General features: G+C 38.3%; 4 protein-coding genes across 11 annotated transcripts in view; 2 read left to right on the top strand and 2 right to left on the bottom strand.

The window, feature by feature from the left end:
* LOC131694267 (homeobox protein unplugged) overlaps positions 1 to 23,253 on the top strand; it is a 26,344-nt gene extending 3,091 nt beyond the window's left edge. The window contains exons 2-3 of the mRNA XM_058982841.1: positions 22,313 to 22,551; positions 22,615 to 23,253. Of these exons, the coding sequence (XP_058838824.1) occupies positions 22,313 to 22,551; positions 22,615 to 22,908 (533 nt within the window). The 3' untranslated portion in view covers positions 22,909 to 23,253. The remainder of the gene's footprint in view (positions 1 to 22,312; positions 22,552 to 22,614) is intronic.
* Positions 23,254 to 81,904: 58,651 nt separating this feature from the next.
* Positions 81,905 to 242,889, bottom strand: LOC131694264 (PTB domain-containing adapter protein ced-6). 8 transcript variants are annotated; one of them, XM_058982832.1, is made up of 12 exons: positions 242,781 to 242,881; positions 242,449 to 242,562; positions 241,830 to 242,216; positions 100,797 to 101,113; positions 100,569 to 100,733; positions 100,226 to 100,494; positions 92,040 to 92,287; positions 91,881 to 91,981; positions 91,542 to 91,824; positions 91,352 to 91,473; positions 90,577 to 91,239; positions 81,905 to 82,417 (listed from the first exon to the last, which is right to left on the bottom strand). In XM_058982832.1, the coding sequence occupies exons 4-12, from the start codon at positions 100,935 to 100,937 to the stop codon at positions 82,349 to 82,351; spliced, it is 2,061 nt and encodes a 686-aa protein (XP_058838815.1). In that variant the 5' UTR covers positions 100,938 to 101,113; positions 241,830 to 242,216; positions 242,449 to 242,562; positions 242,781 to 242,881; the 3' UTR covers positions 81,905 to 82,348. The 8 variants fall into 8 exon arrangements, with proteins under 8 accessions (XP_058838815.1, XP_058838816.1, XP_058838814.1 ...); XM_058982833.1 differs by having other exon boundaries at positions 242,808 to 242,877; XM_058982831.1 differs by lacking the exon at positions 242,449 to 242,562 and having other exon boundaries at positions 242,808 to 242,889.
* LOC131694268 (uncharacterized) lies at positions 193,544 to 194,872 on the top strand. The gene is made up of 2 exons (XM_058982842.1): positions 193,544 to 193,713; positions 193,770 to 194,872. The coding sequence occupies exons 1-2, from the start codon at positions 193,565 to 193,567 to the stop codon at positions 194,782 to 194,784; spliced, it is 1,164 nt and encodes a 387-aa protein (XP_058838825.1). The 5' UTR covers positions 193,544 to 193,564; the 3' UTR covers positions 194,785 to 194,872.
* A 36,967-nt stretch (positions 242,890 to 279,856) lies between the features above and the next one.
* On the bottom strand, positions 279,857 to 280,952 carry LOC131689379 (NADH dehydrogenase [ubiquinone] 1 alpha subcomplex subunit 8). Its single transcript, XM_058974430.1, has 4 exons — positions 280,835 to 280,952; positions 280,592 to 280,749; positions 280,231 to 280,406; positions 279,857 to 280,172 (listed from the first exon to the last, which is right to left on the bottom strand). Exons 2-4 carry the CDS (start codon positions 280,718 to 280,720, stop codon positions 279,950 to 279,952), a joined length of 528 nt encoding a protein of 175 aa, XP_058830413.1. The 5' UTR covers positions 280,721 to 280,749; positions 280,835 to 280,952; the 3' UTR covers positions 279,857 to 279,949.
* Between the last annotated feature and the right edge of the window lie 7,406 nt (positions 280,953 to 288,358).

The following is a 288,358-nucleotide window of genomic DNA, read 5'->3' as shown; positions in this document are numbered from 1 at the left end:
GTTTATATCAGCTCCATGGTGTATTTAGGCTGACGAAATGGGGGCATTGACTAAATCGGAACATTTTTTTTCTTTCTTTAAAATTATAATATAAACTGAAGTTGTTTAAAATATTCTTCCCTTCCCTTGATGTAGTCTGATATATATTTCTGGTTATTTAATATAAATTTCTCTTAAAGGGGTCTTCTAGAATAAAATTAAAAAATATATTTTATTATATTTTTGCATATTTGATTAAGATAAGGAAAACATGCTAAAGAAAGGATTTACTCGTATTTTGCCATGTTCGTCAAACATATTTTCATATTAGGCTGACAAAATCGGAGGCAGACTAAATCGGGGGCTGATCAAATCGGGTATTCACTGTATTACAATAAATATGCAGTATTCGAAGAAGTTTCTTGTATGCGAATGTAGAATGACTTTGTTTTCTTCTTACTTGGAGTCGAAATTCGTTTTGATGGATGAAAATCGAACTTACTCGGAAAATTTGCATAATTCCGAAACCGTCATCTTTGAAGTTTTAATATAATGGAGAATTATTTTTCAAAAAATAGTAATAGGTTCGTGTCTTTAGCGAATTTGTTGAAACTATCATTGAAAGCAGCTTTATTGAAGGCATGAATACTACGTGTAGGGAGTATATCGAGCTCTAAAATGATATTCACGAAATTTTTCCAATCCTATTTTGCTTTTTCTAAAATAACTTTCTATTGTGAGCTTCACAAACTCATACTTTGGATAAAATGTAAATTTTATTTGTTTGTAAATAGTAGAAGAAATTTAACTTAAGCAGTAAAATCATAATTTATTTTAAAGGTAAATACATATAGCCTTTAATATTTTGATACCCTGAACACATGGAGCTTTCATGTCCAACAAAGTGGTTTATAATAGCACTCCCCAAAATTTTGCCGAAGACATTAAGTCTTGAACCAAATTTCTTTGAAGAGTAAATTCCCATTAAATACTACCTTTTAAAACCACCTGGATTTTTATTGAAGTGGAATTTCTAACCAATGATGACGTCTTCGCATATTCCGTCTTAGGTTAAGTCCTATTTGCCTGCTTTCGCGGCGCCACCCTCGTTACGGTTTGGTACGGCCAAGCTGGTGTCAGAGGTTTGTCTGACGTGTTCTTGATATAACATCATTAGCGTTCGTTTATGATGGGGTGTATAGTCTCTTTTTCGTTTCAGATAGTATGGTATACGCGCCAATAGATTTACTTCTTCATCTCCAATGTAGTTTTCCGGATAATAGAGATCTTTGGGGGTGTGCGGGTTAAGGCATATTCTGATGCATATTAGTACCGTAATTTAATATCTCAGTCCTTTTTCAATTCTTAGGCCCGAAACCATTAAAAAAACATTTTTTTAGTTTGTTTCCTTTTAGGACATTAACACATCCAAACCTATGAGACTTGCACGACTCCATAGGTTGCCTTATCAGATCTACCATAGTTTGCAGATTAAACTTGGGATGGCAGGCTGCTAGTGGATTGCAAAAGTAACAGATCATCCCACACTACTTTTACAGTAAACGGCAAGTTACGGTGGATAGCCTAGAACAACGTTTCAATAGCCTACCGATCGCCAGCATCTAGTTTAACCTGCCTGTCCGCCATTTCGTTTACTGGGATGCTACCCTGGGACAGCACCCCGGTCAATAATAAGGCGAACGAGATATTTGCAGATACGTCATTTAGTAGGACAACTTCAGTTTGTTGGTTGAATTTAATTTGTTTTTTTTTTAATTTAAAAATCAGAAAAGAATAATTAAGGTTTAAGAATGATATGAGTGTACTCGTAAGGACACCCGCTATAAATACATATGAAAAACTGACACAATTTTTCCAAATTAAAGATCCCTATTACAAACCCCCACAAAACCCGCTAGTGGGTGGACAGAACATATAGTATTTTTGATAATTTTTTAAAATTGTGAAAATTAGGATGCTTTCACGACGGAACCCGGATTGTGCCATAACCTTCGTAAACAATGGTGAATAGGGACCATTTATAAATTACGTAACGCAAAAATTGCCTAAAATTGACTCCTCTCATAACCCCATGTAACAAATTTCTTCACTTCCCTCCCCCAATACGTAACGAATACTTTAAATGGGGACAGGCATAGCGTAGTTGGTAAATCGATTGCCTTGTACGCAGCTCACCTGGGTTCGATTCCTAATCCCGCAAATAGGGTTAGAAATTTTTCCAAAAGAGATTTCTCTAACCCGAAAAGAGGCAAATGACCCTAAGGTTAAAACCTCTACAATCAAAATTAAAAAATATTTAAATTTTTTTATGGCTGGTAAAACCATATTACGTAACGTTCTAGTTAACTCAACCTTCTCCATATACCATAACATTTCACATTTTGTCGTAAACCCCTTCCCCCCGAAGGTGTTACGTTATTTATGAACTCGAACCCTGCCCGAACCTCGTCTGGTTCGTGTCGCGGTTTTGGGTTAAAATACCCGAACCAGACCATCTCTACTGCAAACTGCCCAAGAAGACGTTTTTAGTACAAGTTAAATTATACGGAAGAGTTTCAATACTAAGAAGAGAAAAACTGGCGATAACATAACTGATGAAATAATAAGTAACATGCCAAATAGAGCTTCCATTTCCCGACGGTTTTCAGCTCCCCGGAATTCGGGAAATAAATATAAAATTTCCCGGGAAATCCCGGTATCCCGGGAATATGGAAAAAATAAAAAAGTGGATCATTTTCTTGAAAACAAAAGGTAAAATTGAAAAGTTTTCATACTCGTTTAATTGCATGTATATCTGTCTTAAAAGCAGTTGTCAGAAGATACCGATTGGGTGGAGTACACATCACTGAATCATTTGATAACTCGTCACTCAGTTTGCATAACATACGCTTCTATTAAAGATTTTTCTTGCGTATATGTACAACTTAAATTTGGTAATTAGGATTATAATTGGGACGATATACTAAACGCATCTGCTGGAGTTACTGTCCAAAATTGGAATGCGTATCAGAACATTTCAATGGAATGTTAACTTAATGCAAACCACCTTCTTTGGTAATCTTGAATGAAATGATTGAGCTGCTTCAGGGTAGTGTGCAATTATTTTCGATAAAATTAGAAAACATGATATATGGAATCCATTTCCGTCACATTAAGATCAGCATCATCGCGAATTAAATATGAATCAAAATCAAGCAGATAATGGACAAAATGTGCAGCGATGGGTGAAGTCTACCATCGATTTCCTGTTACGAGCGAGTATCTGTCAAAATCTGAATTTCTGGATTTTAAGGTGATACACAAATCCAGCGTTTGAATGCGAATGATATGACATGACATGACGGATACAGCATTCTGTATTACTTTTTATACATCCAAAAATTTAAATATGCGGGCATGCAAAATTCACGATAAAGCAGATATTACAGTTCCTGTAAAACAAATTATACGAAGTATGCATTCGATGAACCGACCAAATATTTCTGGAGATGCTCTAGAAACATTTCTTATTTTAAATAGCGTTTGAGTTAAGCACAATACCTCTACAAACAATTTTTAACACAAACAGTGATTGATTTTTTAAGCAAGTAACACTATTTCCATAACTAAGCTGTGTTTGCAGGCCCTTTCATTTAAGATCTAACTATTAAAATGAACTGTTAAAAGAACGGTTAAAAAATCTGATCAATCGGCTCATCGGTTGAAGAGATATCTTGCGCTCCGCTAACGCTACTGTAAGGAAATGCTTCGGAACAACGGCCGGCCAATTCATCCATTTTTGCATGAAAATACGCACATTCTTTAGCAGTGACTTGAGTAAGACTTGGACTTGAAAAAATCACAAAAAAATATCTGCTTAAGCTATATATTCCATTGATTTGAAAATTAGTTGAAAAAGCATAATTTGCAATCACTACGCACCCCAAATGTTTACTGGTCAAAATATTTCCTACAGAATTTCATTTGCAGAACCTAAGCCTTTTGGGATAAATTAAAAATCTTTTTTCTGGGATTCGATGAGAAAACATAATTTCCCGGGAATCGGGAATCCCGGGAAATCCAAAAATCCCGGGATTCCCGAGAGATAAATTCCCGGGATGGAAGCTCTAATGCCAAAGCTCAATTGTGCCTGCAGGACCACTTTGGGGTTTGGTGAAACCTCCAGTACGAGTTAAATTGCAGTAGTTTCACGACAAGCAAATCGTTATAAAAAATATCGGTGAATTTGTGAACACAATCGTAGTACCAACGCACAGTGACCGAAGCACAGTGGGACCAATCCAAAAAAAGTAGGACATTTTCAGTCGTCAAATATGAGCTTTAACTCGGGTTAGGTTATATTTGCAAAAGAAACACCCATTTCGCCTCAAAATGAGGTCTGATGTCTATAGTAGACTATCTTAGATGAAGTTATTTAAAACATTATATTCCACAACTTTGCCGAAGTCATCATAAAAAAAACTTGTTTAATTTTTTTTTTGTTCGGGTATTCTACTTTAGTCTAACCAAAAAATATTTTATTTAAAAAGTTGCAGAATAATATTGTGAACATATCCTACGAAGAAATGTTGGCTCTAAAAAATAACTAACCTCAAATAGGTTTTGTCCCACCTTTTTTCGGCCACTGTGCGGAGGCCCGACAAAATCTAAAAAAGTTATGTTACAAATATTGATATTTTCTAGTTTTCTTAGGTTTCCGATGTACTGAAAAATATCATCTCTAAATTTTGTCACCACAGAATGAGAATAAGATTTGTAAAAGCGTTTTAAAAGTGGCTGTGTCATGCGATTATGTGCACAACTAGCTTCATTTTATTGGGAATTTAAATGGCTTTGTTTATTATTTTAACATGCCAAAAACTGATTCGAACCTTAATCTATGGACTAGTTTGGAGAGAAATGCCGCACCTTTCTAAAAATCAATTTTGCATCAAAGTAAATCGTGCAATATTTGAATCATTTCCATCAATTTCGACAAGTATCCAAAATACACTGAAATGGTTTATCAAATTTTCACGAACATGTAAAAAAAAGGTCATTGTGGGATAGATGCCGCATGTGCGGGTGAGATGCCGCACTGTGGTCCCAAACTGAAAAAATTGTGATCGAAAGTATGTTTTAGCTTTCGTTGATGTTTTCGTGATTAAGTGCCGTCAGCTCAGTTTCATGAAGTTTGATTACGCTCAAAAATCCGCTAGCACGTTTACTTTTCTTAAGGGGATCACTAATTTTTTAGTAATATGGTCGGTGTTAGGTCAGACCGGACTAAGTGACAGCGCATTGATTTTGAGAAAAACGCGTTTAAAGTTTGAATCGCAGCATCCTTTACATTATAATTGGAAAATAATTTTTACCATAATTTTTGTTTATTGTTTCATATTTCAAATCTGGTAAAAGTGGAATGTAGATGAAGAAATTCTTTATGCAGTGCTATCCTTAACTCATTTTTTGATGTTTTGCGACTTGGTCCGGTCTGACTTAACACCGACCATATGATGTTTAGGCAACCAAAAGAATGGCTGGCGTCCAAAAGGGACTAACCAACATTTTATCCGAAATCGACATTTTTGCATTTTTTGATAGTTTTAAGTAATCCAAGTGTACACATACATTTAAGGATTTTGAAAATAATTTTTAGATTTTTTACTATTAGCAATCAAAGTTGACCATGGAGGTAACCCCAGTACTAGCTGGCGTCCAAAAGGGGTTAACCCCACATTGAGTCTTATGGAAATTCGCGTTTTCTCGTTCGTTTTCCGAGGTTTTAATAAAAAGTAGTCAATCGATTCGCAATCAGTAATCAGTGTCTTGTAGCTCACATATCGGTGAACTCGATATAATACTGTTTTTAGTTGGACAGCATTGTACGTTGACGTTTCGGCCCAAGCAGTCGTTCCTGAAGGTAAGGGCTGCTCATACACTTGCAATGGCTATTTTCTATCTATCTATCTATATATTCTTCACCGGGTAATAAGGGATTAAAGAAAAACGGTGCATTGTGGTCGGAAAGTTAAAAACCTGTATTAGTCTACCTAGTGGTGCAATTATGCCTTTCTCATTTGTCCAAACTACGATTCCATGGCTGGTTATATTCAATACAATGGTTAAAATCTGGACCGGGACATGCGAAGACGGTCTTCTTTTCCCCTTCCGATATTGATGTTATTTTGCAGGGAAAAATCCGCATGACAAATAATTTCAAGCAAATGTCGATAATAGTGCTGTGCCGATGTGGCATAGATTTCTACCGATGAGGTACAGATATGTGCCGAAAATAATAGAGCTCAAACGTGACATGAATTATATTATCGTTTGTCTGAGCTGTGTAAAACAACATTAACCATAACTGTTGAGCAGAATAATAAAATTGCACGTGCCGTCGTTGCATTTTGCATATTTGTTTCTGTGCATCTAAGCATCATGTAAAATATATTTTTAAGCATCATGTAAAATTTATTTTCTAAAAACACCGTGTATATAGCCAGTATATTGCGATATTACCCAGACACTGTTTATTACAAGAAAATGAAAATCACCAAGAAAGGTTCGGTTCGCAATGACAGGCCATTACCGGATCGCAGTGACAGTTACTTAATTTCACTTTGCACGTTTCGTCCCAAGTTAAAATGTATATTACATATTCAGTACGATTTGCATATACATACAATGGATCGACACCCACGAACTTGAGATGCTATGTGTCGACGCCGAAACACTTGAAACTAGTGGCAGATCCAGGAGGAGGGTTCGGTGGGTCCGGATCCCACCAAAAATTTTCAACTTGTTAAGAAATTTTAAATTAGTTTCACTGTTGAAATAGTTTCAAACTCAAAATCATTTAAAACAAAAATTGCCACTTGTTTTATTAAATCCGGTTATTGCGTATTACGTAATATGTTCATTTCAAAATCGAAATCTTAGACCCATTAAGAAAGTTTATTGTGGAGGCACTAGGGAAGTTTAATCAGGGAGGAGGGGCTGGATAGAAGGGGAATTGTTGGGTGAAGGGGGGTTTAGGGAAGGGAAAGATGGTGTGTGTTACGTGGGGGAGAGGGGGGGGGGGGAACTAACGCCTCACCGCATACCGCTAGCTGCGCTTCAAAATACAGAACAAATATTAGTCAAAAAAAGTTGCCGTTGTTCGGAGTGATTGCATAACCTTTCTATAGGAGAAAGGCAAAAATGTAAATTTGCTGTATGGCCGCACTCTTTAATCCGTAACTCCGGAACCGTAAGTCGGAATTGAATGAAATTCATTAGCAGCCTATCGGAACTTTGTACCTTCCATTTTAGACTAAGTTTGAGAAAATCGGTTTGGCCATCTCCGAGTAACCGATGTGCATTTTTTTGGTTACATGCATACATACATACATACATAAACACATACATACACACACAGATATTTTCCGAATTCGACGAACTGAGTCGAATGGTATGTGACACTCGGCCCTCCGGGTCGGGATTAATTTGCCGATGTTCAGAGTGATTGCATAACCTTTCTGTAGGAGACAGGCAAAAACGTGGAATCAATTATTATTTTTCGTTATAGAGTTATCGTGTCTTCGGAAGAGTTGCTGTATTGCACTTAGCGCTTTATTTGGTTGAATCATACTAGCTCGGTATTCAGTTGCTCGGACGGCACCTTTTTAATAAAGCAAGATATAAATGTATTATCTTCGAGAAAGTTGTAGGTCCTATCATTTTAAACATATCTTCTGAAGATGCAAACTTTTAAGGTCATGTATGTTTCGAGATAGAGAAGGTTTTAGTTTAAACATTTACTTACAGATTGTTTTCAAATTTGTGCCATATTTCAAAACCTGTAGGACCTACAAACTTGGTATCTTCAGAGGATATATTTATAATTACCTGACATACAACTTGGCCGTATACACCATCTTTTTATCTCGTTCCATTAAAAAGTTGATAACAGCGCCGCCCTAGCGACTGTATTCCGAACTAATATGAAATGATCAAATAAAGCGCTACATGTTACACAATAACTTTGCCAAAGACACCATAACTCTAAAACGAAAGTTACGTGTGAATTGTGGGTTAGCCCCTTTTGGACGTTAGGTTTCGGCTTCGCCTCATCAGAAACCGACACTAACTTATTGTCGGAATAGATTAGCGCCGGCTTGACGCAAATCCCTTAAAACTAAAACACACTTTGTGTTTCAATCGAACGACTGATCAAACGTGATGTCCCGTTCGAGCAGAAGTTCTGTTTATGCCGATGAGACACAGTGAAGCCGAAACTTGTCTTGACTTAACAGGCCTATGCGAAAGCACTATGCTATATTTCACCCTAAGGAGGAAAATTTGGTAAAAACCAAAATTTCTCACTAGGGTGAAAATTTGTTGGTAAAACCAGTCTTTGCACTTGAGGGCACAAATCCTTATTTCATACTCAGTTGCGTTTCGGCAAATTTTCCTGCTTAGGGTGAAATATAGCATAGACATGTAATGATCTTATTTTCTCTATACAACATAGGTCACTACTAATAAGAAAATGTATTTTGAAAATAAAAACAATGTTAATTTGTAAATGTGGAAATTTTTTCCATTTCCTGTAAAAATGTAAAATGTGGTTAGCCCCTTTGGACGCCAACCATTCCAATTGTAAGAACATTTATGAACTTCTGGGCGTCTCCATATGGGTATTTTTAAAAACATAGATATCAAAGCTGTATATCTTGAAACTTGAAACATTAAATTTTGAGTCAGATTTATGATAAGTGACCCATGGGAGACCATCTCAAAAACTGTAAGACGTGTAAAGATAAATTACTGATATGACATCCAATTTCCCAATTGCCTTTTCTTGATGCAGAGCATACGTAAATGATTTCTGCACAAAAAGCTCACATTTATTGTTTAGCACATTCATTCATCCAAAGAACTTAAAACTACTCCAAACGACCGTGATCTTGATATATCGCCATTTGAAGTTCGAAGGTACGAACAATTCTTATGAATTGATTTAAACAGAAATACTCGACATCACTTGCTTCAACGACATGTTAAAAATTCATTTTACATCCGAATATTGTAAAATTTAGAGATAATTTTATTTAAACTGAGGATAAAATAAAATTAAAAGTTAGAAGAATTAGAAGAAATTGATTTTTGGGGGTTTGTCGTGCCACTGTACGCCGCAAAACCATTTAGCCGCCTCATTACGAAATTAAGAACGAAGAAGACGACGATTCACCGATCTATATTTTATAATAGTATTTTTGCTAAATAATAACAATAAGACAGAACCTATTATAATTCTCGAAAGAAATCCTCTCAACGTATATCAGATTGTAAAAGCAATATCTCGAAGAAAGGAAAATTATTATCATTTTAGGAATTATACGACAAATTCATAATAACGCTTTTAAGTAAATTCTATAGTTTGAAAGATATTACATATATATTGTCGGGACATTGTGGTTCGCCTTTTCATGCTTGGCCAGCAGTTGTCACTTAACACAAATTCCATCCCACAATAATAAAATATTCCAGCGGGAGCTGATTTGAAGCGTGTCAAGTACTATTAATCTTCATATACTTCCCGTTCGTGGGCACATCAAATTAATTTGCAGAGAAAAACGCATAATTCCGTCCATTGATATGATCAACCATTTCTCCCCATCTGATGTTTATCTTTCAAATCTGTTCAAGAGACCGTTTTCCCCCTCTCGTAATTCAATTGACTCCGTGCAAGCCAAACAATCGTCAGGCCGGGCGACAGCTAGACAGGCAGCCAGGCTGCTTTTGGCCAAGCCACCGCAAGTCACTAGGGAGCAACATTTTTAGCATTTTGCAGCAACAACACTGCAAATCGACTAAATCCACAGCCGTCACAGGAAGCGGAGGGCGGCTACGGTTGTTCCCAGCGTGGCATCGTGTAACGCTTTTCGGCCCATCACTCATCGTTCGTACTACTGAGTTAAACTGTGTATGGATAGGGAAGCAGCTTAGCTTGAATGGTATCCCGAATTGGTCGCATCATCATCGTTTAACTGAGTTTTATTTTTATTATCATAAATTGGTCGTTTAGGAATAGGGGACGGAAGGGCTAGGGTGCAGCCGACGGGCGCTTAAGTGCGTTATGAATAAATTTGTACTCATTTTTTGTGGTGAAATATGAGTACTGTTATATTAATCGTTTCTTCTCCAGGATTCAGTTGGATGCTATCAAAGATATTTGTTTTCATAAAGAAAAGTCAGAAGCTAAATTTTCAATGGTAAATGTATTTTGTGTGGATCATTTTCGCGAGGGAGTCAAAAAAAATTCGTTTTGAAAAACAAAGCCTGACAACTCATACAATATAGAAGCTGGCAAGTAAACTCTTTGAAGTTGTTGTTTTGTTTACTGTTGAGAGTTACTACCACATTTATTTACTCTGTGATATTATTCACGTCACAAAACATGTAAATAGAGTAGAGTGAGTTTTAAACTAATTTTCCGATATTGTTTATGCACTAGATCAATGAATTTGATAATTATAAAAATACTTGGCGAGACTCTACTGTTGGAAATAGTTTATCCACCCTAATGAACGTAGTTATATTTTATAGATTTGTGCCTTTCTCATTTCTTCATACTGTGGCTCGGTGGCTGTTTATGTTCAACATAACTGTGGAAATGTCCATTACATTTTTAGTACACTGTCGACGGTGAAACACTTGAAACAAAAAAATATCATACTTCATTAGCCTAATCAGCATTAGATCAATGTTATCTGCTTGCTAACTCATTTTGTCATACGGAGGTGGGTATGTGAGGAGGGCGAAAGTCCCACTAACGAGCTACTCCCCAGCTTAACTTGGTATGCTTACCCTAGTAACAATTAAGGTTTTATGGTACACTTGAAGCCTTCCTTAAAACTTAGATTGCACTTGTAGGGTGCTATAAAACTAGAAATGCTACTTGTGTAGTGATATAGTGGTGGGTTAGAGATGACGGGGTTGGAGGGCTGGATGGGGTGGCAGTCTGAGGGGTGATTTAAGGGGATTTTAAAGGGAGGGGAGTGAACAGTAGAGGAGGGGGGTAACCCCTCTTCGTACACCATCAACTACACCCCTGTTAAAATCCAGAAACCTAATGCCAGTCAAAAAAAATTGGCAGGGATTAGGTTGACGTTTTTCAGAGTGATTGCATAATCTTTCTATATGAGACAGGCAAACATGCGCCAAAATCCAAAAAAGTGACTTTTCGTCAAATTTTTTTTCGAGTTTGCGTCAAATCTCGACGTTTCATGCACCTTAAAGACATTTAGCATCAATAATAGAAATTCAATTTTTAATTTTTCCTATAGTCATGCATTCAGTAAAAACCTGTTTTAATCCACCTAGCGGTGCAATTGTGCCTTTCTCAATCATGAACACGAGAATGTTCGCGTTGTTTATATTCATTAAAAGCTTTCAAATGTATATATTACATTTTATTATACATGACATGACAACTATATACAAGAAAACAAATCATTATTCGAGTTCTAAAATTTTGTAAAGGGAAAATTTTTGTAAAAGAAAAAAAAGCCGCGGTAATATTAAACTGAAAACAGGCCCGTAGCCAGGAGTTTATTTCGGGAGGGGCTTAAAAAATTATTGTATAAAGCTTTTTTATTTCGATTATACAGGTTTTAACCTTATGGTTATTCGCCTCTTTTTGGGTTAGAAAATTTCTTTAGAAAAATTTCTAACCCTACATGTGCGGGATTGATGAACGAACCGTGAACCGTGCGTAAAAGGTAATCAATTTACCAACTACGCTTTACCCGCCCCTGCATAAAGCTTTTAGTTCTAATTACTTCATATTGTCACTAGAAACTAAACGAAATTTTGAAAAGTTCTTAATGAAAACAAAGCCAAATCTAAGACAATCCATGTTCTTTGTCACAAGAAAGGCTATAGTACATCAACGAATTATTGATGTTTAATTTGATTTTTATTATTTATTTTTATTTACAAGTTACAATTTACTCTCGTTGCAACAATGGATATTCTAGAGTTCTCAGTATTTATGCGCTAACCGAATATGACAATCCTTGACGGTGCTGGAAAACGCAAGGTGTTCTAAGCTACACGTTTAAAAGGTGTAGATGACGCTAAATCGAAATGAGTATTTGTATTTGTATTTGTATTTGTATAAAAAAAGTCCAACTGACAATTTGTCTTAATGAACTATACTAAACTAAGGTAGACTAAACATAATTAAAATAGTGACAATACACGACGACGAAACTGCGAAGAGTTCATGACGAAGTCAAAAATTTCAGCAAACTCGTTGAAGCGACGACTCATTGCTAAAATTGGACTATTGGTAGCGTAGTTAGTGCTGCGCATTTCAGAATGCAGCAGGGCTCAAGGGCGAAGAGAACGGGTAGGCGCGTAGAGGTTGATTTGCGCTAGTAGCTCCGGATCATCATATTCAGCCAGCAGAATCTTAGACACGAAGGTAGCTTGCGCTGCATGTCTCCGGCGTGTTAAAGTATTAAGTCCTAAAAGACGACAACGGTCCTCGTACGGTGGCAGGTTTAATGGATCGTTCCACGGCAATTCACGTAACGCATATCGTATGAATTGACGTTGGACTGCTTCGATCCTAAGGCTCCACGTAGCTTGATACGGGCACCAAACGACGTTTGCAAATTCCAACTGCGGGCGCACCAATGAGCAATAAAGAGCCTTGAAGCATAGAGGAACCCGAAATTCGTTGGATATTTTGAAAATAAATCCCAGCAAACGATTGGCTCTGTCGATGGTCGCTGAGACGTGATGAGTATACGTTAGCTTATCATCAAGAATGACTCCTAGATCCTTCACGTAGAAAAATATCCATAAAATGTTCGATCGAAGAGAATGTCGAAATTTGCACAAAATTTTCTGATTTAGCAAACGAATTGTAGATGGTTCAACTTCTATTTTCTTGATCTGGCGTCCTGTAACTATTACCAGTTCTAGTGCATCATGCTAACATAATTTTTTAGCATACCCCAGTTAGGAAGGAGGATCTTTGGTGATCAATAGGATCAAAATATATGGGTCATTCCACGTCTGATTTACAATCAAAATTTGAATTCCTTCCATTTTTTTTCTTGCATTCATTAGTTAAAGTAATTGACACGTATTTTTTATTTTGGCTAAATATGATTTTTTTTCAAGTTATTAGTTTTTGAACTTTTGAAGTTTATAACATTGAACATTTTTCAATCACTTATAACTCGGAAACGATTCGATATATGGAAAAAAATATTAAATAAAAAAGTTGTGAGCTTACTGAAAAAAATAGCAATTTCTTTTTGTTATATAACTTATGAAATTTGCAATTGATTGAAACAAATTGAATTTTTTAAAGTTGGACCAATTTTTTACTTATTATTTTCTTTAAATATTAAAAATCATGTTAAAATAATTGTGCAAAAATTTGGGAGTGGATATCAAAATACTTTGCGAGATATTACAATTATAAACTTAAAACAAGGCAATTTTACACCAAACGCCTAGTGATAGGCCTATTGTAATTGAAATATCTCGTAAAATACTTCGAATTTCTTTCTGAAATTTGTACACAATCTTCTCGATATAATTATAAATTATTTGAAAAAGCTAAAAAGATTTTTTTGGCTCCACCCTGAAAAAAATTTGTTACTAATATTTACATAATACATAAATTATTTAACAAAAACAAATATTACAAAAAAAAATCCGCCGAGATCTTCCGAAAACGCAGCTTTTATAATTTAATGCTTTTTTCCAGAAATCTAATAGTTTCTCAGTTATGAGGGAATGAAAAATGTCCAATTCTATTAAATTTATAAAACTTTAAAAAATCACTATATTATTAAAAGTCGATATTTGTATGTATGTGATTTATGGACTCCCAAACGGCTTAACCAATTGCCGTAAAAATTTATGCATAGTAGAAATTTGTTATGGAGCGTGTTTGTGTGCTATTGGTGGGGATTATCTGCCTACAAGAAGGCGCTTCGGAACAAATTATGGTTTCCTCCTATTTCGTTGAAAGTCGCATCAACGTGCGATGGGTATTAGCTAGTACTTTATAAAGTTCAAAAACTCATAACTTGAAAAAAAAAGTCAAATTCAGCCAAAGTAAAAAAATCGTGTCTATAATTTTCAGCAAAAGAGTGCAAAAAAATTGAAGGGAACTAAAATTATAGTTGTAAATCGTGGAATGACTCGCATTCTGCAAATTTAAGACTTTTTTGGGGGTATTCTCATGTCAAAAGCAAATATTTTCTAAAGTCCCCCGAAATCAAATTTATTTTGATTACATAACAATATTAAGAAGATTATGTGAAAAATTCAGAATGGAACTCGAAGTGTTACGAGACATTTCAGTTATAACAGGCCTTTCGCTGGGCGTTTAGTGTAAAATTGCCATGTTTTATGTTTATAATTGTAATATCTCGCAAAGAATTCCACTGCCAAATTTTTACACAATCTTTTTAACACGATTTTAATACTTAAATAAAATAATAAATAAAAAATTTGGTCCAGCCTTAAAAAAAATCAATTTGTTTCAAGTAATTGCAAATTTCATAAGTTATATAACAAAAAAATTGTGATTTTTTTTGGTAAGCTTATTTGAAAACGCAACTTTTTTATTTAATATTTTTTTCCATATATCGAGTCGTTTCCGAGTTATCAGTGATTGAAAAATGTTCAATTTTATAGACTTCAAAAGTTCAAAAGCGAATAACTTGAAAAAAATATAATATTTAGCCAAACCAAAAAATACGTGTCAATTATTTTTAGCTAAAGAATGTAAGAAAACAGTTTGGAATATGCTTGACGTTTATATTAAGCGCACATTGCTCTAATCTATTACAGAAATTCAATTTGCGTATGATTTAACTAACTTTCTTTATTCAGGCCAATATCTAGCATAAAATGAGTTTTGTTAGATACCATTACTAGCGATAAATGTTAATTTTGGGACAGTTTTTGTACTCAGTTTTCTATGAAACTTCTAATTTTTTATTAAACGATTCGTTTACTTGAGTCGGTTCAATGCATTAGCTAAATGAAGCCTTGAGTCTTTAATATATTTCCACGATGTAAACAATGAAAATGATAAAACGCTAATGGTTGTCCAACAGATCTCGTGCGATTGACCTGTTTACTGATTGAGAAATATTTTTCATAACCAACCGCGTCTTGGTGGTCGTTCATATCTATCTTGTACACTTCCGTATTATTATCGTGGTAACTGCTATGGACATGGCAGTTCGCGAATATCTGATTTCATTTTTGTTTTGTCCCCTTACGGGCGACCAGTGTCGACTTCCTCAATGATGATGCTGACTGTTAATTTTGAGATACTAGACGCAGTTTTTGCCGTCAATATTATATGAACAGCAGCCACAAATTTGGCAATTGTTTGTTTTTCAGGTAATCGTATTGGAGACTATGGATGTGCAAAGATGTAACGTGTATGATGATATTATCGCATTGCGTTTTGTGCGTGCAGGGTCAGCTAGGACGAAATCCTAGCTGACCCTACCCGTCTAATTCCTAGATGAGTCCTTTATAATAAATTACATTTTTTCCAAATGTGACAGGAATCTTTTAATGGCCACGGTTCAAAGAAGTTAAGTTTGTTTATTGGGGCTTTAACCTCCTGGTCGTTCGCCCGCGGTTCAAGTAAGAGGTATCAGATCTTGTAGACGAACATTGATTTTCTCATCATCCATATATATGAGAATCAACCACGTATTACAAGTTGCAAAATGACTGGTTTCGCCTAGGCTAATTTGTTGAGTAACATAAGTACTGAATGCCTGACAAGGTAGAACTCGTTAAAGGCGATGTTCGTAAGCATAACCTCTATTTTCACCTTCAGCAAATATTCCCCATCATGAAATTCGGTTATGCAAAAATTCCAGAAGTCAATAGCCTCCACGTTTGGCTGGAGCACCACTTCTTGCTTCTACGATTCAATCATCCGACGGATCACCCCAGCAAGAATTAAAGTAACAGTTTCTTTTGTTCTTCCGACGAGTCACACAATATGAAAGGAAGTGTGTTATCAGACTCGGCATACTGAGTAGATATCGTGACCGATGTCTTCGGTGGCTCGAAATAGCAATCTTCCTCACCATTCTCCCATTAATTTGTTGAAACCAAACAAGATACAATTTTTTTACGAGTTACCGAAAAACATGTTGCTTCTTAAATTTATTTTTGAAAAGTTTCGGGGGGGGGGCTTTAGCCCCCTAGCCCCCCCTCTGGCTACGTGCCTGACTGAAAAACCTGTTTTAATCCACCTAGAGGTGCAATTGTGCCTTTCTCATTTCTCCAAACTATGATTTAATAGCTGGTTCGTACAATATAACATTATGGAAATGTCTTTCTTTCTTATTACACTTGGTAAGTATATATAAGAGCACCTTTTTGCATTCATTGCGGTATCGGTTTGAATCGGAGTTTTCTATGTGATCGCACTCCACAACCCGTAACTCCGGAGCCGGATGTCGGATGGAGATGGAATTTAATATCAGTTTCCGGGGACGCAACACCTTTCATTTGAGACTAAGTTGATCAAATCGGTCTAGCCATTTTCGAGAAACCAATATAACCGTTATTCTGAATTTGGATGCTTCCGGATCCGTCGATGGTGGCCAGTGTGGCCAAAGAGACTTTGAATGACTGTTGGTGACCTAGATCTACAAATTCAACAGTTGTGTTTACATTTTGGAAAAAAATTCACCTTTTTACATTCATCGCAGAATTCGTTAGAATCGGGATTTGCTGCGTGATCATACGTATCACCCTGTAATTCGGAAACCAGAACTCGGATCCACACAAAATTCAACAGCAGCTAATGGACCTTTCATTTAAAATCAAGTTTGTCAAAATCGGTCCAGAAAATTCCGAGAAACCGATGTGGACAAATCAACAAATTTTGTTTTGTAACCATAATCTTCAACTCGTAATCCGGAACAAGATGTCGGTAGAAAATGAAATTCAATAGCAACCTATGGGAATATTGTACCTTTCATTTGAGACTTAGTTTGTAAAAATCGGTTCAGCCATCTCCGAGAAACCGATGTGGACATTTTATTAACAAAGTGTAACACACATACATACATACATACATACACACATATATACATACATACATACATACATACATACATACATACATACATACTTACATACATACATACACACATACATACATACATACATACATACATACATACATACATACATACATACATACATACATACATACATTCATACATACATACACACATACGTACACACATACATACACACAGATATTTTGCGATCTCGGCGAACTGAGTCGAATGTTATATGAGACTCGGCCCTCCGGGCCTCGGTTAGAAAGTCGGTTTTTGGAGTAATTACATAACCTTTCTATATGAGAAAGGCAAAAGAATAATATTTAATTAGTTTAATCGGCATGAGTTCAATGTTATCTTCATGTGATTATATTTTGAAATGTTGGTGGAATGGGTTTGAAAGTGGAGGGAATGGGGGGTTAGTAGAGTGGGAGTGGAGGATGCGTCAGAAATCCTTCATCTTATTTCGCTATACGGGGTGGATGAAGGAAATGCGGGCGTGAGGGTGGTCCAAGGGGAGGGGAGTGATGCAGGAGGGAGGTGTAAGGGCAAGGCGGGGAGGGGGGAGGGGCGGCGACGCAATACTCAACTGCATATTTTGCCTTCCATTTGAGACTTGATTTGAGAAAATCGGTTCAGTCATCACCGAAGAACCGATGTGACGTTAATTATGGAATATGCCCGGAATTCCGGACTTCCGGAATCGTCGATAGTGGGCAATATATTCAAAGAATGTTTGATTGGCAATCAGTGATCTAGATCTGCGATTAGAAGTAATTTGGTGACCATTTCAATAGTTTTTAGCCTCTGAGGTATTACGATTGTACCGATTTATATGGGAAATTCTAGTGTATCCTTACTAACACCCCTGTAACTCCGGAAGCAAGAGTCAGAACCGAATGAAATTCAGCAGCAGTCAATGGTATTACTGTATCTTTCATTTGAAATCAAGTTTGTAAAAATCGGTAGAGAATTCGTTGGGGAATGGGTGTGATATTAACTTGGCGGGTTCCCCGGGGGCGTCATGAACCGTCATAGATGGCCAATGTGGTCAAAGCTGCTTTGATTGATCATTAGTGATTCAGACCCGCAAACTAGAGTAATGTTACATCAATTTTAATATGTTCTACATCATTTGAACATCATGGCGGTACCAGTTTATATGGGAATTTGCTGTGTGACAATAGCAGCTTATGGGAGTGATATACCTTTCAGATGAAACTAAGTTAGCGAAAATCGGTTCAGCCATCTCTGAGAAAATTGTGTGAGTGTAAATGACACACACACATACACACACATACATACACACACAGACATTTGCCGATCTCGACGAAGTGAATCGAATGGTGTATGACACTCGGCCCTCCGGGCCTCGGTTAAAAAGTCGATTTTTACAGTGATTGCATAGCTTTTCTTTATATGAGAAAGGCAAAAAAGAACAACAAGTGTTCGAGATCAAATTACATGGGCAACAGACCTTTGGAAAAGGGAAAACTCATCGAACAAGACTAAAATAATGCTTTTTGGACCTGATTATGATGTTAGGTGCAAAACGAAGTCTACAAGAACTTGTGTGTGTTCATAGCCAATCAAAGTCATGGGGCTCACTTCTTAAATGAAAGGTTAGGGTATCAGGAGCACTTTCTTCTTCGGAGTGAATTTATTAAAACGCTTCCTACTAGTGGCGAATTTTATTTTTTTGTAAAATGGACCGATTTTGGGTAAAATTTCAAATTCATGCTTGTTGAAGTGCTCCTGAACTGTCTTAGATTTTTTTCTGTATTTTTTTTTATTTTTCTGGAGATCCAAATGGAGAAGTTTGGTTAGTTAGTTTGCACAAATTGTGGATTATAAGAGCGGCAGAGCCTTTAAAACTTGGTAAAAAGTTTAATTTTTTGTGTTTCATTAGTTTTTCTTCAAAACTAGGTATCTACAAAATTTTAAAAGTATAGGTAACACTTCAAATAGTTGAGCCGAATATAGGGACGTATTTTTGCTGAAGAAAGTGTGTAGCTACGGCTAATGGGGTATGAGTTGTTTAAGTTTTTGCTAGATAACCTTTTGATATTTTATGCTATTCATTGTAACACTGTTCTACAATATAAAACAATTTCAGTGTGCTTAGTCCGCATTTTGTTTTTCGCAAAATAGGAGGAAAATGATGAATAATGGCGTTTTCTGCTTGTCTCTACTGCATCAGAATCGGTTTTTATGATTTTTTTAAAATTATTTAGTATATTAATAACCACCTAGTGGGGTTGAAAATCATGAAAATTAAACAAATCTGTTAAGTTAGTGGCAAGTTATGGCGTATATTTGTATGCCGAATTGATTAACGTATTCAGATTTTGTAAGTCTCATTTAGGTACCTTAGAGTGAAAAAAATGCAGAAGGGTGGGGTGAATGTTAAAAAAACTGATCTATACGTTTTAGATCTCGCAATTCCGAAATAGTCAATTTTGAAGGCTTTGTATTTTCGAAAAAGTTTTACAAAAGAATACAGCGCATCTTCTAGTACAATAATTTTGGTGAATAAGCCTTCAAGAAGTAATTATGAAGAATTATCTTTTCAGAAAATAATTAAAGATTTGGAATCATGAGTAAAGTTATCATTATTTTTATAATTGACGGTACAACAATTCTTCAAATTCTCAGTAAACTCGATCCTGACGCACTAAAGACAAACAGAAAACGCCGTTTTAAATCATTTTTCTTCTATTTTCCAAAAAACAATATATGGTCTAAGCATATTTGAATTGTTTTTTTTTCGGAACATTATTACTTTTGATGAAATACTAAAAATGTCGAAGGTTATATAACAAAAACTTATATAACTCATACCCCATTAGCCGTAGCTATACAGTTTCTTCAGCAAAACTACGCCCCTATATTTGGCTCTATTAACTATATAACTATTTGAAGTGTTTCCTATACTTTTAAAATTTTGTAGATACCCAGTTTTGAAGAAAAACACCAAAAATTACACTTTTTACCTAGTTTTAAAGGCTCTGCCGCTCTTATAATCCACAATTTGTACAAACTAACTAACCAAATTTCCCTATTTGGATCTCCAGAAAAATAAAAAATACTGAAAAAAAATCTAAGACAGTTCAGGAGCACTTCAACAAGCATGAATTTGAAATTTTACCCAAAATCGGCCCATTTTACAAAACATGAAAATTCGCCAGTAGTAGGGAGCGTTTTAACAAAATCACTCCGAGGAAGAAAGTGGTCCTGATACCCTAACCTTTCATTTAAGAAGTGAGCCCGATGACTTTTTTAACATGATGCCATTTTGGGACACCCTATTGGGTACTGATGTGGCGGCACAGAGCGTAAGATCTTTGGTCTCATAGGTTTTTCGTCATATGGTCGAGCTCCACCAAGGAAAGATTTTTAGAGTCAGTAGCACCAGCCCTGCATGCTGCGAAGTCTTTTACAATGGAAAAGATCGCTGTGTCAATGCATTTTTGGTTACATAGGCGTCAATAGCGTGAGTGCTGATATTGTGTGATTTATTGTCTATTGTCGTTATCAGAGTTTTGAAATTTTACTTGGTTACTCAGATATAGTGAAACACGGTATTATAACTTGGACATTTTTGTTATATGCTTTGTTTCTCCTTCATGAAGAAAAATTTAGGTAAAAACTATTGTTTCTCCAGGACAAAGTTGTTTTAAACCACATTTGCGCATTAAGGGCACAAAACCTATAACTAAATTAGGAATTTGCGTTTCGATTTCGTCTCATCATAATTCGACTCTAACTTAGTGATAGGACTACGCTAGCGTTGGCTTGATGCTAGCTCCAAAAACGAAAACACAATTTCAATCCGGCGCTAGTTAGTATTGGATTAGTATTGGATCCTTACGAGACGAAGTCGAAACGCAAATTCCATTACTCATTTTTTACTGCAAATCGTAACTCAGGAATGGCCCAAATTATATTATAATTCTGGGAGCTTAATTTTTTTAAGAAAAATGGGGGAATCGGATTTGTATTTTCAATCCCGAACGATTTTAAATTCTACGAAACATCGAGATTTGATGAAAATTCGAAAAGTGTTGATTTGGCACATTTTGCCCCTTTTCTAATATAAAAAGGTAAGGCGATAATTCTGAAAATCGGAAATTAATCCCGGCCGGGGGCCGAGCGTGATATACCATTTAATTCAGTTCGTCGAGATCTAAAAAAATGTGTATGTGTGTGTGTTTTATAGTAAGGTTAAAAAAGCTCGCTCCAAACCACTGGTCTATGTGTGTTGTGTGGCTTTAGTGCCTAACCACTAAAACAGTCCTAAAACAGATTTCAACCTGAAATGGCTACGAAGTTTTGACGCATGGCTACACTTTCGATATGGGGGTGCACATTGCAAATTCAAGAAAAATCAGATTAACGAAAAGTGGTTAATGTTGAACGCTTTCAGTTCAGCCAATTTTCGCCCGAGTCTTTTAGAAATACTTCTAAAAATAAATAGCGTCTATATATTTTTGATATTATGGCGTTGAAAATTTGGATAATGAATTCCTACACATAAGGTTTCGATTCCCAAGTCCGGGGCGACATATTCATGCACCCAGCAAGCTACGCTTCTATGAATGATGTCATCATCGACTATTTAACGAACAAAATCACACGAGCAAGCTCATTCGTCCGATGAACGACGAAAAAGCACTGTGCTGTGTGTTTGCACAGCTAGTTAAGTAAATGTTCATCAAAATTATCGTCCATCTCGAAGACCTCTCCCTCTGCATCTCCACGAGCATCACGGGAAAGGAATTGTGTTAGTAGGAAAGGGAAAAGATCAGGAGGTATGTCTTGGTAGACAATATGATCATAGCAACATGTACAAAGATGAATTAGGGCACAGTTTATAATAAAGTCTTCAATATAAAATAAAAAGTTGAAGCCTTTACATGGTAACTTGTTTTTTGAGCCACGCGCGAAGATTCAGAATGATTTTGACCGTTTATATGATAATCCCCCCTTAGCCCCCGGAAGCCGCGCTTATGGTTCAGTGAACGAGTAGCCGCTGGTGCCCTAAGACGATTTCGCTAGATTTTCAGAGTAGCGTGCACTCAGTGCACTAGCGCGATTGCCGGAAGGTTAACATAGAAATTTGAAATTATTCATAAATAAATAAGTAGGAAGCAACACCGTTCACAAATCACTGACTTCTATACAATTTGTTGTTTCGATTGCAGATTTAGACGAATCTGACTCGGAGCCCTGTTCGGACGACGAGAGAGGATCGGGCCACTCAAAATCCGCCGGCGGCAGTGGTACCGGGACCGGTGACAGTTGCTCAAAATCGCGTCGGAGACGAACTGCCTTTACCTCGGAACAGCTGCTGGAGCTGGAACGGGAATTTCATGCCAAAAAATACCTTAGCCTTACGGAGCGAAGTCAGATCGCCACTAGTTTAAAGTTGAGTGAAGTGCAGGTAAGCGAGGAAGGCGGTTCATAACTAGTGTGATTTGTTTAAACATTTCCTTTGAAAATGCAGGTGAAAATCTGGTTCCAGAACCGACGGGCCAAATGGAAACGGGTGAAGGCGGGTCTCAACTCGCACGGATTAGCTAACCGGGGGACTGGCGGTACCGCGACCAGCTCAAAAATAGTAGTTCCTATTCCGGTGCACGTGAATCGATTTGCGATTCGATCTCAGCACCAACAAATGGAGAAGATGAACCTAGTCGGACCGAAAGCAGAACTGCGGAAAGACCTGGGTATGGAGGCTAGCAGTTTCGAGCGATTCGGCCTGAACAAACTGGGACCGAAACCGACCGGAGGTTTTTGAGATTAGGGGAAATCAGTGGAGTGTGTCCGGGTGTGAGTGTTGTTGCGACTGCGGCGATTAGGGTACATTAATTTTATAGTTTTTCAAAACAACGGGAGCTATTTTCTCATTGTAGATGGTAATCAACTGCGGAATGTAAATTAAGGCCAATTAGTATAAGCGAGAGGGGATTTAATATCAAATCATTGTAAAGTATTCGAATATGTAGTCAGGGAAATGAGGGAGGCGTACTTCAAATTGAGTTGTATTCGTATTTATAAATCAAAGCGCAATTACGCACTTGTGTACATGTATAATTGAAATTTTTAGAGAGCGGTAACAGGTAACGAGGATAACACTGTAATAAAGCACATTCAATTCTGCAATCAGCCTTTATTTCCAGGTTATAATAATATACAAGAAAAGAAAGCAATACATAGTATAACTTATATCACCGTATCACAGTTACAGGAATATTCATGAATACATAACCGATTAATTCACGAGTGAATTATGGCACCAGTCCTGCTTCGTAGAATCTCACTAATTTCTGTACTCTACTTAGAAAAGACATAGTTTTATAAGAAGCTGATTAGTAACAATTTGGGTTATATCAGTTTTACAGCGTTTAAAGCTACTAGATTATGAAATCTTTCTTGTTTATCTAATATTTTTTCATCCTCCGACAGGCTGGATAATGTAAGCATGAAATAATAGAGTGACAAAAAATGACTGCAATCGGTTCACCCCTGACACGATTCCTAGTCCTACCAGGAGTGCATGCTCCGAATTTGCACGAAGTGGGACCAGTCTAGCTACGGGATCAGCGTGCTTGAAGTTTGCATAAGATTTTTTGCCAATTTACGAGGAGAAAATCCTGTAGCATGCGTTTTACCGCTAGGTGGCATTGTATGCATCGGACAAAATCATCCGATCCTGATATTCTTGTGAAATAATGGTTGGGTTTAGCTGCGTAGGATGTTTTTAAGAAATTTACTAATTAATATCAGTCATGTGTAGGTAAGAAAATTTTAATTCTACATTTCATCGTATAGAGGGCACTAACACTAATTTTTAAAGGAATAAAGATATAATATGGTCATTTTCACAAGAATCTCTGGATATGGTTTGTTCAATAAGTTTGTAGAAGACACATAACTTTTATCCCTCTCCGTTGAAAAGATAGTGTTGGCACCTTTTATATGGTGAAATATAGAACTAAAATTTTCTAGTTCTCATGGCCACGCCAGGGCCGTCGAGAGCCGCGTCGGGCCCCAAAGCTTGTATTACTGCCGGGCCCTTTTAAACCTAAGCCATCTAGTTCTGTATGTGAGTCCGTGGTTTCTATTAGTCTCCGGTTGACTCATATTGCCACATCCACAGATAGCGTGCCAGACATGTGAATTTCGATAGCTTCTTATTCCATGGTATCCGAATCGGGTAAAATTGCCATAGCTATGAGTTTTTCAATTTGTGGGTACTCAGGAATCAGGAATCAGTAGCATCTAGCTCAAATGGTACGTTCCCCATGTTGATCGGGGATTTATGCTTTGTCATGAATTGTCTTTTCATGATTTCCCTGACGGGAAAGATTGGGAGGTGGTAAAGTTAGGGATAAGGAATATACCCAAGAGACCACGAAGCATTATTTAATGGCTTTAGTCATTAGGGCATCGCAAAAAAAATTTTTTTTTGATTCTCAAGGGCCCCCCCCTCATATTGTGACAAATGTCAAAGTAAGCTCAGATGCCAAATTTCACATCATTTGGACAATTCTAGACTCCCGCCCACTTCGCTTGAAATTTTTGAAATTGGTTCTATGGGAAAATATGGAGGAAAAATATATTAAATGTTACAACGTTTGAAGTAGCAATCAGAAAATTACAATTTATACCTCCTTTTAAAGGAAATAACCCTAGTATTTGAATATTTCTGTTTCTGGAAAAATAAGGGAAAGTGGGGTACTGGGTCATTTTGGCCCCAACATCCCTTATTTTGAATATTTTTTTTGCTCCGTGATGCAAATCATACATATTTAGCAGTTTTTCTAATGTGAAAAAATCTCAGAAATCGAACGGAACCTTTTTGACTTTCGTCAGAATACGAGAAGTTGGGGGTATAGGGCCTTTTGTCATTCATATTAAATTTTATCATTTTCTCGTGCATATATCTTTATTATTCTTCAATCAATTTTCATAAAATAAAACTTATTGAACGTGGAAAATTCTTAGGAATACAACAAAAATAGATTATCCCATAGTACCAATTGCAAAAATTTGACATTTGTCACAATATGAGAGGGGGGGCCTTTGAGAAGACAAAAAAAAATTTGCAATGCCCTATTAGACATGTTTTATATTTGCATACTAAACATATTCTTTACGGCTTCATAGTTCTATAGAGATCTTTAAAGCATACTTAGTGATGAAAAAGGCGAAACAGTATGCCAGAATAGAGCTAGTTCAGAAGCACCTCTTCTTTCGTTTGGCATGCCGACTGTTTAAATAGATGATTTAGTGCCTATAGAAATGGGATTCGATCCGCAGTCGAAAACCTTGTCTCAAATTGGTATACGCGTTTGATCACTGATCTATGAGAAGATTTGCATGTATACTTGGTTTAATCCACACTCTACCTAAATGTTTGGTTGAAATTACACAAACGTCTATTGTGGATTATATTTGCAATTGAATTTTTTCGAAAAATCGTGCAGAATTTACATTTTGATTTTAAGTTTATTGCATCATCATTTATTAAATGAAGGCATACGAGTTTAGGTAACTATTGGAACGCATACGTATATTTGGACGGCGCCGGTGGTTGAGTGGAAAGCGTGACCACTCATTCTAGTTGGCCTGGGTTCAATCCCAACCGAGGTCGTTGAGATTTTTCTGAGGTGAAAAAATCTTTGGTCACGTCTTCCTTCAGAAGGGAAGTAAAGCCGCCGGTCTGCGGTCCATGAGCTTCTATACTTACTAACAAATATCCTCCTCCCGTGATACTTGCGGAGTGCGCAGTAGTATATACGGCCTCCAGAAAAAGCAAGTATCGGACTAATATCACTTTCCTTTTCTTTCGCGATCTACGTCCGGGCCTGGGCGGCGCTGGTATTGATCAATAAACACTTTAGAATTTCCAGGACTTGCACATTGAAAGATGTTTTGCTACTCCCAGGCATTAATTATTTACTGATTCCCTGTGCAGCTTCGGCTAGTTAGCAATGGAAATGCTAACTTATAGCTTATCTAGTGTTTTAAATTAGAGCTTACGGTTACTTGGGTAACGACACAAAACAATTAAAACAGAGCATTCTGCACCCCCGGAAGGATGCTGAACGATCTGCAGGTGATACAATAGCTGAAATAATACTTCCAACCCCCGGAGGGATTTAGAATTTTTATTTTAACGGTGAGCATATTCCGTCATCCATTTTAATCGCCGGTTAATTAAGTTCAGCCTACCTTCTCATCTCGTCCAGAGTAGAAACTAAAAATCTATGCTATATTTCACCCTAAGGAGGAAAATTCTCACTAGGGTAAAAATTTTGTTGGTAAAAACCAGTCTTTGTACAGGATGATGAGGCGAAGCCGAAACGCAACATAGTATGAACTAAAAATCGTTCCGCTATAGATACACGGCAAAAACAACTGCAGGCGAATTGTGTTGCTATTGGCTTTTGGAAATGTCCTGTAAGACCAGGGAAGTGAAACAATTAAGAAATGTACAGATTGTGCGCAATCTGGGAGAAGTTAACGCCCTGCAAATGCACCATATCAAACAATCAACACAGTCGTTTGTTTCGCGGAACAACGTGCAGAACACAATCGAAAGCTGCCACGTTAACAAAATCATCTCCGCAGGGCTCTAGAGAGATGTGCTTACGCGAATTATCTCCACACGCCCCACGTGATTAACAAATGTATGTCAAGATACGGAGAAGTGGCTTACATAAGAGCTGTAATTTCGCATTTTCCCGGGTGTCCCTAACGTTGTTTTGTGGTGAGAATGCTCCCGTACACGGCTACAAAACCAATATCTACGGATCTGACAGGAATAAATATTCACTCAGCAACAATCACGCCCAGTATCTCCAAGCAACAACCGGCACCATCAGCAAAGGGGCGAACGTAGAAGAGGATGGATGCGTTTGTCTGTGCCATCGCATTTCTGTTTGACGCTTTCTTTGAAAATACTTTGAATTGGCTTCTCAATATTTTGTAGTGTATTCCGTCGATTCAAGCAATAAAACTCGTTTTATAAACTTGTACACAACGTAGACAACTCCCTTGAGAACATTTGTTTTAACAAATGTCAACTATCAAATAAAGTTTTCATTTTTTACGCTTTTATTATATAACAATTTAATAAAGCGAATGATTACAAAGAAATTACTATTGCTATTTTTATTACTCTTCTATGAAAACCGGACGTGTTCGCCTATCTTCCGGGTAAAAACGCGGGCCCCCTAATACGACCCGGGCCCCAGGGCAATTGCCCTGGCTGCCTCCCCCTCTCATCGGGCCTGTGGCCACCTAGCGATGAAAATGCAAGCTATTGAGCTTTCTTCATTTAAATTGTCGAAAAATCCCACATAAAATCCGAACACGTTTGTCTGGTAACTAGACTACTCCGATTTGGTTCAAATTTGAGACTATTTATGGGAGTATGAATCAACTCACTTTTAGATGTTTTGGATTCAGGAACTCGTCCACTTTTTGATTCGTTAAAATTGAACCGGATGAATGGATCTGGTTCTTAGTAATTCGGATTTTTCGGAGTAATGTTCCAGTAGTAGGAAATGATTTGTAAATTTTAATAATGTCCTAGCAATATGAGCAATATCAAAACTCTTCAAATTGTCTTGGAAGACTGTTATTTATTGTTACGAGACCCTATGGCAATTTTAAAAATGGAATTGGAATGGAATGGCTACTCATGGTCCCACGGGAACCTTCTCCGGAATGTCCGTTCCGGGGTCAAATCACCAAATGGTTGTAAAACCACGAGATACCAAGAATTATGATACCCATATTGCTAGTATTCCATTGAAATTCACAAATAGTATCCCAGCACTGGAACATGCTTCCGAAAAATCCGGATTTCCAGGAACCGAATGAAGTAATCCGATTCATTTTTACCAAGTCTAAAATCCAAAACAAAAAGAATCAAAATCGGTTGGAACATACCTTAATTATTGGCATTTCAGTTTTGTGGGTACCCGGGTACCCACGTCGGCTTGTTACGTAGTAAAAAAAAATCAGGTGTCGCTCCTCATTCCCCCTTACTATATCAACAATATTATTAACCCAAAAGCTTGACTTAGTGAAGTTCTAAGATCGTCGCTGTTGTGCTATCTTATGACAAGCGCTATTTAGCACATTTCGAGAAAAACGATTTTTAAAGTTTGAGATTGAATATCTTGAAACTTATAAATGGTATAAACAATCCAAAGAAGACAATTGATGCTTCTATCTATTCTGCATTAATCTCTCAAATATTACGAAGATCGGTTGACTATGTTGCGAGTTTTTACTATGAATGTAAACAAAAGTCGCACTCACACGTGTCATAGGCGTGTATTGATGATAAAATTTGTATGACGTGTCATAATCGTGCATGGAAAATTTTTCATAGAAAAAAATCGTTGCAATCATATGGTCTAGAAACAATCGGTGAAATGCATTTTGAAGAAAATGAGTCAGGGAATCTAGAAAAAATGTTATTTTTGGTTACAGTGTTGCCAAATATCCTTTATTTTCAGTTTAAAACTAAAACTGTGTTTTTCTCACAACTCGTGTAATTTTCTTTTGAAAATATTTATGCCATTGTGTTCTTCAGACATTTTCACACATAAAAACATCTAAAACTTCAACATAACTTGAGCAAATCCCTAGAAACAGTGATTTGAAGCAAAAAACTCACAATTTCTTATCATGTTTCTCGCTATATCTAAGTAACCAAGTAGAATTTCAATATTCTGAAAACGCCACTTTGTAGAGATTTTTCAAACAAGTTATGTGGCATATTTAACTCAGTTTACCCCAAAATGGCGTTTGTCATAAGATAGCACAACAGCGACGAGATGTCAAAAAGTTTCAATTTCCAGCTGTGGATAAAACATGGGAATTTCATTAATTGAAACCTAAAAGGATTTCCGAGTACCGCGTCGGACACATAACCGTTAAAAATTCATTAATTTTAATTAATTCATTAACATTAATTTTAAATTTTCCTGGTCAATGTAGTTTGAATTTTGCGAATTCGACTGTTACAATCTTATTTGGCTTGAAATCGAATTGTTTTATTGTCAAGTGAATATTTGGGCCATGACGTCTGCTCTGATAGTACCCGACGGTGAACTCACCCTATCCCGACGGAGGAATTTCTTCCGATACCAATACCCGCTTTATTGAGCCATTTGGCTCCTAATTTTATCGAGATCTACTCGGATATTATCTGACACTGAAACTACCCTACTCCGAGTGAGAGTTCTCCGGCGGCGGAATTTCTGTCGGTACCGATGTCTATTTCGTGAGTCAATTAGCTCCCTGCCAATCAACCCTTCCATGCCCAACTTTTTTCTAGTGCATGTAGCGTTTCAAAACTTTTTTTCCTTGACAACGGTGTGGTCAAGAAACACGAAAAGCCTTTTTGCCTTTCTCAATAGAAAGGTATTGCAATTGCTCTGAAAACCGACTTTTTAACGGAGGCCCGGAGGGCCGAGTGACATATACCATTCGATTCAGTTCGTCGAGTTCGGCAAATGTCTGTGTGTGTATGTATGTGTGTATGTATGTATGTGTGTGTATGTATGTGTATGTGTGTGTGTGTATGTGACCAAAAATGTCACTCATTTTTCTCAGAGATGGCTGAACCGATTTTGACAAACTTAGTCTCAAATGAAAGGTGCAAAGTTCCCATAGGCTGCTATTGAATTTCGAATGGATCCGACTTCCGGTTCCGGAATTACAGGGTGATGAGTACGAACACGCAGAAAATGTCGATTTTAATAAATTCTGCAATGAATGTATAAAGGTGATAATTTTTCCAAAATATGACCACAACTTCTTCGATTTGTAGTATTAGGTCACTAACATCCATTCAAAGTCTATTCGGCCACCATCATCGGTTCCGGAAGCCCCGGCGGAAGTATCTAAATGCAGAATATCAGTCACATCGGTTTCTCGGAGATGGCTAGACCGATTCGACTAAACTTGGCCTCAAATGAAAGGTATTGCGTCCCCGTAAATGGCTATTTAATTTCATCCCAATCCGACTTCCGGTTCCGGAGTTACAGGTTGTGGCGTGCGATCACATAGCAAATTGTGATTCAAACCGATAATCCGATGAAAGCATAAAAGGTAAAAATTTCGCTAAAATGTCTCTCAAACAACTTAAATTTGCTGTTCTAGGTCACCGACGGCCAACCAAACTTTCGTTGACTACATTGACCACCATAGACGGTTCCGGAAGTGCCCGGGAAAAGCGGCCATCTTTCAAAATTTACGAACTCACATCAGTTTCCCGGAAATGGTTGGGCCGATTTCCACAAACTTAGTCCCAAATGATAGCTATAATATCCCCATATATGTCTATAAAATTTCGTACGGATCGCTTATATGGGTCCGAAAATATAGACTAAATCGTCCGGTCACATATGAAATTCCCATATAAGCCGGAACTCAAATTTTTTTTTAAAGGGGGGGACCCCATGAAATTTCAGAAATCGAATTCGTATATTTGATGCCAAACATCTTTAAAATGCATGAAACGTCGAGATTTTATGTTATCTCGAAAAATTTTTTTTTATAATAATCGACTTTTTGGGACTTTACCGATTTCGCACCTTTTTGCCTTTCTCAATAGAAAGGTATTGCAATTGCTCTGAAAACCGACTTTTTAACGGAGGCCCGGAGGGCCGAGTGACATATACCATTCGATTCAGTTCGTCGAGTTCGGCAAATGTCTGTGTGTGTGTATGTATGTGTGTGTGTGTGTGTATGTGACCAAAAATGTCACTCATTTTTCTCAGAGATGGCTGAACCGATTTTGACAAACTTAGTCCCAAATGAAAGGTGCAACGTTTCCATACGCTGCTATTGAATTTCTAATGGATCCGACTTCCGGTTCCGGTATTACAGGATAATGAGTACGAACACGCAGAAAATGTCGATTTTAATAAATTCTGCAATGAATGTATAAAGGAGAAATTTTTTCCAAAATATGACCACAACTGCTTCGATTGGTAGTATTGGGTCACTAACATCCATTCAAAGTCTATTTGGCCACATTGGCCACCATCATCGGTTCCGGAAGCCCCGGCGGAAGTATCTAAATTCAGAATAACAGTCACTTCGGTTTCTCGGAGATGGCTAGACCGATTCGACTAAACTTGGCATCAAATGAAAGGTATTGCGTCCCCGTAAATGGCTATTTAATTTCATCCCGATCCGACTTCCGGTTCCGGAGTTACAGGTTGTGGCGTGCGATCACATAGCAAATTGTGATTCAAACCGATACTCCGATGAAAGCAAAAAAGGTAAAAATTTCGCTAAAATGTCTCTCAAACAACTTCAATTTGCTGTTCTAGGTCACTGACGGCCAACCAAACTTTCGTTGACTACATTGACCACCATAGACGGTTCCGGAAGTGCCCGGGAAAAGCGGCCATCTTTCAAAATTTACGAACTCGCATCAGTTTCCCAGAAATGGTTGGGCCGATTTTCACAAACTTAGTCCCAAATGATAATACCCCCACAGATGTCTATAAAATTTCGTACGGATCGCTTATATGGGTCCGGAAATATAGACTAAATCGTCCGGTTACATATGAAATTCCCATATAAGCCGGAACTCAAATTTTTTTTTAAAGGGGGGACCCCATGAAATTTCAGAAATCGAATTCGTATTTTTGATGCCAAACATCTTTAAAATGCATGAAACGTCGAGATTTTATGTTATCTCGAAAAATTTTTTTATAATAATCGACTTTTTGGGACTTTGCCGATTTTGCACCTTTTTCAGTTCAATATTACCGTGGCTGTTTTTTCTTTTTCAAAATTTTAGAACTCGAATAATGATTTATTTTCCTGTATGTAGTTGTCATGTGATGTATAATAATAAAATGTAATATATGTATTTAAAAGCTTTTAATGAATATAAACAACGCACACATTCTCGTGATTCATGATTGAGAAAGGCACAATTGCACCGCTAGGTGGACTAAAATAGGTTTTTATAAAGATAGTTGCTTTCCTCACAGTGCTAGAAGCTGCTCATTTTTTACATTCCAATGCTCAATACAATTTTCCTAGAATATTTATAATAGTCCATTTGCGTGAAAAGCGTAGCCAAAGACAGTCTAAATTGATAAGATTTATCAGTTTTCAATAATATTGCAAGATAACGAAGATATATGAAAAATTCATTTTCCGTCGTCAAGGTAAACTGTCCCTGGCAGTACTGCTCCATCGGAATCCAATCAGACTGATTAAAATAACTTCAGTTCTAGAGCTGATCTTATAAGTGTTAATATTTAAAGGAAAGGCAATATTTATAAGCCTTACTTGTTTTTATGAGCAAATCTTACCACAATCAAAAGTTATAACTCTTTAAAAACGTTGTTGTCCACAAACAACATGGGCAAGAATGGGTTAAAATCAACATTACTGTGAATTCCTCGGTGTTGGATGCATCCCGATCCCGAAGATTGTGTTCGTGAGCCATTTTGCTCCCCACTTCTTCTCGATCTACTCGATCTTGTCCTCGGCGGTGTGCCTAGCCCATTCAATTGGTGATTCTACGTTGAAACCGCTCGCAGATAGCGCTGGAAGGAAAGTGTTGCTGATTTTATTCTGTTCTGTCATAGTGCATATATTTTCTGTAAACATTGGTAAAAAATGACTTTTAAACACCAAATTACCGATCAATTTGTTGATAATTGTTTATGATAATGAAGGAAAACCATCATTTTATAAGATGATGAGTAAACATCTTGCGAAAAGAGTGTAAAACATAGTGGTTTCTAATATTATTCGCAGAGCTATATGCGCGCTGTTTCGAAATGTAATTTGTTGAGCACCGTAGCCGCCGCAACAGCATTTCCCGTTCGTCCTAAGTTAAGCTAAACCTTCATGAGATGGTGTAAATTCATGAAACTCTCCAGATCAGGCGAGGAAAGAATATATCCGGCTAATAGGAAAGTGTCAGCTTTGTATCATGCACAGCCGATCCTTCTCTCCGATAGACATCACTGAATCTCCTACGTAGTTCAAAATATGAAGGAGTTTGACATTGGTACTGATTGGGTCTCGGTTTCGAGTTGGAACTTTATTTATGGAACGATTTTTATAACCACAATAATACCCCGATTACATTTCGAAGAAATGTATGAGTGAAATAGTTGCAAATGGCTGTAATTTCAGAATAATTGCAAATAAAACTAAATTTCTTACTCGTTTCATTCATATTTTGGTAGTGGTAAGCTTTTTCCGAGAAGATAATGAAGATTTTGTTGTAAGCTACGACTCACTTACGGATGAAAAAAGCAAACTGTATCACTTTGCCAGTTCATGAGCTGAATCATAGGTGTCGCATGACTAATTTTGGCGATTTGCGGCAAAGCCAAAATTAGTCATGCGACACCTATGATTCAGCTCATGAACTGGCAAAGTGATACAGTTTGCTTTTTTTCACCCGTAAGTGAGTCGTAGCTTACAACAAAATCTTCATTATCTTCTCGGAAAAAGCCTACCACTGCCAAAATATGAATGAAACGAGTAAGAAATTTAGTTTTATTTGCAATTATTCTGAAATTACAGCCATTTGCAACTATTTCACTCATACATTTCTTCGAAATGTAATCGGGGTATTATTGTGATTATAAAAAATCGTTTCATAAATAAAGTTCCAACTCGAAACCGAGACCCAATCAGCACCAATGTCAAACTCCTTCATATTTTGAACTACGTAGGAGATTCAGTGAAGACTATCGGAGAGAAGGATCGGCTGTGCATGATACAAAGCTGACACTTTCCTATTATCCGGATATATTCTTTCCTCGCCTGATCTGTAGAGTTTCATGAATTTACACCATCTCATGAAGGTTTAGCTTAACTTAGGACGAACGGGAAATGCTGTTGCGGCGGCTACGGTGCTCAACAAATTACATTTCGAAACAGCGCGCATATAGCTCTGCGAATAATATTAGAAACCACTATGTTTTACACTCTTTTCGCAAGATGTTTACTCATCATCTTATAAAATGATGGTTTTCCTTCATTTTCATAAACAATTATCAACAAATTGATCGGTAATTTGGTGTTTAAAAGTCATTTTTTACCAATTTTTTTTTATTCAAATCGTTTATTTGATAAGGCACGTTGCGTTAGCTTAAAGGTGCCAATTTTGTTTTGTTTTACATTTTAAATTGCTTAAAACTAGGGGATTACATATTGATTTTTTAAAAATGAAACTAATGCGATTTTATAGCTATTTTTTTATTCAAATCGTTTATTTGATAAGGCACGTTGCGTTAGCTTAAAGGTGCCAATTTTGTTTTGTTTTACATTTTAAATTGCTTAAAACTAGGGGATTACATATTGATTTTTTTTAAAATGAAACTAATGCGATTTTATAGCTATCTTATATATCTACACAAGGGGATAATATTGTTTTCGTAAGATTAGGGGGGTCATTCAGTTTTTGTGGCAATATGGTTTGACATTTTTATCAGTGAGATTATTGGAGCAAATAATGTTTAATTAAGGGGGACAATTTTTTACGACTAACTTAAAACTAGGAATAACTAGAGGGCATGATTGAATTTTGTAAAGATTCGTAATTATAGTTATTTTTGTGGGTAGTAGAGTTGGGCAATTTCAACGAGATTATATAATATAATAGTTAAAACTAGAAGAGACAAGAAGAGCTAAATGCTTCGTGATGATATTGGGGGGGGGGGGGGGGGGTAGGGGTGTTACTTCTGGGTATAAGAGTCAGGGGAGGGAGGGTAGACAAAGATGGCAGGGAGAGAAAATTATTTCAGTTTCAGGCATCGTGAGATCAACGGATGGATTACAAACTCGGGTGGCCTTCATCAGGGGAATCATGTACTGGGACGCCGGGTGGTCCTCCTCAAGATGGCAGGGGTTTTTCCAGACGATTTCGTAGTACGGCTCAGATGTGGATCGGCTACATTTCGAGTTAAGCGTGTTATGTTCGTGCCGTAGGTCCCGTGTTTGTTGGCTCATTCGATACAGATGGTTTGATACAGGTGGAAGAGCGTTCTGAGAATGATAAGGAGATAACAAGGGGCAGTTAGACTTGTATATTGATGGTTTTCACAAAGGTGTATATAAGGGACATATAGAGAACATCGCGGCTTTCCAGCACATCTCGAACCGGGACGTTGGTTGGTCTTCCTCGGGCCCGCAGGGTATCCATTAGCCGAGACCTAGCGGAACTGTACTCGGTGCACGCCCAGACAATGTGCTCGATGTCGTGATAGCCGTCGCCACAAGCGCAGATACCACTATCCACGAGCCCAATACGCCGGAGATGTGCATCCAGCGTGTAATGGTTTGCCATGAGTCGGGACATCACACGAATGAAGTCACGACCCACATCCATCCCCTTGAACCAAGGTTTCGTCGATACCTTAGGGATTATCGAATGTAGCCACCTTCCCAGCTCTCCACTGCTCCACGAAGTTTGCCAACTTTCGAGGGTTCTCTGATGAGTAATACTGAAAAATTCGCTGAAGCAAATTGGTCTTTCGTAAACGTCTCCTTCTAAGGCACCCACCTTAGCTAAGGAGTCTGCCTTCTCATTGCCCGGAATGGAGCAATGAGAAGGGACCCATACCAAGGTAATCTGGAAAGAGTTGTCAGATAAAGCACTCAGTAGCTCCCGTATTTTCCCCAAAAAATACGAGGAGTGCTTGCCTTGTTTCATCGAGCGAATAGCGTCAATGGAACTGAGGCTATCCGAAACGATGAAGTAATGGTCTGCGGGTAATGTTTCAATGACTCCAAGGGTATACTGAATGGCAGCTAGTTCTGCGGCGTAAACTGAAGCAGGGTCACTGAGTTTGTAGGAGGCGGTGAACTTTTGATTGAAAATACCGAAGCCAGTGGATCCTTCGAGGTTTGATCCGTCAGTATAAAACATCTTAGAACAGTCGACTTCTCGGAATTTATTATAAAAAATGTTTGGAACCACTTGTGGGCGTATGTGGTCCGGAATTCCACTAATCTCGTCTTTCATGGATGTGTCGAAGAAAACAGTAGATTCAGAAGTATTTATGAAATGCACACGGTTGGGATTGTAAGAAGAAGGGTTAATATTCTGCGCCATGTAGTCAAAGTACAGGGACATGAAACGGGTCTGAGAATTGAGCTCAACAAGCCTTTCGAAATTTTCAATCACGACCGGGTTCAAGATATCGCATCGAATGAGCAATCGATATGAGAGTTCCCAAAATCGATTTTTCAACGGGAGAACGCCCGACAGCACTTCGAGACTCATCGTATGGGTCGACTGCATGCACCCTAAGGCGATACGCAAACAACGATACTGAATTCTTTCGAGTTTGATGAAATGTATGTTCGCGGCGGAGCGAAAGCAGAAGCTTCCGTATTCCATTACCGACAGTATCGTTGTTTGATACAACCTAATTAGGTCTCCTGGGTGGGCACCCCACCATGTTCCGGTTATTGTACGAAGAAAGTTGATCCTTTGTTGGCATTTCTGTTTCAGATACCGAATATGGCATCCCCAAGTACCTTTCGAGTCGAACCAGACCCCTAGATATTTTACTGTGAAGACCTGAGCGATAGTTTGACCCATTAATAGAAGCTGTAGTTGTGCTGGTTCACGCTTCCTTGAAAATACAACTAGCTCAGTTTTCTCCGTGGAGAATTCGATACCCAGCTTAATAGCCCAAGCAGACAAATTGTCCAAGGTATTCTGTAATGGTCCTTGTAGATCGACAGCTTTGGGTCCCGTAACAGACACCACGCCATCGTCTGCAAGTTGCCTTAACGTGCAGGAATTGTCAAGACATTCATCAATGTCGTTGACATAGAAATTGTATAAAAGGGGGCTTAGACATGAGCCCTGGGGAAGGCCCATGTAGCTAAATCGTGATGTCGATAAGTCACCATGCGAAAAATGCATGTGCTTTTCCGACAACAAGTTTAGTAAAAAGTTGTTTAAAGTCGCTGAAAGACCATGCTGGTGCAGCTTCTCTGAAAGAATGTTGATCGAAACTGAATCAAAAGCCCCCTTAATATCTAGGAACACTGATGCCATCTGCTCTTTGCTAGCATAGGCCATTTGAATTTCAGTTGAGAGCAACGCAAGACAATCGTTCGTCCCTTTGCCTTTGCGAAAGCCAAATTGTGTATCTGACAGTAAGCCATTTGCTTCGACCCAATTGTCGAGGCGGGATAGGATCATTTTCTCGAACAACTTCCGGATACAGGATAGCATTGCGATCGGACGGTACGAATTGTGGTCGGAGGCTGGTTTTCCTGGTTTTTGGATGGCGATGACCTTCACTTGTCTCCAATCGAGTGGGACAATGTTAGCCTCGAGAAACTTATTAAATAAGTTCAACAAGCGTCTCTTGGCAGAGTCAGGCAGATTCTTCAACAAGTTGAATTTGATTCTGTCTGGCCCCGGAGCTGTATTGTTACACGACAAGAGAGCAAGTGAGAACTCCACCATCGAAAAAGGTGTTTCGTTCGCGCTATCGTGAGGAGACGCGGCGCGGTAAATCTTCTGTGCCGGGGCGGAATCCGGACAAACCTTCTTGGCGAAATCGAATATCCAACGGTTTGAATATTCCACGCTCTCATTAGTACTGTTTCGATTTCGCATACGTCGGGCTGTTCCCCAAAGAGTGCTCATCGATGTTTCTCTCGTTAATCCGTCGACGAACCGGCGCCAATAATCGCGTTTTTTGGCTTTCATCAAACTCTTCATTCGCTTGTCTAACGTCGCGTACTGTCGAAAACTGGCGGGTAACCCGTCGTTCCGGAAGGTCTTAAACGCGGCGGCCTTCTCTGCGTACACGTCTGAGCACTCTTTATCCCACCAGGGATTGGGAGAACGTTTTTGTATGTTCGCGCCGGGTACTGGCCTAGTCTGAGCTTGATTCGCGCTGTCGAGAATCAAGCCAGCCAAAAAGCTGTACTCTTCCTCCGGAGGAAGTTCTTGGGTAGATTCGATGTTGTCGGATATCGCGGCAGCATAGCTCTTCCAATCGATATTTCGTGTGAGGTCATACGAAATATTGATTGATTTCAATGGCCTTGAACCGTTATTGATTGAGACTACAATCGGCAGATGGTCGCTGCCGTGGGGATCAGGAATTACCTTCCACGTGCAATTTAACCGCAGCGATGTTGAGCAAAGGGACAAGTCTAAGGCGCTCGGGCGCGCTGGAGGAGCAGGAATCCGTGTCATTTCACCCGTGTTTAAAATTGTCAAATTGAAGTTATCGCAAAGATCCTGAATTAAGGAAGACCGGTTATCATCATAGAGGCAACCCCATACCGTGAGAGTTAAAGTCTCCTAAAACTAGTCGCGGTGCTGGCAGGGATTCTAAGATGCCTTGTAGCCGTCGGTGCCCAACCGCGGTGTTGGGGGGAATATATATGGAAGCTATGCAAAGGCTTTTACCTTTGGTTGTTACTTGACAAGCGACAACTTCAATACCTGTTATCGAGGGAAGGTTAATTCTGTAGAAGGAATAGCACTTTTTGATCCCCAAAAGCACTCCTCCATAGGGGGTGTCTCGATCCAGGCGAATAATATTAAAGTCGTGGAAGTTGAGTTCTATGTCGGAAGTTAACCAAGTTTCACATAATGCAAATGCATCGCAACTCAAATTATTTATTAAAATTTTGAAGGAATCGATTTTCGGGATGATACTTCTGCAATTCCACTGTAGAACAGTGATCAAATCCGTGACCTCGTTCGATGAGTTAGCCATCGAAGGATAAAATCGCTGAGAGGAGGGGCCATTTAGCAGTCAACTGCTTCAAAAATGTTCTCACTGTAGGAAGAAAAGCTAACATAAGACTTTTAATAGGATCAGTAATATTGAAAGTTTTTATTATCCAGTCCACTATGTCCGAGAGTTTTATAATTCCAGTGCTGTGATTACTCTCGAACTGAAACAAAGGAACACTTGGGATTTTTGATGTTCCTGGAAGTGCTGGGAACTCCTTCTCTGAGCTTAATCCTCCGAGACCAGGAGCTAATTGCTTCGGTTTGGTTGCAACACTTCCAATAGATGTGACTTTCGGAGCCCCCTCAAGGGACACCTTCTGGCCTTTACAAGGAACTTTACGAGAGGAAGTGTTCCTCCTCTTCCTATAAATTCTAGGCACCCTAGTAGATGTTCCCTCTTGTGGGTTATCAGCCTCGCCCTCGTCAGGAGGCAAGTGAGTATAGATGTTTGCTGAGGATGGTGGCGTAGCATTCTTTAACATTTCTGCGAAAGAATGTTTGGATCGTCCCGCAAGGGAACGTTTCAGTTTATCCCCGCGTAGTTTGTACGCGGGACATGCCGAGATATCATGCAGACTCTCCGCACAGTAAGGACACTTTTCGGCTTGCTTACTGCACGAATCATCTAGATGATTCTCCCCGCATTTTCTACAGCGGGCCTTGTTGCTACAATGGGTGGCTGTGTGACCCAGTTGTTTACACTTTGTGCAATTCATGACCCGCGGCACAAACAGACGCACAGGCAGACGAACCTTGTGCAAGAGGACGAAATTTGGCAAAGCGGTACCAGCGAAGGTCACCCGATAAGAGTTTGATTGGGGGTACGTTTTTGAACCATCCCCCGCAACTACTACTGAGTGCAAACGTTTGCACTCAAGTATTTTAACTGGCTGAAGTAAGCGGTCTCTGAATCGGCCAACCCCGTACTTCAGCAGATCCTCGCACGTCAAACTCTCATCGGTTACGACGCCTTCGGATTGTACTCTTACAGCCGGAATATACACGTTATAATCCCGCGTAAAGTGCTCACAGCAAGCAATATCGTTTGCCTGCTTTGAGTTGGCTAGCAACACCCTTATCTTGTCTGAGCGGACCTTTGAAATTTCGGTCACAGCCGAGAACCGTTCCGTCAGGTCTCTAGAAATCTGAAGAAGATTCAGTGATTTAGTCTTGGGCCGAAAGAAGACCACAAATGGACCAGTTGAGAGTTCTGGATAGCATTTGGGCCGGGGGGGAGCCTTAGAAGTTGAACCCGATTCAACTTCCATTTGACCATCCGGAGAGGGAACCATAGAAAACGTCAACGCATGGGGTCAGCGCCCGCGCAGACGGAAGAAAGCAATAAATGTGTTACAAAAGACAAAAACCACTTAGCTTTAAACTGGTGTCCAACGACGAACCGATCCAGCTTATACAGCTGGCTATTGTTTAATCCTCACACGCGAACAAAAGACTGAGGACCGAACCGAACTGGCAAAATAACCTTGAATGCGGATTAAAACTATTCTTTATCGCCTCACACAGCACTACGGACTAGAAAAAACAACCTATGTCTCGATGGAGAGCTCGAAAACGAATGACATTTTTTACCAATGTTTACAGAAAATATATGCACTATGACAGAACAGAATAAAATCAGTAACACTTTCCTTCCAGCGCTATCTGCGAGCGGTTTCAACGTAGAATCGCCAATTAACCAGATATATTCTTTCCTCGCGTGATCCGGAGAGTTGCATGAATTTACACCATCTCATGAAGGTTTAGCTTAACTTAAGAGGAACTGGAAATGATGTTGCGGCGGCTACGATGCTCAACCAATTACATTTTGGAACAGCACAAATATAGCTCTGCGAATAATATTAGAAACCACTATGTTTTACAACCTTTTCACAAGATGTTTACTCATCATCTTATAAAATGATGGTTTTCCATCATTTTCATAAACAATTATCAACAAATTGATCGGTGATTTGGTGTTTAAAAGTTTTTTACCAATGTTTACAGAAAATATATGCACTATGACAGAACAGAATCAAATCAGCAACACTTTGCTTCCAGCGCTATCTGTGAGCGATTTCAACGTAGAATCGCCAATAAGCCAGGCGGTAGGTATCGAGGTCTGGCCAGCGGTTGCGGCTGGAGTGCAGCTTGCAGTTAACTGGCGCCCCTACGACGCGTTCCTGACTATTCGGCGCGATCTATTCGATTTAGTCCTCGGCGGTGGATCTAGCCTGCTCCAGAGCTACCTGTTTGAGGTTAGTTCGGAGATTTCGTTGGACCCTGACTTCCAGTTCGCTGGCTTTCGATAGCCCGAACCCGGTGCTGCGTCGTGTACTACTCAACTGGTTCCCAGCGGTGTTGTTTTATAGCGGCCCTCTAGTCGGTGCGCTCCTTTGTTGGTCCCTTTGCCACTTTCTCTGCAGATCGGAAAGAATACTCTTCACTACTCTATTGATCGCATCCCAGATATGCTCATCGTGGCACATCCCTTCGACTATTGGATACTGTCATGAGTCCTTCTGAATTCTTCGAACCAAGGGTATTCGAGGACCACGTGTTCTGACATCATTGTGTTATAAATTTGGTCTCGTTAGTAGTTAAAATAACAGAAAATTATAACAAGTAACAACGGGAGATATAGTTTTGAAATATTCTTGTTATGTTTTTCTGATCGGGTAGTTACCGTCTTCGACAAAGTTGTTAACCAAGGTTTGAACTATAGTTTTATAAAGCTGGTTTTTCATTTTCAGTAAAATAGAGATCTTTATTAACGTAAATGCAAAATAATTGATTTCTCCATATAAAACCCCATGCAAACTTTGAACGCAATGCGCAAACCCGGGAAGCAACCAACCGCTACCAAATTTTTCACAGGCATTTGGGACCACAGAAGGAACTCAAAAAGTGCTGTGCCCGCTAGTTTAAATCATTTTGAAGTTTTCCCACACCCAAAACTCGGCCGTAATACCTTTACGGTAATAAGAAAAAATTGCTCTAATAGCAAGACGTTTCATGCTAAAACGGTCCCAACCAAAAATCCCCCAAACGGCAATACCAACACATTCAAATCTTCTCTGCGTCGCACTCATGTTTCATCAATTCTTATTCAATAAATACTAGACTCGGAATAGTGGTGGGGTGCTTCGGCCGGTGTTAAATTGAAACTTCTTTTATATCGCGGACGTTAACAGCAAGATAGCGACTGCACAAAACATGAACAGTCCTTCCCGTCATTTACGGGAAGTAAGACGTGGTTTGGATCCACTTGTCCGAACCGAGGGTCCAGATCCAGACACTTGTCTGGATCTAAGCACCAAGTCTGGGCCTGGTTCAGGTCCTGACTTGGAAAGGGGAAAAGGGGATGGGCAAGATCCAGGTACTGTCCAGATCCGGTTACTGGTCCAGATCCGGGAACTGGTCCGGATCTAGGTACTGGTACGGATCCGGGAGGTCCGGATTTGCGAACTGGTCTGGATCCGAGAACTGGTCTGGATCGGGAACTGTGTCGGATCTGGCAACTAGGCCGGATCCGGAAACTGCCTAAATTATTTTTTCGCTATCCAACCTACCCAGTAAAAAATCCGTAATTCGGGCTGGTTTCTGCCAATATTAGGGTAGACCCCAGCCTAAATTTGGTTGGATATCCGCCAGGATTCCGGTTGGTTTGACTCGGTATTAATATTATCATAGAAATCGACCGAATTATTCTACATGCGAACAGAGCCGAGGTTGACACATACTGAAAAAGTGTTTGATTGTGTGATGCACATACATGAACAGCAACCGAAATTCGTCATTCCACCGTTTATTACCTTTGCGGGAATATGGGTTTAATACCGCAATGCGCAATTGCGTGGTCTGTTACCGAAAAGACAATAGAATGTTACCCAAAAGTAATAGAAACATACTCGTCGGATTTTGGGTGTAGTAAGATTCGGAATGATTTTTACCCGTACTAGCGAAAGTTTGGGCATGGCGTATATAAGTGAAAATGGAAATTCTCTGATAATAGCGGATGGCAATTTGAAAACATCCTTTGTTAACGGTCTGTATGACCGAAGGCTTAGCGAGAACGTGTTTGTTGATTGCTGATACTGCATGGAGCATTTGTACAGCCAAGTCCCAATTACTCTTTGCTTTTAAATTTCCATTCTCTGCTATGGAACGTTCTTTGGTGGGTACTACAGCCCGCATGATAGTGTGGATCAGGCATTGTAATTCTCACCCATTAACGCGAGAAGAAGCTTATCCGATGTCCAACTTTTCGAGATAAGATGAGTCGCAAAATTCTCCGTCTCCACAAATAGCGTGAGAATAAATATCCCGATAAAATTTATCTAATTGTTCCTTCTAACTGGAGAAGATTTTAATATGTTTTTTTCTTGGAAATCAATAAAAGTGTCAAAATATACACTTCATTTCTAAGAAAAGCGACAAAGAATTACGATAGACTTGTTCTTTCGTGGTTTGTAATAGCAATAGCAAGACTGAGAGTGTAAAAAGTATATCGTGATAAACTCATTCGCTCATTCTACCGCGGATTTTTTTCTCCGGATAAATAATGCGTCGTATTTATCCGGTGAAGTTATGTGAGTGTCAATAATTTTTCGTGTGAAAATGTAAGTTTTTATTGTCGCAGTGCCAAATTATTCGGACTCATTTACTCATATGAGTGATAAATGCAATGCCTGGTGTGGACTAATGGAAAGATAGCTCCGTCGACCAACATGCTTCCAGGCTTAATGGGCTTTGATGGCAAAAAATCCTTTTCAATACAAACTATACCCATTTTATACAACCGGCCCCTGGATCATCATCGATATATCGCGTGATTTACCTAAAAATCAGTCGGGCGTGTTCGAAGGAGTATTTTGTCTACGTGCCTGCCCGGGAAGTAGAGATTAATGGTGTAGTCTCCGAGAGGGGCTTCAATTACGGAATATGGGGGTGGCTCCTTCCAGTCGCTTTAGTCAGTCAGTATGCAAGCAAATGCGTTCAGCCTTCGCCAGATCCATCCCATTGTGGGATGGATGGATAGTTTTATTTGAGGGGACATTAACTCTGTGGTCATTCGTCCCTGTCCCCATTGTGGGAACATCTTCTAATGTGCCTTCAAATATTTGAAAGAGGAGAATCAGCCCGACGTAGATCTTCCACAATTTTAACATAATTCGCTAGGGCCGAGAATACACTGTAGGAGCGTTCTGGAGATCAAAACGTGCTATCATTTCAATCGGATTAGCCATTGTTTGGTACCAGGCACTAAAGTTGTCGCTTTCCAAGTCCGAATTAAAGGCAAAAACTTATTGATATTGTTTCCATATAAATCGCACAGAAGCTGGTTCTAAAAGACTTCAACTCTCACGATATACTACGCGTCCACTATATCCGAAACAATCGAATCAAAACAAGAAATTCCTCCAGTGAATTTGTACAACGTTTTAACAGGCTTGATGCTCTACATCCGATTAAAGGTCAGACGAAACAAGTATATTCGGCGCGAAAAACCGTGGACGGTCCCCTACTCCGTGGTGGGCAGAGAGTGCACAGAATTGTAAGCGCAAAAGTCTTGCATCGACTTTCTGGATGTTGGATCGCCCGAATTTTTGCGAATATACGCGACGTTAGAAACGCAAATGAAAAACTTGATGAAGCTGAAAAACGCAGTTATTGACACCGGCTCGTCGACAGATTAACGAGAAAAACAATATTTCGTCTGGTAGCAAGGCCCTACGTTCTGTACACGATTCGACCTTTGATCGGAATACACGGAACTAAGAATCCTTTTTCGGCGAACTGCATTTCTTGTAGATCCACATTCAAATAAATATTTCTTAAATTCTTAATATAAATATGAAAAATAAATTTAAATTTCAAACAAATTCTCATTATCATCCCATATTTTCAAGAAATTTAAATTGTAAATAAAAGAAATTTGTATCTGAATAAAAAAGGTGAAATTGTTTTACATCCAGAATTTCAGACGTATGCATTTTGTATGCGAGACCCTTTCATGGTTAATCTCAGATTTTGGTTTGTTACAAATTTTCGAGTGGGTAATTCCCCCTTCGGTAATTTTCGAGTGGGTACCCAAGCAGCACCGCTTGTTGATTAGCAGTTTCTACAACAAAACTTGTTGAAAAGAATCGCACATAAACCATTATTCAATTGATTTAGCAACTGAAAAAGCGCACCAGCAAAAGTTTATGGTTATGCAACAAACCGCGGCCATTACATGTTGCAAGTGTTGCTTGGGTAGTACTACCCATACTCCCCACGAGTTCTGCCGGCCCTGACCTAACCCAACTGGAGTATGCAACCTCACATTCATTTGTTAACTAAAAGTTGATTCACTTGTGAATGTTTACAATACAATCTTCCGATTCAATCCGCGAATAAAGAACCACAATCTTCTTCATTCAACATAGTACGTGTCATTCTTTTACCTGGCTCACTTCTTCGGAAGTTCATCTCTACCTACGTTCAGTTGTGTTCATTTGGAGAGTTTTCGTCGGATCGTGAATGAACGACTGGCTGCTGGATCGTGAATGAACGACTGGCTGCGTTCTGGTAATGTGCAAAAATTGCAAGAAGCTTCCTTGCATGGAATGCAAGAAACAGAAAAAAACGAATTTTGTCTATGTATTAGCGATGTACGTGTATTGGTGACCAATATGAGTTAGATAAAAAAGGCAGCTGGCATTGAAAAATTAGCTCCACACGTGCAGATCACTAACCAATACCTAATCCATCCAACCATGCTATCAGATAATTATTAGTGTATAAAAGTCGTATATAAACACTAGCATGATTTAACGATTAATGAAAAAAGTAACAGACGCATCCAGATTAGATCTCACGCCCCTGCGCATCGTAGCATTGACTATAGGCACTGTTCTATCTTTGCACATGTGGACAGAGCGTTAAAACTCGTACAATCAGCACATCCGCAATTTGATGCTGTCTCGTGTGTAATGAATAAGCCTTGTGGCTGCGTTTGATGATGTTGGTAAGGAATGAATAAAAAGTAGACGGAAAATAAAATCCCGCCGTGCGTTACTATACCTACTAGCATAGGCACGTGAAGGTGGTGGTAATCCTTTGACAAGTGGTGTTGAAGAAACGTATGTAGATATAGCAAGATTTGACGTGTTTTATACGAGGGTCTGCCCCAAATGGAAAAAGAGCGTGTCCGGATAAGAATAAGAAGAGTGCCAGATTTGACAAACGCAAAACAGATTCAAGATAATCTGCATAAGGTGTATGCATGTGTGTACAATAATATTTATGGTGGCAAACGCTTGGAGAGGCTGAAAGCACTAGTTTCTATATTCAAAACATTGTTTTAATTAATTTCGTTTTTATTAACCTCTTTTTCGGGAAGTGAATCAGTATTTACGCAATGTCGATCTTGCCAATCGTAAAACCAGAACTCTCGCTTTGCGTATGCCTATACCTTATCTGGCACCATCTTGGGTTTTCACGTCATTTACAGTTTGACAAGACCAAAATTTGACAAGACCATAATTTGATGTTGGAACGGTCTATCCCTGAGAATGATCATAGGAAGGGCAATCCCTTGGTTTTATATGCTTGCAAAATTGCAAGCGGCTTTTACTGCAAAATTGCAAGCGATGCTAACATTATTTGCAAGCGATTGTCGCTTGCAATTATTACAAAAGATTTTTGTTTTGGGTGTATAAATATAAAAGAAAGGAAAAAGTGCGCATTGTATATCCGCCTTAATAAAAAGGCGTAAGTGAAGCTCTTAAATATAAAAAATTTACTAACTCTTCCATGAATTGAAAAAAGGGGACAACATCTTCCATAACTGCGAGCCAACCGGCGAAATGAACACTGAAATACGCGCTTCAGAAAAAAAGCATCAGTATAACTGGTTCCAAGGCAAAATTTAGAGTGCCGAAAGCTCATAGTAATTGAAAAAGAAACAAAAAAGTATGAATATGTAATTAAAGATACATTTCCAATGTAAATATTAAATTTGCAAGAATGTTTGCAGTGATCCACCCAACTACGACAAATAATGAGGTTACAAGGGGTGACAGTTTGATAATGAACGACATTGTCTAAAAGATAAAACATCCATCGACATAATGGAAAACTGAAGAACATCAACCGAGGCAGAGGTACTTTTTAGTTATGAAGGAACTAAGTAAGAGCGGATGGACCATGGGACATAAGTGCACATTTGAGTATTCATTTGAAAATAATTATTTCTCGAATTACAAGCAAAACCAAGAGGTATCTAGTACTACGTTTTGAAAATATGTGATGAAGGTACTTATTTGTAATAATGCCGATTATCTTGTGCTTTTCTACCAATAGTTATTTTACAAAAACTATTAGATGCGCACTCTTGCCCCACCTTACTCTATGGGTGTTTTGGAATAAAAATCATCATTTAGGTAAATGCCGGACGTTTACTCATACGGGACAAGACCGCGAAATCCAGGACGTTTGGTCAGTTTACTCTAAAGGCATCGGTTTCTATAGTGCAAAGATGCCAATTCATTTTTGAAGCACCTAATCAACACTTTTAGAGTACTGAAAATGTATGTGAAGAACTGTATTAAATATTACATCGTAAAATTGCATATTTTGCAAGTGGTTCAATCATCTCAAGTGAACTCAAATTATATATAATCCATCAAAATATGATAAGTAAGCTCAAACGTTACTATCTATTTACATCATATGATTGATAGCATAGATTGCAGTGCATAATGCCGAAAACCCTTTGACATACGACACATATTGCATCGAATCGGTTTAAATAGAAACCGAAACGCCTTCCATATGCCGAAATATTGTGTATTCTTTGGGAACAAACGAAATTAGACAGATTAGTGGCGTTTAAATCCCCCTCAATCCTCTCTACTTGACACCAATAAAGTCACACAGTCGTCGCTACGAAAATATCCTGATGCAAACACAAAATCATCTTGCAAAGGGTGCGCCTGTGTCCCACCGGTATAGATATGGCTTCTAAATGCAACCGATGAATTGGCTACCCCTAACATCATGACACAACGTCGGTAATAAAGCCTACCCAGAAAAACGAGAGGCGGGCACGTTCATTTATTATAACGTGCCTTTCGATTTCGATATTTGACTGAGCCAGCCGAAATAATAAGGCGTGAGACACCTGGTAATATAAACCGGTGTGTACGAGGCGGCACAGAAATCACACCCCACGAGTAGAGATTTATTTCCGTGCCTTCTCCTGAATCCAGTGATATGAGCAAAGAAAGTACAATAGAGAAGCTGCTGGTTACCGGTTAGGAAAATCTCGCCGCATTAACAATTTGGCGCGTGAAATTAGCCACTTAGTGACGGTGTTAATTTCTGTTGACTTTTTCCTTTTGATTGTTTTTCTTTTCGATGCGTGCACATAATTCTCGTGTAACTGTTCTGAAATCAGTGGCAATTTTCTTTTACTCAAGGGGTGAGACGAATTGCAATTGCTCGGACAGACGTCTCAAGTGTACATTATAGGCAATTGGCACTAATTGCAGAACTTTTTGTGTACGTTGGATTCAGGTTTAGGGAAAAGTTATTTACTAACACTTGGTATTACTACTTAAACCGCCGTCAACCGCATTGGTTGATTAAACTGACCATGTTTCTAATCGAGAATAACACCGTGAGTTTGTGTTCGTAATTGTAATCGAAAATCCCATAACAAAATAAGTGACAGTCCCACCAAAAATCTAGAGACAGTAATAACAACACGTCTTCTTTGTGAATTTAGGGGAACATGGGGAGACTTGAGCAAGTGCGAGATTCAACAATTATCAATAACGTGTTTATTTGGCTCTTTAAATTTTTTAACAAATATTTTTATATTTGTTTCGCTCCCATCAGGTAATTTTAAAAGTTTGGAGTCCTTTCCTCATAGAAAATATTTCGCAATTCATGAATTTGGGTTAAATGATATAATTTTGTATTAAACTTCGTATGGAATACAAATATGCTTGTACTAGAGTTATTAATTTTTTTATATAACTCATATACCATTTAAATCCTTATGAAGTAGTGAAATGATTTTACTTTATTCGGAATATTGGAATACATCTTTATAAAATTAGCACGACATTGAATGTAAGAACTAATGTTGGGGAGACTTGACAAAGTGACAATAAGCTAAATAAAGATGCAAAATTCCTGATATTTACTATTCTGTGGTACCTACTGTCAATGTTAATCGGGTCACGAAAAAATCCCACCTTAAACACCTGTCTATACGTATCTATATAGTACTAGTCAACAAAGTTGGCAGTGATATGGCTTTGGCTGATTTCGTGACGTGTGAACGTGCAATTTAATCAGTACAGTTAATCTCAAAAAGGAAATGATTTAAAAAAAAAATTATATTTCAAAATTTTCTTGACCAGAAAAAAACTACCACAGAAAAACTTTTATAACTTTTGAAAAAGTAAATTAAAATTCTGCAAAAAATCATGAACACGCACAATACTTTTGCACAACACATTTGAACGAGTTCTGAGGGAGTGAAAACTTTTTTAGAGATTTACATAGTTTTATCTGAAATCCTAGTCAAGTCTTTCCTTGTCCCCCTCTAGATGAATAAATGAAGATCAGAAATTAAGAATTAGTATAGATGGCGCCGGTAGTTGAGTGGTTAGCGTGACCGCCACTCACCCCAATTGGTCCATAAGTTTTATGTGTGCTGCCATGGAGTAGAATGCTCACATGTGAGCAACACACATCGGAGTGAAGATGTTTATTGTTGAAGAGAAATGCGGTGGTTCGCATAAAAAGTGCAAAGAGCGTTTTTATTCCTCTCTTTATTTGCTCTGACGTGCATTCCATCCCTGGTTGTAACCGGAAGCTACCATCTCGGTTTTCAAAATGACGTTAATCAGCAATTTCCGTCTTTTGCTGACCACCCGCTTTACAATGACACCATTATTGGTAATGGTTTTCACTGTTTTGTGATTACCGGTTTTGAAAATTGCATCAAAATTCAATTTCTGTTATCTACTGACCACCCCTTTTGTAATGACACCCATATTAATGATGGTTTTCATTAATGGTGTGTTTTCACTGTATCATTTTGGTTACCAAAATGGTGTCAAATGTCCTTATGTGATTCGATCCGGAACCGGTGCCGGAATGGCCATACCGAGGCCGAGGGAGCTGTAGGAATGTATGATTTGAAGAACTTCGCATTTTGTATAAAGCTATGAATCAAAAAAGCTGAAATCATAGAAAAGTATGTACATTTTCTAACTTACTCCTTAAACAGTTTTCCGGTGGCCAAGACTGGTCCAATTCATGTGCATTATGGAGGATCTATGGAAAATAGTCGTAAGTAGACCAGTTCAAAAAATTCTACTAACACTTAGATGCCGGAGAATCCGAATAATTCCGGAACCATCAACGGATTCGGACGTTAATACGGCCACAGAAACTGAACTAAATTTCAAATCTTTTGAAACCGGCTCCATGTAAATCGTTCAAAAATTGACGAAATGAGAGCAAAACTAAAATTTTAACCTGGTACTTTTCTAGAGGTTCAATACTAACAATTAGGCGAATAAAAACTCTGTTTTAATGCACCTTTCTCATTTATCTGAACTACAATTCCATGACTGGATATATTTAAATTTCTGTAAAATCGTTATATTAGAGTGTCCCACAATGACATAATATTAAAAAAGTCATCGGACTCACTTCTTAAATGAATGGTCAGGGCATTAGGACAACTTTCTTCATCGGAGTGAATTCGCTAAAACGCTGGTGACGACTTTTGATTTTTTGAAAATTAGGTCGATTTTGGGTAAAATTTCAAATTCATACCTATTGAAGTGCTTCTGAACTGTCTTAGATATTTTCAGCATATTTTTTTAATTTTTTTATAGATCCAAATGAAGTCAGTTTGTACAAATTTTGGATTATAAGAGCGCAGAGCCATTAAAAGATACTAAAAAGTTATTTTTTGGCGTGTTTCATTAGTTTTTCTTCAAAACAAGTTATCTACAATATTTCACAAGTATAGAAGACACTTCAAATAGTTGAGTCGAATACAGGGGCGTAATTTTATTGAAGAAAGTGTATAACTACGCCAAAGGGGTATGAGTTATTTATGTTTTTGTTGGATTAGCTTTGACATTTTTAGCAATTCATTCAAAATAATACTGTTCCAAAAAATAAAACAGTTCAAGTGTGCTTAGACCACATATTGTTTTTTCGGAAAATACAAGGAAAGTTATGAAAAATGGCGTTTTCCGTTGGTCTTTATTACGTCAGGATCGGGTTTAATGAGCATTTGATGAATTTTTTTGCTATCAATTATAAAAATAACAATAGCTTAGCTAATGACACCAAGTCTCTAATTATTTTTTGAAAAGTTATTTCTTCATAACTACTTCTATTCACCAAAATTATTGTATCAGAAGATGCGCTGGATTCTGTGGTAAAAATTTTTGAAAATACGAAGCCTCCACAATTGACTATTTCTGAATAATATGATCAAAACCGTAAAGATCAGTTTTTCAACACTCACCTCACTCCTCTGCATTTTTCGTCACTCTAGGGTACCTAATATGGAAATGCGTCCTTATATATAGAATCTGAACACGCAATTCAATTAAGCATTCAAATATACGGCATAAATTGCCGCTAACTCGACATATCTGTTTAGTTTTCGTAATTTATAACCCCGCTACGTGGTTATTAGTATACTAAATATTTTTTTAAAAAGTCGTCAAATACTCATAAAAATCGATTCTGATGTACTAGAGAAACATGGAAACGGCAACTCCGATTCCAAAATAATTTAATAGAAGGCAATAGGGATGATGTATTTTTCATTTGAGACTCAATTTGTGAAAATCGAATCAAACATTTCTGAAAAGCAGATGTGAATTCAATTCAGGAACTTAGCCACTTTCCCGAAGCTTGCGGTTCCGCCGAAGGTGTCCAAAGTGGTCAATGCTGGTTTCATTGGGCATCAGCGAGCTGTAGCTATGCATCCAAGCAATTTTAAATTCATTTTATGAAGTTTTGTGTCTTTTAGATAACATGCAGATTCTGCTATATAGAAGTTTCATGCGTGACTGCACTCTTCAACCCGTAAGCCGGAAATCGGAATTGATTCAATAGCCTACATGAACGTTGTACCATTCTTTTTTATGTTGCAACGACATTTAATTAGCAAAGGACTGGAAGGTATGAAATATTTTTCAATAAGAGCCATAGTACTCAAGAAAGAGCAGGGAATTGAAGGAAGAAACTTTTAAAAAGGGTGGAATAGGGTCATATGAGCAAGCTTAGAGCTTCCCGGAGACTTAACCTTTTGTCTTCTACACGCAGGAGTCGGGATATTTTTCTATTCTATTCTAACCCTTACACAGCCAGTATTAAAAAGCAAGAGAGGATGAAACGAGGACAACCGTACCGATCGTTTCAGATTGTGGGGGTTGGATTAAAACGTTGGTAGTGACTTGGCTAAGAAGGTTAATGACACTCCTTTAGTCCTTTTGGATGGGATAGATGTATTTACACCTTGCCCTGGTTAATGAGCCTAGGTTAAAACGCCTTTTCTCGCTCTCTGAAATAAGAAATTAATTACTTTAAGGCGCCCATCAATTGTTTTTCAAACTTTGTGAAAATCATCTCAGTGCCTATACGTTAGTGTGATAATTTTGAGATGATTTTCGCAAAATTGTTTTAAAACAACATTGTGCAGTTAAGGGTTAAAGAAAATTACCTTTGGTATATGGGTTTATATAGGCTTCTATGTTATTTCATCAGTAAAAATAAGGAAGGATAAAATATTTTTGGTAACTGCTAATTGATGAGTTCGAATACCATTTGTTTATTATGTTATTTTCAATTCTGATTTGACAATTCACTGTCCGAAAAGCATAAAATTCAGATGATGTAAGAAATGAATGTTCCCATCATCTCCCATTACATGGAAGAAGGAATTCATTGGATCAGCTGATTGCAGCCGTCCGATATTTTACATCATTTAAGCTGACTTCGTCCGGAGAACGACAAGCCTTATTATGTCCCGGTTCGAGATGTGCTGGCAAGACGCGATGTCCTCTATATGCCCCTTATATACACCTTTGTGAAAACCATCAATATACAAGTCTAACCGCCCCTTCTTATTTTCCTTACTATTCTCAGAGCCCTCTTCCACCTGTATCAAAGAATCTGTATCGAATGAGCCAACAAACACGGGACCTACAGCACGAACATAACACGCTAAACTCGAAATGTAGCCGATCCACATCTGAGCCGTACTACGAAATCGTCTGGAAAAACCCCTGCCATCTTGCGGAGGACCACCTGGCGTCCCAGTACATGATTCCTGCTGATGAAGGCCACCCGAGTTTGTAATACATCCGTTGATCTCCCGATGCCTGAAACTGAAATAATTTTCTCTCCCTGCCATCTTTTTCTACCCTCCCTCCCCTGACTCTTATACCCAGAAGTAACACCCTTACCCCCCCCCCCCCCCCCCCCCCAATATCTTCACGAAGCATTTAGCTCTTCCTGTCTCTTCTAGTTTTAACTATTATATTATATAATCTCGTTGAAAATGCCCAACTCTACTTCCCACAAAAAATAACTCTAATTACGAATCTTTACAAAATTCAATCATGCCCTCTAGTTATTCCTAGTATTAAGATAGTCGTACAAATTGCCCCCCTTAGTTAAACATTATTTGCTCCAATAATCTCACTGATAAAAATGTCAAACCATATTGCCATAAAAACTAAATGACCCCCATAATCTTACGAAAATCATATTATCCCCTTGTGTAGATATATAAGATAGCCATAAAAACGCATTAGTTTCATTAAAAAAAATCAATATGTAATCCCCTAGTTTTAAGTAATTTAAAATGTAAAACAAAACAAAATTGGCACCTTTAAGCTAACGCAACGTGCCTTATCAAATAAACGAATTGAATAAAAAAAACAAGCCTTATTACGCCATTAGTGGTATTTTAATTAAATAAAAACACAGTAAAACCCAATCAACTATCAAAGATAGATACAAAATATAAACTATATGAAACATGAAACATAACCGGAACAGGCTCACCGGAAACAGACTTGAGGTCCAAAACTATTCAAACCAGACGGTTTCGTACTCTACTTCACTTCTATATCCTGAGATCTTCCTTGGGTCTTCCTTCTATGTTGAGGATCGCGTGTCGTATTGGACCGCTCGCCTTTTTAGTTCTTCCGGAAAGTCCCTCCACTTCTTCCGGGAATCAACAGCCAAATACTAACGAGATTCAAATCTCAAAACCGGTGTTACTATGAAAAAACTATCAAAATTGTTGAAAATATCGCGAGAAAAATTATCGACATAAAAAATGAACTGTCTCAAATCAGATCTCGCCTACTAATCACACAGGAGTCGGGATATTTTGGTATTAAATTAACCGGCATGCAGCATGTCCGAACAAGCGTAAAGTCACTTAGTGAGAACATAAGTCAACAACATAAAAATGAGAAATTGACTTATTCTTAGTCGTTAATAACAAAGGAAAAAAAGTTATACCATTCATTTCAGACTAAGTTTGATAAAATCGGTTCGGCCATCTCCGAGTAACTGATGTGCAATTGTTGGCCATATATTCACACACACCAAGGGGTGAGTCGCTTAGAACAATGTGCCATACACACTATATCACCTACGATAACACGATATAAGATTACGATTCACAGTAATATCCTACGATCATTTCATTCGTTACCATAATGTGTGGCACAAGAGGCACACTTCTGACAACTCAAAAACAGTCAACAAAATCTAGTTCAATAATCATAGCAACCATTGCTTTGATTTTACTGAACACCATGGCACATTGCGGCATAGGCTACCACGCTGTTTGTTTGTGAGCACAATTCGATTTGTGCTAAGCGACTCACCCCTTGACACACACAGACATTTACCGAGACTAAGCCCCCGGGCCTCGGTTAAAAAGGCGAATTTCGGCGTGATTACATAACCTTTCTATAAGAGAAAGGCAAAAAGGTACAAAATCAGCCCAAATTAGTTTCAAAAATTCGATTTTTGAATCTGATGTGAGTTTGTTAATTCTGAAAAATAGCTTTTTTCTCAGGGTAGTTCAGCTACCCTGAGCAACTTTTATTGTAGTCAATATGGCCAACAAGAATTCGAAAGAGAAGGCGAGTTCAGAATTGATGGGAGGTGCAACCAACCGTATTTTAAACCTTTCCTGTGATACTTGTTTTGATAAAATCGGTTCAGTTATCACAGAATAACCGATATGGCTTTAATTCTGGAATATACCCGAGACTTCCGGAATTGTGGAAATTGGATAATAATTTCAAAGAATCTTTGATTGGACATTTGTGAAGTAATTTGCTGTCCATTTCAATATATTTTGAACCTCTCAGGTATTGTGATTGTAACGGTTTATAAGGGGAAATTCCTGCGCGACGTGACTAACCAACCAATAACTCCAGGACCAAAAGAGAGATCTGAATAAAATCAATGAAAGTGTCGCATTTTTCATTTGAAGTCAATCTTATTTAACATTACTGTTCAGTTACGTAATAAGTAACAACTATTCTTCGTATGAAAAACATAAATCATCGAAAATCAAACATGCAAAGTTCATAATCATTTCAGAGAATAAATATCAGCTACCAGAATGGCATGTTTTATTGTTTGTGGCTAACACTACAGATTTGCGATGCCAAGTGCTCGCCAGGCTCGGTACAGAGAATCCGATTATATATTCATCACCAGGCTTCGATTAATTTTGAATTATGGAATCGATTTATTTATATGTATGTAGACGGACATCGGTATTTTGCTGCTATCGAAGATTGAGCGCCTTGTTACCAAATAACAAAACGAAGGCACGGACGAAAGCGATTGAATCAATTTATTTAGAAGTCAATGTGACGAGAATGTGATGGGGTCATTTTCTCAAATGAAATTAATGTTTGCAATACAGATCAGGTGACGTTGATTTATCGTGATGCATTAGTTAGTAAATCAAGTGTCGAATGTAGTCAAATTAATCTTCTGAATGTGATTAACAATTCGATTCGTTCGATTACTAAGAATCCTGTGAGTTGCAAACATTAAAATATACCATCAGATTGTTGGTCCAATTATTTTTGTATCAATTTTCGGCATAATTTCATGTGGTGATCGATAAATCGACATGACTCTAAGGCACTTGGTACAATTCTGCTCCTGATTTCCGTGCTAGCTCCAACCACACACGTGTCTCTAGACAGGCATGAATAAATTTAAGTGTGAACATTTCTAAACGAGCCTGTCATTTGTACATCACATAAAATCACGACACGGCTATTTACCATATTGTTGGCAGTTTCTTTCTGAAGCAGATGGGTAATGGATCCTTACTAGTATAGAAGAAATGCTGCTGCGTGAGTAAAGAGGGTTGATTCCTATGTAAATTCACTGCGAATGTGTAGTTCCCGACCAGGGACGGAAACATCATAACTTTTGATTGAAGTCGTTTAGAATCGATTAATCCGTGGCCGTTCTGTTCGTCCGTAGCATGCAAGGATCTTCAACCAGCGAACCACGGTATGCCGAGTGGCGAAGCGTGAATGTGCGGGCTCTCTTAATTCATTTATCGTGTTACGATTTTGAAGAGGCGGAACCAACACGGAATGCATTTGCCGCCGAACGTTTCTCTTTATCCGCTTTTATGATTAATATTTCCTCGGATGATTTTCCTCGGCCTCCCCTCATTTCGGTCCGTTCATTGCCTATCAAGTCGGTTGTCAGGATTTGGTGGAAAATCACTTACAAATAGAGACATGGTTTGCCTATCGCGAGAGGGTACCGAAAGGAATAGGAAATAGCGGTGGCAATTTGCCTCCAGTGCTTTTATAGGCTAGTCTAAGCGCTGCCGAAAGGGAAACGTGGAAAATATCTGTACACCGGATTCTGTTTTTGCACGCACTTTTTTGCACGGATTTTTTTTGCACGACTTTTTTTGCACGGTTTTGCCAAATAACACGATTTTTATGTACAAAATACCTATTTCGATATACCAGTTTAATGATTTGATCATCCCGTGAAAAAAACCGTGCAAAAAAAATCCGTGCTATTTCGAGAAACCGTGTAAAAAAAATCCGTGTTATTTCGAGAAACCGTGCAAAAAAAAATCCGTGTTATTTTGAGAAACCGTGCAAAAAAATCCGTGTTATTTTGAGAAACCGTGCAAAAAAAATCCGTGTTATTTCGAAAACCGTGCAAAAAAAATTTTTTTAATAGGCATTTAGTAACGGCAGCTGAAAATAAATGGCATTGGATATTTGCAATGCAAATGGGGATGATCCGCCAATGTGTAAAAATCGCGTATTTTTCAATTTTAGGAAATGAGTTGTTATTCAAAATTCAAGTTATGGTAGTTGAAAATCAATAATGTTGGGCAATGGTTTTTATAGGATTGTATGCTTTTTAGATATCATCAAATAATATTCCGGTTCATATATCATATACTGGCAATGGAGCAATTGGTATATGGCGAAGTTCCCCCGGGTAGTGCCACTACACAAAGTATATTAATTTTGCTTGTTCAGTTTGATAAGCTAGAAACTGATAGCGGAGATTTTAATATGCAGGGATACGCAATACGTATTGTTTGGTCTGAGTAGATAACGACTGATGTTTCATTTATCAACCAATTAGTGATCTCTGATTAAATAGAGCTTTCAAAGAGTTAGGAACAGGCACAAGTCTATTTTTTACTGAGATGGGACAAGTTGGTGCTGGACCTGTTGCCTTCGTCTGGTATGATCCATTCTCGTTGGTACGGATGTGTTCATGACTGGTTTGTAGATGAGTGGTCCTACTTAAAAGCGAATTGATCACTTCGCTTGGATGGAGATATATGTGACTTCTGCTAGCTATTGAGCTTGGATATGTTAGCTGGTTCCAAGAAGATGTGCAGGACTGGCACCTACGAGAATGTTGATTGTTTCACTCGAGCTTTGGTTCTTGGAAATAACAAATCGCTTCCTCGGTGTGATATGCTCGAGTTGAATGCTCAGGGGTTGAAATGTGTTTGGAGGATTGATGGTCTCCAAGAGCAGATGCGAATAACTCTGAAGTATCCAATAAAGGGAGATTGTATCTGTGGAACTGAAAAATATTGTCACTACTCTAGCATATTTTCCTAATGTATTGTTATATATATATATATATATATATATATATATATATATATATATATATATATATATATATATATATATATATATATATATATATATATATATATATATATATATATATATATATATATATATATATATATATATATATATATATATATATATATATATATATATATATATATATATATATATATATATATATATATATATATATATATATATATATATATATATATATATATATATATATATATATATATATATATATATATATATATATATATATATATATATATATATATATATATATATATATATATATATATATATATATATATATATATATATATATATATATATGGTAGTTTTATCAAGGTATTACTGAGTGAATCTGGTTTTAACATTGCTTATGAAAAGGGCATTTAGTTATAAATGCTTCACGGCAGGCCCGTAGCCAGGATTTTGTTTCGGGAGGGGCTTGAAAATTATTGCATAAATGTATAAATTCTGATGACTTGAGATAGTCACAGTAAACTGAATGTAATTATGAAATGTTCTTAGTGAAAACAATTCCATAACTAAGACAATAGACACTAAAAACCCTAAAAATATGTTGTCTGTTACAAGAAAAGCTATAGTGCATCGACGAATTAAATTTGATTATTATTAGTTTATAAGTTAGAAATTTCTCTCAAGATTCATCAAGAGATCAAAGTATTTAGGGCTGATTGAAAATGCTACGCATTCTAGACTACACGTTTACAAGGTGTAGAAGACGCTAAATTGGAATGAGTACAAAAATATTCAAAAACCCGCCTAACGAAACTTTACACGCATTTGCTAAACAGGAGAACGAAACCAACGTCAAGGTTGTCTCCATGGATAGGAATATATCAGTGTGAAATCCAAGTTTATCGTTGCAAAGAATGTCCGAACAAAGTAAACTTCAACTCCTATTTTCATGATCAGGCTACTATTACTAGTTCTGTGACTTCATCCGAAGTATGCGTAATTATAATCCTGAGAAAAACACATGTTTTTTCATTTGACTCTCGTGGGGAATGGGTTAAACGCTATCTTCGACAATATTATCAGGCAACTCAGAATAACTATCTATTTATTTATTTAAGTAGATTCTTTTTAGATACTTTCATATCATTGGACTTACGAATTAAAAATATCGTAGACTGATTTTCCTAGATCCCTGAAACTATAGTAAAAGTCAAAATGTAAAGTGAGTGCAAAAAACTACTGATTCCACTACAATGCAAGAATAAGTTCATTAGCTCATTGACGTTCAGAATTTTGCAAAACCGTTGGAACTTGAGAAGATTACCTAGATTAAGTAAATATTATATTTGAACATTTGAAGGTATTATTTCGGATTTCATGGGTTTTTGGACAATGTAAAATATATATTTCAATGATTTAATCTACTAATGAAAACTACCCAGAATTTAATCTACTGAGCGAAACTGCTCAGAACTTGTTCACTAATCGAAAGAAAATTACTTAGCACTGATTCTGAATGCTTCTAATTTACGTAAAATTAGGTAAATATATCACCACCAAAATAACTAGAAACTATAAACACAAGTGAGCTTAATAATTTCAGCATCACTTGCTTCCGACACATGGAAGAGAACACATCGCACTTACATCTAATTTTCAAAAGAGGCTTTCTTTTAGAGTTGTCTGTTTTCAAATCACAGCAAATTATCCGTTTCCTGTGAAACTTTTGCAAAACTTTATGTCAATTCGTCAATTTTGACTTTATGTTTGCGAATGTCTGATTTGTTCCTTGCTTCTCGCTCTCAATAATTATCCTTCCGAATGGATTCCATTTCTCCCAAATATGACATTAATCTGCGAGTAAGCGATATCCGATCTTGTAGCGGAACATTGATGTTCTCATCGTCCATATATAGGAGGATCTTAATTATAGCATTGTCACTTTCAACCATGTGTTTTAAGTTGTTCGAAATGAATGGTTTCATCTGGGCTAATTTGTTGAGCGCTAAATGCCTGACATGGTAGAACTCGCTTCCGAAAGTCCAACCTCCATTTACACCTTCAGGAAATGTTCCACATTATGAATACTCGGTCCTAAGCGAATCATCAATAATTTTATAATCACCGTATTTGGCTGGAGCACCACTTCTTGCTTCTCGACAGATTACTACAGCAACAATTATAGTAACAGTTTCTTTTATTCTTTAGGCAAGACACACAATATAAAAGTTACTATTTTTATCGTTCGCGTCGCACTGGCTCGAGCAAAAGCATAAAGTGACTGAATTTCGTGACCATTGCCTTTGGTGGTTAGAAATAGCCTTCTTCAACTTTTTCTCAAAGATTTGTTCAAACCAAATGAGCAACAAATTTTGTTAAACATCGCCGGTTTTTGAAATTCATTTTTGAAAAATTTCGGGAGGGGCTTTAGCCCCCTAGCCCCCCCTATGGCTACGTGCCTGCTTCACGGGGTTCAAGAGTGCTTCAAGAACTCTTGAAGAAATATCCATAAGACTACATTTTTCATAAGAGTAATTTGTAGTCTTATGACCAGTTTTACAAGACTCTTGAGTCCCTTCTTAAGACATCGTTTTCCAACCTCCTTAAAACCAAAAGATAGTTTTATGACATTCTTGTTGAAGCTAAATATATATTAAGAATGCTACCATAAAACCTTAAAGCTTTAACGAAGTGAAAACACTCTTGCATAAGAGCGTTCTCTAATAAACAAATTGTTACGACTGACGGGATATGTGACTATCGCAATGGAGAAGACGTGAAATGTAGCTCAATCATGTATGAACAGTAAACTCGACGATTATAAGTAAATCTTTTAATTACCCAAATCTGTGGGTGCTGGTGCATATAGCAAGATGTCGTTAGTTGTTCGTATAGCTCTATTTAACATGCGTTGTTGAAATAAACCATCAACTTTTAGATGGAATTGTGATTACCATGATAAATAATCTTAGACATTTTCATTTCAACATTGACATTTTCAATGTTAAATAGATTGGATTTATGGCGATCTTCCATCAAACCTTTCTGTCTTGAAAAATTCCAATTAGATTTATTCACGTCCAACAGCTTTTCTTCAAGTGTATCATAAATAAAAATGAATTTATTACGATCTTGAAAAACTACTATTACTCTTGAGCAAGAGTTTTAATAAGATCTCATGGCGTTTTCAGTTAAATCCAATAACAAGTAATGGCGTCGTGGATATTTTTTATCACTTCGAAATGGTAGCCATTAGCATAAGAATGAAAATAATAACCTTTTTCCATATATTCAACTGATTCTCATTGATGGAAGCACATTTCTGAACTAGAAAAATGTTTAAACCAAAATATGGCAATTAAGCACATTTACATATATTATTAAATTTTCGAAATGATTTAATATTTCCTATAAAAATCATTGTTATCGAAATTGTTTCGCGGCGTGTTCAAATTTTTGCACTTGTGTATTGCATATCATCGGAAAGCTGGAAATCGCACGCAAATTTTCTCAATTATGAGTCTTAGAAGCTGGTCACTTATATCATATAATGGATAAATTTTTTCCCAAGCAGATTCTTTTTGATTATAGACCAAGCGCTCTGTCTAACGAAGCAGTTTCATAGCGTACTACATGTGTTCTTGAAGAATAAAATCGTAAAACTAACAAGACTTATGGTAGTCTTATATAAGTTTAAAGCAGCTCTTGATTATTCAATACAAATGTATTGATAAGACCTATAAGTTTTAAGAAAACTTTGGAAAATACTCTTGAGAACCTTCTTAAGTATGGGCCGTTTTCGTCTTAAGAGGGGTCTATGGTTGTCATGAAGCAGTGTTGCAGAGTAATTGGTTTTATTTTCAGTTTCATGAAACTAATCTTGAAGATATCTTGTTACTTGGGAACATCTCAGTCGACTGAGCCAACAAACAAGGGACCTATAGCACAAACACCACACGCGCAACGCGGTGTGCTGTCGATCCGCATCTGAGTCGTACTACGAAATCATCTGGAGGAACCCCTGCCGGCTCCAGGAAGACTGCCCGGTGTCCCAAGGCATGATGCTTCCTGATGAAGACCGTCCAAATCTGCTATCCTAGCCGTTGATTCCCGATGCCGGAAATTGATAGTAATATATTTCTCCACCTGTTAGTTTTGTTCACCCTCTCTCCTATTGTCTATGATATCCAGATGAAGGAATTCAACCCCCTGAACTGCCAATGATCGCAAATCAGTCCCATAAAGATAGGAAATCCCATAGAAAACGGGACAAATATGCGATCATGGGCAGTGAATATCTTCCCAAATTTTATTTGATCCCCCCTGGTCTTTTCTAGTAGTATGAGTAGAAAGCCCCCTTAATGGAAAAAATATCCCGAAAGCTCAATGTAGGGGTTAGGTATTTTTTTACATATGTATAATGTGTATGCAAAGTTTGAAATAAATAAGTTAAGTAATTTTGAATGGCAGTTACCACCGCATATCGTGTTTTTTTCAGAGACGTTCCACAAAAAGCTTCGTCACTGAGTCGCTTGTTGATATTTTTGTATGAAAAATTACAGAATATTATTGAAACAATGTAGTAAACAAAAGTTTTGATCAATTCGCTTCACCCAAATTTCTAAAAAAAATGTTTTACGCTGAAACCCTTACCCCTCTAAATTAGTAATTTGCAACGTAGCAAATTTGCACTTTAGAGCATGTTCAGGAGCGTTTTATTTTGTATAGGAGTTTCAAAATAGAACTGGAACTGAAACATTCACATCCCCAGCAGAGCGTTTTGTTTTATAATTTCGAACATTTTTGTTTTAAAATTTAAGACCGGTAATACGACGGCGTTCTATTTGTTGCTGATTTTAAAACACCTTTAGAACTGTGTTTTAAATACGTGGAGAGTACTCAGCACAGACACTTAGACCCGATAGACTGGAGAAAAATAAATTTGAATGCAGCAACGCCAAAGGCATCGCGAGACATAAATTTTAAACTGAATGGAGCACCCGCGAAAACTGATGCTGGGGACAGCAAGTTCTAGTTTTAAAATTTTCAGTTTTATATTAGAGAACTGTCAAAATTATATGAATCTAGAAATGAAACACTCCTGAACATGCCCTTAGATGAAGGTGTCATTTTTAGACGCTCAACACCGCCCCAATCTCAGTGGGTTTACTTTTCATACAACCTAACATGATAGAACTGCAATAGAAGAACAACGTATATTAGAAGATGAAACTTGAAGACCGAATAAAATTTTCGCATAAACAAAGCTGCAATGAACCGACCACATCTAAAGTTACCATCGAAGCAATATAAACGTGCATCAGCAAAAAGCAGAAAATTGCCGCCTACTTCTGAGCGGACAAAAATGCACGGTACACGAGAATCAAAATGACGATTCGAGAAATATTTTCATTGTCACTTTTTTATTGCTTTCACCCTCGGCTATAGTTTTTTTTATTCCTTCCCCGACTGGTCATAAATGTTTGCGGCCACGGGACCAGCTAGCGCTTGTTCTGGTATTGAACGGATGCCACCGGGAGAGTGTATCGTGGGCGGTAACAGCAGAAGATTGCTTTCTGTCCGGACCCGCACATAAGCAATTCGCACCATCCGGCGACAACAAAAAATAAAACATTATTTCGTGTAGCCATTTGATTGCTGGGAGAGTTTTGCTGAGATATGCTGATAAATTTGAACCGTTTTTGCTGAAACGGCATAGTTTCGCGCTAGGTTAGAATGAATACCACATGGCAGCCATGTGAGTTAACACCCGATCGGAACAAAGTAGATAGCTACGATGGAAAGACATCAAAAGAAAAGGATTGCAGTCAAGCGCTGAACTAATGAACGTGGTAGTCGAAAAAAATGGTTGTAAAAAGTATCATTTGATGCAAATTAAGCAAACAAGTTTGTCTCTCGTATCACATAAACCGCCCAACCCCAAGTTTTTTCGGGTGTTTTCAAAGGCACCGAAATGTGCCAAATTATCTCGAGCCGAGAATGATTAATAATTGTAAAATTCACCGAAGGATTCAAAATATCATCCCCGGAAAACGCCTGACTTCTAATGGATCATAAATCAGTTTCGGTTCCTTTTTTGCATAAATTATCATTGATCTCAAAGAGAAACACAAACTGAACTATTATTGTTGGAAATTTTCTCTATCGTGGCGGCCTGTAAATCAAGTCTCCTAAGTTCACCCGCAAAACATCCAATTCAGACCAGAACTATTGTTGAAAAATCCATTCCCCTGATTCCTCGCCGTGGTAACGACTTTTAATTTATGGATAAATAATTTCTATAGCAATTTTCCACGGACACATTGGACCGGCTACGGGCTGACTATCGATACTTACCCAGCAGTTTATAGGCGAAGCACAATGCAAAAGGACGACTACGCATATGTACGGTCGAGGCATACAGAGAAGCTACAGATTGGGAGGCGTGTCCGAGATCATTAGTTTGGATGATGACAAAGGGAAATTTTATTAGATTGTGCTTTCCGTTGCTTTGTGAGCATCCCACAATGACTTCCTATAGCTGTGTTCCGGAATTAAACTTTTCTTATATATTTGCACAAAGACAAGTCATGCAATCTTAAGTTAGGGTAAGGGGTAAGGCGGTATACGATGCTCCACCAGGGCAAGACGCCCAACTTCTATTCCTAGGACCCAAGCATTATTTTGAAGCGTAACAATGACTGGTAATAGTAAAATTTTACGAAATTAACGTACTAACGTCGTTTTCGCTTTTTACTTTTACGTTTCTACAGTAAATTTCAGTGTAAAATCGACTTTTACAGTAAAAAACGGGGGTGGTTATGTATCTTAACAATAAAAAATCGATTTTTCTCCATACATTTTTTTCTCGAGAACAGTAAAATTTAATGTTAATTTACTGTATCAGTTTTTTGCTGAACAGTAAAATGGATTGTTGCATGAAATTTTATTGTAAATGTATTGCGAGTACTATGCGTCGTACAATGTTGAAACAGTAATAACTATAATATTTATTGTTTTATGATTGTTTGTAGGGTAAATACTATTGTAAAATGCTATTCGGGCACCGGTGCACAGTGATCACCTTCCGTATAAAAATCAGACAAAACCTCAAAAGTGGCCCACATTTTATGACGCTGAATTCATATTTGATGTTGATTTTTTATTTATTTTCTTCCTCAAAATCTTGGTACTTAGGGTGGTTCGATAATTCAACGTTTACGAATATAAAGTATCTATATCTAAAAATTCTTTTTCAAAAAATTTTGTGACGTAATATTTTAGCAGAATACACATTTATTCAATTGTTGATAATGCTGTGAGACATTTATAAATTATATTACGATCAAGGCATTAATTTTCGGAAAGTACATTAATTTTCAAGTGTCTTTAAATACAAGCGATCTTTCCGAAATGTTTAAAAAAAAAGTGCAGCCACTTTGAACATTATAACTTTAATTTAATGCACGATTTATTATTGGTTCTTCATGTCTGAGCGAGAATAAAGGCTTGTGTCAACTAAATCGAATGGCCAGTTTAAGTCCAGCAAATAACTTTTCAAACGAAACCAGCTCGACCCTAATCGGCATCTTAACTAAAAAGATATATTCATTTGAATAATACAGATTTGAATACAGTTTCTTCTAGAATTGATGATATTTATATATATATATATATATATATATATATATATATATATATATATATATATATATATATATATATATATATATATATATATATATATATATATATATATATATATATATATATATATATATATATATATATATATATTGTTTTATACGTGTATACTTCCATCCTTATATATAAACATATACAATAATAAATAAATAAACATATCTAATATTTTTCGGTAAGGAACGATTCTACCAAATATTACAGAATTCTGAGAGATAGTATAACTTTTTTTCATGGAATTGCTCTATAACGTGGCGTGATATAATCGAACATTACTATCTATTTAAATAACGGAAATTATAAATATTTTGCTAAGAAATAAATCAATGGAATTGAAGAAAAAACGATACTTCCTTATATGCTGCACCTTAATCCTCAAAGATGAAAAATAAACTCCAAAATTAATTTTCCACTTTCTTGTTGGTTCGCCGTCATTTAGATGAAATGGACATTGGCGTGCACAATTTTCCTGTTTTTCATCTCCGTCTACGACAGTCAAACGGAAGGAAAGTGTGGCTGCGATCAGGTATGATTCTGGAACAGTTCGGGGAACCAACTTTTGTGACTGCTAGAACACTTAACACAATTTGTTTTTCAGTCTCAAAAGGGTTCAAATTTTTGCTCAAAAAATTGACACGAATGAAAAAAAAAAAATGAATCCATCACGTATGACTACAAAGATGCATTTTCTTACATCGAAATGGCCCTTTTGAAACTTTTACGTATATTGCTCTGCGGAATAAAGGTGTTTTTTTGTTGGACACATAACGGTTAACAATATCGACACCACATCAAGAAACTGTGAACTTCGCTGGGGTAACGTATGCTGACGAGCGACAAGTCGTTTCCGATTTTTATCTACAGACAGAATTCGTCGAATTTAAGACAATTTGACTGCTCTGAAATATAAAGATCTGCTTGAGAACACAATGCATCCATAAGCCGGCAAAAACATGGAAGATGGGTTGATTTTTCATCAATACAACTACCCCAAACATACCTAAAGGCTGGTCAAGCCAAGGTTTTCAAACCAAAAATTGACTGTTTTAGAAGGGCTATCACAATCAACGGACCTTAATCTGATCGAGTACTTATGAGAGTGGCTCCTCCAGCAATGAATTCGTACGTACGTTTAAGAATCCGGATGATCTTATGGAAGAAATCATGCAAGAATGGGCAAAAATACCAATTGATCGAAAATACCAATTGGTTTCACGGCGACTTTTTAGCCAATGGCGTTACTCTGTTGGTCCCTTCGTCACTTTCTCTGCAGATCGGAGAGTATACTCGTAACCACTCTGTTGACAGCGTCTCAGGTATGCTCATCGTGGCAAATCTCTTCGACGATATTGTCCACTGTCACACCAGGCATACCCCTACGAACTTTTTCGAACCTAGGGCATTCGAAGACTACATGTTTCGTTGTCGCTTGCATGTTCACACACTCCGGCCAAAGGGGGTGACGAAGCATGTCCAAACCGATGCAAGTACTTCCGGAAGCATCCGCGACCGGACAAAAACTGCGTCAAACAGAAGTTCACCTCTTCATGGTTCCTACGCAACCAAGCCGACACATTTTGGATGAATCGGTGGGTCAACCTTCCTTTCTCCGCGTTGTCCCACTCCTGTTACCACTTAGACAACGAGTTCGCTCGGACCAGTCTTTGCATTACTTGTATTTCTCCGCTGGTAGCATTCCACGTCCTTAGTCAAAGTTATGCAAATGGGGATCATCCCGGCGATAACGTATACTGCCTCCAACGATATTGTTCTGTAAGCACTTGTGGCTCGTACTATCGTCAGCCGGCATGTCCTGTTCAGTTTTCACGGTTCCGCTTAATTTTCAGCGCAGCACTCCATGTAGGGGTTCCATATCGGAGTATCAATGACGAGAGAGTAGATAGTAGACGACTCGTGCTGCATCTTGGACCGCCGACGTTTGGCATGATTCTTGCTATTGCGTTTTCGCAGGCGTAGTCGACGTGGTTGTTGAAGCTCAACCGCTCGTCGATTATCACTCCCAATTGCTTCAGTGCACGTTTCGATGTAATCACGTGCCCTCCGACGTAGATCTGCATCTGCTGCATCGCTTCGCAGTTGCTGACAAACAACACTTCCGTCTTGTGATGAGCTATTTGCAGCTTGACTCTGTTCATCCAGCTCTCGATCACGTCTATTGTCTCCGTCACTGACACCATCATTTTTTCAAATATCTCACCCATCACCGCTAGTGACACGTCGTCCGCGAAACCCACGATTTTCACTTTCCTGGGCAGCCACATTGTCAAGACCCCATCATACATCCCGTTCCAAAGAGTTGGATCGAGAATGGAACCCTGGGGAATGCCCGTTGTGACTCGCATTGTCTTCTGCCCTGCGCTTGTCTCGTACAGCAGCACTTTGTCTGGTAGTAGCTCTTCAGGATCTGACATGGATAGTCGGGAACCCTCATTCTGTGCAGCGCTGTAGCGATGGCTTCCCAGCTGGCGCTGCATTCTTCACATTTATCGTGACTACAGTTCAGTATCGATCTCCTCTTCACTTCTGTTTAGATGCCTTCTGAGCACTCTCGAGCACTGTCCGAATTGCATCCGATGCTCTTTTGCGAAATCCGAACTGCATCTTGGCCAGTCCACCCTCACCTTCTGTGAATTTCGTCAACCTGTTAAGGATGATTCTTTCCAGGAGTTTTCCAAGTGCATCCAGCAGACATATGGGCCTGTACGAGCCAGGATCGCCCAGTGGATTCCCTGGCTTCGGCAGCAACATCAGCTTCTGGACCTTCCACATTTCGGGGAAGTTGCTTTCATTTAGACACTTCTGCAGCGCCATCCTGAACATGTCCGGATATGCCATGATCGCAGCTCGGGTAGGGCATTGTTATATGGATTTTTTTTTGCACTCCGTTGACAAAATGTTTATGAAAATCAATCAGTAGGGGAGAGAAGGTAACGGTGGAACAGCAGGAACTATGAAACATTCACAATAAAATCTCATTCCCTGATATTTCATGATTTCTAATTCTTTACACGTGTTTCTATATTTTGGAAGACTTCTGATAACTATCTCTTTTAATGAATATTTGATTGTTTTGTAATAGCCAAAGCAAATTTGCTATGAAAAACATTATTCCATTCTTATGAGTTACCATTCATCGAATAAATGCTTAGTCTATTGCTGTCTATAGCAAATTTTATGCTCAACATTTGCCGCGAACAGTTTTGGTAACTTGTCATGGTTCTGTGCAATTTCACTGTTTTCATAAATACCCCCATTGGATAACTGTGAAACGATGACGTATCGTCGCTGTTGTGCTATCTTATGACAAGCGCCATTTAGCACATTTCGAGAAAACCGATTTTTAAAGTTTGAAATTGAATATCTTCAAACTTATAAATGATAAAAACACTTCATAGAAGACAATTGATGCTTCTATCTATTCTGTATTAATCTCTCAAATATTACGAAGATCGGTTAACTATGTTGCGAGTTGTTACTGAAAATGTAAACAAAAGTCGCACTCACACGTGTCATAGGTGTGTATTGATGACAAAATTTGTATGGCGTGTCATAATAGTGAATGGAAAATTTTCCATAGAAAAAAATCATCAATTATTAGATTTTATTCATATCTTTGGCTTCATTTGGTCTATGAACAATCGGTAAGATACATTTAGAAGGAAATGAGTCAGGGAATCTAGAAAAAAAATAGTTATTTAAGGTTACAGTGTTGCCAAATATGCTATATTTTCAGTTGTAAAGTTAAACTGATTCTTTTTCACAATTCGTGTATTTTTGTTTTGAAAATGATTATGCCATTCTGTTTCTCAGACAGTTTTACAAAGAAAAACATCCTATACATCAAGATAGCTTGCGCCAAACCCCAATCACAGTCATTTTAAACAAAAATCATAAAATTTCTCAGTACGTTTCTCACTATATCTTAGTACCCAAGCAGAATGTCAAAATTCTGAAAACGCCACTTTGTAGAAATTTTTCAGACAAGTAATGTTGCATATCTAACTCAGTTTACCCCAAAATGGCATTTGTCATAAGATAGCACAACAGCGACGGTATAGGAACAGTAAATTTTGTTTTGTTTTTGTGATCTATCTTAAAATGTGAATGAGTTCCGAGCAAGTTTAATAGAAATTATCTCTTCTTTGAGGATTGCAGCTTATGTACATATCTAGTGGTCCGAGGTTTCGCGATGATATAGTGATAAATAAACGATTTTCACCTTTCATAAATAAACTTTCACTTTCATAAATAAACGATTTTCGCCTTGCCTAGTCTCGATAGGATCTTTGTGCCTAATGTTTAAAAAACACGATTTACAAGTAGAATATTTCACAATAGAAAACGTTTTTTTTTATAGTCCCTACCCATAGGACACACTGGTAAATTTTAGCACCGACTTATTATACAAAAAAGTCATTTTCAGTGAATTTTACCAGCTAGAAAAAATATATGTATTAATAACAACAACAGGGAAACTGTGTACCACTCTTGGCTACACAAATAACATGTAGGGGCATGTGGTCGGTTGTTGGCATCCTTTTGTCTTTGGCTCATAACATTTCTCCAATTGGGAGACATAGGCATACCAATGGAAAGTGTGACCAACTTAGACCACGCAGAGTTGAGCTAGATTATTTATTAAAAGTCAATATGTTACCCAAGTAACCAATAGGTATGGAAAGTGCTTTTTAAAAACCGCTTACTTGATGGTTACTTGTGTAAATTTGGGTTTCGAGATGATCTATAGAGCTCAAAAATTGATGTTCGCTGTCATTCTAAAAACAAAGACAATTTAAAATGGTGACTTTTCCTTGACGCGTTATCATACGAAACCGTACAATGTGGAAATTTATCAATTGCAAAGGTTGTAATAGTAGGATGTCTCCATATCCAAAATTGATATTCGTCGCCATACAAAAATTTAACATGCCGAAGTTATAGTAAAAAATCCGTCATAATAAATATAATGGATTTTTTACTATAGACAAATTTGAAAACCTTCAATCTGGGTGCTTTTTGAAAAGAGATGTCGCCATCTTGGATTTCAAAATGGTTCAAACATCGTTTTTTGGCATCGACTCATAAAAACCGTGTCGAAAATATCCATATTGATTGGGATATAGAGAATTCCGCTAAACCGGATGTCGCCATCTTGGTCGCCAAATGGTGTCAAAAATCAAACTCTGACATCTACTCGTCAAGCCCGTTTCGAGAATGCTCATATTGATTGGATGAATACTCTTTAATTCAGAATTTGCCACAAAAATGGGGTGCCGTCAATTGATTTTAGTAACCTGTTTCAAAACTGAACCAAACAAATTGTGGCGATCATTTCGTTGCCATTCAATGTTGAATCACAATATAGAATAAATTCACTTCGCAAGCATATTTTTTCGATCGATTTACTTCTTTATATAACACTAAGCAAATGTTAAAAAAAGCTTTTGAGTAGATTTGAATTTGTTCAAAAATATTTTGGTTGTAGAACAGAACATTCTAAACTGTTTGCTTCACCTAACGTGCGAATATAACATGCAAATAAAATTTGTCAGTATCACCATATCTGATTTATGTCAAAAGTTGCATAGGGGTGCCCGACCAGTGCCTGCAACCGACCACTTTCCCCTATTATCTTCAAAATTAAATCGTAGAAAAAATGTGATTCACTGTATCACTCTAGTTTTCTAATAAAACCCTAAATATATTAATTGATTTTTAAGAAGATTGTGGAAAGGCTAACAAAAAACACCTTTTTTCGTTTGCAAAGATGGCCGATTTTTGAGGCTCTCTCAGTTGAACCTTAAATATTCCGTACAAAGGTAAGAAATGTCTCTCGTGGTGGTTTTTGACTATTGCAGGTGAATGATGAAAAACTCCGAAGCGCATATGGTTGGTATCGAAGCGCAATTAATACCACTTTCTAGTCACGTCGCTTTTATAACATTTATCGATTTCTCCAAAATCATCGACATTGTTCGTATTAGCATGAAAAATGTCTGGGCGAGATTAATGGCTTTCATAGCAGAGCTTCGGTGATTTCCGAGAACCCAAAAACTGTTGGCATTTCCGAAAGACAATGAGTGGAGGTACAGATATGAAAATTAAGCGAAGTAACAAAGTTTATAGTTTTCGTCGGCTACTGAATTACGCTTTGCGGCTGTACACATACGGTTTCATTTATCGTATATGTGCAGACTTGCCGACGACGCTTCCCACCGGCGAGCAAACCGGCAAATTGTTTAACATTAGACTTGACAACGCGATAAAAAGTCTTTAAATCATCATTAGCACCGACCGATTGTTTGATAGGAATGGGAGTTCCGCCGAGACAATGGATTTCGAACGTCAATAAAAATTTAGAACAAACAATCGTTCGGATACGCAGCGATTTTGTGGCATGTACCTAGGGTGATTACTTATTCCACAGAGGTACTCCACCGGAATGCTTGCGATTTAATTACCAAGAACTGAGGAACACCGTTTGTCGGCAAATTTCTGTGCGTTGCTTGCATGGGATGGATTTGGATATGCATTTTATTCCAGCCATTTCTTAGTTACATTCGGCCTTTTGTGATTTCTACCCATTGCTGGCATTCATCATTTTTCTACATTTAAATTTTCGTAACATTCGTCTGTTACATTCTTTTATTCGTTACATGTAGTGATGTGTTTTTTACTCAATTTTGCGGCCATTTATGGAATGCCAGCTTCTTCCTCCGAGCAACCTAGATAAACCGTGTAGCATCGGCAGTGGTTGTTTAAACCTGCTAAGGATTACTCCAAACAGGGACCCTAATTCTATAGTGTCATGCGATCCGTGCTATAGTTAAGGTTGCACAGAGAATGCGCAAAATTTGCAAACGAAAAAAGCAGTTTTTTTCCGCACCGTATGTCAGATCTTCATAAAAATCAATCAGCGTATGTAGAATGTTGTTACAGTACTGCTGATTGATTTTTATGAAGATCTGACATACCGTCGCTGTTGTGCTATCTTATGACAAGCGCCATTTAGCACATTTCGAGAAAAACGATTTTTAAAGTTTGAGATTGAATATCTTGAAACTTATAAATGGTATAAACAATCCAAAGAAGACAATTGATGCTTCTATCTATTCTGCATTAATCTCTCAAATATTACGAAGATCGGTTGACTATGTTGCGAGTTTTTACTATGAATGTAAACAAAAGTCGCACTCACACGTGTCATAGGTGTGTATTGATGACAAAATTTGTATGACGTGTCAAAATCGTGCATGGAAAATTTTCCATAGAAAAAAATCATCACTTTTTAACTTTTATTCATATCTTTGGGTTCATATGGTCTATGAACATTCGGTGAAATGCATTTTAAAGGAAATGAGTCAGGGAAGCTAGAAAAAATTGTTATTCTTGATTACAGTGTTGCCAAATATCTTTTATTTCCAGTTCAAAACTAAAACTGTTTTTTTCTCACAACTCGTATAATTTTCTTTCAAAAATGTTTATGCCATTGTGTTCCTCAGACATTTTCACACATAAAACCGTCTAAAACTTCAATATAACTTGAGCCAATCCCTAGATATAGAGATTTGAAGCAAAAAACTCACAATTTCTCATCATGTTTCTAGCTATATCTAAGTAACCAAGTAGAATTTCTAAATTCTGAAAACGCCACTTTGTAGAGATTTTTCAAACAAGTAATGTGGCATATCTAACTCAGTTTACCCCAAAATGGCGTTTGTCATAAGATAGCACAACAGCGACGATACGGTGTGGAAAAAAACTGCTTTTTTCGTTTGCGAATTTGCCGGAAGTGCCGGGCGAACCAAGTAATGCAAGCGGAACGTTAGCTCTACACACCGAAATTCTGTCGCCGATGATCGGCATTATTTTGCCGAATATTTGTTGGCAGGGATTTGATAAGACTCTCGGCTGATGGTAGTTCGGTGAAGTTTGCCCAGAGGCCGCGTGACATTCGGCCAAAAATTGAGCCACTGGGTTCCTGCTCTCATGTTGTAGGAGGCGACGAAAACCAGGAGTCCCAAAGTCAAAGTGTTATTGCGACATTCACCGAAACGTACACACCGCACCGGCTGCTTTTTAAATGCCGCTCTAAGGTTGCCAGTAAGTAGTAGTAGTAGTAATAAGCTTCCCATTTTTGTTTAAACGCAAGGACCGTTTATAAACCAGAATTTGATTTGTTTAATTCATTTTGTCAATTTTATCAATCCTGTAATCTAAAAAGAAACTTTTGAATTATACTGACCGTGGTGAATTTGGTACCACGTGTAGCTGGTATAATCAACCTGCACAAAACGTTGCATAACGCAGGGCTGTTTTTTGAAACAACACGTGTTATCATTCAGCTCTTCGTTATGCCAAATCGCGACCTTATTACAGTTGAGCTAAGCGCGGTGTTTCATGGAGCGCGGCCGTTTCTTTCAATAGCGAAAGGCCGCGTGGAATTTTGGGGAAATGCTCCAATACGCATAGGTGCATATAACCTAACTCAAATTAAGTCATATTTTTTGTATTTCGGATTCTCCTCGTCAGTAGCTGAAATGATGTAAGTACTGCATCGCTATCAAAAAAATAAGTCATGAACACCAAAATAATTGAAACAAATTTATCTGACTTTTTACAGTTAGAACTTTTAAGCTTTCTGAGCTTTTTAGTGAGTTTTCCGCCAATAATCTTATTATGCATGTGCGTACACCTTACGCAGATAATCTTGAATCTGTTTTGAGTTTGTCAAATCCTCGCAGTTTTTTTTCGGATACGCTCTTTTTCCCTTTGAGGCAGACCCTCTAATGTACCATCTAGTAGTTATAACCTCTTTGTTGTTTTCTCATGGTGTGAAATCATTTATTACAGTCAACCATAGATTCAAATTCAAATCACATCCACAAACAAACTGTAAACGAATAACATATAAATTAAATCGGTTTCATTCTTATAGGTGAATTGATCAATTTTCAATTCACAACAAACTTTAACAGCTTGTGCTTACAATGGTATTGGTAGGTAACATTCAGCTCTTTCTACAAATACCATCACTGTGTGGAGAAATAATAATATTACTAATACTACATAAGATTAAGATATTCACCTTAAGGGGTTATATACAAAGTTGTGGCGAAAAAGTGAGCTAAGTTCGTGATTTTTTAAAGTGTTTTATGCAAATTTTATTTGAATAAGCGAAAGACAGTTCGTACTACTACTATCAAAGTTAAAAAAAAACAGATTGGATTAAAAAAATATGCAAGGTTGGTGAAGTTATGGCCTATCTCCCGAAACGTGTTATTTGGCAGAGGTTTGCGGTGAACGCTCTCGTGCCGTGGCGACCAGCAACTGTTTCGCTCGCGCGTTGTTTTTCGCATGCCGGGTAACACAAAAAATCAAATATTTCAAAAAACCTTATGTTTGCTCAATTTTTTTTCTTGGAATTCAAAGCTGATAATATATGCAACATTTTACAACTTAAACGGAATGAATATCGCGTGAAGAAACCATTTAAAACTGTATTTTTTTGAAAAATTGTTTAAAAAATAGTAGAAATAGTTAACATTTGTTATACCTTTTTTCGACATTTTCTAGACTAAACATTTGTCAAACCACCAGTGAAGTTTGGTGCAATTCGAAATTAAGCTTTGGCTGTAAAAAATATTATAATAAAAAGGTGTATAAATTTTCAATTAACTGAAACTATTACAAATATTTCGAATAACGACAAAATATTTCACGAAGATGTTTAGGGGTACCTAAACAATGAAATTAAAACATGTTTTGCAAAATTCACCACTTTGTGAAAAATGCCCCCCATTTCAGGGGGCACTTCAGAAATTTTTACTCACGTTTTAAACAAAAATTCATTGCGAAGAATCGAAAATTATTGGATCAAAAAGGAACCTTTAAAGTACACGAGAATATTAATATAAACAATTAAAAAAAAATTTATGAAGATCGGATTAATAGTTTTTGAGATATCACGTTCACCGCAACGGTACATTTTAAAAAACATAGTTCCGAGATAATTGCGTTTAAAGTTTTGCGTTAACTTCACTCGTGGAAGAACCACGAGTTCCAACTTTGTATATAACCCGTTAAGTAACTTTCCACTATAGAAGTTTCCTTTAAGAAATTACGATTCTTGAATGGAAGCCTTACTTTCCTGCATCTTTCGAGATTTCATTTCCAACAAATATAGCACAACAACTGGAGAACACCAAGAAAGTTGGGATGTAAATGCATGTAGCGACCCATATCAGGTTTGAATGGGACATGATCGTCAGAGATTCGCATAACACAGTATTAGCGCATTTCCCCAAAATTCCACGCGGCCTTTCCGTATTGAAAGGAACGGCCGCGCTCCATGAAACACCGCGCTTAGCCCAACTGTCATAAGATCTCGATTTTGCACAACGAAGAGCTGAATGATAACACGCGTTGTTCCAAAAAACAGCCCTGAGTTATGCAACGTTTTGTGCAGGTTGATTATACCAGCTACACGTGGTGCCAAATTCACCACGGTCAATACAATTCAAAAGTCTCTTTCAAGAATACATAATTGATTAAATTGGTTAAATGAGTTAAACTAATCAATCAAATTCTGGTTTATAAACTGTTCTTGCGCTTAAACCAAAATGGGAGGCTTATTACTACCGCTACATTACTTAATTTCAAGCGGAAATAGCAAATACAAGTGCAAGTTACACCAAAAACTTACTGGCAACCTTAGTGCGGCATTTAAGAAGCAGCCGGTGAATGTCCCAATATCGATCCATCAACTCATGGACCGGGGACCAACGGCTTTACTTCCCTTCTGAAGGAAGACGCGACCACAGATTTTTTCACCTCAGAAAAATCTCAACGACCTCGGCTGGAATTGAACCCAGGCTAACTGGAATGAATGGCGGTCACGATTGGTAAGCGGCGCCGTCAACTCGTAATGAAAATAAAAACGTTTCCGAAGAACTACGAATGATTCATCATATGTACGAAAAATTTGAATATTTTGCGAAAGTTTTCTGTACGAAACTAATTTGTAACAGATTTACAAATACATTCTCACAGTGTGCCGAACCCAAATCGAAAAACTAAGCATTGTCAACTCTATCTACCTTGTCTGGTTGTCCAGATATTCCCGTATTACTGGAAATGAATGCGCTGACGAATTGGCCAGGGCAGGCTCAGCGATTGACTTTGTTGGTCCTGAGCCCATTCTGTAAATTTCGACAAGTTGGATAAAAGAAAAAATCCGGTCATGGGCTTCGTTCAAGCAGCGCAATTATTGGAGAAATCTTCAAACGTGTCGCCAAATAAAAGCGTCTCTAGAACAACTGTGCTGTGTGATTTCGAAAAATCTTCTACATTTTTCGATACTCCATTGCGGCATGCTGATCAGGGCTTTAACCGGCCACTGCAAACTCAATTATCACATGGCAACTAGTCAGCGTGCTAAGTCATTTTCATGTGATCCTTTTGAATCTGACTACGGAACCTCTTATCTTTTGATGAGATACTGCCCATCAGTTATGCAATTGCGCTTTTTGAGCCGTCCTTTCTAATATGTTTTGTCCTTGGGCAGACTGAAACTGTCCCAAAGATCCCAACGGGTTATCGGCACGCGGATCAGCCAATGGAGATCGGACCAAGTAGCACCAGGAAAGAACCGGAACAGCCACAGCAGGTAAGTCGTTACATAATAACCAGGTAAGTCACAATCCTGAAAGGTGAGTATGACTTTAACTTTGGGTTTTTCTTTCAGCACTGTAAATTAAAGTACTAACAATCGTGATTCAAATGAGACTTGTCAGCCTCGTATATTTGACTTTTATCATATTCTTGTTTTGCTCTCTAAAACTTGTTTACTTAATTGGAGAGTGACGTTTACTCAAATAAATGTGGCACAACGCTTACATAGACGACACCGTATTTGGACGACTGAAACGCAGAGACATACTTAACCGTTATGTGTCCAATAAAATAAACACCTTTACAAGTCGACGAGGGTACCCGGGTACCCACAAATTGAAATTCTCATAACTAACTTTAACCGATTTGGACACTTTTAAATATTTTGGATTCAGGAACTCGTCAGGAACTTTTTGATTCTGTGAAGTTGTACCGAATGAATAGAACTGGTTCTTGGTAATTCGGAATTTCCGGAGTAATGTTCCAGATTTGTAAATTTTAGTAATGTCCTAGTAATATGAGTATCAAAACTCTTCAAATTGTCTCGGAAGTCTGTTATTTATTATTACGGGACAATATGGCAATTTGACCTCGGAATGGCCACTCACGACACCACGAGAACCTGCTCCGGAATGTCCGTTTCGGGGTTAAATCATTAAATGGTTCCAAAACCACGAGATACAGCCTACTGAAGCAATTCCAAAAATCTTGATACCCATATTGCTAGGATTCCTTTGAAATTCACAAATAGTATCCCAGCACTGGAACATGCTTCCGGAAATCCGGATTGCCAGGAACCGAATGAAGTAACCCGATTCATTTTTACCAAGTTTAAAAGTGGATGAGTTCCTGAATCCAAAACACCCAAAAGTATCGAAATCGTTTGGAAATTGCCTTAGTAATTGGCATTTCAGTTTTGTGGGTACCCGGGAACTCTTGTCGGCCTGTTACGTAGTAAAAAAAAATCAGGAACCCCTCCTCACTCCCCCTTATTATATCAACAATAATTTTAACCCAAAAGCTTGGCTTAGTGAAGTTCTAAGATGTCACAAAGTTTCAATTTCCAGCTATAGATAAAACATTGGAATTTCATTAAATTAAAACTTGAATTGGGACCGGGTACCCGAGTACCGCGTCGGACACATAAAGGTTATCTACTTATCCAATGCGGTAAAGAGATTAAGCTATCTCGCAGGTGATTCGAACTACTTGTGATTTACCTACTGTTGTTTCTCCCACCCTTCCAATTACTGTCGATCAGGAAATGAGAAGATACGGTAAGGCACATATCCTAACTACATATGGGGAACGTGCCTTTTGAGTCAATACATTCTGATTCATGAAAATGCCCAACGTATATTGTGCCAATCGTCCATTATCCTTAACGTCCATTATGCCTAACGTACATCAGTGGCGTAGCCAGAAATTTGGTTTGGAGGGGGTTTTGACGAAATTCTTAGATTTTTCAAAAATGTTGGCGGGTCTATTGATGACATTTAATCTGTAGGCCGCGATCGACTGGGTACTACCGTGTTCTGCAGTAATAGCGAAATGGGATGGTGTGAGCGGGCATGGGCGTTATAACCCTACCGTAGGCAGAACTAAATACCTGTCGCAGGTGTCAGTTATGTTTGGTGGCGGACGACGAGACAGGTTAGGTCAAGTTCAACGAGTGGCCCAAAAACACCACTTTACTAACAATCAAGCAGAAAAGAATGAGCTGAAAACTCGCAACTTCGAAACCGTAGCATTGGAGGAGCTTTGCTAGACGGGGCAGAAGGTGTGGCAAAATGCGCCAACACGTGATCAAGTGGAAGGCGATCAGCGAAAGGATATGTGTAGTGTGGATCAAAGGCCATTTCTTCGACTAGAGCATGAATGTGCACTGACCTCACGAAACCGAGAAAGATACATTTTATGCGTAGCTGGAGCATGTCTATGATAGCTGCCTATGGCGGAATGTTAAGCTCGTCATCGGTGACATAAACATTCTGATAGGCCGGGGGCATTTTATAAATCGTTTATCGCACAGCATACCCAAGCAACCAAAAGTTCGTATAAGGGAGCTGCATAAGCTTCTCGTTTTAAGTAATTTTTCAGTACGTTTTATGTTCTAATAGCGGCTTAAACAGCTTTCAAGTTCCATTAAAGCTTAAGCAGCTTGAAAGTTCGCTAAGAACTTTATGTGAACTTTAAAGTGTGCTTTTTAAGTATTATCCGAACTACTGGTTGCTTGGGTAGTCTATACACCTTATAAATAATGTGCAGAAATTCTCACGATTGATAAGTATATTATTGCGAACACCTAAATAGCGAGGGAGTAGACGACAAGAGTATTGCAAGAATCAGCTTGGAGACGCGCACAGTCGACGACAGATTCCGGATCTACCTAAGATTCATGAAAAAAGGACCGTTGGCAATGATCAACTGTCATGTGAGCTACTCAAACACAGAGTAGAGGAATTGGCTAGAGCACTCCACTGGGTGCTTTTGAAGATCTGGAAGGAGATTTTACCGAAGTATAGGATGTAGGGAGTAGTATTTCCCATCTATAAAAATGGTGTTAAGCGGGAGTTTTGCAACTAATTACCGATTAATCACATTACTGAACTGCCCTTGTATGTAAAGGTAACGTAAATGCCATCGAGTATATTTTTCAGGAAATCAATTTTCAAATCTTTCATGGTGCGGGTAAAAGCATGCTCTCGCCACTCTGCTTTTCGCATTTCAACAGGTTATTTTTTATTTTTATTTGAAGTCGTTTGTACTGAAAGATGCGAATTTTCGTAGTGAACTTAAAAATACGAAAAAGTTAAATTTGACCAAAGTGGCGTTGAAGTCACTTTTGCATACTAGGATAGTAAACGTCATCTACAAGGTGTTCTCTCAAACTCTTTGTTGCCGCCTATAACCGTTAGTAAGGGAATTCGTAGTGCAATATGGCCTATAATGCACAAATACGGATTGCCTTCATATCTTCAACCAAGCTATTTGCAATAACATTCCTTAAAACTTTGCTGAAGACGCTAAATCTCGAACTAAATTTGATTGGAATTAGTAATGCATCCAACTGGAAAAATTAATCAGCAAAATTATGCTGCTAAATACTAAACCTTCAAAGCTGATGGTATCCAAATTATGGAATCTTGGCGCCATTCAATTCGATACACAAATGTACATCATAAATAGCGAAAAACGTAAAAAAAATTTTTATTACCGATCTTAGCTAGTGGCACTTTATATAAGTGATAACCAAAAAAAAATCAAATGCACATAAAAACCGATTCTGACTTGTTAGGGACAAGCGTAAAACGCCATTTTTCATCAGTTTCTATGTGGGCGTTTTCTTTGAGCAATTTTGCTTGATATTTACATGATTTATCAACTATAGGATCCTCACTAAAATATTAGTTCCAAGATCCCATTCTCACAATTTACAAAAAGTCTCCATAACGTTTAAAACATTAGATTCTCAATGTCATGAACAGATAATAAACTTACAAAATTATTTGAATATTTAATAAACTAGTCAGCATTAAACTTTTTTTCTTTAAATCAAATATTTTGGTTTAGAGTGGGTTTTAAACCCCAAGTCCCTCCCCCCCCCCTTGGCCACGCCACTGACGTACATATGTCTAACGCACTTATACCTAACGTCGCGCACCCAGATAAAACAAAAAATACGCTCTCAGGATAAGTTCGGATACAACGAGTCATTAGTTCGCTTCGTTTTCACTATTTATTTTTATTGGTCATATTGGTCACCAATCGAAACTAAAACTAGAATAACAATGAATCTACAATTAGTAATTATTTGATACATTTTTATAGCTGTTTATTGCGCTCTTTTTAAATTCTAAATAATATATCATATATCCTCTAACAAAAAATAATCTATTCCATTCTATGTTTTGTTATCGGATTTAGTACAAGACAGGATTATACTAGCATATTTATCTTATAAACAAATAAAGACATCCACTTGGTATCTACAGATAATCAGTGGACCAAATTCAAAGGGGCAACGCAAAGCAGGATTATTAGCAGTTACGTTGAAAAGATAGATACGTATACATTTTACGTAATAAAATTTAACAAAAAAAAATATCAAAAATTATGTCCGATTACGGAAAACTGGATTGAACGACACTAAAGTACGCCAATCTCCAGTATCAATAGCACCATCAGCGCGCAATTCTCGCTTCGATGGAATCCATGCAGTCTGTCACTAGTCTGCTAGTCGTCGGTAGAGAGCACTTTTGCGCCTTCAAATGTTCAGCTTAATGATTCTTGCATGCAACAAACGGAACTTGCATGCTGCGTGAAAGTTGGAATGTTTTCCCCTCCCGCTATTCCCGAATGCTAGTGGATAAAACGAGGGAAGATTGATTAACCTACAAAATTGTAAATTTATTTTCGGTGATTGAGTTAATACTTTAGCTTGATTGTTCCTAATTTGCCAATTAATTCAATTACAAAAATATATTTTCCACAATATGTAGCCAATGGCTTTTGAACATTAAATTGATATTTCAAATAGTTTTTCCTAGTAAAAAATAGCATAATCATAAACAAACTTTCGCATCCATTCGCTCTTCAACAGATCTCTAGGGTAAAAGAAGACTAATGATTAATAAATGTATATGCATAATTGTAGAGATTCTCTCGTTACAAACAAAAAATCTGAAGATAGATCTAGTGTGAATGGGAGGGTGGCGTTTTGTTCAAACCAGCAGAATCAAACAACGTACCACAGAGAAAGTAAACAAAATATATCAGACGGAACCGTAGAGGGTTTAATTTTTCGGTTATTGATTAGTGATTTCCCATCACTTTTTTAGCGGATCGAACGTATCCAGCAGGTCGTCCGAGCTAAACATGCCGTTTTTGGATATAGTCTGGAATGAAACAGAGAAAGCGATAATGGTTGTGTGAGTAAAGGAATATGTATGGTTTATGTATGAAGACAACATTTAAATAATGCCCGAATGAGTACGGTCCTTAACCTTCCAGCATATGCGCCGTTGTGTTTAACCGAAAAGCACATATCAATTGATATGTAGTCTTCGGTTTAATACAACACCTTCAGAAATTCTAGCGAGCCATACACACGAGTACCGGAGGGTTAAAATGACTTTGCCAGAGAGCTTTGATGGTCGAAAAAACTATATGTGTTCACATTTGTGATCATTTGTTCATGATTCAAAATAAAACTTTCGCTGTACCTGGGTTTCTTATTAACATTTCAAATACACTATAATTTGTGCATGTAAATCATTCATGAGTCCTACTATACATATGGGAGGTAGTTGATGGATTTAATCAAACTGCAAACCAAGTTTCGAAAACTTTCGACCATTGCACTATGGGTCATAAGGGCGGTTTTTCGGTACAAAAATCAATAACTTCCAAACCGTTCATTTTAGAGAAATTATGTCTAAGAGAATATTTTTGGAAACTAAATTAGCTTTATTTTAAAAACAAAATGTAATTAGGGTGGTCCTCTTGAACATTCTTTTCGAAAAATTATTTTTCTAACTAAATGGTATAGGAACAGGCCCGTAGCCAGGAGTTTATTTCGGGAGGGACTTAAAAAATTATTGTATAAAGCTTTTTTATTTCGATTATACAGGTTTTAACCTTATGGTTATTCGCCTCTTTTTGGGTTAGAAAATTTCTTTAGAAAAATTTCTAACCCTACATGTGCGGGATTGATGAACGAACCGTGATGAGCTGCGTAAAAGGTAATCAATTTACCAACTACGCTTTACCCGCCCCTGCATAAAGCTTTTAGTTCTAATTACTTCATATTGTCACTAGAAACTAAACGAAATTTTGAAAAGTTCTTAATGAAAACAAAGCCAAATCTAAGACAATCCATGTTCTTTGCACAAGAAAGGCTATAGTACATCAACGAATTATTGATGTTTAATTTGATTTTTATTATTTATTTTTATTTACAAGTTACAATTTACTCTCGTTGCAACAATGGATATTCTAGAGTTCTCAGTATTTATGCGCTAACCGAATATGACAATCCTTGACGGTGCTGGAAAACGCAAGGTGTTCTAAGCTACACGTTTAAAAGGTGTAGATGACGCTAAATCGAAATGAGTAGAAAAATATCCATAAAATGTTCGATCGAAGAGAATGTCGAAATTAGCACAAAATCTTCTGATTTAGCAAACGAATTGTAGATGGTTCAACTTCTATTTTCTTGATCTGGCGTCCTGTAACTATTACCAGTTCTAATGCTAACATAATTTTTTGGCATACCCCAGTTAGGAAGGAGGATCTTTGGTGATCAATAGGATCAAAATATATGGGTCATTCCACGTCTGATTTACAATCAAAATTTGAATTCCTTCCATTTTTTTTCTTGCATTCATTAGTTAAAGTAATTGACACGTATATTTTATTTTGGCTAAATATGATTTTTTTTCAAGTTATTAGTTTTTGAACTTTTGAAGTTTATAACATTGAACATTTTTCAATCACTTATAACTCGGAAACGATTCGATATATGGAAAAAAATATTAAATAAAAAAGTTGTGAGCTTACTGAAAAAAATAGCAATTTCTTTTTGTTATATAACTTATGAAATTTGCAATTGTTTGAAACAAATTGATTTTTTTAAAGTTGGACCAATTTTTTACTTATTATTTTCTTTAAATATTAAAAATCATGTTAAAATAATTGTGCAAAAATTTGGGAGTGGATATCAAAATACTTTGCGAGATATTACAATTATAAACTTAAAACAAGGCAATTTTACACCAAACGCCTAGTGATAGGCCTATTGTAATTGAAATATCTCGTAAAATACTTCGAATTTCTTTCTGAAATTTGTACACAATCTTCTCGATATAATTATAAATTATTTGAAAAAGCTAAAAAGATTTTTTTGGCTCCACCCTGAAAAAAATTTGTTACTAATATTTGCATAATACATAAATTATTTAACAAAAACAAATATTACAAAAAAAATCCGCCGAGATCTTCCGAAAACGCAGCTTTTATTATTTAATGCTTTTTTCCAGAAATCTAATAGTTTCTCAGTTATGAGGGAATGAAAAATGTCCAATTCTATTAAATTTATAAAACTTTAAAAAATCACTATATTATTAAAAGTCGATATTTGTATGTATGTGATTTATGGACTCCCAAACGGCTTAACCAATTGCCGTAAAAATTTATGCATAGTAGGAATTTGTTATGGAGCGTGTTTGTGTGCTATTGGTGGGGATTATCTGCCTACAAGAAGGCGCTTCGGAACAAATTATGGTTTCCTCCTATTTCGTTGAAAGTCGCATCAACGTGCGATGGGTATTAGCTAGTACTTTATAAAGTTCAAAAACTCATAACTTGAAAAAAAAAAAGTCAAATTCAGCCAAAGTAAAAAAATCGTGTCTATAATTTTCAGCTAAAGAGTGCAAAAAAATTGAAGGGAACTAAAATTATAGTTGTAAATCGTGGAATGACTCGCATTCTGCAAATTTAAGACTTTTTTGGGGGTATTCTCATGTCAAAAGCAAATATTTTCTAAAGTCCCCCGAAATCAAATTTATTTTGATTACATAACTATATTAAGAAGATTATGTGAAAAATTCAGAATGGAACTCGAAGTGTTACGAGACATTTCAGTTATAACAGGCCTTTCGCTGGGCGTTTAGTGTAAAATTGCCATGTTTTATGTTTATAATTGTAATATCTCGCAAAGAATTCCACTGCCAAATTTTTACACAATCTTTTTAACACGATTTTAATACTTAAATAAAATAATAAATAAAAAATTTGGTCCAGCCTTAAAAAAATTCAATTTGTTTCAAGTAATTGCAAATTTCATAAGTTATATAACAAAAAAATTGTGATTTTTTTTGGTAAGCTTATTTGAAAACGCAACTTTTTTATTTAATATTTTTTTCCATATATCGAGTCGTTTCCGAGTTATCAGTGATTGAAAAATGTTCAATTTTATAGACTTCAAAAGTTCAAAAGCGAATAGCTTGAAAAAAATATAATATTTAGCCAAACCAAAAAATACGTGTCAATTATTTTTAGCTAAAGAATGTAAGAAAACAGTTTGGAAGATGCTTGACGTTTATATTAAACGCACATTGCTCTAATCTATTACAGAAATTCAATTTGCGTATGATTTAACTAACTTTCTTTATTCAGGCCAATATCTAGCATAAAATGAGTTTTGTTAGATACCATTACTAGCGATAAATGTTAATTTTGGGACAGTTTTTGTACTCAGTTTTCTATGAAACTTCTAATTTTTTATTATACAATTCGTTTACTTGAGTCGGTTCAATGCATTAGCTAAATGAAGCCTTGAGTCTTTAATATATTTCCACGATGTAAACAATGAAAATGATAAAACGCTAATGGTTGTCCAACAGATCTCGTGCGATTGACCTGTTTACTGATTGAGAAATATTTTTCATAACCAACCGCGTCTTGGTGGTCGTTCATATCTATCTTGTACACTTCCGTATTATTATCGTGGTAACTGCTATGGACATGGCAGTTCGCGAATATCTGATTTCATTTTTGTTTTGTCCCCTTACGGGCCACCAGTGTCGACTTCCTCAATGATAATGCTGACTGTTAATTTTGAGATACTAGACGCAGTTTTTGCCGTCAATATTATATGAACAGCAGCCACAAATTTGGCAATTGTTTGTTTTTCAGGTAATCGTATTGGAGACTATGGATGTGCAAAGATGTAACGTGTATGATGATATTATCGCATTGCGTTTTGTGCGTGCAGGGTCAGCTAGGACGAAATCCTAGCTGACCCTACCCGTCTAATTCCTAGATGAGTCCTTTATAATAAATTACATTTTTTCCAAATGTGACAGGAATCTTTTAATGGCCACGGTTCAAAGAAGTTAAGTTTGTTTATTGGGGCTTTAACCTCCTGGTCGTTCGCCCGCGGTTCAAGTAAGAGGTATCAGATCTTGTAGACGAACATTGATTTTCTCATCATCCATATATATGAGAATCAACCACGTATTACAAGTTGCAAAATGACTGGTTTCGCCTAGGCTAATTTGTTGAGTAACATAAGTACTGAATGCCTGACAAGGTAGAACTCGTTAAAGGCGATGTTCGTAAGCATAACCTCTATTTTCACCTTCAGCAAATATTCCCCATCATGAAATTCGGTTATGCAAAAATTCCAGAAGTCAATAGCCTCCACGTTTGGCTGGAGCACCACTTCTTGCTTCTACGATTCAATCATCCGACGGATCACCCCAGCAAGAATTAAAGTAACAGTTTCTTTTGTTCTTCCGACGAGTCACACAATATGAAAGGAAGTGTGTTATCAGACTCGGCATACTGAGTAGATATCGTGACCGATGTCTTCGGTGGCTCGAAATAGCAATCTTCCTCACCATTCTCCCATTAATTTGTTGAAACCAAACAAGATACAATTTTTTTACGAGTTACCGAAAAACATGTTGCTTCTTAAATTTATTTTTGAAAAGTTTCGGGGGGGGGGCTTTAGCCCCCTAGCCCCCCCTCTGGCTACGTGCCTGAATTTGTGCATGTAAATCATTCATGAGTCCTACTATACATATGGGAGGTAGTTGATGGATTTAATCAAACTACAAACCAAGTTTCGAAAACCTTCGACCATTGCACTATGGGTCATAAGGGCGGTTTTTCGGTACAAAAATCAATAACTTCCAAACCGTTCATTTTAGAGAAATTATGTCTAAGAGAATATTTTTGGAAACTAAATTAGCTTTATTTTAAAAACAAAATGTAATTAGGGTGGTCCTCTTGAACATTCTTTTCGAAAAATTATTTTTCTAACTAAATGGTATAGGAAGGTTAAGTAGTTCAGCAAAGTTGTAAAAAAATGTTTTTCCAGTAACATTTTCAAACGCATCAAAGTCATAGCACTATCGGTTTTCATGCTATAATTATTTTTCTTCTTTAACTTAGGGTGTTTCTGTAAAATTCTGTTTTTTAACTATAACTTTTTAAATAGTTTTAAATGACTTATAACTCAGGAGGTTGCAAAAAGTAGCAGCTAAATTTCTACTTTTTGAAAAGTGCATCAAAAATACTATAAAATATCTCAAAATCAACTTTTCCTTTTTTATCCTTCAATGCCAAATATAAACAAGAACACGACTAGTCGTGACAGTTGAATTGGTATCAATCCCACTGATGAATCGAATCGCAGTAGCCGACGACTACTTTGATTAGGGTTGCCACCCCTCCACCCGGAGACTCCGGTTTTCGGGAGCGATCTCCGGGTCTCCGGGTTTTACATCAATTTCTCCGGGTTTGGTGGGAAGAAGCATAGGTTCTATTTTTTTGGAATTAATAGATTCTTTACAAAATATTTAAAAAGTCTAAATTAACTATTACTTTTGTTCAGATTTATTTTTCCCGAATAACGCTTCGTTTCAAGGTGGCGAAGAGTTCACCAAATATTGCTAATTTCTATCACAAAGCAATGAAAATGAAAAATAAATAAAATTTACTACAAATTAACCTTCCGGAAGTCGCGCTAGTGCACTGAGTGCACGCTGCTCTGAAAATCTAGCGAAATCGTCTTAGGGAACCAGCGGCTGCTCGTTCGGTAAGCCATATGCGCGACTTCCGGAGGGATAAGGAAAGTAATATTTCGCTATGTGCTACAATTGAAATTATTTACTGCAATTTTACCAAATCATTTCACTCTTAGTGGTGCGTATCACCAGCTGCACTAAGTTCTGGCAGATTTGTTCTAATCCAACTGACTAGGTCAACATTAAACGCGTTCTTGCGGTGTTGTTGCTACTCCAGCAGCAATCCTTAACTGGGCTAGGGAGGTGAGTTTTGCCCCTTTGTTTCGAAATTAAAATTTGTTGGTGACGAATAACCGACACCACATAGTGTGATGTCGCAGCTCTGCCTCCTTTGCTCTCCTTCTCCTGTTAGTTGTGGAGGAGAGCAATGCTTGTTCGACCTCCGCATTGAGAGTAGCTGGTGCTTTTGTATTCTTGGCACTTAGTCGGGGAAGTGAAATACTACACCACATTAAACCGATAAAACCGTTCTCAAGCGTGAAAAATATACAGTTTTACTTTAACGTGGTAATAAAAAGCGATTAAAGTGCTCTAAAATGCCTAGCAATCGCTTTGATTCCAATTTCTGTCTTGTTCCACTCAAAATCCACCACCCCCCAGATCAGTGAAAATCTCAGGGTCAAAGCCTCCCCAGAGGTGGCAACCCTAACTTTGATGAACGTGTGTAGTGCTTTGTATTATTAGTGCCGTTATAATGGATAAAAGAAAATTGTTCGATCTCTGGAAAGTGACCAAAGGTGAAAATAGAAATAAAGTCAAGTGTGCTGATTCAAATGGTCCTTAGTGAAAAATGCAAACAAACTGAGTTATTGTAGCACAGCATGTGATTACAACATAGCTAACGAATACCGAAAACCAGGAGTCTATATCCAGTATTTATCAAAATAACAAGACTTAGTAAAAGTTGTGTTTGAGGAAATAATCATTTGACGTGGGACAAAATGAAAAAAAGAATTTCGCTCAGAGTGCAAAAGCTGTAGCAATTATAACATGTAGGTAACTGGTAAATATTTAGAAAAATTTTGAAAAGACAATCATCGAATTGAGCTGAAAGTGCTCGATAAAAACTCGAATTATTTTGAGAAACCGTTAACAGTTCCTACAAAAGATTCAGTATTAAATGAGTTAGCACTTAATATTTGGGAAAAGAAACACGATGCAGATAACGATAGCGACGACGATGCTGATGATGTTGATGATTGTGATTAAAATAATCATGAGGATGACGATGATAATAAAATAGTTATGTAGAATAGTAAAATAAATATCTGCCTGAGCCTAACGTTTTCAATATTTGTTTACATATATATGAAAAGATCAAAAAATCATTTAAAATCTCGACTTTTTGATCTGGTAAAGCAGGTGCTAAATGGTGCTCAACTTAAAAACAGCCGTAAGCTGATGTCATTTGATCATGATGTTGATATTAATATTTTTTGCTGAAGGACAAAAAAGGAAAAGTTGATTTTGTGATATTTTATGATATTTTTGATGCACTTTCAAAAGAGTACAAATCTAGCAGCTTCTTTTTGCAACGTTCTGAGTTATAAGTCATTAAAAACTATCATTTTTTTAAGTGACCATAAGTCGATAGCGAAAAATGTTATCGATTAACATTCTTCGGCAGATATATACACAATGAAAGTACTGAAATTGCTTCATAGAGAGTATGAAGATAGACTATTTAAAAAGTTATAGTTAAAATACTGAATTTTTCAGAAACACCCCAAGTTAAAGAAGAAAAATAATTAAAACCGATAGTGCTATAACTTTCATGCGTTTGAAAATGTTACTTAAAAACATTTTTCTACAACTTTGCTAAAGTAAGTACCTTCCTATACCATTTAGTTCGAAAAATTTTTTTTCGAAAAGAATGTTCGAGAGGACCACCTTAGTTACATTTTGCTTTAAAAGAAAGCTAATTCAATTTCCAAAAATATTCTCTTAGACATAATTTCTCTAATATGAACGATTTGGAAGTTATTGAGTTTTGTACCGAAAAATTGCCCATGTGACCCATAGTACACTGTGTGATCATTTATACTAGCTGGTCCCAATTGAACCATGAGATACAACAATACAGTTACAGTTAGATATACCATTTTCTATTACACAGTAGCTACGTTTTGATTATCTTAGGGCCTTTTAACACTTTTGAGATGAGATGTACCAGAATGTTTTATGAATTGAAGTAATCGACCTAGAGACTCATTGCGAAACCGACACACTGGATTGTTAAACTCATCAGAACAACCATAACAAACATTTAAATAGATATCATTTCGATACCGTTAAAAGCACAATTACATTGAACAATACATTTGCTTTGGGGACAAACAAACAACCAATAAACCGGACAACGGACAACACAACTAAACACGTAACAATAATTGTCGGCAGTTCACGAAAGGTCGGTCAAAGATTCGAACTAATTTTTGTTGAACTACCGACGCTTGTACTACCTTCTGGTGGAACTGTGACGGAGGACTAGTAGTGATCAAACGTGCACCATTGAAGTTGTGATTCCCCGTGATGATGGTACCCTTGCCAGCACCGAGTTCTTTCGTGGCCATCGTCGACGTATGCTTTCCGTTTGTGCCAGCACGGTTCGCGCTACCTCTCTGGCGGTTTCTAGAGCAACTTAAATCTCTCTTGAATTCATTAAACGCCGATAGAGCAAAATCTTGAAATAGTGCTTCCGAATTAGCCAGGTCAGCGTTCGTAATCGTATTTGAGCTGGGCAATGTCGTCGATGGCATCGACTGTTGGTCGGCACGGGTATTGTCAGATGAAAAGGAGGATGGAATACTACCGGTAAGCATTTCTACGTCGCTGTTATTCTGGAACATGTCGTACGCCCTAGCATTATGTTGTACCGCGGCAAGTGGATTGTTTCTAAGGATGCTTTTTGCAGGGGCGGCCAATGTTGCAAATGGGTTCGAAAATGAACTTGTGGCTGTTGCTGCTGCTGATTGCGAAGACGTGTAAAAACCATTGTTCAAAGACAGTACGTCGTCCAGTTTGGAAGAGTTATCGGCAAAAATTTTGATCTCATCCGTGAATGTACTGTTTGAGAGAGCGGCAGAATGTACGCTCTGCGTGAAGGAACCGTCAAATGTTGTGTCCTGCCATATGAGGGTTTTAAAAGGTTTAATAATGCAAACCAGCGAGCATGGTTAAATTTAAGTAGCATGCATCATTGAGGATTAATGACTAGCGAAATGAAACTTTGCATACCTGTGGATTGAAAGGTGCCGATCCAAACAAATCCTGATATCCGTTACCATTGGTGGCACCGCCGGTGTTCTGGTGGGATGAGGTTGTCCTTCGCGGGGCAGATTTTTGTGGAGGAGGAGCCACTGAAAACAAAACCATAATTCTTATAATATTTAACCGTGAAACAATTCACCATCCGAGCATCACTTACGAATTGGAGGAGGACTTGTGGGAGCACCGAATCCGTTGCTACCATGGTTCCCGTTGGTAAAACTGTTATGGTTGCTACTGCTGCTAGTAAACAACTGTTGCCCTATGCTTTGTCTCGGTGGTTCGAATCCGAATAGATCATTGCTGATTTTATTTCCACCGATTGAAGGACTATCATTGTCCGGAGCACGCGGATCAAAATCACTATCCGAGTCGGAATTTAACAGCAAACCTTCCATCTTTGTTCCGACCGAAGGTTTGAATGCTTCAAGTGTGCTGTTGATCTGTTACGATAAAATAGAATCAGTTATCTGTAGTCAGTAGAAAAAAGTTCACAAACCTGATTCTGGATATTTCTGGGTGGAACAAGTGGAGCAAAGTGCTTCGGCGATGTTTCGATCAATAGTTGATCGTCGTTGTTTGGTAACGACACATCAATACCTAAAAGCAATTATTTTTGGTTAGATCGAATCGAAAAAGAACCACCAAGGTAATTTACCTAAATCAGGCGTCTTACTACCATTGACTGTGGCCATGTGGTTATTGACGCCGTTTTCCAACGCTGGCACTTCGCAGATATCTCGAAGACCTAGTCTCAGTAGCAATTTATCTAAGTCCGGCTTCGACACCAACTCCGAGAGGTCCTTCAGGCGTTGACGGTACACAGAGACCGTGTTCTCCAGTTGTTTATTCTGGGTTTGCAACTTTGATGCCTCCACAGTTTTACCACTGTCGTTCACGTAACGCCTGTTGGGAAAAAAATTGAGGTATATAGTTGCATAGGGTGAAAGTGTCTATTTAGGCCCTATTAGAGAGGAGGCCTTATTATTATTAAATTTTGATGTACATTATATGTATTAGGGTGGGCCATTGTTATATGGAAAAACGTAATCATAACCTCATCAACCGAGCCCAGCACTTTTTTTGGTTCCATTTGGGGTCCCAAATAGCTATCCAAAATTTGGGGTCGGTTTTGACCCGGCGTAGCACATTGCGTCTAAAATTTGTATGGAAATTAGTATGGGAAAACCTATTTTTTTGCATCTTCAATTTTACAGACTACAATTCTTTCTGCAGTATGCTAACAATTAGATAAAAGTGTATTCCAGGATATGCTGAACAGCTTTGCCGAAGGATGCATGGTGTTAGAATGTCTCTAAAACAAGTTATAGCTGTTCAAAGTTCGATAGATCGAATTAAACGCCAAAAATCTTTTCTTGCTAACACTGCGGCTGTACCAATGATATTTCAGAAAGCATACCAAAACAACATAATATATTTCAGATTTACCACGTTGGTACGTTTGGATGAATTATGCAAAAGCCTTGGCTCAATTTCATGGGCGTACGTAGTTCCTAGATTTAAATATATAGATTTAAGAATTGAGAACACAGAGTCCGACTATACGACGAGAACTGATTCATGATTTATCACATCTTGATTATGATCTGCTTTTGTGAATTAGTTCACAAAATCCAAACAGTTTGGATATTTTCTCATGAACGAAACTCTGAATTTTATTCATGAATCAATTCAATCCTCGTGAATTAATCCAATATCCGTGCTCGTAAAATAGTTCAAAAAATCACAAAATGAAATTCATATATTCGTGAACTGAACCATGATTCTTAGTATAAAAAAAGTTGTTTTGGAGGTTTTTGTTGACTTGAAAGAGCATTTGAAATAATTGATCGCCGTAAACTGATTTGCGTTTTGGAGAAATATGGTGTAAGAGGAAATGATCTTGCGTGGTTTCTCAGTTACTTAGAAAGACGTACGCAAGTTACAAGGTACAACCACGCTACATCATCGGAAGCCGAAATTAACCTTGGTGTACCACAGGGTAGTGTACTAGGACCACTTTTGTTTATCCTATACATTAACGACATGAGAAACATTTTGGAAAATGCGGAAAAATCTGTTTGCCGATGACACAGTTTTGTTTATTATCGGTAATAGTTTCGATGAGTGCATGAACCTTAAGCTGACGAAGTTTAGTGATTGGTTGAAGTGCAAAAAAACTCAAACTGAACATTTCCAAGACCAAACATGTGATTGTAACAACGCGGGAGATGAATATAAGTACTGCAACAGTTGAAATATATGGAGAGATAGTTGAACGAGTTGTAACTATCAAATATCTTGGGGTAACTTTGGACGAAAAACTAAGTTTTAATGAGCACGTGAACTATACAATCCGGAAAGCTGCCAGGAAGTTTGGCGTTCTTTGTAGGATTAATAGGTTTCTCACGTTTGACTCAAGGACAACTGTTTACAAAACCATAATAGCTCCCCATTTTGATTACTGTGCTTCTATTCTGTTCTTAGCATCCAAGAAACAGCGTAAGCGAATGCAGATCTTAAAAACCTGTTTTAATCCACCTAGCGGTGCAATTGTGCCTTTCTCAATCTTGAACACGAGAATTTTTTAGTTGCTTATATTTATTAAAAGCTTTCAAATGTATACATTACAATTTTATTATACATGACTTGACAACTATATACAAGAACAGAAATCATTAGTCGAGTTCTAAAATTTTGCAAAAGAAAAAAAACAGCCACGGTAATATATAATAAAAAAAAACCTGTTTTAATCCACCTAGAGGTGCAATTGTGCCTTTCTCATTTCTCCAAACTATGATTTGATAGCTGGTTCGTTCAATATAACATTATGGAAATGTCTTTCATTCTCATTACACTTGGTACGTAAATATAAGAGCACCTTTTTGCATTCATCGCGGTATCGGTTTGAATCGGAGTTTTCTATGTGATCGCACTCCACAACCCGTAACTCCGGAGCCGGAAGTCGGATGGAGATGGAATTTAATATCAGTTTCCGGGGACGCAACACCTTTCATTTGAGACTAAGTTCATCAAATCGGTCTAGCCATTTTGGAGAAACCAATATAACCGTTATTCTGAATTTGGATGCTTCCGGATCCGTCGATGGTGGCCAGTGTGGCCAAAGAGACTTTGAATGACTGTTGGTGACCTAGATCTACAAATTCAAGAGTTGTCTTTACATTTTGGAAAAAAATCACCTTTTTACATTCATCGCAGAATTCGTTAGAATCGGGATTTGCTGCGTGATCGTACGTATCACCCTGTAATTCAGGAACCAGAACTCGGATCCACACAAAATTCAACAGCAGCTGATGGACCTTTCATTTAAAATCAAGTTTGTCAAAATCGGCTCAGAAAATTCCGAGAAACCGAAGTGGACATTTTGTTAACAAATCCACACATACATACATACATACATACATACATACATACATACATACATACATACATACATACATACATACATACATACATACATACATACAAACATACATACATACATACATACATACATACACACATACATACACACATACATACAAACAGATATTTTGCGATCTCGGCGAACTGAGTCGAAAGTTATATGAGACTCGGCCCTCCGGGCCTCGGTTAGAAAGTTGGTTTTTGGAGCAATTGCATAACTTTTCTATATGAGAAAGGCAAAAGAATAATATTTAATTAGCTTAATCAGCATGAGTTCAATGTTATCTTCATGTGATTATATTTTGAAATGTTGGTGGAATGGGTTTGAAAGTGGAGGGAATGGGGGGTTAGTAGAGTGGGAGTGGAGGATGCGTCAGAAATACTTCATCTTATTTCGGTATACGGGGTGGATGAAGGAAATGCGGGCGTGAGGGTGGTCCAAGGGGAGGGGAGTGATGAAGGAGTGAGGTGTAAGGGCAAGGCTGGGGGGGAGGGGCAGCGACGCCATACTCAACTGCATATTTTGTTTTCCATTTGAGACTTGGTTTGAGAAAATCGGTTCAGTCATCACCGAAGAACCGATGTGACTTTAATTGTGGAATATGCCCAGAATTCCGGACTTCCGGAATCGTCGATGGTGGACAATATATTCAAAGAATGTTTGATTGGCAATCAGTTATCTAGATCTTCGATTAGAAGTAATTTGGTGATTATTTCAATAGTTTTTAGCCTCTGAGGTATTACGATTGTACTGATTTATATGGTAAATTCCAGTGTATCCTTACTAACACCCCTGTAACTCCGGAAGCAAGAGTCAGAACCGAATGAAATTCAGCAGCAGTCAATGGTATTACTGTATCTTTCATTTGAAATCAAGTTTGTAAAAATCGGTAGAGAATTCGTTGGGGAATGGCTGTGATATTAGCTTAGGAACTTGGCGGGTTCCCCGGCGTCATGAACCGCCATAGGTGGCCAATGTGGTCAAAGCTGCTTTGATTGATCATTAGTGATCCAGACCCGCAAACTAGAGTAATGTTACATCTATTTTAATATGTTTTACATCATTTGAATATCATGGTGGTACCAGTTTATATGGGAATTTGCTGTGTGACCGCACTCTTCAATACGTAACTCCGGAACCGGAAGTCGGATCAACTAAAAATTCAATAGCAGCTTATGGGAGCGTTATACCTTTCAGATGAAACTAAGTTTGCGAAAATCGGTTCAGCCATCTCTGAGAAAATTGTGAGTTTAAATGACACACACACATACATACACACAGACATTTGCCGATCTCGACGAACTGAATCGAATGGTGTATGACACTCGGCCCTCCGGGCCTCGGTTAAACAGTCGATTTTTACAGTGATTGCATAGCCTTTCTTTATATGAGAAAGGTAAAACGTAATCATAACCTCATCAACCGAGCACAGCACTTCCATTTTGGGGTCCCAAATAACTGTGCAAAATTTGGGGTCGATTGGTTTTGACCCGGCGTAGTACATTGCGTCTGAAATTTGTATGGAAATTTGTATGGGAAAACCTATTTTTTTGCATCTTCAATTTTACAGACTACAATTCTTTCTGCAGTATGCCAACAATTAGATAAAAGTGTATTCCAGGATATGCTGAACAGCTTTGCCGAAGGATGCATGGCGTTAGAATGTCTCTAAAACAAGTTATAGCTGTTCAAAGTTCGATAGATCGAATTAAACGCCAAAAATCTTTTTTGGTAACACTGCGGGTGTACCAATGATATTTCAGAAAGCATACCAAAACAACATAATATATTTCAGATTTACCACGTTGGAACGTTTGGATGAATTATGCAAAAGCCTTAGCTCAATTTCATGGGCGTACGTAGTTCCTAGATTTAAATATATAGATTAAAGAATTGAGAACACAGAGTCCGACTATACGACGAGAACTGATTCATGATTTATCACATCTTGATTATGATCTGCTTTTGTGAATTAGTTCACAAAATCCAAACAGTTTGGATATTTTCTCATGAACGAAACTCTGAATTTTATTCATGAATCAATTCAATCCTCATGAACTTATCCGATATCCGTGCTCGTAAAATAGTTAAAAAAATCATAAAATAAAATTCATATATTCGTGAACTGAACCATGATTCTTAGTATAAAAAGGCGTCTTGGCAGTTTTTGTTGACTTGAAACGAGCATTTGAAATAATTGATCGCCGTTAACTGATTTGCGTTTTGGAGAAATATGGTGTAAGAGGAAAGGCGCTTGCGTGGTTTCACAGTTACTTAGAAAGACGTACGCAAGTTACAAGGTACAACCACGCTACATAATCGGAAACCGAAATTAACCTTGGTGTACCACAGGGTAGTGTACTAGGACCGCTTTTGTTTATCCTATACATTAACGACATGAGAAACATTTTGGAAAATGCGGAAAAAACCTGTTTGCCGATGACACAGTTTTGTTTATTATCGGTAATAGTTTCGATGAGTGCATGAACCTTAAGCTGACGATGTTTAGTGATTGGTTTAAGTGCAAAAAAACTCAAACTGAACATTTCTAAGACCAAATACATGATTGTAACAACGCGCGAGATGAATAAAAGTACTGCAACAGTTGAAATATATGGAGAGATAGTTGAACGAGTTGTAACTATTAAATATCTTGGGGTCACTTTGGACGAAAAACTAAGTTTTAAAGCACGTGAACTATACAATCCGGAAAGCTGCCAGGAAGTTTGGCGTTCTTTGTAGGATTAATAGGTTTCTCACGTTTGACTCAAAGACAACTGTTTCCAAAACCATAATAGCTCCCCATTTTGATTACTGTGCTTCTATTCTGTTCTTAGCATCCAAGAAACAGCGTAAGCGAATGCAGATCTTAAAAAAACAAGGTAATCCGACTGTTACTACGATGTGACAGATTAAATAAAACACACTTGTTTTCATCTTCAGAGTAAAAAATGGAATGATGCCGCAGTACCTGTGTAGCACTGTTGTGTACGGAAGAGATGTGCACCGGTATGAAACCAGACAAGCCCTAATAATTTTCAATTTCATGCAAATCTACACATGATCATGACATTTTAATGTACTCTATTTCACAAAATTTGAAATATTTTTCGTGAAATCTTTTTTGTTTCATAAACTTTTTCATGAGATACGTATAGTTATGTCCAGCTGCTAGCAACTAGTAATAGGCACGAGAAGCAGATATAAGAAAACTGTTAAGACCTCGAACATCGTTATTCATTTGATATGATTCAGTATGATGTCTGGACAGAAAATGAAAACTGCGCTGAGCCCAAAAATATATTTTTGGGGCGGGCATAGCGCAGTTGGTAAATCGATTGCATTGTACGTAGCCAAAATCTCTATAATCGAAACAAATAAAAAATATTATACTCACAAATCGGGTTCGTGATTTAGCTCACTGATACCACGAATCAGTCACACTTTTGTGATCCAGTTCATATTGTCATTCTACTCCGAGAAAAATAATCCGATAGTAACCATAAAACAACATAGCGCGATTAGGTGACCAGAAATTTTGAATATCATGCTTTTAAAGTTTTTAAAATATCTCGATAACGTACATATACATTACGAAAATCATGACTAAGATACTAAAATTATGAACGTAAATCACTCTACTGACTCCAATATTGCGACGTGTATAGAAATAACGAATTTCGTGATAATGAAGTCGTGAACATAAATTATATTACTTGTGAATAAAATTTCAAAAATTGCGACTAAGATCCTGAAATCATGAACATAAATCACGCTACCTTGCCATAAAAATCTGATTCTAAGCTTGTGAATAAAATTGAATGAATTCTCAATGCTAACGCGATGAGAAATTACGAAAATCGTAACTAAGCTCCTGAAATCATGAACATCATTTAACTGTCGCTTTTAATTGATGTAATTTATATAAACCATATGTATCCCCAAATTATGAACAAGAATCATAACAAAAACTAAACATGCCTAGGAAACAACCACCAAAACAAACTTTCGAATATAACCCCATGTATGTATTCGGGGCGAACTAGTTTAAAATCGTTATAACTATTTTTTGAAAGTTCGCAAATAGTTACCATCTTCGACAAAGTTGTTCAGCAAGGTTTGAACTATAGTTTTATAAAGATGGTTTTTTCTACTGAGTGAAATAGCGATCTTTATAAACGTAAATGCAAAATAATTGATTTCCCCATATAAAATCCCATACAAACTTTGCACGCAATGCGCAAACCTGGAAAGCAACCGACCGCTTCCAAATTTTGCACAGGCTTTTGGGATCACAAAAGGAACTCAAAAAGTACTGTACCCACTAGTTTAAATCATTTTGAAGTTTTCCCATACAACCGCGAGCCACTCTAATGAGCATCTTCCGAGATGTAAAGTTACAATATATTTTCTAAGTGTATGTATGAACACTGGTAATTCACATATAGGGTAAGGTGGGGCAAATCCGACCTAGTAAATGGTTTTGGCTGTAAAATGATCATTTTACATCGGATCAAGTCGTTTTGTATACCAAATTAAAGGTTAGACATCTGTGCAACTTTCTATGCATAGTATTTTATTCGCATCATTGGGAAAATTTTGGGATATAAGCGTTTTACGAAAACATTCATTTTTGCTGTTTTCAAAAATGGTGGGGTAAACCCGACCGCCTTTGTGGGACTTTAATCAAAGAATTTGAATCCACTTGCATTTTTTATGCAATCACTTTAACAATCAGAAATACCCTGTAGTCAATAATGCACAAAAATCAAATCAAAAGTTGTAAAAACTCACTTATTGTCGTTTGAGCATCTCAATAAACAATATGATTTAAAAAATGCTGTCACACCACCATTTTGCTTATTTTCGATGCTCTACACGACAACATTTATATTAGTTTGTGAAAAGGTTTTTGAAACATTTTTGAAGCTTTCTGAAGATTAGCGTTGTATGTTAGATTGGTTTCCAAATCATCAAAAACGCTTATTTTCCTCATATATTTTGATAGCTTCTAAGTTTATACGATGTGTTCAAGAAATCAAATATTTATATTAATTATTCGCCTCTTCGGGTTAGAAAAATCTCTTAAGAACAATTTCTAACCCAATGTGCGAGGATGGGAATTGAACCCAGATAAGCTGCATACAAGGCAGTCGATTTACCAACTACGCTATGCACGTCCCCCAGCAATCTCTCAATTGCCCTCGAAAGTATGGAAGACGCTTCCATACTTTCACTTATCGTGCGTAACAAAAATTCAAGAGAGTAATTCTACCAGCCTAAAACTACAATCCGGCCAATTGCACACCGCATAGCCAGAATAATAATATGTCTTCAATATCTCCTTCAAGTTTACAGCTACTAAGCCCTTATCTCTGACTTAGGGGCACTTCATAATGACAACTCCAAACACTTACCTGTAGGCTAGATCGAACGCCTGCCCGATCGTGAGCGTAATGTCCGACGCGAGCTTGTTCGAGATAAACACAAAACACTCGTGCTGTCCATCCTGATCGGCCGAGTGAGACGAATGCGTATCGTCACTGGCGGCACTTAATGATTGCGTTGACGCCCCGCTGCCAGTTTTGGCGATGAAGCTGAAGAATTTTTTCACGCCCTTCTCGTCGGCACAGTACGAGATTTTGTGAAGCGGGAACTGATGCAGGATCGTCTGGGTGCGGGGTTCCTAGTTGGGGTGAATCATGTATTAGAAATTCCACTTAATTTATAATTACATAGTATTATTAGTGTTATCAGTACCTGTATCGCTACACCGTCCACACTGACAGTGATCTCGACTTTCTTCGTTTTGACGTTGCTGCCACCTTCCGCCTTTTTCATCTGCTGTGTGAACTGTAACCTCCGGATGGCTTCTTTCACTACCTCGATTCCTTTCGCTTGCTCGACGGGCGTGCTTCCGAGGAACTAACGTAAAAAGATGATAAAATGGAATGCCACTAACAAACTAAGATCAGACATGACACTCACTTTGACTAGATAGGCAACATGACCGTTGACCAGCACGTCGGGCGCGTGTAGCCAATTGCGACCGTTCTTTGTATTCTTGGCATCGTTCCCGTTTTGGCTGTTGGAGTTCTGCTTGTTCCAGAACATCAGCGTGGACGCCATCGCCGCACCGTACCTACTGCTGCCCGTTCGCTGGCCAAATCGATGTAAATGCTATCACGACACTAGAACCGCGACGATTTGGATGATCTATCTTGATGGCGGCACCTGACTGCTATTTGCTAATCCTAAACGATAACTGGCGAGTAAAAGCGCTCGGTCGGTTGTCCACTCGATGTCTGAAAGTAGAATGAGAACATGATAAGATGAAACAATAGTTTTAGTGCTCAGTAGTCTCAATTGGAACAAAACAGATGCTGTACCGTACTGGCTAGTCGCCAATATACAACCGGGTTGCCAGTGTGAAGTACTGATTTCCAAAGGAATAAAAAACAAAGGTTAAATGAGAATTATAATTTGCACGTGCTGGCAGGCGGCAAAATTATGAGCTATTACATATTTATTAGCTGCTTTCTGCGAAACATTAGGTAATTGAACTTTTGAGTATTGATTCGTAGGATAAGTATGACAACAGTGTTCTTTCAACTACTGGGAGGAGTGAGTGACTCGAGAAATTCAGATGAAAACGTGATAAATCATGAAGAGGCGTCAGTTCTATAAGACAAGTCTTATCTTTTGGCTGATACATGCTGAATATGCAGTTTATTTTAAACATATGCAATAGAAAAATATTTTAGACCAGCAGTTTTACATTTCTCGAGTACTTTTTCAAATGGACGTAAGTAGCATTGAGAGCTTCTCTTTGTTTACTTTCTCTTTCGTTTATTACGACGTCAGTACAACACTTTGTACTAATTTTCCAGTACATATCGAAAGCCGACGGTTTTTACTACAATATTATGCAAAGAGTAGAGTAGTAAATGTTGAAATGGCCGAGTAATGAACAGAAGAGAAAGACCTCAAAGAGAATCTCTCAATATACTTACGTCAATTTGAAAAAGTACTCGAGATTTATTGAAGAATTACCAAAATATACATATTCAGAGGTGGATCCAACTCCCTCCCCCTCACCAAAAAAATTCAACTTGTGGAGAAATTTTAAATTTCTTTCAATTTTAAGGTAATTTCAAATTCATGTCTTTGTATTGGTTTGCGTCATATGTCAGAAGCACTTAGCTGTGTGCTTCGGCGAATCTTTTGAAGCGTACAAGCTGTGCCAACTTTAAAGCATAGAAGACTTCGGAGGTCATAAAATGGAGGGATTTTCCGTAAAATTGCAATTCCGCCATTTTATAAGTAAAAAAACCATTAATTGAAACAATTTCTCGAAAATTCAACCATAGGCATATATTTTTTTTTTCGAGAGTTGTCCTACTGGAGCTGTAGAGCTAGGTTCTCGGAAGAGCTCCCCGTCAGAATCACACACTACAATTTGCAGACGAGACAGGCAATGTCGCCCACTAAAACACTGCATTAGGCCAATTGTAGCGGGCCGTGATTCTGAATGTGACATTCGTTGTACGGTTCAGGTATGTGCGGGCGTAGGGACTCGCGATCGCGTGTATCATCGCGAAGAGCTCGAGCATTTGTAGTTAACGTGTTCGATCGCGTGTGCGTTTGTATGTCGCGTGTGCTAACGTGTATGTAACTTCGCGTGTATAAATTCTATTTTATAACCGTGTGCATTTCGCATATTCGCGTGTGTTCTTGGGTAATAGCGCGGACCGCGAGTCTAATACTTTATTTTTTGGTGTACTGCTAAGATGCTAAAAGAGTGTGAGATCTTCCATATCACTAGAGTGCCCGGTGATGTCGCCATGGAACGTTTTGTCTAGTGGATATGTGGACTTATTTTTTTTTGGTCCCACTGAATGTATGGACCTAAGTTATTAGGACAGAGAGTAATGGTTTCCGGAAGTGACCGATTCATGAGCGCGCGAAAACGGACGTTTGTAGGTTCGTGTTTGGGACAGCGTTTGAAACTTCGTGAGTGCTAAAACGTTCTCCTTATTACCGGGATGTTATTAAGTTTGCGCGATCGCGAACGTAGGCGTGCGTTGTTAATCGCGAATGGCTGAAGCGTTCGTACGTTAACGTGTTTGTCACGTGTGCTCGCGTTCATGTGACTTCGCGTGTACAAGACTGGATTTTGTAACCGTGTGGCATTTCCTATATACGCGTGCGTTCTTGGATGGTCACGCGGACCTTCATTCTGATAGTTAGTTTTTGGTGTACAATTCACATTCTGACAGGGAGTAAGTTACCCCATATCACTAGAGTCCTTGGTCATGTCGCCATGTAACGTGGTGTCCAGTGGATATGAGAGCTTTGTTTTTTTAATTGATCCAATTGAAGGCATGGACCTAGTCTGCTGATATCAAGGATAGAAACATCCGGAAGGGACCGATTCATGATCGTGCGAGTGCGGGAGTTTTTAGGTTCACGCTTGAGACCGTGTTTGAAAATTTATAGGAGCTGAGACATTCACTTTATCACTGGGATGCCATCATGTTTACTAGATCGCGGGTGTATATGCCGGGGATGATCGCGAAGGGCTCAAGCATTTGTATTTTAACGTGTTTGTCACGTGTATGTGACTTCGCGTGTATAACTTCGATTTTATAATGACGTAGTGTGCATTTTTGTTTGATCGCGCGCGGACCGTGAATCTGATGCTTAATTTTTAGTGTATGATACAGATGGTAGTCCGTTTCCCCATATCACTTGAGTTCCAGGTCATGTCACCATGGAACCTGTTGTTTAGTGAATATGAGCGTCACTTTTTTGATTGGTTCAACTGAAGTCATTAGTCCAGACTGGTAAAACTTTCGGACGTGACCATTTCATGATCGCGCGAGTGGTGGGTTAATGTTTGAGACCGCTTTTGGAAGTTTAAAGATGCCGCGTTTACTTAACTACCGGGGTGTTTTCATGTAGGCGAAATCGCGGGCGTAAGTATGTGTGGATTATTGCAATTGCATGGTCGCGCTCGTGACCAGGCCTGTGTTATCGCGAAGGCCACAGTTTGTACCTATATGAGTATAGATGGCGTATAGTAGAGATATACTAATAAAAGGAATCATAACATACCGAATAAAGAAAAAAAATGCAATGAGCTTGACTAGAAGTGTATAAATTGAACAATACTATTTTGGTATATATAAATAATGGAAAAGCAAACTAATAGATGCACAGAATAGAAACAGACCAATGAAGTAGAATAGAAAAACACATGTAACATGCAATCAAACTCGTCTAAATGCAGCAAATGTTGTATATTTATCATTAACGACAATTGCATGCTGTTAGACTTTCATCATGCTATGCTGGCCGGGAATGGATGACTCACGTGCGTCGGTAAATTTATTTTACTCTAACTTATCCAGCCCGACTTTCCCCAATGAATAGAACCAAATGCTCAGATTGATCACCAGAAGTATTAGCCACTATTCTATCATATACGTCAGTTCTGCATCCATACCCTGACACAACTGTCACAAATACTCAGACGAATACGTACATAGATACACATACGACTAGCACATAACAGTTGTACACTAGTACGAAAAACTACTATCACAAAGCTACAACTAATAGGTTTCTACGTATTATATTTTATTAAATTAATTTAATTAATAGTTGATAGTCTCTGATGCAGAGACATACTTCCTAATATGTGTCTTCGTTTACGCCCAAAAATCTTGAAATTTGTCAGTTCTTGGTGGTATACCATTCCACCGTTGATTTCGCGTAATTGAAAAACGCAAGATCTGGTCAAAAAATCATAGGATCTTTGTGGTTTCGAATCATGGCTAGAAATAATTCCTTGATGTTGTAATGTTGTAATGAAGGGTTGCGAAATCTTACCACAATCACAAATAGCTTGCAAGACCTCTTTTGCATCAAGTTTATCGACTTGAATAGATGTCTCAGAGGGATTCCATACTTGCCCTGTTTGCATCGTATAATATTGTGGCTCCGGCCTCGGGTTCCAATACGTTTCCGGAACACACAGGTTCTAATAATGTAGTCCTGGTTTATATCTATTCGAGTACGGGTCAATGTTTTTCTAAGGTTTGTTGCACTTGAGTGGCGTTTAGAACAAGCCTTGACGTTCATGACACGCCGTATTGAACAATCCAATTAAGATCGCGTCTAGGTGGTGGCCACAGATCTTTCGCCCAGATAGATGATTGATAACTCACGATTAGTCTGCGATGCCAGGTCCGTATAACGATCCTTCCTCCACCTCGAAATGCTTCTAGCGAGAAATGGCTCGAGCTTTCTTCTTCAGATTAACCGATCTCGCGTAGCCGGACACCCTGCGTTCGGCAGCTTGCAGACGTTGATTATCAGAGATCCGGTCGAAATGGGCTGCTTCAGACCCAACAGCAACTCCCAGCGCGTTCATAGTCTTCAGCAAAGACGAGCTTCCTTCATTGAACAAGTGTTTGAAAATTTTGAATGAGTACCTCCCGTTAAAATACGTGGTTGTGACAAGTTGGAATTAAGATTCCCGTGTATGTAGAAAATGACTATATGGAGGTAAGGCTACATGACCTATCACCACTCCTGAGCTAATTGCGGAATGCAAATGGAGAAACCTGTCCAAACGACCCAATGCCTCCTACTTGACTATGAAACTCAAAACTCACGGAGCTACTATTAAACAAACTACGTTATGCACCCATGAGGAGCAAACTTTTACGCGCAAGTACTGTAGTCAGACAGCCCACCATGGACAACTGTGCACGAGGAGAATGCATCTCAACCGATCTCCAACACATCTACGGCAAATCATCCCAACAAAGTTTTCAATACGCCATAAACGGTTGTCAAATTCGTGGCAGTTGTTCAGGCCATAATAACAATTGCAAAAACAGCATCCTGAACTCCAAAATACAATGTCAGCAATATCAGTGAAGTAGTCAATAAAAATGACGACGGACGGACGACGTTTTAGACAGAAGATTAAATGATCTTCATGACGTAGTAGGCGAGCTGACCGCCGCGAAAGAAGGTCTCCGCGCGCAATAAAAAGTGTCGTGCACTATATCCAACGGATAACCAATATTATTTGTTTTTATTTTTTACATACTGTAAACATATCAAAGATCCATGGTTCCGTTAAGTTACCGCTATGAGCCAATTAGCATTAGCCAGAATTAGTTTATGAAAATATATTAAAATATGACGATGTTATGGCCTTTTTCCCGAAACCCTTTGTTATTTAACCCTTTCATGCCCAACTTTTTTCACGTTCACGTACGTTCACGTACGATTTCAAAACTATTTTTCCTTGAAAACGGTGGGGTCAAGATACACGAAAAGCCATTTTTCATAAAGATAGGTGCTTCCCTCGCAGTGCTAGAAGCTGCTCAATTTTTACCTTCCAAAGCTCAATACAAATTTCCTGGAATAATTACAATAGTCCACTTACGTGGAAATCGTAACCAAATGCACTCTAAATTGATAAGTTTTATCAGTTTTCAATAATATTGAACAATAACAATAACGAAGATATATGAAAAAATCATTTTTCGTCGTCAATGTAAACTGTCCCTGGCAGCACTGCTCCATTGGAATCTAATCAGACTAATTGCAATAACTTCAGTTCTAGAGCTGATCCTTGTAACAGTTAGTAATCAAATGAAAGGCAATAATCACGTTTATTAGCCTTACTTATTTTTGTGAGCAAATCTTGCCTCAATTAAAAGTTATAGCTGGTTAAAAACGATGTTGTCCACAAATAACATGGGCATGAATGGGTTAAAGTTACAAGTTACCACTGCTCTTGGTTGACGAAGCAGGCTTCGAAGCACTGTAACTTTGGATCTATTTCTCGGATCTCTATGAAAATTTTGGAAAATACTCTCAACGAGTTGTTCTTTCAAATAAAGTAAAAAACGAACTTGGCGGCTGTGGGTAATGGTAAAGACGGCTGTACCATACGCACAAGACGAAGCCTAATCAGATACACATAACAGAAAGATTTTCAAAATATCGCCTTGTTAATTGGTATAAATCTCTGCAATTTTTAATACCAACAAGACCAAATTTACTTGCTTATTGCGAAAATTGCTTTCTGTTATAATTGTGCTATTGCATTCTGATCGATAGATGAAACACTATACCCTATCTTACTAAAGTTATAAATATTATATCCTTGTGTTTTAACGAATTATCTCCCTCGAGAGATAAACAGCAAAGATTTTTCGTAGTTGAACTCGAATATTCTTCTAAAACATTTTTCTTTTTGTATGTGAATATTTTCACAGCCTGGGCCGTCATAAGACTACTTGGGGTCCTTGGGCCCTATTGAGCTAAGCGGAACCTTTAATTGAACCTGGTATAACCCAGTTAAACTCATTCCGGAACCGGTTCGGATTTCTGAATGGAGTCATTATGGATTCCACATCAAATGCAACAACCGATTCTGACTCAATCGCTTTTTGCATTTGATTTGGAATCCATACTGACTCCATTAAGGATTCCGAATCACATTCCGAATGGTTTGACCGGGAAATATCTGTCGAGAATGATCAAAAAATGATTCCTAGCATCCTACTCCATGCCACGCTGAGACTCTTTTTCATATTTGAGCCGAACCAGTCAACCGTGTCGAAATTATTTGAAAAAATAAAGTCGGATCCAGTATATAGGGAGAACAAAGACGATTGCAGATTTTCGCAACCAGGTGTCGTTGCTGATGTTCAAATATCGTGGAAAAAGCATGGTGATCGGAATACATTTTAAAAAGTTATTTAAAATCTCTTGTGAAAAATGTCTAACCCTATGTGTGGGGTCGGGACTCGAACCCAGGTGCGCTGCATATAAGGCAATCGATTTACCAATACGCTACGCCCACCCCAACTGAGGTTTTGAATTCAACAAGGAAAAACTGAATTTTGAAATTATTTTATTTCAGCAGCACGAGAATGTTTTGCTTGTGTGAAGCATACAACAGCACAATAAATGAATATTTAAAAAAATATTTACGCTACCAAATGACCGAGGTTCTTCAAATATACTTAAAATGCACGCACAAGCGGGGACGTTTTGCTGGGATAGCTGTCAAAAATGCCAACCCATGTGGCTAAATTCACTGTCAAGGGAGATCGATAGTGTCAAACGAGGACGAGTTTACATTTGTTTAAAAAATCAATTAAAAATCATTCTGTTTTAAAAGTTTATCATATATATTGTTATATTTACAAAGGTGAGCTTTATCCTAGGCCTTATCGGTTTATGAAATAAAAGAATAAATAAATTTTATTCTTCATTTAATGACCCAATTGGTTCAATAGTCGTGCAGTGCCTCGTTTCCTGCTGTTCTGATGCTCTTTAAACATATTGATCACATGGCCAACGGTGCCATGTGGCAACAGCTGCTACTGATCTAATGTTACCCGCACGCGAAAAAGTTATTAACAAGAGTGAGACTATTTATGGTCTTTAGAATGATTTTATATTCATGCTAAGTGTGAGGCTCTCAAAATCAAGGGGCCCCTGGCCCAGTGTACCCATGCGTAAACATGGTACTGCTCACAGCTTCAGAAGAAACTACGGATTTTACAAGCCATGTTTCTGGTTCTATACATAAAGAGATTCTTTCAAATTGTCGCCGAACACAATGAAAGTAATGATGTCACGTAATTATGAAACATCGGAAAATTTGAATTATATCGTATCAGTTTTGCGTATACAATTGTGAACAATTGTCAAAAGAATGCAGCAGTGGCGTAGCTAGAAATTTGGTTTCCGAGGGGGGGGGGGGGGGGGGATTTGATGAAAATCGTTAATTTGTCGAAAATGCTTCAATATAATGTAAATTTTATAAAATATTGAAAGTTCAGAAACAAAAACAGTTCATCAGTTACCATTCCATTCTACAAATGAGAAAAAAATAATAAAGAATACCTTTCATATCTTCATACACAACTTTCTTTTATTAAATGTAATAAAATCAAAGAATATACACTTTTAAAATGGAACATATGTACGACAACTTTTATTACGGTTACATAATTTCGAAACCAACTTCGAAGGTTGGTCGTCAAATGGTGAATACTTCCCAGTGTTCATAAGCTCCTATCTCATGCTTCCCTGTGCGTCTATTGATGACATTTAATCTGTAGGCCGGCATCGACTGGGTACTACCGCCTTCTGCAGTAGAAGCGAAATGATAAGGTGCGAGTGTGTATGGGCGCTATAACCCCACCGTAGAAATAACTAAATACGTGATGTGGCAAAGAAACCCTGTACGGCTGTCCTTCGACGAGACAGGAGGTTGGGTCAAACCCAACAAGCCACCCAGAAAACACCACGTTACGAAGAACAGGAAGAAAAGGCGGATCGGAACAATCCGTCAAAGCTATGATTGAAAAGGACTATGATTGAAAACTTGACACATCGAACTGCAAGTCACTTTGCTTCCCTGGGTTCGAACGAATCATACACGATGTACTGAAAATTCGTAACTTGAAAGCAGCAGCATTGTAGGAACTTTGCTTGGCGGGACAGAATGTGTGGAAAAGCGGGCACCGAGCGGTTACATTTTATCAGAGCGACGACACAACAAACGTATTGGGAATCCGCTTTGTAGTACTGGGCAAGATGCGCCAACGCGTAATCAAGCAGACGATCAGCAAAAGGACGTGTGTAGATCAACGGCCATTTCTACAACTACAGCATCGTCAACGTGTACAGCCCTCACGAAGCGTGATCCAAGAACGAGAAAAAAGGATTTTACGCGCTTTTGGAGCCCGCAGCAGAATGTAAAGCTCCTCATCAGCGACATGAACGCCACCCTTGAGATCACCTGGTTAACAAACTGATAACTAAATCGACCACGTTCTAATGAACAGAAGTTTCTTCTCCGACATCACAAATATTCGCACCTTCCGCAGTGAGAATATAAATTCAGAATCCCTTCAGGAAGATCGTATTACCGAAACTATGGGGCATCTGTAGAAAATTCTACGAGTAGGTAAATCGCTCGAGCAAAGGCTATCTGCTACAGGCCGACATATGAAGAGATACTAATGGAGACCTTCTCACGACCGAGTGTGAGCTGATCGATAAGTGTATTATGACGAACATCGAAATAGCAGTAGACGACGAGAGTATCGCAAGAATCAGCCTGGGGACATGCGTAGCCGACGACAGATTCCCAGCGCCGGATCTACCAAAGATTTATAAGGAGATCGGACGGTTGAGCACTCATAAAGCCCCCGGCAATGATCAACTGCCATGTGAGCTGCTGATCTTTAGATATAATTATTTTAGTGATAAATACTCCTAGAAATAATCATGGAAAATCAACTATTCAAAAAAGTAGTAACAGGCTTGATGTCTTCAGCAAAGTTTTTGCAAATTTCATTTAAAACATCTTTATTGAAGATATGAACGCTCTATGCATGTAGTATATCGAGATATAAATCGATATTTACGAAATTATTCCCAAATCCAGTTTTCTTCAATGTTACTGTAAGCTTCAGAGACGCATGGCTTGGAGAAAAAAAAATGTTTATTTTGTTGTTTATTAACAGCAGAAGAGATTGATCATATACAGTAATATCAGAATAATTGATTTTGAAGGTTCATTTTCGCAAATAGCAAATATATCTTGATACCCTGAATATACGGAGCATTTATATCTTCAGCCACGTTATTTGTAATAAAATTCTCGAACACTTTACTGAAGGTACCAAGTTTTTCGAGACTAAATTTGTTTGAAGAATTAATGCATCCATCTGAGAGGATTATTCACCAAAATTATTTTACCAGAAGATGTTTTACGTTGCAAAATTCTTCGAAAATACTAAGCCTGTAACGCTGACTGTTTCTATATGATAATAAGCGTAAACATTGTTTTCGAGCATTTATTTTACTTTTCTTTGCTATTAAAGTTCATAACATAAGAACTAGTCTTTGTATACGAAATTGTATTACGCCATTTAATTCAGTACTCAAATGTACATTATAAATAGTCAATAACTCGATTTTTTTAAATTTTCTTCATTTCCAATCCTACATAATAGCTATTTAAATAATTGATAGCACAAAAAAACCTGATCCTGACCTACTAGAGCCCAACGGAAAATACCTACTAGAGCCCAACGGAAATCACACAAATTACCAGAAGTCCCAACGGTGTTTAAAATGTTAAGTTCTCACTGTAATGATCAGATAGTTAACTTCTAAAACTCTTACTTAAATATTAAATATTAAGCTTTTTTTTAAATTAAACTGGTGATCAGCAATTTTTTTTCAGTTCAATTAATTTTGGTTTGGGAGGGCTTTTAATACTCAAAATCCCCCCCCTGGCTACGCCGCTCGAATGCAGCATTGCGCTAATAGGTAACATCTCAAGTAACACTTTTAATTTCATTAAATTCTATTAGCGGTTTTTGGAGGCATGATTTATAAAACCAGCATTTAAACTTTCAACTCCATTAAAACAATCACCGCCTTACCGTACTCTAACTAATCAACCGGTAGAAGGGGAGGGGGGGGGGTGACTCGGTGACGAAGCTTTTTGTGGAACGTCTCTGGAAAAACACGATTTGCGGTGTTAGTTACCATTCAAAAGCCACTTGACCGATTTATTTCAAACTTTGCATACACATTCTTTGTCAAAAATACTTCTCCCCTACGTCGAGTTTTTGAGATAATTTTTCAATTAAGGGGTTTTTTTACTCATAAAATGGCGAAATCGTTGTTTTTCAAGAAAAATTTTGCCATTTTATGAGTAAAAAGCCACCTTAATTGAAAAATTATCCCAAAAACTCTACGTATGGGTTAAGTATTTTTTATGTAGAATGTGTATGCAAAATTTGAAATAAATCGGTCAAGTAGTTTTTGAATGGCAGATAACACCGCAAATCGTGTTTTTTCAGAGACGTTCCACAAAAAGCTTCGTCACCGAGTCGCTAGTTGATATTTTTGAATGAAAAAATTACAGAATGTTATTGAAATGATGTAGTGTAATGTATACAAGTTTCGATCAATTCGCTTCACCCATCTTTCTAAAAAAATTGACAAAAAACTGATTTTTTTTACGCTGGAACCCTTACCCCCCTTAAGAACACACAAAACTCACTATTTGATAGGGATCATCCATAAATGACGCAGCATTATATGGGGGAGGGGGAGTTTTGCATTTTGTGATGATGTGTATCGACAGAGGGTAGGGGGTCATGTCAGGCTACGTAGCTTTTTTTAAAGGGGAATACCTAACATCGTTCTTAATTTTTTTAAAAAAATTTACGGGAACAGGGGGGAGAGTTTCCGTCAAGCAACGTAATTACCAGGAGAGGGGGCATTTAGAGATTTGTGACGAAATGATATGTCGGGGGAGGGAAGTGTTACTAAAAAAATTCTACGTCATTTATGGATGGTCCCATAGAAAATATTAACAAGATTCTTGCATTAAAGTTTAAATGATAGCTGTAAGTCTCTTCCAAACCAATCAACTAATAGTAGAAGATGGTCATGGTTGAACAATCTGGGCTGACTATTCGGCAGCACTGCAACCAAATGGCTACTGGCGTCCTGCGGAGTCATTTCCCGTTACTGATAGCGACTAGCAAATGACGAGATTTATTTATCGTACTTGTTGTGTACTGCCTGCAGTTATGTGTGTATATGCCTCTGCAAAAGCGCACCGCAGTGTTGTGTTACAGATGGGGCAGAAACGGCGCCGACCCAGCGGCGACTTGGGCAAAATCTGGGAAATACTGCGCACTCTGCACATCTTGTTTATCAACAGTATGTACTTTAATTTACGTATGGAAGGCGCATAATGAATTCAAATACGCCTCGCCGGCCGCAGTCGGTGTCGTCAGTGTGAGATCTACTTTGAAGCTTGAAGCGGTGCATGATGTGATGGGAAAATCCCACAGAATTAAAAAAATCGTTTTATTTTACCTTCAACCAATTTGGTGCACGTTGTTGTGGTTAGAAATAATATACATATTTTGTTTTCTATGGAAGTAAAATCCACATTTGATGGATCACCATATTTTTTCAATGTTATTCATTTCATATATTATTATGTTATACTATAGAACGAAAAAGGGGCGAATGGTCCAAAGTTTGAAGCATTTATAATCAAAACCAGATCCGACAAGAACTCGGATATAATACCATCCAAAATTCATCCCGAAACCAATTCAAACTGGACAATACTGGTAATTAGTAATCAGTTGGGCTTAATCTTTTCGATGTAGACATCCTACAATGAGAAACAATAACATGCAGAGTTTGAATATTTGCTAGATAGAAAAACTGCTCTCGATGACTAATGTCGTTTTGGATTGAGAATCTAGACACTACCCCAGGTTAGTTGCTTCAAACAAACGTTTTTAATGGAACTGAGTTGGGTTCTCGCAAAATAGTGGGTTCCAACCTGAAATATACTTCAGGTTGGAACCCAACTCGGTTTTCAGTTTAGTAGCGCATAACCTAGGTTCGAAACTGGCTTCAAACAAACGGTTTGACAGCAGTTAGGTCCGAAACTGAGTTAGTTTCTGCCTCAAGCAAAAACGGCATAAATAATTAAAAAGTTTTCCGTGTAGCCGATCATCTCTAATTTGTAGATCTCATCCATTCTATAACCAAATTCATAAATTGATCTTTCTTCGGTAAAAGGTAATATCAATACACAACAGCGGAAGACGAATGAGATAAACGAACATTGAACCTTGGATGCTATCGAATCTCACTGTGCGAGATACAAGTTAACATCCTAGTTCGTGTTAGTGGAGTGTGCATCTCGAAAATGCTAAACTTACACATATTAGGGAAGATATCAATATATCTATAGATCACTTTAGCTCTTCGCAACAAGTTTCCTATACAGGTTAAATATTAATGGAAATAATAAACTTAATTTATTAATTGTCATTAGCTTATATTTGATTTGTTGAAATCGGATTCACAATATCCCACTGCATAACTATATCGGGTTTGAATGAGAGGACCCAAAGTGAAACGCCTCGTTTCATTTTCTTGGTGCACACTCTAGCAAATAGGGACCAGTTGCTTTCAGTCTGCATGGGTGCAGTTTTATTTTCAAGTGCATGCAAAAATTATGCACATATGAAATAGCTACTATCTGTCACAGAAAGGTGCGAAATTCTTTGGCATCAGCTATGCAGGGGCCATACGCACCAGCAGTAAGTTATTGTTTGTGGCACTAAAAACTGGATTCTAACAGCACTGCGCACTTACTATTCTTCTATTAAATTCTTCTCATAGACTGGTTAGTTCGACTGGTCTGTCTATGAAAGTACCATCTCTATCACTTGAAATACATGTGTTTTGACAGCTCGCAGTTTTCAGTAGCAGTTTGATCACTCGCACTTTGAAAGTGCGAAGTCCAGGTTGGTGGGAAGTGCGCAATACTGTTTAAAACTATACTCAGGTTTATTTTCACGCGGGGGACACCGAGCAAAATTGACATTGAATTTCCATAAAAACGTCTTATGACTTTCAGACATAAGGATTTTAAATGGATTTTATAAGTCTGTCTTATGATTTGGAGGGGAAATTTTCCAAATCCATCTCTTGTTATTTTCATAAGACAGTCTTATGAAATTTATGAAAATGTCCGAATGATCGCCATAGGTCCCATTTATGAAAATTGCTGACATTTATAAGCAGAAAACATAGTAGAAATAATGATTGACATAGAACAGTCTTATGATATTCATCACAATGTTCGAATGAATGCCATAAGTTTTTTATTTATGGATATTATTGTGCATTTATATAAAAAATAGAACATGGCTGACATTTCTCTAGCATTTTTAGTAGACGAAAAATCAACAGTAAGAATCAACCTTGAGAGGATATTAGGTTTTACACCAATCGACATAACCCCACAAAATGAACCGGATGAACTTCGTTTGACAATTCTCGGTGGTTTGTTTACATGGGAGTTACGTAAGGTTGAATGTAACAGATGGGCACCCGTTGCACTCGAACTCACGCAACTGACAAAGTAAATAAACCACCGAGACTTGTCAAACATGAACGTCATTCATCATGAGTTCATTCATGTGGTTATCTTGTAGAACTCAATACGGTACAAATGAACCGCCAAGTGTAGATCCCTTCAGAAGATTGAAGAGAAAACTCTCATTAAATATTAAAATTTGTACATAATGAGCAACTGGGCTTGGACAACTGAGAAACTGGACTTGACAACTGAATGATAATGATTGTTACTTCTCAAATGATTTTGATAATTATAAAATACACGTCAGACACTAATTATATGCACAACTTATTTCATTTCAAATAATCGGATATCTTCTGTAAAAATCATAGTCATGTAAACTGATTTAATGCTCACAGTAATTTATTAAATAACATAAAAAACAATTATTTAAAATTTTGCTGCGATTTGACTAAAAATCTCACTTCTTTTGTTTCAAACAGCGATATCCGAAAAGTACTGGCCTGAAACTATTAGCTCCTGGTTGGCCGTCCAGGCCAGTACTGAATTCATAAGAAACAATTATGAACTTTTCACAAAAGTGACGTTTATGAAAAACAAAATATAATTTTATAGAATCAATAACAGATCTCATATGGGTTTCATGAGAAAAACTTATGAAATTCTTAAACGCATATATTGGAGCGAAGTCATAAAACTGTTTTATGAAATACATTATGTGTACGTCTATGGAGTGCATGAATAAAGATAAATGAATTCATAAGCCTGCCTATGACATTCTAAAGCGTTCAATAGCATTGTCAAAAGGCTGGTTCATATGCCGAGACTTATGAAATTCTCAGATGCTTTTTGCTCGGTGGATACGTACGCGCAAAAAAACACGGTGATTCAAAAATCCGCGGTGATTCAAAAATCCGCGTTAATTAAAAAACCGTCCTCGTCGATTTATTGAGAATTTTGAAGATATAAAGGGTTTTCTATTGAACCCCGTTTCGAATTCCATTTTAATCATTTTTATTTCAGGTGCATGTAATGTTTAAAACAAATGCAAAACCAGTACAAAGACACAGTTTTGCCACAGTTACCATTTGATTATAATCCTCTATTAAGAAGTTTTATCTCATTTCTTTAGTTCGTTCTAACTTTTCGTGGTGAAAGTGGCAGACCAGAATGTAGAATTTTGGATTATTAATTACTAGTCTTTGGGTTAAGGATATGAGAAGCATTCTTGATGCAGTGAAAATAAAAACAGAAAAAGGCTGAATATCTTTTTTACCTTTCTCATAATAAAATTTATGCAATCGGTCGGAATTTCGACTTTTTAACCGAGGCCCGCAGAGCCGAATCTATTATACCATTCGACACAGTTCGGCGAGATCGGAAATAAGTCTCTGAGCGTGTATTTTTTTTACTTGGTGGTAAAGCTTTTACGCCGACCCGGCACACGTTCAGTAGTTAGACCACACACCTAGAAAAAATAGTGTAAATTTACGTCTCCTGACCATGACATATACGAGCATCAAAAATGACTTAGTTTTACGTTTGATTTTAATTTTACATGACGTTTAATTTCGTAAATCATGTAAAATTTCTCCACATACAGCGTTTGTTCTGAAGGGTAGGAAGTGTAATTTTATGTCATTGCGCATGTAAAGTATATGTAGCATGTAAAATTAAACGGAACAAGGTAATGTTTCGTCATTTCGTGAATTACTAGTTGATGAATTGTGTCATGTTTGCAATTACGTCAACAATAAAATTCAGATTTTTTTGGTGTGCATACTACCGATTTCGTCCATCGTGTGCCAGAGTTAGGGACTCTGAACAGAGAAGATAACTCTGAACCCTATTCCTCTAAACTCCTCCAAGAAGTCCGACATTTGCCTGATCCCCCGGATTCCATTTGAAATGACTACTTTGGGGGGAGGCGTGCTAATGCACTTCACTTGATTCCAGGTCTAGCTGGTCGTGCTAGATTTCGCTTGTCTCGTACCCGCCATAACATTCGTGCATGGCATGATATTCTACATGCCTTCCTCTCTACGTTGACCAGTTGGATGCCGTGGTCGATCCGGCGATTCCGGTTGGAGGGTGGCTTCCGGTTCACTGGTGCCCCAAATACCCTGGTGGTTTGTCGCGTTCGGTGCTACTAGGCGTAGTCCCACGACGGTGGAGCTAGCCTACCTCGGCGGAGAATTCTCCGACGAACGAATGTCTCCTGCAACCGTTGACGGACACGTTATTTTTCTTTAGATGCAGTCCGGCAGAATGCCGAGGTCAGTCCAGCGATTCTCGGTGGAGGATTGCGTCCGGTTCACTGGTGCCCCGATGATTCAAGCCAGCGATTCGCTACGGACTACTCGGAATAGTCCCCGATGGTAGAATCTTCCTACTCCGACGAAGAGTTCCCCGGCAGTGGAAGATCTTCCAAAACCGATTCTACCCGGGCAGATGCCGAGGTCGGTCTTGCGATTCTGGGTGGAGGGTGACTTCCAGTTGACAGGCGCCCCGACGAGCATCTGCCGGAGCTACTTCCCGATCTACTCGAACTAGTCCCCGCCGGTGGGCCTAGTCTACTCCGACGGAGAAATTTCCCGACGTTGAAATTTCTCTTGAAATCGTTATCTCGATGCTGGTCGGTTAGGTCCCGAGGTCGGTCTTGCGATACCGGGGAGTCACGGTTCCGACAGCATAACTCATTAAGTGACTTTACGCTTGTCTGGACATGCCGCAGACTCAGGTGATTCGCATTTAATGCCAAGATCCTGACTCCTGTGTTGCAGAAGAAAAAGAGTTAAGTAGCCGGAAAACTCTAAGCTTGCTCATATGACCCTACTCCACGCTTTTCTAAACTTTCTTACTTCAAATCCTTGCTGTTTCTTGAGTACTAAAGCTCTTAATACTGAAAAATATTTCCCACCTTGTGTGTTTTTTATGCGGATTTTTAAAATTATGCAGTTTCTTTATGTGGATTTTCAAAGTTATGCGGTTTTATTTTATGCGGATTTTCAAAGTTATGCGGTGTTTTTATGCGGATTTTTTTATGCGGTACGTATCCCCCGCATAAAAAAAACTTCAGTGTGCTACAAAACAGTGAAAACCATCATCAATCTGGGAGTAGTTTGAAGGGGTGGTAAATAGTTAACAATAATCGATGTTTGGCACCAGTTGGAATTTAAAAACTCAGTGGTATGGTTATTATTTGAAAAGAGGATATATGTAAGCAGCAATGATTAAATGCGGCCATTTTGAAATTCCACTCACAAAGACTAGAGTCCTTCTTTTCTGTGCAAAAATCTGTGGCACTGAATTCCAAAACAAATTGAACGTGCCAATTTCCTAATATCTAATTAGGACCCATCAATAAAGTAGAAAGACCAGATAATCTTGAACGCCGTCGTCAAGAAAAGAAGAACGAAAACGAAAAAAAACAGTGAACAGTGAAAACAGAAAAGAATGTAAATAGTACAAAGTGCAGTGTATATTAATTAACCATTCTTTAAATAGTAGAATTTTAGTAAACATCCCAGAACTTTTTGAAAAACTGGTTTTCGAATTCGTGCAATTCGTTTTACTCATTTACTTTATTTATTTTTTTTTAAATTTCATTCTTCATAGGCTCATTTTTCAGTTTATTCAATTCATGGATTTTATTTGTTTAGTTTGTTTTAATGATTTCAAATATATGACCAATTTTAAAAATATGATTATTTCATCTATTTTATTCGTTTCATTTTTTTGGATTCATTCCGATCAGTTTATTCGTTCGTGCATTTTATTCATATTATTCGTTTAACTTATTTTATTCACTGTTTTCATTTTATGCAATTTATTAATTTATTCCAGTTCATGCATTTTATTCGGTTTTTTCGTTTTAATAATTTGACTAATTTTGTGCAATCATTCATTTTATTCATTCCATCCAAATTATTAATTTGATGCAAATTAATTTATTCTATAACTTTAAGACTGTTTTAATGTCGTTTAATTTTTTATTTTAATCCTTAAATTCATTTTATTCTGTTTATATTTTTTTACTTATTTATTTTACCACATCTTGTTCATTTCATGCATTTTATTAATTATATTATTCATTTAATGTTTTATTTACTGTACATTTTTTTATTTGATTTATTTTATTGATTTTATTCATTTATTTTTCAAATTTTATTTTCATTTTAATCATTTTAGTTGTTTTAATCATTTTATTATTTTATTCATTTTGTTCATTCTATTTATTTCATTGATTTTATTAATTTTGTTCATTTTCTTAGTTTTCTTCATTTTATTGATTCTGTTTAGTCATTCATTTTATTCATTTCATTTAATTTGTTAGCGTGAATCAATTTAACTTATTATATTAAAAGTATGATTTTTGTTTTAGTGTTTCGGATTCTCCTCGTCAGTAACTAGCACCAACTGGGTGCCTAGTTAGACGATGTATCTTGGTGCTAGTTACTGACGAGGAAAATCCGAAACACTAAAACGAAAACCATACTTTATGTAAGGTATTGTGTCCTTATGCACAAAAAAATGTGGTATGGTCCAAAATTTTCCCATTTGGGAATTTGCATAATTTCAGGCGTTTGGGTCTTCAAACCATAAGACAGTTTCGGTTCATATTCCTCGTCGGCAAACAGAACTTCTGTGCTTACTATCGAGACATCACTCGGTATAATCCAGTTGTTTAGTGTTCACGCAAGACGTGTGACTTTTTAGATTTTAGTGTCTAGCTAGTGCTAATTTGGGTACAAGTTTAGATACATCGTCTAACTAGACACCCAGTTGGTGCTAGTTACTAAAGAGGAGAATCCGAAACACTAAAACAAAAACCCTACTTTATGTAAGGTATTGTGTCCTTATGCACAAAAAATGGTATAGTCCAAAATTTTCCCATTTGGGAATTTGCATTATTCTAATAATTTTGTAACTTGTTTTATATTGTCTAATTTTTCACAGCACACAACCACTTCTGAACCACAACCACAGACCTCTTATTGCAATGGTCAAAAATAACAAAAACAATTCAAACGTGGATAAACATGCTTGTAGATCTAATTTTTTGTTGTTGTTACTTAAGATTTTGGCGGTTCCACAAATGAGTATTTTTATATTTCGGCGATTAATTTTGATGCTTAGGGAGTTCTTTACTACAGGACCGAAAAATGATGGAACATCTGCAACCACTAACTACTTAGATCAATTCAATTAAAAAGTATTCATTGCGAGTAAGATGGACACCCCATTGTTGGAGACTGTGCTCAAGTATTAAATTTTATTTGGAATTTGTAAACAGATTATCGTAACCTGCTGCAAGCAATATCAATCAAAAGGACCTTCAAATTTCGTATAAATCCTACTGAAAGTGGAGGATAAACAATATTTTCAATCAATACGGCCCTGTCAAACTGAGTTTATTAAGTGCAAGTTCTACGCAATATTTCTCCTAGGTGGAGAAAAAATTTGGGGTAAAAAACTATTTTTTCTCCACTAGGGAGAAAATTGTTTTAAACACCCTTGTGTCTCAAGGCTCCCCACATATTTTTGTGATTGAAGCGGTCGAAAGCTTTTTCGTAGTCGATGAACACTAAGTAAAGAGACTGTTGGAATTCATTGACTTGCTCCAGGATGATATGGAGCGTGACAATATGGTCCGCACAGGATCGTTCGACACGGAATTCTGCCTGCTGCCGTCGGAGAGTTGCGTCAATCTTCTCCTGTATCCGGTTCAGGATCACTTTGCAGAGAACTTTGAGAACGGATTTACGCTAGGTCCAAAAAACGAAAGCACGATTTCTGTTTCTGAGCAAAGCTCTAGTCCTACGTGATGTCCCGTAAGAAAAGAAGTTCTGTTTAAGCTGATTACCCAAAAATGTTTCTCCACCTAGGAGAATTATAGCATAGTGCTTACTACATTGGCCTGCTAAGCCAAACCAAGTTTCGGTTCATTAATTCTCATCAGCTTAAACAGAACTGCTTTTTTTACGGGACATCACGTAGGACTAGGGGTTTGCTCTGAAACACAAATCGTGTTTTCGTTTTTTGGAGTTAAATGAATTCACTATCAGGTTGGAAGGTGAATTAGAAGAGTCTAAAATAATCAGATTCAATTTGGTTTCCCGATAATTTAGTGATACCAAAGCATTAGTCTCTCCCTCAATTTTGAGTTTGGACTAATCTACCACCGTCAATTGTTTGTTGCATTTGCTTAAAGGTTTTTTATATAAATTATTGATTTTTACCCATAACCAATGCCGTTTGATCAGTCTATTTTGAACCATCAAAGACAGCGGTCACGATACTCAGTGTGCTCCTGCTTCTGTCCGAGCCAGTGCAAAGCGAACGAAAAAAAAACAATTACTTGTGTGCATTGTTTGAAGAACAAAGGATACCGTTATTAGTATTCTTGGGTGATTTTTCAAGATGACTGAGTCTAATCAACAAAACGTGATTATTCGGCCTAACACAGTGGCGATTGATTTCAGGTCTTTTCGCATAAGACCAAGTATTCGTGATGTGGAACATCTGCTGAAGGTGAAAATGCTGCTTCGGTTTTCGGAAGTCACCTCCATACAGCTTGAACAAGTCAGGTATGCGGTGCTGATAACCTTCAACAAATTCGCCCAGGCGAAAATATTTATTTCGCAGAACAACTTGAAACACGTGCTTGTTTGTGACAACGTTGAAATCAAGATCCCTATATACATGGATAATGGAAATATTGAAGTTAAATTACATGATTTATCTCCATTTACTTGCAAAGTGGCAATTAAAAAATTCATGTCGAATTTCGGAGCAGTAGAATCTATTAGGGAGGACACATGGAGAAACTACTTACCAGGTATTTCAAATGGTGTATTTGTGGTGAGAATGCGAGGGGTGATACCATTACACAGCGAACTCTTTGTACATATCAAGGACAAACGAACACGAGCCAGTTCTGTGAACAAACGGCACACTACGGACAACCCTACGCAGAAACCGCTGAGGAAAGCTCACCTGCAGAAAGAAATGCCAACACCCAAGCTCCAGCTTCACCTGAACCGCAAACGGTTGTCAAATTTGTGGCTGCTGTTCAGGCAATAATGACAACTGTAAAAGCTGCGTCTAGTACTTCAAACTTAACAACTAATACCACCAGTGAAGAAACTACAACCAAGGATAGAGTGTTCACATTCGTGACCCGTAAGGGCAAAAAGCCAGGAACAACATCTGATCGCGAGTATCAAGGCAGTAATCAAGATGCTGATACGGACGTAAACGACAACGAGAGAGACATAGATAACCCCGAAATTGGCGAGAGAAGGAACATCTTCCCGACGCGAAAAAAGATCTCCGCTCGCAATAGCTTGCTTGCGCGCACGGGATCTTACAGGCTTAAAATAAAATGTATTGTAATTTTTATTTTTTACATCTTATAAATATATAAAAGACCAATGGCTCCTCTAAGCTAACGCATTGAGCCGTGTCATATAAACGAATTAAAAAAAATGCCGTATCTATAGAGACATTTGTCATACACATGCACTGCAAGTCACTCAAACGTCAATCGTCATTCTCCATTAGCTTCATCGTCATCCTACCCATTAAGGTGCTTGTTGATTCGCCGCGCTTGTACCTGGTTTTTCAAAATCTACAAATTTCAGCGCATCCTGTTCCATGTTTTTTAATCTAAAACATTTCATATTTATTTGTCCTTTGACCCTACAAAGATCTGTGTGAGTGTGCTCGAACTCTACCAAGTTCCAAATTTTTCGATTATTTTGAAAAGAATTATGAATTTTCACATAAAACGTATGAAAAAATACATGCTTTTCCCATATAAAAGTTTAATTGCTTTGGGATACATGTTGAAATGGTTAAATTTCGCTCTAATTTTGCCCAAATTATTTTTTGATTCCTTAGTCTATTTTTTGACCGGCGATGGATAAAAATCCAACTTCGCAAAATATCTGCTACCGTCAAACAGTGCCGCCCTGCGTTGAAAATACAACAGTGAGTTTTCCCTTGTAAATTATCGAAAAAGCCCATACAAACTTAGAACACGTTGATTCAGTAGCTAGACTTGTCCGATTTGGTTCAAATTTGGAGCAGACTCCTGATGGAACTAATAAACGACAACATACACTTTTTGTACAACTGAAGCAAGGCCCTTATCACAAGGTAGGTATCAAATATTAAGTAATGTCACGGGGTAGTTAAACACTAACAAGTTAGCACAGCAACAGCAACAATAATCACCTATATATAGAACCACTTCATACTGGTTTCATAATAATCGTCACAAAAGATAATCAGTAAATCAAAAGGCTGATAAGTTAATTACCACCCGTTACGACCACGCGTATCTGCTTAAGAGGAAACGATGTTTGTTGTGCGAGTAAAAAGTTAGCTTCCTGTTCCTGTGTGCCACATTTCTGCCATTCAACTCTCCGATGTAGCCCAACCGGATTGGCCAAGCCATATAAACCGGTTGGTTGCGTTGCGCTGCCAGTAGTTCGTCCCCGAAGTCGGCGCACGCAGAATGGCGGCCAATGGACAGTACCGAGTGAACAACGCACAGTCGTCTGCAAATAGCGATCAACTGATCCGTGGCACGTGGGAAAATAAGCAACTCCCAACCACCCCAATCACAATTCGAGCGATCACAGCAGCAGGTTGAGAACCGGTTCGAACGAAATCGGGTAACTTGCGAGGAGTTGAATGATTTTCTAGGTGTAATTTTTCTGGCAATCTTCAGGGTTCGGAAGTAGGTTTAAAAATATCCGACACAAACCGGCATCGGATCGAACTTGACCCACTTTCGGCTTCGACTGTGCGGCATCGTTGATCCCAGCCAAACCAGGAGGTCAATTTATGCGCATACAGGCAAGAGTTGTATGTTGTTTCGTTTCTGTTTTGATCTACCGGCCGTAATTCAGCACTTTGTAAACAATATTGCAGGCCGCGATGAAGTTATTTGTTGATGATGAAAGATCGGTTTTCTTTCGAAGTCATCCATCAATCCTTTCCGATTTTGCAATTACAGATGCCTCCGTACGAACATACATATATGCATGAGTCATCGATAATGAGCAAGTGTTTCGGTTCGGGGCCAATGCAATCAATGTTTTGCACATCTGAATCCATTTACACAAGAAAAATCGTTCCACTGCAAAGCATCGTCAACGTCTTGGACAGACTTGCAGTGAGACTTTGTCTTTCCAAGGTTAAGTCGTGATCGAAGCAGTTGGAAGATTATCTAGTGATAATTTCCAATCTAACCTTCCGGTACTCAGTGCACTACGTTCAGAAACACTAGGGAAACCGTCTTTGTGACTCAGTGATTTGGGGAGCCATAAACGCAACCTCCGGAGGGTTGAATAACAAGCAGACTGAGAAAAGAGTCGGAATAAGGTAAGGCATATCTGCCTAATTTCATGAATTAATTGTTTTTGTTGGAGCAAAACTACAAATATCTTGACAACTATCGCATTATGGAAGACTTTTGTTCAATGCATTTTCTGTAATAAAATTGCAGTTTCGTCTGTCAAATATTATGAAAGTTGTAAGCATGTATCAATTTACTGTTAGGAAAACTTTTTTACTAATAATCTATTTTCTTTGGGTTTTTGTTGACAAAATATAAAAAAAAATTTAAAAAAGCTTTTGTAATATCAATTTTTAACATAAATTTTCGTTTTCATGAAAAATAACACATTTATCTCAGTGTATATTTTTTTGTGCAGAAGTATTCCCTGTATATCATTCACAGGTAGTTTTGCTGTATAAAAAAGGTTATAAAGAATATTTTTTAGAAAATGCTACACGCAAAAACTTATACGCCCTTTCAAAAAAAAAAATACTCTTGAGTACCAAATGTTCTCATTTACTGTGAAAAATGTTTAGCCTTCATCCCATGAAACTTGTTAAGATTCATCTAAATCGAAGTTGGTTGGTCAGGATTTTAAAGATTTTCGGACAGATCTTCGTGGAATTCCCAATGTATAAGGTCTGTTCGTAAAATATTCCGATTTCGCAAATGACGTTGTTTACGAAAATTATAACCATGCTCCCGAAATCATGAATAACAAGTATCATAATTATGAAACTATGTTTTCCACTTAAAAAACCGTGCATCACATTCAAATATTTACTAAAGCTACTCTAGTTTTGTTTGGTATTCTGCATGATTTTTTTATGATTATGATTCATAATTCGGAGCTACACTGATTTGTATTATCTATATCGACTTAAAGAGCCAAGAATTGAACGATGTTGATTATTTCAGAAGAAAAGTCATGATTTTCGTAATTTCTATATACGTTATCAATATATTTGTTCATGAGTTTATTGCTTAATTCTTCCGGCAGAGTAATGTGATTCATTCGATGTCGTAATATTTTAATTATGAGTTTCCTATAGAATTTTTACGCGAAATTGCGTGACAATATGAACTGTATCACGAAAGCGTATCCGAGCAGCGGTACCTTATTGTTTTTCTGAACTAATTCACGAACGCGATTCTGAAATGAGCGATTGAAAATAAAAGTCGCAAGGACGGAACATGCTTCGCAAAACCCGTTTTAAATATATTAGAATACAAAAATCGGACATAAACTTCAAGCATAAAAATGGGATCGAAATCTTTCAGCATAAGAATCGTTTAAGAAGTTCCTGTAATACACGGCAAGGTTGAACCATCTATATAAAATTCGGCTTAAAATAAATATGTCGTACGCAGGAGCATCCATATATCAAGATGTTAAAAGTAGGCTAAAAACTACTTTGTAAGAATCGGAAATGTTGTTTCCCGGTTTTAATACTGAAGGTTTTATTTTTTTAACAAATATTTGGTTATGGTATTTCACAATGAATACTGTTGGACATTTTTAATGCACAAGGGGGTCGTCAACGTGCCAAATAGAAGTTTTTTTTGATTATTCGAGAAGTTTTTTTAGAAAAACGAGTTTTCTTTATTCAGTTCGTTAAAAGAAGTTATTGTCTGTTGCAAAGCAATAGTCAAAATGGAAAAATGTTTCAACTATTTAAAGTTTGTTAACTTTATGTAGATTACACGGTGTTACAGTGATTTTGAACTAGTATAGGAAATGCGATACAAAATAACGTTGAACACACAAAATTTTGAAGCAAATAAAACTTTTTTTTGGGACCCTCGGCATAACAACTCGTCCGATCTCAGTAAAAAAATATACTGTCCCTAACACTTTGAAAGCCCCATTTGATCAGAGATTACTAATTGACGTCTATTTCACATTACAAGGACCCCGCCTTTCTTTCGCAGACGACATGAAAATTTTTCAACAAATACGGGATAAAACCGATACCGAGCTTCTTCAGAGGGAACTGAACAGCTTTAGTACGTGGTGTGATCTAAACAGAATGGTTATAAACCCGAGCAAATCCCTAGTAACAATTGTGGTTTTATGATAGTTTTATAGCCACTAATAAAACTTAGATTGCACTTGTTGCATGCTATAAAACTTCAATTGTTACTTGGGATGTTCAATCGTTACGTTCACGCGGAAACGTCAACCGACTCAGTTTAACTACCATTTCTTCGGCTCGAGTATTCCAAGACACTCTCACATCAAAGATCTCGGAGTCATCATGGATTCGGCACTAACATTCACACCACATACTTCATACACCGTGGATAAGGCATCACGACAGCTTGGGTTCATCTTCCGAATAGCGAAAAACTTCAGGGACGCTTTACCGTGCGTTGGTCCGCTCAATGTTAGAATATTGTTCGGCTGTTTGGAATCCGTACTACCAGAACGGAATTGACAGAATCGAGGCTGTTCGACGCAGGTTCATACGCTTCGCCCTTCGGCATCTCCCATGGCGAAACAAATTTCAGCTGCCGAGCTATGAAAACCGTTGCCAGATAATACACCTCGATACACTCAGCATTCGGAGGGACTGTTCTCGAGCCTTGTTCGTCTCGGACTTACTCTCTGCCAGAGTGGATTGCCCTACAATCCTCAGACGTCTGGATCTTCAAGCCCGCGTTCGAGCTCTACGTAATAACTCTCTTCTGCGAGTTCCGTTCAGGAGAACTATGGTTGCCAGAGCGCTGTTACCGGACTCCAGCGAATTTTTAACAGTGTGGCGAAGTCCTTTGACTTCAACCGGATGCGGAATGCGATAAAAGCGAAAGTATTGGCAATTTTAAAATGTAATTAGTTTAAGAAACCACCATTGGGGCCAAGGGGCCTGTTGGTGAAGGTAATAAACATAAACGAATGTATAAACAAATGATTGATAAAAAGAAACATCATTCGTTATCTACTCAGACCAAACAATACGTATTTTCTTTGCATATTAAAATCTCCGTTTATCAGTTTCTAGCTTATCAAACTGAACAAGCAAAATTAATATACTTTGTGCAGTAGCACTACCCGGGGGAATTTGGCCATATATCCATTGCTCTATTGCCAATGCGATGTGATATCCGAACCAGAATCTTATTTGATGATATCTAAAAAGCACACGATCCTATTAAAACCATTGCCCAACATTATTGATTTTCAACTACCATAAGGGGCCGTTGACCTTCGTTTTTAACCCCCTTCTTTCCCTGTGTGAACAAGCTTGGTCAATTGCTGTACCCCTACTCCCCTTCCTATGATGGCCACGTGGACTTTCCAAATTTTTCCTGGTAGTGTCATAAAAACTTTAGAGTTTTCAAAAAAAAATCCCATGTGTTGGACTACTATGGCGAAGAATGACTTAATGAAAATAGTTCAAACTTCAACCTCAGAACATCATACACTTCTTTAGTCTTTTGTGAAATTTCCACGAAAATATCTCAATTCTGAATGGCATTATGATCATTTATATTTACGTTTTGAAGATTCATCAAATCCAAAATTAGTAGTATTTGACCAAGTCACAAAAGATTGAATTAAATGAGTCAGACTGATTTTTTCTCAGATTTTGCTTCGCACGATTTCTTATGATTTTTTGAAATGATAATTACTATCACACACTATGCTGTTATAAGCACTTTGACTATTTCCAAATCTTCATACAATTTGAAGGTAAGCACTCACATCGATCACGATAAAAATTTATTTCATTTTCTTATAAAAGACAAAAATATAATGAAAAGTCCACGTGGACATTTCCGATACCCCCACCACCCCTTCCCTTGGACAAGCATGTACTTTCTCGTGACTCCTGAATTTTGATTAAGAACTCTTTTCCTAAAATTACCATACCCATTTACATTACAAATATCCAATGCTATTTATTTTCAGATGCAGTTACTAAATGCCTGTTAAACCATTTTTTTTGCACGGTTTCTCGAAATAACATGGATTTTTTACACGGTTTCTCGAAATAGCGCGGATTTTTTGCACGTTTTTTTCACGGGATAATTGTATCATTAAACTGGTATAATGGGTATTTTATACATAAAAATCGTGTTATTTTGCAAAACTGTGCAAAAAAGTCGTGCAAAAAAGTGTATGCAAAAACAGAATCCGGTGTATTGTTTTTTTCTTCGAGAATTGTCCTACTGGAGCTGTAGAGCTAGGTTCTCGGAAGGGCTCCCCGTCAGAATCACATACTACAATTTGCAAACGAGACAGGCAATGGCGGCTAATAAAACACTGCTTTAGGCCAATTGTAGCGGGCCGTGATTCTGAATGTGATATTCATTATACGGTTCAGGTATGTGCGGGCGTAGGGACTAGCGATCGCGTGTATTATCTCGAAGGGCTCGAGCATTTGTATGTTGACGTGTTCGATCGCGTGTGCGTTTGTATGTCGCGTGTGCTAACGTGTATGTAACTTCGCGTGTATAAATTCTATTTTACAACTTGTGCCTTTCGCATATTAGCGTGTGTTCTTGGATAATCGCGCGCGGATCGTGAATCTAATACTTTATTTTTGGTGTACGGCTCAGATGCTAGAAGAAAGTGAGATCTTCCATATCACTAGAGTTCCCGGTGATGTGGCCATGGAACGTGTTGTCTAGTGGAAATGAGCTTTATTTTTTGATTGGTCCTACTGAATGTATAGACCTAAGTTATTAGGACAGAGGGCAATGGTTTCCGGACGTGAAACTTTGTAAGTGCTAAAACGTTCTCCTTATTACCGAGGTGTTTTTAAGTTTGCGCGATCGTAGGTGTGCGTTTTTAATCGCGAATGGCTTAAGCGTTCGTATGTTAACGTGTTTGTCACCGTGTGCTCGCGTTCATGTGACTTCAAAACTGGATTTTGTAACCTTGTGGCCATAACTATATACGCGTGCGTTTTTGGTTGGGTACACAGACCTTCATTCTGATAGTTAGTTTTCGGTGTACACTTCACATTCTGACAGGGAGTAAGTTACCCCATATCACTAGTGTTCTCGGTCATGTCGCCATGTAACGTGGTGTCCAGTGGATATAAGAGCTTTCTTTTTTAATTGGTCAATTGAAGGCATGGACCTAGTCTGCTGGTATCAAGGATAGAAACATCCGGAAGTGACCGATTCATGACCGTACGACCGCGGGAGTTTTTGGGTTCACGCTTGAGACCGCGTTCGAAAATTTATAGGAGCTTCGACATACACTTTATCACCGGGATGTCAACATGTTTACGAGATCGCGGGTGTAGGTGCCGCGGATGGTCGCGAAGGGCTCAAGCATTTGTATATTAACATGTTTGTCACGTGTATGTAACTTCGCGTGTATAATTTCGATTTTATAATGATATAGCGTGTATTCTTGTTCGCTCGCGCGCGGACCGTGAATCTGCTTAATTTTTAGTGTATGGTACAGATGGTAGAAGAGAGTCCGTTTCCCCATATCACTAAAATTCCAGGTCATGTCACCATGGAACGTGTTGTTTAGTGAACATGAGTGTCACTTTTTTGATTGGTTCAACTGAAGGCATTAGTCCAGACTGCTAGGACCGAGGTAAGACTTCCGGACGTGACCGTTTCATGATCGCGCGAGTGGTGGGATAATGTTTGAGACCGCGTTTGGAAGTTTAAAGATGCTACGTTTGCTTAACTACCAGGGTGTTATCAAGTTGGCGAAATCGAGGGCGTAAGTATGTGTGGATTATTGCAATTGCATGGTCGCGTTTGTGGCCAGGTCTGTGCTACAGCAAAGGTCACGAGCGTTTGTACCTATATAAGTATAGATAGCGTATAGTAGAGATATACTAATAAAATGAATCATAACATGTCGAATAAAAAAAGAGCTTGATTAGAAGTGTATAAATCGACCGATACTATTTTGGTATACATCAATAATGGAAAAGCTAACTAATATATGTACAAAAGAAACAGACTATTGAAGTAGAATAGAAAAACACATGTAACATGCAGTCAAACTCGTCTAAATGCAGCAAATGTTGTATATTAACCATTAACGACAATTGCTGTTTGACATTCATTATGCTATACTGACCGTGAATGGATGACTCACATGCGTTGGTAAATTCATTGTACCCTAATTTATCCAATCCGACTTTCCTGAATGAATAGAACCAAATGCACAAATTGATCACCAGAAGTATTAGCCACTATTCTATCATATACGCCAGTTTTGCATCCATTCCCTGACCCAACTGTCACAAACACTCAAAAGAACACATACATAAATAGATATACAACTACCACATAACAACTGTACACTTGTACAAAAACTACGATTATTACAAAGCGACAACTAATAGGTTTCTACTTTTTTTCGAGAGTTGTCCTACTGGAGCTGTAGAGCTAGGTTCTCGGAAGGGCTCCCCGTCAGAATCACATACTACAATTTGCAGACGAGACAGGCAATGTCGCCCAATAAAACACTGCATTAGGCCAATTGTAGCGGGCCGTGATTCTGAATGTGATATTCATTGTACGGTTCAGGTATGTGCGGGCGTAGGGACTCGCGATCGCGTGTATCATCGCGAAGGGCTCGAACATTTGTACGTTAACGTGCTCGATCGCGTGTGCGTTTGTATGTCGCGTGTGCTAACGTATGAACTTCGCGTGTATAAATTCTATTTCATAACCGTGTGCCTTTCGCATATTCGCGTGTGTTCTAGAATGATCGCGCGCGGACCGTGAATCTGATACTTAATTTTTGATTTTTGGTGTACGGTTCAGATTCCAGAAGAAAGTGGGTTCTTACATATCATTAGAATTCCCATTCATGTCGCCGTAGAACGCGTGGTCTAGTAGATATGAGCTTTATTTTTTTTTTTTGATTGGTCCAACTGAATGTATGGACCTAAATTGCTAGAATGAAGGCTAAAGATTTCCGGACGTGACCGATTCATGATCGCGCGCGTTTGCGGGTTCGCGTTTGAGACCGCGTTTGTAACGTCGTAAGTACTAAAACGTGCATACAATTGCCGGAGTGTTATCAAGTTTACGCGATCTCGGGCATAGGTGTGCGTAGATGATCGCGAAGGGCTTAAGTGATCGTATGTTGACGTGTTTGTCGCATGTGCTCGCGCGTATGTGACTTCGCGTGTATAAATTCGATTTTGAAACCCTGCGGCCATTCATATATTCGCGGACCGTCATTCTGATCTTTAGCTTTCGGTGTACGGATCACATTCTGACAGGGAGAGAGTTACCCCATATCACTAGAGTTTCCGGTCATGTCGCCATGGGACGTTTTGTCTAGTGGATATGGGAGTTATTTTTCAATTTTATTATTTTTTTTTTATTAATTAACAAGGACCTAGATTGTTGGTACCGAGGATAGAGACTTCCGGACGATCCCGATTCATGATGGCGCGAGCACGGGAGTTTGTAGGTTGACGCTTGAGATCGTGTTGCTAAGTTTATGAGTGCTGAGATTTTCACCTTATCACCGGGGTGTAATCACGTTTGCGAGTTCGTGGGCGTAGGTTGCTTGGAAAATCGCGAGGGGCTCTAACGTTTGTGCGCTGACGTGATTTTGTAACGTGTGTTCTTGAATGGTCGCGCGAACCGTGAGTCTGATATTAAATTTTCGGTGCGCGGTTAGAATTCTGGCAGAGAGTGGGATCGTTTATATCGATAGGGTTCCCGGTCATGTCGCCATGCGACGTGTTGTCTAATAGGTATGAGCGTATTTTCTTAATTGGTCCAGCTGAAGGCATGGACCTAGGCTTCTAGGATCAAGGATAGACTTCCGGACGTGATCGATACGTAACCGCGTGCGCGAGGGCTTTTTTCTAGGTTCATGCTTGAGACCGCGTTTGAGAATGTATGAGTGTTAAGACGTTCACTATCACCATCTTTGCTGACCCAGCTGAATGCGGGTGTAGAATGGCAGTATAGGACTCGAAAAGAAGAAATAAAGGACAATATATGAGAGACGTAATAGATTAGATAGGTACAAGATACAGCTGAATTTATGATCATCACATGAAAGACATACATTAGTACTTCAAACTCTACCAATACTTGAATAGCCAACCACCACACATAGCACATCCTTTCTTTTTTTATGTCGCTAGCCGTGCATTGAAGAATGCCTAAAACTCTGAACTAGGCCCCGTCGAGTCCAGTCCGTCATCTGTCCGTCTCGCCCTGTCGTGTCTGGGGCTTCCAGGTTACATGCATTCACCAGACGCGACTAGCTTATGTCAGCTTAATTGTGCACTGGTTTCGTAGAATCGAGGCGATCATCGAAATTATAGATCCTACGAGTGAATGCACTTGGCCCAGTCACCTGTCGAGCATTTGTATATTTGCGAGTTTGAATGTTTACGTGTGTATGGGAAGTGTTGTGTGTTGAGATATGTGTGTTACCTGTAAATAATAAGTTAATACAAATAATATTTAATGTGTTAAAATAAGACATGTGTAATATGCTACTTGCAGTTTTTGGTCGTTCCTACTTATCTGATTCAATTGAGTATGAGAGTACATCTCAATTCTTCTAAAACCTGGCGACGTCTGATGGTAGCGAATAGTCATTGTTGGCAGCAATGTTACCCTTTTTTGATGAATGAACTCGGAGAGGTCATCATAGGAATGTGACGCATGAGACCGAAAATAAATAAAACAAAATGAGATAAAGAGAAGAGTTAGTATTATTATTGAGTATTATTTGAACAACACACATGTAACATGCAATAAAACTACTTGGAATCGTCTAAATGCCAGAAAATGATATATATTTACTATTAACGACAATTGCATTCCGTTAAAAGTTTCTCATGCTATGCTGACGGGGAATGGATGATTGATGTGCGTCGGTAAATTAATCGTACCTTCATTTATCCAATCCGAATGAGTTGACTCGAATGCACGAATTGAACACCGATAAAAAGTGATCCAAAGAAGGATTACCCACTATTCTATCATATAAGCCAGTTCTGCATCCATTCCCTGACCCATATGTCACAAATACTCAGACGAACACATACACAGATAGACATACGACTAGCACATAACAATTTTACACTAGTACTAAAAACTACAATTATTACAACACAACACAACTAATAGGGTTCAACTGTTAATTTTTAATGCGCCTGTGCACGTTGACGAGATCGACCGATAAATCGACACACAATGACTCCCACTGCGAGCCGTGCTCAAAAAGACAGCCGTTAAGCTGTTGAACAATGTCTGCAAACACAGCCCACAGAAAAAGTCAATCCACGGCGACTCGCCAATCGTCCACGCCAGTGTGCACAGGTTCTTAGCTGACTGTTAGTTTGGGCTGGTGCAGAGTATGAAATAACAAAAAACATAAAAAAGGCCCATAAGCCCTCTCGGTCTCCTCGATGCACCACTATCGAGGCGTAATGCAATAACCATCTTAAAGCAGGTGTCTGCTCAAATATGCTTGAAGATGTTTTCAATACCGTCAAACCCGTCAGCCTAGGAGAGGGGACAACTAATAGGTTTCTACTTATGTATTTATTAAATTAATTTAATTATTAAATTAATTTAATTGGCATATGCACGATGACGAAGTGGACACACAATGACTCCCACCGTGAGCCCCGTCCACGAATACCGCCATCAAATAGTGGAACAATATTTGCAAACACGGCACACAGCAAAAGTCAATCCAAGTCGACCCGCCAGTCGGCCCCGTCACACAGTGACACGACGAGTGACAAAACCCCAAAAATCAATGTCTTGTAATTTTTTCTAAAATATTTATTTTATTTTTCTCTTGGTTCGAACAAAAGTATATAAAAATTTTACGATCATCGGATGAAAAATGAATTTTTCATCCGATGATTTGTCGTTTCAGTAATTTATCTTTATACCTCTTCCAATTTTTGAGATGGTCTCCCATGGGTCAGTTATCTTGAATCTGACTCCAAATTTAGTGTAGTTTCTAGATATATAGGCCTCATCTTGCGCATTTTTGCGCCGAAGTTGTTATATCTATGTTTTTGAAAAAAACCCATATGGAGACGCCCTGTATCTCATGAATCTTCTTACAAATTGGTTGCCTACTCGACATCATATTACTGAAAAATTAGCAATTTTTACTAGTTTTGGCAACCATTTCTGCTACCCGATATTATTGACTATTATTATTAGCGTGTATATTAACCCTTTAACGACCAACACCTTCAAATGGGTTTACATAAAAGTAGTAAAAAAAAGAATTATGGAATTTCAAAACTGATAGCAGAAATGGATTCAGCGACCCAAAATTAGTTAAAAACCCCAATTTTAGCCACATAAACCAATTTTTATAATTTTGTCACAACTTTGTATGGGGAGGTGCCACTGTGCGTCACTGCGCACAGACCAGTGGTTGAGCGTTGGTATGTGCAGGTGCAGAGTATGATGAAACATAGAACATAAAAAAGGCGCATAGTCCCTCTCGGTAATTGAATGGTAAGGTTTTTCTTTAAACAGCGGCACGTACAAACGATCTAAATAGTCAATGGACAAACATGGCTTCATGCTTGAAATCTGGTAGAAAACCCATCTATGACCGCATACCGCATTCAAATGGTTATACCTTGCGATTCCTTCAATGAAATATTTTCAAACTTGCAGGGGATATACTTGATTACTGTATCTTTCGAATGCCAAGTACCAAATAAGTAGACAAATATTTTTTTGTTTTTAAAGATAGGATCATGGGTGTTTGCTGGTAGCCTTATGAAACGTGTCATAAAACTTCAAATCGTAATTTCTCTCGAATCTCTCGATGGATCATTTTGAAATTCACTGAGAAGGTGCTTGAATACTGTATCTTTCGAATGCCCTATGCCAAATTTATGGTCATTTTTGTGTTAATAATGGTTTTAGACACACCGTGGTGTATTTGAAACATAAAAATGATTGCGTTATGCAGATGTTACCAAAGGGAAATTGAACACAATCATGAAACACATGATTGTTGTTCACGGAATTCACGAATTTGGGAACATTTTATCCGTGTGAAGACGGTTCATGAAATAACGAATTGTGACAGTTGTTTGTTATTTTCATCATAAATCACTAAACAGGCAATTTTGGTTGACTGGATTATTCTAAAGTAGGTTGCATTGAATTTCAATAACAAATATGATTATAGTGTAGTAGTGTTTCCGGAATTTGTCTGTAGATCTTCATACAAAACCTAAGAAAAATTACCCTAGGTCTGTTCTGATTAGAGCTAAACCAGTTCGTGGTGCGACGTAACAATCGACAAAAACGACACAGATAAATTGTCTGAATGACCAGCGCATTGTTCAAAGCGTACCAAGCGGCCGGTGCTGTGACTGACTGGTCTCTGCACATGTCGTGGCAGTTATTGATAAGTAAAGTGTATGCAGTCTAGAGATGGGCGAAACAGTTCACTTCGAAGAACCATTCCCGACTGAACAGTTCTGTAAAAAGAACTAGTTCAGATGAACCGTTCTTCCGTTCAGCTGATATTTTACTTGTATCTAGCGAATGTCTCTCAAAACATTCGATTCTTGGAGAGGAACCAAACAGATGCTGCCCAAACTATTATACCCCTGTATGCTTAACAAGTTCATCAAGGGTAGCGATTTCTTCATGATGTATAACTAGAGAAATAGAGAATGTGATGAGTCGTTCGCTTGTGAGTCGTTCTTCGCCGGTTTCATTCTGGGAGAGCACAGAGAGCGGTTTGTGGGACGGCAAGTCGGTTCATTTTCATTCGTTCGCCTAAAAATCGATCCGAGAAATTCGCCAAACGGCTTTGGGTCAGGTTCAGTTCATTCGCTTTGAAGAGAATTGAGAACTACCGTTCTTTTAAAAAGAACTTCCGTTCGCTCATTCTCTTCTAAGAACCAGTTCACTTGAACCGTTCGCGAACGAATGGCCCATCTCTAATGCAGTCAGCCTCCCGTCCGTCATCATTGAGCGAACAGACGCGCATTTCGAGGCGTGATCCTCTCGGTTAACCGAAAATGCAGCAAAGCAGTAGAAGTAGCAACGAACTTTGAGTTTGTTGCAGACACATGTTTGGATATACATATGTACATATTAAAGAAGTAGCAGTAAATACTTGAGTAATAAAAAAAGATGAACCCGTGACAGTCAGTCAGTTAGTTACCTTCATGTTTGTCTCCGCGCACGGACTCGATCAGATGTTGACGGTGGCCGGCTGGACGGTCGTGTGAAAGCAGGAAATTTCATAATTCGTTTCGGTATCACTGCAACCTACATCCATTATGAAAACCGACACAAATGGGCTTGCGCGGTGAATAAGCCGTTTCTGAGGTTTCGCTGGCCAACCAGCAGAGGTTGGGGCATCAACATGTGAGGATTTGCTTATTTGGCAGCGATATAAACAAGCAAACAGATTATAGCTATTTATTCATAGGGCTGAACTCCAATCACGTCCAACCAAGTCCACCCAGGCGGGAGTTTTATACATAGGGATGGAAACCCCCCGAAGACAGTGCGGCGGTTAACATAGAGGAGTCGTTATGGTTGATGTTGGGTCGTTTGCTGCACGCACGTGTAAAGTGAAATCGCGATAATTTCCGCGCCGAGCATTGGCGGTTTTGCAGTTCGTCTCTTATTCCAGGTACATATTGAGGTGGCACATGTCAATTGTGCAAACTATTATGCATGGTATGTTACTGTTTCTGAACATTCGATGACTTATAATGTGCTACTGTTTGGATTATGTTCGGACAAGACTAAGCACCTAAATGGGGGCAGTACATAATCTTATTGTAAGTAGATGGAATTGTCATGCTCTTATACATTAAAATGTATCGATTATGTCTCCAAATGCTGTGATTTCATTTTTACCTCTTTTCGTGAAGTAGAACATCGTAATTTATGCTCATCCCAGATAGTGGCATAAAAGATTGAGTCTCATTCAAGCTATGGACTATGGACATACACATAAAAGAAAACACCCATCACTATGTAGTGATTACATAATATTTTAAGGTGACCTAGGCTACATCCCGGATATCTTAATTTTCCTATTGCTCTGTTTTGCTAGTCAAATATAAACATCAATCAGATTGAATTGCTTCAAAATGAACACCTCACATTGTGCAGTATAATCCAATTACGGGGCACTTTATTTCTATTTCTATACTTGCGCTTACAAGGGGCAAATAGACGTAAAAATGACCCTTGGCTCTCTGGCGGTATCAGTCAGCAATCAACACTTCGTCAATCGCAAACATAAATATCTTTCTCAGAAATTGCTTTGTTAGGGAACTTACCTATATATAGCAGCACATACACACCAGTAGACCGATCCGTATAGCAGTAGGTCAACCGAGGCGATATGTGATTATTCAATAAAAGATTATTTTACGAGACCTAAACCGTGCTGGTCTATGAGACTCGGTGTGATAGCATACACCCTGCCAGATGTGACCGTCCAATGTGTGTTCCTTCACGTGATACTAAATTATCGCCTATCGTTATACAAAGTCAGCTGTTTCACAGTTTGTCCCATTAATAGTTCGGCCTGTAATGGATGTGAATATCCGCTTCGCTGACCAGTCCATGCAACTGATGAGATTTGTGATCGGACGTACTGAATCTTTTTATACTGTAAACAGCTGACTAACTGCTACCCCAAATTGAACAAGTCATCAAATTGATAATAATTGAACGAACAAAATGATATTTCGCGAATCGCTAACGACCGGCATATTCATTTTCGCCCTTCAATCGGGTGCTACTCGGTTGTTCCGGCATTCAATGGCACATCCAAGCGTTCACACTACATCCCATGGCAGAGCTTGACTTCTTATTTAGATAGACTTTGCAGCCGAATCTAGTGATAGTGGTGACTAGTTCTGTGATCTTACTGATGGTAACTGTGCGGAGATATGATTTAGTTAACGCTTTCTAGTATTATAGTGAAACCCCGACTTTTTCTGCCCCCATTAACTTAAATTGACGTTCATAAATTTTTGAAAGGTTGCAGAACTCATGCAAAGTACGCATTCAAATAGAGATGGGCCAAACATATGTCGTTTTTCATTGAAAAACTCCGCGGCAGTAGATTGCACTGTTTTTTTCACTTTCTAGCAGAAGTGGGAATGAGACACGTCTAGTGGCCTGCTCTTCTGCTAGAAAATGCAACACCAGTGCAATCCACTGCCCCTGGGGGATTTTCAATAAAAACCCTCAATAGTTTCGAGTCCCACACGAGTAAAACAACGAATAAAATGGCTGAATTTTAGAAAATCAAATGAATGAATGATTTTTTGTGTGAGTTGGAGCTGTAGAGCTAGGGTCTCTGAAGGGCTCTGCAAACGAGACGGGAAATGTAATCCCCTAAAACATTGCCAATTGCAGCGGGTCGTGATTCTGAATGTGATACAGCGAAGACTCGAATTTATCAGCCCTTGATTTTATCAGCTTCATATGAAAAATGATAGTTGGTAGTTTGATGGGCTCTAGCAGACGAACCAATTTCATTTTGTGTAAATTCTTTCTTGAGCATATTTTTCTCACCTTAAAGATGCGGATTTTTTTATTTTGCTCTGTCAGACCCCCTTAAGGGAAATTTAAGCTAAATAATCAAAAAATGTTGTAAATGTCTCCATTTTATTAGCCTAAAATTCACCAAGGGGCTGATAAAAACGAGTCTTAACTGTATTCATTGTACGGTTAGGATATGTGCGGGCGTCGGGACTTCACGATTACGTGTATCATCGCCAGAGACTCGAGCGTTCGTACGTCAGTGGCGTAGATATGGGAAGGGGGTGTTTGGGGGTTAAACCCTCCCACCAAACCGAAATTAATTGTATTTCAAAAATGCTTAATGCTGACTACTTTGATTAAATATTAAAAAATAATAATTTGGAAGTATATCGTTTGATCATTTCATTTAGAACCTATAGCTTTAGGTGACATGAGTACTTTTAGAAAATGGTGGGGATTGGGTCTCCAAAAACTGATTGATTGAGTTTTTTTTTTCATACGTTTATTTGACACGGCATTTGCAAAAGCTTTTTACGCCAGTTTCTTTTTTTACATAGCACGTTACAAAAATCCTTAAGACTAATTTTAACTATACTAGTACTTTGTCTAAAACTAACACTGAAATCACTTTATTGTTTGCTTTTTTCCTTACATTATTATATTTCATAATGATCTAGTATTTTTTGTATTTATTTACTTTTTTCTGTTATTGTCTAAATTTAAAAACTGAATATTCTAGGACACTTTAATTGGTGAATGATTAGCCTTGGATGAGAGTATGAGGAGATGAATTTAATTAAATTTTGACAGACGCTGTTTTTAGAAAATGATAGATAAGTTCCATGTATAGAGGATCGCGATACGCCAGGATGTCTCTAACAGGAACATGGATTGGTCTTCCTCGGACTTGTAAAGAATCTACTAATTGTGATCTGGCTTCACGATATTCAGTGCAGGACCAAACAACATGCTCAATGTCATGGTAACCCTCTCCACAAGCACAATGATTACCCTCAGCGAGCCCAATACGACGGAGATGCGCATCTAAAGTATAATGATTGGACATGAGTCTTGACATCACACGGATGAAGTCCCGACTTACATCCAATCCTTTGAACCATGCCTTCGTTGATACTTTAGGGATAATTGAGTGTAGCCATCGTCGCATATCTCCATTGTCCCAAGATGTTTGCCAACTAGCAAGTGTCCTCTGTCGAGAAGCGCTATAAAATTCATTGTAAGCGATGGGTCTTTCATATATTTCACCATCTAGTGCACCAATCTTGGCTAAATTATCAGCTTTCTCATTTCCCGCAATAGAGCAATGGGCGGGGAGCCACACTAGGGTAAATTTATAACATTTTCTTGTTAGGTTACTCAGAGATTCTCGTATCTTCCCCAAAAAGAATGGATCTTGATTATTAATCCTCTTTGAGCGTAGAGCTGCAATTGTGCTGAGACTATCAGTGAGGATAAAGTAATGGTTCGGGGGTAAAGTATTAATTATTTGCAAACTATAGTGAACTGCTGCTAGTTCCGCTATATAAACAGAGGCGGGTTCTGCAAGTTTGAGAGAAATTGAAAAATTATTGTTGAAAATACCGAAACCAGTGGCCTCACTGATTCGTGACCCATCAGTGTAAAACATTTTAAGGCAGTCTATGTGTTGATATTTACTTGTGAATATTTTAGGGATCTCCCGCGAGCGTAGATGATCCGGAATTCCACGAATCTCTGCTTGCATGGACGTGTCGAAGAATAAAGTGGATTCAGGAGTATCTAGTATATTGACGTATGTGGGAACATACCTAGCAGGCGTTATTTCTTGTGACATGTGATTGAAATACACTGTCATGAATCTGGTTTGGGGTTGGAGCTCAACAAGTCTTTCAAAATTTTCAATTACCAGTGGGTTCATAACCTCACATCGAATAAGTAAACGAGAGGAGAGATCCCAGAATCGGTCTTTTAAAGGAAGAACTCCCGCTAGTACTTCAAGACTCATCGTATGGGTCGACTGCATGCAACCTAGGGCAATTCGTAAACAACGATACTGTATCCGTTCCAGTTTAATAATGTGAGTGTTCGCAGCTGAACGGAAACAGAAGCACCCATATTCCATTACTGAAAGTATTGTTGTTTGGTACAATCTTATCATGTCACTTGGATGAGAACCCCACCATGATCCAGTTATTGTTCGCAGAAAATTTATCCTTTGTTGGCATTTCGTTATTAGATATCTAATGTGGCCTCCCCATGTGCCTTTAGAATCGAACCAAATTCCAAGGTATTTAAAAGTCAGGACTTGGGCTATCGTTCTACCAACCAACTGGAGCTGAAGCTGAGCCGGATCACGCTTCCTTGAGAAAACGACCAACTCTGTTTTCTCCGTAGAGAAATCGATGCCCAGTTTTAAAGCCCAAATTGATAAATTATCCAAGCTATCTTGCAATGGTTGTTGTAAATTTATAGCTTTTGGTCCTGTGGCAGAAACCACCCCATCATCTGCAAGTTGTCTTAGAGTGCATGGGCTGACAATACAATTATCAATGTCATTCACGTAAAAATTATAGAGAAGGGGGCTTAGACAAGAGCCTTGTGGGAGGCCCATGTAACTTATTCTGAGTGTCGCCAAATCGCCATATGAAAAATGCATGTGCTTTTCTGACAATAAATTGTATAGATAATTATTTAATATCGGTGAAAGACCACATTGATGTAGCTTCTCCGAGAGAACATCAATGGAGACTGAGTCGAATGCTCCTTTTATGTCTAAGAACACAGACGCCATTTGTTCTTTTTTTGCGTAAGCGAGTTGGATTTCTGACGAAAGTAGCGCCAGGCAATCATTCGTTCCCTTTCCTCTCCGAAAACCAAACTGGGTATCTGATAGCAAGCCGTTCGCCTCAACCCAATTGTCGAGACGTCGTAGGATAATTTTTTCCAACAATTTCCTGATGCAGGATAGCATTGCAATCGGTCGATACGAGTTATGATCGGAGGCTGGTTTTCCCGGTTTTGGAATGGCGATAACTCTCACTTGTCTCCAGTCACGCGGGACAATATTCTGCTCAAGAAACTTGTTGAATAAATTCAACAAGCGTCTTTTTGCTAGGTCAGGCAGATTCTTCACCAAGTTGAATTTAATTCTGTCTAGTCCCGGAGCATTATTGTTGCATGAGAGGAGTGCAATTGAAAATTCCATCATTGTCAAAGGCGAATCTATGAAATCGTTACTTGTGGGAGCATCGTGAATGATTTTCTGTGCAGGAGCAGAATCTGGACAAATTTTCTTGGCAAAATTAAATATCCAACGATTCGAAAAATCTTCGCTTTCATTAGTCACGTTACGATTCCTCATTCTTCTGGCTGTGTTCCAAAGAGTACTCATTGATGTTTCTCTTGACAAGCCATCAACGAAGCGTCTCCAATAACTAGACTTTTTGGCACGACGGAGACTGTCAAATTTGTTTTGCAAAATGAAATAATTTTCAAAGTTCTCACGTATACCCCCTTTCTGTTTCATAATTTCTTTGTAGGCAACTTGTTTAGCTTCATATGCATCAGAGCACTCTTTGTCCCACCAAGGATTAGGGGGCCGTCTATTTATTGTCATTCCAGGATTGCATTTCGTTTGGGCTTGTTCTGCTGCTTCAATAATTAAACCCGCTAGGAATTCATATTCTTCGGTAGGGGGTAGCTCTTCTGTCGAAGCAAGAGAAGTGGAAATTAATGTTTCGTATGTTTTCCAATCAATATTTCGTGTTAAGTCATAAGGAACATTGATTGAATTCGTAAGGCCTAATTCACTGTTAATTGAAACAACGATTGGCAAATGATCGCTACCGTGAGGATCAGGTACAATCTTCCACGTGCAATCTAACCGAAGTGATGTCGAGCACAGAGATAGATCTAATGCACTTGGACGTGCAGGAGGTCTGGGGATGCGTGTTGTTTCGCCAGTATTTAAAACTGTCATATTAAATTCGTCACAAACATTGTATATCAAAGAGGATCGATTATCATTGTAGAGGGAACCCCACAATACTCCGTGCGAGTTGAAGTCTCCCAGTATCAGACGCGGAGCAGCCATGGATTCCACTACCTCGAAAATTTGACGTTGTCCAATTTGAACTTTGGGAGGTATATATATAGAATAGGGTGTCCCAAAATGACATCATGTTAAAAAAGTCATCGGGCTCACTTCTTAAATGAAAGGTTAGGGTATTGGGACCACTTTCTTCTTCGGAGTGAGTTTGCTAAAACGCTTCCTACTGGTGGCGACTTTTTATTTTTTGAAAAATGGGCCGATTTTGGATAAAATTTCAAATTTATGCCAGTTGAAGCGGTCCTGCACTGTCTTAGATATTTTTTCAGCGTTTTTTATTTTTTTGGAGATCCAAACGGAGAAGTTTGGTTAGTTAGTTTGCACAAATTTTGAATTATAAGAGCGGCAGAGCCATTAAAACTTAGTAAAAAGTGAATTTTTTGGTGTTTTTCAGTATTTTTTTCTTCAAAACTGGGTATCTAAAAAATTTTTAAAGTACAGAAAACACTTTATATAGTTGAGCCGAATGCAGGAGCGTAATTTTGCTAAAGAAAGTGTACAGCTACGGCCAATGGGGTATAAGTTATTTAAGTTTTTGTTAAATAACCTTTTGACATTTTATGATATTCATAAAAAATAACACTGTTCTACAAAATAAAACAACTTAAGTAGGCTTAGTCCGCATATTTTTTTTCGGAAAATAAAAGGAAAATGATGAAAAATGGCGTTTTTCGCTTGTCTCTAGTACATCAGAATCGGTTTTTATGAGCATTTGACGATTTTTTAAAAAAATATTTTCTATACTAATAGCCACCTAGCGGGTTTGAAAATCACTAAAATTAAACAAATATGTCGAGTTAATGGCAAGCTATGGCATATATTTGAAGGCTGAATTGATTAACGTACTTACATTTTATATATAAAGTCTTATTTTCATGTTAGGAACTTTGAAGTGGAGAAAAATGCAGAAGAGTGAGGTGAGTGTTGAAAAACTGATATTTACTGTTTAGATCACATAATTCCGAAATAGTCAAATTTGGGGCAAATATCCTCGAAAAAGTTTTACAACAGAATACAGCGCATCTTCTGACACAATCGTTTTGTTGAAGATGCCTCCTAGAAGTAATTATGGAGAATTAACTCTTCAATAAATAATTAGAGACTTGGCGTCATTAGCAAAGATATTATTTTTATAATTTAAGTTACAAAAAACATCATCAGATGCTAATTAAACCTCGTCCTGACATACTAAAGACGTACAGAAAACGTCATTTTTCATAATTTTCCTTCTATTTTTCGAGAAACAATGTGTGGTCAAAGCATATTTGAACTGATTTACTTTTTGGAACAGCATTATTTTTGATAAATTGCTAAAAATGTCAAAGGTTATCTAACAAAAACTTAAATAACTCATACCCCATTAGACATAGCTATACACTTTCTTCAGCAAAATTACGCCCCTGAATTCGGCTCAACTATACAAAGTGTTTTCTGTACTTTTAAAATTTTGTAGATACCCAGTTTTGAAGAAAAAATACTGAAAAACACCAAAAATTTCACTTTTTACTAAGTTTTAATGGCCCTGCCGCTCTTATAATTCTAAATTTGTACAAACTAACTAACCAAACTTCTCCGTTTGGATCTCCAGAAAAATAAAAAATGCTGAAAAAAAAATCTAAGACAGTTCAGGACCACTTCAACTGGCATAAATTTGAAATTTTATCCAAAATCGGCCCATTTTTCAAAAAATCAAAAGTCGCCACCAGTAGGAAACGTTTTAGCAAACTCACTCCGAAGAAGAAAGTGGTCCCAATACCCTAACTTTTCATTTAAGAAGTGAGCCCGATGACTTTTTTAACATGATGTCATTTTGGGACACCCTAATATAGAAGCGATAGACATGTCTTTGCCTTTAATATTCGTTTGGACTGCTACAGCCTCAATGCCAGCAATCATGGGGATGGTAATTCTATAGAAAGAATAGCACTTTTTAATTCCTAGAAGCACTCCTCCATATGGGGTGTCTCGGTCTAGGCGAATAATGTTGAAATCATTTAAGTTGAAATTAATGTTTGAGGTAAGCCATGTTTCACATAGAGCAAAAGCATCGCATTTTAAATTATGCAGTAAAATTTTTAAAGAATCAATTTTTGGTATGATACTTCTGCAATTCCACTGTAAAACAGTGATGGAGTCTTTCACCTTAGGAGTTGAATTAACCATTGAAGGATATAATTGCTGCAAGGATGGGCTATTGAGCAATCAGCTGCTCTAAAAATGTTCTAATTGTTGGGAGGAAAGCTGAAAGTATACTCTTTAGTGGTTCAGAAATATTGAATGCTTTAAAAATCCAATCAACAATTTCAGAAAATTTCAATAATCCTACCCCCGGCTGAGGCTCAGAGGAAGTCGAAATTTTATTATTTCCAGTAATGGTGTTCTGTTTGGATTGTACGTTCCCAAAACCGGGTGGAATTGATTTCGGTTTTGAATCGGAATTTTTCGGTTTTGGGCGCAGTTTATCTATTGGTGGAGAAATTTTAAGGCCCTTGCTTGGCAGCTTGGGAAAAGAAGACTGTTTTCTTTTTCTGGAATTTCCGGGTAAAACAAATGATGTACCTTCGCACGCTCCGTCGGAGTCAGACTGTTCCGAAAATAGAGATGTGTAAGTGTTTTCTAAGAAGATGGGTTTAGGGGTAGCATTTTTCAACATTTCTGCATAGGAGCGCTTAGACCTCTCCTTCAAGGATCGTTTAATTTTATCCTCGCGCAATTTATAAATGGGGCATGCAGGGAGCTCATGCGAGTTTTCTCCGCACATTAAACATTTTTCTGAATTTTCATTGCATGTATCCTCTTGATGAGAGCCCCCACATTTGCCACACCGTGCCTTATTGGAACAGTAAGTGGTTGTGTGGCCAAGCTGTTTACAATTAAGGCAATTCATTACACGAGGGATAAAAAGGCGAACAGGGAGACGAATCTTATCGATAATGACATAGTTGGGTAGCGCAGACCCAGCGAAAGTCACTCGAAACGAGTCAGACAGTCGATAAACTTTTTTATCTACTTCGTGTGATACTGAATGCAATTGCTTGCATTCAAGTATCTTTACGTCTTTAAGTATGGTGTCTTTGAAACGACCAACCCCATGCTTAATTATGTCATCAACAGTCAAACTCGATTCTGTGATGACCCCATCAATTTCAATTTCCTTTGAAGGAATATACGCTCTATACTCACGCGTAAAAAGCTCGCAAGAAGCAATTGCATTGGCTTGTTTGAGACTACCAACGACAATGCGTATTTTATCTTTATTAACTTTAACGATCTCTTTTACATCCGAGAATCGCGAAGTCAAATCTTTCGAAATTTGAATGATATTTAGCGCCTTTACTTTACGCCTAATAAACACAATCCATGGTCCCGTTGACGACTCTGGGTAAATTTTAATTCTACTCGGGTTTACATTTTCAACAGGCTTAGGGGGAGGGTCTGTTACTCGTTCTCCCATCTCTTCATCCATTTTACCTAGCAAGAAAAACTATCACAAAAAGGAATGAAAAATATACCTGTTATACCGGTAGAACACACCTCATGTGTTACGTTGTAAACTCGGTGCCCGTTGTTTGACAATGTGACACTTGCTGTCCTACTTCGTCGCGTTGCTTCTTCAGTAGAGAAATAGGCCTACCTGCAACACTTCAAAACTCTCTCCGGTTAAGCTGCTCGTCGGTATCACCACCACCAGCGCGCTCTCTCCGTTTCCACCACCGCGGTAGACAAATGTGGCTACCTGTGGCTTGCTGCGAAAATCCCACTGTCGATGCGGCACTTTTCGGTGCCACTTGTTTTCCCTATTCGTCGTACCACTTCTGCGGTAGACAAATAGAGCAAATGGGTCTACCTGTGACGCTTCCCCTCTCGTCGATTAGAATTGCTCGACGACACCAATACAAAATATTTTTCTGTGTGTACAGACACGATCACTGTCGATTTCTGCCACCGTGGTAGGCAAATTCGTCTACCCGCGGTTTGCTGTCAAAACACCACTTGTCGAGGATGCCGTTGACCACGCCTCCGACGTATCAACTGTCGACTCACACTTAACAAACTGGTCTCTCTCTCCCACAAAAACGCATACAGCGTCTCACACTCCGTCACTCTCTCCAGAACAAAACCTTCCACCTGGAGGCACAACCGTCTCGGCCGGTTGCAAAAACTGTTATGATTGATTGAGTTCGTCACACTTCATTTGTCAACCGAAACTCAAAATTATACATATCTGAACGTGTCACGGAGGATAGGCAGGTTCGCTAGTGCAATGTTGGTCCAAGCGTGCCGTGGCAACCAGCGACTGTTTCGCCCGCGCGTGGTTTTGGGATGCCGGGTAACACAAAAAATCACTATGCTATATTTCACCCTAAAGAGAAAAATTGGATAAACACCAAAATTTCTCACTAGTGCACCCATGTAATAAAAAATCAAATATTTTAAAAACCTTACGTTTGCTTAAAATTTTTTTTCTTGGAATTGAAAGCTGATAATATATGCAAAATTTTACAACTTAAACGGTATGAACATCGCGTGAAGAAACCGATTAAAACTTTATTTGTTTGAAAAATTGTTTAAAAAATAGTAGAAATAGTTAACATTTGTTAAACATTTTTTCGACATTTTCTAGACTAAAACATTTGGTAAACCACCAGTGAAGTTTGGTGCAATTCGAAATTAAATTTTTGCTGTAAACATTATTACAATAAAAAGGTGTATAAATTTTCAATTAACAAAAACTATTATAAATATTTCGAATAACGACAAAATATTTCACGAAGATGTTCACGGGTACCCAAACAATAAAATTAAAACAGGTATTGCAAAATTTACCACTTTGTGAAAAATGGAGGGGGCACTTCAGATATTTTTACTCAATGCGTAGAGTCGAGACAAAAACTCAATGTGACCCCTTTAAGGGTTAACAACGACAATAATATTTTGGAAAGCAAAAAAATGATGAAAAATGACGTCTTCCGTTAGTTCCTAGCAGGTCAGGATCAGTTTTTATTAGCATTTGATTTTTGTTGTTCTCAATTATATAAATAGCCTCTACGCAGGATTGAAAATATTAAAGGTTTTTAAAATATTTCAAGTTATTATTGATGTATATTTGAGTTATGAATTGAATGGTGTAATAATATTTTGTGTAAAAGGACTCGTTCTGAAGTTGTGAGCTTTTATGTGAAGAAAAGAAAAATTAAATTGGACCTAGACTTCCGGAATTGAGGATAGACTTCCGGACGTGTTCACGCTTGAGACCGCGTTTGAAAGTTTATAAGTGCTGAGACGTTTATATTATCACCGGGATGTTATCATGTCTGCATGCGTGAATGATCGCGAAGGCTCGAGCGTTTGTATGGATAGTTCACAACTTTATGAACATTATTCATAAAACCAAAGGTTGACTCATGGTGTTATTCATAAATTAATGAACATTAGTTCACAAAATCAAAACATTCTGGATATTTTCTGGTGAACTATTTCACGGAACTCAGAATTTTATTCATGAATCCACTCAATCCTCGTGAACTAATTCATGATTCCTAATATATTAGTCGCGATCCGATATCCGTACGCGTGAAATAGTTCACATAATCATGAAATATTATTCATGGATTCGAACACAGGTCCATGATTTCTAGTACAATAATAGACTTCTGGGCAAATTTCTATACAGGGTGTTTGGTTCATGATTATGAATCTCTCGGGTGGTGATAGACTGTCATATTTGGAGAAAAAAATTGTTCTACACATACCCTCAAATCTCAACCGTTACAAAGTTATTGAACTTTTTGTGTTAAAAGCTTATTTGTCTTAAAATACCTCTAACTCAAAAAGTATACTTTGTATTTCAAATATTTTAGATCCACTGGGAAGGTGAGAAAATTTCGCATTGAGTGATGCCATCACATGTTTCAGCTAATGAGTTTAAGTAGCCTTTTCAAAGTAATTTATTGAAAATTAAACATTTTTAATCGATTTTTCGTACATTTCTTGAAAATTCTAATAGTTAACCTCATCATTTTAATAATCCAGATTGTTAGTCTTGAAGAGCTGCATAATTCGTTCTTTGACATTATGCACTTACCTTTTCTTATTTTCATGAGTTTGGGTTATTTAACTTGGATATTTTTATCTCATTTTCACTAATACCAGCTCTAATTGAAAAAGTATGGCACTTTTTGTATTATTTTTCTTTTTATTCGAAAGCCAGGAAAATTTTACAGAGAAAAATGTATTAATACCTTTCAGTTAAGTGAATTTAGTATTCTTTTTGAATTAAATTAGTTTAAAGTTAGTGCTATTATTAGCATTTTCGTTAATTTTCTTAAAATTGTAAGTAATAAACATCACCATTATTATCATGAAAATAATGCATCTCAGCAAGTTCTACAGTAGAGTAACTAAAAAATATTTGTACATACACTGATAGGACATTTTCTCAGCTTTCCAATGAAATCTTGTAAATAACGATATAAAGCATATTTTTTAGATTAGAATCTTTTAAGCACTTGCAAGTCGGTTACAGGAAAAGTATAGTAATGAAACTACAAAGAAATGTGAAGTGATAGGAATATGACGTCCAAGAACAAATTATGAATCGTCCTAAAACCCAACTTTTGGATAATGGATATTGCTACAATCATACTTCATTATTTCGAGAAAATTAGCAAAAACCTCCTCAAAAACACTAACTTTTAACTACTTTACAGCTAAAAGGTAATTAAAACTAATTAACTAAAAGATGTGAGAACAATATTCAATGGGAAATTTTCTCACCTTTCGAATGGAACTAAAACATTTAAAATACAAAGTATACTTTTAAAGTTAGAGGTATTTTAAGACAAATAAGTTTTTTACACAAAAAGTTCAATAACTCTGTAACGGTTGAGATTTGAGGGTATGTTCAGAACAATTTTTTTCTCCAAATATGACAGTCTATCACCCCCCGAGAGATTCTTAACCATGAACCAAACACCCTGTATATAGTATTTTATTCGTATCTTGGGAAAACTTTCAGATACAAGCGTTTTACGAAGACGTTCATTTTCGCTGTTTTCAAAAATGGTGGGGTAAACCCGACCGCCTATGTTTTAGGTTGTTTTAATATAGATATTACCTAAATTGTATGGATTCAATGTGGAATTCAATGTCAATATTGGAATGTCAAAATAACGAGCAGTAGTACGTAAAGGTATTCCTATTTGCCTCGGAGCAATTACTCGACGAATACTATATTCATCACGTTTTTGCCTTTCTCCTATAGAAAGGTTATGCAATCACTTTGAACGTCGTCAACTTAATCCCAGCCCGGAGGGCCGTCTGTGTCTGTGCGTGTGTGCGTATATGTGTGTGTATGTGTACGTATGTATGTGACCAAGAATAAGCACATCGGTTACTCAGGAATGGCTGAACTGAACCGTTCCAAACTTAGTCTCAAATGAAAGGTACAACGTTCCCATAGGCTGCTATTGAATTTCATAAAATTCCGACCACTGGTTTTTGAGTTACGGGTTGAAGAGTGCGGACACACAGCAAATTCACATTTTTGCCTTTCTCCTATAGAAAGGTTATGCAATCACTCTAAACATCGTCAATGCACGCAACATTATAATGAGATTTTCACGTGAACTATTTCACGAAATTTGGAGTATTATTCGTGGATTCATTTTTGTTTTATGCACTTTTTCATGAAATGTATAGCTGCTAGTGACCAGTAGTAGGTACGAGCAGTACACACCTAGAAAAAATAGTGTAAATTTACGTCTCCTGACCATGACATATACGAACATCAAAAATGACTTAGTTTTACGTTTGATTTTAATTTTACATGAGGTTTAATTTCGTAAATCATGTAAAATTACTCCACATACAGCGTTTGTTCTGAATGGTAGGAAGTGTAATTTTATGTCATTGCGCATGTAAAGTATATGTAGCATGTAAAATTAAACGGAACACGGTAATGTTTCGTCATTTCGTGAATTACTAGTTGTTGAATTGTGTCATGTTTGCAATTACGTCAACGATAAAATTCAGATTTTTTGGTGTGTAGATATGAGAGAACTATTAGGACCTCGAACATCGTTATTCATTTGATAAGGTTCAGTGTGATGTCTGAACAGAAAACAAAAACTGCGTTGCGCACCACAAATCGTGTTCATAATAGGGTGATGAACCCATTTTCGCCATGTTTCTATTACCACCCTACCCATTTGAAGCCGTTGGTTAGAGCAGTGTCTCCCATCTTTGTTCAACGCATTGAGTCAAATGCTAGCGCAACAATAGGGGCACTTGATTCGAGTTTTCATTGCGCTCAAACACGAGAATTTCACTGTTTTCAACGCATTTGTGTTATTATATTGGTTCTTAACGAAGCAAAGCTGTTGATGTCAATTTTTACGCATTCCATTGATTCTAGGCCGAGAAATTAATGAATTAGTGAGGCATCCTGCTTAGTACGGTGAAAATAGGCACTTTACCCTATATTGCACAGAATAAAACTTCTGATATCATTAACATGGGTCACATTACTCTACGTGTCAAATTCGAAAGCAAACTCTGGAATTAAACATCACGATAACGTGAAAAGAAATTACGACAATCGTGACCACGATCTCGAAATCATGAATCACTCTACTCATGACTAAAATATGACTATAATAGAACCATGATTCCGGCAGTCTGATGAGAAATCAGAAAAATCGCGATTAAGCTTCGGAGATCATAAACATCATGTGACTGGCGGCTGTGTAGGGGAGAGTGAGGACACTTGATCCTTGGGGATATTTGATTCCCTGGTCATATCTCATAATCTATACATCAAAATTTACCACAATACAAAAAGAAAATGAAATATTTGGTCGTTTATGATGTTTAAAAAACAAATCTAACGTATATCATTTGTTTTGGAAAAGTTGTGCAATATTTTAGAAAATAAGTGTTGATATCCATCTCGAAGATCTTTTTACGAATTTTTTTAAACGGTTGTCTGATATCGGCGAACTAATTATATATGAATATTTTCAAGTACGATTACTTTCTAAGGACTTTTGTCTAGAAAAAAAACGTTTTTCGAATAAAAAGTTTCACAGCACATACAAAAAAAATAAATTTTGTTCACCTCATTCAATAGGTACCTTTGATCCCTGTAACATTGCGTACACTTGATCCCTATCATTAGCTCTCTTAAACAATTTCGAAATGTGTAGAAATAGAAAAACATCATTTTCATAAAGTACCTGGCACTATTAATTGATCTAAAATGTTTTTTTCCGTGAACAAATTATGGTATAAGTTACTGAAGGTTGGAGAAGCCAGTTAAACAGTACTGATTTACCGCAAATGCTTGTCTTGACTTTCTACTGTGATTAAAGTTTGTCGTGCATCTAAAAAGATAGTCTAATTAATTAATTTGTCAGGACAGATGATTAGCTGAACATTCATATCTATTAGTCATAGTGGGCTTTGTTTCTTTAGCCCTAGTAGGCAGGGGATCAAGTTACCACACGTTTTTACAAAAACCTCGTTTTGACATGATTTTCAAAATTGTTTATATTACTGACAGGGCACAGTATTCGGATTTACATATTAGCCATAGCTCTTACAATTCAAATTGACTACAAAATGGCGAGTTTTTCAATTTAAATTTTTATTTCATTGAAAAGTTATGAGAAAAACACAAAAGTGGGATCAAGTGTACCCACTCTCCCCTATTCTCAAATTATGAACATGAATCATAGCAAAAACTATACATGTCCAGGGAACAACAATAGTACTCCAACCAAACATTCGTATATATTTGGGGGGACCTAGCTTTTTGGAAACACAAATAGTTTCATGAATACGATGTTTGATTTTCACAATTTCAGGAACTTTTCGTAAATCGTTCAGTTAACGAAATCGTGATCTTTTGTTCATGAATTTGTGAATAGATTTTTTCCGTGTAGCATCGAATTACGACCAACCTAATAGTTAGTTCGAAAACAAATCAATAGCCCGAAAATCGTTTTCTTGGTGTACGCAATGTTATAAACTAAACTAATCCACCTTGACTAAATCCAGATTATTCATCATATACCATTATTGAGATGGATACATTCATAAGATTGCAATGCAGAGTAAATGTTGAAATCAACCACAAAGTAGACCAATTTTTCAAGCTCTATTACCGACTCGTGACTAATGCCCTTTCAAATGTACCTTGTAGATAGCAGATTGTGTACACAGTAGTTAAAATACATCCATATGAGTTGTTCAGACCAATTTTATTTTCGGTGGCCTCCGTCATATCAAATCGGTCTGATACGGGTTGTTTTCTCGGCTCTTTGCAGACATTAACTAAACGATTACCGCCGATTTGAAAAAAAGCTACACCACCTCTATGTGAACTGGGCTAACTGGTAAATAATTGAATAGTTGTCGGCGATATTGTTTCAAAACACTAACACCGAAACTAACGGGGTTTTAGAAATATCGAACTCTTGAAGATTAAGCAAAACCAACTGATGCATTAGGACACCGCACAAGCAACAAAATGTGATTGTACTAGTAACGATGGGAAAATCCGCCCACAATGTATAGCATTGAAGAATAACTCTCATGTTCGGCTCCGGCATCAGTCATTGCCCCATGACTAGCACAGCAACGATAAACTTAGTTGAGACTTGAACTCTGTTGGCACGATAATGTTTATCTCATTTTAATGTGCGGCATGCTGCAGCACTACAAGATAAGCTCACCAGATACCTACGGCGATAAATTGTTTAATATAAGTCGCCAGTGGCGCTTGGAAGATGTTTGAATAAACACCCTTTGAAACTCGCCCCGTTCGGTGCGGATGTGGGGCTATGAAGTAAATGAAATCAGATATCCAGAATTGATTATAGAGAAAAATCATAAATGTATTGAGTTTCATTGAAGTGACAGAGTGAATTTACAATACAATATATTGTTTTCTCGGAAATCGTTAGCGAAAAATAACAATAGAGCAAGCCAGCTTTATAGTATACGCCCTGTAATACGCCCGTTACAATTGAAGTATTTTCTTTTCTTTCCTACTCTGGAGCATGGTTTAAATTGACAGAGCAATAGTTAAATTTGACAGCTCGATGGTTAAAATTTTTGCCCATGATGCAGAATAAAAAGGGGAAACATTTTTTGTACCTAATTGAGGTTGTCAATATTTTTCAATACAAAATTAAGGGATAAAGATGGAAACGTTAACGTGTTCGGTAAAGATTGGTTTGGGTTATTTCATGATGTGGATGTTTACTTTTCGAGGCTATGACTGTCATACTTAATGTAATAAGAAAAAAAACTAATTTTAAAATATCGACAAATGTTCACACCTCTACCAACTTGTGGTCATCGGAGCTGTCAATTCTAAATAACTATCCATATGTCAACTTTTGAAATGGTTCGCTCTCTCGGTTAAATTTTTCCATTCAAGAGAAAATAACTTTCGAACTGTTAAATTTTAACTAAAGGTTAAAAATCGTCAAATGGTTCACAGCCTTAGAAGATTTTCGTAAAGATGGAAAAGACGGGTCTGGAATACTTGGGTATTTTCGGAATGGACTTGGCGAGTAGGTGCCAGAAATTGTATTTTTGACGCCATTTTTAAATCCGAGATCACGACTTACAGTTTTGCGAAATTCTCGATAACCCATGCGGTATGAGTATTTTCGGAATGGTCTTGACTAGTTTGTGCAAGAAATTTATATTTGACACCATGTTGAAATTCAAGAAGGCGAATTTCAGGTTATCCAACTTCGCTATAATCAAAACAAGATGGATATTGCCGGAATGATCTTGACGAGTAGGTTCCAAAAATTGATTTTTGACACCATTTTGAACTTTCGGTTTAGCGCAGTGCTCTATAACCCAATCAATTAGGGGTTTTTCGGAATGGTCTTTACGAGTAGGTTCACCCAAAACGGCGTGCTCAGATTTTCTGTTTTTAGGCTCACAATCGCATTCCCAAAAGCAATCCGTTTTAGAACATTGAGCTGTTCGCGCACAGTTCAAGATGAGCGCAACGCTCGCGAAAAAAACGATGACACACACTCACACACAAACAAACTTTGTTAGTATTTGGTTTCGTATCTTTCTTCTACACCGTACATTACTACCACCCTCCCACCACAAGCAATCTCATCAGCATTGCTGCTAGCTAAACATTACTAGAAAAAATATTAACGGGTAGCATCAGGACTGGAACCGACAAACATCTACTCGTTAAAATGCCTATTAGGGTGGGGCATTGTTAAATGGAAAAACGTAATCATAGCCGCATCAACCGAGCACAGCACTTTTTTGGTACTTTTTAGGGGCCCAAACAACTGTGCAAAATTTGGGGTCGATTGATGTTGACCCGGCGTGGCGCATTGCGTTTGAAATTTGTATGGAGATTAGTATGGGAAAACCTTCATTTTTGCATTTTTAATTCTACAGACTACAATTTTTCTTGTAGTATTCCACAAATAAATAGAAGTATAGTCCAGGATATGCTGAACAACTTTGCCGAAGGATGTATGGTGTTAGAATGTCTCTAAGCCAAGTTATAGCTGTTCAAAGTTCGATACATCGAATTAAATGCCAAAAATCATTTTTATTGCCAACACTGCGGGTGTACCAATGGTATTTCATATAGAATTCCAAAATAACATTATATATTTTAGATTTACCACATTGGTATGTTTGAATGAATTATTCAAAAGCCTTAGCTCAATTTCATGAGCGTAGGTAGTTGAGCAATAGGGCGTAGTGAGGGGTGATCCTCACTACGCCCCCCCCCAATATCCTACGCATAATAGTAACGTTGAAATAAAACATACTGTATCCTTTTGCCTTGACTTTTATCAATAGAAGTTATGTTACAGACTGAATCGACTGATGTCGAGTTAATATGTCAGAGGATTGCATTGATTATATTTCAGTTTAATACGCACTATGATTTGATGGGATGCTGATTTCGATGCTGCTCGATCACCTGAAGCAAAAATTGATGTAGGGATCTGGTAGATTTTATGTTGAATTCCAGAAATTAGCTTCACGCCTCGTGATCGAACAGCATAGAAATGAGCATGCTAGCAAATCATGCGTATTATGCCAAAATATCTACAATGACATATCAACTCGACATCATTTGATTCAGTCTGTAACATAACTTCTATTGATGAATGTCAAGGCAAATGGATACAGTATGTTTTATTTCATCGCTACTATTAGGCGTAGGACAATGTGTAAATGTTTTGAAATAATTCATCTGAACATTCCAACTCGACAACACTTTAGTTCGAATTTCTACATATTAAAGTCCCCCCCCCTATCACCCCTCATTACGCCCTATTGCTCAACTACCTCATGAAATTGAGCTAAGGCTTTTGAATAATTCATCTAAACATATCAATGTGGTAAATCTAAAATAAATAATGTTATTTTGGAATGCTATATGAAATACCATTGGTATACCCGCAGTGTTAGCAATAAAAATTATTTTTGGCATTTAATTCGATGTATTGAACTTTGAACAGCTATAACTCGGCTTAGAGACATTCTAACACCATACATCCTTAGGCAAAGTTGTTCAGCATATCCTGGACTACACTTCTATCTATTTGTCGGCATACTACAGGAAGAATTGTAGCGTGTAGAATTAAAAATGCAAAAATGTAGGTTTTCGCATACTAATCTCAATACAAATTTCAAACGCAATGCGCTACGCCGGGTCAACACCAATCGACCCCAAATTTTGCACAGTTGTTTGGCACCTCAAAAGGAACCAAAAAAGTGCTGTGCTGAAAAAACGATCATTTTGCCCCACCCTAATGCCTATTTACACCCTAGACCATAACGACACATAATGAGTAGTTGTTCGAATGAGCTATATAAACTTCTCATCATTGCAGCATGCGATGGGATAGCATGGGGACGTTGGTATGTGTGTAGCTACGGGGTACGATATTGTATTGCACATGTATTGGGTTGGTTGAACACTAAAGCATCCTTTAGGAGCTTTTTGCTCACAGTTCGAGAGCGAAAAAACAGATACATTTCCGCTCCCAAAGATTCATTTTTGGTGTTCCAAAAATTGATTTTTGATGCCATTTTGAAATCCAAGATGAAGACAACCGTTTTAACGAAATTCTCTATAACCCAATCAATATGGGTATTTTTGGAAGTTTAAGTTGTAGTACAAATAGTTTAAATTAAACAGAAGAATTTGCTTGAAGTTTAGCAAAGTGTTTGTTTTGAATCAATTCAATCTCCCAACTCACACCATATCCTTCTTTTTCTCCTCTCACTTCCAATCTTACCGCACTCTTATGGATGAACACATAAACATATTTTGCATTTCGCTTGTTTATGATTAGATCTTATATTCGAGGAAGTTTTGGATGATGGCCCAGATTTTTCATGCGGGAATTTACGGGTAAACCGGAAGTCACCATCTAAAATTTCAAAATGACGTCAAACATCGACCTTTGTCTCCTACTCGTCAAGACTATTGCGAAAATACCCATATTGATTGAGTTATAGAGAATTTCTTTAAGCCGAAAGTCGCCATCTTGGATTTCAAAATGGCGTCAATAATCAATTTCTGGCACCTTCTCGTCAACACCATTCCGAAAATACTCATTGATTGGGTTACAGCGAATTTCACTAAACCGGACGTCGCTATCTTGGATTTCAAAATGGTGTCAAACATAAATTTCTTGCACCTGCTCGTCAAGGCCATTCTGAAAATGCTCTATCGCATGGGTTATAGCGAATTTCGCTAAACTAAACTAAAATTTCTTGCATCTACTCGTCAATACCATTCCGAAAATACCCATATTGTTGAGGTGCGGACCATACGGAGTCTTTTAGATCCGCCTCTTCTATCTTTCCGAAAATCTTCTAAGTCTTTTGCATTTAAAAGTCTAAGTTTTTTGCATTCAAAAGGACTTAGAAAATTTTGGCGGAATGTAGATGGAAGCGAAGCAAACGTGGCTCAATGCCTGGTGTACGATATAAATCTCAACTTATACTATTTTAATATAATTATATTAAAGTAGTGTAAGTTGAGATTTATATCGAAAGTTAACCCCATTTCACATAATGCGAAAGCATCACATTTTATGGTTCCTAGTAAAAATTTGAAGGAATCGACTTTCGGGAGGGTAGTTCTGTTATTCCACTGTGACGGTGACCTCGTTCGATGACAAAAGATATGATCGCTGTAAGGAGGGGCTTATTAGCAGCCAACTGCTTCAAAAATGTTTGCACTATATGTGAACAAAACGTACCCGAAGGTTTTAGGGGGATCAGAAACCTGAAAATTTGTGAAAAGTAAGTTCACTCTATGTCAGAAAATTTCATTAATTCATCACTGGACTGAATGTCTGTTTGAAAAAGGAACACTTGGGGTTTTGGTGTCCCTGAAAGCGGTGAGCATTCCTTGTTCGAATTCAAATTTCCAATTCCGGGACCAAATTGCTTCGAGTTTAAGGTATTACTTTCGTTGGATTTATTAGATGCTGTTGGCGCACTCTAAGAGAAGAATACCTTGGGACACCTACGAGGTAGATTAGTGAATTTCTCCTCTTAATGGACTGTCCCCGGGTTAACTTCTTGTGGATCGTTCGATTATTGCTCAACACGAGCCAAAAGAGCATAGGAATTTTCGGAAAAAAAAACAGATGGACCTCTTAATTTTTAGAGGTGTGCGCTGCCGATTGCAATCGACGGGGAGCCAGGGCGGCGCGGCGACGCCTCGGCGCACACCTCTATTAATTTTATTTCCGCACTGCTTGTACGCAAGGCATGATTGGAGAATATGTGGTGACCTCTGTCGCGATTTTCGGACGGTGCTCTAACGCAACTGTTAGGTTCCATGGTGTATTCTGATCCAACTTCAGAAATTTGTTCTCGGGTAAGAATCGGTTGGCTTCTGCTGATATTTTCGCTGCTCGGGAAGACGACTGCTTATTGCGATGTCAAAATCGCAAATGAAGATCCTTCCGAAGCGCAGTCGATTGTATAGCTGCGCTCGTTACTATTCTGGTCAACCCGGTGGGCGCTGCTGCTATTGTTGCTGCTCAGGAAGGTGACTGCTCGCTGCGACGTCCGAGTTACGAATGGAGACCCTTCCCGAAGCGCATTCGATTATATAGCTGCGCTCGGTACTATCCTGGTCTGCCGGGTGGGTGCTGCTGCTGCTGCTCTTGTTGCTGCTCAGAAAGGTGACTGCTCGCCGCGACGTCCGAGTTACGAATGGAGACCCTTCCCGAAGCGCATTCGATTATATAGCTGCGCTCGGTACTGTCCTGGTCTGCTGCTGCTGCTGTTGATGCTAGTGATTACTCTTTGCAACATCGAATTGAAGAAACGAGAAACCGAATTCATGCTTTATGCGGAAAAGGGAGTTGCAACTATCGAACAACCATGAGAAGGAACTTCATATTTATTTTTATGACATAGGTTTATTTCTCTTGCATACTAACTCTACAACCTCCACAATAAATACACTTTTTAGTATCTTTGCAGTAAGGTTCCTCCTCATTCCCTGTACTGTATTTGCCGCACAGCTTCTTATTGTCAGAATAAGGGACAGTGTGCCCCAACTGTTTGCAATTTCTGCAGCTCATTACCCACGGTAAAATTGGCGAAGAGGTAGACCAACTTTGTCAAATAGGACATAATTGGAAAGAGAAGACTCGGTGAAGGTAACCCGAAGCAAGCCTGATAGAGAGTAAGTTGTCTTATCCCTTCAGTGTTTGAGTTATGCAATTGCTTGCAGTCCAAAACCTTATCCTGTTGAAGTAGGAAGTTCTGAAAGCAGCCTACACAGTGCTCCAACAGGTCTTCGCACTTCAGGCCCGGTTCGTATACAACCCCGTCAATTTCTACGGCCATTGCTGGTACGTCGGTTTTAAACTCTCACGTAAAGCGCTCACAACAAGCAATCCTATTTGCCTGGCCGAGGTCATTCACTAAAACACGTATCTTGTTTGCCCAAACACGTGTGATCTAAGTTACAGCCGGGAGTAGTCAGGTCTCGAGAAAGTTCCAATATAAAGGGTGTCCCACAATCAAATTGCATCACGGAAAAAAACGCTGTAGAAAATAACCTATTGGTTATTTTCTCTTGAAATTTGAGTAGAAGTAGTCTAGAGTGTATTGTTTACATTGTAATCGAAAAGCAACGTCGCGAATTGATTTTGCGCAAGCACCTGGAAAATCCTCAACTCTCTCATCAGGGCATCGGAAAACAACTCGAAATCGTGCAGTACATGGTGAGTTTTGTGATTAAACGCTACTTCCAAACTCTGAGCATAGAACGGAAGAATAAATGGGATCAGAATGGATGTTGCATTAATGATCAGGATCACAAGCGTGTGGTGAAAGCTTTTAAGCGAAATCTCAATGCTTCGTTCAGGGAAGTGACGAAAAAGTTCAATATGTCCAAGTCTTTCGTTCAGAGAGCCAAGGACGTACGTATAAAGTACGGAAGGTTCCCAATCGTGACGAACCTCAAAATACAGTGGGAAAGCTATGGGTCCGGAAACTGTACACTCAGATGCTGACGTTGCCTCATTATCTCATCATGGGCGATGAGAGTTACGTCAAGGCGGACTTCCGGCAGCTTCCGGGGCTACTGTTCTGCACCGCCCAGTACAAGTTTGATGTTCCTGAGGAAGGAAAGAAGCAGAAACTTTCAAAGTTTGCCAAAAAATACATGATTTGGCCAGCGATCTGCTTATGTGGCAAACGGAATGCGCCGTTCGTGACTACCAGAACTGTAAATGGGAAGATATACCTCAAAGAGTGTCATCAGAAGCGTTTGCTTCCTCTGTTGAAGCAACATGAGAACCCCACGATCTTTTGGCCGGATATAGCTTTGTGCCACTATTCAAATGTTTTGTGCTGGAGTGGTACGAAGCCAACGAGGTCACTTTCATATCCAAGGGCATGAAGTCCCTCCTCCACTGATCAAAAGCTCAGAAACAACTGGTATGGTGGCCATTGACTTTAGGTCTTTGTAATTAGTTTATGAAAGAGGATTTTTTTTTCAATCTCTGTACTTCATTTATCTACTATAGTTTGAAATAACGAACAAAGTTCAGTCTACTTTCTACTTCTGCCCAAGTCAAACGTACAATCGAACCAAGTGAACAACAACTAGCAATCTCTCGATCTAGTGTGCATTGTCTCGAGAACAAAGGAAGCATTTCATTTATTCTTGCCATCATGAGTAAAGTTGACGAAAAAACTCTGCTCCGACCCAACACAGCGGTCGTTGACTTTAAATTCTGTTCATTACGATTGAGTTTTCGTGAAGTGGAATACCTGCTGAAGGTGAAGATGCAGCTTAGGCTTAAAGGGGTTATGTATCTTCAGTATCATCGTCTTCGCAATGTAGTACTCGTGTCATTCAACACGTTAGCCCAAGCCGAACGTTTCGTTTAACAGAACAACTTGAAGCACGTGGCTGAAAGTGATAAAGTTGGAATTAAGATTCCCGTGTATATAGAAAAAGACTACGTAGATGTAAAGCTACATGACTTATCACCACGTACCCCTCCTGATCTAATTGCAAAATTCATGTCGCAATACGGAAAAGTAGAATCCGTTACACCTGATACGTGGAGAAATTTCTTCCCGGGTACACCTAACGGTGTTCTTGTGGTGAGGATGCGAATCGAAAGACCTATCCCCTCCCACTTGACTATAAAACTCAAAACCCACGAAACCACTATTAATCAAACTACGTTATGCACCCATGAGGGGCAAACGCCTACGTGCAAGTATTGTAATCAGACAGCGCACCACGGACAACCTTGCGCGGAAGATACAGAGGAGAATGCATCTCTACCGATTACCGACGCATCCACAGCCAACCAGCCCAAAAAAGAGTTTTCAATACCAATACCTGAGCCACAAACGGTTGCCAAATTTGTGGCAGCTGTTGAGTCCATATTAACATCTGCAAAAGAAGCATCCAGCACTTCAAAAACCAATGTAAGCAACATCGGTGAACAAGATAATAACAATGACGACGTATTCCATACGTCTCCCAACCTTTGAACGGAACGGATCGTTATATTTCACAGTGGTGTTCGGTGTGTTAATTTCAGTGATTCAAGGTCATCCTTTGTTCGTTCGTTAGCTGCCATTCTGCTGGTGCCGGCAGTAAATCCAGTACATTGTTTTCGCTGGTGCGGAACAATCGACGTTGTTTGAAGATAAGTTTTGCTTTATTTTTTTTCCTCGTTTGCTTTCTTTCCTTTTCCCTACTTTTACTCTACCTTGTAATCAAATAATAAGACACATTCCCGTTTATATAAAGCTCTGCCCTCGTGCTTAAATGGCCGAGGGCGAAATACCATCTGATGTAATCATGGAAGTCCCTGATCCCCCTAATACTCGCATTGCTCCCCGTATAAAGCAGTACCCAGAAGGTTCCTCTGGGCCATGGGTGGTATATTTTCGGACCGGAGAGAAACCGGTTAATATATTAAAACTTTCTCGAGATCTTACTGCTAATTACCCGGCCGTAACTCAGATAACACGTGTTCGGGCAAACAAGATACGTGTTCTAGTGAGTGATCTCGGCCAGGCAAACGCGATTGCTTGCTGTGAGCGCTTTACGCGGGAATTTAAAGCGTACGTGCCTTGTGTGGCCTGTGAAATCGATGGGGTAGTGTCCGAACCGGGCCTGAAATGCGAAGAACTGTTGGAGCACGGGGTTGGCTGCTTTAAGGACCCCTCACTTGAACAGATTAAGATCTTGGAATGCAAACAATTGTATACCGCAAACACCGAGGGAGGTAAGACTACCTACTCTCTATCAGGCTCGATTCGGGTGACATTCGCCGGGTCCTCTCTTCCCAACTACATCCTCCTTGACAGGGTTTGCCTACCAGTTCGCCTGTTCGTACCGCGGGTCATGAACTGCAGCAATTGCAAGCAGTTGGGCCACACAGCCACATATTGTGGAAATAAGAAACGATGCGGCAAATGCGAAGGAGAGCATGAGGATGACTCTTGCGACAAAGAAACTGAAAAGTGTATTTGCTGCGGGGGCCCTTCACATGCTCTTAAATCATGTCCTGCGTACAAGCAGCGCGGGGATAAAATTAAGCGCTCCCTTAAGGAACGCTCAAGGCGTTCTTATGCAGAAATGCTAAAGAATGCTTCGCCATCTGTCCTGTCCGAAAATCCCTATGCTGGTTTGGCTAACGTTGAGCAAGAATCTGACGACCCACGAGAGGGAACATCTTTGGTTAACCCAGGGGAATCCAGGAAGAGGAGAAATCCAGCCTCCCCTACATTGCCTCGTAAGGGTGCCAAGGTGTCGTCCACTCAGAGTGCGCCATCTACAACCAATAAATCCAACGGAAGTGATGCACAAAAGCCGAAGCAATTTGCTCCAGGACTTGGAAATATTAATTCTAACAAGGAGTACCCACCACTTCCAGGGACATCCAAAACCCCAAGTGTCCCCTTTTTTCAAACAGATACTCAGTCCAGTAGCGGACTAATGAAATTTTCTGACATAGTGGACTTAATTTTCACAGCTTTCAATGTTACTGATCTTCTTAAAAGCCTTCTGATACGTTTTCTCCCTATAGTGCAAACATTTTTGAAGCAGTTGACTACTAAATGGCCCCTCCTTGCAGCGATCGTATCCTTCGATGGCTAAGTCATCGAACGAGGTCACCGATTCGATCACTGTTCTACAGTGGAACAGCAGAAGTATCCTCCCGAAAATCGATGCCTTTAATTTTTTACTAAATAGTTTAAAATGTGATGCTTTCGCATTATGTGAAACTTGGTTAACTTCCGATATAAATCTCAACTTCCACGACTTTAATATAATTCGTCTGGATCGAGAAAACCCCTATGGAGGAGTACTTTTGGGGATCAAAAAGTGCTATTCTTTCAACCGAATTAACCTCCCTTCGACACCAGGCATTGAAATTGTCGCTTGTCAAGTTTTAATCAAAGGTAAAGACCTTTGCATTGCTTCCATCTACATTCCTCCTAGAGCCTCGGTAGGGCACCGAACGCTTTGTAATATTACGGAATCCTTACCGGCACCGCGGCTAGTTCTGGGAGACTTTAACTCGCACGGTACGGTATGGGGCTGTCTTCATGATGATAATAGATCAACATTAATCCAAGATCTTTGCGATAATTTCAACATGACCATCTTAAACACGGGAGAAATGACGCGGATTCCTACACCACCAGCACGCGCAAGCGCGTTGGATTTGTCGCTTTGCTCGACATCGCTACAGTTAGATTGCATGTGGAAGGTGATCCCTGATCCCCACGGTAGCGATCATTTGCCTATCGTGATTTCTATTGCTAACGGTTCAAGACCATCGGAAACAATCAATGTCTCATATGACCTCACACGGAACATTGATTGGAAGAGTTACGCGACCGCGATATCCGTTAAAATCGAATCCACTCAGGAACTTCCTCCGGAGGAAGAGTACAGGTTTTTGGCTGGCTTGATTCTCGACAGTGCGAATCAAGCTCAGACTAAACCAGTACCCAGCGCGAATACCCATGGACGGTCTCCCACCCTGTGGTGGGATAAAGAGTGCTCAGAGCTGTACGCGGAAAAGTCCACTGCATATAAGGCCTTCCGGGAAGACGGGTTACCCGCTAGCTATCAACAGTACGCGTCGTTAGAAAGGCGAATGAAGAGTCTAATGAAAGCCAAAAAACGCAGTTATTGGCGCCGGTTCGTCGACGGGTTAACGAGAGAAACAGCGATGAGCACTCTTTGGGGTACGGCTCGACGTATGCGTAACCGTAATAGTACCAACGAGAACGTGGAATATTCAAACCGTTGGATATTCGCTTTCGCCAAGAAGATCTGTCCGGACTCTGTCCCGGTACAGAAAACGTGCCGCGCCGCGTCTCCTCACGATACCGCGAACGAAACACCGTTTTCGATGGTGGAGTTCTCACTTGCTCTCTTATCGTGCAACAATAACGCCCCGGGGTTAGACAGAATTAAATTCAACTTGCTGAAGAATCTGCCTGACACTGCAAAAAGGCGCTTGTTTAATTTATTTAACAAGTTTCTTGAGGGTAACATTGTCCCTTATGAATGGAGGCAAGTGAAGGTCATCGCCATCCAAAAACCAGGAAAACCAGCCTCCGACCACAACTCGTATCGGCCGATTGCAATGCTGTCCTGTATTCGGAAGTTGTTCGAGAAAATGATCTTGTTTCGCCTCGACAATTGGGTTGAAGCAAATGGCTTACTGTCAGATACACAATTTGGCTTCCGCAAAGGCAAAGGGACGAACGATTGCCTTGCGTTGCTTTCTACAGAAATCCAAATGGCCTATGCTAACAAAGAGCAGATGGCATAAGTCTTCTTGGATATTAAGGGGGCTTTTGACTCAGTTTCTATCAACATTCTGTCAGAGAAGCTGCACCAGCATGGTCTTTCACCAATTTTAAATAACTTTTTGCTAAACCTGTTGTCTTAAAAGCACATGCACTTTTCGCATGGCGATTTAACAACATCGCGATTTAGCTACATGGGTCTTCCCCAGGGCTCATGTCTAAGTCCCCTGCTCTACAATTTCTACGTGAATGACATTGACGATTGTCTTGCCAATTCATTCACGCTAAGACAACTTGCAGACGACGGGGTGGTCTCTGTTACAGGGCCCAAAGCTGCCGACTTGCAAGGACCATTACAAAATACCTTGGACAATTTGTCTGCTTGGGCTCTTCAGCTGGGTATTGAGTTCTCCACGGAGAAAACTGAGTTGGTTGTTTTTTCTAGGAAGCGTGAGCCGGCGCAACTCCAGCTTTTATTAATGGGTGCAACGATCAACCAGGTTTTCACATTTAAATATCTCGGGGTCTGGTTCGACTCTAAAGGTACCTGGGGATGTCACATTAGGTATCTGAAACAGAAATGCCAACAAAGGATCAATTTTCTCCGAACAATAACTGGAACATGGTGGGGTGCCCACCCAGGAGACCTGATCAGGTTGTACCAAACAACGATATTGTCGGTGATGGAGTACGGGTTTTCTGTTTCCGCTCCGCTGCGACCATACACTTCATCAAACTGGAGAGAATCCAGTACCGTTGCTTGCGCATTGCCTTGGGATGCATGCACTCGACCCATACGATGAGTCTCGAAGTGCTGGCGGGCGTTCTTCCGCTAAAAAATCGATTTTGGGAACTCTCATATCGATTGCTCATCCGATGCGACATTCTGAACCCGTTGGTAATTCAAAATTTCGAGAGGCTCGTCGAGCTTAATTCTCAAACCCGTTTTATGTCCTTGTACTTCGACTACATGGCACAGAGCATCAATCCTTCTTCGTACAATCCCAACCGTGTCCGTTTCCTAGATACTTCTGATTCTACTGTATTCTTCGACACATCCATGAAGGAAGAGATTCGTGGAATCCCGGACCATATGCGCCCGCAGGTGATCCCCAATATATTTTATAATAAATTCCGAGAAGTCGACTGCGACAAAATGTTTTACACTGACGGATCAAATCTCGATGGGTCCACTGGCTTCGGTATCTTCAACAATACTATCACCGCTTCATTCAAGCTCAATGATCCCGCTTCAGTTTACGTCGCAGAGTTAGCTGCAATTCAGTACACCCTTGGGATCATCGACACTCTGCCCACAGATCACTACTTCATCGTTTCGGATAGCCTCAGCTCTATCGAGGCTCTTCGTGCGGTGAAGCCTAAAAAGCAACTCCCGTATTTTCTGGGGATGATACAGGAGTCCTTGTGTACGTTATCTGAAAAATCTTATCAGATTACCTTTGTTTGGGTCCCCTCTCATTGTTCTATCCCGGGCAATGAAAAGGCCGACTCATTAGCAAAGGCGGGCGCATTAAATGGTGACATATACGAAAGACCAATCTGCTTCAACGAATTTTTTAGTATTTGTCGTCAGAGGACGCTCAACAGTTGGTAAACCTCGTGGAGCAACGGGGAACTTGGACGATGGCTACATTCGATTATCCCAAAGGTATCAACGAAGCCTTGGTTCGGGGGGATGGATGTGGGTCGGGATTTTATTCGCGTAATGTCCCGACTTATGTCCAATCACTACACCATGGATGCGCATTTGCGGCGTATTGGGCTTGCGGAGAGTAGTCTGTGCGCTTGTGACGAGGGCTATCACGACATCGAACACGTTGTCTGGGTATGCGCCGGGTATTGTGACGCCAGGTCTCAGTTAAAGGAATCCCTTCGGGCCCGAGGTAGACCACCCAATGTACCAGTCCGAGATATGCTGGCAACTCGTGATTTCCCCTATATGTCCCTTATTTATACCTTCATAAAAACGATAAATATCCCAATTTAGCCCCTCTCTTTTATTTCTCGTTTTTAGAGTTTCCTCCTGCCTTGTGGAACCGATCAGCTCCAGAGTGCCACTATGTAACCGCCGTCGCCCTTACCACTACGCCTGCATAGAAGGAAACTGAAGCGAGAGCGACTCGAGGTCCGATGACTTTTGAAGGATTCCCCGCGGGTCCGAAGAATACCATCCGCCAATCCGGTACTCGACGACTTACTAGACTGAGGCGCAAATTTGTTTCGCTGATACCCCCCCCCCCCCCCCCGCCGTTCGAGCGAAAGTTGCATGTTTTGCTCTTCTTTCCCTGTCTCTCCCCTGTCCTTGATACAACTGCTGCTACACTGATGCGGAAATAAGCCACCCTCTGAATATCTTGACCAAGCATAAGTTTCAGTTAAAAAATTCAAATTAGTATTCTGTATTCCTAGTTTTAAGATAGCTATAATTTTTACTCTTTATTGAAACTCTTGTCCTCCATCTTGTAAATAGAATTGAATCCCTAGTTTTAAGATTTCTGTGAAGTTTCTCATAAATATTTGTTCCCCTTTTAGTGTCATAAACTATATTGTTAGTTTTAAGATAACCGTAAAATATTTCGTAAAATACTATTACTCCCCCTCTTGTATATCAAAGTGAATCCCTTGTTTTAATTTTTTTCATAAAAAAATCTTTTGGCCCTCTCTTGTATATTGAATCTTATTTCTAGTCTTAAGATAGCTGTAAACTTTTCTTTTCCTTTGTAAAAAAAATATTTCAACATTGTAACCTCCTAGTTTTAAGATATCCAAAATGTAAAAACTTAAGCATTTGGCACCGCCAAGCTAACGCATTTGTGCCTATCAAATAAACGAAATGAATAAAAAAAAAATGACGACGTATTTGCATTGGTCTCCCGTAAGCCCAAGAAGCAGGAAAGAACATCTGATCGCGAGCACCAAGCCACTTTTAACGATGATAGCCTTGATGTGAAGGACAGGAGAGAATTAAATGATACCCATGACGCAGTAGGAGAGCCGCGAAAGAAGGTCTCCGCTCGCAATAAAAAGTTGCGCGAACGAGATCCAACGGATAATTAATAATATTTGTTTTTATTTTTTTTTATACGTATTGTAAACGCATGAAAGATCTATGGCTCTGTTAAGCTACCGCTATGAGCCGTGTCAAATAAACGAAATAACAAAAAACGAACAATGTTACTGTTATCATAAGAATACATATTATTTCTGAATATGATAGCTGGCTACATATCTCTATTAGTTTTAAAGTTATTTATGTTCATGAATTAAACTGACTCAAATAACTTTAAAATGGTCCAAATCTGGTGGAACTATCATCCTCCAATTGACAGTGAACAAGAAATACCGAAATAACCATAAAAAATGTTATGTACCCGTAGTAGGAATCTGAATAAATAGAGACGAAAATTTAAGGAATTCTTCTCAGAAGCTGAACAAATAGAGAGTTAGTGTATTCGGCGAAGTTATGAAAAATTCTCAAACCAAATCTCGGAGCTCACGAACACCTTATACAACTAGTAGTCTGCGCGAGCCATGAAAATTGCTCAACGTTTTTAAAAAGAAGTATCTTAGTTTTTGAGGAAATTTGGAGAAAAAATCAATTTCGCATCTAACGATCTATTTATCATCAAAATTGGTAGAAAATGGTAGCATTTTTTTTTCCCAAATTAGAAACATGAAATCTTAAGGGGACGGTCTCATATTACAAAAAAAATATTTTTTTGCTCGATTTCGTGTACATTCAAAAGTATGTGTGTAAACTTTGAAGTAAAAATAAAAAAAATAGCGGAAGATATAATTATAGAATGCCTTAGTGCGCGACAATGCCTCACTAACCACTTAAGAGTCTATGCGAGCAAGTTTCTACTTTGGAAAAAATATAACTCTGCCATTTTCAAGCGAATGTTGAGATAAACAGGTCGTTGATACAGAACTAAATATTCTCTCTATATTTTCAACAACTATATTTTTAACAACTAAGAAGCTTGCATAAGAGTGTGGAATAATTTTAATATTGTTGTCCCAAAACCGCATAGCATTTTCAACAGAAGAACATAACATAGCATACAACTGGAAAGCTCATTCTTTCCAGATCACTTAAAAAATTGAAAATTGAGAAAAAAGTGTCGAAAACCCCAAAAATTGTTTTTTTTTTGTTTTGAGTCCAGATTTTGAGGGTTATACAACGTTTTTCATACATTATTGTGTGTTGATTTTGATGAAATCTACATACTACGCTAGGTCTCTTGAGAAGTGCAAAATCACTATAGCATCGTGTCATTAATCCTATCTTTATAAATACACCAAATTGTACAGGGTTCCCAATCCTGGATACTGCCTCAAACTCGATTTTCAACGTGATTTGCTAGCGTATAACTCATTGATGGGTAACATGTTTTCTGTTGTTCTTTACCAAAAATATTTAAAAACACAAAACATCAATTTTATTATTGTACACTGAAAAGTTATTTCTCTTAACCCTTCCAAATCTCGAAGAATTATTAAACAATATAAAAAAATTCTTGGTTACTCGTAAATTTGCGATCTATTTCGATTGTCAGTATATTCATATGCTTATATTCTGCAGACATTCCGTTTTGCCGGTGTGCCTCCCTCGAAGCAAAATTTCTGTCATACGATCGTGATAACCCTACTTGCTTGCAATAGCAGATCGTGTCTTACCCCGGTTACCGGCAACAGGCGACCTCCTCGCCTAACCACAATCGGTGCTATGGTGGCTGGATAATGGATACCTTTCGCAGCGCAGCATCGACTCCATTAAATATATTGTGTTTCAAATTCAATGAGTCATCGCACGAAGCTTACAGCCCTGCCGTCGAATTGACCTTGAAAATATCACCTTATTTATAAGTGCTGAGCCGCTTTTAAACGGATCGCCAGCATTTCAGGCGATCATGCTAACTGAACAGCGTGAACACTCCGGACTGCCGGTTGCCGCTTGAATTATAATTTAATGACTTACTGAAAATTGGGCACATTCGCGCGAATCGCACCCCTTAATCTAGCGAGGTTGCACGCTGGGACATGATAGTTATCATTTTAGGTACCCGACCGACATATATTGTATCACATGAAATAGACGTTCATTTCGATGATTTAGGTTGTTTATAAACTAACGGTCTGTTCAAAGTGAAGTGTTATTTCGCCACCAGGTGCTCTACTGAATTGCTTATTCTCATATAAACTTGGTTCATTTTATTTTTAGTTCATAACTGATTGCTTTTCACCTTCGAACTTGAAACATTAAACTTGAACATTAATTTTTAACAAAAAAAGTACACATAGAATCTTTTCATTCATTCTTAGTAACATGTTTAAACACAATACCGAGTCACCAACTAGTTCATGCTCGCTTAAGCAAAGCAGTCACGTCGAAGAAATCAGTAGCTTCACCGCCATTCAAACGAGTTTGGTCTTATGTAGGGGAATGTCCCCGGTTGTGAAACAGGTTTTGTATTCGATTGCATGCTACTTTTGATCGGATCATCATGTATTGTTGCATCACCGTTGTAAATTCGCATTCAGTAACAAAGTAAGGTATAGTAATGCTGTTTGTAACAGAAAGATTATAAAAAGTTTTGGAGGACAATATAACTTTAAAAAAGTTGGCTCCGTTAATGGAACACTTCAAAGAATAATCCTTCGTGAATCTGATTTGAATTCAACATTATATTATTTTATTATTATATTAAATTAGCACAAACAGTAGCTCTTACACCTTTTTTCTGATGCTTTTATGAATTATTTCATACAATTAATAAAATACATTGAAGAAATCAATCTTGTACTCCAAAAAACACGTCAATGTTTGAAAAATGCTGATATCCTGGATTTTGTTTTGAAATATACCGAAAGATACCCAAAGTATATATTGAAACAGAATTTTTATTTTGATGTGCATACCGAAAAAACAACTAGACATTACCTGAATTACCTCAATTTTACAATAATGGTGATATTTAACCGGAAAATAAAATAATGGACTTTTGTTCCATTTCTCAACCGTGTCTAACACCATTTTGCGCGAATAATTGAACATTTTAGAGTCAGCCATTTCGCTGCTGTACAGTAACTTTGATCCGAATTGACAGTTCTGTGATTGGAACGGTCATTTTGACTCAAAATTTATTACCACTATACGACAATCTATATATTATGAATGTACATGAACTAAACAAAAAAGGGTAGAATCCGTCGGAGTTCATATTAAGTCATGTTTTTTCCTTTTCTCTGTCTATTTTCCATTGGACACGTTCCTAAAAATAAAATAATTTTGAGTAATGATCCTCCCAGAAGTAATAATGGCAAATTAACGTCAAATAAAATTTGTTACAGATTTTGTGTCACAGTGTCTTCAGTCAAGTTGTTGATAATATTATAAAACAACTTTGGTGAAGATGCAGGAAAAGATGTCAAAATTGGAAAGTAGAATTAGCGCACATAATGGAAGCAGCCCACCATGTTACTACATTTACACTCGACAGAGAAAAATGAACGTGCGGAAAACATTCATTCAAATTAAGTCACTCGAAAATTAATACAAAATTCCTAGATTTCAAACCTCACAGACAAAATTACTTACTATGCAACCAGATTTACTTTCATTCTTTCTACGCGTCTCTATATTTGTATTTCGTCGTTGGGAAAATAAAAACGTCAAAAAACTACGGGTGTTTCACAACCGGGAACTCCCCCCTACACATGTGCTTAATCTGTTAGTTCCCCGGCAGAACAGACCAGTTTTGATCAGCTTAATCATTTTTACATTCTCCCTACGCATCCCAGACGATATCAGATGCATTCTAAATAAATTTTCTAATGCAGTTGAGGTGCCATGTGTGACCACGTTAAGGGTGTCTGACAACTAACTGGAACTATTCATCCCCGTTGATTCATTTATCCGACTCACAATAATTTCAATTGACTTCATATTTGTTCAGCTTCGGTTGGTGCTGTGAGCTAATATTCGGCCCATGCAGCTCGTCAAGAATAAAACATCCTAACCGGATTCCGTATTGATGTCACCCAAATCTAAATCCACAACTTTCGAAACTGATTTCATAGTCGATCATAAGCCGGAAGCGTAAAACAGAACGAAATCACTGTTGTATGTTAGCACCAGTTGAGTTGCTAGAATGTAGCAAGAATTCGATAAAATTCCGGCCGTATCTGTCAGTATTCGAACACAACACATTTAGGACGAAGCTCGTCCGGAACAGATTATTGAATTTGAATCAGAATTTCCATCAAAAACTATTTCGCTCATCCTGTTCTATTCCAGCCGGAATGGATAATTTTTAATTCAAAATGGATGCATTCTGAATAAATTAAAGTAATGTTCTTTTGTTTCACTATTTCTTTGTGAAATATATATGGTTACGTCTCGCATTCAAGTTTTTCGTATTGTCCAGGCTGATCACGTATCTACAAGACTGCAATCAGAAAGGGTCTTGTTTTTGTTACGAATTTGTACAAATAGTTCTGCGTAACAATATGTCAACCTCGTGATGTAATAAACATGTCATTGATAAAGATCATGTATGTCTCAGTTTGCCACATCTGGTGAGGCTTTGACGTGGTGGTAGGCTTCACGGAAGTATGGAACCAGACAGAAATTCGATTCAAAGTGATTACCGATATTTACATTTCTTAGAAAAGGAATGTATAGAATTCGCTCAAACTTTCAAGATTTTTTCCGAGGCCCGGAGGACCGAGTCTTATATACAAATCGACTCAGCTCGACGATTTGGGACAATGTCTGTGTGTGTGTCTGTGTGTATGTAACGGACAAACAGCCATTTAGTTGTCAGCATCTTCGACAGTGAGATCATCAGCGGTATAATCTCTCCAGATTATGATATCCAGACTTTCTCCGATTTCGTATTTTTCCTTCTTAGCTTACGCTGATCAACCTTTGCTGTGCAACTGTTGACAAGATCAAAACTTGTCGAAACATGAACGGATTCAGAGAAGCCCACTTGTTTAACATCCCTTTCAGTTTTCTTGCTTGGTTTCTTCAACGAATATTTTCTAGAGTGACCGAACTTAAATGACATTTTATGTGTCAAAACCGTTCGCAGTATGATTTTTTTTCCTGAACAGGAAGTTAATATTTTTTTTAAAAATAACTCAAAACCATCATGGGAGGGGTTCGCACCCCTAAAACTCTCGCCGTGTGCACGTTCCTGATCCAGCGTACTGACGCCAGACATGTAGTATGCTACGGTGTATCCGGTAATGCGACTGCAGCTAAATACGAAATTTCCACAATCTGGAAAATGTAGTGGACTCCGCGGAAGACCTCACACTACCTGGCTGTGTACAATCGAAGTAGATGAGCGTACAGCAAAATTCCAGAAGACTGCTAAATAGTCTGGCTCCCCACCCCTTTCTCTTTCTATAAAAGAAAAATATTGTGATTTTTGTAACATAATTCACATGGTCACTCGAAAAACCATCATGAAACTATAACTTAGAGTATTAACTTCTGAACAAAACATGCCGTTTTCTCCATTATATGTGAGCACATCCTTAACACGTTCGTCTTATCCCATGCTCCCTTATGTGGATCAAATACGGATCTCGAATAAAAGTGAGAACTTAGATAGCTTTTTCAAAACTTTCTCTGACAGTTAAGAGGCGTTTATATTCCATTATGACTTACACGTTAGAGCTTAATGTGTAGTAGAACTCGACCCAACACTCACCTGTAAAGAAAAAAAAAGAAATCGTGAAAATATGTATACATATGAAATAAAACGGAGAAGGTAATAGTTTCATTAAAATAGTACCAAACTATTATCGAAGGATTCAGAAATTTTCTATCCTACGTAGATTGTTTATTTTTGGAGAGTAGAGCTAGGTTCTCGGAAGCGCTCTCCATCAGAATCACACACTACAATTGCAGACGGGACAGAACATGCCGCCAACTAAAACACTGCTTAAGGGGTACCTTTTTTATTATTTTCAAAAAATCGAATTTTTTTATTTCTTTATCTGAAAGTGCAACTCCTTGAGAATATTTTCCCAAATTTTAATAGAGATCCGAGAAATAGATCGAAAGTTACAGCGCTTCCAAGCGTGCTTCGTCTACCAAGAGCAGTGGTAACTTGAAATTTTAAACTCGATCATCTCGAAATGTCGTTTCCAAAAATGGTTTTTCTGATTTTCTTCATTTTTTCTTTTCAATTGATCGATTAATTTTTCTCGTATCTTAATGATTTCTTTTTTATGTATAATTTTTTTGTTTTAAAGAAGAGAATTTTTAATACAATTTTTAGAGCCTAAAGCAACGATTTTTTTTAGGAAAAAACGTTCCCGAATGCAGGAAAAAAATATTATTTATTCAACAATCGTTAAGGGACTTGGAATACTCATATATTAATGGATTTTTTTTGAGTTTTGGGATTTTAGTTGATCTATTGGTCTTCAATCGTGATCACCGCAATCCTCTTAGATAAAAAATGGTTTCGGGGGAAAAGCCATAACTCCGCCAATTATCAATATATTTTTATAACCTTATGCTTGTTTATTTCACTGAAAAATGTACTACAAAAATACTATAAGCTTGATATAATGAAATCATTTTTTTTATTAACAGATTAAGGCCGAAGTGGCCTGTGCCGTATACAAAAGATTCCTCCATTCCACTCGGTCCATGGCCGCGCGTCGCCAGCCACGCAGTCTGCGAAGGGTCCGCAAATCGTCTTCCACCTGGTCGATCCATCGTGCTCGCTGCGCGCCACGTCTTCTTGTACCGGTCGGATTGCAATTGAGAACCGTTTTCACCGGGCTATTGTCCGACATTCTGGCTACGTGCCCGGCCCACCGTAGTCGTCCGATTTTCGCGGTATGACAGATGGGCGGCTCCCCCAACAGCTGATGCAACTCATGGTTCATTCGCCGTCTCCATATGCCGTCTTCCATCTGCACTCCACCGTAGATGGTACGCAGCACTTTCCGTTCGCGTTGGTCCTCCACGAGCATGGTCCAGGTCTCGTGCCCGTTGAGAACTACCGGTCTAATCAGCGTCTTGTAGATGGTCAACTTCGTACGACGGTGAACTCTGTTCGACCGAAGTGTCTTGCGGAGGCCAAAGTAAACACGATTTCCTGCCACGATGCGTCTACGAATCTCTCTGCTGGTATCATTGTCGGCGGTCACCAGTGAGCCCAAGTACACGAACTCTTCAACCACCTCGATTTCGTCGCCACCGATGGAAACTCGAAGCGGGCGGTTCTCATTCTCTTCTCGTGAACCTCTTCCTATCATGTACTTTGTCTTCGACGTGTTGATGGCAAGTCCGACGCGCTTGGCTTCTCTTTTCAGTCTGATGTAGGCTTCCTCCATCTTCTCAAAGTTTCGTGCAATAACATCAACGTCATCGGCGAAGCCAAGTAGCTGAACGGACTTTGTGAAAATCGTACCACTCGTGTCGATCCCTGCTCTTCTTATTACACCTTCCAGCGCGATGTTGAATAACAGAGACGAGAGACCATCACCTTGCCGTAACCCTCTGCGTGATTCGAAGGGACTCGAGAGCGTCCCTGAGACACGTACTACGCACATCACCCGATCCATCGTCGCCTTCACTAATCGCGTCAGTTTGTCCGGGAATCCGTACTCGTGCATAATCTGCCATAGCTGATCTCGATCGATAGTATCGTGAAATCATTGCTTTATGCCTTTTCGTAAATTCAAACTTTCTTGAGATTTTTCGCACAAAAAGGTATGTAACCCCTTAAGGCCAATTGCAGCGGGCCGTGATTATGAATGTGATACTCACTGTAGGGGAGAGTGAGGACACTTGATCCTTGGGGATATTTGAATCTCTTGTCGTATATCATAATCTATATACATAAAGTTATCACAATATTAAGAGAAAATGATATATTTGGACATTTACGATGTTCAAAAAACAATCAGATGTGTTACATTTGGTTTGAAAAATATATATAAAATTTTAGAAAATATGTGTTCAAATCCATTTCGAAGATCTTTTTACAAAGTTTTTGAACAGTTGTATGGGATCGTCGAACTGATTATATGCGAATATTTTCAAGTACGATTACTTTCTAAGGGCTTTTGTCTAGAAAAAACACGTTTTTCGAATAAAAAGTTTCACAACACATACAAAACAATTTAATCTTTGTTCAACTCATACAATAGGTATCTTTGATGCCTGTAACACTGGGTATTCTTGATCCCTGTCATTAGTTCTGTCAAACACTTTCAAAATGCATTGAAAAAGAAAAACATCATTTCCGTAAAGTACCTGGCACTATTACTTGATCTAAAATGTTTTTTCCGTGAACAAATATGGAATAAGTTGTTGATCATTAGAAAAGCAAGTGAAACAACACTGATTTTCTGCAAATACTTGTCTTAACTTTCTACTGTGGTTAATGTTTGTCGTTCATCTAAAAAGTTAGTTTTATTAATTAATTTGTCAGGATAGGTGTTTAGCTAAACTTTCGTGCCTATAATTCATAGTGTGCTTTGTTTCTTTAGCCCTAGTAGGCGGGGGATCAAGTTATCACATGTTTTTACAAAAACCTCGTTTTGATTTTCAAAACTGTTCATAGTACTGTCAGGATATAGTATTCGTATTTAAACACTATAGCGAATTTTGCTATTAAAATTTTATTTCATTGAAAAGTTATGAGAGGAAAACAAAAGTGGGATCAAGCGTACCCACTCTCCCCTACGGTTCAGATATATGCGGACGTAGGGATTTCGCAAGCGCGTGTATCATTGTTACTTGTTATAAATTTCTGTTATTTTAACTACTAACGAGACCTAATTTATAACACAATATGTTACAAAAATTGTTTTTTGCTATATTTTGTTATGTCATTCTAATCGGCAAGATGCGGAATGTATTGTCTAGCGGATATGAGCCTTGTTCTTTGATTGGTCCAACTTAGTGTATGGACCTTCAGTTGCTAGGACTGAGAATAATGATTTGCGGGCGTGAGTGATTCATGATCGCGCTAACATGGACGTTTGTAGGTTCGCGTTTGAAACATCATGAGTACTAAAACATTCACCTTATTACCGGGGTTTTATCAAGTTTGCACGAATGCCGGCGTAGGTGTGCGTGGTTGATCGCGAAGGACTTAAGCTTTCGTATATTAACGTGTTTATCGCGTATGTTTACGTGCATGTGACTTCACGTGAATAAATTCGATTTTGTAACCGTGTGACATTCACATATTCACGTGCATCCTTGGACGGTCATGCGGACCGTCATTCTAAAATTTAGTTTTCAGTGTACGGTTCACATTCTGACAGGTAGTGAGTTACCCCGTATCACTAGAGTTCCCGGTCATGTCGCCATGGAACGTGTTGTCCAGTGGATATTAGAGCGTTCTTTTTTAAGTGGTCCAATTGAAGGCATGGACCTAGACTTCTGGTATCGCGGATAGAGACTTCCGAAAGTGACCGATTCATGAACGCACGAGTGCGGGAGATTGTAGGTTCACGCTTGAGACCGCGTTTGAATGTGTATAAGTGCTGAGACGCTCATATTATCATCGGGATGTTATCATGCCTGCGAGAACGCGGGTGTCGGTTGCGTGGATGATCGCGAACAGCTTAAGCATTTGTATGTTAATGTGTTTGTCGCGTGTATGTGATTTCGCGTGTTTAAATTCAATTTTTATGTCGCCATGGAACGTGTTGTTTTTTGTTTAGTAGATATGAGCATCATGTTTTTGATTAGTCCACCTGAAGACATTGTGCCTATGTTACTAGGGCCGAGGATAGGGACTTCTAGCAACGATGAATCAAGAAGTTCAATCTCTAAACCAGGTCCAGAGCAGGCAGTACAGACCCGGCTAACGATATCTCCGATTAACATCATTACCGAACAAATACTCGACAGCAACAAACAACAATGCAACAACTGAACCAACAAACAAGCCCACCGACACCGACCCCGTCTAGGGAAGTACCGGTCCGCACCAATGAATCCCCGGCGGATGTTGGTGTGGGACCATGGGAAACCAGTCCGGTATACTCCTCGGTCGTCTCTGGTGCCCCGCACCACTGCGGGCCATGGTGCTGCTCGATCGCGCGCAAGAAACCACCAAACACACAAACACCCAAATCAGCAATATCGGGGACGTTGGGCCACCAGGTCTGTCTGCCCCCAACCCCATTACCCCTATCAACACCCAGCCTACTGACACGAACCCAAATCAATGACCCTGTCCATACAAAAAAACAACGCATACTCAACCCACGTGGACCCCTTGCTACACCCACTGCAGTCCGCTCGTCGAATCAAGCTGCCACCCCAAAAAGGGCAATCAACGAAAGAAACCCGGACTGGAAATAACAATGAAGCACTCGACGCATACTCCACTCTCCCCATAGAGAGGAACAACAGAAGAATTCTCGCAATACAATGGAACCTTAACGGTCTCAGAGGATATCTTGTGAATCTACAGAACATCATTGGCTAGAGCTGGGTTGTCTCTTGCTGTATGCAGAAGCCGTCTCCACTCCACTCGGTCCATTGCTGCTTGTCGACAGCCTCACAGTCTTCGAAGGGTCCGCAGGTCGTCCTCTATCTGGTCGATCCACCGTATTTTTGTTCCTGTAGGGTCGCATTCAAGAACCCTCTTCACCGGGTCGTCGTCCAACATTCTTACGATGTGTCCAGCCCACCGCAAATGTCCTATTTTTGCAGTATGCGCGATGGATGGTTCTTCCAGCAGCAGATGCAACTCATGGTTCATTCGCCTGCGCCACGTTCCGTCTTCCATCTGCACGCCACCATAGATGGTACGCAACACCTTTCGTTCGAAAACTCCAAGGGCGCGTTGGTCCTCCACGAGCATAATCCAGGTCTCGTGGCCGTAGAGAACCACCGGTCTAACCAGTGTCTTGTAAAAAATCAACTTCGTGCGGCGGCGAATTTTGTTCGACCGGAGCGTCCTCCGGAGTCCAAAGTAGGCACGATTTCCCGCCAAGATCCGTCTCTGAATTTATCTGCTGGTATCATTGTCGGCGGTTACCAGTGAGCCCAAATACACGAATTCGTCGACCATCTCGATTTCGTCACCGTCAATCCGAACTCGGGATGGGAGGTCCACATTGGCGTCTCTAGAACCTATTCCTGTCATGTGTTTTGTCTTCGAAACGTTGATGGCAAGTCCAATCCTGCTGACTTCAGCCTTCAGTCTAATGTACGTTTCCGACATCGCCTCAAAGTTCCGTGCCATCATGTCAATGTTATCGGTGAAGCTGAGAAGCTGGACGGACATCATTGCTATCACTCAGCCCATATACCTCGCTTTCAGGAAACGCATATCAGAGATAGCATCAATCTCACGCCATGTGAAACAGGCCCCTGGTGACCCACCGGGACGAAAACGACCAGCTCAATCAATGACAATTCGGGTGGGAGCCGGCGCTCACCTCGGAGCCTTTGGTGAAATCGTGCATCAGGCACGGATAATCTGCACGCGGACATTGCCATGGCTATCTCGAAGGCATCTAACATATACGGTGAAAGGAAGTACTCAGTCATCTACTTAGTTAGGGAGTGGCCGACAACTTGGGAAGATTCTTGAAGGACTATCTCTCCGACCGTTCGTTTCCGGTGTGCATCAAGGACAGTCAGTCGGATTCCTTCTCTGAAGCCAACGGCGTCCCTCAGGTCTCCGTGCTGGAAGTAACGGTTTTTCTCATCAGTATGAACTCCCTCTTCGCAGTACTACCAAAGGGAGTTTACATATTCGTATATGCGGACGACATTATCCTTATCGCCGCTGCGAAAACGATACGACGATTGCGAAGAAACTGCCGTCGTTAGTGCAATCGGCCAGTGGACCAAATCTGTTGGTTTCAGTATTTTTTTTTTTTTTACAATGGAGAAGACCTTTATGTCCTAGCCCAGTACACGTGCTAACGGTAGGGTCCAATCTACCACACGGGGTGCACTGGGGGCGTGTCGGACTCGAATGGTGACCAGCCATTAATACCGACTAAACTCCATTGGGCTCCGCCATCATTCCTCCCAGGAACTACCTCTCGGTATTACTTCTGGGGGGATGGCTGTACTAAATGTACTCATTCACTCTCACTCACGCGATCATACATCCTGTATGAGGCTTACTTGGGTGCTCTCTCAATCACACTTTGATTCACTCTCAAACACTCCCACATGAGGCTGACTTTTGTGCTCACCTTTTACGTTCCATGCGAGGCTGACTTGTGTGCTCACCTTACTCATTCCTTGCTAGGCTTACTTTTGTGCTAGCCTCTACCAACCTGTGAGGCTGACTTTTATGCTCACCCTTAACATGCAGTGTGAGACTGACTTGGATGCTCACCCTTTCACTCCTCTGCCACGCCATGAGGCATCGATAGCTTAGTTCCAACATACTACGCTACGACCCTCCCGTCTTGGCATGAGGCAGTCCACTTATACGCCTATACACTCACTCTTCTGTCTTGCTTCGGGGTGGCTGGGTTTACCCCTTACGCGGTTGCCATTCGCTGTGCCAAACCTGCCTCGGCATGAACAGACCATTCACTCCCTTTTTTTGCGCTTGGCCTTTTTTGCTCCAACTAACCAATCACTAGTTAGCCGTGCCCGCCGTCTGTTGCTCGGTTCGCCAGATTACCTGTAGTCTACTGGCAATCTGGATGGTAGCAGCCGAGACTGCGTTCCACTTCTCCACCGTTTGACACATCCGCTGAATAAGGGTATCCGGGGTTGTGTCCCAGCCACAGACGTCAAGCATTGCTCTTCTTTCGACGTCGAACCGATGACATACGAACAGTATGTGTTCAGCAGTTTCATCTACACCTGGGCAGTCCGGGCAGACTGGGACCTCCGCGTGCCCGAACCTGTGGAGGTACTGACGGAAACAGCCATGGCCTGACAGGAATTGTGTCAGGTGGAAGTGAACTTCCCCATGGGGTCTTCCCACCCAGCTCGATATGCTAGGTATCAGCCGGTGGGTCCACCTACCTTTCGAGGAGTTGTCCCACTCACGCTGCCATCTGGCGACCGAGGTCACCCTGGTGCGCTCGCGGGCTCCCCTATTTCCACGTAGCTCAAAGCACTCCTCATCTTCCCGAATGACCAGCCCGACTGGCATCATGCTCGCTATCACGCAGGATGCATCGTGTGATACCGTGCGGTAAGCAGATATCACTCTGAGGCACATCACGCGGTAGGTGCTCTCCAGTTTCTGTAGGTAACTGGTTACCCTCAGTGCTCTTGACCATGACGGGCCGCCGTACCTGAGGATAGATACGGCAACGCCTGCCAGTAACCTACGTCTACTGGCGCACACCTTTGAGCTGTTGGACATCATTCTCGATAGTGCCGCAACAGCAGTCGACGCTCTCTTGCACGTATAGTCGACATGGCTGCCGAAGGTCAGCTTGTCGTCTATGATGACTCCGAGAGACTTCAGACTTCGCTGTGAAGTGATCGCGACTTCTCCCACATGGATAACTGCATGTTGTGCCGACTTGCGGTTGTTGACGATAACTACCTCCGTCTTATGATGAGCGAGCTCCAGGCCTCTCGCGCTCATCCATTCCTCCACCGTGCTAATCGCGTGTTCTGCGGTTAGTTCTACCTCAGGGATTGACTCCCCGTAGACCTCCAAGGTTACGTCGTCAGCAAAGCCGACGATCTTGACCCCAGGAGGGAACTTCAGTCTCAGAACCCCGTCATACATGAGGTTCCATAGCACCGGGCCTAGGATCGAGCCCTGCGGGACTCCGGCGGTAATCGGAACCCTTTTCTGACCGGCATCGGTCTCGTATATCAGTACGCGGTTTTGGAAGTAACTTTCCAGGATCCGGTACAGACCCACCGGTAGGCTAAGCCGGTGTAACGAGAGCGCGATGGCATCCCAGCTTGCGCTGTTAAATGCGTTCTTCACGTCAAGTGTCACTAACGCACAGTATCGAATACCTCGCCTTTTTCGTTGGATCGCTATCTCGGCAGTATTTATCACTGAGTTGAGAGCGTCCACTGTGGACTTACCCTTCCGAAAGCCAAACTGGTTGCTTGACAGACCGTCCGTACCTTCCGCGTACGGGGTGAGCCTGTTGAGGATGATCCTCTCAAGCAGTTTGCCAGTCGTGTCTATCAGACAGATTGGTCTGTACGCCGATGGGTCGCCTGGCGGCTTCCCGGGCTTCGGCAACAGCACCAGTTTCTGCCTTTTCCATCTATCGGGGAAACGGCACTCGTCAAGGCATCTCTGCATAGCTAGCCTGAACATGTTCGGGTTCGCTATGATCGCTGCCTTGAGAGCGTTGTTTGGAACTCCATCCGGCCCTGGAGCTTTGTTCATTGCTAGGGATTTAGCCACTGCGAGTAGTTCTTCATTCGTCACTGGAGCCACCATTTCGACCGTGCCCGCACTGTCTCGTAGTGCAGGTGGCCAGGGGCTTGTGGCTCGAGACGGGAAGAGTACTTCGATAATCGTTGCCAACCGGTCCGGAGACCGTTCTGGGGGTGAGGAGCCCCCTTTGGTCTTGGCCATCACAATCCGGTAGGCGTCACCCCACGGATTCGCGTTGGCACTCTCACACAGGTTGTCGAAACACGCTCTCTTGCTGCTTTTAATAGCCTTGTTAAGGGCTAATTTCGCAGCTCGAAACACTTCACGGCGGTTCTCTCTTGCATCCTCGGTGCGAGCTCTTTGCATCCTACGTCTAGCTCTGAGACAGGCTGACCGTAGAGCTGCAATCTCGGCACTCCACCAGTATACCGGGCATCTACCGTTTCTTGGCAGTGTTTTTCTCGGCATAGTGGCGTCGCACGCGCGTGATAGAACAGCTACCAGTGCATCCCCGCTTAGACTGTCGGTGTTGGCCTCCAGTCCCAGGGCCGCGGTGAAAGCTTCGCTGTCGAAGTGATTGGACTTCCACCCGCGTACCTGACAGGGATCTCCCGCCCTCGGATGTTGCACACCATAGTTGATCTTAAAGCGGATTGCTAAATGATCGCTATGGGTGTAGCCTTCGTCTACCCTCCATTCCATGCCTGGAGCCAGACTCGGGCTGGCAAAGGTCAAATCAATCCACGCCTCCACTCCGTTTCTACGGAATGTACTAGCGGAGCCATCATTAGCTAGCACAGTATCGAGTTTCGCAAACGCTTCCATTAGCGCTTGACCCCTGCTATTTGTACAGCGGCTGCCCCACTCCACTGCCCAAGCGTTGAAGTCTCCCGCTATTACTACCGGTTTCCGGCCCACGAGGTCCGACGAGAGCCTGTCGATCATCTGGTGGAACTGTTCTATTGGCCACCTTGGTGGGGCGTAGCAGCTGCAATAGAACACACCATTGATCTTGGCAATCGCCACACCCTCGGCGGAGGGGTGTATTACCTCTTGAACCGGGAACCTTCCCGTTGTACAGATTGCCACCATTCCAGACCCGTCCGACACCCAATTGCCGTTGCCGGCAGGGATGCTGTACGGGTCTGATAAGAGGGCGACATCTGTCCTCGACTCCGAGACCGACTGCCACAGCAGCTGTTGGGCTGCTGCACAATGGTTAAGATTTAGCTGTGTGACTCTCACGGCTTCTTCTTATTTAACTCGCCGAAGGGACACGAAGGTCCGCCCATAGCATGTTTATGGGCTTGCTTCTTAGCGGTGCAGATAAGGCACTTATATGCCTTAGTGCACCCCCGCTCTTTATGCCCCTCCTCGCCGCATCGACGACATAGCTTGCTCCTGTCTATGCCTTTGCATTCGTAAGCTTTATGGCCGGATTCTAGGCACCGATAGCACCTGTCCACTGAAGGCGGCTGGGGTATACTAATAGGGCATACCGACCAGCCGATCTTCAGCTTCCCTTTCTCGGTTACCTTTTTGGCATCCGCATTCAGTAGCCTGAGGTAGGCTACTTGGGTGCCAGAGGGTCCATCCCTCAATCGCACAGAGGCCCGCTCGATTGTGACGCCGCAGTGCTCCTTGACGGCTGCGACGACGTCTTCTGCGGTCGTGAACTCGTCCAAGTGCTTGCACTGGAGAGTTGTTTCCGCACCTAGCGACCTGATTTGGGCGCCCTCACCAAGGACCTCTTGGGCCAAGGCCTTATATACTGCACTTGATTGTGCGCCTCGCTTCAGCACCAGGAGCATCTCTTCCGTGTTGGTGCGTCTTACGCTACGCACATCCTGCCCAAGGGCCGAGAGACTTTCGGCCGCCTTCATCGATTTAAGGACATCGGCGTATTTGTCCTTGTCGGTTTTTAACCACAAGGCTTCGCCTCTGTCCTTGGCCTTCCTCGCAGGCCGCGGTACCTCCGGTTTCGGTGCCGGCTTTTTCTTGGTAACCAGCGTCCAGGGGTTTGAGCCCCCCTGCCCCGGTCGTGCCGGGTTGCTGGTACCATCGCTCTCCACAGCGAGGTCACTCTCGCCCTCGCTTACCTCACCCAGGCGGCGTTTGACCTTGACGGTTGCACGCCGAGTGGTGTCGGTTTTGGCACCCTCGCCTGGCGACTTCCTAGGGCGCTTCGCATTCGATGCCGTCTTGCGATTGCCCTTTCCCTTTCCCTTCGAGGGGAACTCGGTCGCCGCTCCGATCGACGTGGCTGCTCCGTAGAAGGTAAAGGCCACTGTCTGTGAACCTCTATCGACCTTCTCTCTTTCCTTCCTATTGGAGGCCACTGTCTGGGTTTCTCTGTCGGGCCTCTCCCGACATTCCACCCTCTCAACATATGCCTGCTGTTCCTGTCTTGCGACACGAACAGCTTTCCGGAGCTCCAAGAGGCTCAACTTCAACTCCTTGGCTATGTTCTGCTTTGCGCTAGCGAAGTCGATTATAGAATCGAGTTGCTTCGCTACTTTGCGCATCGCAGCTATTGGCCCCTCCGATGCGTTGGTAGGGATATTGCCTACCGCTGCTAGGGTCACTGGTGCTTTCGGATGCAGCACTCATCGCACCACTACTCTCCCCACGGGGGGGAGACCTCGCCAAACCACCTCTTGCGAAGGGGTTTGGCACCTCCGTCTGTTTATTTTTATTTTTATTTACCTCCATGTATAATCCCACGAGTAGCGCGAGAAATATATGTCCGCCACGCCAGAGCTCCGCATTAGCGTGGTAAGGGACGCTTACTGTGGGGGTTGCCCAGGTACCCCACAGGCTCCGTTAACGATCGAGCATCTTTTTCACCCCCTCGATCACTCATCCCTCGGCACGGGTCGCTTCACGCCTTGGAATTGGGGTTATGCCCTACCTTGCTTTACGTGGTGATCTCGGCCCGGATCATCACAACCATCCTCCTTTACCAGGGCTTTGGACCTGTAGCTCTGGTTCTCAATAGTTCCATGTACGTATGTTATTACAGACATGCTACTATTGGGATCCGTCATTCGCTAGCGGAGTTGGTTTCAGTATAGTCGTATCAAAGTGTGCGATAGTGCACTGTTGCAACACCGCAGACGCAGACCGGTTAAGCTCGCGGGTATGCCTATTCCATTCTGATACGGGACCCAACATCCTTGGCGTAACTATAGATCGTCACTTGACATTCTTCCCACATTTTAGGAAGGTCAAGCGCGATTGCGAGAGCAGCAAGAGGGTAATCCGCGCGATTAGCGCTGGATACCCCAAGTGGAACAGAAGTACCTGTATATCTGTATATCGGGCAAGCCTTGATCTGCAGCAGAATATTTTACGGCATTGAGATCACCAGCCAAAACTGTAACGGGCTCATTGATATCCTCTCTCCCCCGTACCATGGTAACATATGCCTAGCATCAAATCTACTAACTAGCACCTCTGGCCTCCTACTGCCAAATGGCGCTTCGGAACAAATTATGTTTTCCTCCTATTTCGTTAAAAGTAGCAGCAACGCGCGGTGTATTAGCTAGTCATCTGTAAAATAGCCGGTCTATGCGAGGAATAGGTGTTGGAGAGGATAATATTTCCTACGTCAACTCCATCCACCCTCCCGACACCGAGTTGTTTATTGGGAGGTCGTTCGCAGCCCCCAAAAACACTATATTAAGAGATATATAAATATTAACCCTCTGCTGCCCAAATTTTTACTTAATAAAGCTAATGTAGATTGTTTTTGTAATGAGATAGCCGAAAAATATATTGTCAGCTCACAAAGGCTAGGGATTTTTCATTAAACCCTAAAAAATGTCCAACAAGGCCATTATACGAATCAAGCTTTAATTGCTAATAACTTTTATTTCTACATCGTTCACAGCATAATGTCACAGTTATAGAGGAGTACTACAAGTTAGCAACTTAAAAATATTTTTTATATTCTACAAAAAAAATAAAAAGCGTAAACATTTTTTAACTAAATTACAGTGCCATACACAAAATAGCTTTATTCTAGTTTTCCTCAAATTTTTAACTTTCAACGTTGAATGTATTTATTTATTTATTGATTTATTTTTCATCTGACCTACATGGTCTACATAGAATATAGTATGAGGAAAAGCCCATTTGGAGAAAGTCCATCGAACACTCTCCAAATGCGCGTAAAAACCTCATTATCTTTTCACATATACATACTAAACATTATTGCATTACATTGCATTACATTACACTGTGTTCAACTTGATAATACAACTACCTAATCAAAATCACTATCTAAATCACATCTAATGCACTAAGTTAGCCGTTTAAGATTATTTTTAAAAAACATCACTTGATACAGAGAAGTCAAAACATTCATACACATTATTAAAGACACAACACATCGCCCTAATGGGTTCGTTCTGTCCATAATCAGTACTTTGATAGTCAAGTCTTAAAAAATCCCACGATCTTAAACTTCTAGGGAGCACATTTACATTAATCTGAGAAAGTATATTTGGGGCATCTACTTCACCAGTTAGAATTTTTACTACAAACACGGCTCTGGATATATTTCGCCTTTTTGAAAGAGGATAAAGGTAAAGCAGACGACAGCTTTCAATGTAAGGTGGCAGTTCTATCGGGTTGCGCCATTGCAAGGTTTAAGAGCATATCGGAGAAACCTAGCTTGTATAGATTCAATTCTGGCAATCCAGACATTTGCGTACGGGCACCAAATGACAGCTGATACTTCCAGGATGGAGCGTACAAGAGAGAAGTACAGCACAGTACAGTCAGGCAATATGGGTCAGTAAACTCTTTGGCTATTCTAATGATAAAACCAAGGTTCCGGTTGGCTTTCGCAATGATGTGGGAATAGTGATCTCTAAACGTCAATTTAGAATCCAGCTGTACACCAAAGTCCCTGACAACTGGCACTCTATCCAGTAGTTTCCCTGAGATAGTATAACACCACAAAATTGAATTTTTTCTGCGAGTGAAAGAAATTACTGAGCACTTGGATACACTGATTGTCAACCGATTTCGAGTACACCAGTTACAAAATTCATCAATGCAGTCCAATTCAGATCGCACAATAAGAAACAGTTTAAGGTCATCTGCATAGATAAGTTTGCATCCTGGTGGAAGGACATTACAAACGTCATTGAAGAACAAGGAGAACAGCAAGGGTCCAAGATTACTACTCTGGGACACACCTGATAAATTTATGAAGTCATGTGACTCGATATTTCCTAGTTTGACAGATAAGGTACGGCCTACAAGGTATGATTTAAGCCACTTAGTGAAGTTGAGTGAGGCACCCAATCTTTCATTCTTCGCCAGCAGGAGCGAGTGATCAACACGATCGAATGCTGCTTTTAGATCTGTATAAATAGTGTCTACTTGTGCTCCGCATTCAATACGTTTAATACAATGTGAAGTGAATTGTGCTAAATTCGTGAATGTGGATCTACCTGAGAAGAACCCGTGTTGATCTGTCGATATATATGTTTTGGATTCCCGGAATAATACATTGCTTATTAGAATTTCAAATAACTTGGACCCCGCACAGAGAGAGGTTATGCCCCGATAATTTGCTATGTCCTGCTTATCACCTTTTTTAAAGACAGGAAACATAACCGATTTTTTTCCAACACAGAGGAAACGCCCCTTGCGACAACGATAGATTAAAAATTAGCTCTAGAGGAATGGAAAGGGTACTCGCACATCTTTTTAGAATAATGGCAGGAATCCCATCAGGACCAACCGATGTCGAAGATTTCAATTTATCAATAGCAGCAACAATGTCTTCCTCCATAAAATGAATGTTACCTAGGTCCATCACACCTCTGGGAACATATCGTAGTCCGATTTCAACCTGTTCTGGAGTAGTCGGAACTGTTTCAAATGCACTCGAAAAATGTTTTGCAAACAGGTTACAGATACCGCGAGTCGTGTAGAAGTTTCATTTGCCAAAGTCATGCTAGAAGGAAGTTCACTCTCTTTACGCTTCTCATTTACAAAAGACCAGAAACGTTTGGGATTTAGCTCAAGGTCAGATTGTGTTTGTAACACATGCCAAGAGTAGAGGAAGCGGTTATTAGCTTTGTAATTGTTGCTAGCATATATGAATTCCCGCTTTGTATTAGGATTTCATCGGTTGGTGTAGTGCCGAAGCGCGGCTGCCCTCAGTCGTTTAAGTTCTCGGAGACTCCGATTGGAGCAAAGTGGTTTTGGTTTAGGACGCGGTGCTGTGACATATATTTCAACCAGTTGGGTCAGGACCTATGAGAACTTTTCTACTGCGCCATTTACATCGGTTGCGCTATTGAGCAAGGTCACCCAGTCAATCGTTTGCAGTGAGTTGTTGAGTCCAGGAAAATCGGTTTTTGAAAAGTTATACTTCAAATCGTCAAGAATCTCGTCAAAAATAACCTGTCTAAGACAGGTTTGCTCAACTAAGAGGGGATGGTGATGCGAATCTATTTCAACGAGTGGCTCATCTGCACGATAGACATGACAATTCTTGTATGCATCTTCATTTACAAACGGAAGATTTAACGTACGATTTAGTCTGTTTGTGATCGTAAACATTTGCAGCATGTTGAGTAATGACATCCTGTCTAGTAAAGCAACGCTAGATCTCGAAAGGGATGAGTCGGAATGGTCGGCGTAAGCATAACCGAGAGAAGTAATTTTCCATACAAGACCAGGCTGGTCGTAATCTTCAAAAAACAAATGAGAAGCTTGGGGTTCTAGCGAATTAGCAATGTCAAGTGCGGATTGAATATGGTTCTGAATAGCGTTTATGTTATCTGCGGAGTCCGGAGGGAGGTATACGACGCCCACGCATGGGTTAGTACCATGGCTATTAAGGTTTACCCAGAGTTGTTCTATGCCGTTGCTGTTAAAACTTTTTTGTTTATACGCTAACCGATTAGAAACAGCCATAAGGACACCACCGCCCCTTTTTTTACCAGTAACGACTGGGTCACGATCGTTACGTCAGACCGTATATCTAGGTCCGAACAGCTGCAGAGAATTGATTTCGTCGTTCAGCCATATTTCTGTCAAAATAATGCCATCATGATCTACGTCGGATACTGCTACGAATAGCTCATCGATCTTTGTGCGTAGTCCTCTCACGTTCTGGTAGTATACTCTGAGCTGGGAACGGGAATTCATTTCAAGGGAGGCAGTATCTGTATGTCTTGCTTCGGAGGAACATATACATTCCTGGCATTAACCTGGAGAAACAGTCCTGGTGTCTTCATAATTTGAGTCACAGATAGCTAGGTGGAAGTCAGCTGGAGAAAGAGCCGTGAGGTCATCATAATTTGGATTGCAGATGGCTTGATGAATGTTAGCTACGGAGCCGGGAGTGTGTTGTCCAACGGTAGACTGGGACCGAAAATTACTTTGAGGGGGTGCAGTATCAAAGGTAGCTTCGAGAGAACATATACCCTCTTTGGCTTTCAACAAGCTTCCTATACACAGCGCATGCAACAAAGAGATTTCAAAATGCAAAACAATGTATTTGTATGATTAATGGGAGTGTTGTGAAGAGGTTTTCATAGTGGTGACAACATACAATCGTGTTTGGAATATTCTATAGCGATTTTCCCGTAAATATCCATTTATTTTAAGGTGAATGGCCTCTATGGTCAAAACCTCACAAACAAAAAGTAACAATAAAATAATAATAATAATGATATACATTTTTATAAAAATGCCAAAACATCCTGATTCCTGCGGTAGAGAACAAAGGATTACTTTGTCGAGAAACTCTGAGTTTGCTCATATGACCCTTTTAAACGCTTTTTATAGATTCTTCTTAATCCTTTTGCTCTAGTTTGAGTACTTTAAATAAACCTTCCAGAAGTTCCAGTCCCTCGCTAGTTGAATGTCATTAAAACAATGTAAAACACTGCGCGTAAACCCTCGAGAAAAAAGCATCAAGTTCAAACTAAAAAACACCTCGAATCCAACACCTAAGGTTAAATCCCAAAATTATTTAAAGTGAAATGAAATTGAAAAACCTGTTTTAATCCACCTAGAGGTGCAATTGTGCCTTTCTCATTTCTCCAAACTATGATATAATAGCTGGTTCGTACAATATAACATTATGGAAATGTCTTTCATTCTTATTACACTTGGTAGGTATATATAAGAGCACCTTTTTGCATTCATCGCGGTAACGGTTTGAATCGGAGTTTTCTATGTGATCGCACTCCACAACCCGTAACTCCGGAGCCGGAAGTCGGATGGAGATGGAATTTAATATCAGTTTCCGGGGACGAAACACCTTTTATTTGAGACTAAGTTGATCAAATCGGTCTAGCCATTTTCGAGAAACCAATATAACCGTTATTCTAAATTTAGATACTTCAGGATCCGTCGATGGTGGCCAGTGTGACCAAAGAGCCTTTGAATGACTGTTGGGGACCTAGATCTACGAATTCAACAGTTGTGTACATTTTGGAAAAAGTTTCACCTTTTTACATTCATCTCAGAATTCGTTAGAATCGGGATTTGCTGCGTGATCGTACGTATCACCATGTAATTCAGGAACCAGATCTCGGATCCACACAAAATTCAACAGGAGCTGATGGACCTTTCATTTAAAATTAAGTTTGTCAAAATCGGTTCAGAAAATTCCGAGAAACCGATGTGGAAAAATCAACAAATTTTGTTTTGTAACCATACTCTTCAACTCGTAATCCGGAACAAGATGTCGGTTGAAAATGAAATTCAATAGCAACCTATGGGAATATTATACCTTTCATTTGAATCTTAGTTTGTAAAAATCGGTTCAGCCATCTCCGAGAAACCGATGTGTACATTTTGTTAACAAATCTGCACATACACACACATACATACATACATACATACATACATACACACAGATATTTTGCGATCTCGGCGAATTGAGTCGAATGTTATATGAGACTCGGCCCTCCGGGCCTCGGTTAGAAAGTCGGTTTTTGGAGCAATTGCATAACCTTTCTATATAAGAAAAGCAAAAGAATAATATTTAATTAGTTTAATAAGCATGAGTTCAATGTTATCTTCATGTGATTATAATTTGGAAAGGTTGGTGGAATGGTTTTGAACATGTAGGGAATGGGGGGTTAGTAGAGTGGGAGTGGACGATGCGTCAGAAATCCTTCATCTTATTTCGGTATACGGGGTGGATGAAGAAAATGCGGGCGTGAGGGTGGTCCAAGAGGAGGGGAGTGATGAAGGAGGGAGGTATAAGGGCAAAGCGAAGGGGGGGGGGGGGGTGGCGACACAATACTCAACTGCATATTTTGCCTTCCATTTGAGACTTGGTTTGAGAAAATCGGTTCAGTTATCACCGATGAACCGATGTGACTTTAATTGTGGAATATGCCCGGAATTCCGGACTTCCGGAATCGTTGATAGTGGACAATATATTCAAAGAATGTTTGATTGGCAATCAGTGATCTAGATCTGCGATTAGAAGTAATTTGGTGACCATTTCAATAGTTTTTAGCCTCTGAGGTATTACGATTGTATCGATTTATATGGGAAATTCCAGAGTATCCTTACTAACACCCCTGTAACTCCGGAAGCAAGAGTCAGAACCGAATGAAATTCAGCAGCAGTCAATGGCATTACTGTATCTTTTATTTGAAATCAAGTTTGTAAAAATCGGTAGAGAATTCGTTGTGGAATGGGTGGGATAATAATTTAGTAACTTGACGGGTTCCCCGGGGGCGTCATGAACCGTCATAGGTGGCCAATGTGGTCAAAGCTGCTTTGATTGATCATTAGTGATCTAGACCCGCAAACTAGATTAATGTTACATCAATTTTATTATGTTTTACCTCATTTGAACATCATGGTGGTACCAGTTTATATGGGAATTTGCTGTGTGACCGCACTCTTCAACCCGTAACTCCGGAACCGGAAGTCGGATCAACTAAAAATTCAATAGCAGCTTATAAGAGTGTTATACCTTTCAGATGAAACTAAGTTTGCGAAAATCGGTTCAGCCATCTCTGAGAAAATTGTGTGAGTTTAAATGACACACACACATACACACACACATACATACACACACACACAGACATTTGCCGATCTCGACGAACTGAATCGAATGGTGTATGACACTCGGCCCTCCGGGCCTTAGTTAAAAAGTCGATTTTTACAGTGATTGCATAGCCTTTCTTTATATGAGAAAGGCAAAAAGGTAGGGCGAAAGCAATGAAAATAAAAATTTCACAAGCCCGCGTGTTGTAAATTGAGTATATGGAAAATATTTTACATTCACCACATTACTATCGGTGATTTGTAAATCGTATAGCTAAGCTCAAGTCTAATACTGCATAAGTGCATAGTGTTTACCATTTAATCTAATGAGATTACGTAACGATCGGTATCCAGCAAATATCAAACAGACAAGATTCTGTTGCGCAACGTCTCCAAGTAAGGTATTAAATTACGTTAAACAATTAATTCCTTCAGCGCACGCCTCTTTTAATTACCAACGATTCAAAGATGTGCACATTCTATCGATAAATCAAACTCGCCAGTTGAAAGAGTGTAGCTATACAACAGTACCTATTAAATTTATGACACCAAGAGCAAGCTTTTCAATATACGGATTTCCCTTTAAATTCAATCTTATCTTATACTTAGGTATTTTCATTCTTTTCATGCACATGTTTGTCCGTAATGCGATTGCCGTTTTATTGCAAATGAATCACACAGAGATATTAGAAAAAGTTTGGGTAATTTGAGTATAAAATTGTAGTCAGCATGCAGTAGCACAAAGGAGATACTCAAATAAGTGAGTGTCTTCTTTGTGTCTAATTGTTTCGCCATAAATAACTTGTAACCAACTGTTTTTAATTAGGTTATATTAATCCACTTGGTAAGGTCAATACCGTCGTTGGTTATGATTTAGGGCTTCCGAGAAGCAACGCTTTCCGCTTATCAATGTCAAAACCAAACTCAAGGCGCCATCCGGTAAATCTCCCGCTGTAGATAGCTGTTATCGATGGTGATTAGCTGATATTAGACATCACATAATTGATTATATGTATACTACATTTTGTCTCGAATATAACTGCTCGAAATCGAATGGAGGTTGTCCAGAAGAAGTTTAACCCTAGAAAGATGAGGAAATCGTTGATCCCGGTGTTGTGCTTACTAGCGGTAGCAGCTGCTAAAAATCCCCAATGCACCAACGGGGAGGACCTCGTCTATCTAGCAGACGAAAATTGCGCCAGGTACGTTTGAGCATTCGTGATCATGCCCAACATAACCTCGATTTGGTCTATTTTAGGTACTTTATCTGCTTCCACGGTATACTTCGACAGTTTGAATGCCCGGATCAAATGGTTTTCGATGCTACATCCTGTTCGTGTGTTGCGGGGCACTGTAGCGATTCCAAGAGCATCTTTGGAAATTTTCAACTAACAGATGAACCGGAAATCACTACGGAGGAAACGCCTTCGACAACGGTTACCGAGGTGACACCGACAACTACCTCTGAAGTAACGATAACGACAACTACAGTAGATAGTACTGTCACAACAACAACAGATAGCTCTAGTACAACTACCGGAACAACTGATGCAACAACAACGACGGTAGATTCTTCATCCAGCACAACTCCTGAGGATAGTACTGTAACAACCACAGTGCAACCAACAGATACAACCACTACCGATGTAACGACAACGACCGTAGATTCTTCGTCAAGCACAACTCCTGAGGATAGTACTGTGACAACCACAGTGCAACCAACAGATACAACCAATACTGATGTAACGACAACCACCGTAGATTCTTCGTCAAGCACAACTCCTGTAACAACAACCACAGTGCAACCTTCAGATACAACCACTACTGGGGGAGCTGAAACGACAACAACAGAAGGTCCTGGAACAACTACAGGAGCCACTGATGTAACGACAACAACGGTAGATCCTTCAACAACTACAGTTGAATCTCCGATCACAACCACCACCGATGGATCAACAACGACAACTACGGCAGGTTCTGACACTACCACTACACCAGGGGATGGAACCACCACAACTGACGCTCAAACCACTTCTACAGCTCTTCCGCCGGTCGATCCGTCGGACATATGTCGTGAAGTTATAATCGGTGTTCTGCCCCATCCGAATAACTGCTATCAATACTTTGTCTGCATATTCGGCTTCGGAAGGATGGGTACCTGTGACGACGGTCAAATTTTCACTACGTCTAATTTAATTTGTGTTGACGGCGATAGGGAAACATGTGAAGTGAGTAGAAGTACTGTATGGAATCACTGGAAAATGACGGGTTGAATTAAATTTCAAATAGGTTCAAATAAACAATATCTGATATGGTTTAGCTAATGGACAAAACAGTAAATAGACACTATGTGGAATTGTAGCGATGCCTCCGTTGGATTTCAAATTTACAACTCGAAATCATAGGAATATTTTGAAAAGTTAACATTCTGAATGGTAGTTTCAACCATAGGTAATATTTTATGTTATTATTCTGCTATGGTCATGGTTATTCATTATGCCAATCAAAATTATCGGTGCTAGTTGATTACGATTTTCCCAGCTCAAGATGATGGGATAAACTCACAATATGAAGAAAATTGTGTTTTTTGCTCGATTGCAGCAATAGCTCAATTGCATAAATCTGCACTGATATCAACGCCACTCAACACTTTCCAGATGGCGTGTAATCAAATTACGGATATCACAATTTCGATAAAGTTGAAACTATTTATTCGAGCATTACAAATTTGTTAAACAATACGGAAAATTGCAACTTTTCCTATACTTTTGACAGCGTCGATAAAGTAGTTTCTGCACGCTTCTACTAAATTGATCATTTCAACCAAATTATGTTTTAAAAACAAGTGTTATTGTTGGATTGTAGTAAACTAAGGTTTATATAGTCAACATAATTATAAAGCACACAGTAGACGAGCTCTCGTCTGGAGCAGAATGCGTTTTGCCTTACTTAATAGAAAGGACGTGCAATCACGCCTTTTAAGGGGTGCGTCTGGTGTAAAGTGCTCAAACCAATACTTATTTTGTTTTACAATTTTGAAGGGAAGGCAACAATAGATCTTTTATGTAAGGTTAAGATTTATTTCTGCATTCATCGTGTGCGAAAAAAAATATTGAGCGTCCCAAGAGTAGGCGTCCAACCATTTCCACGTGGAGGTACGCCAAGGCGAACACGATAACTCTTGATAAAATTGTCTGACACTGGAAATTCAATAAGATTTGTAGAGCTTAGACTTGTAGTTACTCGATGAACCAAAAAAAAAGTTCGAGTTTCGGAAAATGGCTTCATGAAAACCGAAAAATCTCATATTTTACTGAAAAATTCGCTCACATTTTTCGGAATAGTAGGGAGAAACAAAATTTTATTCAGTTTTCTGTGGTTCATCGACAGGCTACACCTATTGTGCATTCTCATCAAAAAATCAAGTCAATTCGTTAATTAGTTTTTGAGTTATCATGTTCGCCAATTTTAAAAACGTGGTTTCGAAAAAAAGGTTATTAAAGGGTGTCCCACATCAAATTGCATCACGGAAAAAAACGCTGTAGAACCCATTGGGTATTTTCTCTTGAAAATTTGGGTAGAAGTAGTTTAGAGTGTATTGTTCACACTGTATTTTTATCGCTGTAATTTTTTGAAAATTGTTGTTGATATATTGAAATCTGGCTGTGTTATAGCAAATACTCGCGAGGAATTCATGGCTGTTTAAAACAAAAGAAGTTCAGCGTGGCCACCGAGATTGCGGGAAACTATTCTAGAGGTTCAATACAGACAATTAAGCGGATAAAAAAGAAGTCGATTTTTTTACTCACTACACCAGACGCTCCCCTTAACTCGACTAAGCTCGTCGAAATCTGCAAATGTCTCTATGTGTATGTATGTGTATGTATTTTCTAAACTCTTTAAATTTTCTCAGAGATGGGTATAACGCTCCCATAGAGTGCTATGGAATTTTTTGTCGATTAGACTTCTGGTTCCGGAGTTACGGGTTGAACGTTGAAGAATGCGGTCACACAGCTAATTCCTGTATAAACTGGTAACACCATGATGTCCAAAAAATAGTTCAACATCACTTGAATTTGCGGGTCTATATCACTAATGATCATTCAAAGCAGCTTCGGCCATATTGACCACTTACGACCGTTCTTGATACCCCCGGGTACTTTCCAAGATCCTAAGATAATGTCACACTATTTTCTCAGCGATTTTTTGACGAATTCGTACAAACTTGACTTCAAATGAAAGATCCAAAGCTCCCATGAACTACTATTGAGGTTCATTCATATCTGGCATTTAGTTCCGGAGTTACAGGATGGTTACTGCGGCCACATAGGTACTCAAACTGCGGTACAATCGCAATACTTCATAGGTTTAAAATCCATTGAAATGGAAATCAAATTACTTCTATTTGCAAATCTAGATCCCTGGTGGCCAATTAAAGTTTCTTTGAATCTATTTTCCACTACAGACAGTTCCGGAACTATCGGGTTCTGGAAGTACTCCAAAATTGAAGCCACATCGGTTCTTCGGTGATGACTGAACCGATTTTCATAAACTAAGTCTCAAATGGAGTCTCAACCGCATATTAGGCCAGGTGTTGTATCCGCCATCAACCTCTTCATCTCCCACCCCTTACATCATCCTTTCATAATCACATTACGATGTTTACAATGCGTGACAGGTGCAGCTCGAAATGGTGCAGCTTGAGATAAAACCAAAAACCGACATTTGCTGAAGAACCATTTGAGAGACTAGGAATTGACATCTTAGAACCATTGCCTACACTGAAAAAACTTAGCTCGTTAACATCATGTGTATATCTATTGAATTATTTCAATTCACAAACACATGAAATGCACAAGGCTGCCATTTGAATATCCATTCGAGTGTGGGAAATATGGTTTTCAAATGAGATTCATGCGAACATGTTTGTCGCGTGTGCTTGCGTGAATGTGACTTCGGGTGTATAAATTCAATTTTATAACGGTGTGGCCATTCACATATTCGTTTTTGGATGGTCACGCGGACCGTCGTTCTGATATTTAGTTTTCGGTGTACTGTTCACATTCTGACATAGAGTGAGTTACCCATATCACTAGAGCTCCCGGTCATGTCGCCACGTGTTGTCCAGTTGATATGGGAATTATTTTTTTCTTGTTTTATTAATTGATCCAATTGAAGGCAGACTGTTGGTACCGAGGATAGAGACTTCCGGACGTGCCCGTTCCATTGAACGCGTTTAGTGTATATGAATGTCATCTTTTTGTATGGTCCGCCTGAAGGCATTGGAGCTCTGCTACTAGGGCCGAGGATGGGAACTTCCGGAAGTAACCGATTCATGATCGCGCGAAGACGGGCATTTGGAGGTTCACTCCTAAGACCGCGTTTGTGAATTTATAAGTGCTAAACCGTTAACTTAGTCACCGGGGTGTTATCCTGTTTGCGAGATCGTTTGCTTTGGTGTGCGTGGATGATCGTAAAGGAACCGAGCGTTTGTATGTTGACGTGTTTGTTGTATGTGCTAGCGTGTATGTAACTTCGCGTGCACACATTATTTTTTATAAGCGTGTGACCATTCGCATGTTCGCGTGTTTTTGAATGATCGCGCGCGGAGCGTAAATATACTTAATTTTTAGTTTTTTTTTCTATTGGTACCACTGAAGGCATGAGTTTGGGTGCTAGGATCCAGGGTAGAGACTTCCGGACGTGACCGATTCATGATTGCGCGAGCGTTGGGTTGATGCTTGAGACCGCGTTTGTAAACGTTCACTTAATTATCGAGGTGTTCTAGTGAGATCGCAGGCATTCGCGTTTGTTTTATCGCGAATTACACGTTTGTACGTTTGGAATGAGAGAGAGATTGTTAGTGTATATGATATAATAAACAATTTATTGTGTTAGTGAGTGATAGCATGGATGTAATTTAAGATATAGCAAAGTATTAAGTAGAAACGAAATTGATCAATATTATGTTTGGTACATACGAGTAGTGGAAAAGCAAGCTACTAAAAGTACAAAAAACAGACTAATGAAGTAGAAGAAGAGAACACATGTAACATGTAAGCAAATTACTTGAAAACGTCTGAATGCCAGCAAATGATACTTATTTTCCATCAGGGGCCGTTTTTCTTGAATTTTTATGATAGTTGCCATCGATTTTTAATCGCCATTTGAGGGCAAACGGAGTTAGATATGCCACATCGCTTGACTAAAAAAAGCTCTAGAAAGTGGCATTTTCAGAATTTTGACATTCTGCTTGGTTACTGAGATATAGCGAGAAATGTCCTGAGAAATTTTTAGTTATTTGCTTCAAATGATTGTATCTGGGGATTGGCTCAAGTTATCTTGACATGTAAGATGTTTTTATGTGTAAAACTATCTGAGAAACACAATGGCAATCTCAAACTTTAAAAATCGTTTTTCTCGAAATGTGCTAAATGGCGCTTGTCATAAGATAACTCAATAACGACGATATACTCTGCGCACTCCACAAGTATCACGGGAGGAGGAGATATTTGTTAGTAAGTATAGAAGTTGGATTATGCATCTGCTCTACCGACGCCAGAGAGGTGACTCCACTATCTGGACTAGATATCGATCCATCAACTCGCGTTTGGCTGCAACAGCTTTATTTCCCTTCCGAAGGAAGACGTGACCACAGATTTTTTTCACCTCAGAAAAATCTAAGTCACGCTTACCACTCAACCACCGGTGCCGTCAACTATGTCGGGACGATATTTTTGTGCCAAAACTGTAACAATACTATAATCCTATGGGCGTTAAGAATTCTGCTTGTCCGTGTTCTTGCACCAGCAAATCATGCTAGACTAACCAAGTCTCAATCTATCAATTCGTCATTCGGATTTGACTTAGTGCTACGATCTTATTACCAGTAGGAACCCATCTGATGCGTGGCATGAATATTGAATATACGACGATAAGTTAATAAAAACAGTTAAATGCACCTCCAAATCAGACAATTAAAGTAATTTGAAAGCTATTGAATTTTAAAATCTATATACGATTGTTTAAAAACGCTATCTTTCGCCACATTTCCCAATCTCTAATATTGATCTTTCCAAAATTATACAGAACATAACATGCCGTGTAATAATGCAATATTTTCTCCCTAAAGGGAAAAAAATAGATGAACCAATTTACGCATGAGGGAAGTTGAATTTGAATGATTCGTGTTCCACCCGTCAGTAACTGACACCAGCTCTTTGTTACTGTTTGGATCGTTTAACTGGCATCAAGTTAGTGTCAGTTACTGACGAGTGGAACACGAAACATTCAAATCCAACTTTTCCATCCGTGGAATCCTAGTGTTCGTTAATCAGAAAGGCACAACTGCACCACAAAGTGGATTCAAACAGATTTTTAAAATATTCTTTTCACGAATATTCCATGTCTATTCATGTGTATCAGCATATTTGTGTTAAGTATTTCATCACAATGTAATTGTTTCGTGAATTGGTTAACGGTCACAGTAACAGAGAAATGTGGCTATTACTGCAGTGAGTGCAATTGTGATTGGTCACGTATCAGTCTGATAAGATCATCCTCGAGAGTAGGCCGCAGACGTTGCATTCCGGTGTACCAAGGCTGTAAAACCATTCATGTGCGAGAAAAAGTGCAAAGCCACAACTCGTGCTTGAGGTACATATGAGTTGATTTGTTTTTTTTATGCCCAACACAAGGTAGGTCATGAGAATGGTCGATCTTGTGTGACCCTAGGGTTGCTGTTAATAGCAAGCAGCCAAGTCATATCATCATCGTCCCACAGTTTAATCGTTATTCTTCTGTGCAATTGTGAAATCCAGGCTGTCTCTTTCCTGATCGAAGATATTCTCATCACATCGAATTCGAAAATCGTCAGTTTTTTCATTCTATTCGGCGTTTGCTCATCTCTTCTTGGTTCGCAGATGTATGTTCGAAATTTTTCATCAATATTTGCTGTCGGTAAACGACATTGAGTTTATTATTTTTTCCCATGCACTAATTAGAAGAGATTGTACATAGACAGGTTGTTTCCTGCCGAAGAGATAGCTGGATAATCATGGAGTGGCAACTGTGCTACATCTACAAAAATTAATATTCATTCCATATCATGTTCTTCGCTTCGACACACTCACACGAGCGCAGACGAAACATTGATCACATCAGTACTTAATACTAGACCGTGGGCCGTGATTCGGTCACCGATCGTTCACCGGACCGACAGCTGACCATCGGAGAGAAAATACCGCTTTGGTGCAGCCTTCGAATATGCAATCTCCCCAATAAACAATCTGCAATCTGCCTTTATTGGGGCCACATTAGCAAAACCTAGAGGCAGTGCAGCTAAGTAGCAGAGCGAAAAAATGCATCATGCAATTGCATTTTTGTAAAGCGGCGAGGAATTTATTATCGCTCTGGTATCAAACACTGCACAGTGGTTCAGAAGGAAAATTTAGCAGGAATTTTAACTTTTTGCCATAACTAGACAACTTGGTCTTATTATGTCTTCGGGGCAGTTTTCGTAATTTGTGAAATTATTTTTCTGTTTTAACAACAGCAAGGGTTGTTCTTTTTTACAAATAGCTGTAGATTAAGTGTTCAATTGTTCTAGAGAGAGTAATAGATGTTGTAGGACAATTAATTTTTAAAAATTTCCTGAAGACACGTCGATCTATCTTCCTTGCAATTAAATCTATAAGAAATGTAAATTTAAGGTTTAAACTGTGTTGATTCATACAATTTTTTTCGTTTATTGTTTTTACATTGATGAAATTTTCAGAAAACTTTAATAATGGGTTGTCAAATGAATTAAATAAATAAGGTTTTGGGGCATTTAATTTGATTGAAACCACCAAATATCAGGGTATTATTGATGATAAGTTACAATAAGTACTTTAGTTTTGTGAATAGGGCCTTTGGAATGCAAATTGCACTGATTGAGGCAAATGAAAGTTAGTTTCGCTTTGATTACAGAGGAGATACGTTGGTTTTAGAAGAATATGTTCGTCTTTAAACACTTCGAAAGTCATGTGTACAAATAAAAAAAACAACAAAAGTTTGATTTTGAAGAATTTCCCTTAAAACTTTTCTAAACGTATTATGAAGTTATTAAGTCTATTAAAAGGTTAAAATTCTAAACTCTAAACCACTGTGCACTGCTGACAGCTGGATGGTGGAGTGTGTTTACGGCTTGCACACGACGATAGGAAAGATGATTCAATTCATGCCATTCGGCGTAGCTCTACCATAACCGGGTACACTTATACAGAGATCTAAACACATGCTGATCACAGCTGTTGTGCCACACGCTAGCAGAATGTAGCCAAATTCCTTACTAATCATGTAACTATAGGTATTGATTACCGCTGCCCTTTTGTTATTCAGACAAATGCAAAACAATCCGTTCCTAGTTCAGGCTCGATCAAATTCCTTCAGCTGAAACGCACTCTACAAGTATTCACGGAAGGAGAATATTTGTTAGTAAGCATAGAAGTAGGATTCTACTTCTTCTCGACGCCAGAAATGTGACTCCACTATCTGGGCACCATCAATTCATAAACTCATGGACCGGGGGGACCAACGACTTTAATTCCCTTCCGAAGGAAGACGTAACCACAGATTTTTTCATCTCAGAAAAATCTCAACGACCACTAAACCACCGGCGCCATCTGCAAGAAGGGGTGCTCCAGCCAAAGGTTATTAACTTCTGATTCTCTCACATAAGACGAATTTCGCGCTAAATCGTATTCAGAGTTGCAGCACCCTCACAGATTTTAATGAAACTTTCTGTACATGAAGACTTTGTCACAAAAAGCCACCTTGCATACTTTGTTTTTCTAAAAATGATCTAGATTGTCTTTTGAAAAGGGTCAAACTTTTTTACCAATTTTTTTTCAATTGGTTGCAGCCTAAAAATGACAAATTCTACAAAAAATGTAGGAGTGATTTTTACAGCATTTTTAATAAAAATATTGAAAAAATTGTTCATCGACTCCTACACCAAAACAAAAGTCGATTTAAAAAATTTAAAGTCGATTTACAAAAAAAAACCATCTTTGATTTGGATGAAATTTTGTTCCAAAATAGATAATTATGTTCCCTACCTACCGTCAAAAATTCAAGTTGGGCACTTTCAAGGAAAAAAATCATTTGAAAAAAACTTTTTTGTGCCCAAATTAAATTTTTTTTTCGGTGTATTTTTGTCGAAAACTAAACCAATGAAAGCCATAATCATCTCAGAATCCAATTTCCCAACTGCCAGTTTCCTGATACATGCAAAAAGGATCAGTAACGCATTTGGTATATATTCATAAAAAACTAATATGTTGGAATGATAAACAAACATTCAAATCACGCAATGCTGGTCGTTGGCTATTATTTCCGTTTGTTTGCGAAGTTAAATTTTTTAATTGGACAAATTGAAAATGACTTTTTACTGCTTTTAATAGCTTTTAGAGTGCTTTCAGAAATTTTCCAAAAAAATAAACGATCACTCGTCCCCACAAAAGCATTAAGGGGTTACATAACTTTTTGTGAGCAAAATGTCAAGACAGTTTGAATTTACGTAAAGGCATAAAGCAATGATTTCACTATATCAAACTTATAATATTTTGGTAGTACATTTTTCAGTGAAATAAACAAGCAGAAGTTTATAAAAATATATTGATAATTGGCGGAGTAACGGCTTCTTTCACGAAACCCTTTTTTATTCAAGAGGTTTGCGGTGATCATGATTAAAGACCAATAGATCAACCAAAATCCCAAAACTCAAAAAATTCCATTAGTATATGAGTATTCTTCGTACCTTAACGATTGGTTGAATAAATAAAAAAAAAATTCTGTAAAGTTTTTCCTAAAAAATCGATCTTAAAAATGTATTTAAAAATTTTTATCTGCGAAACCAAAATTTATGCATAGAAAAGGAATCGTTAAGGTACGAGAACAATAAATTACGATCGATTGAAAAAAAAATTGAAGAAAATCAGTTGAGTACTTTTTTGGCAATCGTGATCACGGAAAACCTATTTTTGGAAAAAGGACATTTCGAGATACTCGAGTTTAAAATTTCAAGTTACCATTGCTCTTGGTAGACGAAGCGCGCTTGGAAGCGCTGTAACTTTCGATGTATTTCTCGGATCTCTATCGAAATTTGTGAAAATATTCTCAAGGAGTTGTACTCCCTAGTAACAATTGTGGTTTTATGGTACTCTTGAAGACCTTCTTAACTTAGAATGTTCTTGTAGTGTACTATAAAACAAGAATTGCTACTTGGGCTTTCAGATAAAGTAATAAAAAATCGATTTTTTGAAAAACAAAAAGGTATATAACCCCTTAAATATTTTAACCAACGATTTGGAGAATTACTCAAAGGTGTCTCGCTCATTAGAAGACGATGATGGGTAGTTCCCTACAATGGATATTGCATGTACGCACCTAAAAAGAAGTCCCACCGTTAGTCAAACAAGTCGCAATTAATCTCAGCATCCCGTCTCAGGTGAGCGTATCCGCGCGATGTAATGCGGTTGTGGTAGGTAAATATACGAATGACACCAGGCACGTAGCCAGAGGGGGGGCTAGGGGGCTAAAGCCCCCCCCGAAAATTTTCAAAAATAAATTTAAGAAACAACATGTTTTTCGGTGACTCTTAAAAAAATTGTATCTTGTTTGGTTTCAACAAATTAATGCGAGAATTGTGAGGAAGATTGCTATTTCGAACCACCGAAGACAGCGGTCAGGATATCTACTCAGTATGCTGAGTGTGATAAAACAGTTCCCTTCATATTGTGTGACTCGTCGGAAGACAAACGAAACTGTTACTTTAATTCTTGCTGTGGGGATCTGTCGAATGATTGAGTCGCAGAAGCAAGAAGTAGTGCTCCAGCCAAATACGGAGGCTATTGACTTCAGGTCTTTTCGCATAAGATCGATCTTATGCGAAAAGACCTGAAGTCAATAGCCTCCGTATTTGGCTGGAGCAACATTAATGATGTGAAATATTTGCTGAAGGTGATTATGGAGGTTATGCTTACGAACATCGCCTTTAACGAGTTTAACCATGTCAGGCGTTCAGTGCTGATGCCATTTAACAAATTAGCCCAGGCGAAACCAGTCATTTTGCATAACAACTTGTAACATGTGGTTGATCCTCATATATATGGACGATGAGAAAATCAATGCTCGGCTACAAGATCTGATACCACTTACTTGCCCCGTGGCTATTAAAAGATTCCTGTCACATTTGGAAAAAATGGTATTCATTATAAAGGACACATCTAGGAAGTATATTAAATGGTGTTTTTGTGGTGAAAATCTAGGTGAACAGACATATTTCCTCCAACCTGACCCTGCACGTAAAAACTGAATGCGATAGTATTATTTTACACATTATATCTTTGCATATACATAGTCTCCAAAACCATTTCCTGAAAAACAAACATTTGCCAAAATTTGGCTGCTGTTCGGATAATATTGACGGCAAAAACTGCGTCTAGTATCTCAAAATCTACGGTCGGCACCATCATTGAGGAAGTCGACACTCGTGACCCGTCAGAAATTCGCGAACATGGACATGGCAGTAACCACTATGATGATAAGGAAGTGTACGAGATAGAAATGAACACCACCGCGACACTGTTGGTTAGGAAAAATATTTCTCAGCCTAGTAAATAGTTCTCCACATGCAATCGCTAGTTGTTCGCACGAGATCTGTAGGACAACCATTTACGTTTTATCACTTTCATTGTTCACATCATGGAAATATATTGAAGACACAAGGCTTCATTTAGCTAATGCATTGAACCGAATAAAATAAACGAAATATATAATAAAATTGCAGAAGTTTTATAGAAAAGTGAGCTCAAAAACTGTCCCAAAATGAGAACTTTATCGCTAATGGTTGTGTCTAACAAAACTCAGATATTATGTTATAGATTAGCCAGAATAAAGTTAGTTAAAGCATAAGCAGATTGAATTTCTGTAATAGGTTAGTGCACTGTACGCTTAGTAGAAACATCAGGCATCTCACTCAAGCGTGCTAGACAAAAACATTTCCGTTAGTTGATGACAATATAGTCGAGAAGACAGTTTTTGTTTTCGCGTCATTTTAATGCAATAGTATTTCTGTTGACACTCAATTTCATTTTATGCGGAGAATGCGGTCCGTATTTAAACATTATTAGTCCGCAAAGTAGTGATATTTTAAACAATCGAAAAATAAGCAAGAAAAATGCCAAAAAATAAACAAGCCAAAAAGTGGTAAAACAGCGGTTTTTCTGAGGTGTTCATCAACCCAAGAATTGTATACCGTCGTATATTACTAATGTTGTTCACATACAGAAACGTACATAGTAGCGGTAGGACTATCTGTTGTGATTTTATCCTTACTTTTCAACGGATGTCAATAGATGCTAAACCACATATTAGTCAATCAATCATAATAAACTTAATGTTGTAAGCAGCAGCATTTCTGTCTCTTTCGATGGTTTCCAATTAATGTCCATGTAAGTCTAAAAACGACGTGACGATACAGTGAACAAACATCAGTAGCCTATCACGGAGAGCGACTAAAATGTTGTAACTAGTTGAGTCTACAGTCAATAAATTGGGATTAATGTTTCGATTTCATGTTTTCGTTTTATTTGTGTTCGTTATGGAATAAAATGAGAGAGATGAGCAGAAATCACGAAGAAAAAGAGAGAAAAAATAATAAATAAATTGAAATCGACCCAAGAGCAGCTGTTCTATATTTTCTGGGCACTCAACTACAGAACAACAGAAATCATCAAAGAAAGTTGGCCTTACACCTACGTTACTCTTCGACAGAGGTGAAGTAAGTGCGATGTATACCCGTCCATATGTCGGAATAAAGAGATGCTGAAATTATTGAGCTTGTTCATATTTATAATATTTCTTTTTTTTTCAATCTAAAATTTTATTTGAAACGGCTCAATGCGTTAGCACAACTGATCCGTGGGTCTTTTAATTTTTTTTACAATAAGTAAAAATAAAAAAATTCTAAGAATGTCGGTCTGCCAGATCTTGTTGACGCAGTTTGCTGCTGCGTGTTGAGATCTTTTTCCTTGGCGGTGAGGCCGCTTGGTGGTCATTCAGTCTGCCTTCTCTCGCGTTATCGTTCCCGTCCATGTCGTCATCGGTACTGCTTTCTTCCTGTTCACGATCAGAGGTTCTTATTTGTTTCTTGTTCTTATGGGTCGCTGTTGTATATCCGTCTTCATCGGTATTTGCTTCTTTATTGGCGATGCTAGTTGTTGGTTTGGGAGCGGTTGTCGTGGTCGTTGTACCTGCATTATTGGGTAATTGAATCGTTGTTTTAGGTTTATCTGAAGGTATCGATGGCTGCTTGTTAGAGTTGGCTGTAGTAGATGAGTTTTGACTAGTTGCTTCGGCGCATGTTTTTCCGTAGTAGGCTGTATAGTTACAGAATTGGCATGTTGGGGTCTGCCCGGGATATGTAATTAGCGTTGTTTGCTTATAGGTCACGCCATCCTTCGGTGATTTGCATTCGATAGTCATGTAAGAAGGTATTGGTTTAGTCACTCGCATTCTCACAATACGAACGCCATTGGGAATGCCGGAGAAAAAATTTCTCCAGGTGTCATTCGTAATAGATTCTACTTCTCCATATTGCGACATGATTTATTTGATGAAATCCTCCTTCGTGCGCGGGGCCAAATCATGGATACGCACGTCCACCATGTCGTTTTCCATATGCACGGGGATCTTGATTCTGGTGTTATTAAATTCGACCTCGTGTTGCATGTTGTTCTTTGCAATAAAGTTTTCGGCCTGTGCTAAGCTTCTAAACGTGATCAAAACACAGTTTTTACGTGATGTAGCTGAATGTAGGTAACTTCAGCGAGATTAAGCTCCATTTTCACTTTAACTAATTGTTCCACTTCCTTAACTGTTCGTGTTATCCCGTAGCACAGGCACTTTTGCTTCATTTGGCAAACTCATTTTACTCCGCAGCCGGGGGCAACGATACAATTTGTATGTGCACTGATATAGAACAATAGCTAGCTTGATTCACTGGTGCCTGTAGCCTGCTATAGCGTAGCAATATTTTTTGCTTCTGCTTTTTGCGACATCAGAAGGTAGACCTTCTAGTTCTTTTGGTAATACATTAAACAAATTTCACGTACCGTCAAGTCCCCAGTTACCGTGCGTTTAGGTGGATTTGGCGTGACTTCAAATCCTGTTTTTTTTTTATCAAAATGAAAACCGCCCTCATAGTCACCGTAAAAATACCTATCTAAATACGTCACAATTTAGAAATAATATAAAACTATTACCAACAAAACGAGAATAAGTAGTTGAGGACATTTGTTTGGCACCAGTGCACGTTATATGATCAACTTACGGTGTATTTAAAATTTTGATTCAACTTTAGTTGGAATGTTTCAATAAAACGATGAAACGAAAGGATTTGGGATCTGGATCTCTCCGATGGATTTAGGGAGCTAGTTCTTTAAATTTCGTGATTTTGAAACTGCACGGTGAACGACACATGCATGGCGACTGGCGATTTGAAGGAAAATTAGAAGATATTAGTAATCAGTGTTTTCATTCGATTTGTAGACAATTTTCTTTAATCAATTAAATTGTGGGCAGTTTCCTTCAGTTGATTTAATCATTTAAATTTATATTTTGATCCTATTGATTACCAAAAATCCTTCCTAACTGGGCTTCTAATCTACCCGACCAAGGCTAGTCTTGAAAATAGTTTCATTTAAATAGAATATATCAAAAAATTGTGTTAGCATGATGCCTTGGAACTGGTAATACTCGCAGAACACCAGACAAAGAAAATAGAAGTTGAACCGTCTCTGCGCATCTACAAATCGCTTGCTAAATCAGAAGATTTTGTACGAATTTCGACATTCTCTTCGTTCGAACATTTTATGGATATTTTTCTACTCATTTCGGTTTAGCATCTTCTACGCCTTTTAAAGGTGTAGCTTGGAACACCTAGTGTTTTCCAGCACCGTCAAGCATTGTCATATTCGGTTAGCGCATAAATACTGTGAACTCTAGAATATACTTTGTTGTAACGAGAGTAAGTACTATAACCTTTCTTGTGACAATGAACATATTTTTAGGATTGTCTTTGATTTGGAATTGATTTCATTATGAACTTTTCAAAATTTAATTTAGTTTCTAGTGACTATATCAAATTGTCAGAATTAAAAGCTTTATGCAAATTTTTTTAAGCCCCTCCCGAAACAAAATCCTGGCTACGGGCCTGAATGACACGAACGATTGTGGACACATCCAAGGTCAATGACGACATACGACGGCGGATCAACGCGATAACACTTGAAAACAAGTTTTGCGGATGGGTGAGTATTCGCTCTGAAACCAGAACCACTGTTGGTTGTATGGGGGGAAAAGGGCAATCAAATGGCGAATAGAGCAGACAAGATAGAACAAAGATTTTGCTTTTATAGGGCTTCAAAATCTAGTCACGGAGAACTGACGTTCATCTTGAGGGTTTAAGGGGGGTTTCTTTTTTCAGTTTTTAATCAAAATGACAAAAAAAAATCTAATGTTTTCAGGTTTGTATTGAAGAGCTTGAAATTACCTTCCATTCGAAATCAATATCATGAAAATTGATCAAACCATTCTCTTTCAATGTGGGACGCCAGCTGAAAAAAACATTTCGACTTTGCGTGTTAATATCTCCAAAATGAACGAATATGTTTTAACGAAAAAATTAACATATTTATAATAGTCTTCAAAATAAAAAAATAAGCCTTTAACATGGAAACATGCTTTGAATCACATGTAAAGATTCAGTATGATTTCAATCGTTTATATGATAATCTCCCTTAATGTAAAAATTAACGGTATATTCAAATGGAATTGGGACATCATTACCAGATGTACTGCTGAATTTGGCTGATGTGACAAGAGATATAGAGAATTTTGCTACAAGTATTATATCAAATATATTGGATGTATAAAAAGTTTATCGTTGACTTGTCAGGATGATATTTAAAAAAGTTATATTCATTAATTTGTTTTTAAGCGGCCAACCACAAACAACACACAATAATGTTGAAGGCCAAAAGTTTTATGTCTTCAGCAAAGTTGTTGGACAAGCTTGATCTACAACTTTGCCGAAGACATAATCTAAATTGTGCACTTGCAAAAGAGTTGGTAAATATATCTCACTTGTCATTTCATATGAAAGGGCTTACACAAATTCCTCCTAGGACGCAATTGACCCAGATTGGACGATTTAGGCGTATTTAACTCATCGCACGATTTTGGCAACATAAACACTGCACCGCCCTGGTTCGGGCATTAATTAGCATTTCTATTGCACTTTGAATAGCCGCAGGAACAGAAAACGTGAGTCAGCGGAGAAGTTCTCAAACCATTTGCCTTTCGGTGAAGCTTCTACCGCGCAGTGTTGGCTTACGATCCCCCTTCACTTTTTAACCATTCTGGTATGGATCCGTTTTTTTTAATCAAGCAAGTGAACAGAAGCAACCCCGGCACTTTGGGGTGAACGGCAACTTTCGGTTTTTTAAGCTAAACAGAAATGTGTGCGCGAAGGAGTTGGGGACACAAGTCACCATCACCGGCTTTACCATGCTCCAGAGCCAGGTACAACTGGTTGCTAGAGCTGTTCACGAAATAATACGCGAAACTTTCCATCCTTTTTAGAACAGTCCAAGTGCGTACGTTCATTTTTCGGTTACTTGCTCTGAAGTATCATATACAGATACTACATGGATGAGTTGATCCTGTGGAAATCAGTGCAGATCCGAGTTCATCGTATCAAAAATAATGACTAGACTAAATACTTTAATTCTTCATGTCAATGCCATGAAGAATTGAGCCATTAAATGTGGTAGTTTTTGACACAATGAAATCATACATAACCTGATTTTCAAAGCATTAAGCCATCAAAATAACAATTTTTTTAAATGCTTTATGCAAATTTTATTTTAAAAAACGAAAGACAGTTCGTTAGTAGTACTATCGAAGTTCGAAAAAAACAGGTTGAATTTAAAAAAATATTCTAGCTTGATGGAGTTATGACCTATCCCCCGAAACTTATTTTTTTGGCAGAGGTTTGCGGTGAACGCTCTCCAAGAACTCAACAGAAATCAAAAAAAGTAAAAGGATTATTGAAGAAATATGTATTGTGGTGTAGGGGAGACCGAGGAGGGTTGAAACATTTTTTTGTTTTTGTTAGATAAATCGACAAAAACTGTCATCCGATGATTGCTTATTTTTAAATTTCTTACTTCTGTTTATGCTTTATCAAATTACATCAGAATAATTGGTACAAATCAATAACAAAGCATTAATATATTGATTTTTGTAACAGTGTTCTCTTTGTCACCACTCATCATACCGAGGTAAGTTGAAACAGCAATGAATGTACGTGCTACGTAAAAAAAGAAACTGGCGTAAAAAGTTTTTGCAAATGCCGTGTCAAATAAACGTATGAAAAAAATGCAATGAATGTGAGTTGAAACAAGTAACCAATTATTTTAAATATTATCAAAACGTTTTCTAAAGCATCAAATGTTACAATTGTGTCATTTTTATTCGTTCACACTAAGATAATTCCTTAAAATGACATGAATTCTTATCATTATTTTTCACAGTGTATATCTATGTAAAAACTGACACATGTTTTGAAAATTAATGTTAGCACTTATCTCAACACTAATAAAAGTAAGATACTTTACCTAACCACTAATTAACTATAACTGTAAAATCAAGAAATTTGATACCTTTGATTTGATATGTATTATTTTCCAACCAATTACCCTAGAACATTCTACATTTACTAAAATTGTTAATATGACCAGTGATACTATTTATGACTAAAAGTGATAAGGGTTTATGAAAACAGGTTATTTGGTATTCGTGTCGGTAGTATTTAGCTTCAAAAGCTGATAGGAGTAAACAATTAGAACAAATGCATATTCCGTGGTTTTAAACGACCTAGATCTAATAAATTGAGAATGTTGATCACTGTTGCCAATTCAGGAAAGAAGAATCTTGATTATTATTATTTGTTCAGGAACGTTAATGTGATTATACCATTACCATAAGACTAGAAGTTCATCATCGAGGAGAGTTGAAACAAGGTGTTTCAACTCTCCTAGGCCGAGAAGTAAAGCTTGATCCAGAATTTTCAATTTATAATACATCGCAAAGATAGAAAGAAACGCATACAATTCATAAATGTTAACGCTTAGAATATATACTAGTGATATTTTAATGAACGTACATCACTCAATATCCTATTTATACCAATTTGAAGAAAATAACGAATGCTTACTTTTGCTCATTTTTTTTAGTGTGTTTACCGTAAATACTCAATCGCTTATGTAACGTAGTTGGCATGTATTGAAGGATTTGTGGGCACGATATAAATACACTAAGGTTTTTTTTTACACGGTTTTTTTTTGCACGGTTTTTTTACACGGCTTTTTTTACACGGTTTTCGCAATTAGCACGGTTTTTTTTTGCACGGTTTTCGCAATTAACACGGTTTTTCGCAAAAATATTCTAAGTCCTTTTAAAGGCAAAAGACTTAGACGATTTCTCAACAATTTTTTTTGCACGGGTTTCGCAAAAATGTTCTAAGTCCTTTTGGAGGCAAGAAACTTAGACGATTTTTGATCAATTTTTTTTTGCGCGGATTTCGCAATTAACACGGTTTTAGCAAAAATCCTTATGAAGGCAAAAGACTTAGACGGTTTTTGACCAAGTTTTTTTGCACGGATTTTCAAATTTACACGGTTTCTGCTTTTCCATTTTGAATGCAAATAATTTCGAAGATTTTTAGAAAAGTGGAAGTGATTGCTTTTGGAACAGCATTAACGAGTAGATGCCAAATGTTCATTAGGGTGGGACAAAAAATAGATTCCAGCTCCGAGCAACTTTTTAGGTACCATTTGGGTCCTAGAACAACTGTGCAAATTCTTAGCTCGATCGGTGAAACTATATTTTTGCGCCCACTGTTTAAAGTTTACATGGGATTTTGTATGGGAAAGTTAACTTTTACAAAATAATTCCTCCAGGAGTAGCCCATTACTTCCTAAAAATAAATTGTTATGTGGCTTGTATAGGAAATTTAACAAAGAAAAAAAGTCTCGAAAACCACGAAGCGATCTGATGCTTGAGAAAAAAGTTATTAAGCAGGAACCGATTGATGCTCTGACGATTGATAAAATATTCATTTTTTCTAGCACCACTGCTGTTGGTTGTCCAATTATACGCAATTTTGTTTTAATCCTCTCTTAACGTATCTAAATCGTTTATCTATACTATTTGGCTACTTCGCAAGGTTTTGAGGGATAAATTGAGGCTTCTTTTGTACATAATAAGAGAAAGTTAAAATTTTTGTATATAATTAAACCGTTAGAAGCAGTGATACTATGAAAAGTGAAATTTTCATCAATCTTCAGGGCATCAATCGGTTTTTGCTTAATAACTTTTTCCACAAGCATAAGATCGTTCAGCAGTCTTCTAGACTTTGTTTCCTTGACAAATTCCCTATAATAATCAGACATCTGTTTATTTTTAGGAGATAACGGGCGACTCTTGGAAGAATTAATTTGCAAAAGACAATTTTCCCATACGAAATCCCATGTAAACTTTAAACCGTGGGCGCAAAAATATAGTTTCACCAATCGAGCTAAAAATTTGCAGAGTTGTTCTGGGAGCTAAATGGGACTCAAAAAGTTATTCGGAGCCAAATTTTATTTTTTTCATATAACCATGTCCCACTCTAATGTTCATGTCTGAGGCCATTTAGAAAACCAAGATGGCGACTTCCGGTTCAGTGGAATTCTCTGAAACCCCATCAATGTGGCTATTTTTGGAACGGGATTGATGAGTGGACGTCAGATATCGATGTTTAAGGCCATTTTGAAAACCAAGATGGCGACTTCCGGTTCAGTGGAATTCTCTGAAACCCCATAAATATGGGTATTTTTGGAACGGGATTGATGAGTGGACGTCAGATATCGATGTTTAAGGCCATTTTGGAAACCAAGATGGCGACTTCCGGTTCAGTGGAAGTCTCTGAAACCCCATTAATATGGCTATTTTTGGAACGGGATTGATGAGTGGGCGTCAGATATCGATGTTTAAGGCCATTTTGAAAACCAAGATGGCGACTTCCGGTTCAGTGGAATTCTCTGAAACCCCATCAATATGGATATTTTTGGAACGGGATTGATGAGTGGACGTCAGATATAGATGTTTAAGGCCATTTTGGAAACCAAGATGGCGACTTCCGGTTCAGTGGAAGGCTCTGAAACCCCATTAATATGGCTATTTTTAGAACGGGATTGATGAGTGGACGTCAGATATCGATGGCCATATTGAAAACCAAGATGGCGACTTCTGATTCGGTGGAATTCTCTGAAACCCCATCAATATGGATATTTTTGGAACGGGATTGATGAGTGGACGTCAGATATCGATGTTTAAGGCCATTTTGGAAACCAAGATGGCGACTTCCGGTTCAGTGGAAGTCTCTGAAACCCCATTAATATGGCTATTTTTGGAACGGGATTGATGAGTGGACGTCAGATATCGATGGCCATATTGAAAACCAAGATGGCGACTTCTGATTCGGTGGAATTCTCTGAAACCCCATCAATATGGATATTTTTGGAACGGGATTGATGAGTGGACGTCAGATATCGATGTTTAAGGCCATTTTAAAAACCAAGAAGGCGACTTCCGGTTCAGTGGAATTCTCTAAAATCGAATCAATATGGGTATTTTTGGAATGGAGTTGACGAATAGACGCTAGATATCGATGTCTGGTGCCATATTGAAATTCAAGATGGCGACTTCCGGTTCTGTGGAATTCTCCAAAGCCCAATCAATATGAGTATTTTTGGAACGGGATTGACGAGTAGGTGCCAAATATCAATGTCTGAGACCATTTCAAAAATCAAGATGGCTACTTCGGTTTAGTAAAATTTTCAATTACCACAACAATGTGAGAATTTTTGTAATAGCGTTAATGAATAGATACCGGATGTCAATTCCGGAAGTCATGTTTTCATCTAAGATGGTGACTTCTATTTTAGTGCCAAGACGATGTTTTAAATATAAAGACACGCGGCGAGAAAAACAGTAAATTTGGCTGCACGGTTTTACAAATTATTTGTCTGCTAGTTTTGGCAACCAGGAATATTGTGTAAACAGCGAGTGACTTGTAGTTTTAATGAATGCTTGGCGAATTCCTTTTTTGAAATATTTCCCACAATACTCAATCATGTAACTTGGAAACGCATTGATTTACGTTACTGAGCCTGTCTACATGTTTTTCGTTGCACTAGAAAAAATGTATCGAGGATGCAGGATGCAGACATGCATTTCTTTTCATTTCAATCTCAATACTCCCCACGCATTACTTCCTAAATCCGCCATATTTGTTTACATTGCTAGTTTGGAACCGTTGTTTTGGGTTCGATTGGAACTTTTGGCTTCAGTCTTCGCGCATCTCTATAAGCATCATCTCTGCTTTAGTGTACATCTCATTCATCTTAAGGGGGCGTCTGGTGTAGTGGGCAAAAAAATCGACTTCTTTTTTATCCGCTTAATTGTTAGTATTGAGCCTCTAGAATAGTCTCCCGCAATCTCGGTGACCACGCTGAACTTCTTTTGTTTTAAACAGCCATGCATTCCTCGCGCGTATTTGCTGTGACACACGCAGATTTCAATCTATCGGCAACAATTTTCTTAAGACTGACAGCGATAAAAATACAGTGTGAACAATACACTTTAAACTACTTCCACCCAAATTTTTAAGAGAAAATACCAAATGGATTGTTTTCCACGTCATTTTTTCCGTGATGCAATTTGATATGGAGTATCCTTTAATAGCGTTTTTTCGAAACCGCGTTTTTCGAATTGGCGAACACGATAACTCAAAAACTAATCAAAGAATTGACTTGATTTTTTTTATGAAAATACACAATATGTGTAGCCTGTCGGTGAACCACAGAAAACAGAATGAAAAAATTGTTCTCTCTATTATTTTGAAGAAAAGTGCACGAATTTTACAGAAAAATATGAGATTTTTCGGTTTACATGAAGCCATTTTCCTAAACTCGAACTTTTTTTGGGTTCATCGAGTAACTACAAGTCTAAGCTTTACAAATTTTACTTAATTTCCTGTGTCAAACAATTTTATCAAGAGTCATCGTGTTAGCCGCGGCGCTCCTCGACGTGGAAATGGTTGGACGTCTACTCTTGGAACGCTCGTATGTGTGGCTCTGCGTGGCTGACGACCCTATTCTGCGCGGCGTGTGACGTGAGACGACTAATCTCACCTCACTCTACGTGACTTCACCCAATTCTGAAGAGTCACTTCGGGTGACGTGAGACTCCCATTTAACCGCAATGAGGAATCTCACCTCACCCGAGTCGACTCTCAGAATCGGGTGAGAAAAGTCACGTAAAGTGAGGTGAGTTTCGTCGTCTCACGTCACACGCCGCGCAGAATAAGGCCGCGCAAATATTTTTTTCGTACAGAATAAACGTACAAATTTAAAGCTTAACATTACATAAAAGATGCATTGTTTCCTTGCTTTCAAAATCGTAAAACAAAATAACTTTCGGTTTGAGCACTTTACACCAGACGCCCCCCTTAATAATACAGCGAAGACCTGATTTTATTATTTCCCTCTGATTATGTCAGCTTTTTGATTCGACTTTGAGTCTCGCATGAAGATTCGCTCGATGAGCTCTAGCAGACGAACCAACTCAAATTCGAGTAAATCCATTCATGAGCACATTTTTCTTATCTTATAAATGCAAAATATACAAAAATAAATGTATCTTTTTGTTTTACGCTGGATATTTATACTCAGACCTCTGGCAACTGCATATTTGTCAATCCAGTTCCAAAACACTCCATGTTGTGAGTTATACAGAATATCGATAAGCCGATAGTCTCAATGTTGTATTTCAAAATGGCCTCAGACATTGATCTCTATCATGCGCTCATTAGGCCCGCTCGGAAAATATGCATACTGATTGGGTTATTGAAAATTCTGTTAGACCGGAAGTCGTCATCTTGGTATTCCAAATGGCCTCAGGCATCGATATTTGGTGCCTACTCGTTAACACTGTACCGAAAACAACCATATTGTTAAAGTGCGGGACAAAAGGAAACCTCAAGATCCGACGTTTCCACTTTTCCAAAAACCTAAGGAATTGGAAAAAGCAAAAACCGTGCTACTTGCATAATCCGTGCAAAAAAAACCTGTTCAAAAATCGTCTAAGTCTTTTGCCTTCAAAAGGACTTAGAACATTTTTGATAAAACTCCGAAATCATCCCTTTTCCTAAAATCGTCTAAGTCTTTTGCATTGAATGTAACGCGGTTTTTTTGCACGATTTTCGGAATTAACGCGGTTTTTTTTTTGCACGGTTTTCTGAATTAACACGGTTTTTTTACACGGATTTCGCAATTAATGCGGTTTTTTTTACACGGATTTCGCAATTAACGCGGTTTTTTTTACACGGATTTCGCAATTAACGCGGTTTTTTTTGCATGGTTTTTTTTTACACGGTACGTATCCCCCGTGTAAAAAAAAACCTTAGTGTAAAACAAATGCATTATTGTTTTATCCCTAACGATACTGTTTCGCTAGTAATGGGTACTGTTTCAACTCTCCTGTTTCAAATCTCCTCGCTTTCCCTTACTTTAACGGATCGGTTTCCCAATAAAAATGTTTTCCTGCAAAAAAATCATGTGAACATGTTGAGTTTTTTGGTCTTCAAAATTCATTAGAAAGTATCGAAAATTTCTGGATGAAAAAGGAACCGTTCAAGTACACGAGAATATAAATACAAACAATTTTTTAAAAAAATTATGAAGATCGGATGAATAGTTTATGCGATATCACGTTCACCGCAACGGTCCTTTTTAAACAACTTAATTCCGAAATAATTGCGTTTAAAGTTTTGTGTTAACTTCATACACGGAAGAACCAGCGCGCAGCGAACGACTGTAGTTTCAAATCTAGTGCTCCGATCTGGATGAAATTTCGCACAGATATTTTCAAAAGTATGTGCTTTCAGAATATTCAAGAAATTTTTTTTTCGATTTTTTGAGTTCCAACTTTGTATACTAGTATTTGTAAAATTTACCCAGTATTCAAATTGGTAAAAACAAAAAAAATGCAAAGGAAAGTTATTAAATTAATGTACAACTTGTACCTTTATATTCAAACAATAATATAGAAAATTACAATAGAAATTAAAAACTTGTGGTTATGTAAAAAAATCGTTATATACTATTATAAACATGCCTCATCTTACAACCAGTCTTGCACTATTCGGTCAGTCCGTTCGATGCGAAGTTGTGTCAACAAAAATACCTACGTATTTAAATGTGCAGCTGCTAGCTGCAATCAAACATGTCATGTTTAATTAATTACCTTCGGAGTAGTCTTTCTCGGAATGCTTTATATTGCATTTACGAAACGAAACAAACAAAACCGTTTGTTTGCAGGCATCAGAGTGGCAGTTACGAACGGTACGGTTTGAAACAGGTATGAGGTACGAACACAAAGCCGCCAGTCAGTGCAGTGGTCAACTGACAAAAGGCCATCAAATACGATAACTGATTGGCACCTACTAAAACAGTCGGTTCAAGTAAATTCAGTTGTAGGTGCTATTGGATGTTTTATGGATACGTTGAAAGCTGATTTCATTTAACGAGAGAACACATGAATTCGAACGGTTTTCTGAGTACTTTCCGTTTCACGAGTTCATTGTTGCTTCTATGTTACCATTGTTATTTTTTTACTATTCGATCCTCTCATAAGTGAGATGATCGAGTTTAGTTTTTATCGAACCCAAACCAGAGAGTTTTAAAGCTAGAAAAATTATACCCAACACAAAATTTGAAATGTAGAAAACCCCATTTTTTTCTCACAAGTAGGTTGGAGTAGGTTTTACAAATACAAATTTGTAAAACCTACTCCAAAGCGGAATATTGTTAATCACCAACTGAGTCAAAATGATAAAAGCATCCGATTCGAAAGCTAAATTCTGATCTGCAAAGATCAATTTCGGTCAGACCGTATCCCACTTTGTTATATTATATGAGGAATTCCAAAGCGGGAGACGGTCTGTCCGAAATTGATCTTTATACAATACCATCTTTACGCGTGGACACATTTGGTCTGGGGCAGGTGCCCCGGGATTTTGGGGGCCTCGTACTGAAGGTATGATATAAATCCATCCTTTAGCCTATAAAAATCCATCCTGTAGGATATAAATCCATCCAGCAAATTTGAAATGAAAGTCGTTTATAGTTCCAATTTTATTTTGGTATTGTTTCATCAATATGCCAGTGCCTCTTAGCAAGTTTCAATTTATTTTGAGCATAACCAGTAATATGTTCTACACACCAAAAAAAATCTGAATTTTATCGTTGACGTAATTGTAAACATGACACAATTCAACAAATTGTGATTTACGAAATGACGGAACATTACCGTGTTCCGTTTAATTTTACATGAAACATATACTTTACATGCGCAATGACATAAAATTACACTTCCTACCATTCAGAACAAACGCTGTATGAGAAGTAAAATTACACGATTTACGACATTAAACGTCATGTAAAATTAAAATCAAACGTAAAACTAAGCCATTTTTGATGCTCGTATATGTCATGGTCAGGAGACGTAAATTTACACTATTTTTTCTAGGTGTGTAGACTACCGGTGTATGAAGCACGGAAGGGACCGAACCGTAGCGATAAAACAAAAAACGTGTCTTTCAAGCGTTCTCCGGTTGGGGCAAAATTATTCAGCTCTTTATTACATTTAGCAACCTCTGCTAAAGCCGGTCCGTTTTAGACTGGTACGGAGCATATACTGTTGCTTTTTGAACTAACAGAGGTCAACTTAAAATATTCGCTTTGCCCTATCGAGAAAACGTGAAGCGTCTCTAAACCTACGTAAAATCTCAAACGTGTTTAAAAATTTACTTGGACATCAAAATACTGCAAAAAAGTGACCCATTTTATTTTGTTACTAATAATAGTTTTTATGGGCATGCTTTGATCATAAAGAAATGTTGTAATCCAAAAATAAAATGGTTTAAATTTTAGAATATAGTTAATATATGTTAAATCCAAAACCTTAGCTTAAGTCCAACCGATAAACGCAAAGTCAAGTCATCTTAGAAAAAGCCAATGACCTCGACTGGGATTGAACCTGGACACGCAACGTGAAATCATAACTCCATTTCACGTTGCGTGTCCAGGTAATGGTATAAGATATTCGGCCCTTCGGGCCTCGGTTGAAAAGTCGAAATTCCGACCGATTGCATATCCTTTCTATATGAGAAACGCAAAACTCTAAAAACTGACATTTTCTATGTTTTACAAAAATACTCATAACTTCTATATTTTTATTTAGATTCCAATGAACATGAACTCATTATTTTCGTAATTGATCATATTTCAATACCCACGAATAAAAAATATTTAATAATTTTCTTCTTTGAGTAATTTACGTCAAATAAAAAAAATCCAAAATTTTGCAAGAGATAGCAATTATTTTTTAATTAATTACTGAATAGAGATCTAATTGTAATAGTGATCAAAAAATGTTCTAGGAATAATTGTTAGGTCTTGCAATTGTCGATCAAATGATATTAAAATCATTAAAATCGGTAGAGTACAACTGGAGATATTTGTGATGAAGTGAAGGGCCAAATTTTTAAAATACAAAAACGGATTTGTTCGCGATATCTCAAAATCTGTTCCATACAGAATTTTTTCAATCACATTTTCGTTTTCAGCGGGCCATTTTACTACGGAAACGATAAAAAAGTTGAGGATATCACAACTTTTTGAAATTTGTAAACTAGTGTTATTATTTAAAATGTAGTGTTATTATTTAAAATGTAAAGGTATTTCGTTCATTTTCTACGTCTACCCCAGCTGGTAATAATAAACAAGATTACAAAGAGTACATATTCTATGTAAAAAATACCTAACCGCTGCGTTGAGTTTTTGAGAAAAATTTACTCATTTTACAGATAAATTGACTAATTTTAAATAAAAAATGTATTTTTCACGAAAAAATTTACCTTTCTATGAGTAAAAACCCTCTTAATTGAAAAATTATCTAAAAAACTCAACGTAGGAGTTAGGGATTTTTTATATAGAATATGTATGCAGTTTGAAATAAATCGGTTAAGTAAATTTTGAATGGCAAGTAACACCGTAAATCATGTTTTTTCCAAAGACCTTCTACAAAAAGCTTCTTCACCGAGTTATTGGTCGATATTTTTGCATAGAAAAATTATAGAATGTTATTGAAATGATACACTACAATGTACGAAAGTTTTGATCAATTCGCTTCGCGCCAAGTTTTAAAAAATCGCAAGAAAATGTTTTTTTAGTTTCATGCTGAAACCATTACCATCCCCCATAAAGAATTAAAAAAACATGCCCCAACAAAAATCCATACAAATAGGGAAATAGTTACAAAGAGCAGCTATTCCTATTACTGTAGCGAGGATGCAATATTCAGCAAAGGGCGGCGAATGTTCATTGGAAGAGAATATCTGTCTTTTCCGAAGATGGATGTCGACTCTGTCCAGTTCCATCACATCAGGAATGTTGTGCATCACATCGTGGTTGACAAATAGGACATTTAGGGTTTTGTGAAAAGCACCTAAAATTTAATGGTAATACAAGCGAACAACGGTTAAAATTCACAACAAATAATGGTTTCTATATTTAGTCCGCATTGTATACGCTTAGTTGCACTCGGCAATTTCCCGCACAGCGGAGTAATCAGTAAATGGGTATACTGATATCACGAAAAAGTGTCATTTGTTTGCTGATCTTCAGCGAAATAGTTCCCGAATCTCAGCAAACAATTGTATTACCGAGTTATTACTGAGATCTCAGCGAAAAATGAATTTGCCGAGTACTCGGCTATTCAAATCTCGGCAAAAGTTGTATAAAATGCCGTAATTCGGTAGAAAAAATGTGTGATACTTTACTAATAGTCCTCTAAAATAGCAACCATTGACGTGTAAATGATGGACGGTAAAGCTGCCATGCTTCATTATTCCTCCATAACTAAGTCACTCATCATCCTCAAACAACGCCATGCAACTATGAATGTCAGATTACTGTATCTTAACACTGGCAGTACACTTCACATTATGCAAACACCACGCCATATCTTTATTTTTAGCCTTCAAAAGTCCTGTTATCTTTGAGATTGCCATCACAATTGGACTCTATGGAAATCTTCGATTGAAACGTGAATCTTCTCTGTGATGTGATGGTTTATCATTTTCATCGCTAATAACTCTATCTTGGGATACCCGTTTTTTTATTTTTTAGGTGTTTGGCGCAAGATGGAATCACTTTCCAAAAACTTTTCTAGATCTGATCAGATCATATTACGTGTACAATTCCGGCTGGTGGCGGAGTCTAAAACCATGTTTTTCATAGATTTTAATGATTTTTTCCATGTAAACGCCACGAATGGTCTTAAGATGGCCCTGTCTTTGCAGATCAGCATTTTGTGTTCGAATCGGATGCTTTTATCATTTTTATTTATTGGCTCAAATGTGCAATGCCGTGTCTTCTCGTCACTTCCCTGATCGGAAGAAAAGGAGAAAGGAGGAAGTAGAATTGGAAGGGTGAGAAAAATAATAGCACAAAAATAAACAGCAGATAAATTAACCTCACAAGTAATTCAAATCGCCTGCGAGTAAAGCCTACAACTCTTTACCACATTGGATGTGAAACTTTAGTATGTTTCTGAGTTTTGTTCGTCCAAACACGGTGTCGTCTATATAAGAACTACAGAAAACTCAAAATCGCAATTATGCTACTGCTGGGCAGTTGCGTATAATCCGTAGTCGGATTCACAAAGATCACATGAAAATTACTCAGCGCGCTGAATAGATGCCATGTGATAATTGAGTTTGTAGTGACCGGTTAAAGCCCTGGTTAGTACGCCGCAGTGAAGTTTCGAAAAATGTAGAAGATTTTTCGAAATCACTGCGCATGGTTGTTCTATGAACGTTTTTGTTTGGTGACACATTTGTAGATTTCTTCAATAATTGCGGTACTCAGACGAAGCTTACCATCGGATTTTTTCTCTTATCCAACTTGTTCAAATTGACAGGGCGGGCTCACGATCAACGAAGATAATCGCTGAACCTGTACTGATCAATTCGTCCATTCATTTCCAGTTATACCGGAATGTGCGACCCAGACACAGTACAGTTTTGACAACGCTTAGTTCTTCGATTTTGGGTTCTGTACACGAGCACTAGCTTGGACCTTGATTTGTCCGAACTATAGGCCTTGATTGCAGTCCGACTATCAGAAAAATGTTAAAAATTTTCTGGACAAGCTCTGTTGAAGTGCCAAACATAATCGCGAATAGTTCTGCTTAGAAATCAGTACAGTATCTACCTAGCGAGTGAGATTGTTGCAATCTCATTTCACCAGCATCAACACGTCCCTCCATCAGGGAGCCGTCATTGTAACAGGCCACTTGCGTTTGTTGTTATTCCTCCAAATAGCCAGACAACCACTCCTCTCGAGGAGAATCTTCACATGGACTATACTGTAACGAAAACTACATGTGAGTGTAATATCGCCGGGAGCAAGAATATCTTCACCCCATGTAACCAATTGTGACCACAGTTGTGTATGACTGGTAGCAAGCTCGGTTATTGTTCCACCACTAATCTACGGTCTGTATGCACAGGGTAGTGATTCCTGTTTTAAGTGTATGTATAATGGTTTGATATTTAGAAGGGCCTCAAGGGCAGCAGTCGGAGTTGTGGTGAAAGCACCAATCAACGCCATGAGCGCCGTTCTTTGTAGATGGTTTAGCTTTGACAGAACCGTTTCTACCTCTCCTATCTGTCGCGGCACAAGCAGGGCCGTCGAGAGCGGCGGCGGGCCCCAAGGCTAGTGTTACTGACGGGCCCTTCTCAACTTACTTATTTGAATCTTGATTAGAGAACTTGTATATATTCATTCATATATCAAACTATGTTGCTGTTGCTAAAATTGCTATGGTTACGTGTTTTTCAATTAGCGGGTTCCCGGGTACTCTTTTGCCCTGTTAAAAATGTACACAATGGTTAACAACCTTATTAGAGGTATTTGGAGATAATCCGTGTATTCGCACCACGTTTGTGTCATCGCCTTTATATATACAGAGGTACTGACTTCATGTTGCCACATTCAATGATATATTTAATTTTGCGCAATAAACGCTTCTACTTGATTATTAGTCTGAAAAATAATCAGTACACTATATCCAACTATGAAATTGTAAGGTATAGACATTGATCATCTTTACCTCCAGTCTAGTTCTTGATCTCGCACAGACCAGAAGCTAAATACACACCGCTCGTTCACAGCAAAGCAAACCAACGAATTTTTACCCGCGTCGCTTCGTTTCTTCTTTACACCAGTAACAGAAAAAAGCCTCGTTGCCCCACGGTGAGCAAAATGAGCGAACAAAAAAGCAAAGTGCGCCCGCTAAGGGAAAACACTGTCGTGATTGACTTTACGCAAACTCGACGAAGATCTACAGTGCGTGAGGTGGAACAGTTAATAAAAGTGAACATGAATCTTGATCTTGCGGCAGTTACACACCTCCAGCTGCATCATACTAAAAACGTGATACTAATAACGTTCCAGACGCTATCCGATGCAGAATTCTTTAGTGTGATGAATAATATGCAACACGAAATCGAATACGAAAACATTAAAACCAAGATCCCCGTCTATATAGACCGAGATTTTACTGAAGTTTTATTGCATGATTTGGCACCGCGCACCAGCTCCGAGTACATTAAAAAATACATGTCCCAATACGGAGAAGTGGAATCCGTCAAGAATGACACATGGAGAAACTTTTTCCCCTGTATTCTCAACGGGGTTCGTATCGTCAGAATGCAGCTGCACAAACCTATACCATCTTACTTGACCTTCGAATGCAAATCTTCTCAAGGGATTACCTACATTCAAAAAACCCTTTGCACATACCCTGGACAGACGCCCACGTGCCAGTTCTGCAACCAAACGGCACACTACGGTAAACCATGCGCTAAAACTGCTGCGGAAAATGGATCTACTACAACACGCACTGATAAACAGCCTTCCACCGCTAAACCACAGTCAACCGGCCAAAAGATAATCTCCGATAGCCCAAAGCAAACATCCAGTACACCGGCCGCAGGAATGACTAAAAAAGAAGACGGATACACCAAGGTCACTAGTAAACACAAAAAGCATCAAATATCAGCCAACAGTGAACAATCAACCAACTCTAGCGATAGTGATATGGACGTACACGAGAGCGATGAAGAGGACACACAGATTAACCAACAAGCAGCAAACGGTAAAGGGAATAATGGCAATAACGCTTCGCCCCCGAGAAAGATAACGAGAAACAGCAAGCAGTGCGCCCAGGACAGACGATCGCAATAATTTTCGCATTTTTCTTATACTTTTGAAATGTAATTTCCTGAAATGTTTATTATTTCTAAAAAAGGCGAATGACCCTTGTGGTTAAAACCTTTATAAATAAATAATAATAATAATCTTTACCTCCATTTGCAAATTTGATATTTTTAACTTCTCCAACAGGTGATTTTAAGGGACACCTCGAAAAGTAAACAGGAATACAATTTGACCACAGTACGGCCATTTTCCGCTTTGATCGTCATTCATTTTTATTCACGTTCGACACAGTAGGTTGAAGTAGGGGAGACTGGGGCTAGTTGGCGGGGTTTTTTGGTTTCAATTTTTATCGCCGATTTTTTTAAAGTGTTTGATGCATTGTTTCCATTTTTAGAGACAAAAATATGTGACGCGGAAAACCCGCTAACTTACCCCGGCCCCGGGGTAAGTTGGCGGTATGTGAGTATACGCCAAAAACTAAGCAATCAAATGGAGATTCAATTACTTCAAGGGTCCTTTTGGAACGTGCTGAATGTCTTTTCGAGAAAACTGTATATTAACCGACATTTGCTATTATATTTCAGTTTCAATACCCCGGAATTTTGACTTTGACGCGTACTCCCTATACAAAAGAAAATTTTCGAAATTTTTTATGCAATTGGCCGGAATAAATGTCTCCTACATTGGCGAGATACACAAGAAAAAGATTTTCTTACTTTGGAGTGAATTCCAGAAATAAAAATATTTCATGATTTTATTGCACTGTAAATAGTACCGCCAACTTATCCCACGTGCAGCACCGCCAACTTGCCTCAACCGCATATTTTATTAAAAATTATTTAAAAAATTACTTTTGTTTGTGGATAGATGTAATATCTATACGGATGCTCTTTTCACGCGCTGTCGAAAAATATAATCATTCGGGAAATAGATTTAAAATCACTCTAAATAACGCAAAGCATTTAAAATTTAGAACATTTACGTGGTATACTCGAAAACACAATATCACCCACAACTTCCACCAAACAAATCGTTTTGCAACAAAAACACATTGGATAACGGGTTTTACATAACTTGAGGTACACAAGAAGAGCCAGCGCTATATGTCTAATTGAAACAGAGAAAAAGGGATTCCGCCAACTAGCCCCGGGCTCCCCTACGATATTTTGCTTCTGTGGTTTAGACAAAATGATACACGGGTAGATTTATCTGTTGGTAGCGGTGGAGCAGTTTTTAGCTTTTGTTGTTAGCAAGAATAAGGTAGCAAATTCAGCTCGTAATTCTCCTTTAACCCTACAACGGTTTCGTAACTTTTTCTATACGTAAACGGTTTTGTGGGGTACATTCGTACCCCAGAATTAAAACCGCTCTAATATGCCTAGTTTTTATTGAATTTATAATTAAATTAGATAGTTTTATTCAAAAATAAGCCAATCAAAGCAGCCTTTTCAAAAATAATCGTGCTTTGCAAATTTTTTATGCACATTTTCATTTTTATACAATTTGTCCTAAAAATACGTCAACATCCCTTTTTAACCTTAATATTGCTATAACTTCGGAAGCTTCTAACCGATTTTTACTATCTATACGGCGTTGTAAATATTATTAAATTGCCTTTTGAACAAATAGTAAATAATTCAAAAACCGACCAAAAAGTGCATTTATTCCGATGCTTGTTTGAACACCAAATACAAATACAATATAAATAGTAAATATACAGCAATATGCAGTAACGAAGTTAAAATAGGCGATGAAGGAACAGACCAGTGCATTGTATGTTCCAGAACTTGGGCTACAGAAGATGAGGAATTGAGTGGTGCGTAGTACATATTATATACAAATCATATTTTGACATCAAAACCAAAAAATACGATTACGATCCAAGCGCCTTTTCTAGTTACTTTGCTATAGTAGCATTATTAAATCAAATAACATATTTAATTGTTCAGCAGTGTTGAAGCCTATACAATTTCACGCAAGTTACTATGTATCGATATTTTGCTTATAAAAAAGATATAATAAATTTTCCGAATTATATACACATGATAAAACACTAACGTAAACGGTTTTGTGGGGTACATTTGTACCCCAGACAAATTTTAAGCAGGCACTGTTAGGTTATTTAAGTGAAACAAATAGGTTGCACCAGCTTTAATGGAAGTTTAATAATCAAATTGATTTATGATAAAGTTTGCTTGCAGTTAAAATAAACCGTAACGGAATAACAGGGATTGCAAATAGCTCTGGGGTACAAATGTACCCCACAAAACCGTTGTAGGATTAAAAATATAGAACAACCGAGAAAATTTTCTAATCATAGCTTTTATGAAGGTTTTTTTGGAAAGGAATGTGAAGTTTTAATGTAGAAGTCGGTTTTAATACGCTGTTGGAATATGCAGTAATAGACAAAAAATGACACAGAACGCAGTAATAAGGAATTAAGCGCAAATAAACCAACTGCGAGTACAGCGGGCAAACGACTGCTAGTACTGGTGACTGAATTGAACTGATTTGATTTCCTTATTTGGCACATAGCAATTGGCTTCTTATGGATATCACAAACATCTCTAGCGACGCCCAAAATTAGTGTTCCATCTTAACACAAAGCATTTTTGGTGAAAAATTATTTTAAAGTGCTATAAAAATACAAATATACAAATAAAAATTTATTTCAATTGCCGGTTAATTAAGGTCAGTCTACCTACTCATCCCTCCCGGAGTCCAAGCTAAAATCGTTCCGCCATAGATCCCCGGCAAAAACTAGCCCCACTGTGGATAAATTGTGTTGCTATTGTTTTTTTGGAAATGTTCTTTGAGACCAGCTATTCGAGAAGTGAAACAATTACTAAAAGTGAAAAAGGTGCTCAATGTGGCAGGAGCTAATATCCTACAATTGCACCATATAAAACATTAATCACAGTCATTCGTTACGCGAAACAACATACAACACGCCAACGAATGCGGCAACGTTAACTGAAGCATCCCCGTATATATAGACAACGGCTCTAAACAGGTGCGCTTACACGATTTATCTCTGCCCACTCCTGACATGGCGATAAAAAAAAGTTTATATCAAGGTACGGAGAAATGGATTTAATAACATTGAGGAACATTTTCCAGGGTAATTCTAATCCTTTTCCTGTGGTGAGAATGCTTGTGAACAAACTAATTCCTTTTTACAAAACCATTTTATGCATATTAACCGAACATGGAACATCTCATCAGACAACACCGGTTATGCACCCAGGGCAGATTCCTATGCGCAAATTCTCCAAAAAACACTGCACCACCTAAAACATTGTACAGAAGTAGCTAAGAAAAGTCCGCCTACTATAACCGCTAACAGCACATCGTTATCTTATGCCAAACCACAAAAAGCTTCAAAACCAAGATTTGTGGATCTTACAGAAACAAATATTCACTCAATAAAATACTCCCAGTGTCTGCAATCCAACAACCGGTACCACCAGTAAAGAAACGAACGCAGAAGAGGACGGATACGTCCGTGTGCTTGCATTTCTGTTTGGCGCTGTTCTCTTCGAAAATACATTGAATTGGCTTCTGAACGCTTTGTAAAGTATTCTGCCAATTCAAACAAAAAAACTCGGTTTTGTTGACCTAGTACATTAAGTAGACAACTCCTCTAAGAAAGTTTGTTTTAACAAATGTTAAATATATCGTCGGTTGTCACGGTAAAGATGGACACGTCTATCGATACCAGGACACATGTTAGTGAACTCGGGTGATTCGTAGTTATACTGCCTAAGCTCGACCCTCATTAACAGAAGACAAAGATTAAGCCCGTACGATATTAAGCCTGTTCTAATGACCCTGCCACTTCTAGTTTTCCGATCTGTTTACTTCCCATCCTTGCTCTCACTTGAGTACTATGGCTCTAATTTTCATAAATTTCCCTACCCAGTAATCTCTAGCTAATTGAAAGTCGTTAAAATATAAAAAGAAAATGTGACTAACATAGTCGAAATAAAAAAAGTTAAATATAAAATAAAGCTCTGGTATCCACAATTTCGAATTCTCAAGTTATTAGATTAAAATGTCTTTCAAATTTCTCTCCGCTTTCATCATATGACAATTTAATAGGGTGAATAATTACAAAGAAATTACAATTCTTATTTTTCTTGCTCTTCTATGTATACCAGACGTTTTCACCCATCTTCCGGATAAAAATTCGGGCCCCCAAACGCGACCCGGGCCCCAGGGCAATTGCCCCGGCTGACCCCCCCTCTCATCGGGCCTGGGCACAAGGCATCATACCCGAAGGCAATACACGCTTTCTTCGCCCTGACATTAATGTGAACAAACCAGATCAATATAACTCCAAAGTATTTTACTTAATCTGTACACAGTAGCTCAGAATCAAGGAAACAGAAGGGACGACCCCAGGTTGTTATTCGCTTCTTCGTTAAAAGAAATGAAGTGTCGTTTGTATTAACTGATAATTTAACTTGTCGATAATACAGCTCGACAGCTTTTAATACTTGTTAAGATTGCTTCGATGCAAAGACCTATAAAATCCAAACTCACTTAGTTTCCTCAACAAGCAGTCGGCAACCAAGTTATATAAATGCCACTCTGAGGACAACTGCAAATAAATTTCCTTTTTCTGCCTGTCTCAGTGTCCAGCAAAGAATGCGATTACTAAGCATTGCGTTTATCCAATGCGAGATACATGCAGAATCAGTAGCGACTGGCTCTAATGGCACGTTTCTGTGATCGGAGATTTGTGCCTTGTCGTGATTAGTATTTTCATCATTTCATGATGGGAAGGATTGGGAAAGTGATAAGGTTAGGGATAAGGAAAGTAACGAACATAAAAAATTCGGAAGTATTCTTCACTCCCAAGGGAATAAAAGACAATTCTCGTTGAGCGGATATATCAAGTCGAGACCCTCGAAGGGATAATGAGATAACAGAACGACAACACCTCCGAAAAGATATTGTCATTCAAATACGGCTTAAACTTTTGCACTTTAACACACTGGATTAGGAACAATAGCATATCCTTGAGTTTCAGCTCTCTGGACATAGGTTCATTTATGGAGAACCAAAAATCCGGATATGTAATTGTATTACTGTAGGCCAGTTACATATCAAATGATATGAAGTTCCGTAATCGGATTCACAAAGATCACACGAACAATACTCACCACGCTAAAGAGTAACCGTGTGATAATTGAGTTTACAATGTCCAATCAGTGCGCTGACTAGAATTGAAAGTTTCAAAAGGAAAAATATATAGGGTGATGAGCCTATTTGCGCCATGTTTCTATTATCACCCTACCCATTTGAAGCCGTTGGTTAGAGCAGTGTCTGCCATCTTTGTTCAACGCATTGAGTCAAATGGTAGCGCAACAATAGGGGCACTCGATTCGAGTTTTCATTGTGCTCAAACACGAGAATTTTACTGTTTTCAACGCATTTGTGTTATTATATTGGTTCTTAACAACGAAGCAAAGCGGTTGATGTCAATTTTCACGCATTCCATTGATTGTAAGGCAAGAAATTACCGAATTAGTGAGGCACCTTGCTTAGTATGGTGAAAATAGGCTCATCACCCTATGAGTGTAAGTGACCAAGTGAGTGGAGCAAGTATATACTCATCCCAAGTAACCATTTGGGCTCATAGTTTTGTGCGGCTAGGCTAGTTGCACACATATACTGGTTTTATGTTCAAGATTACCTCTAGAGCAGCAGTAGGTGTTTTCGAGAACGCACCAGTCACTGCCATCAAGATCATCCTCTGAATATGGTTTAACTTTGCCACCAAACAAGGTACCCATATGCCAGTACTGGTCTAACAATTGTTGTGTAAATCCACTGAATGTACTTGGATTTGAGCCCCCGAGATTTGCCGAAAGCTCGTCTACATTGGCCGAAATCCATGCAAGCTTTTTTGATTCTGAAATCGATTAGAGCTGTTCAATTATGTTTTTATTCTAGAATTACCACAACGTACTTAACTTGATCTGCGACAATAATTTCAGAATCAAAGAACTGCAGCGGACGAACTCCGGTTGTAATCCTTCGTTGCGTGAAGAGAACCCAACATGAAGACACCATAGCTCACCAACACATAAGGCCTGTTGCATCAAATCAAAATGTGTGTTAATGCAAATACCGGTGATCATTATACGATAATCATTGGCGAAACCATAACATCACTAGCATTGGGCTTGATTATGTATGTACGACTCTGCCGAAGATTGCTAATCGATGACGAGGAAAATCTGAAACACGAAAACGACACTGTCGGATATTCGCTGGAGAATCCGCAACTCGAAACCTCAGCTTTTCTTAGTGTATTAGTCAGTTTTGCAAAGGATCTAACAGCGCATGCTTTAAGTTAGGGGTTACATACGTAGCGGATTTTACAAGTACCGCAAACCGGGGTGACATTGATCACTTTTCGAAGTAATCATTATATATTTTTAGACGCAACACATTTTTTTCAAGTTTGATATTTTAAACCATGTACTGATGTATGGAGAACAAGATTGGATGGTTTTACCTAAAATTCTCCGCTTTCAGCTAGTTTTTCAAAAATGATTTCAAATTGAAGTCCGTTTTCGTATTCCGGGGTGACTTTGATAACCTGCACGTTCACCCACATTAAGTTATTGATGTCAAAGTTTTTCATTCAAATGTTTGTTTAAACTAATTATGGAAAGATACTCATTGTTAAATAGATGTTAATTGGTATTATACAAAGTATTTCAATATACTGTAAAATTCGAGTAACCAAACAAGTTGTTTAACAATTGTTTCATATAATATCAACAAACATTTTATCAATCAACGGAGATATGAACCTCGCCTCAAAACGCTGCTTTTTCATCGCTTGCTATCGCTACAATCAGGGCCGTAGTATGGTCTTCTGGCGGTCTTGGTGGGTGTTGCGCCCCATGGAGTTTACTTTGCATTTATTTTTCAATTCGACTTCCTAACAATAATTTAGAGTGTACCTGGCGATGGCAACACTTATCCTGATTAATACAACAATACAATACAAGTTGTATAACATTCCACTGACACAAACTTCATGAGCAGTACTTTCACTTCAATATGACGATAGGACATACTCAAGGTTCACTGACTAAACAAAGCAGCTTTGATTAAAAACAATCGAGAATGACGCCCCTTGCAGAACTCCAGACTTATTAATTCCTCACCCAACTGCACCGAGGGCGATATACACTGACGAAAAAGTGAGTAGAATAAACATATCAGCCGGAGAGATTTTAACCAATTTTCATTCAAATTCGAGGTATGTATGACATTTATAAATAAAATGCGGAAATTCTCAGACGGTTATTCGAAAGTGATGCAGAAAACAAAAATTTCCACTCTACTTCGAACACGGTCACCAATATGGAACACCAAATTTTATGTATAAGTTCACTGCACATTTGTCTGTAAAATCATCATTGCTGTGATAGAAGATGAGCGGAGCATTTTTCTAAGAGAATTCAGTGAAGGTGAATCATTTGTCCGGGAGACTATACATGCAGGTCGGTTAACTTAGCAGATGATTTATTGAGTAATTCATCCCGGCTCTATCACAAAAATACACAAATTTTTTTTATATTTGATTCTTTACCAATAAATATAACTATTTGCGATAGTTGGAAACTTGTGAAAAGTACCAGAAACCCGATTTTTAAAAGACAGTTCAACTCTCATTCTTGTAAATTCCAGCCGTCAGCTTTGAGCTATAGATTCGTGAAAGTTTTAGGAGCTGTAACTGTGAGAAATGACATTACTGATGAGAAGTATTTTATATGAGTGTCGTGTCTACATGCCCGTCCACAAAGTAGAAATCGACGGTGCGATAACCTAATAATTTTAATTTATACTTAAAAGCCAATTTTGACAAAATATACGGCTGCATTACTGCACTGCCATTAACATGCTTTTTACTGGTGTGCATACGAAATGCTGTTCACCAACAAGAAGTTTTCAAATAAAATGTTTAATGTTTATTAACATCAAATTAGGAATGCTGAAAAGCGTGTCTATTGTGGGAAAAGCCTGTAGTAATCTATTACAATGCTGAAGTGTTCCCTTAAAAGGCACTCTAAACAATTTTTAGCACACAAACGGAAGAGAGCTACACCATTCACCACGATGGAATATTATGATCTCTTCGCTCAGGAAGAATGCGACTGTGTCATCCCCTTGTTACTGCACCTAAAAACTATAGCCAGATGAGATTCCTTGAAAAAGATAAAATATTTTTTCGCTAGGATCCATAAAATATAACAGATTGAGGAAGCGCTGATACAAATACTAAGCAGCCTCTGATTTTAGAATTTCGATATCAAACGATGAGTTTCCAGCTCTTCCAGGAACACCCAAAATTTCAATTGGCTTAACATTTCAACCCGAGATTCAATTTCGCGCAGTACTGGGTGGGCTAGGCTGGGCCCTGTCTACTTTGTGTTATTGCGGAACTCCTCCCGACACGGAGGAGATATCAAATCTCACAGTATGGCATGGAGTTATCTTCTCGCTTTTGTTTTACACTCAGGTTTTTTTACGCAGGGGATACAGGCCGCGTAAATGAAAACCGCGTAAATGAAAACCGCGTAAATGAAAACCGCGTAAATGAAAACCGCGTAAATTTCAAAATCCACGTAAATGAAAACCGCGTAAATTTCAAAATCCGCGTAAATGAAAACCGCGTAAATTTCAAAATCCGCGTAAATGAAAACCGCGTAAATTTCAAAACCCGCGTAAATGAAAACCGCGTAAATTTCAAAATCCGCGTAAATGAAGACCACTTAAATTTAAGAATCCGCGATAAAGGGAACCTCGTTTATGGATACCGCGTAAATTCCAAAATCCGCGTAAATGAAAACCGCGTAAATTTCAAAAACCGCGTAAATGAAAACCGCGTAAATTTCAAAATCCGCGCAAATGAAAACCGCGCAAATTTCGAAATCCGCGTAAAAAAATACCGCGCAAAAAAAACCGCGTCAAAAAAACTTGAGTGTATTTAGATTATAGAAATTTGAACCTAAGAGTAATTCCCCTCTTCTTTGAGCGAAAACGTTTTCTTTAGAAATTACTTTAACCCAACGTGCTGGGTTGTGAACCGAACTCAGGTGAGCTGCGTACAAGGCAATCAATTTACCAACTACGCCATGCCCGCCTCCTATTTTCTCGGTGATAACACGGTACTACAGACAAATGTATGAAAAATGCTATATGCCCTCAAAATCTTTTTCGAAACTTTCGGCGCTAAAAAAAATTTAGCGCTGTCATTTTTCAACCGATTTTCTAATTTTCTGAGTATTTTGGAAAGAAGAAATTGCCTTTCCAATAGTATGCTATGTTATGTTCTTTTGTTAAAAGTACTATGCGATTTTGGGACAACAATATGAAAGATTCCATTCATTTGCCATTTTTTCATTAAAAATTTAAAAATTGCTAAACACTGTTATTAGGAAACCTCTTTGTTTTAGTAAAAAGGAGGAGTAAGTTTAGTAAGGAGGACATTTAATTCCGCATTCAACGACTTATTTTTGATCAAAATCGGTTGAAAAATGGCTTAATTATTTATTTTTTTCCAAATTAGAAACCTGCTCGCTTGAACTCTTAACGGGTTAGTGAGGTCTTGTCTCGCACTAAAAGATGCTATAATTATATCTTCCGTTATTTTATCCAACTTCATGCTCAACATTCACACACATACTTTTGAATGTATACGTAATCCAGCAAAAAAAAATCGTTTTTTTTTTGAAAATTTGATATGAGACCGTCCCTTTAAAAGTTCATGCGAGCAAGTTTCTAATTTGTAAAAAAAAATTAATAACTGCCATTTTTCAACCGAATTTGATCATAAATAGGTAGTTGGATACGGAATCAAATGCTCCCCTTAATTTTTATTAAAACAAAGACGCTTCTAAATAAAAATGTTGAGCAATTTTCATATTTTTAAGGGGGGTGGGGGGGTTCTTACGGGTTTCAACGTGAAAAAAACTTTTTTTTTGTGATTTTTTACTAGAACTTTGCGTGAATCGAATTAAACAAAATTTTTGTACATTATAGTATAGCATTTCAATAACATACTGTAATTTTTCTATGCAAAAATACCGACAAACGACTCGGTGACGAAGCTTTTTGTCTCTGGAAAAACCTGATTTGCGGTGTTACCGGCCATTCCAAAACTACTGAACCGATTTCTTTCGAACTTTGCATACACATTCTATGTACAAAATACCCAACCAGTACGTTGAGTTTTTGAGATAAATTTTCAATTGAGGTGGTTCTTTACTCATTTTTCATAGTTGGAAAGGTCATCACTACTTCTTTCCAAAACACGTAAAAAATTTAAAATGAACGCGCAAAACATTTTTTAGTGCCGAAAAATCGTTTTTTTTTGTATAAATCAAGATTTCGAGGGTATATTAAATTGATTAAACCTGGTTTTGTGTTGTATTTGACCAGACCTCCAACCTTCACTATATCACTTTAAAAGTGCATTCAATTATTTTTATATTGTAGCACCGCTCACTCCACGATCTTTGCTATGACTGGTTTCTCCCATTTATGTTTCTATGAAGTTGAGAAAATAAGCGATACAGTTTGCATTGATTTTCGCTATTTTCCAATTTACGGTCTTTGTTTTTGAAATTTTTGTGTCGCATAACTTTTACGTATTTATTTTTGTATACATTTTACATTTGAGAATAACACCCTTTATTGTGAATAAATTTGGATGGGACTGGCAGGCGACCAGAAGACCGCGTTATGGTCTTCTGGTCGCATTGGTGTTTACATTGGCTTCTCTTTCTATTCGACTTGCGAACAATAATTTAGTGTGTGCCTGAAACTAGCATCCTGATTTCGATTTATTTTATGACTTGTTCCCATTATTTTATAAATAGTTTAATATTTCAGCGCCCCTTATGAGCTCAACTGAAAATTAGGGGATTTGGAAACTCGTTAGTTTATAGCAGTGCTCCGTGATTGAACGGAAATGGTGACAAAATGTCCGTTTTTTAATTGATTCGGTAAATTTTGAGCTATGAAGTATACCGCAGAATAAATATTTTACGAGGTGTCTTCAGAGATTCACCGTCATTCATACCATCTTAAAATTTAAAAAAATCGCTTTTTTTTACCGAATTAAGCATACCCCTTAAAAATCAGTCAGTAAACAATCAAATCTTGATTGTTCTTGCAACAACGTGAGGTATCGGTAAAATGAACACCAGTATTATTACACTCAGGCAAAAAATAAAGCGAATTTCATAGGAATATCGTATAATTTTTAGCCACAAGTAGCACGTATGTAAATCATAAGATTGTCTTATGAAACGGCATTTATTTTGTTAAATCGGTTTGCTATAATTTCATGTTCCATAAGGTATCTTTGAATTATCATAAGACTATATCATACATTTCTCTTATGTTTATGAGAATCATAAGATGCTCGTATGAAATTCGTACGTAATAACTTATAAAATGTTGAGGTAAGCATAAAAATCGTATATTTTTCATATTAATCTTATGAAAACATAGTCTTGTTACTTTTCTATTCATCATAAGATAAATCTTATGAATTTCGCGATGAGTTTTGCCTTAGAGTAGTAACCGCAGCTAGATGGATTTGACTAAATCATGGCCTGGGTGTTGCTGTAGCTAAGGGGAATTCTGAAACCACATTAGTCTTATTATTTCATCCGACACTGTATATCTGCATTGCAAGTGTGGCTTCATTTTGACTTAATTAACACAAATTAGTTAATTTGATAGTAATGTGCAACCTTGAATATGGCCAACAGTGTTGACGGGTTAACATTCATATGTCGATCATGTTACTCATACGAATTGCTGCTCGTAGTTTATGTCAGTGGAACCGTGGCTTTGTAAGAACTTGTTAATTTTTTGCGTGTCGCCGTTAAATTCCGGAGAATGTCTATAAATAGTCGCTCATCAAAGTGCAAATTGTGAGTAGGTAGTATATAAAGTTCCGACCTGAAAAGCATACCTAACCCAGTAGCCGAATGACTAACCCAAGCAAATATTCTTAATTTAAATAATTACAAAAATATGGTATAAAAATCAGAATATAATGACTCGAATGGCACGTTCCCCATTTTATTCGGAGCTTTATGTCTTGTTATACCGTCTTTTCATTTTGTTGGTGGAAAAGGAAAGAGAAGTGAAAAAAAGTAGGAACATGACACCGCAATAAAATTAGAGCCCAAAACAGTAAACAGCCGGGTATGCCATTATTGGTCTAACCGTCTGCTTTGACCGAAGCCTGTGCAAGCTCTCTTGACTTTGAAATCGATATGAACAGACCCATTAAATTTAAAGTCAGAAATTACCCCAACGCGATCGACTTGGTCTGCGACGAGAATTTTAGAGTAGGGAACACTCAACAGCTGACAACCCACCTCGTGGAACAATGGGGAACTTGGACGATGGCTACATTATATTATTCCGGAAGTATCGACGAAGCCTTGGTTCAGCAGAGGGATGGGTGTGGTTTGCGATTTCATTCGCGTAATGTCCCGGCTTATGTCCAACCACGTTGGATGCGCATTTGCGACGTATTGGGCTTGCAGAAAGTAGCGTGGATGCTTGAGACGAGTTGTTATCACCACATAGAGCACGTTATCTGGGTATGCTCCGGATATTGTAACGCCAGGTCACAGTTGAAGGATTCCCTCCCGGCCTGAGGAAGACCCCCTAATGTTCCAGTTCGGGATACTCTGGAAAATAGCACTCTTCCCAATATGTTCCTCATCTACCTTTTAATAATAACTATAAATTCGATAACAACTTCATCAACCACTGTCAGACCTCACAGGAACACCCTCAGAAGATAAAAGGATTCCTCGAAAAATGAGCTGAAGACTGGTGAGAATAAAGGGTTCCTTGTAGACTTCCAATCGGGCACACCAATATCTCCCACGACCTTCCGCTCTCAATCCGCGACATCCTAACCATCGACACTGTAAAGGAAGAGGTCGAACTATTTGACAACATCTAAGCCTAACGTCCACATCCACATCAACGATGGGCCCTCTGCCCCGCCTCCCGGTGCTGGGGAAGTCGCTCATGGCCCAATACAATCACCAAGCAGCAGCAACACTATTCCCAAATCCAGTGCTCACCGAGTGCTGGAAAGGTCGCCCGTGGCCCAATCACATGAAACGACACAACAACCCAGCAAGCAACCTCAACCAGTGTCGTCCAGCCAACCTATCAAGTTCTGGCCTGCTACAATACCACCCTTGCGCTGAACAAACCACCCTAACCCAACCGGTCAGCAAACCAGCCAACGACCCCAATCCACCGCTGGTCCTTCGCCACACTTCTCTTGGTGCTGTGGAGGTCATCCGTGTCCAAGGAACAAGGATGCCATCTCAGACTAACACTCCGAGAACCACCCCGAGATGAACCAAAAAACAATTGTACTGTATCGATTTTGTTGGCTATTTTCGACAAATTTAAGACTAAGAGAAACGATGCAATGCAATTGAAATTGACAGCAGGATAGGTTTTCTAGAGCGAATCAGTTATAAACTTACTACGGAAAACTTGGACTAGGAAGGCTCATATGGACATATGGACAGGATCGAAAGGAACTGTGAAGAGTCCTTTACCTTCTCCTAAGTAGGAGTTTGGCGTTGCATTGGGTGCAACGTCTACCGCATGGTTTTTGATAGAACATAACTCATCATCATGTTTTACCGCCGACGCCGGCATCCTTGCGGCAATTGAAACATAGTAACAAAAAACTATTTTACAATTATATAATTAAATTTAAATGTAAGGATCTCTCCATTAAGGCAATCGGGATACCCCTGGGACTCGTCCTGGATGCAATCTGTCTTCGGCTGCCTACATATTCCTATACGCCAACGACATCCTACTGGCAGTTACCGGAAAGACCAAAGGCCGAACAGGAATTAAATTGCAAACAGCAGTAAGCGCCGTTTCTCGATGGGCTACATCCGTAGGTTTCCGGATTTCAATCTAGAAAATCTTCTTTCACACTTCTGCAACTCCCACCACCGAGTAACCCACCGTTCGATCCAAATCAGCAACACACCGTTCTCGTATTGTAAGTAGCCGAAAATTTTCCGAATCACAATGGACGGCAAGGCAACCTTCGTCTCCAACATCCGGGTTAAGAACGAATACGCCAACTTGGCTTGTGGGGGTACTATAAGCATCCAAGCACCTCTATACAATCGATTCATTCGGACAGCCTCCAAACTACTACTCAGCACACCTGCACAAAACGCATGCGTTGAAGCCGACCTTCTGCCCCTCAGCTGGAACATCGCCTTGGTATCCTCCCTCTAATGTCCATCTTAGAAAAACATTTGGAAACGACAAGTCCGTAATCTATGAAACAGCCAAAACAATGTATCAGGAATTCACCAGATCTCAACTACCACTACACGCAGGCTTCACAGGGACACCTCAGAAGATAAAAGAGCTCCTCGAAAAATAGGCTGAGGACTGGAGTTAACAAAGGGTTCTAGGCAGACTTTGTACCGAGCACACCAAGATCTCCCACACCAACACTATTTCCAACAGCCAATCTCCCATATGCACCACCTGCCGGACCCGGAACATAGTTGAACACATTCTATCCAAGTGTCTTGAATTCCAGGACCTGCGAGAAAGACAAGACTCCCCCTCAATCCGCGACATCCTGTAAGGGAAGAGATCGTCCTTAATCTCCTGAAAGATGCCGAACCGAACTGACTAAAAGGCGAATTACCAAAGTTTAAGCAACAAATAAACAGCAACTTTCGAAATGTTACAAAGATTTAATCGCTTACAAAGAAAATACTGAACAAAATTTTCCATGCACCGTAAATAACAATGAGAACCTATTGTTGTTCCATTGCTTTTTTGAGAATTATGTCATTAAAATTAAAATATTCTTCCTTAGTTCCTTGACAGTAGATCATAACCATTTGTATAAATTTTATACAAAGAAATCTCTTAAGCGGTCGTTCTGTACAAATATTTGAAGAGGTTGTAATTGCAGGTTTTGCATCTATATGAGAAAAATGTGCTTTAGAAAGTATTTACACGAAAGTGACTTGTTTCGTCAGCTAGAGGTCATCAACCGTATCATTGCGAATTATTGCGTACGGAGTTGCAGGTTGTTATACAATCTTATATGCAGATATAAATTATTAGACAATTCTCTTCCCTAAAAGGAAAATTGGTTTAAAAACACTATACGTGAAAGGGCACAAAACCTAACATAACCTAATAAGTAAAATGGTTTCGGTTTCGACTTTGTCTCTTCAGAATCTGGCAGTTGACATATCTAATGCCTTGCTGGCTGAAAACAAGGTTCGATTTCACTATATCTCAGAACTTCTCTTTCAAGGCATCGAAATTTAGAAGTCGTTTGGGTGTGTTTACAAGTATATTGGAAACATTGTTGGAATAGCTTCAGTCTGGTACCTTGGTCAAATGCTAGATTCTGAAGAGACAAAGTCGAAACGCAAACCACTTCACCTAATTATTGTATGTTTTTTCATTGAAATTGACTAGATTTCCTTGCATTTTATCATTTGATTAGTAGTATCTATTTTATTGTTATACCACAAACTTTGATGAAAAGCCCAAAAAATCCTCTTGCTTGACAAACTATTGTAATGTGTGGATGAACCATGTATAACCTCAAACAACCCTATATGATCATACTAATTACAAAACCTTCCAATACTTTACGAACATCAATTTTGATGAAATCACTCAATAGTCTTATAAGGTCAAATCAATTTTGGTCGAATTTATTAATTGTCTAATCAGGTCAAAAAGCTAAAAAAATGAAGGAGGAGGGGTAGATAAAATCGTATATATTGTCACAGACAATATTTATTTAATAATGCACAATTGCCATAAGAAATTCACATAATATGTAGTCACAAGAAAATATACGAACTGCCAACTTTTTAGTATGTCAAATCGTTAGCTACTGATTGTTTGGTTCATTTTAAAATTAGATTAAACGGTTCTTCAATAATATAAATTGTTGAGCCGATTGTTTTCTTCGAACCTTGTCCTAGTTCTTCATGGTGCATCACACAGTGCGCCTTATTTGCTCGAGATTACGTAGGGTCTGTGTTCAAAGTATGTGGTATCCAAGCTGCTGCGATCGGCGTTACGGTGCGTTAGGAATGCGATAATGCAAGTCTATACCACTCACAAGCGTATAAAACAGAGGCAAAATTATACATTAGCCTCGCTTTAACTTATGCGAGTAAGAAACTATAAAATACAAAATCACACTAACTCCAGATGTTAGTACCTACTCCAACGCATTGATCTGTCATACCCATCATAATGCATCAACCACACAAAAGACAGACTGTTTAGCCCATTTACATGACCTGCGTTGATTGGCGAAGAGACTGAGGAAGTGGGAACACACTGGCTTCAATTGTTTGACAAGTACGATCGCACACCACAGTTTCGCAAAGCTACTGACGACGACAAGAAAAGGCTTAATAAAAAGAGAAACAATTTCCATATATGTACGATGCTGCTGCTACTGTTGTTGCTATGCATACACACGTATGGAGCTCTTTTATTTTATTATGGTGTGTGCACATGAGGAGCAGCGAATGGAATTCCTGTGCAGCTTTTTCAGGCCAAATGAAATCACGCAAAATAAGCCCCCCGAGAGATTGAACTTTACGATGACAAATTTCTTCAAGTGAGAGAAATAGGTAGCTACGCGACTTAAAATGCTAAAATCAAGCTGGGAGGGGACGACAAGGTGTAGGAGCAAGATACGTTACCTAACTTCAGCGAACTTTCAAACACACAACACGTCACCGTCGTCACAAATGCTGTCGAGCACTTCGTGTGTTTTTTTCCCTCTAGCTGGATCTCTGTGAGCTAGTGAGCGATCGAGAGCCAGCAAATGAGACGGCAAACTCGTAACTGGTTTCCGTGTCTGTGTAAACTGTATGTGTGCGTTGGGGTCCGACACTTGGACTATCTCTTTTACTCCTGCTGCTAGCCGTTCGATGATACTTTGCACTTAACTTAATCCACTGAAATTCGCACCAATTTAAGCACTAAGTGAAACTTTTGCGTGGCTTTCACACTTTACTTTTCCCACAACTGCATACGCACCAAAGCACTCTAGATCTCACTTTCCCGAAGCGATTTTTTAGGTTGTCCTGTTAACAGAAACAAATCTTATTCGTCGGAAACAGTGGATCACTCTGTATACTGCGCACAAACGGCACCCTATAGACTCGATCCAAGAAGGCTCTCAGTTTGTGGGTTTGCCTACTATTTACCCTCAACTAAATACTTGTTTTTTATATTGAACGCGGTAATCTTTTGTGGTTGTCTCAGAGAAGTGACTACGCGAGGCTTTTTCTCTCTCCTTTTTAACAATACACGTACCTTTCTGGCTGTTTCGATCTGCGTTTTTATGCGATCTACAACTTCTCCTATACCGATACACGAGTGCCTATGCTAAACTATTACAATAATGATACTTTAGGAATGGTGATTTAACTAAGAGAAAGAAATTGGCATGAAATTAATTTTACTGAAATATGAATTCATCTAGAGAAAATGCCTTTAGTCACCGCGCAAATTTTTATTTTCTCAGGTTGAAAAAAATAAAATTTCCACTATGATCAAATAAATAAACACTATCAAACTATTGCCAACATGCGCAGATAATAAAAAATATATAGGAACAAAGAAAAAAGCAAACAATTTAAACGGACGATCAATTTCCGATCAACATTACACACAGGGAGCAACAAAAGTGAACAATCTACTTCACAGTTACGGAGAATGCGCGAGAAGCTCACTCGTTCAGCTGTACGTTTGCACTGACTAGGCCGAGAGCGGCTGGAAACGATCGAAGTCACCTTTTTCACAGCGCCACAGCAGCAGATGATCACTTCGGGTTGTTTCGGCTATACATACCTACACATCTACCACTCCATGCGCACCCTTTCGAACGATACGTCAACGTCGAGCTAGAAGCAACGAAAAAACATGGCGCCACAGGTGATTCCCTGTTTTTCAGGTGTCAACCGCTCACTGATATCTAAAGAGGAAATTTTTACACAATAGTTTCCATTCGCAAACAATTGTTGATCGGTGCAGAATATTGGTTTTTATCGAACCCATGATCATTATCCGATCAAGCAGCTCACTGCCCTAGTACGACTTGTCAATACGTAATAACAACATTCATCCATATTCATTTTTATCCTAAACTTTGTAGAATATTACAACTTTTGTATCAAATTATGACATCCAAAAACCTAAATATGATATTCCGGTCATACATGATAAATGTCGGCATTTCACGCATCGGTCTTGACGCGACGGATGGAGATATCTACATATATCAAATGAATCCCACCATGGATTCAAAACCGTAAACAAGCAATGTGATGATCGCGAATACCTACAGGTTCACATATACCATCGTAGTTGAAATAAAAGCTCTCCCCAATCTCCCCAGCAGGTGTGTGACAATTCAAAAAGGGCTTTCGATCACCGCTGTAGGAGTGTAAGGTACGCAGTCGATCAAATAATAAAAAAACCGAATCAAAAGCTCTGTTGGGGCACTCGATGAATGCGAAAGCCGAAGAAGCAATAGGGGAACATGGGGAGACTTGATCATTTTTTGCAGAATTTTAAATTTACTTTTTCAAAAGTTATAAAAGTTTTTCTGGAGATCGTTTTTTTTGGTCTTCTCCCCACTGCGCGCAGTGATTCCGCTTCATATAAAAGTCGGAAAAAATTAAAAAGTGTGTTCAAATATTTTCAAATTATGATTTCTAGCCTAATTTTGGGTCGCTGATTTCAAATTCAAGGTCTAAATAGCCCTAATCATTATATATAAGAAGGGTGGGGGATCTCGGTAGGGTTAATTCGTGAAAAAGAAGAGCTTGTGAATTTTTTATGGCGATATTGAGAGTGTTAGTCTATTCAGCCAATTTCTATATTAAAATCCAACATTTGAAAAATATTTTCCTGAATTTTCATTGCAAAATAATAAAGAGTGAGCGAGTGCCAATGAAATTCCGGTGACATTTCGAAAATAAGGTTGTTTGGTGGTGTACATCAAAATCTATTGGACCAATCGTTTTGAAATTTTGTACATTTTTTCTTTACATAATTTTCCAAGTAACTACGCAGTTTTTTTCCTTTTTTGTTCGATTTATTGAAATATTTCGCTTTCAGCACTTTGAAGTCAAAAACTGATATTCGCTAATAAATCGGTAATTTTGTTATTTAGAATTTGAAGAAAAATTCACGTGGTTAACCGAAGAAATCCAGAAAGAATTGTATAAAATCTTTAAACAATTGGTTCAGTATATTTTGAGCTAGGTGGACACCACATTTTTTCAAACTACCTTTGATAATTCTCATTTAAATAATTCTATTTAAATAAACTATAAAACATATTCGCATAAAATATTTATTTTCTCTTCTGTTAACACTTTTATTTCGATTTGTTTGATTTATTAACTTTTTACACTATGTTTATAAAAAAATCAAATTTCTTCTAGTTTTAGAAACTATCGAACTCTATTTAGAATGATGCCAAATTGTAGATTTTTTTTAGTTTATTTGATTTTAAAATAAAAAAGTAGAAAGAAAAAACAAATTTTTAATCTAAAAATCGCAAAGATTCAAATGACAGGAAATGTTCCAATACATTGTTCAGGGTGTTTTTTCAAAAAATAATTCAGATTAAAATCTTGCATTTATAATTATCTAAGCCACATTGTATGTTTGTAATTTAGTTTTAGTTGAATCTTGAGGCTGTTTTCAAAAAAACATCTACAATGAGTGTCTCTCATTGTTTACATTCTCTTCTGTTAAACTGTTCGTTTCAACTACGTTCTCTACATTTCTATTTAAAACTCATATGTGAATCAGATTTATTCTAAGTTAATTCATTTACCATCACACCATTTAATATCGTATGTTTGGCCCTACGAACACTCATATAATATAGTTTTAATTACAATATATTCATTGTAGGCTGAGTAATCAATAAAATAGCGCGGCACCCTTTATTAATACGATTAATATGGAATCAGCTAGCTAAGTAATTATTTTTCCACTGATATGCAAATACCATTCAAATAGCGTGACATTTCCAAGATATTTGAACCAGCTGATCTTGGGAACAACATATGCAGTGATATAAGAAAGGTTTCATTGCACTATTGGGTGTATTATATCGGTTTCGTCTCTCATACGTATATTCTGTAGTGCATAAAAAAACAGAAATATTTTATGAAAACGTTGTTCTTTCTGGTTTCGATTTAATTTATGGTTCGAGTTTTCAAACTCCTTTGAGTCAAAAAGTGTACGAAATCGATGTATCGTTATAAATGTAAATATACAGTTTACGTAAATGAATGTGAGATCGTCTAGCCGAGAAATTATTAGGAATTATTATCTATTTTGCAGTCAAATGACGTGAAATATCCAGGATCTTGCGCGAGACCGGTTGATTCTATGGACAACATATTAATTGATGGAAGAAAGGTATCATCGTGCTGTTAGGTGAATTCAATCGATTTCGTTTCTCATGCATAAATGGTGAGGTCTATAAATAACTAAAGATATTTTATGAAAACATTTTTCTTCGTGTTTCGGTTTAATTTACGATTCGAATAAACAAACTCTTACGGATCGAAAAAAGTACGTTAAATCGAGGTATGCCTGTACACTGTTAAAGCTAAAAAGATACGGTTTGCGCAAATTTGCGCAAGATGTCTTAGACATTTTCGAAAAGCTGATGAAAAAATCTTGAAAATAGGGCTAGTCTTATATGCGAGAAAGTGTGTGCTCTTATTTGAAAATCGATGTAAATTTAGTTTCAGTTTCCCCATACATTTTATAAGGGAAGAAAAAATCGAGCAATGAGCGCACTGAAATTTGAAAAACTGTAGCGGGCAAACCGTTCATCCAAACCTATTGAAACTTAGGTAAATAACTATTCATATCCTACATAATAATATAAAAATAGATTTGGAACGAAATTAAAACGTAAATTTTTGAACTTTTTTCCGCCTCGGCATCACTGTGCTGCGGGGAGACTTTACCAAGTCCTGGGGAGACTTGACCAATAGAAATTTGAAAAAAACAGAGAAAAAATAATGATGTAAATCATACTATAATCCTTTTCATCTATATTGTCGAGATCCTCAGGTAGCAGTAAAAATATAAAACGGTTGCATTTCATAAGTTTCGACTGTATTTAATGCATTCCCTTCTATAGATTAACTGTACTGCTTAAATTGCATGTCCACACGTCACAAAATCAGCCATATTACAACTAACTTTGTTTGCTAGTACTAAGAGATGCAGACTGATGTGGCATTTTTTGTGACGTGATTAACACTTATAGTATGTACCACAGCATAGCATATAAAAAAATTTTTTTTATCTTACTTCGGCTTATTGCCACTTGGTCAAGTCTCCCCAACATTAGTTATTGCGTTCAATCTCGTGCAAATTTTAGTAATAACTATTTCAATGTTCCGATTTATGTAAAATCATTTGACTAGTTCATAATGAATAAAATAATGTATGAGTAGGAAGTAGTTATTCATCGAGTAGATATGTCCATACAGTTTGATAAAAAATTACATCATTTAACGCAAATTTATTAAATGCGAAATATTTTGTATAAGGAAAGAATTTTTCATACCAAACTTTTAAAATTACCTTAAGGGACCGGAACAAGCATAGACATGTTTTTAAATTTTTTTAGGAACCTAATAGAACACGTCATAGCCAATAATAGAATTCTGCGCTTGGTCAAGTCTCCCCATGTTCCCCTGCATGTGGGGGAATATCTCGAATGTGTGGCAAAACCGCGACAGTGACTATTGTGCAGGATTGACCATCGTTGGTCTTTGGAATACGGAAGTTTTCATCATCGAAAATATAATGCCATGCTCATTGGATAAATCGAAATATATTCGGATTTTTTCTAATATTTCAATATAGGGGCCCCGTTTCAAAAAAGATGGGTGGGTAATATCAGAGACATAACCCCAATGATGTAGAATACCCTTCTAACTTGTGTCGTAAATTGCCATCGGAGTCTCCATGTAAGTCGTTTGGGATCAGTTTTTTTTGCAAATTTGCCAAATACCAATCTTAATTGCTATTTATCGAATTAAAAAAAAACATCGCTTTCAGTGCTCTGGAATATGGAAGCACTTCAAAACCTTGAACATTTTCTCCAGGGCGATATTTGCAAAGATTGTTCATTAGAATGGCTAGATATATGGTAATTAATATGGGAAAATCATTTATTTTACATTTACGTTAATAAAGGTCGCTATTTTTCTCAATATGAAACAAAAATCAGCTCTTGTTGGGTGGATTGAATAAACGGCTTTTCAGCATGAATCAGCTAAAAGCTGTGGAGCTTTATTAATGAAATGCCCTATGAAACTTATACGCTACTTACATCGGTTCAATACGTAATCCTTCTTCTTCCCAACAATTGTGCAGGTAGAATACTATCCCGTTTAAAGCTACAATTTGGATCAAAATGTTAATTTTCAGGGCGAACAAATTCACGCCACGTTTGTCCTAACCTTAACTTGAACAATCCGACACCGTCCGTTCTGACCGACAGTATTCTTGTGCTACTATCACCTGTTAAGGAATATAATTCAGGGTAAGGATTAAAAGAATTCCTCTCCGACGTAGGTTCTACTTACGGGATTTAAATTTTTGCTTGTGATGTTCACGAATTCAATGGTCTATATTTTCAACTTCTAACAAATTTCATCTATATTTTTTCTTATATCTTCCTCTCATCTGTGCATGACGTCTATCTTTTTCTATCCTACCATTTCAAACGATCCTTTTTTCCTTTTTTTCTATCCTTCCATTTCAAACGGTCCTTCTTCCCTTTTCCTATCCTTCCATTTCAAATGGTCCTCACTACATCAAAATTGTCCACCGACAGGTGGTAGACCGTGGAGTTGGAAGGGGTCAGCGGGCCATACCGTAACAGCTCTATAAAACTATAGTTCGAACCTGCGTTAACAATTTTGTTGAAGTCGGTAACTAGCTCGGAGTTTTCCACAAATAGTTATAACGATTTTAAAACTTATGCTTCAAACCAATTGTAGAAATTCATTGTTTCTTCCAACACTGACATCGACCACCGAATAAATTGCTAAATAACATAGACGTAGCCAGAAAATTATTGTACAGGCCCGTGCGTAGAAAATTCTCGGGGGGGTTGGATTTTATTTTTTTAACGTTTATTTTAAAAGAAACGTACAGAAACCCTCAAAGTTTTAAGATTTTTTTCAGAGGCCTGGACCTAATCTTGCGAACCAAACGCCTCAGCTCAACAAATTGGGTGAATGTTTGGTATCGAGAAGGAGTCACTAAAAGACACCGCTGCATACCCGAATAAAAGGTGGACTCCATTAGGCATACAGACGTTTGGCATACGTACGTTAGGCATAATGGACGTTAGGCATAAAGACGTTTGGCATAATGGACGTTAGGCATAATATACGTTAGGCATAATTGACGATTGGCATAATGGACGATTGGCATAATGGACGTTAGGCATACATTATCATATTAAAGTATCCTTTAAGGAAATGACTTTTTGGTGGTGACACCCTCGGGTGGTATGAGCGCAAATGTTTGAATTTTTTTTCAATTAATCTGGAAGCTGATAAAACTCGATTACTCTTTTATTCTATTGTATATAACTCAATAAATCTTTGCTCAAATAAATGATGCAGAACGAATGAGCATCTCTAAAATAAGCTAAATACTCTTGTTTAAAATCAGTCTATTTTGTATTAAGGTATGAATAAAGCACATGAACCCCTTCATGCCCATGTTGTACGTAAAAAACAACGTTTTTAAGCTGCTAAAACTTTTGGTTTAGGTAGAATTTACTCACAAAAATAAGGAAGACCTGTAACTGGGACTATTAGAACTTAGAACTGAAGTTATTGCTATTAGTCTGATATAACTTTACTGGGGCAATACCACCAGAGATATTGACAGTTTGCGTTGATAAATGACATTTTGATATATCTTCATTATTTTCCATTATTATTGAAAACTGCTAAAGCGTATCGTAGACTGTCTTTTCCTAGCATATAGAATATTCACAATTTTCTAGGAGAATTGTGTTGAGCACCGGAAGGTAAATATTGAGCAGCTTCCAGCACTACGAAAGAAGCATCTTTCAAAGCGAGTTTTTCGTGTTTCTTGAACCGTATGCACACTAGAAAAAAGTTGGGCATGTGAGGATTAACTTAGATTAGTTCTTCATGCATGCAAGGTGTAATTGTCCAAGAAGAAACTATATAACCTAGAATAACAGCTCATGAAAGAAAGAATGATGCATTTTATTATTCATTCAACGAATATACGAATATTGCTGGTTCTATACTGATTATCTCCCATATTCTTAAACACAGTGACTGTATTCTCGAAGCCATCACAAATAGAACTAGGGAAACTCTTTAATGTGAGAGAGTTTATTCCTGTACTGTGATGAGTTGCCAAAACGAAAAAGGTATCGTCATTGTTTTTTTTGGCATTTTTTGTTAACAACCTATTGAGTCAATTTATTAAATGTTGTAATGGCATTTAATTAGCAAAGGACCAGAAGGTGAAGTATATTTTTCAATATTAAGAGCCATAGTACTCAAGGGAGAACAAGGAGTTGAAGAAAGAAAGTTTAGAAAAGAGTGAAAAGGGTCATATGAGCAAGCTTAGAGCTTTCCGGCGACTTAACCCTTTGTCTACTACCGCAGGAGTCAGCATCTTTTGGCATTAGAAATGCGAATCACCTGAGTCTGCTGCATGTCTGGACGAGCGTAAAGTAACTTTGTATTTCATGCTGTCGGAACCGATCTTCAACTCCTTGCTCTCCCTTGAGTACTATGGCTCTTAATATTGAAAGAATATACTTCACCTTCCAGTCCCTTCCCAACTAAATGCCGTTACAACAGTCTGTTTATTATTTAGCTTGTTTAATATTTAGATGCATCTGTATTGGTAATACATCTAAAAGGCTAAAAATTTGCTTCTATCAAAACTGAAGGGATATTTTCTTCATTTCGTATACAGAAAAATAGAAAAAAAGCTCTACACTTGTAAGAGTTAATTATCTCGCATGGTATTTTTCATTTTAGAGTCTCTCGCTAGAGTTATGCGAAGGTATGGTATAGCAAAGCGTATTTTTTCCAAACCTGAAAAAACAAGCGAAATCACTAACGAAAGCCTTGCGATTATTTTTATATTTTTGTAAATTATGCCTAACGTACATTATTCCAATCGTCCATTATGCCTAACGTATATTATGCCAATCGTTCATTATGCCTAACGTCCATTATGCCTAACGTCCATTATGCCTAACGTACTTATGCCTAACGTATGTATGCCTAATGTACTTATGCCTAACGTATTTATGCCAAACGTCGCGCACCCCCCGAATAAATATGTACCATATGCCAACCATTGAATCAAACGTTGAAAAACCACTTTCAATATGGTTCGTTCAACAATAGATTAACCATTGCCTAGTATAATATCGAACATAACCAGTGTCGTTTTTCCATGCTCGACCATACAAACAACGGGTCGTTAAGAACAGTCACCATACCAAAATATGCGGTTTTCCATATACATTTGGACAACATACCATTCAAAAACTATACAGTTTATGGTGACTTGCATATTGTAGATCTAGCGATGCATAAAATATTAGGTGTAGAAAAAAATGTCTTTCATATTTCAATTCTATCGATTGATGAAATTTTATTTTGTTACATGCCATCTTCTGATGAGAAGCTTCGTTGACACTAAGTGGACTGTCGCTTTGTCCAACTGAGCTATCACCGCAATATTGCAAGACGAGGATTTTTGATCATATTAATCTACAGGTTTTTGGAGCAGCATAAACAGATAACAAAGACCACCAGAGCATTATTAACCTCTGGCACAAAACTACAATGTAGTATACAAATCTTCAATATAGGATACATGGAAGGTATTGGAAATGATTACTAAATGAGTATGGTGGAATAATAGTTGAATTATAAGGGTGGAATGAATCAGTAGTATTCCCAACATGGTGAGTATTATATGAATAGTTAGGAAATGGTTCAGAAGATTTCTGGAATGGTATTTATTATACGGGTAGTGGTCGGAAATGCCAAAAATGTGAACTTAATTCACTATAGGCCAAACCATCGAATATATTTACAGGGTATCCCTAGAAGGAATGGTTCGTAAGAACATTCCCCACAACCTGATAAAAATTAAAATTAGACATGGCTTACTACGATCAAACTAAAAAAATTAACTTTTTATACTGACGAGGTAGAAAGTTGGTGCTTCTGGTGAACAACTTAAACTTGTATAACTTAAAGTTATCGACTTATAAAGTTTTTTCTATGGCAACATCCTTAAATTTAGTTTTTTAACCCTTTCATGCCCAACTTTTTTCTAGTGCATGTAGGGTTTCAAAACTATTTTGCCTTGAAAACGGTTAGGTCAAGATTTTCATAAAGATAGGTGCTTCCATGGCAGTGCTAGAAACTGCTCAAATTTTACCTTCTAATACTCAATACAATTCTCCTAGAATAATTACAATAGTCCAATTACGTGGAAAACGTAGCCAACGACAGTCTAAATTGATAAGTTTTGTCAGTTTTCAATAATATTGCACCATATCGAAGTTATATGAAAAAAAATCACTTTCCGTCGTCAAAGTAAACTGTCCCCGACAGCACTGCTCTATCGGAATCCAATCAGACTAATTGCAATAACTTCAGTTCTAGAGCTGATCCTTGTAACTGTTAATACTCAAATTAAAGGCAATAATCACATTAATGAGCCTTACTTGTTTTTGTGAGCAAATCTCGCCTCAAACAAAAGCTATAGCTGTTTAAAAACGTTGTTGTCCACAAACAACATGGGCATGAATGGGTTAATTAACTTTTTCTACTGTGAGTTTTCGTGCAACCACGTTACAAACAAATGTGAAGGCATTAAAACCACATAATATTGTTGAAGACTGTAAGTAAAAATACTCATTCGCTTCAATTTTACCATTTTTTACCATTAATTACGAACCGGAAAAAACCGAAAAAAACTTTTTTCGTTGATTTTTATATAGAAAAAGTAAAAAACACAGTACAAAGTGAGCTTACCTTATTCATAGGATTCTAGAGTGTCACGCATCTAATCTTCTTACCTTTATTTTTGCGTAATCTGGACACTGAAAATAATGGCTGCTCGTCCATTTTGGTTTGCACCTTTCTCTCTTTTACACAGCTGAAGTTGATGCCGCGCCGCCGATTTCAGGTAAAATTTTTACATGCAGTCTTCAACAATATTTTTACATGCAATCTTCAACAAAAATTCAATTTATACATGCAGTCTTCATCAATATTATGTGGTTTGTCTGAAACATCGTTTGCACGAAAAGTCACAGTGAAAAAAGAAATATTAAAAAACTAAATTTGAGGGGTTGCCTTAGAAAACGCTTCGTAAATCGAAAACTTTAAGTCCTACAAATTAAAGTTGTTCAATGAAATTCTACATAATGAGCGTTTCTAATACTTTGACAAAGACACCAACTTTCTACCTCGTCAGTATAAAAAGTTAATTTTTCTAGTTCAATCATAGTAAGCCATGTCTTAATTTAATTTTTATCAGATTGCGAGAAATATTCATACGAACAATTACTACTCCAAAGACTCCCTGTGAATATATTCGATGGTTTGGCCTCTAGTGATTTAAGTTCACATTTTCGACCACTGTGCACCGGAAGAATTACTCACTCTTCCATCATATACGCCAGTTCTGCATCCATTTCCTGACGCACCTGTCAAAATTATTCAGACGAACACATACACAGATGGTCATACGACTTGCACATAACAATTATACACTAGTACTAAAAACTACAATTATTACAAAGCGACCACTAATAGTCTTCTACGTATACGTTTCTTTAATTAACTTGTGCACGATGACGGAGTTGATCGATAAATCGACACACAATGGCCCCCACTGTGAACCCGGTCCACCGACACTGCCTTTTAAACTGTGGAACAATGTATGCAAACACGGCCTACACCACGGCCCCCAGCAAAAGTCAATCCACGTCGACCCGCCACACAGAGGAGTAACTGCGGTCGAATCCTGGCCAAAACTATTTATTGCGGCTATTGCTGTTATTAAGCCTTAATATGAACTAAAATAGATAATAACTAGTTTTTGGGACAATTTGGCATATATCCACCTACCAGTGCAGGAGTCAATTTTCTATATCCTCCAGAATACTAGTAATTTTGAGGTGATCTTTGCGAATACATTTGTTTTTCCCGTTGCATAAACAGTTGGTCAGTGGAAAAGCAAGAAGAAAAGGGACGCCTGTGCACATATTCATAGAGATACATTTTACCAAACATAGTATTTGGCCCTACAGCATTTCGGCGTGCCTCAAATTAGTATAAATATCAATATTTTCAAATCGCTTGGAATTTGTGGATCGGACAAAATCGGAAGAGATTGAATATTTTTTATATAGCCAGAATCTTGTTTTGCAATGTTGTTTCAGCAACTTTGCCGGATCGTGCCGTATAATGTAACTTTTTTTATCATTCAAATCTGGAATAAAATGTTTAAAAAAGATGTTTTTTAAGCTGGTCCAATATACAGCAACACTGTTATTTTCAGATATTTTTAAGCTGAGGTTATAGAAATAGTTGTGTTCAACTACGTTTGTTAAAATATTGTCTTGTTTAATGCAGTCTTCATCATTAGAAAGCGATTTTGCTGGATATATAATAAAAATGATTAAAAACTCTTTAAAATATCACCATTTGGCATCCATGCAAAAATTATTTAGCAATTTTTGACATACTCTTTATTTTGCCACCTTATGCAGTATGCTTTTTGTAAGTAAAAAAAATATAACTATTTAAATAATCGAACAAAAATATTTTGGTTATTGGCCAAGAATTTGTTCTAGTTACTCCTCTGTGCGCCAGTCGGTCACGCCAGCGCTCAAAGGCAATGGTTGATTGTTAGTTAGGACTGCCTTTTTGCCTTTCTCATACGGAAAGGTTATGCAATCACTCTGAAAATCGACAACCTAATCCCGATTTAAATTATTTTGGCTAGCTCAGGTTTTATGGATTTTACCAGGGGCGTAGCTAGAGATGTGCGGCAAGGTGTACCGTTCCACATACAGTGAAGACCCGTTTTTATCAGCTCCTTGGCGAATTTTAAACTGATAAAACAGGGACATTGATAAAATCAGGGCACATATTTTTCTGTCTTTTTAATAAAACGAAGCTCTTAACATATTCTTCTTTGGTCCTTAGATATAGCCTTGCAACCTTTTCTGATTATTTATTTTAAGTTCCCCTTAAGTGCAAAATTAAAAAAAAAATATTTTTATTTTTGCATTTTTCGGATCTCTAAGATAAGAAATATATGCCCAAAAAAGGATTTACTCGAATTCAATTTGGTTTGTCTGCTAGAGCCCATAAAACTACCAACTACCAATTTTCATTTCATAAAATCAGAACAAAAAGCTGATAAAATCGGGGGCAGATAAAATCGGGAGCTGATAAAATCGGGGTCTGATAAGATAGGGGGCTGATAAAATCGGGTTTCCACTGTATAACACCGCCCTTCCCCACCCCTACTCTCAAATCACTCCTCTACCACAGCACTCTCCTCTCATTCCAATTAACTTCACCTATCAAGAACACAGAAAACTCTGGGGTGGTTCGTTTGTGTGTAATTCTGCCCTCTCAGACATTCACCACGCATACCAAAATAAGTTGACAGGAAGACAAAATTGAACTAATGCTGATTAAGCTTATTAAATATTATATTTTTTTCAGTTTTAGCGTCGACACCTAGCTCAAAAGTAAGAAATATATCGGGTTCGACTCGAACAGATCAAACTGACCCCACACTAAGCATTTTCATGAGCTGGAATGATTATTCGAGCTAAATAATTATAAGAACAAATCCTGAATAATTAACGATCTCTCGAATGCACGTCCAGCACTCCTTTCCTGAACTAGCCACATACAGTTGTTCAAGATGCGACAATTAGCAAGATCCACATGTCCCGCACCCAGTTCGGTTTCTCATCTCGTTCAGTTCAGGCGCTAGAAATCGCTCCACTGCTATTTGCAAAGGCAAAATTGATTCCTTCTACCTAGTGTGTGAAACGTGAACAAACAATGAGTGACAATACAAAGCAAGAGTATGTCCCGTTGCGGGCAAACTGTATTGCTGTAGACTTCTCGAAATGTCCGGTAAGACCATCAATTCGTGAAGTGGAGCAAATGTTGAAAGTGAACATGAAGCTCAACGTAGCAGAAGTTAATACGATTCAATTCCACAGAGACATCCATGATCGAACAAAATGTTTAAAAAACGTGTGTAAACATTTTAATTAATATACGATAAACATTAGCGCCGCCACATCAACTTATCCGTCAAATCCATTCCGAAACCGGTTCGAAGTCCTGAATGGATTCAGTATGAAATCTTGCTCAAAGAAAACAATCGATTCCAACTCAATCGGTTGATGCATTTGAGCTGGAATTCATACTGGAAGTCCGAACCGGTTCCGGACTAGTTTGACTGGGTAGAGGTATAACCGCTGTCAATTCAGTTGAACTCAGCCACAAAAAACATGACGACAGTAGCGCACCTGGTTTGGATATCCCAACTACCTTCGAAACCGTTAGAGTTTTTACACAAGTTGAATGCTGAAGATGGACGTCTGTTCTCTGTGGCAATTCCATCATTTACGTCATGCGGTACTGATTATGTTCAAAAACATTAGTCAAGCAGAATCATTCGCATCTCAGGACAACATGAAACACGTCATCGAATGTAATGACATTTTATACAGTATCCCAACGTATATAGACGTTGATAGTTTTGAAATAAAGATACATGACCTGGCACCACGTACTCATTCCTCCGTTATCAAAAAAATCATGACAAAGTACGGAAGATACTTGGAGGAACTTCTTCCCAGGACTCCGCAACGGTGTTCGTGTGGTGAGAATGTGTCTGACAAAACCTATTCCCTCTTATTTGACATTCACATGCACATCACCTCAAGGTGTTGAATATTCTCAACAAACACTAATCACGTATCCAGGGCAGATTCCTAGATGTCAATATTGTGATCAGCCGCTACACCACGGGAAACCTTTCGCAGAGACTGCTAAGGAAATTCCACGTGTTACGACCAAACCAACGGCTGCGGACCGGGCATTCACTAACCCCAGCTCAACAACGATCGAACCCAGTACCACTAAACCAACTGCCATTACCAACATCGTTTTTCGTGCATTATCCCGGTCTGACTTGGATTCATAATGAAGCCTAACATAGGCTCCCTGTTGTCCATTCAGCTACGAGAAAAAAGATACAGTGACACAATCTCGTTTACGTACACCGCTATGCGAAATGCTTATATGCATTTTACAAATACAAAATTTGTATACGAGACATTTTATTTATGTAGAAATAGTTTACTAGGCAGCGTAGAGGAAGATACAATATTATCTTTGTGTTACAAATGCTCATTTTTTCAAAAATAATCATAATTCTAAAGATAGTCAAGTATACACGCAATCTCATATTCATACAGTACACATATTTTTTCAAAAAATCAATTGAAATTTCTATAATGTATATTCAATCTGGTAGATTTTATTTGTAATAACAGTTTTCAATCGTATTGGAATGCTGACCACTAGTTTTTGTGTGTATTCAACTTAAATTTTATCCCATTCTTCTAAATAGTAGTTTCTAAGGTCATTCTCATTATAATTTGGATAGTTTTATCCAAATACTCCCATTTATTTTTCTAATCAGTTAATAAACGGAGTCCGCAGTGGAGAATCCATAACATTTAAACAATTATAAATTTACTCTAAACGTTTTTTTCACGCCTTATGCTTTAGGTTCTTCTCCTGATCGAATTTCCAATATCCACCATTTCTTAGTAAAAGTGCCATTTTACAGAAGCTTCGCTTTAAAATTTATTTTAAGATATTCATATTAAAATACACAATCTGATCCATCATTCCATCAGTGAAGACCAAATTTCTAGCACTTCTAGTGGACATATAATACCCCATACAATAACTCCACTGTCCCTGCGCTTAGCTGCTGTTATAAGGCTTTTACGTCCAGGTCTGAGTTCGATTTTCTCCACTCGAAACAACAGCAATTTGAGTCATAGATGTTTATTTGTTTATTTGTTGTACCGTCACCAACAGACCCCTTGGCCCCAACGGTGGTTACTTAAACTAATTACATTTCAGAATACGCATTATTTTAGTTTTTATCGAATTCCTTGTCAGTTGCCTTCCATCGAGGTAGGAACGAAACCAGCGTAGAAGTTGTCCATGAATGCCGAGTTTGTCCAGCTTCGCTATTGCGATATCATGGTTGATTTTGTCGAAGGCCGCAGATAAATCCATGTAAATAGCGTCGGTTTGCAATCCGTCAGCGAATCCATCGAGTACATATGTTGTGAACGAGAGCAGGTTAGTCGTTGTCGATCGTTTAGGCATAAAACCGTGTTGGTCGTCTGCAATGTAAGAAAATAGGGTCTAAGACAACCAGCTCGAATAGTTTTGATACTGCACTTAAACACGAGATTCCTCGATAATTGACAATGTTCGATTTGTTTCCTTTTTTGTGAACTGGAAACATGTGCGCTCCTTTCCAGCAGGAAGGGAAGGTTCCAGTATTGAGTGATAGCACAAAGACTCGCCGAAGTGGTTTAAGAAGCCCGTTGATGCACTTTTTGACAAAAATCGAGGGAACGCCATCTGGGCCCGGGGAACTAGATGCTTTCAGCTTGGAATTTGCTGCAAGAATGGCAGCATTATCGACAAATTCGGTTGATGGTTCGTCCTAGAGAAGGAGTTAGATTTGAAGCGGCAGCGACCTGTTGTGGGGAAAGGCTCTCGTCGGAAAAAAACGCTTGAAAATTTGTCGAAAAACAATTGGCAAATTTCCTTAGTGTCGGTGCCTAAAACTCCATTTAATGACATACAAGATGGTAACCCGGATTCTTTTCGCTGCTCGTTCACATATTTCCAAAACGACTTGGGCTTGGATTTCAGTTGACGTTCGACGAATGAATGTTGAATTTGGACTTGTAAACAAAGTTTACAATCTATTCAATATTCCGATAAAATGTTTCAATGTTGTTTAGTAATTAAAAAAATCAATTCTTTGTTCTTCTCATTGATGAACGGCTTCTTGCTCAGAACAGATGCATTGTAATTGTCGGTTCTCCATACATTATGAAACGTACCAGAGCAGACTTATACTTAAATGCTATGATTCAATTTATTTTCCATGTATATAACATCAATTACCTACTCGATTTTCCCAAATTTTTCTAATTAAAAATCGTCGTAAATTTTTTACAGTTCAAGTTTTTTGCAATATCTACTCTGCGTTTCGCCACATCAAAGTTTTTAACGACATGTTACATAGTTGGACGCAACCTTTGAACTATTTCAAAGATTTTATGAAGTGATATTGCTTCATTTTGGCAAGTAATAATTAGTTTCCGTCCCATAATGGCAGTTTACTTTTTTTAACCATTACGTTAATTTGAGAAAAAAAAATTAAACTAGTGTTGAAGAAACTGTGCCAATGAACACTTTTCTGTAGTCATAAAATAAATTAAAGAAATAGCAGGTCTTAAATTACAAATTAATTGACTTTTCAAAAGTGTACGAATATGAAATTGTGCCATTTTCACACCAAGTAATGATTTTTTATGTGTAGTGTACGGAAACTTGCACACTTTAGATTACAAATGATAAGAAAATGACAGATGATGATTCTACTACCACATTTACAAAACAATACCTATATTAAATAGCGCAAACGTTTATGAAACAATATTAAACATAAACACTAGAGGTGTACGTGTACGAATATGAGATTGTGTCACTGTAGTTTTATTGCAATATTCAACACACCAAAACAAAGCCCGTGTTTTGTAGAAAAATTTTTGTAATGGCTTTAAATATCTGAGGCTTACGGCTAGTTCTAAATTTATAACCAGAATAATCGATTTGTGGCCCCTGGTGTAGTATATTGATTCAATTTACTAGTAACTAGAATCAGTAGCAAAGCTTGAATCAATCCTACTTATAGGAATTGGAAGTTGGTGTATGGTAATGCTTACTTCAGCGTTTCATTTGGGAATAATATTTAATAACTTCGAGTGCTATAAATGGAATTAGTTTAACCCTCTAGTTCCCAACACCGCCTCTAGGCGGTCTCTATAAAAATCTAAATAAAACTACTAAAACATGATTGTATGTTGTCATCCGCACTAGCATTTCTTCCCAACGCTCACACCCTTCACACACACATTATTTTAATATTCGTAGCTTTCTGTCGAAGGCATTTGAAGCTCAAAGTTGAAAATTCGAGGAAAACGTGGAAAAAAACTATTTTGTTTAATTTGATTAATGAAGGTTACCACTAAACGTAACCTTCATTAATCAAATTTTAACTGATTTTGAAAATTTCAATAACTAAAAAAATATTTTTGAGTAGCCTGTTACGAGCATTTCACTTTAGATGTAAATTGGTTTAGTGGAATAATTCGGAAGTTTAGGTTTTTTGGTAAAATACTTTGCCCGCCTAGAGGCGATGTTGGGCACCTGAGCGAAATTTTTTTTCAGTCTTTAGTGATTACTTATCGTACCGAAACCAGTATTATGTGCAATTTTAGCAGAAACTTGTATTAAAAACTTTGGGTAAATGTTGCAGTTAGAATATGGATAATCTTATAATTTAATAATATTTAGGGGAGTCTGGGGCTAGTTGGCAGAATTCTGTTTCTCCTTTTGTATTAGACATATGGCACTATCTCTAGTTTTGCACTTCAAGTACTGTTTAATCCATTCTCCAATGTGTTTGCATTAAATTCTGTTTCGTACACGTTGTAAGTGATATTGAGTTTTCGAGCGTATTAGAGTGAAGAGCCTACTTTAGTCGTATTAGGAAGGGTGCCTCACAATACCAAAAAAAAAAAAATTCTGAAAACTTTCGAAAATTTAGCTTTTGAATACAAATTGTGCGCCGAAATTAAAATGCAGGAGCATTGAGGCTGAAAAATAAGAACAAGTATCATTGATTTGCAGTTTTATTCAAAAAACATCTCGCGCGATCCATACTTTATCATCAAAAGTGGCCAGGTGGCATCATTGTGCGTATAGTCGTAAATTGGCAAGATTTCCGCGTCACATATTTAAAATTCTGTAATGCAGACAACAGTCCGCTTTTTTATGCAACGTATTCACTTTAACACGATCTTCTTAAATTAAAAACATAAAACATGATAAGTGAAACCATCGCCAGCAGACCCCGGACTCCCCTACTATAAGTTATAAGTCAATAATTAAACAACCAAAGCAGTAGAGAAATACTCCTTACAGTTTAGGTATTTTGCATTCTGATGGAGTCCAAAATATAAGAAACCATCTGTATTCGCTTAAGTTAAAGTAACTAGAAGAAAAAAAAGTTTTTGTTTTTTATTCGCCCAGGTGCCCAACACCGCCTCTAGGCGGCCTACTTATTTTAAGGCCGTAATGAAAAACCCATTACTTCCAAGAATTTTCAACATTATTTTCGTTTTTCTCATCACGAGGCCCATCTCCAAAAGTTATTTCAAGCCAAAAAAAATTTGGGCACTAGAGGGTTAACCATTCGAACTCCAGCCAATTGCTAGATATAATCATGTTCAGAATAACTTCCTTTTTTACTAAGCCGCTAAACTGCCCATTAAAGCATAAGAGTCCCATATTGTAAAACAGCAAGCCAAGCAAAATACTGTTCACGATTTACATTTTCATTGAGCCGTAATATTTTCTAAACAAACCTGGTGATCTTATTTGTGCATTGATATTCAGTGATGATACAGAATGCAATCCAACACATAACTCATTTTCTACAAGAATCCATGGACTCTTATGCTTTAATGGTAAACTGAATTGAAGTAGTAAGTAATGGCGTTTTCGTTTTTTCTTGGTGCTACACCGGTGTAGTGCAAAGAAAGAGATAGACTGATTACACCCAAGTTTGAATGAGTGTAGCACCGACTACACCGGTGTAGTGCACTGTCAAAAACGAATATGCCATAAGAAACATACTGAAACCGACAAAAACTCTCACACCTTCCCAGTCACTAATTGAACGGGGTCAAAGCCAACACATTTTCGCAGTCATGAACGAAAATTGCACAAACGTCACCCCCCAAATAGAAACAAATAACAATTACCCCCGTCCATGCTCAGCTCATTAACGAGTCTATTGTGCACTGACCGGCCGCGTGCATTTTCAACCAACGTGGCGGGTCTCGATCGCGATCGTCAATCTGTTTTTCTTTCGTTTTGCTTAGCGAATATACCGTGCATTTGTATCTACCTCGTTTTTCTTTCGGCGGTTTCCCATTCTGTATTCTTATGCCGGTAACCAGAACTGGCAATATCACACCGAGTATACATTGTCGATTGTTCATTGCCAGTCTCACCAGATTTTTGGTTTACCGAGTGCAATGCAACCTTTTTTCTCTCACAATGCTAATTTATTTAGCTAATAATGAACTGAGTTCTTTTTCCTACGAAGCTCATTTACAAACTCAGTTAAATTTATTTTTACGATAATTTATTAAAACATGCTTCACTATACGGAAAACTGCAATCACTAAATTACAATGAACACGCTAAATGATTTCTAACTTGTGATGTCCCTTAATGTTTCCATTTTCGGGATAGCGCTCGTGTCTTAGTGTGCAAGAGTATGAGGAATCAAAACACAAAATTCCTGACAGGTTTCGTGGCCTTCACGCACACAGTGCTGTTCATCCATTTTTTTCCTTGGAAAGGAACTTACTATATTGATATTTCGATTTAATAGGAGTTTAAAATTAATAGTTTTGAATATTTCAAATTGTATTATTTTTACAACGAACACACGGATTCGAACGGCACAACAGGTAAAAATATTCTACATGTTCGAAAACATCCTGACCGATACCGTGTTGTACTCCGCCATCCAAAAAACGTAATGTTTCGACTTTTATTTACCATTTCATGTACAGAAACTAGTTGTTTCTGTGCCCTAACACAATCTCCAACTTCCTATGAACGATTTTAAAACGAAACAAGAAAGATTCCGTTGTCATCATCATCATCGTGGCCGAACAATTCGGCCATTCCGAATAATTACCGAATGTGTTTTAGATTTCCAGGTTACTCGATCTTTGACCGCCAGTCTTCAGTCTCCGCATACGCATCTTCTTCGATTGCACACAGCAGTGCGGGATCCGCCCCGAAGGCGACGACCTCTTCCAGGTGCGCTGCTGAGTATAACTTTAGCTGGTCTCTCTTTTGGCATTCGTACTACATGTTCAGCACACTGCACAGTGGTTTGAAACGCAAAAAATGTGATCGTTTTGAATAACTTCAACATAGTTAGTTGTCACGATATACAACTTTTGGAAGAATCCATCTTTTTAAGTAAAAAATTCGACTACTAATTCTCCTATAAGTGAGATTTACTTTTTTCTTGTGTAATTACAGATAGCGAGTTGGTGTATTCTGCAACGAAGTAAATTCTTCTACATAAAAACTTTGTTCAAGGTGGCAATATTCTGTCTTTAATAATCTTTGAGATATAGAGCATTATTAGAGAAAATACCGAAAGAATCTATTTTTCCTTTGTAACTTTTTTCCAAGATTTTTCAAAAACCAAAAACCAGTTTTCAGGTTGCTGGTGACCAATTAGCCGAAAATCGGTTTTCAACGAAAACCGGTTTTTATCCAGGTGAAGAAATTGGCCGTAAATGTTCTACAAAGTTGTCACAATTAATGAACTACTGAATTTCGGTCAACGAAACACCTAGCGAAGTCGCAATCCTCGATTTCAAAATGGCGTCAAAAATCAATTTCTGGCACCTACTCGTCAAGACCATTCCGAAAATACTCATATTGTTGAGGTCCGGCCATAAGGAGTCTTCCAGACCTGTCTATTCCATCTTTTCGAAAGTCTTGCATTCAAAAGGACTAAGAATATTTTTGCGAAATACGCAAAAAAACTTCCAACAATATTCTAAGTCTTTTACTGAGGGTTTTTTGTACGCAGATTTTCGAATTGACGTGGTTTTTTACGCGGATTTTCCAATTAACGCTGTTTTTTACCCGGATTTTCCAATCAGCGCGGTTTTTTTACACGGTGAGTATCCTCGCGTAAAACCCATGGGTGTATTTACTTGTTCGAGAAATGGTCTATTTTGTACCCAAATAACTCATGAATGGGGGAAAACGGGCAGATCACTCAGTATGCATTTGAAGAAAAATGAAAATTGTATGAATCATTTGTATCCGCACGCAGAAAAAAGATTTGTACTTTCAGTAAAAATATGGATTAAATTCAATAAATAAATTTATTGGTCGGGAGACAATAAATTTATTTATCGAATTCAATAAAATTTATTTATTGTTTCAATAAAAAAAAGTTATTGTTCCATATTTTAATAAACATTTTATTGAAATTAAAATCAAAATTACGGAAATTAAACATGTTTTTATTGAAAGCAAAAATTTATTGTTATTGCAATAAAAAATATTTTCAGACCAATAAGTTTGTTGTTTGAAGTAATAAACCATAAATGATAGGATTCAATAACACATATTTTTGGTTTAAACAGGCTTAATTTTTCTGCGTGCGGCTGTATAGCTGAATTTAAGGAATATGATTTTATAGCCTAAAATATTGATACGTACATATTCGGTTGGTTTTCACGGTAATGAGAGACAAGTCTGTCTTTACCAGGAAGCATGCTGGTGATTCGTAATTATGCTGCCTAAGCTCGTCCCCCATCAGCAGAAGACAAAAGTTAAGCCCGTGAGGTATTAAGCCTGTTCTAATGACCCTTCCACTACTAGTTTTCCGATCTGTATACTTCACATCCTTGCTCTCACTTGAGTACTATGGCTCTAATTTTCATAATTTTCCCTACCTAGTAATCTCTAGCTAATTGAATGTCGGAAAAGGAAAAAAGTACATATTCGGTAAAGCTGTAGAGATAAAGTGGTGCCATCTTCAGCAAAGTTTTGGGGAATGTCCTCCTAAGAAGATACTGGCTTTCTATCTTTATTATTTTCTTAGATACAGTGTATTTTTCGGTGGTACAGAGAGTAATGCGCTGTATTATAAGCCGTATGGTCGAATGCTTCAATTGGCTGCTATTGAATTTTATCTCGATCTAACTTTCGGTTTAGGAGTTAGAGGTTGGTTAGTGCAGTCACATCGGAATTCCCCATATACCTGCACCATCATAGTAGTTACTATCTCATATAAAAAGGTTTTGCCGTTACTCTGAAAACCGTCAACCTAATCCAAGCCATTTTTTACTTGAATATATGTTTATAAATCCCGGGAATACCGACCCATTTTTGGTACCGTAATACCGGTACTGAACAAAATTCAGTGCCGGTATTTTCGGTACCATACAATTTTTTTATGAAAAAAATATATGGACTCTCTAGGGGCAAAATATCGGTCTGCAAGGTGACTTTTAATTATATTGATTACCTTCTAGATAAAACGTAGAGCTAACACTTTTATGGGGGAATGAGGTGGGGCCATCATCATAAAAATTCAAGATGTTAAACATTACTAGCTCCTGTTCTACTGAACGGTATATTTAAATTCCTGCACTATTTTGTCCAAATTAAATTTTAACGATCTTGTACTAAATTTCAAAATATTCACATCTACCGTAATAGACGTAAAAATTTGCTATGATTTTTTTTATTAGCGACATTCTGATTGATTTCCATTATTCACTGGGTGACGTGTAATAAGACTATGGTGTAAGTCATGTCTGTGTTTGGTTTTCTCTTAAACCTTTATCTATAAAAGAATGAACAGCGATTTAGTAGCTAACAATTTTAGACTTGGTGAACTGCTTCTAATGGGGCGATTTGTAATTATTGGTGATCGGAAAATTCAGCAAAACTCCATCGTTTACAGGAAAGCAATGAGCCTTGGTATGCATTAGAGAATAGTAGACAAACGACATAAACGTTGAAGATAATTTACAGAAAAGCAAGAGAAGAAATGCGAGCAACCTGCTTGGATTTACTGCCATTCTCGCTTTGATTTACTGTTGTTGATAGGGTTTCTTACATTTACCATCTGTTGAAGTCGACGATTGCTTAGCAGTTATTGATTTCAGAGTGTCCCAGATTTCGAAATAAAAGAAGGTGCCGCATACGAAAAATATCTTCTGCTGAAATGAGTTATACCATTCCGAAGCAATTGAAGACAATAAACATGTTTTTTTTATCAGCACAAATCAATCATCTGAGAATGAGGCCATCAGTTTGAGCAATCAATTTCACTTTGAAGCTTTTTTCAATTAAAAAAAAAATTCGAGTACCGATACTGTATCGGTATTACCGGTACTGAGGGTTTCAGTACCGTAGTACCGGTTCTCGCTAAAGAGGGTCGGTACTGCGAACCCTAGTTGTAACCCGTCAGGGTAACAATTCAGCACTGGATGAATATATACCAACCTTTGCGCACTCTCTCCGTAGTGTATTTGTTTTGCAACATATCTCACCGCTGTTCAGTATGCTCGTTCATGTTTTTTGGTAAATTTTGTGTGAATGAACGATGTAATTCGTCCAGATAGTTTAGATAAATTTCATTTAATATTTCTATATAGATAACATAGGCTTAAATAGGCTCCAATTCTCCGATTGCTGAAAAAAGGTGTATGGATTGTGCTGCCGATTGGCACCTTCCAGCGACAGTGCGGATTCCCTCTCGCTGTAGAGGAGAAGCTGAAGCTGTCCTCTACAGCTAACAGGCAAGGAGAAGGAAGCAGATAAGACATAGGATCCACCTGGGAAGAACCCTGCGATGTCTTCCGGGATTCTTGGCGCGGAGCAAGCGAATCCGAAGACATTTCGTCACCGTCGCAAGGGAGGTTCCAACAAAGGATCCAAGCTCACCTACCTAGCTAAACGTCAAGGACCACTGCCGGAGCAGCCAACAGAAACGATAAGGGAGAACGCGGCCGTTGTGTTCCCGGTTGGTGAGAAGAAACCACCTGCCTTCCCGTCAACAGAAGCGGATCTACAAGCAGCGTAGAGTGCACAGTGCAGCAAGGGTTGAATTTTCCTTTTTTTTTGTTTGTCTACATACGAAAATCTTGTAGAAGCACCTAGGCCGCCCTGACAAAAGGATCTGCCAGGCAAATAAGAACCCGACTAGTGGTTAATCCGCTACTTACAGTATAGCGGGGGGTTACTCCCCCACATTTCTCACAACCATCGCCTTACCCCCTCCGCCCTCCAAACCACCCTCACCTTCCTCTCCATCACGCGCCCCTCAGACTACCACCCCATCCCACCTCCTACAGACCCATAATTGCCTTTCCGCCTTCACCCACCAGGTATACTAAAATAAGCTGGGTGTGGTGGCTCTGGGTTTTTCGCCCCCCTCACCCCCACCCCGCATGCCAAATGTGGATGGCGAGCCGTTGTATATAGGTGTTCTAAGATATTACATTCTTCCATTTTCACAATTATATTGACCGTAGAATCAGGGCTTAAAGAAATGAGAATGTCACAATTGCTCCCCTAGAAGGATTAAAATAGGTTTTCTATGACCATCCTACTAAGACATTCTAAGATTCAACTGAGGAATCCTCAAAAAGCGGTCATCTTTGAAAACGGAAGAAGCATTTTGCGCTATCCTTTACAGTCTTTCCTAAAAGTTGGCGAATGCCCCCGGTATTGTATGTCTGATTTATTTTCATAAAGATTTCACTAATGGTTATTGTTACAACCTATTTCTGCAACCTATGAGCATTAACTGTACACCTACCGTTTCACCGTTGCACTTGTCGGTGTGTGCAGTACTTTATGGTCACACCTATGATCGCGCACCCGGGAAAACGAGTAGGCTGGACGGACGGATGGAGCTGGACGCATTTTCACAACATGTTACGTTTTTTCACCTGCAAAATTCAGCTCTCGGTACTACTAACATTTTGAAAAATTGAAGGAAACCGATTTAAACGCCAAGATCTGGATTGTTTGGATAGAATTCGGAGACAGTTTGTGCTATGCTATATTTCATCCTAAGTAGAAAAATTGGGTGAACACCAAAACTTCTCACTAGGGCGAAAATTTTTGGGCACCCATAACTAATAATTTAGGATTTTTGTCCTTCATATACAAAACTGGTTTTATAAAAAAATCGCCCTGGTGAGAAATTTATAGCAGAGTGCTTTCGCATAGGCCTGCTAAGCCAAGACAAGTTTCGGCTTCATTGTGCCTTAACGGCATAAACAGAACTTCTGCTCGGACGGGACATCTAGTATGACCAGTCGTTCGATTGAAACTGTTCCGACATAAAGTTAGTGTCGGTTTCTGAAGAGACGAAATCGAAACGCACCCATGACTAAAAAGACAGTTTGTGGTTAATGGTTTGAACACTGTGATGATGTCGCATAGTGTAACGAGCGCTTTGAGCAGCAACCTGGAAATATTCTGGAATGGACTGTTCGAGGCTTTCAGTTTTCGTGATCGGTGTTACACAGAGAAGCGTGAGGTTGTTGGTGACGGACATGGCTTTTCTCAAAAATCAATTACCTATTACTGCGATTCGTTGGTAAAGTTTGCTGGATGGATGGTGCATCAACGGATGCATTGGAGGTACTGTTTCAGTTTTATATACTGACTTTCCCAGCAGCTAAACAAAGAGGTGAATCCCTGGATGGTGCCTCCGTTGTCTGTAACCAAGGTTGAATTACAGTTCTATATGCCATCCCTGTCGATCGGAAGGATTATGTTCAATATTGAAAGAAGAGTTCTGCGACGGGCGGCACGGTCATTTTGGTGAGATCCTTCTTTTTAATGTAGAATACATTTAAGCTTTCAATATAGGGGTCCCGTTTCAAAATATCGGCTGCGGTGCCGCGTCAGATTTTGAACGTTAATAACTTTTATCATACTTAACAGAATGATTTGATTTTTAGGCCAATTTGTTGAAAATATGTTCCTCTATGCTGTATTAAAATTTGAAGTATGTATAACATGCACTAATAACAAAAAATTGTGTTTTTGAAAAATCTTTCGAAAACGACTCGGAAAAGTGAAAATTTTCAGCCCATCCCGCACAGAGCCGTCAAAATGGTGGACCAACCGAACAATAAAATAATGAAAAGTTTATATATAGGTCCACTACATGTTTGTTTTATGATTATTCGCATTGGGTTGCATGACGAAAGCAGTTGGTGGGGGAAAGACGGCATATTCCTTTGGTTAGGCCATTAGAAGCCGGACGGAAAGGAAAGGCTCATGCACGGCACGAGAACGAGCGAGAAAGCGATAGTAGTGCATATTAGCGCGATTATATAAATATCTGTCGGTCGGTTTTTCTCATCATTCGTATTCGTTCAAGCACTAGCAAGCAGCCAGTCCACCGAAGGAAAGCAGTTGGCGATGACGACGGCGGAAAAAGTGCCCCAGCTACTGGTGACTCATCGCAACCCGATCAGGAACTGTCGCCCTGCAAGAATTTCCCCCCCTACTAAAGGGCAACAGAGTAGGCTATCGTTCCAGCGTCTGGGTCGTGAGATTGTGCAGGACTGCAAAATCGAGCCACGCTTACAAAGCTCAGTCGTAATGATGCCCCGAGAAGCCAACGATGCCTACTTGGTCGGTTTGTTCGAGGATGCAAAATAGTGCTTTGTGGCTCACCGTGTCCGCGGGGAGTGCGTCTGAATTATGCTCCCGCAATAAAACAATAAACGGTTCTTTACAGGACCAATTAATTGTGTTGTAATAAGAGTTAAACTGAAATTTACATTTTGTGGTGTATAACAAATAATTTTCAGAAAGCTATATAAAATATACGATGTGTGGAAAGAAAGAAAGAGAATTTAAATTATCCTCTCTTGCTCGTTTTCGCGCACTGCTTTTCCTTTCCTTTCTGCTGCTACTATCATCATAACTAAAACGAATGTGCGTGTTCCCCCACCATCTCTTCGCCAGTGTTGCCACAATTGCATGTCGCTATTACAATTTGAATTATTTTATTGATCCTCTCTAGTATTGATAAAATATAGAACGTGCAAAGTACACTAGTCGCATCTTTTTATTCGAACTTTTTGGCAGCCTCCGTTAACTGCAGAAATCGATTTGTTTGTGCAGCTCCTTGCTAGTAGCAAACTAAATAGCCTTTATCAGCGCTAACAAATAACACGAAAGAATTTAAATTTGTGAAAATCTTTTCCTTCTTTTCAAATCTGCAGCATTCTTTGAAAATATTGTTTGAATGTTGTTATTGAAAAACTGAACATGCAAGTTTGCTAGCACTGGCCACTAGATTGAAGGCGATGGAAAGACAGAATATTCGTTTTGGTTATGCTAGTATTGGTAGCCGAACGGAAAGGAAAGGCACAGGAATGGCACGAAAACGAGCGAGAGAGCGATAGTAGCGCTTCCTCGTGTGTTCATATATGAATATTGGTCGGTCGGTTTTTCTCATCATTCGTATTCGTTCAAGCACTAGCAAGCAGCCAGTCCACCGAAGGAAAGAAGTTGGCGATGACGACGGTCGGAAAAAGTGCCCCAGCTACTGGTAACTCATCGCAACCCGATCAGGAACTGTCGCCCTGCAAGAATTTCACCCCAAATAAAGGGCAACAGAGAAACTAATCTGTGTTCTAACAAGAGTTAAACGGGCTCACCGTGTCCGCGGGGAGTGCGTCTGAATTATGCTCCCGCAATAAAACAATAAACGGTTCTTTACAGGACCAATTAATTGTGTTCTAATAAGAGTTAAACTGAAATTTACATTTTATGGTGTATAACAAATAATTTTCAGAAAGCTATATAAGAAATACGATGTGTGGAAAGAAAGAAAGAGAATTTAAATTATCCTCTCTCGCTCGTTTTCGTGCACTGCTTTTCCTTTCCTTTCTGCTGCTACTACCATCATAACTAAAACGAATGTGCGTTTTCTCCCACCATCTCATGGCCAGTGTTGCCACAATTGCATGTCGCTATAACAATTTGAATTATTTTATTGATCCTCTCTAGTATTGATAAAATATAGAATATGCAAAGTACATTAGTCGCATGCTTTTATTCGAACTTTTTGGCAGCCTCCGTTGATTAACTGCATAAATCGATTTGTTTGTGCAGCTCCTTGCTAGTAGCAAACTAAATAGCCTTTATCAGCGCTAACAAATAAGACAAAAGAATTTAAATTAGTGAAAATCTTCTCCTTCCTTCTTTTCAAATCTGCAACATCCTTTGAAAATATTGAAAATGTTGTTATTGAAAAACTGAACATGCAAGTTTGCTAGCACTGGCCACTAAATTGAAGGCGATGGAAAGACAGAATATTCGTTTTGGTTATGCTAGTATTGGTAGCCGAACGGAAAGGAAAGGCACAGGAATGGCACGAAAACGAGCGATAGTAGAGCTTTCTCGTGTTTTCATATATGAATATTGGTCGGTCGGTTTTTCTCATCATTCGTATTCGTTCAAGCACTAGCAAGCAGCCAGTCCACCGGAGGAAAGCAGTTGGCGATGATTACGGTCCGCAAAAGTGCCCCAGCTACTGGTGGCCCATCGCAACCAACTACCGATCAGGAACTATCGCCATGCTAGTATTTCGCCCCAACTAAAGGGCAACGGAGCAACTAATCCGCTGGCTAACATTCCAGCGTCTGGTTCGTAAGGTTGTGTATTACTTCAAAGTCGAGCTACGCTTACAAAACTCAGCCGTAATGAAGCCAGTGATGCCTACTTGGTCGGTTTGTGGGAGTGGGCGTAAATTACAATAAAAGCAACGGTTCTTTTCAGGACCAATCAATTGTGCTCTAGCGAGAGTTAAACTGAAACTTTCATTTTAAGGTGTGTAGCAAATTTTCAACAAGCAACATAATACGTTGTGTGGAAAGAAGTAGCTTGCACACGGAACAAAAATTTAAATTATCCTCTCGCTCGTTTCGTGCACTGCTTTTCCATTCCTTTCTACTGTTATTATCAGTATTACCAAAACGAATGTGTTGTTGCATGTGTTTAAGAGAAACGTTGAAGTCGCATGCTTATATTCAAGCTTTTTGGCAGCCCCCGTGAACTAACTGCATTAAATGGTTTTTTTGTGCAGCTCCGTGCTAGTAGCAAACAAAATGGCCCTACTAGTGTCTGATTCGTGAGATTGTGCAAGATTTCAAAGTCGAGCTAAGCTTATAAAGTTCAGCCGTAATGGTACCCGAAGAAGCCAGTCTTGTCGTTTTGTTCGAGGCTACAAAACAGTTCGCCAGGCACGTAACTATCATGCCAAAAATATCCAACGATCCAGCGCATCACCATCAACACCAACGCCGATACCAAAGGTTCTTTTCAGAACCACCATTATTACCATAGAGAATTATTTGAAAATTTCCCATTCAAACGTGATTCTGTTGAATATTATTAGATTTAAATTAACGTCTCGAATTGAAATCACGACGCTCCGGTTATGTGACAGACATTACCCATCCATCTTTTTTATTGTGACCACGACTAACGGTTTAATATAGACACCCCATTTCAATATTTCTGAAGGAACAGAAGGTCGAGTTTGGAAAGTTTGTAACTTTCATTGTACTTAACCAAATTACACAATGTTCGCACTAATGATTCAGAAATATGATCAGGAATCTTCTGTTAGATTTGTAAGTATGTATAATTTACATGAATAAAGAAAAATTGATTTTCAGGAATCAATTATTATCTGTTCTTCCATTGGCCAGTACTACGCGACTTCCTCATGCTAACAATTAATTTCATCGTTAGCCATCTCCCTCACCAAGGCCAACAACGCCATCAAAACCGGTCCTTTTCAGGACCACCATCATTTTTGTAAAGAATAATTTGAAATATTCCTCACTCAAATCACCTTTTGTCCGAAAATTCCAATGAGTATCAAAATATTTAAAGAACGTGTTCCTTATGTATTCTACATCTCTCCGGTTATGTCGCAGACATTACCCACCCATCTTTTTATTTTGATTATGCTCATTTGTTTTCGTAGATTTTTAGCGGAACTTAACTTTAACAGATTTAACTCATTTGAATGATTCAGACGTTAGATGTTGTTTATTATAGAGGATTTAACCCTAAGGGTCATTCTCCTCCGCTGAATGATTCAGTAACGCACATTCGCTGTATACAAAAATTAAGTAATGAACTTTATTCGTGTGTACAGTGGATGTGTGTGTTTCATACACTTTTTGTGTTTGCGTCAGCGTCGTTTCCAGACTAGAGACGACACCTACGAAGATGAACACAGGTGGAGCGTGATGTAAATACAGGTATTCAGGTATAGTAGGATCTGCAGTTTATCTTGACACCATTTTCATATTTTACATTTCTATTGCGACACGTTTTTTTTTAAATTGGGCGTAGATGTTCATTCCGGGTAAACCGTTACTCGCATTAAATTTGTAGATAGTAAGCGGAACCGAAAGGTTTTATCTTACGTTGACGGGCTTTGATATTTGGCTTTTGCACCCTAATCCCTAATTTTCAGAGAGCGAGCAAAGGCGCTTTAACCTAGGCGTATTTGCCATGGCAAGGTGTAAATAATTATGTCCCATCCCAAAGGACCAAAGGAGTGACATTAACCTTCTTAGCCAAGTCAATGCCATAGATTTATTATATTTCCCCTTTAAACTGAAACGGTCAGTACTTTTGTCCTCGTTTCTTCCTCCTTTAAGATTCAAAATAATTCGTTATTTAAATTATTCATTAAATGAAAAATTTAATTGCCGTCTAATTTTGAAACATCCAACCCAACTCTGCAAAGTAGGCCTGGCCGCTTTAATATTCGCGACAAATGAAAATATGCTTCGAATATTAATATTGACAAGAAAAACACTACAGAATAACTACAGTGTTTTCCAGGATGCTTTTCAATACTGGCTGTGTAAGGGTTAGAATAGAATAAAAATACCTATGATCGCGCACCTGGCTTCCCAATATCGTTATAGCGGCTCAGAGTCTGTCCTTCCATGTTGCTCAGGGATACACTACCTATAATCAGAAGTTAGTCCCATGTGGATATGGAATGCCATAGAACATGGGAATGGCATGCGATTATGGGCAGTATATATTCATACAAACAGGCATATATTCATACATACGATCATACATTCCTTTATACATATCTACTGTTTGGCACAAGTCAGTTGCAAAGAGCGTGTAATGTCGTGTCATCTAGTTTGTCAAATTCTATCGAAAACCACCCTGCCATCGCCTTGGAGTCTAGGTCATAGAAGAAAGTGGAAAATGTTGCATTGCGTCCGCTTCCAAATCTCCTTTTTGTCTCCTAGGTCCGAAGCGGTTTAATCGAATATTAATGGATACGGTAAACATACTAGCAGTGTTAGTCCTTACTCGCGAATACTTATTCCTACAACTGTCCTGTTTCACATTCATCTTAACAGAATTTGATTATGCTTGTTCTACTCAATATTCTTATCTATTAGGATATGGATCAGGCAAATCATTATTTTTTTTCTATTATCATTATGATGGAGGGCTCAACGGGTTAAGGCATTTTAGAGTTTCACAAAAAGAATCTCTGCGCATAAAGCAACATGACAAATTTTTTTTTATGATTTCCTATAAAGTTTGCACGAACCGAACGTTCATCTGGTTCGACTCGAACAGACCATAGTCCAGATCAGGCTTACCAATATGACTGCCTTTTTACTACTGTCGCTGTGCAACAGAATAGGATATCTCTATGTGTGCTCGACGCTCTCTTGCTACAGCACGTTCGCTCGCCAAGCCGAACTGTAATGGCAACAGTGCAATCTTGTGAGAAAAGGTGCTGTTTGGGGACAGCCTGTACCGCGCTCGTTTTGTTGACAATATTCTACGCTAAACGTAGCGAGCCGAATGGACTGTCGGTTTACCATTTTCTTGTGTCTGCTGTTTCGCATAAACTGTCGCGGAGACAGCCTTCTGAGAGGGATAACATTCTTCGTCCAAACTGGTAAAACTGTCGTCTAGGGCTGTCATATGATGAATGTCACCATTGAACATTTGCATGGAGTTTGAATCGAGGCAGCGGCAACAATTTGCGCTAAAGCGGACCCTGCACGGGCAGAAATATTGACAATAAATCATAGATTGATTCTGTAGAATTTAAATGAGATTGATGGATTGAAGCAGTCTTATCAATATATTTATTGACAATATTTCTGTCTCGTGTAAGGTCCGTTTAAGGATCAACGCACGTTTATGCGAACGAACGTGTAAAGTGTACTTTTCAGCATAACAGTTATACTGTTATACTAATCATGCGCATTAATTTGGACGTGCTTTAAGCGGACCCTACACGAGACAGAAATATTGTCAATAATTATATTGACAAGACTGCTTCAATCCATCAATCCCATTTAAATTCTACAGAATCAATATTTTCAAAATGACCTTACACCATCAATATATTGATCAATATATGATTTATTGTCAATATTTCTGATCGTGTAGGGTCCGCTTTAGGCATGATAAAACGCAGTTTTCAAACGTAGAAAAATTTGCCCAGGACAGAATTCTGAACCGATTTTCATTGGATGTCATTTAACATCAGTTTTCAGTTTTCATTACGTTGTCTTGGGAAATTGATTTATAGCATGATGGATTGAATTGATTAAATAAATAGTTTTCTAATGCCGTTTTTTTAATGAACAACCCCGGCAGTAACTTGCAGTTTCTAGCGAAAGAGCCGGCCACTAGACGTGTTCATTCCCACTTCTGTCAGAAAGTGCAATACTAGTGCAATTCGCTGCCCCGGATTAACTTAATTTAAGTACACTCAGGTTTTTTTTTACGCGGGGGATACGAGCCGCGTAAATGAAAACCGCGTAAATTTCAAAATCCGCGTAAATGAAAACCGCGTAAATTTCAAAATCCGCGTAAATGAAAACCGCGTAAATTTCAAAATCCGCGTAAATGAAAACCGCGTAAATTTCAAAATCCGCGTAAATGAAAACCGCGTAAATTTCAAAATCCGCGTAAATGAAGACCACTTAAATTTAAGAATCCGCGATAAAGGGAACCTCATTGATGGGTACCGCGTAAATTCCAAAATCCGCGTAAATGAAAACCGCGTAAATTTCAAAAACCGCGTAAATGAAAACCGCGTAAATTTCAAAATCCGCGTAAATGAAAACCGCGTAAATTTCAAAATCCGCGTAAATGAAAACCGTGTAAATTTCAAAATCCACGTAAAAAAAACCGCGTAAAAAATACCGCGCAAAAAAAACGCGCAAAAAAAAACTTGAGTGTATTTTTAGCAATTCACTTGTTTAGTTCTCACCGAATACTGTGACGTATGCAATCTGTATATTGTAAAAACGAAAACTGAACCATCAAAAATATTAAAGCTTTCAAAAATCTAAATATTGATCCAAATTAAAAAATCGAAATATTTAAAAATTGCAAAATTGAAGACTTCAAAGTTGCAAAATTAACATATTAAAATGTTACAAATTTAAAAAATCAAGAAATCGATTTTTTTTAATTAGAGGGGAGTTTCGGATCCCAGGTATTTTTCAGCTATGGTAATACTGTGAAAAGCGCATGTATATAATTTTCATGACTGTAATGTAGCTCTGTTTTTTCTCACAAAATTTTGCAGTTCTCAGTTTTCGTGAGCGTGCGTTTTTTTGATAAATGTGTAAACCGAAAACAAGATTATTGTTGGCAACAACAATTAATTAAATTATGTGCATTATCGTAATTTTGGACCTGCCGTCTAATATCTTTTATTTAATATCTTATTTTAGGCGAGACTATCAACTGTTTTCGTTTAATCTGTGTGTGAAAATGGGTTGATTCAATTCGGACCTTTTACCATATATACGATATGATACGCGATCGCGAAAAACCGTTTGAGAGGTCGAGCTTTCAGGAAAAGATAAGTTTTCGCAAATCGATTCACAGATTTCTACGTTTATAGCTCATAACCTATTGTTAGGTAATTTGGCCCAACTCTTACTTTTTATGGAATATTTGCCACAAATTTTTTTATATCAAATAGAACTTGTCAATTCACAATTCGAAACTTAGTGAAAATTAAATAGGAATAACTTAGGTCAACATAGGCATTTATTTCCATTGCAAAAATCGATAAGACATGGGTGGTCCTAATTGGAACTGGGTTGGGGTAATTCGGACCTTTCATGTACTTTTGCGTAGAACCCTTAATACACAATACGGTACGATATCGGAAAAAGTTACCTTAGAAAAAATGTGCGCAATTGATCAGACTTTCGGGAAAAAATATTTATTTGTGAATCGGTTGTAGTTCTATAGCTCATAAACCCTTACTAGGTCCGAATTGGCCGACCCCTAATGATTACTGTACATTAAATATGAAATAAAAAATTTACTGAACATTAAATATGACATACAAAATTGAAAATTAAAGAATTTAAGTTGAAATTTCAAAAAATAGGATTTCGGAATTAAAAAATCATATGATTAATATACGAGAAAATGAAAAATTGATAAATCTAAGAATTTAAAAATTTAAGAATTCAAAAATTTAGAAATTTAAAAATTTAAAGATTTAAAGAATTAAAGATTTGAAATTTTAAATATTTTGAAATGTAAAAGGAAAAAAATTAAAATATTGAAGATCAAGAAATTTTGAAAGTCAGATTTCATAATTTTGGAACTTTAAAATTTAAAGATATAAAAATTTAAAACATGAAAAATATATTTTTATTTAAAAGTTTATAAATACGAGACCGAGGGAATATTTTTACGAACCATTTTCAACTATTCTTGATGATGAAAGCCATCATTTTTTAAAAACAAGTGCTGTATTAGGGCAGTTTACCACTAACAATAATAATACATTCCATATTAAACATAAAAAGTGATTGAAATTTATTTCTATTATTCTGTAGTACGTATGCTAAACAAAGCAATATTAAAGGCATTTTTTCTTATTTTTAATGGGCCTATAGAAGTTAAATTTTAAGATAATTCTAAACTAAATATTAGTTAGAAATGTGATCTGATTCGCAATGGATAGGTGACAATTGATTCACGCTAAACCTCCTGAATTCGCGGTTGCGGCACGAGACGTTTAAAATTGTTGTATAACCCTGTTTTTCGGGTAAAATTGCTAATAAGAAAATGAGGTCATGACAGTAGAAATATTTAGTAGTTACCACATTTTAATTATTTATGGCTTAGCGCTGCTCACAACTCCCAATGGTTCACAACTCCCCAACGTCCCCTATTTCGAGGTGTGCCTGTACCCTGAAAAGTACAGTTGTTAGGACAATCTCGACAAACACGTTTGCTATTGAGTGGCATAATAAAACAAATAAAATCATCAGCTTGTTGATCACCTCAAACAAATTAGCATAACCAACAAATCGCGAAAATATTTCAGGAGCCTGAAATCGGCAGCGCGCCTCTCTTAAAATTAAATTTAACTATATTATGTATTTCTCTATTGTAGCAACGCAATTTTTTAGCTTTCCGATGAAATAAAAAAAGCCTCATAACTCATGACCTATGTTCATGCTGTGATTCGTGACTAGGTGCAATCTGCATTTTCATCTACACGGCATATCAAAAATCCGTTTTCTGAAACCGTCCAACTTTCCGCAATACGTACTTCTAAACGATTGCTTTCTGCCCCGATACGGCAATTCGACCCACATCACCATTACTGAACAATTACTATCCAGCTTCACTCAAATGATACTCCCCGCAACATAACAGTCTACCACAACGACTAAAAATATTTGCTCAGGTTTTTAATTTCGAACGACGTTAAAAATTCGCTAACTGTTTGAAATCAAATCAAATAAAGCCGCTGGTTTTGATCCCGTATGGGAAATGAATGAAAAAAAAACGAAAACCTTGCATGCAGCATTCATTCTACATCGTTCAGTATCCCGCACCGTACTGGGCTTAACTAATGTACAGAGCACGACTTTCACAGAAAAAAAATCTCGAGTACTTTTTCAAATGGACGTAAGTAACAATGAGAGATTCTCTTTGAGGTCTTTCTCTTCTGTTCATTACTCGGCCATTTCAACATTTACTACTCTACTCTTTGCATAATATTGTAGTAAAAACCGTCGGCTTTCGATATGTACTGGAAAATTAGTACAAAGTGTTGTAATGACGTCGTAATAAACGGAAGAGAAAGTAAACAAAGAGAGGCTCTCAATGTTACTTACGTCCATTTGAAAAAGTACTCGAGAAATGTTCTTTGATTGCATCGATGTGTCGGTTCTACCACCAAGAACGATAGAAATGTTACGCAAAACCAACTGAGGCTGTCATCGCTCATCAACTATAGTTGTAGACGTATGCGCAAACTGTCGTGTGCGGTACAAGACGGCAACGTTGCAAGTCGCATAACAGTTTTACTGAGAGCTGTCGTGCTTGATTCGGTCATCAAACTGTCGAAGCGAAAAGAAGACGACAGCCTCTGAAATACTGTCGCAAGGCTGTACTGTTGGAACCCCTGGTCCAGATGATTAATTAACTATCTCTTAGGTGCCAGTCCTGCACACCTTGCCCGAACTGACCCATAACCATGGTCAAAATAGTCGACAACTAGCAGGATTCACATATCCCCTGACCAAGCGAATTGATATATCCACTTGTAAGTAGGAGCACGCGTCTACAAACCAGCCATGAAGACGTCTGAACCAATGAGAATGGACCATGCCAGTCGTAGGCTACAGCGCCATCCGGTACAGTTCCTGAACCATTTAACCTGTAATTATAATGCATGTTAGTGCTTACAGATTTCATTTCAGTGGTAGTCAGTGTCCCGTTCCCTCTTTTAAAACTCAATACCTCATTTCGTGACATTTCGACACCGTCAGTCGATCGTCTCATACAATCGAAATATCTATCATCGAAACCGCTGCCTTCGGAGCTCTGCTGGCACGAATACCCACTACCTAAAGCGAAAAAGACATTATATATCACTTTATACATATTCCTTAATCTTATAATCAACAAAGGCTGTCTGCCGATTTTAATGCAGAAACGCTTACGATGTGACCACCAAGAATGCGCCAGACAACCTTAATTGACCTCCTTCGACACCAATTTGGCCTTACCAAGCCGAAACGCAATTGGCGGCGTGAAAACTGCCGAATAAGAGTTGAGAACAGCTTGAAACAACATCCGATGTTGCTCCAAATGTATGTGCTCCAAGACTGACTGGGATAGTTCCATCGAGCCTAGTTTGCATACCTTAAATAACTAAACTCGCTATTTTCCTTTCACCCACATAAAGAGTTCGCTAATGGTGCGGAAAAAGAGCTTTTTCATTTGCTTTTCATGATCTTCTGAGTTCAAACTTAAAATTGCGAACAGATCATACCAACCCGAGAAGGCGACTCAACATTCCCGAGTCAAAGCAATTAATCGATCAAACAATCATAAAAAATATCCTGGACACACAACTGTCTCTCCGGGGCCTGTCCTGCATTCCTTTCCTGAACTAGCTTTATACCTAAGATCAAAAGAATTGACAAGTAGCAGCATCCACACATATCCCCATCCAAGCCATGCAGCTTAACTTTCAAAGATCTCTTGCAAATTTCTTTTTTTTTCTCTAAATTAAGTACAGACAAACCTAATATTTCCCAATCGATTTTAATTACCTTCCGACGATGGCCGAAAATCAAAATTTTCTACACAACAAATTAGCTCGTTTCGCTCAGCTCAATCTAATTCAGCCAGTGGAAGCGTGAGCCATACTTCGCCTCCGGTCGAGGATAATCATCCGGCAGACCAGGAGTAGCGTCAGCATACACAGTTTTCTCCTTCTTTGGTGGTGCTGGGCGATCTGTAGCGTGTACTTTAACCCTGGTGAAGTAACCGTAGTCTGGTCGCTCGATTCCTATATTATCCAGGACACATTTATCGTACACTCCTTGAGTTTTACGGCAGCTGTAGAGGAGGAGCTAGCATTACACTTCACTCTAGTATTAAATAACATAATCCTTACTATTTGAAATTCAGATCACCGCTACTTTTATCCAAACAGTTAGCGTACTGAGTGAACTCTTGGGCACAAGATTTTTTCACTTTGCGAAAGAACTCCAACGCACAGTTTGTGACTGCCTTTCCTTCATTTATACAGGCTCGGGGATCATTTAGCTCTTGGCGACATAGCATAAACTCCTGAAATAAATATAAACGATATTTTTCTATCAACACTAATAATTGTTTTACATTGGTTTGTTATTGTATTGCTTTTCTCTCATAACAGGTTATGAAAATTATATAACAAACTTTAGACGTCTTAAATATGCGTTCAAAATATTCCACCAAGTAGAATTTGTATAAAGCTAGGTGATGATACTCACGTTGTTTTCAGCTTCGCAATGTTTGCCCAAATGAAAAGCACCAGCGCGCAGTGCCGGTCCGGAGAGATTAACCTCCGGAACGGTGAGTTCTTCGTCAGTTGGTAAATCAATAGCATTCGTGACGACCATCTTTAGCCAGGGGTAATTCCAACTGTTCACTGAAACGATGAAAACGAGTTATAGAAGATTGTGTTTCAAAACTAATACGAACTAATTAATAAAACCACTTTTTCTGAAACTCACCAAGTAAAATCTCGTAAAACTGCGAAACTTGTCCACAGCTCAAGCAAAAAGATGACAGCAGTCGCCTGTCTGACGTCTCTTGAGTTTTTCGTCGTTTGTTTTGCTTATTCTCCTGGCCAGCTGGCAGAGCTACCAGATGATTTTGTTAAAGATCATTATAACGAAAAAGCTGTAGGTATATTAATTTGTCCGCATTTAATGAAATATGAGTTTCTTAATTTGAAAATTTGTTAATGGAAATTCAGAACTTTAACGGCTAATTCCTTCACTTGGATAAAAACCGGATTTCGTTAAAAATCGGTTTTCGGGTAATTGATCCTGAAAACTGGTTTTCAGCGAAAACCGGGTTTCAACCAGTGAAGAAATTGGACCTAAGTATATTATTTCGGCATTACAATAGATGCAAACATTAAACACTATTGCGAAATGAGAAATTCGCTCTAGAAATGTATGACAACATTGCATTCATTTTGGAAAAATACCTTCCATTTCTATTTTTGGGCCAATTAGCGCTCCCTCGTCGAAAAATCTGTTCAACAAACGATGCTTTGTTAGATGTAGAGCTAGTTTCTTGCAGGGCTTCCGACGTCCCCAATGCAAAATACATTGCATTGGGGACGTCAATGAAATTAAATGCATTTACTTCCCATCAAATTTCTGTTTTTTGCATTTTGCATTTAATTTCATTGATTTTTAAAAATGCAAGTGATCTGATCCATCGATCATCATAACTACCGTTATGATTATGATTTGTTGTTGAAGAAAAGATTCCATATTCCACAAAAAATGGTTTCTGATTGGATTTTTATAAAATCTGTATGAATGTGTATGATCTTATACTGCCCATAAAAGCATAAGAGTCCTGTATTGAAAAACAGCAAGCCGAGAAAAACGCTGTTCAAGTTTTACATTTTCATTGAGCCTTATGGATGGGACAACCATATTTTGGTATTATTTTCGATATTTTCTGTACAAACTTGGTAATCTTATTTGTGCATTGCGATTCAATGGTGATACAGAATACAATAAGTAATATTAATTGTGATATTTTAATATTGTGGGTTTTATTGTACAAAATTATTGCATATGGGTACAAGTTATTGTAAAACAATTAAATAGAAGCTTCATCTTCTTTGTATATAAATCCAGATAAGGGATAAATATTGTATTGTTGATGCTATTAGTATTAAACAATAAAACTTACATTGTATTTGTTCCAGATATTCCTCCATGAAATCCAAGTCATTTAACAATTAAATGAACAGATTCGCCATTTTAAAACTGTTTTTTTTTTTCATATCTGGAAATCATATATGATATCATTGATCTGATACTATTCACGTGGAATTTGTTTGAATTTAATTTGAAACACCACATGAAATGCTTTTTAAAGGATTTTCATGTGAAATTCAAAGGGAATTCATTTCTTTTACTTTTTAACATGAACATGAACATATCATGAAAGTGATGTTTAATTGCATATGGTTTTATCGTTTCGATATTTTCAGTGTGGGTAGCATACTCGAATGTAAACACTTGAACTTGGTTACGAGTCTTCATCGAATCGAATTTATTATGATGGAGATAGAATTCTTTGCAACCCGAAGAGGGGTTACTTTGGAAGCTTTCCAGCTGCGCACATGTTCATGCATCGGAACTATAGATTACTATCAGGTTTGATTTCGTGATGAGACAATTTTGATGAAAATTGGCTTCACTGACTTTAACACTGTACGACATTATGTGATCTCAACCGTAAAAACCTGTTTTAATCCACCTAGCGGTGCAATTGTGCCTTTCTCATTTCTCTATACTATGGCACGGAGGCTTTTTATTTTCAACATAATTGTGGAAACGTCCATTACATTCTTAGTACACTTTGCACTTATACACAATGGCATGCCAGCCACGAACTTGATGAGCTACGTGTCGACAGTGAAACACTTGAAACAAAAAAAAGATGGGTGGGTAATGTCTGCGACATAACCGGAGAGATGTAGAATACATAAGGAACACGTTCTTCAAATATGTTGATACTCATTAGGATTTTCGGACAAAAGCTGATTTGGGCGAGGAATATTTCAAATTATTCTTTACAAAAATGATGGTGCTCCTGAAAAGGACCGGTTTTGTTGGCGTTGTTGGCCTTGGTGAGGGAGATGGCTAACGATGAAATTAATTGTTAGCATGAGGAAGTCGCGTAGTACTGGCCAATGGAAGAACAGATAATAATTGATTCCTGAAAATCAATTTTTCTTTATTCATGTAAATTATACATACTTACAAATCTAACAGAAGATTCCTGATCATATTTCTGAATCATTAGTGCGAACATTGTGTAATTTGGTTAAGTACAATGAAAGCTACAAACTTTCCAAACTCGACCTTCTGTTCCTTCAGAAATATTGAAATGGGGTGTCTATATTAAACCGTTAGTCGTGGTCACAATAAAAAAAAGATGGGTGGGTAATGTCTGTCACATAACCGGAGCGTCGTGATTTCAATTCGAGACGTTAATTTAAATCTAATAATATTCAACAGAATCACGTTTGAATGGGAAATTTTCAAATAATTCTCTATGGTAATAATGGTGGTTCTGAAAAGAACCTTTGGTATCGGTGTTGGTGTTGATGGTGATGCGCTGGATCATTGGATATTTTTGGCATGATAGTTACGTGCCTGGCGAACTGTTTTGTAGCCTCGAACAAAACGACAAGACTGGCTTCATCGGGTACCATTACGGCTGAACTTTATAAGCTTAGCTCGACTTTGAAATCCTGCACAATCTCACGAATCAGACACTGGTAGGGCCATTTTGTTTGCTACTAGCACGGAGCTGCACAAAAAAATCATTTAATGCGGTTAGTTCACGGGGGCTGCCAAAAAGCTTGAATAGAAGCATGCGACTTCAACGTTTCTCTTAAACACATGCAACAACACATTCGTTTTGGTAATACTGATAATAACAGTAGAAAGGAATGGAAAAGCAGTGCACGAAACGAGCGAGAGGATAATTTAAATTTTTGTTCCGTGTGCAAGCTACTTCTTTCCACCCAACGTATTATGTTGCTTGTTGAAAATTTGCTACACACCTTAAAATGAAAGTTTCAGTTTAACTCTCACTAGAACACAATTGATTGGTCCTGAAAAGAACCGTTGCTTTTATTGTAATTTACGCCCACTCCCACAAACCGACCAAGTAGGCATCACTGGCTTCATTACGGCTGAGTTTTGTAAGCGTAGCTCGACTTTGAAGTAATACACAACCTTACGAACCAGACGCTGGAATGTTAGCCAGCGGATTAGTTGCTCCGTTGCCCTTTAGTTGGGGCGAAATACTAGCATGGCGACAGTTCCTGATCGGTAGTTGGTTGCGATGGGCCACCAGTAGCTGGGGCACTTTTGCGGACCGTCATCATCGCCAACTGCTTTCCTCCGGTGGACTGGCTGCTTGCTAGTGCTTGAACGAATACGAATGATGAGAAAACCGACCGACCAATATTCATATATGAAAATACGAGAAAGCACTACTATCGCTCTCCCGCTCGTTTTCGTGCCATTCCTGTGCCTTTCCTTTCCGTTCGGCTACCAATACTAGCATAACCAAAACGAATATTCTGTCTTTCCATCGCCTTCAATCTAGTGGCCAGTGCTAGCAAACTTGCATGTTCAGTTTTTCAATAACAACATTCAAACAATATTTTCAAAGAATGTTGCAGATTTGAAAAGAAGGAAGGAAAAGATTTTCACAAATTTAAATTCTTTCGTGTTATTTGTTAGCGCTGATAAAGGCTATTTAGTTTGCTACTAGCAAGGAGCTGCACAAACAAATCGATTTATGCAGTTAATCAACGGAGGCTGCCAAAAAGTTCGAATAAAAGCAGGCGACTAGTGTACTTTGCACGTTCTATATTTTATCAATACTAGAGAGGATTAATAAAATAATTCAAATTGTTATAGCGACATGCAATTGTGGCAACACTGGCCATGAGATGGTGGGGGAACACGCACATTCGTTTTAGTTATGATGGTAGTTGCAGCAGAAAGGAATGGAAAAGCAGTGCACGAAAACGAGCGAGAGAGGATAATTTAAATTCTCTTTCTTTCTTTCCACACATCGTATTTCTTATATTGCTTTCTGAAAATTATTTGTTATACACCATAAAATGTAAATTTCAGTTTAACTCTTATTAGAACACAATTAATTGGTCCTGTAAAGAACCGTTTATTGTTTTATTGCGGGAGCATAATTCAGACGCACTCCCCGCGGACACGGTGAGCTAGAAAGCACTATTTTGCATTCTCGAACAAACCGACCAAGTAGGCATCGTTGGCTTCTCGGGGCATCATTACGACTGAGCTTTGTAAGCGTAGCTCGACTTTGCAGTCCTGCACAATCTCACGACCCAGACGCTGGAACGATAGCCTACTCTGTTGCCCTTTAGTTGGGGCGAAATTCTTGCAGGGCGACAGTTCCTGATCGGGTTGCGATGAGTCACCAGTAGCTGGGGCACTTTTCCCGCCGTCGTCATCGCCAACTGCTTTTCTTCGGTGGACTGGCTGCTTGCTAGTGCTTGAACGAATACGAATGATGAGAAAAACCGACCGACAGATATTTATATAATCGCGCTAATATGCACTACTATCGCTTTCTCGCTCGTTCTCGTGCCGTGCATGAGCCTTTCCTTTCCGTCCGGCTTCTAATGGCCTAACCAAAGGAATATGCCGTCTTTCCCCCACCAACTGCTCTCGTCAAGCAACCCAATGCGAATAACCATACAAACAAACATGTAGTGGACCTATATATAAACTTTTCATTATTTTATTGTTCGGTTGGTCTACCATAACGACGGCTCTGTGCGGGATGGGCTGAAAATTTTCACTTTTCCGAGTCGTTTTCGAAAGATTTTTCAAAACACATTTTTTTTGTTATTAGTACATGTTATACATACTTCAAATTTTAATACAGCATAGAGGAACATATTTGCAACAAATTGGCCTAAAAATCAAATCATTCTGTTAAGTATGATAAAAGTTATTAACGTTCAAAATCTGACGCGGCGCCGCAGCCGATATTTTGAAACGGGACCCCTATATTGAAACCTTAAATGTATTCTACATTAAAAATATCATACTTCATTAGCCTAATCAGCATTAGATCAATGTTATCTGCTTGCTAACTCATTTTGTCATGTGGGGGTGGGTATGTGAGGAGAGCGAAAGTCCCATGAACGAACGACTCCCCAGCTTAAATTGGTATGCATTGTGATATAGTGGTGGTTTAAAGATGATGGGGTTGAAATGGAGGGGTATGAGGGCTGGATGGGGTGGTGGTCTGAGGGGTGATTTAAGGAGATTTTTAAAGGAGGGGAGTGAACAGTAGAGGGGGGGGGGTGTAACCCCTCTCTGTAAACCATCAACTACGCCCCTGTTAAAATCCAGAAACCTTATGCGAGTCGAAAAAAAAGTTTGGCCCTCCGGCCGGGATTAGGTTGCCGTTTTTCAGAGTGATTGCATAACCTTTCTATATGAGAAAGGTAAAAATGTGCCAAAATCCAAAAAAGTGAATCGTCGTCAAATTTTTTTTCGAGTTTGCATCAAATGTCGACGTTTCATGCACCTTGAACACATTTAGCATCAAAAATAAAAATGCTATTTTTAATTCTTCCTATAGTTTATATGAGAAATTTCTGTGTGGCCGCACTCTGAAACCCGTAATTCCGGAACCAGAATTCCGATCGATCCAAAATTCAATAGCAGCCGATGGAAAGGTTGTACCTTTCATTTGAGACTAAGTCTGGGCAAATCTGTCCAGCCATCTCTGAGAAAAATGAGTGACATTATTTGACACATACGCACATACATACACACACATACACACATACAGACTTTTTCCGATTTCGACGAACTGAGTCGAATGGGATATGACACTCGGCCCTCCGGGCTGGGATTAGGTTGACGTTTTTCAGAGTGATTGCATAACCTTTCTATATGAGAAAGGCAAAAACCGATTTAATCCACCTATCAGTGAGATGAGACATTTCTTACACATATCATCCCAGAGAGCAAATTTTCTGGCAGAGACCTCTCTGCTAAATTTCTGTAAGTCTTGGTTTGGCAGCGCTGTCAGATTTCTGCGCGTATCCTGTCGGGTTAGTTGAGCTAGGGCGAACTCGGTTTCGCTCGCGTTTTCTGGCAAATTTTGACAGGAACCGAGCAAAACCCTGGCATAACTCGAACATAAACTGTGCAACGATCCTGGCAATTCCTACCTGGTAGAATTTAGCACGAATCGGGCAAAAAATCTAACAAAGATGTGGCAGAACATTTTGCATTTCCAACATTTCTTCCTGGATTCTGGATAAAAGTGAGCAGCATCGGTTGGTTTAACCGCTTCTGTCAGAAACGGTTGTTGCATTTGAGCGAATTCGTTGCCAGAATTCTCGCACAAATCGCGCAAAATTCTCGCAGAAACTCTGCCAGCATCAATTTCGCTTTGCTCAACTTTTGCTAACTTTCTGCTTGCCACGCTGACCGGGCTGTTGCTGCAGAGATCTTAGTGCCCAAAGTTGATATACAGCTATTTCTGCTTAAGGGGGGCATTTAAGATCCGTTCCCCCTATTACTGATGGTGTTTAAATGCACTGTCATTGTGAAACTTATTCCAGAGATGCAGAATACCGGTTAGTCGGGATTCATCATGCAAAAAATCCGACCAAAAACCTATTTTCGATTTGTTTTCCTCCCCCTATCTGAACATTATGATAGATGGAGGAAAACAAATCGTTGAGCAAACTAATACAGTTACAGATTGCCAAGTCTATCTATCTTTCTATCTATCTATCTATCTATCTATCTATCTATCTATCTATCTATCTATCTATCTATCTATCTATCTATCTATCTATCTATCTATCTATCTATCTATCTATCTATCTATCTATCTATCTATCTATCTATCTATCTATCTATCTATCTATCTAACTATCTATCTATCTATCTATCTATCTATCTATCTATCTATCTATCTATCTATCTATCTATCTATCTATCTATCTATCTATCTATCTATCTATCTATCTATCTATCTATCTATCTATCTATCTATCTATCTATCTATCTATCTATCTATCTATCTATCTATCTATCTATCTATCTATCTATCTATCTATCTATCTATCTATCTATCTATCTATCTATCTATCTATCTATCTATCTATCTATCTATCTATCTATCTATCTATCTATCTATCTATCAATCTATCTATCTATCTATCTATCTATCTATCTATCTATCTATCTATCTATCTATCTATCTATCTATCTATCTATCTATCTATCTATCTATCTATCTATCTATCTATCTATCTATCTATCTATCTATCTATCTATCTATCTATCTATCTATCTATCTATCTATCTATCTATCTATCTATCTATCTATCTATCTATCTATCTATCTATCTATCTATCTATCTATCTATCTATCTATCTATCTATCTATCTATCTATCTATCTATCTAT

This window comes from Topomyia yanbarensis, chromosome 3 (assembly GCF_030247195.1).
Source record: "Topomyia yanbarensis strain Yona2022 chromosome 3, ASM3024719v1, whole genome shotgun sequence".
Classification (NCBI taxonomy): domain Eukaryota; kingdom Metazoa; phylum Arthropoda; class Insecta; order Diptera; family Culicidae; genus Topomyia; species Topomyia yanbarensis.
Note: the sequence above shows the minus strand (reverse complement) of the source record. Positions and strands in the feature narration are given on the sequence as shown.

What these genes read in the sequence shown, in the direction of transcription:
- LOC131694264 (XM_058982831.1), bottom strand. Translation starts at nt 100,937, where the DNA reads ATGGCGTCCACGCTGATGTTCTGGAACAAGCAGAACTCCAACAGCCAA. An exon ending in ATGTTGCCTATCTAGTCAAA is followed by an intron (nt 100,734 to 100,796) that starts GTGAGTGTCATG and finishes TTTTTACGTTAG; the next exon opens with TTCCTCGGAAGCACGCCCGT. An exon ending in TGGACGGTGTAGCGATACAG is followed by an intron (nt 100,495 to 100,568) that starts GTACTGATAACA and finishes CACCCCAACTAG; the next exon opens with GAACCCCGCACCCAGACGAT.
- LOC131694268 (XM_058982842.1), top strand. Translation starts at nt 193,565, where the DNA reads ATGGAGGTTGTCCAGAAGAAGTTTAACCCTAGAAAGATGAGGAAATCG. An exon ending in GCAGACGAAAATTGCGCCAG is followed by an intron (nt 193,714 to 193,769) that starts GTACGTTTGAGC and finishes GGTCTATTTTAG; the next exon opens with GTACTTTATCTGCTTCCACG.
- LOC131689379 (XM_058974430.1), bottom strand. Translation starts at nt 280,720, where the DNA reads ATGGTCGTCACGAATGCTATTGATTTACCAACTGACGAAGAACTCACC. An exon ending in ATTGCGAAGCTGAAAACAAC is followed by an intron (nt 280,407 to 280,591) that starts GTGAGTATCATC and finishes TATTTATTTCAG; the next exon opens with GAGTTTATGCTATGTCGCCA. An exon ending in GGTGATCTGAATTTCAAATA is followed by an intron (nt 280,173 to 280,230) that starts GTAAGGATTATG and finishes CCTCCTCTACAG; the next exon opens with CTGCCGTAAAACTCAAGGAG.